This window comes from Rhea pennata, chromosome 9 (genome assembly GCF_028389875.1).
Source record: "Rhea pennata isolate bPtePen1 chromosome 9, bPtePen1.pri, whole genome shotgun sequence".
Lineage (NCBI taxonomy): Eukaryota > Metazoa > Chordata > Aves > Rheiformes > Rheidae > Rhea > Rhea pennata.
The window spans coordinates 23,296,678-23,570,319 of NC_084671.1; the positions used below are offsets into that span (position 1 = coordinate 23,296,678).

Consider the following 273,642-nt stretch of genomic DNA (forward strand, 5'->3'; position numbering starts at 1 on the left):
GTTTAATCTGAATGGGTATGAGTCACGTAAATAAGGTTTTCAGACTTGTGATGGATTGCCAGACAGAGTGGGTGAAAGAGACGGATGCTTTAATTTGGTTAATCAATACCTGGGAGTACTGCTGTAAAAACACAGCAGTGCTGTAGCACAAGATGTGGAATTTTTGAAGTACTAAGGCTGGTGTGACTTGTTAGTTCAAAAAGAAAGTGATAATGTTTGACATGTTTCCCCTTAAGCTTCAAAAAGATCTTTTCCTAACAGCATTTAGTCAGATTTAGTAATGTTGGCCATTTAGCTATATATATAGCTCAAAGAGACTGTTCAAAACATAATTCTTAGAAATAGCATGAGTCTTCCTGATTCAGGATGATTAGACCGTCCAGCAACAGAAGTTAGAGTGGAGGAGTGTTTTGAAATGTGTACTGGCATTTGAGGAGTGTTCCCAGAAGCTCTGCTGCGTTGTTTGTGCAGGACCATTAGTAACACTTTGTAGGCACTGTTCTGAAATGTATTGGAATGCTGTTTTTTTTTTTTTTTCCTGATTTTAGGATTCGTAGCTCCCAATCATGAGAAGTTAAATTAACAAAACCTATAGTGAAAGGATATGAGTTTGCTCCAGCAGAGCACAGAATGTTTGTGGTCTAGCTGAATTCTGTGGGTCTTGGTGACTGTTTGGCTGATTTTAGTGTGGAAGAACAGTTTTATAGCTGAAGAAACACTGATACAAGTAGATACTCATAAATTAGTACTAGAGTTTTCTAGCCTCTTGAAACACCCTTAATAAGAAATAGATAAATGCCTTTTGAATGCTTAACTGCTAGTTATATGTATTTCTGATAGTCCTTTTACAAATAGAAAGTCATCACTAGCATTAAAATTGTGACACATTCACAAAAGCAAGGAAGTTCAAATTTGAGATTTTAAATGGAAGTTCAAAATAGCAGTCCATTGTACCTAAGAATTTGTATTTTTAGAGAAAGAATGCTGCACGTAATATTTGTTATTTTTCTTGTGCTTATTGATGTTAGTTTTACAAACTTTTGGTTTGCCCTGATATACGGGTATGGATAGGTAAAGATACACTATCTTTCTAGTAGCATATCATGATCAATGAGGTTAAAGAGATCATGTTTTCCCATGGGCTAGAGAAATGTTAATGTGGTACCTGTGTTTTACGGTAACAGTAATATGTCAAATTTGCTTTTATCTCTTTCTTGAGTTTGCAAGTGATGTAAAACTTGTGAGATAAAAATTCGTTCTTGAGAAAGTCTTTGGTGATTCATAAATGATGCATGACCAAATTCAGAAACAATGTTCACTATGTACTGCAGGTCAGTAAGTGCCTTTGCTTCGAATGGAAACTACATTTGTGTAATTTAAGGGCTAAAGACTACCTTTTCTCTCTTACAGCACTTGTGCACAAAATAAAGCTTTGCTAATTTTGACTTACAACATAAGTGATGGGGCAGGGAGCTTCTGAAAACAGACTTGACAAAACATCAGTTGAAAGTTTTATGCAAGCCAAGTTCAGAAATAAGCCTATAGTAGCTTGTTTCATGTCTGATTTCCATGGTCACTGAAACAGTGTGGTACACTCAATAGTATTAGTGATCGTGACTCCATTCGTTTCTACAGCTGTTGTATCCTTTCTGTGATCAGAATGGCCCTAACAAGAAGATCAGCTAGGATGCAAGTATCTGAAGAAGACTGGAGAAATATGGGTTTCCTTCAATCGTTTAAGTTGTGTTCTAGTTCCCTTAATTAATTTCTTGCTTAGTCTTTGCCTCTGGCTGAGAATAGTAATATACTGTTAACCTGAGAGATTCAAAACAGGCCGTGTGCTGTGCTTGGGAGGGTGTCAGAAACTCCTCCTGCAAGAATAAGAAACTATTCTATTATTTTTTCAATTGTTGGGCAATCTAATCCTAGTGAACAAAACATAACTGCTAAAGTGATTCTGAAGACTGATGTTTGATTTTCCTAATTAGCATGTTGCAAAGATGATGAGCTTGACACTGGTAATGTAACTGCATGAAGGCAGGTATGGCAGCTGTTACTTTGTGCACAGTCTAACACATTAAAACCTGCAGGACGTTGGAGTCTATTTTTAGTAAAAGAATAAATAAGCTGGTTGTGCCCTACTTTCTGCCAAAGTGTATCATGGGATCTTTGTATTTGATTAGAAAAGTCAGCAGAAATAACCCAAGAGTTATTTCTCAGTCTCAGATGAGACAACTCAGTGTCTCATCTAAAAAGTGGCAATTCTAACAATTCCGTGCTGCTGCTTATTGCAAAGAAATGTTAATCCTGGGTATGAGGTCAGACCCATAAAGTAGGCAGGTGCGATAATAGCTGGTGGGAAACTTGTCTGTGATGTGTGAGGTTATTTGCAGACAAAAGCGCTGACTCTATTAGGCACTAGCTATTCAAGATGTTTTTAATGCAAGATGTTACTTTGTGTGGATGAATGGAGCTATTTTTGCAAAATCTGTGTTAGGAAGCTGGAAAAAATAGGTAAAGATACATTTATATATAAATAGAGAAGGTAGCAGCAAAGTCAGACTGCCACTTCAGGGTGTTGTTACCAGTGTTTTAAAAAATAAAACCCAAAACACCCTTATTCTTCCTGATTCGTGAGCGATTTTTTAAATCTCACTGAAATTCAGGCAGGAAACTGTACTTGGGCTCCCACATCATGGGCTAGTTTCCGTGATTTGTACCTCTGACAAAGTGTTAGAGCAGAGCAGGGCTAACGTATTAACAGTGATCTTCAAGGGCTGAATTTGCTGGCAGGTAGATGAGATGGGATTAAATGAAAGAGCTCTTCAGAGTTTGAAAGATGCGTGCAGAAGAGTTAACTTTAGCCAGGAAATGATACTTGTCCCTGGTCACAGACTCCAAAAGGAACCAGCTGTGGAGCATTTTGGCTTGTTCTGCAGTCTGCATATTCCAAAGCACTTCGCCTTGTAACTACTGCACCTGCTGCAAGGAGATCTTGTTCTCATTTTTTTTTTTATCAGTTGTTCTAAGTATTTAATTACGGAGGTAACCATGGTCCTAATCTATGTGCTGAGATATTTTCTCCCACTTAGCATGAGTTACTTTTTTTTTTGTAATCTAACATACAATCTAGTTTCTGACAAATGTGTTTGGTCCTCTGTGGTCTTGTGATCTTGATCCTTGGGTGATATATTGAGATGAGATGTGCAACCAAAATGGCAATACTGAAAAACATTGTCAATAATCAATAATGTGTATGAGACCCATCTGAACTTCCTCTTTGGTAGTGGAACCTATCTCTTCTTCAAGACACCCTCTCCTGACATTGCAGAATTGGTAGAAATATTATAAGAAATTACCGTCCTTCCTTCTTGTTGTCCCTCCTGTCTTTTCCCACTAGTATTATCTTACCAGTTCTCTGCTCTGGCTTCCCACGTTTGGTGCTGAGCCGCAGCAGTGTTTTTGAGTGCTCTGCACAGGGGGATTTGTTGGCAAGTTCACTAGTATCTGGGTATCTCCACGGACTGATGTCTGTGTATCTCATGAACAGGCTACCCTGTGAAGAGTGGCTCTGTCCAGAAACCTCTGTTTCCCATGAGCAAATGCAGAAAATAAGCAGCCACGTGCATACGCACACATGGAGGATCAGTGACAAGTAAGCACTTCTGCCCGTTTCCCTAGAGATAAAACGTAGCAAATGCCTGCTGCTTTGTTGCAATAGGATTGGCATAGATCAGTCAGAGATGTCAGCATTAAGAAGTGTCTGTCTAAGAGCTCCTGCCTGCGGAGTTCTGGTGGTTTGGGAGGAGCGCCCGGACCTGTCGTCCGGGTGCGGGTTTCGGGACAGGCGGAGAAGCTCAGCTCCCAGCTCGTGCTGGCCGCCCCGGCCCAGCGGGCCTCCCCTTCGCCTCGCGGCGGGCAGGCTGCGGCTTCCTCCGCCAAATCCGGCACCCGGGGCGCTTCGGCGGCGCGCCGAGGGCAGCGGCGCCCTCTCCGCTTTCTGCGGGGGGTATCGCGCGTTCGGCCGCCCAGGACCCGTTCTGCTCGCGTGCCGCGTTCCTCGGGAATCTCTGAGCGCTTCCTCTTTGCGCGATTAAACACAGAATTTGTAGAATTTGGCAGTTAGGCCTGATTCTTCCGATTTGATTTTTCTAAACACAGTGCCTGAAACTGTCACGCAGAAATGATTTGCTTACTGTTAACAGGTTTTAAATTTCAGTGACTAACAGATATTCCTTCCTCTGAATGATAACAACTTACCACCTTAGGCAACAGGCGAGTTTTCTTTCTAGTGCAGATAGAGGGACATAAAATGAGGGGTGGACGCTTTGTTAATTCCGGAAGAGCTGTTTTGAAGGTTGCAATCGAGACTGGCTCCAGTTAGGAGGCCGTCCTGTTATTTTTTGTGCACAAGGTGTTGCGGAGCCCTTTCTCGGGACGACAGTGGGCAGCGCGCGGACAAAGGAGCGCCTGTGCAGCACACAGGGGCCTTTATGCTCTCTGCCACTGCTCGTGCAGTTCTGAATAGAACTGCTTTTTTCAAGAAAAGAAATACTCTCGGCGATTCTGGTGTTCCTCTGTCTTCGCCACAAAAAGTTCCCGTGCATCAGCTACCCGAAGCGGATTGTGTTTTGTAGGTGTTGCTATTGTGCCATGTTATAAGGCACTAGCAAGTTGCTGTCAGCATTAAAGTTTTGTAATAAATGCTTCTAAGCATCTCCCCCACCCAGCATTCAGCTGCCTTTTGGATCCTTTAGGCTCGCCACGTTGTGCTTTTTCCGATCTTTTTTTTTACTTTAGGCCAGACATCCTTCGCCCTGTGTTTCCGTTTGCATTTTCTTTCTCACTCCGTCAGGGTCTGCCTCTCCGGTTTTGTGCTGTCTGCAGATGTGCGGGCAGCTTGCGCGTTACTTCCTTTATTCCGACTGTGGGGGTTACACAGGGCAAAAATAATGTAAAGCCAGAATGCTGAAGCTGACACATTTTCCTAGTGACCAAGAATGTGCCCTAGGTGTACAGCTGTTTCGCATGCAAAGACATGACTCAGATACAGACTTTTTGGACAAAAACCTTTTGTTATACTGAGAACATATGTAACAATAGCCTGGGGGGAGAATAATAGAATATTTGTTGTTTTGTGGAGGGATGTGGGAAGAGAATCTGAAGATAAGGAAATTGAAAATTAAAATTTTATTTAAAACCTCTCTTTTTTCACTGCTATGCAGTGTACAGAAAAATGTATTTAAGATGCCTCAGACAAATTCTTTATCGGTATTATACACACTGCCCATAACAATTTAATGATGAGAACACAAGTATCATTACAAGCTGATGAACTGTAATCTGAGCTATGGCGATAACGACCGAGTGAGCTCTCATCACTCCCATTACTAAAGAGTGATGTTACATTTGGAGGCATTAAAACACAAAACGAAAAGAAATTTGAAGTTGGAGATTACAAACCTGCGGGGGGCGGGGAGGGGAAATCTCCGTGGTCAGATTTCATTGAAGTCTATTCATAGATAGAGCAGAAATTGTCTGCGCAAGGTAATTTTTAAGTGCTTCAGGTGCTTCAGGGCACCGTTACCTGGTTCCAGAGACGGCAGCGTAGTAAACATTCACGAGTTCCTGGCTCGCTGCCCTCCGCTTCGCCTCGTAAAGCGGTCGCACCGTAGCTGACTTGCCCTGTGCAAAGCCCGTGGTGGATCCTGCGGGACAGCAAGCTAAGGCTGCAAAGTCTGGGGTAAACAACGCTCTTCTAACAGTTAAAAAAAAGGGGGGGGGGAGCAAAAAAGCCTTCCCAAGAATAGTCAAAGGCAGAAAACCCTTTCTAATCAGTGCAGGCAACTAACAAGCCAAGGCAGGGCTGGGTATCTAGGCCAAGGCTGCCTGGAGCATTTACTATCAAAACCCACAAGCGGGGGAACGGTTTGAGAAGTTATACAGCTGGGTCGGTTTATGCTGTTGGATTTCGTTAGCGGTTTGTTTTCCAGAAATATACTTTACTAGCACTACAAACTTCAAGCAAAAAAAGGAACTAGCTCAGTTAACGGGGTGAACGTCGGCTGTGCAGCCCACGGCCCGCAGAGATGATGCTCTCCGCGTGGCCTGCGCCTTTGCCCGACGACCCAGCCGTCCCCGTCCGAAGCGCGGGCTCCTGCTCCCGCTCCCCGCGCCCGGAGCGGCCGCTGTTACCGCCCTGCGGGCTCTGCGGGGCGGCCGGCGCGCACGACCCGCCGCTCCTCCGCCCGGGCGGCTCGGCGCGGGGGCGGCCCAAGGCGCGCAGAGGGACAGCAGCCGCTCGGCGCGTTTCGTTACCCCCCGGCGAGATTAAGGAAAGTCGCCCGAGAGCGCCCGAGCCCGGGGGCGGACGGCGAGGGCCGGGCCGGGCCGCGCCGCGCCGGGCCGGGGACGCGGGGCCGGGCCGGCACCGGGCGGGTCCCCCACAGCGCCGGCCGGGGGGCGGGCCGCGCCGCGCCATTGGCCGCCGCCAGCCGCTTGATATTGAAAGCCGCGCGCGGATTGGCCGGCCGCGCCGAGGGGGGCGGGGCGGGGCCCGAGGGCGAAGCTATTGCCTAGGTAACGCCGCCCCCCGCCCGCGGCGCAGGCGGCGCGGCCGTTACCGGTGGCGCGGCCGTTACCGGTGGCGGGCTGGGCCGGGCCGGGGGAGCGGGGCGGGGCGCAGCGGAGCGGAGCGGAGCGGAGCGGGCTGCCCGCCGGCGCCGGCCGCCGCGCTGGCTGGCAGGCGGCGCAGGAGACGGCGGCGGCCGCTGCCCGGGCAGGTGGGTGCCGCCGGGCGGGCGGCGGCGCGCGGCGCCTCGCGTGCCCGGCTCCGGGCGGCGGCGGGCGGCGAGGGGCGGCGGCGGCGGGCCCGGCGGGGCGGCGCGGGGCGCGCTCTGCCCCCGCGGCTGCCCGGGCGCTGCTTCCCTGCCGCCGCCGCCGCGCGGCGGTTCTGCGGCTCCCGGCGGGCGCCCGGGCCGCTCGCCGCCTCGGCCGCGCCCCCGAGCGCCCTCGTCCGGCCGGGCCGCGCGCGGAGCGGGGGCCGCGGGGCGGCGGCTCGGCGCGGGGGGCCGCCTTGGCTCCGGGCGGCGGCGGAAACGGGCCCGGCGCCGGGACGGCGGAGCGCTGAGACGCCCGCGCCTGCGGCGGGCCGGCCAGCAGGTGCCGCGGGGGGCCGCGCTCCTCGGGCGGGGCGCGGGGGCGCGGGGTGAGTGTGCCCTCGGGGCGCCGCTCCGCGCTGCGGGCCGCACGGGCGGGTGCGGGCGTTGCGGGGAGGGCTGCGATCTGCCTGCGGTTCGCAGCGCGAGCCGTGGGCTCCTGCAGCTGGAGGTCTCCGGAGGTTAGTCGGGAGGTGAAAAACAACTTTTTAAAAGCAATAAGCGTGTTAAAAATGTACAGGCAGAAATAGTGCATATCTGCACTCTGCGCGAAGACCTCTGAAGTCTAGTAGGACCCACTGAGGAATTCAGGGAACCTCCGAATTTTGCTCTCAAATCTTCCCTTCAGGCTGGTGATGCTTTTCGAGTTTTCATGCTAACAAGTAGGGCCTTTCAGAAAGTGAGAGCAATAAAAGTAGGCTTGATCAAAAATTCTCCATTAACTGCTTTTTTGGCTTTTATAAAAAGAATAACAGAGATATGATGGGTATGTTGTTTGACTTGAGAAAATGTTTTTGTGGGCAGGATTTTAGCCTGTAATTATTATTATTATTTTTTTTTTAAAGAAGACTTTTTCTACATACATTCTTAAAATATTTTTGTTAACATCTATTTATTTTATTTTATTTTATTTAAGAATCACTTCCGTCAAGCTAGATTTCACTTCCTTGGAATATCTGATGTCATAAATTTTCTAGTTCTCCAATTGTCTGCAGTGTTTTGGCAGAATTTCAAATCCTAATGTAGGAAAGCTTTCCTTAAAAAAGTTGTTATTATTTTTTTTTTTTTTGCCTTATGATGTAGTAAAGAGGGAATGAATCCTCCCTCTTCTTCCTGATCCCACCACTCCTTTCCCTTATCTTGCAAGTTGTCAATAGGCATGTGAAGTGTTGCAAACTTTCTTTAAAAGTACTCATGTGCTTGCACTATGCTCTTAGTAGGCAGATACAAAATTTAGAACAAAACCTCGTAGAAATAGGAAGTGTCAGAACGCTATACATGCTAGGAGAGTGTAGGAAAAGTATCTGCTTTTATTTTTGGAAGATAGGTGGAAAGGCGTGCTAGTGTGTGTGTGTGTTTAGCTAAAAAGCTGGTATCATAACTGATTAAAAAAGAACGTTAATTTAGTGAAAGCGTTTCCTTGACTGGAGGCATAGATTTAAAGTAGATAACATGCTTTTTCACGGATCTAGAGATGGAAGCTTTGCTGTAGGTTCTCTAGAAGTTGCCTCTGGTTAACTTCTGTGGAGAAAAAAGTAGCTGTCCACATGGGTTGTTGACCTGTAGAATCTGGCATTATATTTTATGCGAAGTCCATGGGGCTGCTAAGGTTTAAAATGGACTTTCTGACTCTGAACTTGGTAGCTGCTGAATGCAAGTTACTAAACTGACTCTTTCTTGCAACTGGAAGTTCCTGCAAAAGCATTCTGGGAGAGAGAAATCTGAGGTATGGAGAGAAAAAATCTGAAATAAGTGTTATTTGTACAGTTACAGAAAATTTTTTGAGTTTTTTTTAATAAACATCTATTTGTTTGTTATCGACACTCGGTTTACATGGTGCATCTCAAATTGCAGTTCTCCTGCCTCAGAATGTGAGCACCAGAAATCATTGCCAGCTTTTTTTTTTTTTTTTTTTTTTTTTAAGTCTATCATTAAACAGTTTGTTTTGTGGCAGTACTGTTTGTCCTCACAGATTCACTCACCATGTGAGAAGTCTTACAGTTAATGTGTTCTGTTTTAATAACTTAACTGAATCGGATCTGGTAGCAAAAATCATTTTGCGTTAGAAGCTTACTAATTTTTAAATTTGTTTGTTTATTTAAGATATACTGACAATAACTTGTAATCATGCAGTTTTGCTTTGAATTAGTAAGGTATGTACTTCTAATCCAGATTAAACAGCAAGTAACAAATAGAATTCTGATGACTACCGAAAATTCTGAGATTCTGCAGAACTGATAAGGTTAAAGTTGCATGTATTTTCATAAGGCTTGAAGTGTCAATTGTTTTATGCACAACATTGTAAAACAGATTGACCAATCTATCAAATTTACACGGGTAAATCTTTATATCTCAAGCATCAGTGGAAATATGTTCAGGAATGTGGTTCTATTTATACATACTACAGTTACAGATTGAGGCCCTAATATGCAAATTCTTTTGGATATGTAGCTAAGCAAATAGTTGAATTTACATAATAATTTCAGAAGATTAAGGAAGTAGTGAAGTTAATATGTCAAAAAAAGTTTCTTTTAGTAAGCATTAAGACTGTAGCAATTATACTGTCCCCCATTAATTTAGGGGGAGGGGGATGGCGTCAGTTTTAGGTAGCCAAATTTTAATTACCAGGATGCTGCATAACATGGCCTTTCTTAAAACTGGTTGTATGCAAACGAAAGTTTCAGGTTGGCCTTAGGTACTTTGCTACTTTTGCTTCTCAGCTTTGCCTGTTGGCTGTAAAGGGGGGGGCGAAATGCCCCAAAGGGTTTTAGGTTGCATTAAAAGGGGCATGGGGGTAAAGTGCAGCTGTGGCAACTTCATTCATCCAGTTTCTTATCTTAAATACTCCTGACTTAAAATTGTGAGTTAATTGAACTCAAGATTAATTTTGTGTCATTTGGGCCGAGTTTGTATGTGTAGAAACGTTTTCTTTCTGTGCATTTTAAAAAGAACATAAAAGCAATGAGTACTATCGTAATTCTCTTAATACAAAATTAACTAAATGTAAACTTTGCTATTCACAGCTTTCTTCTTATGTTTCGAAATTGTCAGGTTTGCATACTTTTGAGTGAGGTCACATTAAATGTAGACTATGTAACTAAATTGTAGAGGGTGCTTTTCTGCTTCAATTCACATTATTTCTGAAAGTTTTTCTGACAGGCCAAATTTATTGTGTTTTGCACCAAAAAAACTTAAACTCAGTTGTAGATGTTAGTGTCAAGTTTAACGCTCGTGTAACTTATACCATGCGTTGCTACAATGCTGAATAGTTTAACTCTTGTTGCTGATTTGATAAATTATCCCCAGATTTTCTTCCTGTATTTTTTTTTTATGGAAACTTTTAAACAAGTAAGGTATGGTTCCTTGAGAAAGGGGTGGAGTGAGTTGTCCTGATGGGCTAGAGCCTTCTCTGAAAATAAACTACTTCTGATAGTTCACGGAGAACCGTGACTATTGTGTGTAAAATAGCTGTGTAAATATACTCTTCTGCAGAAACTATGATGATTGAATGGGAAAGATAGGTCCTGTAATGGGGAAAAAATTATCTTACAGATTTATTTTTTTGTGTATGTGATAGCATCTTCCTTCTTACATGAGTTTACTTGGAAGAGCCTCTTCTTTCTTTTAATGTCTTTGTGAGAGCTGAGTAATAAGTGCATTTATGTTGTCACCTTTTTGCAATGAAAAACTGTGGGGAATAGCATGAATCAAGATTCCAAACTTTTTTACAATGCTTCCCTCAGGCTTTTCTCTCCTTTCTTGTATCCAGTGCAGACAAGAGGGGGTTCTGTTCATTTGATCTGGAACTGATGAAAATAAGTGGTGTGGAGTCCATTAGGAGACTTTCCTCTAACTTTGGGTCATTCCTACCCTCTTCTTGCCCTCAGACCCTGGATTTAAAAGACTATGAATAGGTTCAAAAATGAGTAAACATACTGATAAAAGTCTGGAGTTTGCATCAAATGGCAGCATGTGCTGCCAAACACATAAGTTTTTGGATAGTAGAGGTAGATTAATATTGAAGTCAATGAGTGTTTCCACTTATCAATGTTGTCACTTAAATAAGACTATTAGCGTGTCTTTGATTTTATGATACTGAGTTTTATTCAACATTTGTATGAAGCATTTTTTTAATTTTCATTTTTTTCAGAGTCCTTTTCTGTGTCTCTTTGAATATACAGAAGGTATCTTTAAAAAAAGGAATGAAATATAAAAATATGCAAAAAAATTGTCAGATGCTTATAAGAGCCTCTGTCTGGCACATGTGGTGGTTGCTGTTCTGCAGGATGGACCTGAGACTGTAAGAAGGCTGCAGTCCTGCTGTCAAGTGCTTTTGTGACAGATTCGATACCGAAGATAGGCCCTCTTCTTTGAGTTGTGCTTGTACACGTGGAATACTAGAAGCAGTTCAAAAATCAGATTAGGTAGATAGCTTTATAGAATACTGTAAACACCTCTAGAAAATAGTTGGTAACATTTCTAGGGTGCTGTACTCTTGTGATAGCTATTTATTGAACAATGCCCATTTAAAATCGCTTCTTAAATAAAAGTAGTGCTTGAGAGAGGTGTATTTTGACATTGTTGTGCCATCTTATTTCCCAAGAAAAATGCTTGTTCAAAATGTACTACATTGTCTTCATTTAACAATTTAGATGTTCAGGGCTATAGAATCCGATATTAATGGCACATTCGATTTTAAAACAAAGTTATTGCATCTGTAACCCCCAAGGAGGATGCTCTCAGATTTCAACATACTGAGTAGATGTTTGTTGTCACAAGACATTGTGTCATGTGTGTGACACAGGGATGTCGGTATCACCGCTTTGTATTGCAGCTTCCGAGGGACGGACAGACACGCACGCTCGTGCTCTCCCTCCCTCCCTCGCTCCCCCTCTTTCTCTTTTTCACAGCATCTACCTTTCAATATTCCGTATTTTTTTCTTTAGTTTATTGTTTAACTTACTACTCTTGGCTAATTCTTCCTCTCTTTCCTCAAGAGAAGAAAAGGACCTGCCTATTAACCAAAAGTGAGCATTCACTTTGTGACTGTCCGCTTGCTACAGTGCCTGTTGTCATGGGGTCCTGTCACAAGGATCTGTACTTTAGATAATTCATGCTTTACAAAGTGTATTTTTTTAAAAAAGCAATCTGCAAAAGGAAGGACTATTTAGTGACTGCTGTGGGATGGAAGGAAACCAGTAGTCATGAATGGGGCTAGGAAATGAGTAATTGGACTGCTGTAGTAAGGGTTCAGCAGTCTGGAAGGTCTTACGGGTTAGTGGTAGAAATCATGATGCTGGGAGGCTTGCTCTTGGATCTAGTAGTTTTCAATGCTTGAAGATGGCTGGGGATGTTCTTAGGTCTCTACTGCTGTGGGTTTTTTTTCCTTTTTTTTCTTTTTCCTCCAGCTTCTGGACCTCCGTGGGTCTTGGTAGGAGAAGTAAGGCCTTTGGGGGCCCTCCATTGTGTTCCACTGAAAACTATGTGAGCTTAGAGTATTTGAGGAGTATTTACATTTCTAGCCACATGTGCTGAGTGCCTTCCTTAGGTGCACCTCCGTATCCATTGAAAGCATTGTCCCTTCCTCCTCCTCCACTTCATGGTTACTTGGCGTGTTTGTGGCCTGTTGCTGTCAGACAGACTATTGCATTTAGAGGATGCTGACCCAGGATACTAAGAGTAGGGCTGTTATTCTTGGGTGCAAAATAAGCTGGGCAGCTTGGGCCAGGCAGGATGCCCTTTAGGTTTCCATGGCTGGCACTACTCTTGGTATCCTCCTATGTGCCTACTACAGAGGAACAATTCGTGGATCCTGGTGTCTAGGTAGAAAGATGATGTTAGGAATGATATTTGTTCATGTCTACCTTAAAAGGAAGCCTGGCTGAAGCATTTTGCTCACACAGTATGCTTCAGAGATAAGCTTAGTTGGACTTTGGGAAAGCTCCAGAGAAGGAAAGGAAAATAACTGTATAGATAAAGTGGACTGGATTAAAATTTCAGGGAAGGTAGAAGTCACACAGTGGAACTTGGCACATGTGTTAGGAAAGTAAGCTTATTGACAGTGTTATTGAGTTTTACTGTCCAGATATCTACCTGCCTTGCTGTAAGCAGCAATTCAAGATATCACTGAAATAAGTTATTTAAGGAGAAGTGGCTGAGTCATAACCAAGGATGCCGTAGGTGACGAAGAGTTAGTACCTGACAAACAGAAAGCAGTAGAGCAACTGGAGGTAGCACTTATGTGCGTACGCAGCCTGTAGGCAGGTGAAATGGCCAAGCGTCAATGAGAAGTAGTAGAATGCAAGTCCAGTAATTAATTTATTGAAATATCTAACAAAAAGTGAGTTCAAACATAGCAGGAAATAAAATTTTAAATGTAGCTTTATTCTTTCAGTTTTCCTATATCAAATTTGAGTAGAAGTTTCCTGTGAGTTTTATGTGCACTATCACATCAGGATTGAGCCGTAACATCAGGAGGTGAAAACTACTTTGCTGCACCTGATGAAGTATTATGAATTGTTCACTCTTAGTAATGATTTAAGTGTGGAGGAGTTCACGGGGGGGAAGAGCTGCTCTGTTTTTATGCAAGGAGAATGTTTAGGAATCTAAACTGTTCCTGCTGTGTGATAAATGCTGACTGGAAAGTGAGTGGTAGTTTCTGAACACTCTTGACTTGAATGAAGAAAAGCGTCATTAGTCTGGCAGATGGTCAGCTGCAAATGATACATTAATCTTTGGCACATTGCTCTTGCAGAAGAGGCTTTCCTTTCTGGTATTAATAAGGAAGGTGGAGTGGGGACTCATTATCAGTCTTCAGCAAGCTGCTTTGAAATAACCATGCAAGAGAGACTTTATGCCTGTGATAAGTCCTTTAATTTTTTTATTCAATAAAAAAACCTCAAACCTTTTCCTAATATGCAGATCATCTGCATCCATCCACAAAACTAAGTTTTCTTCTAATAATTTTTGTGATTATACAGTTTCAAACAAAGCCTTTTAACACTTGTAAAATTTTGTAGATTATTTTAAAGGTGAAGAAACAGCATTACTAAGGTGTGTATTAAGTTGTACAGCATGTCGTAAGTCTTCATCCTTGGCCGGTTTTACTTCCCTAGCACTTTCAAAGTACTGCTTTTCCTATTTTTTTCCAATTAATTATAATCTCATATTAGTGGCACTCATGTACTACAGTTTTTTTTTTGTTTTGTTTTTTTTTTTACTCAAAATGATTTTCTGCACCTCAGGCGACAAATAAGTATATTCATAATACTACTAAGCTCAAGAGAAAGATCTGACTTTATTCATTACCTAAATAAGAGGGTTTTTTTGTTTTTTTTTTTTGAATTGTTGATTTAAGTGTTAGATAACATTTTATAAATACTGGGTTCTTGGAGCTCAAATAATAACAATACATAAAAATTAATTTATTTTTGTACAGTAATCTTTGTATTGGTATCTGTCATAATTATCCATTAACTTTCTAATTCCTGTCAGGGCTATAAATTAAATCTACTAAGAGTACTAAGAGCTAAAGTGATTAAAATAGCTAAAAGATGCATCATGAAAGGGAAGATTATTTAGTAGGAATGTGAGTTTTCAGTAAGTACAGGGTACAGATTTATGGGAATGTGAAGACATAACTAAAAAAAAATAGAAGAATTATAAAGGCAATAATCAAGGTTTGTTCTCATCATTTTTCCTCTGGATTCTTCAATAGTTTCATTAAGATTTGCGGCAGCTTTAAGTCTTTTGAATTTGAATACACATATTGAGTGCTTTCATCACTTTTGTTGTTGCAAGTACACTGGATTACAACCACCTTATATTCAGTTTGCTATTCACGTATGATGAGAATCGTTTTTTTCCCCCCAGTTTTTAAATAAAGAACTTCTGTCTCTGGATTTTTCCTTTACTCCATTTTGTTTAACTTAAAAGCTTCAATGTTAACTTTCTTGGGTGAAAAATACTGTGGGTAAAGCACTGGCTAGGGAATAAGAATAATTAGGTTCTGTTTCCAACTATGTCACTCAGCTGCTGTACGAGTTCAGAGAAATTCAGTTATCGTTGAGTATTCTTATCTATGTTTTGGGAATCAGAGGACTTTCTTTTCTTTAGTGTCTCTGCTTAATAAAATTTATATATGTTTGTATCTGCGAACATGCAGAGTATCTACTATAAAAGACCTTAAATACTTGAGATGCTACTTTAAGACACATGCAAACACTTAGCTGAAAAAGCTTCTTTGTAGCAACTGTGGTAGTTGAAATGAATAGCAAATAGTTATGTTTTAAATCAGGATGGAGAAACTGTGAATGATTTCTTTTAAAGTGGCTCCATTTAAAACATAAGATAAAACATCTTTGCTGATATACATCTTAACTATGCATAGGTGCTGTGAAAATGCTTTCCGTGAATGAATACCTGCTTCCCTGGGGAAAGGAGAGAAAAGCAGAAAATATCCATTAAATGTAGCAGATTGTAGTACAGCAGCTAAAGTATTTTTAAAGCATCGTGTTAAAGTATTAGAATCTTTAGTGTATTATTTCCATGAGAATAGCAATCTGAGTGATTAACCCCCTTCTATTTATAGCTATTTTCTCTGGGTTAATGTGCCTGCTCCAGTTAATTTCTAGGTAAATTTTATGAGAAGGCAGAGGAATTCTTTCCTTAGTGTCCTAATTTGTGTTCTTGTTAATGTGAGTTTCACAAACTGAGTTACTGTATCTTCAGTTTTATTTGTACTTTGATAACGCATTGACCGTCATTGCAAGCAAGTGCAAGATTTGAAGACTCCTTCAGCGTTTGATGGCTCTTCTTATTCTCCCATCACCGTTTGCTAATCTTAAAATACTGGTACATCACTGCTTAAGACTGATCTTCTGGGGTTAGTGGCTGATGGGAGTGAAAAATGCAGCCTATGCATGGCCAACTGATAAAGCTCCAACAGCAAGGTTATTAGTCTGTAGCTTCACAAAATGCAATAAGGTAAAAGTCCCAGAGCCAGGCCTACTATAAACCAAATATTGTTAAAATTTTGCTCCCTGTTGATGCCAAAAGGTAGTAATTCTTTGCTAGTTGGTCACGGCATGTTGGTCAGGAAAATAGCATTCTATTTTTTTAAAAAAACTGTATTTGTGGAGTAATAGAGAATTTCTACTTCCATAATGACAGTTTTCTTGAAAGATTGGAATTAGAGTTGTTTAGACTCTTTGTATAAGGAGGAGTTTTCAGAAGTGGCAGCATACCTGAGACTTTGAGCCTACGCTTCTGTATTTCAGTGTTTAACAGATCTAGTTTTCCTGAAGAAAGATTTCTTTTGGAATTCTGTGGCAAGGGAAATGGTCTGAGTGTTGTCTAATTTTTCTGGTGTTCTGCAATGTTCTTTCTTGTGAGAAGTAGAACAGGGTATCAAGGGACTTTGGTGTTTTCCTAATGACTTATGATGGGAGAGAACTTGAAAGGGATTCAGGGAAATACTGTTTGAGTCTTTCCTCAAGGTTTGCACCTTGCGGTAAATGAACTTTTTATGTCGGATTTGGTGGTGTGAAATTTTAATTATGACCAAAGAACTTTTGTATGAAAACTGAGAATCCTTTGTTTTCTTTTGCAAAAGTCAATTTTTCTTTTCTTTCTTTTTTTTTTTTTTTTGGTTAATGAATTTACTGTACATTCAAAGAACTGCTTTAGCTAGCTGTGCATGCTGCTGCTCCTGTGCTATTATTCAATGCAAAAAACCCAATATTTTTGCTGTTACTTGGAAGAAGAGCAACACATTGTAGCAGGGAAAGTGGTTCTGACACAAGGAGAATGCAAAAATGGAGGATGGGGAACCAGTAGTGGAGTGGTGGTTGTCAGAAGAAGGGCTCTCCAGAGGTCTGCTGTGGAAGAAGGAGCGCCTCCTCACTGATGAGAGCCACAGAGCTTTCAGGTGCCTATTGCTGGAAACCAATGCAAATACCCTTCTTGCACTCCAACAAACATCTTCAGCCTCCTTCTACCTCTGGATTACATCTGCTGCCTCCTCTCCTCAGTCCTTTTAAAGTTAGCCTGCCAAAAAGGTTCAGTGCGTGAAGGTGGTTTTCAGTCCAGCTTTTCTCAGATTCCTCTAGTTAGTCTTGAGGTCTTTCTAGACATGTTACATGAAGCTAGGAAGGTTGTATTTTATTCTTCCTGTCTTGTTCACGGTTCATCTCAGTATAAAGAGTTGCATCACAAGTTGACCGTGTTGTAGCATTGTCTTTGCTCTGGCTAGAGCAGCTCTAATCAATGCGACAGCTGAAACACAGATGGTGAGAAGCCGTTCACCTATGCTAGGGCTCTGCCAAAAGATTGCTTTTTATATAAAGAAGGAGTATTCCCATGTGTTCTGTGCTGTACTGGTGTTTCCATCACACAGGGCCGTGGTTGCTGCTGCTACTCTTTCTGCAGACAGTAGAGGTTAACAGAGGAATAAACATGGCAGTTCCTCAAAGATGGTATTTTGAGCAAGGTGTAGCTCTACTACAGTTGTTTCATGCTTGGAATATAGAAGTAAATTGCTCTTCTGGAATGTTTGTGGGACACCACAAAATGTTTTCACTTCTGTTGGAAGTAATACTGTAGGAAAATATTGTTCTTTAGTTTATTGCAACTTTTTCATTAATAAAGGAAGCTGAAAAGTGCCTCACAGTCTAAATTGCTATGCTGATCATTACAACTGCTAAAATAAAAAGGAAGAAAGTGTTTCTTTTATCAAATGTCCTAAAATTCTCAGTGATATGTCTAAAAGCAGTGGAAAAACTCTCAGCAGTATTTTGAAATCTGACTTTCTGATCCAAATCTAGTTTGAACTGTTGATTTGACAAGAGCTGGGTGTTTTTTTTTTTTTTTTTTTTTTTTTGAAACCAAGAACTCCACCTGCTTCTAGGCTGAGAGTAGTTTAAGTTTTGTGGCTTGTTGATTATGTAGTATTATAAGTTGTCATGGTGAAGTGTTTGGCAATTCAAGATTTCTTTTTTTTGGGGGAGGGGAGGTGAAATTATCTAAAAAAGCCTTTGTATGACCAGAGCTCTTACATACCTACTTGTTGAGCTATTCTGTTTGATGCTTAACTTTCAGAAAGAAACCTGCTCTGTTAAGTTTATTAATGTGGGGGAGAGGACTAAAATATATATATATACACATATATACATACATATATATATATATTTACCTCTAGCATTACCAGTAAGGCCTTATCTGTTCCCGTCAACGAATAGCCACACTTTTTTGTTAAATAATGGATTTACTAGTTAATTGAGAGGGTTATAGATCTTTTACAGAAAGAGACAGTCTATCAATCTATACAGCATTGCAGCTTTTATTATATAGAGGAAAAAATATTTAACAAAAGGGATAAAAGCATCTTCCTGTAAAACAAAGCCATTGATAAAAAGGAACATGTTAAGACCTGGGAATGTGATTGTCTTCATTTTTTGTTAGGGAATTGGGTCTCAAAATCATTCCCAGATACATATTGTGTCATTAATTGTGCACTGATTACCTTCTCAACTGTACTGCCAGTCATAAATTTGTACTTGAAGAATAGAAGGAATAGTGAGATCGCAAAGCTGCCGTTGTTTCCATGTTTCAGAGAAAGTGGAAGAAGCCCCAAATTGTGTTCAGGCTTACTATTAGTTTTCTGTTCGATTTTGCCTGGTTTTCTCTGCCCCTTTGAACGCGTGAGAGGTTCTCTGTTGAATGGCTAACATGAGAAGAGCGTGGCTCTTTCTTCAAACCCTGCTGATCCCTGTTCCAAGTTCCTCTTGGTGATGACACTTTGTGGTTCGTAGTACAGTTGAGATTCTTGAAGGTCTGCACACACATGCACACCCCGTGAGTTTGTATCTCCTGGCATGTAACATACGTAACTCCTTTGCGACCCGGTTATTCGGCACCAGAGAGGGAGGCAATAAAAGTCTCAACATGACAGGAGGAGCAGCAAGAGCACATTAAAATGTGCAGTGTTACATTATCCAGAAGAGCTCAATAGATTTGCTATTGCATGCTGGATGTAGTGTTTGTTAAAGGTGAACTGTTTGTTAAATGCCTGAATTTTTCTTTCTTGATCACAACAAATATGATTAGTAATTGCTTTCAGTTGCAGATAGTATTCACTATATACATGTGATTGTAATATTTGTGATTAAGCAGTAGGTTGGATTGCAGCAACAAGCCTCTTTGAAGCAGAAGTTAATTAGACAATTAGACGTTATTGTATTCGTTCAAAATCTGCTGTAATTCACATTTTGGAGGGTTTTTTTTTTGGTAAGGAAAAAACCTTTAAAACTGATATCTGGAGCAAAATTGAAAGCAGCTTCACAAAAAGCTCGTAACAATGTATTACTGAAGAGATAAATAATTTAGCCTTGCTATTGATTCTATTAATGTGTGTGATCAATTATGTAAAAATTAAATATGCACACAAAGCATAATTTGGGAACTACACAGAAGTAAATTCACAGTTTCACTTTTTTTTTTTTTTAACAACATAATCAGCAAAGTGAAACATCAGCATGTGAAAGCACTGGAGGATATAGACTATGTAAAAGAGATCATAAGAAACAAAAAGCAAAAGTAGTCATTAATGTTTTTAAGTGACTACTTAATTGTGGTAAGGTGTTTGCAGAGTCTTGATGAGTGCTCACTATTTTGTTTTTGTGCTTAAAATGCAAATATTTGTCGTATACTTAGGACGAGATCAATAGACGCTTCCTTCCCCCCCCCCCCCCCCAGGGTTTTTGCCTCTATAACACAGTAATCAGAAAAATGTATTAACATTTAAGGGCCATACTCAGGTATCTAAAACTCTAAGGAAATGCCTGGTTGATGACAGTTATACATGCTAAAAGTCTTTCAGGGTGTTTAAGACATTCAGAAGGAAATCATAGAGCAGGACTTCATGAAATCTAGGCTGTCTGAAAGTGGCCTGGAGTTTAATAAATTAGTATAGGGTCCATTTGTCAAAAAGGGAGATGGGGAGGTAACTTTGTTCCTTAACAATTCTAATTGATCTTGTATTCTTTCCTGCCAAATAATTAACTTACTTTTAAAAAAAAATAGGCTTCAAAACAAAAAATGGGGCATAACTGTGGTTTGATATAGGACCATGAGGTCTAATGCTTCACTTAGAGCACACAGATACAGGATTTGACCAGTTGCTGGCACCCACCGAGATTTCTGTGTCTGAACATGTTCTACGTGTTCTCAAATATTGACTTAGATGTAGTGAAAATTCACGTGGAATCAACTCTTTATCATATTCAATCTACTTTCATAGTCAGAAAGATGAATTTTGAACTTTGTGACTGCTGAGGAGTCTATAATGATAGCAGAGCAGATAGATTAGCAGTTCATTGACTATTGCAGACATCTCTGTAGATGTTGCAAGGGCTTGTGCAGGATGGTGATTTCTTTGTGCCTGCCTAAACTGAAGGGCTCAGTTACCCGAGCTTTGAGCCTCGAGCTTCGCGCCCTGTGCGCCTCTGCCCGCCCGCACCCGTGCGGTGAGGGTTTCCTGGAAGATCCTTATTCTCGCTGGGACTGCAGTGAGCGTGCAGTCTGATTTGTCACTTCCATGCCTTAGATGTAGGGAACTGGAGTGAAGCTGCAGCACTGGACTGGGGATGCAAGTGATGTGTGGCCTCTGACAGGAGATGAGGAAACTTAGTCTTTGCACTGATGAGTGTCTTCAGTGTAACTTTTTTTTTGTGAGCAGCTTTGTTGCTGCTGAACCATCATGTGATCACTTGTGCCCTAGACTGGGTTAGAACTGAAAATGAGCTGGAAAATGTTACTAGGTTGACTCGGTACTTATGAGTCAATAAAAAGCAAATCTAAGTGTTTGTGACTCATGAGAGTCATAAAAGCACTGCTGTTTTTATAAAATGGTCATGTGTAGCCTAAAACATTGTGGTTTTTTGAATAGTAAATTACCTTTAGGTCTGGCACATTCTGTGTCCCAGAATCTCACCTAGGACGCTGTGGTAATCTGGGGTGGTTATTTAAGGTGTGGGCACAGGCAGCCCTCTCTCACTGAGCACATCTGCAGGCTCTCCCGCACTTCTCACAGCGACTTTGCTAGCCTTGATTTCAGCGCACTGCTGTCTGCCTCTCAGAATGGTTCCGTCTGGCTCACGGAGCACGAGGGGAAAATCTTGCAGTCTACCAGTCGTATAGCTTTATTACCAGTGATTTGTTCCTCTTCTCCTCTGCCTGGGGCACTTTTCAAGGTGGAGCAGCAGAAGAAAACCAGCTGTATCATTCTGAAAAAGTCCTTTTCATTTGTTTGTTTTTGTTTAGAAATTCTAAATTGTGCAGGTGATGCCTTGTCAACTGGAAGTTTCTGGCCTTTTCTTTTTGAGGTCCTTTGCTATGCAGTGACAGTAAGAACCACAAGTCTTTTGCTTCTTCAACTTCATTTGGAAGATTGCCATCTGCCCATCCACTCCTATCGATTTCTGAATAGCAAAGGGTAGGAGGATTACTGTGGTATTTAACCCTTGTTGCCATCAGGATATATCACTGTGATAGAGGCACTCCCCACCTCAGGAAATTAAATATAATTTTCACTAACTAACACCTTATTAGAAATCAGTATTTTCAAAATAAATAGTTGTAAATTTGCAAGATCTTTTTAGTATTGCTTTACAGTTTTTTTAACTGCTTTACAATTTTAAACTGAAAGGAATTCAGAGAGTATGACCCAGATAAAGCACTTTAGTAGGGTACCTGTGAGTGAGCACAGACTTCTCTTAAACAGATCCGGTCAGACACTAAAGGGGGTTTCCGAGATGTGAGCTGCAGCTTAGTGGGATTAGCTCTCTAGGTAGAGTGAGTGTGGCTTCTTCAGTGGTGATTCATAGTGGGGTGAGTACAGAGCTCTTGCTCTGAAGAATGCACTAGAGTAAGGTAATTATGCTATGAAATTCTTTTTAATGAAGAAATGTAACCAAATTAGCTTCAATCACATTTCTAGCTATTATCCATTTAACTTAAAATATGTGGGGCAATGTTCTGCAGGCTATTCATCAAAATGGCTTGTGGTCTTTGTTTTGTCCGCCTTGAGATGAAAGATCAGGGCTGTAAACTGACTTGTACTTTTGACTTAGCTCTTCTTTACGCAGCTCATTTGACTTAGAGTTTGGTAACCTGCAGTTTCTATCTCTACTTGTTTTTTACTTTCTGTGGGTATTTTTATGTGAAGAGAGCTTGTGGCTATATGCCTGTTCGGTTTGCTTTGGTTAAAGAGATTTTGTAGGAGATAAATGTATTGCAAAGAGCAACTGTGTTCTGGATTTTTAAGTGAGACACTTCAGAAAAGGCTTAGGCTTGATTTATTTATTTTTCAGTTGAACACTCCGTAACACCTATGAGGGTAGAACACCAGGAATAGCACTCCTGTGTGTACAACAGTACACTGCTCGTTATTGCTAGAATTGTCTTTTGATAGTAGTGCAGAAATTAAGGTGCCACTTTCAAAAGGTCAAACCTGGCTAGTCCTGTGGAAATGAGCATGGGCATTAGGAGGGTGATCAGGTGCAGCTCTACTGTTTTGGTCACCTTGCACATAATACTATACAATATGTAGGAATTCACTTTTTCAAAGTCCAAGCTTTAATTGGTATTTTCAATGCTTGCACTAAAATGTGTGGTGTCTGGAAGTCTGAAATGACTGTGACTTAACCAGATGTGCACTGCAGGAAGTTCTTTTTCCTTACTGTTTTAATTCCTGGACTTTAGACCTAATAGCTGAGTTACTTAGAGTGAAAATTCTGGAAGACCTTTGTGCCTGTTACTGCTGAAACTTAGAACTGAGGAAGTAAAGAAAAACATACTGCTTTATTTTTCTCAGCATTTGTATCTTGTTAATTTGGAAGTATTTTGTGTTTTTGCTTGATGATTAATCTTCTTGTCTCAGACTCAGTAAAGTGGTGAGTTCTGTCACAGCTGATTGGATGCTACAGCAGCTAATTCAGCTTGACCTGCGCTTGTCCAGTCTTCAGTGCTATTGAGGGCATGAAATGAGTGAGACAGCTTTGAGGTTGCTAAGATGTGAGCCAAAAGCTATAAAACGCCCTAGCTGTATGCTTCTCTGTGTATAGCTGTCCAAAACATCTGCTGATGTTCTCAGCCCTGAGCCTGATGCCTCCCTCAGTGGTGGTGAGAGTGGGAAATGGATTTGCAAAGAGGAAGATAGGTAAAAAAATCTGCTGTATTATGTGATTCAGCTCGCTCGCAGTTCCTTAAACTACTGCAAACCTGGAGCAGTCTCTCTTATAAACAGTTTCTTTACAGGTTCTGGAAGAATTTGTAGGGGAGCCTGCCTGATAGGTCTAGAAATTGTTATAGTGGAGAAGTCCATAGGGCCAGAAACTGAGCCCAGTAACTGCTATACAGCTTCTTATGTTATTTCTGAAGGAATTTTTTGGGGGTGTGTGTGGCCTGCTTGCCTGGCTTGTGATTGTTTTTGGTTTAGGTTAGATGCCATGCAGGAGTTCTGGCTTGTTGAATGTTTTTCTCCCTTTCCTCCTTTGCATGTCTTTTTTTTGTCATACGCTTACCAATGTTTCTGTGAATGTAAAGAAATGTACAGAGGGGAGATTGAAAGAGCTCAAGTTCTAGAAAACTTTGTTGTATTGTTATGAAAGTTTTGATTACCACACAGTTATCTGATTCTTGAATTATTTCATAAGACTGCAATACTTTTTTTAAAAAAAAAAACCAAAAAAAAAAACCAAAAAACCAAAAAAAAAAAAAAAAAAAAAAACAAAAAAACAAAAACAAAAAAAAAAAAAAAAAACAAAAAGCCCCCAAAGCCAACAACACCGAACTTTTATGGTTAGGATGAAAGCCATATCTGTGTAATAAAGGCATAATAAAAGGATTCATTAAAAAGTGTTCTGCAGGCTGTCTCACGATTCGCAAGTAGTAAGTGGCTACGAAATAGAATTTCTGCAGCATCTCTGGCACTTTCTGTAGGAGTGATGTGGGTGTAGAGCACAGGGCGAGCACCCAAGAGGATTTTGTTTTGAGTTTTTGGCTAAGCTTGTGAAGGAGACCCCCATTGGAAAAGTCCAAATGGCAGTTTTATTATTTCCATGTTCCCCAGGGCGATGCCACGGGGAAGAGGTATGTGCACATCAGAGAATCTAGTTTGTGCTCACTGCTTGAGGCAGGTGCTAAATTCTCTTTAATCTTTCTGATCCCCCCTCTGTTCCCGGAAGGTTATGCGTGAATGTTTCTTACGTATTTGGGGTTCTTGATAGCTGTTTATGTTAGTTAATAGTGTGACAGAGTTTGTACTTTGGTCTGCTAGATAACATGTAGTCTCCACCTTTGAAAAATTTTCCACTTATGCTTTGAAGATAGAAGGATTTGAAAGGCTGACCATGATGTGATCGGCAGTTACGTTGATAACCATCTCTTATAAACTCTGTTCTTCTGGACTGAAAAATGAAAGGATAGTAAACTAGAAAAAGAAAGTTGCATTGTCATCCCACAATGAAGATAGGAGCCTATTGGTAGCACTTGAAGATCGTAGCAAATGGTTTGTTTGCATACAAATGCATAAATGTTTTAAGGTCCAGAGGGCTAGCCATTCTGGCTATCCTCAACATGCAGCTGGTTGCAGAGGATCAGCAGGAAGCATATTGCTGATGCTAGATCTGAAATGCAACAGAGATGGATTAAATTCCCCAAACTGCTATGACAGTAGGATAGAGGACAGTGCGCAGCTGGCACTGGAGGGAAACGAGCAGAAATCTAGCAAGCAGTAGGCTGTGGGGAAGATATGAATTGATAAACTTTGACAGGAGCTATCCACAATGTTGGGTTGTTAAATGTGTACAGTTTACAGACCCTAGATGTTTCTCAGACTTTATGCTGTGCTAGCCCTTAGCTGACTACCAGTGCGTTGACTGCTATGCAAAAACAGGTCTTTCATTTCTGCTCAAGTTCTTAATAAGACATAAGGAATACCAGTTCCTCTTGCCTTTTGGGTGTCTTATAGGTGAAGACACTGCAAAAGGTTGACTTCGGTTGGGAACGACTGGAGCATGATAGGAGCCAAGCAGCCCTCTCATTTCAGGACATGATTTGGACTATATAGGGTGAAGAGAAAGGAAAGAACGAAACAGGAGAAGACTGAGAGCAGAAATTACAGCAGTAGTGCTGCTGCCTGCTTTCTCTTTTGAGTGTGTTTTACTAGTGCCTTGGTTTTCTTTGTTTTCGACAAATCTGGCAACACATCTGTGTTACACGTTGTTCCTGTTTATGAATTTAATAGAATGGGAAGGTTGTATAATATAGGGAAGAAACAAGATCATGGTTTATTCAAGTGTATCAAAGCTAATATTAGAAAACTAGTATTGTGCATTTTGCCAATGATTCCCACATTGTATTTTGGACCCTTCTCTGTGGTTTTCCCAGAGAAAAAAAAACTGTCTCCTACAGAGACAGGAGTTGTTTTAGGATAAATAATGTCATTTATGCTGGCAGTGGCACATGTGCGATTTTGAAACACTGTTCTTTGCTATATTGGAACTGATAGGTTTCCCATGAATTTAAATTATGGGAACCTGAGACACTGTCTCGATTTGTCACTAGCTTGCTAGTTATCCGCAGACCTCTAGAAGCCTGGGGAATCCAGCTTTTAGTTAAAATAACAGCCTACTTCGGCTCTAGGGTATGGGTCTTCAGAGAAGCTGCGTAAGCAGTTTTTGCTTTCAGGGGCCACAAATCATGGGCAAGTTCCTGGGCAGTGGAATCCTTGCAAATGGATCCATGGAAGCTCTTAAACCAGTTAGGCCTCCCTTCGTTCTTCTCTAGTCTCCCTTTTTAGGCTGTTGCCTGATGTAGGCTGTTTGACTTCAATTATGAGAAGTTTCTGGACTAGTTTACACCTTTATGTGCAACAGGCTGTTGTCAAAAAATTGCATGTATGTTAGTAACTTAGTTTTCTTCAATGACTATGAGGCAAAAATAGTTGCTGCTCACGCACATAAGTCTGAGAAACATGAAGTTGTTTCACAGTTGCTTTCTAGAGAGGTTCTACTCTGTGTGGCACAGAATGACCACCCACTAGCCCTTTCCACTACCTCAGTCATGATTTTTGTGCTGTGAGTTCCTACAAGATGAATGTGGAATATTTAGTGAGTTTTAGGAAGAGATGTTAATGGGAGGAGGAAGATAGTTACGTGTCTTGTGTTTTGTGGCTTGCCCTAAAAGCATGCAGGTAAAGTCAGTGCAAACTAATAGAGCTACTTTGTTCTCGAGGGGATTTTCATTTGTTCGGTTTCATTTTGCCAAGAGTTTGGTTTGCAAAATATAGCTAAACGGAGAATGTTTTGGCTCTGTGGAGATCCCTTTCCTGTACATCCGCAGGAGGCTACAAAAAGTAGACCTATTGAACCATTCTCCGGCTGTTTTGCAGGTTGAAATATGAATAGGAACATGAGATCGATGGTGTCATGAAGTCCACTTTTCCACAATTCACAAACCTACATATGACATTATGCTTTTTTCTTTTTTTCCAAGTCAGCTTACAGACAAGAGTAAAAGCACAAAGGCAAATCTGTATTCCTCTTCTGTTGTCTTTAATTGCAATAGATGTTTGTTGATTTAATCCAAATTGATTATATAGAAATCAAAAACCTTATAGCAGCTAACGGATGTTTCTGTTCATAACTTTTGACTATTTGGGTACACTTCATGTTTTACAATACTTACTTTGTTAGAAGAAATGACTTATTTTTCCTTTTTTCTTTCTTTCTAGTGACCTATTACAGTTTGGGGATGTAGGATTCATTTAATCAGTAGATTATGATGTGAATATGGTACTGCAGAATTCAGAGAGAATGGAAATGTGTGGTTAATCACACATTTATGCACAAGAAAGTTCAAGGAGTTAGTAAAACAACTATGAACTGGTTAATTTCTCATTTGGTTAATAACATCACATTGTGTTTGCTTTTTTAGGTCACGTTTAGGTCATCTTGTGGACCCTTCTAAGAAAACGAGAATAGCAATAAGAAAAAGATGTTTAATGAAAGTAACTTCACTAAACAGTTGGACTGAAACAGGAGCAAGTTCTCTGGAGTAAGTATTAAAGTTTGTTTATTTCTTATGAAATCAGTAGCCTAGTTACCAGATAGTATTTAGTTTTGTTTTGGTTAAATTAAAAAAATCAATGACTACATATTCGTTTCAGTCAGTCAGTCGGTAAAGGATGCTCTTTTGGAATCTTTAGGAGACATCTGCAATGTTGGCAGTAAATGTATGTCAGGAAATTTAGGTAGGCTCTGGGTTCTTCTCCGGGTGCCTGTGTATTATGGGTATGCTTTTGAGCCAGGAATAACCTAGTGTAGACATGATTACATGTAGCCCCAGCGTTGTTGGTAAATGTTGAAGCCTTGCCTGTATCTTCCAGGGAATTTGAAACTGACTGTTTTTCAGCTGTAACTTTGCACTTCTGACACTTCTACATGGTGTTCACTGATATTATAGCTATCAATGTTCTAAATACAGGATAATTATTGTGTCCTTTCTGGGAGGTTAAGTTGTTCAGCAGGGATAAACAAGCATTCTATGTTTTGTGAAACTGAATGTTTTTTCTTAATGAAAAGATGCATCAGAAAACCTACTAGATTTTACAATGTTTGAACTAAAAATGTGTGAACTACTAAGCCTCAATGATGACTAAGTATTCAAATCTTTCCTTTTTCCGTTAGCTGACTTAATCATCACTGGGCTAGGACTATTTTCTCTTGTTGCTCATTAGCCTGAGGAACCTTTTATTCTAATTTGCAAAGTAATACAGCTTGAATAGGGAGGACGCAGAGCCCTTCCACCCTAGAATAGTATCTAACTTGGTGAGTAGAACATACCCCAGAAAAAACAGGTTAGAAATGGGGAAAAAACTGCATAATTTTCTGTCTGACTCTGATTTTACTTCTACTATGCAATATGTGAATGTAATTCCAAATAAGTCATTGGGAATATACTTGAATGCGTAGCTAGAAATGAGAAAATCTGGCCATTAGAACTGAAAGGGGAAGAGGGGAAATAATTGTAGTTTACAAGAAGAGTATTTTGACTTATTACTTTTATTGCCAAAAGGAAATGACTCTTAGCTTCTTAAAAAAAGGGATGTGTACATGGTGTCATAATTTGGGTAGGAGAATGTCTGAGAAAGCTGGTCAAACCAGCTAAACTTTTCCTACTTGGAAAATTTTGTGAAGTGTTTCTAGCTGCCGGAATAACAGATTTTATTTTGACTGATTACTTTTGTTTTCAAGGCAGGAAATAAATTACATTTAAATTTCAATTAAATATAAATTTGGAGTTTGATATGTGTTAGTTCCCTTTTTCTAAGCAATGCTACTATTCTACGTCAGCATGTACAAATTTATATTGGTTACTAATCTGGGCCGTATGTCTAGTAGTCAGTAAACATAATCTTGAAAGGTTCTCATATTAACTGGTATTAGAATTCTGATCTCTGAAGTTTTCGTTGACTCTTGCATGTGAAAGTTAGTCTTCTAACTGTCTAACTAACTGAATAGACAACATAAGATAAATACAGGTAGCTGTCTCAATGCCTGAATAAAATAATATCTATTTGCTATTTATATACTTAATTTTGACAAGTTAATTCTTGTCAAAATTAATTTCAGTTTGTCCTTTCTGGAAAAATATTTTTGAAAGCTGTTTTTTGTTTAGGTTTTCTGTACACTCATACAGATTTCAATCAATATACAAAGTTGGTATTTTGCAATTGCAAGGTGATGTTCTCATGAAGTCTCAAAGTCAAATGCTGAGTCTCACATGTGGGGCAGAATAACCCTGTGCAACAGCCAGGGCTGGGGACTGCCTACTGAAGCAGCAGCTTTTCTGGGAGTCAGACAGTTGAGCAGGAGTCAGCCATGCACCCTTGAGGTGATGAAGGCTGACCACAGCCTGGACCAGCTCAGCAGGAGCATAGCCAGCAGGCAAAGGAAATGATTGTTCCCTTTTGCTCGGCACTTCTGAAATTGTACCTGGAACACTGTGTCCCGTTACAGGCCCTCGAGCACAAGAGATGCTCGCAAACTGGACTAAGCCCAGTGCAGGACCACTGCTGAGATAAGTAGGGTACCTTAGGGGCACATGGTGTTCAAAGCAGGTGAGCAAGCTTAGCTTGGAGAAAGCAAGATGGGAAGGATCCTGTCATGGTCTTCCACTACCTGGAAGAAGGCTGTAGAGAAGGAGTGGGCAGACTGTTTTCTGAGAGGCAGAGGAGAAGCAGAAGACAATTGTAACAAGTTGCAATAAAAAACTTGCAGTTGGATATAAGGGAAAAATTTTTTACTGTGAAGGTGGTTAAGCACTGGAGCAGGTTACCAAAGAGGCTGTGGAATCTCCATCCTTGGAGACTTTCAAAATTAGCTGGACAAACCCTTGAGCAACATGCTTTAGCTTCAGAGTTGAAACCAAGCCTGGGACTAGATGACTCCCAGAGGTCTCTTCCGACCTAAATGATTCTGTGATTCTGAAATGATTTTAGTTATTTTTGAACCTTACAATGGATGATCAGGACTATTTTCAGCTTTATTACCTTTAACTTCATGACTGTAGGCAATTTTTAGGATTATTCTTTTCTCCTCAGATGACATTATACTTCAAGTTGTCTATATAAGTGAGTGTCACGAAAAAGGTACATAGAATCCAACGTTGTTGGATTTCTTTCAGTGCTTGTTCAGCATTGAACAATCCTGTTTGTACAACAAAAGGCTGTGAACAAGCATTTCTGAGTCTTACTGTATGGGTGACCTTGGAGCTAGTTATGCAGGAAAACTAATTGCACATCTAAATGCAGATCAAAAATCCAGACCAAATTGTTCTCTATAAGCAATTGACCCAATGAGGAAGAATGTCCAGTCTGATGAAGTGTCTAAAATTTTTCTTTTCTCCTTAAAAGGAACATTTCTAATTTGTAGAATCTATGGCATCTCAGTCAATGGAACTTAAACATAGTCTGTTTATGTGATAGCTTTGTATTTTGTACTGTCCTCTCTTTTTAGGAGGAAATTTCACCCCTGTTTAATTTTTCACTAGTTTTAATTATTATTATTTTTTTAAACTCATCTTTCTAGATGCATAAAATCTGTTTGTGCTGGAGAATAGCCACCTCTCCTAAAGGTTTTGATTGAACTATCAGAAATGATTGAAAAGTGAGTCTCCTACTTCCTGTCTAGAGGTATCTATATATAGGAAAACCTCAATTTCTGGTCTTCCTTTTTTTAGTAGAAACTTATCTAGCTCATAATTTAGAGGCATAACATTTTAATAGCTGAATGAAACATTTAGTTGACTGCTGGTAAAATTCAATGATATAGGTCTATTTTTACAATTTGAAAGTAGATTAAATAATAATCATATCTTTTAAGTTTCTTAAGTGAAATGTTTACTCCTCCTTTCCTTCTGGTTTATAGTGGAACAAATAACTTCTGTGAGTGTTAGAAAAGGCAAGGAAAACACCAGGGAGCAGAATTAGTGATGATTTAATATTTTTCTGATTTTTTTTTTTTGGGGGGGGGGGGGGAACTATGAAAGATAATCTTGTATAACTCCTGTGTGGTGAAAGGGTAAATGGAGGGGGGGGGGAACACAACGCTGCAGTTTACTTAGTGCAATATAAATCAATAAAATTACAACTCCAAATCTTGATGTATCTTTTCAGATTTCTGTCAGGCACATTATATGGACTTTTTGAAATCAGAACAAAAGCCCCAAGCTTTTGTGTTCAGATGTATAACCTGGGATTCTGTTTTGCTTCTTTTTGGGGAGAGGGGAATGTGTGTTTGAGTGCTGAATTTCTGTAGTTTTGTATACATGCTGCTTAATTAAAATGAGTCTTGGTATTGTTTGGTAAGCTGAGTTGAATCTCAGTGCTGAGAGGCTTTCCCTCTCCCTTCCCCGCAACAATTTGAGAAGCCATATTAGTTGCTTGATTTGAAATACACTTCTTGTCAAGCATCCTTAGGTTATTAAAGATGGGGATCAAGCACATGAAGCTTTGGTTCCTCTGCATAGTTGTTTGACATGAATCAGTGTGTGTGTGTGCGTGCACATGTAGACATATCCAGCTTCTACTTCTTGAAGAAGTACAGTCAACCTGGAGCCGACTTCCAGGCCAAGGTGTTTGAAGTTAATTCCAGGTGGTTTCATTGCCATTGAGTTCTTCTGTCGGTCACTGGCATGGTGTAGACTCCCTGTGTACTTATCCAAATCAGCTTGAGAATCCCACAGAAGAAAGTGAAGTATGCAGTGCTTGTAAACCAGGGACATAATGTCCTGCCTTGTAGTTCTGGTGTGGTATGTGCCTCACTGTGCCAAGGGACTGGATTCTGGCAGTTGGTGTCTGGACAGTGGGAGAAGTGGGTACAGCTGGATACCAAATCCTGCAAAAGAGAGCACTATATGATAGTGGAAAGAATTAGTTACTGTGCTAGTTAATGTTTCTTCTAGCATTAGGTGAAGAATTTCCAGTAATGATGGTATAATAAAAGCATCTTAATAGAAATTAGATTTGGCTGAATTTTAAAATCCTTACAAGTAAATAAATATATAAAAATTGTAAATCCTAATCTATGTTTATTTCTGTCCATTCACCCTTGTTTAGTACTATTTTTACCTGGTTCTGTGTCATAGCTTTGCCTCTTGTAACACAGAAATCAAAGTAAGAATATTAAAAGCAGAATGAGGAGCTACAGAGATTCAGCAACAGTAGTTCACTCAAACTGTCTGAGTTTTTGTTTGTTTGTTTTTATAATTGGCCTAAGAAGTGTAAGTGTCAAGGCAACCCTGGGGCTGAAGACACTGTCACCCTGTCCTCCATCACGCGTCTTGTTTCTGTTTACGTCTTCACCCTTCTGGTCCAAGGAGTTATGCAGCTTTGGAGAGAATTGTCCGAATCACCTGTCTTCAAATGAGGTCTTTCTCCTGGGTTAGCTTTCCTCTTCTTTTGCCCGCTCTACTGCCTGGCCATCTAGTTCTTCCTCCTTTGTGCCAGCTCCGTTCACCCTTTTAGTTACTCTTCATTTTTCATCATTTTGGCTTCTGGAAGCAGCTTGCCCTGAAGTTGGAGCAGGGCAATGCAAGGCAGCAACAGGACTATGTGGCTGGGATCAGAACAAAAGGGTAGTATTTTCTTAGCAGAAGCTAGCTACCTCCTCTGAACGCCTTGGATTGCTCCATTTCAGTAAGGTTAAAGCAGTGCTATGAGTATGGTATTAGGCAAGGCACTAAATTCAAGCGCTAAATGCAAAAACTACAAATGATTAAGAGTTAAGCTATTCAGAACCAACCTTTTTAATATAAATAATCTACTAAACATTTAATGATGAGATGATCTTGTATTTTTAAGACATTTAAACAGAATTCAATATATTCTAATGCCTCATGCCAATCTTTCTCTAGTATGTACAATATCTGCAGTGATCTAGATTATCAAAGGTGAATTATCTAGGTTGTGAATTAACCAGGTCTAGTCTTTTCCTAGGTCTTTAGCCCACTTCAGTATCCTAGAGAACATGATGCAGAATTGGTCCTCAAACCAGATGCGTCTCTGCCTGCTGCTATTGAAAACTTACCAAGATCTCTGAAAAAATTTCAAGATAGGGCAAAAGGTATTCATGATAGCTGTGAGAAGCCATTGTGCTAATTTTGCACTTTGTATTAGTTAGAAATGACGTACTCTGTGAAGTGTCTGAAGTCTACCAAAAGCCTGAGACTTGAGTTGCATCTGTTAGCTTGGTTCATGGTGAATAACCTTTAGAGAGAAAGAGAGAGAGCAGGAACTCAGTTTACTTGCCTGAGAAGAATTGGCTGATACTTTCCTACTGTCGCATTTTTTCACTACCTCCTTTAAATTGTATGTTCTAGAAGCAAACGTAAGAAGTAATTTCCTCTCATCCTTGTTGTTTAAACCAGTTCTGGTAAATTTCTGAGTCTGTAATACTATTAAAAAAAAAAAAATCTATCTATAGATCTGTTTTGCAGGAAAAAGTTTCTAAAGATGATAATCTCATTTACATGCTAATTTTAAAATTGTTTTCATGGACTCATAGAGTAAGTTGCATAAGAAGGGACCTCTGGAGGTCGTCAAGGCAGGTTGCTTAAGTTAAATTTTAATTTGAAGCCAGTTAACATATTTGCATTATTTTCATGTCTCAAGTCCTGCTGAAGTAGACTGCAATTTTCAGGGCTCAGCATCTTTTGAAAACTGGGCCACTTTTGTTTAGAGGCATTAATATCAAAGTGAAAACTTCATTCAATGTGGTTTAAAAGTCTTGGCTTCAGTTTTTAAAACTTAGTGCATACTGCCATGAGTATAGCAGAGTAATACACAGAAATAAAACTACAAAAGATAAACAAAATCAAGGGCTGTGGAAAAATTATCTATATTTCATGACAAGAATGAAAGAATCTAGACCTGATAGCTGGGAGATTACTGTTTTGGTGCCAGTCTAAGCTCTGTGAGGGAATGACATTTAAATATGGCAGTTCATGTTTCCTATAGATACATATTTTTAGATAACTAAATGGTGATATTTTTATTCTCATTTCTAGAGGAATCCTGATTAAATGGACACTCAATTTTCCATTCCATAGGACTAGCTTATGTGGCAGTTGAAGTAAACTGCTAGGAAATATTTATACTAACTCATGATCTTTAAAAATAACTTCCCAGGCTGCACTATAGTTGTCTTGAATACTTTAAACTCTTTGCTTTGTACAAAAATAACCATAAAATTCCTGTAGTGGAAAATTCTTAGCTTTGTTGATGTAAACATTAGTATTTACAATTGAGTTGTTTGTATTTCTATTTAAATTTGTATTAGTTTTAGACCAAACTCTATCTAAGCGGTTGTTGAAGGCCAGAGCCCCGAGTGGCTCCACCCTTTATGGAATATAGGAAGTTCAGTGGCATGGTATGAAATAATTTGTGGAATAAACTTTTTAATTGGCAGTGCATTAGACTCCGTCTTTTAAAGACAGTTGCTAGTATGTATCCTGTTAGCCTGTGAGTTCTAACGAACAGCAAATACTATAGCATGGGTGGTTTTTATGTCGTGCTAAATCTTTAAACACCGCTGTTGTAGAGGTTGAGGTTGCAGCTTCACGTGGCTCCTAGTTTCACCCCTGTGGCTCGTGCCAGATGGGGACAGTAGTGTTCTTACCTGCGCCCCTTCCTTCAGACAGAGTGCCTGCTTGGGCACAGCGTGGGTCAGTTCCCTGTTCCCTGACTTGATGGAAAACTAATAACTGCGCGCGTGCGTGTGTGTGTGGTGGTCCCCTCCGCCCCATCCCGGGAGGCTAGGGAGGTGGGGAGCAGACAGGGAGGGCGGAAAGCATGGGCTGGCCCTTTTCTGACTACGGACCACCTCAAAACGAGCTAGGGATAACGTGAAGTTGCATGCAGGAAATGGTGACTTAGGAGAGTCCGAGGCGCTTCTGTTACAGTCGGTGTGGCTATAGCAGACGTTAGCAGGCTGGGAGTCCTGCTTGACTGCTGAGACCACTGCTAGTCTCCTGACTGCGGAGTAGTAGTTTGGGACCTAGAAACCTGTAGGCTGTGGCAGCAGCTGTGATCTTGCTGTGATTTCAGGAATCACAGAGCCAACAGCTGGCATGCTGCTCTACTTCATCAAGGTCTTCAGAAGAAATCTGAACTTTTTTCAAATATGAAGAAGGAATAGTTTTCACTTTGTTCTTTTTTTAATTCTTTTAAATTCCTTAGAACATAAACCTTCCTAACTCTTTTTTCCAGCTTTGCTGCTAGATTCCTTTCCCTTATTTGTTCTCAAATGTTTCCTTCATGGCTTGCTGCTCTTTTTATAGTACTAGATGTTTACGTAGTTAGAAAAATGATGACAAAGATTATATTGTGCAAGTGCTTAGTGTTTCTTCTCCTACTTAGACTATGTGATATGCTGCTGCTGCTGTTCCTTAGAAAATTACTGCGGTCAGATTGCCATCTAGTCTGTTCTGGACAGTAAGACATTGTTTAAAGAATATTCCTGTGTGTCTGGGTAGGGTGGCCCTTTTCAACTGCTTTCGCTGGTACAAGACTTTATTTTAGCCCCTTGACTGTCACATGACAGAGCAAGCAGTAAATAAAAAGCTGTATTCATTGCAGTGGTGGTCATCTTGGAATGTGGTGCTTAACAGTAGTAATAATTTATTATATAAAGCAAAGTAAAAGTCTGGGTAAGTACAGTGCCCTTTGTTTTCAGTGAATCAAAGCAAACTAGTTTCCGATATCTTTGTCCTTTCTGTAAATATTCATCTTTTCAATTAGAAGAAGAATAAATCAAATTTGCATTTATTAAGCTTAAGATTATTATAACTTTTGAACATGAAATGACACTTGATGTGAGGAGCTATAAGTATTTATGCAGCCTTAAAATGTGTCTTTTTTTTTTTTTTTTTGAAAGAAGTGACTTAAGTGAAACTTAATTCATATGGAAATTAACTGTGTGGGTTTCACGCCTCACCCAGCAAAACATCTTTTGGTATTCTTTTGGGATAATGTATTTCATTTGAGAGAACCAATACTATGTTTCAGGAATAGGTAGTATCATTTCAGATGTATAAAATCTCTTTTAAAGAATTATCTGAAGTCTAGGGTGTCATGGGGCTGTGAGGCTTTCAGGGGATTAAATGTTATGGGATATAAATGAACGTGTCAGAATTTTCCCCTAACGTTCTCTGCTGTATGGGTATTTATTTCCTAGCTTCCTTGCAGCTTCCTTTACTTGTCTTTTATTAATAATTCTTTTTGATAGTTTTTCTGGATAATATATCAGTGTTGCATTGGATTTGACACTAATGTTCTTTCAGTTTGAAATAAAAGAAAAATAGAAATAAAATGATGAGTGATAGGAGACTTCTAGTAATTTCACGTGTAAAGGAGAATTTCTAACTCAATGACACAATTTGAAATCTGAGAATTAGTGCTTGTTCTTCAGTATATTGGTTTTTAGAAGAACTTACCTGACACCGATTAATATCGAGTGTTGATAACTTAATGATCCATGTCAGTTTATGAGTGTTTTTTAATGCCTCTGGTCTTTTGCTGATATGACAAACTATTTTAAAGGATGTAAAATAGTTTTCATCTAGCTGCTGAAAGGCTGTACAAAGGGGAGAAGACAAAAACTTTTAATTTGCTTCTTCCTATCGTACTTTTTTCTTTTCAATATCTCTAAACCAACATAGTTCTTTTCCTGCCAGAAGATAAGTAGATGATGTTGACATCTTAACACAGTTATGTTGGGTGAATGCCAGGAGCTTTCTAAATCACTTAAAATGTACAGTTTCTCTGAGATATAATTTAAGGCGTAAAGAGAGATGGAGAAATTAGAAGAGGTGATGATAGAAAGAGGAGAAACAATATAAAAGGGTGCAAGAACATTCAACTCCTTTTAGCTCACCATTCAGAACTTGACAGTGCTGAATTTCTTCCTTTTGAATAAATGGCTATAACTTTTCAGAACATAATAATACTGTTTTCTACTATCTTTGTTGGAGTTATACATGGATTACTGTTAAATTTATAGATTGAATTTTAGCTTCAGAATTCTTCATGTCTCCATAAGCAGAATATAGCCAGCATTTTGAAATACTAACTCCTTCTGGTATGTATCACCAATTATTCTTAAATTTTAATGACCCTTCCTATTGACACGTAAAAAAATCAGATTCGTCTAAGTTGGAAGGGATGTCCAGAGGTCATCTAGTCTACCTCCTGCTCAAAGCAACTCTCATGAAATTGTGCAAGCCCTTGTCAAGTTGGGTCTTGATCACCTGTGAAGATGAAGACCCGACAGCCGCTCTGGGCAGCCTGGCCCAGTATCAGACCACTGCGAGGTACAGAATGGCCCCTGCCCTCCCATTTCCCAGGGCACCAGTCACAGATGTAGTTCTGTGGAATGGAGTCTGCTGCAAACTGGTCTCACCTACCTTCTCAGCCAAAGCAGATGAACAACTGAGTTTAGTATGGGAATGTAAACCCAACTCATAGGTAGAGCTTCAGAAGTTCTACTGATTCTTTAGTCTGAAAGATGAGTCTTGTAACACTTGGGGATACTCTTGAGTGCCTGCGTCTTGTTAATTAGTGTCGTGAATTGTTCCAGCGGTTCTTCCTGTGACTGACACTTGGCAGAAATTTTGGCTACATTGTGTGTACAAATATGGTGGTTTTGTACCTATGCTATACGGCCCAGGCACACGTGCTTCTAGTCTGGTGTTTTGCTTGGGGAAAAGGAGTGGACCGCAGTTCACAGAAAAACACGTGTCTAATTTCAGTCATGTTGCTTGGAACCTTTTAGATGTTGATGAACACCGTACTGCAGGTTGGATTAACTTTTCAGGAGGAAGCTGCCTGCTCTTGGTAGCTGCTCCCAGCCTGCTTGTGGCCCCTTTGGTTAGGTGATAAAATACGGTTTGGAGGGAAGAAAAGGCTACAAGATTTCTTGATTTCTGGAATTAAACTGTTCTATTCATTCAGTCTGCCTAGATATAGCAAATCCTTTTAAGAACAACAGAAAAATCTGAGCACATGGCTGTTCTGGTAAGCCATACACAGTCCATGGTTTGTTGGCTGGTCTCTCCTACTTAAAATGTCTGGTTATCAAGTGATAAAAGTCACAGTGCAGCAAGATGACAACATTCAATTCCGTGGCTTTCCCATTGATTTCACAGAGGAAATTCTTACATGCTGTGGAAATCAATGATGAAGGTAAAAATAGCTCATATGGTTTCTGCAATGAAACAGTCTGGTCTGTTGCTAAACAGTGACAAGACAAGTGAATATTTACAGAAGAAATCAGTGATGAAAATCTTTAACTTGCTGTATGGTTCACTTGGTTCCCTCCCTCCCCTTTTACCTAGCTGGAATTCTGTTAGGTATTCATTTTAGTGTAGGCATGTAATATTTTACTTGTCTTTTTATTTGGGTGTTCTTTCTCAGAACTGAAAGCACCTGAAAGTCTGTTTTGAAGTGTGGCTTAGTTACTCAAACTCTGGCCTGCTCTCAGAAGGGAAGGTCCTGCCCGGTTCCCAGTTGGGTGTTACCACCACCACCTTTCTGCGTTTGTGCAACATGCCTGCTTAGAAAGCCATTTTGACTGAAAAAAAAAAGATAAAAAAGAAATGCCAAAGTCTCAGCTGGATGAGCTCTGTAATCCTGCTGACAGTGTGGTTGTCTAAGTGCTTATATGGTCTGAAGGCCATCTTGAACAGAAAGGGCAGTGTGACCTTACATCAGTTTAGCCAGCTGTAAAAAGGCACCTTGAGGCTTTAGTTGCCTGAAACGCTGTGGCACAATCTGGAGGCTTGTTGTTAAGGAGGAGGTCCTGCTTCCATTCCTTCCCTATTGCAAGCTCTGGCACTCGTCAGATCCCTTTGCGACTTGATTCAGCTCAGTAACCTGAAAGAAAATTATTTGTTATTTTCGCTTGAACAATAAGCTGAACCTGTGTAGAAAGAGGCTTGATGTGTGCTGACGTGGGTGCAAGGGAGGGAGGCAGAACCGGGTGGTGCAGAGAAGAGGATGGAGACGTTCTCTCTAGCAACCCGTGAGGCTGGCGTAGTATCGCATAGCTTCGCTTTGAGTGTGTTGAGAACCCTTTTATGGCATTGTGTGGAGGTTTACAGTCCAGATGCTGAAAACTTGAAGTGGTACTTCGGTCTTAATGCTTGATGTGCATACCGGGTACATAGCGCTATGGGTAGAAAAATTGCAACTAGCTGTCATGGTTTGATATAATTGGCTGTAGGGCTTCTTTTTTGTGTGTGTTAAACATACAAATACAAAGATCGGAGTTAGATTTTTCTTTCTCTTTTTCTTTTCCTGGAGATGGTCTACTAATCTGTTTTTCTTTCTGTGTATCTTAGCAACCCCTTTCAGGACTGGCAGCATATTTTAAAAAAAAGGCATTTTTGAGCAGTATACGTATGTGTATTTGTGCGTGTGTGTGTATATGTATATATCTCTTTTTGAAAAAACAAATCTGAAGTGCATAGCTTGAAGTTTAGAGCGAGTTTACACTTTATGGGAAGTTTCTTGTGCTATCAAAATTATGTACTTGCAATTTAGAAAAGCATTTAGGTTTGAGCTATGCCACTACTAAATAATCATTAATTAGATACTTGAATTGCCCAGATTAAGTACTATTTTAATTACTTCCTTCTTTTGTATGAGAAGTTGTTTTCACAATGGCAGTAGACAAGAATAGCTGTGAGGTTGAGAGCCTGAAATAGCCTTTTATTATTATTTTGGTTGTTGGGTTTTTTCCCCTTTAGCTGGAAGTTGTTTGAAACCTCCCTTGTGTTATTGCTCGTGATCCAGATGGCTTTCTGCCTTTGTTTCAGCCCCTAGATGCGAGCTTGCTGGTTAGTCACCAGTGCCGCCGCACGTTCTACGGTTTAGCCCGTGACTCATTCTCACAGCCGCCTCGTGTTGGCAACCCGTGCCGGTCTCGGTATAAATACTTGCTCTCTCTTGACCCCGTGACGTCGGCCGCTGGTGGAAACCACGTTCACGCCCGGACACTGAGCCAAGAGACGCTAACCTGCTTCACTGGGGAAGGGAATGTTAAGTACCTCAAAGCAAGAGCTGCTTCCCAGCGTGCTCTGGCTCGCTGATGGTTACTCTTTCCTTTCTCACTGAATCCCCTTACAGATGGGATTTAAAAGGTTTCTGATGTCCATTATGAAAATCGGCAATTGTAAATGAATAGTAACTTTATAACTCTGTATTTTATTTTCTGTGTCATAAGATATGTAGCATTCATAATTCTTTGAACATCTTAAGCTCATTGAAGCACTGAAGTGGTTTCAACAATTGCAAATATTGTGGGAAAACATCCAAAAGACGATGAAAATAGAATCGTGATGAACTAAAAAAGAAATTTTGAACCAATTAATTTCATTCTCCTTGCTACTGTACCTGTTAAACCAATGCTTCAGAGTGGACGTACCGCTTCTGTTTACCGTGATGACTGAAGGAGGCAACTCAAAGTAGACTTAGTGTGCGTGCGTGTGTGCGCATACCAGTATGAGAAAGCTTTTGTTTTAGATCACTCAAGTGACTCTTCTGTAGCTACTATTGTCAGCTGCAACAAAACTTCAGCCAAGATATTATGGGTAGGAGTAGCTGGATGAGCAAAAACAAATGATACCGTGTTTAAATACCTTAGTAAAGATATGAGTGGTAATATGTAACCACTTGTTTTCTCAAGTTTTTCTAAGCAGATCCCATCTTACACTAATAGTATAGTCTGTGTTGCATAACAGAGACCAGGTTTTGTTTGTTTGTTTATAACAAAATTTAAGATACCAGTCACTGTGAAGAGTGAAGAGAAGGATTTGTAAAGATCTGATAATTAAGGTAAAACATTGTCCTGTGTGACTTGTTCTTGTCACCAGCTTTATTTTTTACCCCCACTCCCTCCCCACAAAAAAGTTCTTCATGTTTTGGTTCAGCAAAACCAAATGTAACTGAGCGGATTTACTGTAAATGAGAACCGAATGATAAGAAACTATTATTCAATAATGATGATGATAATAGGAGCTCCCTACTTTTTGCTTATATTAAATAGAGTTAAAAAATGTTTCTCATTACATTTGTCTTCTGAAAGTTAGAGCTTTTTGTTTTTTTAAAGAAAATTGTTTTTCTCTTTTAGCTAATATGAGCAAAATGTTAATAAAAAGAGCCACGTCTTTGATGTGGTAACAGGAGGGGCTGTCAGCAGTCTATCTGGGTCCTTACCACCTCTGTTGAGCTGAATGGAAAGGCTTTGAAATGACTTGGGTCCCATTAGTCGGTGTATTTTATTTACATGGCAGTTAAATATGAGACTTGAAGTTGTTGTTTTATATCTAAGCCAACTTTTAACTGGCAAACTGATAGTAGCACAGCTGCGGTACCAAATAGTAGCTTTGAGTGTTTAGCAGAGCTCTGTGCAGGGTTTGGACTTGCTGTTCCGCTGGTGGCTGATAAGCTTTAGGAAGTTTCTCTAGCCACCTATTACAAAGCTCTTTATCAACTGGAGATTTCAATTTCCTGAATTTTTCTGAATGTCAAATGAACCATTTCTAAATTTAGGAATGAGGAAAAATGGACTGCAGATATTATAAAATGCCGATTTTAAATGATACTATTTCTTAAAAAAAAAAAAAAAAAGGATGGTCAGTAAAATAGTTAACAATCAACAGACTTTAATGTGCACAAAATATAATAGTTTCCTTAACTGTAAAGAAAAAAAAGTTGATTTTGTGCTTCAGACACACATTATTCATTGTAGACATGTTCAGCTTTGTCCTATATTTATTGATTTATTTATTTCAAGGCAAGCTCTCAGTATCAAGCAGAAGATTCCAAAAAGACTTCTCCATGGGATCACTTTTGTATCCCTGTTGGCAGTAAAGACAATGATTCATGAGACAGTGGATCAGTTGATTTAAAGGCCTTCCATTTTTTAATTTAGAATTTTAAATTGGGTTCAATTTATGTGAAAATGGAACATCAGATAATTTCACCTTTTGTAAATGAAGCATTAACTGCTGCATATCATAGTGTTTTGATATAATAGCTGGTGTTATGCTTTTTGTTTATAAAACAGCTTGGTTTAGGAAAATTCATAAGAAGCTGGAAAGGGAGGGGAATGAAGCACCTCTGAAAAATGTAGTCCATCTCCTGGATTTCTGTGGTGGGCTCAACTACAATGAGCTATAAAAAGATTTTCAATCGGCTTGCTTTGGGGGGAAAAAATATGATAACTTGGTCATGCAATAGAGTTACAGATAATCAAGTAATCCTGAATTGTATTTGGGTATACCTATGATGTTTATCACTTCTAGAAAGGATTACCTTTTGATAATGAGTTTTGTGTAGTGTCTTAATGTCAAACATTGACTTTGTAGCAGTGTAGCCTCCAGGAGTGACTAGATTTCAGAAAGTTGTTGTGCTTTTTTTTTCCCCCATTTTCTGATGAGCAGTTGCATCAAAGAGCGTGTGTAAATTTGCTACTACAAGGGGCAGTAGCTTAGTGAACTGGTAACATTCTGCTTTTTCAGCTGATAATTGTAGCAGGGGAAATATCTTCTGTTAAAGCAGACCAGGCCTGATGGCAGAGTGAGAAGGGGAAACAGAAGAGAAGGGAAGGATTGATTAAAAATAAAAGCAGGAGGGAAGTTGTATGAGTTGTGGTGTTGCACAGCTTGGTTTATCTTTTACAAATGGTGGGTTCCCTTATCTCATATTTTCCACCAAGACCTTAAAGGGTGTAGAGGTAAGTTGCTCGGTCTTTGCTGGAGAACTGATTTTCAGTAGTATCTTACAATACTACTTATTGCTTTGTGAGCTGAAAAGCACTGAGTGGATGAAGAGGAGGTTAATGCTTAGTGTAACAGTGGTTGGAGGGAAAACATGACTGTAGAGAGTGGTAACAGAAGACTTAAAAGGTCAGAAAAGCCAGAAGTAGTATTCACAGTAGTTAAAAATGTTTTGAAATGTAAAGGATGAGTAATCAGGAGGCTGAATAAAAGTGAATTGAAGTAGACTGCACAGTGGGTTTCCCCCCACCCGGTGGTGGAAGTAGTTTTCACAATGAGTTGAATTCATAGCAGATGATCTGTCTTTTCACAAACTGTTTTGATTGTTTTGTGTTCCAGTTCATCTGGAAGTTTTAATAGTTCCTATAGAAGTTTCTGACTATTATTTAAAACAGAAAAGGTTAGGCTGATGTGTTGGGTTGACTAGACTTTTTTTCTTATAGCTTATTCTTAATTGTATAAACACCTGAACAGAAATACTTTACCAAGGCAATATTACTTACTATATTAAATAGAATAAGTAACAAACTTTACATACCTGCTTGCAATACTGGCATTTGAGACCCCAGACTTGTGAGTTGAGCTGCACAAGCAGACTTACGTAAACTTTCCAAAGACTTTAAAATATGTGTCTAATTATAAAAGGTTAAGTATACTGAATTTTGATTTTATTTTTTCCCCCTAAGGCCATGTGGTTATGATATTGTTGAGATTCCATAATGCCTCCTGCCATGACAGACAGCTTTGACATCTGGGCAGTGGATTCACAGATTGGTGCTGATGGCTCAATATCTGTGGACTTCCTATTGCCCACTGGAATCTACATCAACCTGGATGTCCCTCGAGATGCCACCATATCTCATATTAAACAGGTAAAATGGACAATTACATTACAAGTTAACTTATATTTGGAGTGGGTTCTATTCCTGTTTTTGATGTACCTTTTGGAAACTCAAGTAATAATTTTGAGTAGACATAAAATTTATTAAAAGTGGGTGTGTAACATTAAGATGTTTATGTATTCAGGGGGGTTGATTGTTTTTCTTTTGGGGGGTGTACAGTGAGGTTCAGAGAAACTTCTTGCTGAGAGTAGCCCTTCAGCTGAGAGTACCATAATTACTCTACATTACTGTATTGTTACAAATAAACCTTTTTTCTTAGTGCATCAGTAATACATTCTATGTATTTATTTAATTTTTCTCTGATTAATATGGAAACAGGAGAGAGTGTATCCAAGTTGATTTTAAATATAAATGATACATTTAGCTCCTTTTTCTGATTGACACCAAAGATGGATGCCTTAAGAACTATCTGTGCCACTTTTAGAAAGTTTGTGTTCAAGTGCCTTATTAGGGCATCACTTTAAAAAGTGCTAAGTGTTTGTTTCTTTGATTTGTTTTCTGTAATAAGTATGAAAACATCCTTGTCTGTTTATTTTCAAAACAATTTTCTTTAATGTTCGTATGTTTAAAAGAATGGCTCTATTTATACTCTATTTAAAATGTCTTTAATTTGAGGGGGGATAGGATATGGTGGATTTTATGTTTTGAAAGACAGCCTTACAAACAGTTTACCAAGGGAATATCTAGTGTAATTGTAAAAGGATGGAATTAATAAAATCTGATTATTAAAATTCGAACATATTTTATTCTTTCAGTTAGAACAATAGGTTTGATCTGCGCTTGTTTTTGAAGTATTTTTTATGCCTATTTAGAGGATAACGTACAATAGCAATAAACAATATTCTGCATTCTCTTGGCCCACGTTCATAAAACTGACCAGCAAGAGTTGCTTTTGTGCTGCTCTTTATACAGATGTGCTATAACAGACCTGAAGTTCACATAAAATTCTGTGAATTTGTTAAGCTGCTTTGACAGTGAAAATGTTGGAAATAAAACTGATTGTGATAAACGGGGAGCTTTATAAAGCTTCCAGTCGAGACTGAAGGATAAAGTTGTGTATATTCCTATTCTAAAAGCCTGTCACAGCAGAGGAGCATAGGCTAAATTAGAGAAATCTCATCTCATTTTTATCAGTGTTATTCCTAAAATTATTCACTTCTGTGATCAAATGTGGAGCAATATAGTATCTAGGCTAGATATGTAACTTTGCTTCAGATCACGAAGAGAATTCATGGCATTGCTAGTGAGTGAGTTGCATGTTTAGAGTTCTAGTGTGGTACCTCTAAATTTCAGCCCATCCTTCCTTTCTGGATAATACGTGTGACTGCTCTTGGGTTTTAAAAGTACTTAAAAGGGTAAAAGAAAGTCTTCTGAGCTAAATCTTGAAAGACTAACTGCAGCTTCTCAGACGCAGAAGTCAGTGACCCTAAAATAGGCTCTCTTACAACTATGTAACACCCTTTTGTCAGGAAAATGTTGGTAATATGAAGCTAGCGTTAAAATAGTTCACTTAGCTTTTAGTGATTAGATGTGTATTGATGTCTTGCTTTTCCAGTCTGGTTCCGTTTTGCTTTCTTCCTGGCAGAAAACTCAAGTATCATCCTTGTTTTTATCCCTATTTTTTTTCCATGAAAAATAATCATGAAAAATAATCTCATCTTTCTCTTTTTCATCAAAATGAGTTGCAGGTTCTTTGCTATTCCTTTCCTGTCTGCTTTAATTTAGGCATATAAATCCTTGTTATTCCTTCTATAGAACAAATTTATGTTGAGGGATTTTAGGCCTGTTGTGATACATAGCATGTGTAAGTCCTTGCAGCTGGAAAGTTCAAATTTAGTCCTTAATAAAAGGAATTCTTTCTCTTATGCAATTTAATAAATATCTGGCTGCCTGAATATAAGATTTTACTGCAAAACTTCAACCACTTCTTTTGATATTCAGTGAGGGTAAAACTTGTTATTAGGTAGTGTCACCCATTAATAAAGTGATGAAATCAATTGGAAAAGGCTGCTTCTTAATACCTGACATGTGCAAAAAAAGTTTGCATGAAGTCTCTTAATAGGGCCCATTTTTGTTTTTTTTTGTGCCTGACAAATACACGGAAGTCTTGCGAACTTATGCTAGTTGGTCAGTTATGTATGGTGTACACCAAAAACACTGTCATTCTTGTTCTGTAAGAACTTAAAAAAAAAAAATCATTTTTGCACCTTTTCTTGTGAAGAATATTAAGTGGATTTAATCACTTTGATGTAAGATTTGGTGTGAAAATTCTGCCTCTAGGCTTGGTAAAATATAATGATGGAAAATCAAGACTTGGTATGACTATAGTTACAAGAATCGAGAGATACTTCTAGAGGAAAATATAGTCAAAGTTATAAATTCATTAAACTTCAGGCTTAAAAACATTAATGGGCTATTGCTAAGCACTATAAAGCATAGTTGAAAACCAAACAAAAGTATCTGTTTCCAGGGGGTGTTATTTGTTTGTTTTTTTTAATAAGAATCAGCCCTAACAATACTTGGTCATCTTGTGGTATAGCTCAGCTTAGGTTTGATCTGAATTGCATTTCTTCAAAACTGAAGCCAGCAACCAAAATGACAAGCAAACTGTTTAAGGAGTTTCCTCCAAATTCATCTTCCCCCAAACTTCTCCTCTTCTGTATTCTCAAAAGCCATCTCTTAAAAAGTGAGGAAATACTCCAAGGGAAGCGAAGGAAGGGGAACACATAAGGAAATAATAACAGATACTAAAAAATATTTTTTATTTAACATGTTATTTCTCAATGTGAAAGTTTTTCAGCCTTAATTTCCCTCGTATTATGAAGGCTGTCTTTCAGAGGGCAAGTTTAGAAACGTTCTTTATGAGGGAAACAAAAAACACTGCTTTGCAGCTCAAAGAAGATGTCTTTCGTTTGCATCCTGCAAACCCGATGTTTAAAGTTGAAATTAATTCCTCTGTGAGGCTAGAAGCCATAAAAATGGTACATTAACCCGTTAGATCATGTTGCTCCTAGCTAATAATCCTTTCAGGAAAGGAGAAGCGAGTTCGTGGCTGTGGAAGTGTTGCAAGCTGGTGGCAGCAATGCGAAAGAACACAAGGTGGTATTTTAAATGCAGGTGAGGTAGAAGGGAGAGAAACATCTATTTTGTACAGGGTGGGTTGGTGTCAAGGAGATCTAATGCAGCGGTATTGCCTTTTGCTTTGTGGATTAAGTAATAGCCGACAACGCGATGAACTTTCATCAGGTAACGGCCATGGGAGGGCATTCAAACGGCAGGTCACTGTGCATCTACCTACACCACCGGGTAATCTGCGCCTGGAGCCCAGAAAACTCTGGAAGAGGATAAAAAGGGAGATTTGTCATTCCATTGTGTTGCTTGGTGAACAAATAAATACAGCATTTTTTTACTGTTTTGTTTATAGGCGTATTTTTTTCATATTAGTAGTAGCTTTAAATAGTTTCTTGTAAGATGAAACTTTTGTAGATGCTAAAATATTTTGTATGAAGTGGACCACTTATTTTAGAAGACGTAAGAGTGCCACTAATAAGTGAAGTGATCCAACAAAAAAGTTTCATGTGCTCGTTAAGCTAAGTGTACTCAAATATTTCAAATAATTCTGGCTGGAAGAGCGTCATTGTTGGGTTAGTAAAAGGTTATCTTTGTGCAGGGGAATTTTTTATTTGGGAATTGATTCTAATCCTTGCCTAAAGTGAGCTTGTTGCCGGTGTTGCAGTAATGAAGAAAAACATATTTGAGGGGTTTGTTTGCATATTTACATAACAAAAAAAAGGAACAAATTGGAAAGCATAGTTGAGTCTAAAGTAATTGTATTAACAGAAAACCTACATGCATCTGCAAGAGTTTTTACTCACAGTCTAGAAGTTCTCTTGTTTTTTTTTTTTTTTTTTATGTGATTTTTCAGCATAAAGAACTATTCTAGGGCTTACAAGTTATTTTAAGTATGTGGGTTAAGTGTTAGAGCCATTTTAAGTATATGACTCTAGCAAAACTAAAAATAGTATCTGGATACTTATGCCCTGTTTTGATTTGACGTACAACTCATTTAAACTAATTGCAGGCAAATTGGGCATTTGGGACCTGCAGAATTATAATTTGATTTTTTAAGGAAAAAAAGAATATTAAAATGAGTTTACAGAAATAGATCTATTTTATTCATATTTTTTAGTTACTGATAATAGGTGCAAGAGGTTTTTGTTTAACATAGTGTGTAAGTAGAACAGTTCCACATATTAATTCTGTAGTATCCTTTACTGATGAGACATGCTACTACTAAACACTTAAATGGGTTGCTTATTTATCAGTTCTCTTGCTCAAAACTCTTAAACATAAATCCTTTATACAAAGCCTTTAAATTACTTATCCTGACTGAAATTTAGGTAATATGTAAGAAAGAAAATGAGGCGCAGCCCTGCTGCGAGAGGAGGATTTGGAGAGGCGGCTGCGGGGCTGGGCGGAGGAGAGGAGCAGCGTGCGGGCCGGGCCAGCCCGACCTCCTGCGCGGTGGTCGGAGGTGCTGCGCCGCGGTGGCGAGTGGCGGCCTGTGCTCCTGCGACTCCGGCCGAGCCCAGGATGAGGGTTTACGCTGCCCTTCTCTCATCATCTCGCAGTGTTTGTCCTAGCTGTATTTCACCTTAGGGTTATTTATACACACTAGTCCTAGTTTAAGAATAAACTCACGACAAAGACTAAAGACAAAGTAAAGCAAATCATAGAATCACAGAATCAGTAAGGTTGGAAGGGACCTCTGGAGATCACCTAGTCCAACCTCCCTGCTCAGCAGGGTCACCTAGAGCTTGTTAGACAGGGTTGCATCCAGGCGGGCCTTGAAGATCTCCAGGGAAGGAGACTCTACAGCCTCTCTGGGCAACCTGGTCCAGGGCTCCGTCACTCCCACAGGGAAGAAATCCCCCCTCACGTTCAGATGGAATGAAATGTTTAAACGTGTAGCAATAAAAACGAAGAATTTAACAAACATTTTTAAGCCATTTTACTTATTTTTGGGGGGAGTGTAAATGGAAATTAATGTTACCTTCAGTGCTGTAAGGTATGCCTGTGTGTGTGGTTTTTTGCAGCTGTTATGGAAGCAGGCACATACATATCCCCTCTTCCATCTCCTTCTGGAGATTGACTCTTACATGTTCTCATGTGTGAATCAGACTGCTGTACATGAAGAATTAGAGGATGAAACTCGGAGACTTTGTGATGTTAGACCCTTTCTTCCTGTCCTTAAACTAGTGACCAGGAATTGTGATCCAGGAGAGAAGTTGGATTCCAAAATAGGTGTCCTTATAGGCAAAGGTAATTACATTTACATTCTATTCTTTGAAAAAAAGGGGATACTTTTTATTGCTTGAGGGTCTTATTTGGTCAGATAACAGTGGAAAAACAATAAAGGAAATGCTTCTGATCCTGTCTTCTGGAACTTCCCTTTCTAATACTGATATAATTTAAAAGAATTTGATTACTGTTTATCACATCAAGGTGAAATATTTAAAAGTTGATAGAAGGTAATTTTGAAAAGGGAAAAGCTAAATAATTTAACAAAGGAACATATCTGGTAGAGCTGTTACAAGTGGAAAAAAACCCCACATTATGTGACTGATGGTGAAATCCCAGTTCAGAGCTTGTGCACAACCTTTTGACTTGTCTACAATACCAGGTTGAAAAGTTTCATGGCAGATATGTTTCTGAAACAGTGACTTAATTTGAAGATTGTTGTAACTATTCAACCTCTTTTCCCCTCCCCCATGAACTGGGATAGCCGAAGACAGCTTGTCTGGGGATTACTGTATAATTGAAGTAGGAATGCCTTTAAAAGGATTCTTCTTGCTTCATTTTACCTAATGGCACTCTACTGCGTTGCTCCTACAACTTGAGGGCAAACTTTATCTTATTTTATTAGATGGTGGAAAAAAACTATTATTGCTAAGTGAAGGCAAGCATAATGAAAAGTTTTAAGTTTAACAGCAAACTCAATAAGCAGAAAACTAGAATTATTCTAGTTTTAGCTTCTGAGTTGGTTAACAATATGACCTTTTTGCTTTCAATGTGGCAGTGATTTTCAGCAAACAATAAAAAGCTATTTTTGAAGGTTTCACAGTGACTTGATGCTATTTCAGAATTTTTAGCTTTAAAATCTACTCTGCTTCGTTATACAATAAAGATTGATTGGGTCTTGTGAGGTCATACCTCTTGTCTGAAAACAATGAACCATTGTTAGGTCTCTTACAAAGACTGCAGGTTTTGTTTGGATTGCAGCAGTACACTGTCTGCCTATTTGTTAAGGCTGACAATGGAAGCTGTTCACCAGTTTAACCATTCAGACATAGAATTCTGACAGATTCCAAGGGATTCAGGTTCTTTAATAAATATTTTGCTAATTATGGCTGTGCAAGATGCTTCCTTATTCTTATATTCCATATTCCTTATGCCCCTGTTCTGTGCCTTAGCAATGGGAAAAATGCATTCCAGGCTAAGCTTCTAAAACTGGTGTACTTTGTTCTTAAAAGGTGTTTAGCACTTTATTTAATTCGGACAATATCCTTCAAAGTTCAGGAGAAATGTAACACTTGTAGGTACGTATACTTCATGTAGTGATGAAGAAGCACAGCTGTGTAGGCTATCTGGTGTATGCCTTTAAAAAAAAAAAAAAATTTTTTAGAAAGAGAACTCTACTGGACTTGATTTGGTTTAACTTTCAGTCCTTTCATTTTGATTTAAGTAGAAGATCTAATCACAAACTAAAATCAGAGTAATTTGTTAATTTGCAGTCCTACTAGCCTCCTTTTTGCCTTTTTAAAACTTATCTTTCTGGAGGGAAAAAAGGATAGCTTGCAGATACTTCCTCCTATATATGATCTACACAATGCATTTGCCTTGCTTTGCTTGCATTTGCTGTTGTAATGGATGATTTAACCTTTCCCAGCCTCTTGAAGTCCAGGTGAGGTTGGCTTTTCCATTTAATGTTACCAAAGGGACACATTTGCTTTTGCTATTTAAACTAGACTGTCATCCCAGATTGTATGGAAATTGTGCAAATAAACCTGAAAGGCCACTGATGTACAAGGCAAAATAGAACCCAACTCATTTTGACTGCCCATTTCAGGTGGGATGACACATGAAGAAAATCACTCAAACAACTTCAAGATGATAAAGATTTGAGTGGGATGGTGAATAGACAAGCAGTATTTGTGCATTTAGGTATTATTTTTGATTTTTTTCGTAGGTCTTCATGAGTTTGATGCCTTACAAGACCCTGAAGTGAATGACTTCAGAGCTAAAATGCGGAGAATCAGTGAGGAGAAGATTCAGTCGCTTGTTGGTCTCTCTTGGATGGACTGGTTAAAGCACACTTACCCACCAGAACAAGAGCCTGTTATCCAAGAGAGCTTCCAAGATAAGCTCTATAGTGGAAACCTTGTAGTTGCCATTCATTTCGATAATTGCCAGGTAGGAATGATCATCATCTTTAACTGATAGTACTGTTCTTGATTCTGATATGTGTTAGCATGTGGTGGATCAAAGATGTGAATGAAACAGAGCATTAATGTTATGATACTCATTTTAAAAATGCAAATTCTTTTATTGGGATCCTTGACTTCCAAAAGAAGTGGGGAAGAGTAGTTTACAGTAGTGAACTGAACTTCTAAAATCAAATTACGTTAACGATGAAGGGCAATGCTAATCCACTATATAATGCAGTATATAATGTGACAGAAGCCACAGTTTGTACATACATGTTGTTCTGTAATAATGGGAATGTAGCAAGAGGAGCATAACTGGAAAAGAAAAAAATTGTTATATTTTGTGTTTTATCTTAACTGTACGACTTGTTTTCTGTATTATTTCTTGTTCATTTACATGTAAAATGTAATGCAAAGTTGGCAGAACTTTTTGGGGCCAATTTTTGTTGCATTACTTCACTAGGGATTGAGAGTCAGTGTATTTAACACACTTCTTGTATGATTCATTGCTGAATGTCCCTGGGGTTAATTTGATAATATTTAGGTTGAGAAATATCTTATAAAAAAAGAGAAGTTAGTATTCTCTAAACTTGACATGCATAAAGACAAACAAAATACGGGCTGAGACTTAGAATTACTCTTTTGGGTCTAGCAGTTCAGCAAACAAACCCGATAGCTTATTTTTAAAGGAAAAAGGAAACTTCAATTTCCACCTAGAATAACAAATTTTTTATTTTCTCTGATGATGAGGTTACTATGATTCTGCTTGAAGTTGCTATGAATCTGCTTGAGTCCAGCATTTCTTATACCCCAGTTGACACTGTAGTCTTTAATAGCAGCAAGGGATCAGAATGGGAAAACTCTGAATCTCAGAAGCATGTTAATGTATCTGACTATATTTAGTGTGTGCTTTGACCCAGTTGTTAGATATTGGTGATTCAAATGACTTATTTACAAAGCTGTATTATTACTGATAGCATCTTTATTAACTGAGCAAAAATCCAAAGTAATGAAAATATATTTAACTCTGGAAAGGCTAAATGAAGGGATAAGTGTTAAACTTTGGTAGCCAACAACACTAGCTGAAGTTGAATGCATGGATGGTTGGTTGGAAACACCTTATTCCATCTGCAGCTTAGTAAGAACTTGCAATTGTCCAGGGGAATGAGAGGTGAGTTCAAATGTCTGAGTTTTGGCCAGCTCTTGATTTAAAACACTACTGTCACGTGCGTCTGGAAACAACACAAAAGCGGTGTAAAAGTTCTTGCTGGTACAAAGTGTATTTGCCTGCCACATTAATAGCTTAGACTGCTGGTACTTGAAATGCTTCACATGCTTCTGCTACCTGTTTTGATCTTCAAAGCTATGAGCAGTTCAAATCTCAGATGCTTTAATATGAGAACTCTGCTCCAGACTTTACTACTTGCAGTTAGTACTAAATATCATAACAGGAGACTAAAGAAAAGTGCAAAGACTGCTGTGTCCTTTTAGTAGGAACACTGTGCAAGACAAAGGAGAAGATTGAAGTATTTGGTGCCTAGAATACATGGGTGAGCTTGAGCAAGAGAATGGAACTGATCCTCATTGCTGTGCCATACATCTGAAGGCCTGCAATGAGGGGAAAAGACATTGCTGTCATAGCGCCAGGATTCTGGGAAGAAAGGGTGTCATTCCCTGTCTCCTCAGTATCAGTTATGATAGGAGAAGAAAGCCTTCAGGGTTTGGCAGCATTTTGAAAGGAGGAGGCTGTTGTGAGCCATGCAGTTTTGAAACTGAGAAAACACTGAATTAATTTTGTCTGAATTTATGATTATGCTTTTCTGTATGGGCAGCTTGGCTTCTTACCAATAAGCTTTTATATAAATAAAGCACAAGACAAAAGAATGCAAGTAAGACCACATTTTGCATTTCTAAATAACTGCTATTAGAATTCTTAGAACAGAATCAAAACTAGAGCAACTATGGAAATATGTAAATAGCTTCTAAAAGATCTGAATAAAAATTTTCTTTGAAAGATGTTTTCAAAATTGCTACCAGTACTGGCTGCTACCCCTCTTTTCTCCAATTCACCAAAAAAAAAGTGTGGTAATTGAGTATAACTCTCACTAACATTAGTAGTTTCTGCTGCTTTATCACCTGAAGTTTTCGCGCGCTCTCTCTTTTTTTTTTTTTTTTTTTTTTTTTCCCCCCTTCTTCTTCTTCTGAGTACTGTGGTATGCAGAAAGAGGACAATTTAGTAGTGGCCAGAAAGAAAAAATTAACACATCTAATGCTACTGAACATGAAATAACATGCATGTTTATTGTCTCCCCTATTCTCATTGTAAAACGTAAAGTTCTAGTTCAGTATCCTGAAGTCCAGAGTTCAGGGAGACTCTCTTAATAGCTGTTGAATCAACTGCTTTTTTAACTAATTGCACCGCATCCTGGGAATATGGATTTATGTGCTGAAATCTTTGCTTTTTGAGGACTTCATTAAACACATGTATGAGCACATGATAACTGGACCTTGAAATATTCCTTGATACATTCAATGCTATGGACTGGTTTATGTTAGGATGATAACAAACTAATCTTTAATTTTGTGCATATGAAACAAGTCTTTGCAGCTTAATTTAAAGCTGACAAAACAAACCAGTGGTTCAAATATGGAAAAATTAAAATAAACAGTTTCATTTTATTAGAAACTCCCCAAATAGGCTACTCTGTATTTTGTTTCAGTAAAATTCTGGAAATAATAGAAAAATATTGAAATACGTTCAAAAGCCATCTGGATAAGGTGCTGGGCAACCTGCTGTGACCCTGGTTGAGCAGGGGATTTGGACTAAGTGATCTCCAAAGGTCCCTTCTAACATCAGCTGTTCTATTATTCTGTGGAAGATCTGAAATGAAGTTTGCTTAGATTTGCTTTACTTGAATTTGCACAAAGGTCTGTGTTCTTGCAAGTATAAGTAATATATAAGCTTGGGGCTGACCGGTTGGCAGCTTTAGGATGACTGCTGCTCCATTTACATTGACAATGTATAGATTAAGTGTTTTGAACAAGACTACTTACTACAGTTACTTATTTCTACCTGAGTGGCAAAACTGAATGCTCAGATTTGAAGAGAGACCTACAAGAACATTCAAATAAAGATAGCTTCAAGTTGTATAATTTTGTGGTAGTTAAGTATTTCCTAGAAACTTTTGTTTTTGAGATTTATCTGAATATATTAGAAACAGTTTTCGAAATCTGAATTATTTAACTTCTAGTTTATGTAGGTAATTTGGAAAACTTGAAATATGTTATTCATTGTGCATGATTTTATTCATTTTACATGCTATAATTTAACCCTTGTATATCTGATATGAAAAATGGATGTTCAATATTCCTGTTTGTGTTTTGTTAGGATGTATTTAGTTTTCAGGTGTCTCCTAACATGAATCCCATCAAGCTGAATGAACTGGCAATCCGAAAACGTTTGACTATCCATGGAAAAGATGATGAGGAAGTTGATCCTGCTGACTATGTGTTGCAAGTTAGTGGGAGGCTAGAATACGTTTTTGGTGACCATCCTTTAATTCAATTTCAGGTACATAAAACTTCTTAGAACTTACTGTAACCGTTGCTTTCTGCGGCCTTGGCCACAGTTTTTTCTTGCTCCACATGCAGTCAGGTGGTGAGTCTGCTGAGCAGTAATATGCTTCCTCCTTGTGTCTGCAAACTGCTTCCCTGCGTATTCAATTATAAAACACAACATACATGCCACTTCCTTTGTATGTTTGTAATATTGATGTAGGAACTAATATTCAATTAGTTTATAACAACTATTTTCCATATGTTTTTAGTATATCCGCAATTGTGTGATGAACAGGACTCTTCCTCAACTGACTCTCGTTGAGTGTTGCACCATAAAGAAAATGTGTGAGCAGGAGATGATTGCCATAGAAGCTGCCATAAACCGAAAATCATCCAACCTTCCTCTTCCTCTGCCACCAAAAAAAACAAGAACAATAACTGTAAGTTGATCTGGAGAACAGTTAATGCTCAAAGAGAACAGTGACTTTTTAAATACAAACCACCAATACCTGGACTTCTGCTACTACTTTCGTTTTTCAGTGTAGGCCTCCTGGGTCTTCTCAGTGTGCCCTGTTACTTCATTGAAGGATTACATGAGAAATAGGATGATGGCAACTCTTGCCATTGTATCCATCTTACTTTTCTTTTAATATGATTGTGCTTCCTTTATGGTTAAATTTTATCATGTCCTTATAACACTGTTACAATTTGCATAGTCTAATTAGAAAAGTGGGCAAACTTCTGGTCTTTGAAACAGTTCTTGTTTTAAACAGCAGGTGTATATTCAGAATGACAGTATGTTTGAGGTGTTATATTTACTTGTTAGCAGATATTAGTCAATGTACTTTATTTTGTCTCTGTTTTCTGATGTTTTTTTTTTTCCTAACCCTTTTCCATTTAGGGCACCTAGCGTACTCTAGTGGTTATGATAACCAATTTTTTTAAGATTTCTAATTCATTTTTTTTAATAATCATGCTTTTTTATTTTGTATTGATGACATCTGCTAAGATGTTTAGCTTGTAAAATAGATCTCGGTATGATACGTTAAGAGAACTTTTATTTTTTGTTTCACTTCTCAGAGTGTATGGGATATTTGCAACCCTTTCAAGATTATTCTGTTAAAGGGCTATAAACTAAATACAGAAGAAAACGCAAAAGTAAGTAATAGTAGCTAGTATCAGAAGACATTCTGTTCATTATTCAGTGATTTTTTGGTGTTTATTGAACAAAAAATCCTCTAGGTTTTAATTCAGCAAAAATGCGTAGGTGTTTTCAACTAGTCCCAGTTGTATTGGTATATTGCTTGTATGTCTGAAGCTGAGTATTATGTGTTATTAATAATCATGTAGTATATTTTTTATATAACTAGACACTTTCTGTTCGTATTTGCCAATTTGGTACATGATTTTTTTAACGAGGTATCTAAGTACTGATAGTGGTATGAAATAAGCCTATTTGAACTGTCATGGTATAAACACCTAACAAATAAATGTGGAATAAATATGAAACATTTTTTGATGGAACCATAAGGTAAAATATGGCATTTATGTATGGTCCAAAATGCGTTCTCTGTGTCTAAGCATGCATTGCATGCTTCTGTAGTCTGTCTTCTATTTTCTAAACATGCTGAATGTATACACCCACATGCACCCCCCCACACACACACACGCACTCTACTATCACTTCCTGTAAAGTGTACATGACCGGACTTCTGTCTGTATTACAGACCACAAGTTGTTAACACATGGGAATTTATTGCACAATTGCTTTTAAGACCTTACAAGGCACTTGAAATAGAACAACATTCATTTCCTTTATTTTTTTTGGCAGACAAGTAAATAGTCATGTAGATTAGAAAGAAATTCAAAATTAACTATTGAAATTTGCTACTGTTATTATACTTTTTTTTTTGTTTTTAAGAATTATTGGTAAAACCTTCTTATGTGTTAGAGATACTACATTATTGTAACTATGATCTATTTAGCTGTAACTTTACTACATGAGACAATGACTGTGAAAATGGATGTGTGCCTTTCTTATGTCTAAATCACTGTTTAGCTAGTTGTATTATCATTTTAGTTTGACATTCTGTAGAGTCTTAGAGCTTTTAAAGAAAGGAGAGTGGAGGAAAAGGGTGGATAGATTAGCTATCAAAGATTGTTTTTTGTTGCTTTTTTTGTTTATATAGAAAATGAGTTATGATTAATTTCAGTAATCTCAGTATGCCTTTAGAGGAAAAAGAAAATCCTATCCTTGAGGAGGAACAGCAAAATTTGGTTATTCTTTAGTACTGGTCTTTGTGGGGACTATCTAAACAGTATTTAATATTTTAAATGTATTTCACTCTTGAAAACTGAAAGTCCTGTAGTTACCCCAAAATAGGGGTGCGTGAAGTAACCTTGCAAGCTTGTGCATGTTTCTCTGCATTGTCTGCCTATACTGTCGCACAATTGTCACTACAGAGAATGTAGTTGGTTCCCCAGTCCTGATCCTATTTAATTCACTGCCATTGTCCTTTCAGTTTCATTATGCTTTGGATTAAGCCAATATTCATCCATTTTTGCTGAAATATTTGACAGATTAATAAATGCAGTGTTTGTAGTAGGAAACAAAACATTTGCCAGATAAGTAGCACTCTACTAGTGTGTCATCCTTCTTGTTAATACTGCTCAAGAATGAAGAAACTTAGAAACATGCAGTTCTCTGTTACATCTGTTATTAAGTAGAAATGCAGAAGTGAGCCACCTCTTAGCACTGACCTGTAATGGGTTTAATATCAGAGCCAATAGCTGCGGCTTCTCTTCTCACCCTTTTCCTTTCCTGTTCCTTGTTTTTGTAGTTCAGACTAGCAGTCTCATTGGTTTCTGAGTGTTTAAGACAAGACAAAATTCCTGGGAATTTTATGTATGCTATTATTACAGGTGATTTCTGATGTTGAGATCAACAGCTTTCCATCCGCATATTTCTATAAACAGTTTAAATCAAGATTGTATTTTCTGTTAAGCTGAAGAAACCAAATATTTTTCTCTACTAGATGAGCTCAAATCTGTTCTGCCTGGAGATTTGACTTTACATTCAGAAAAATAATCTCAATTTCTTCTTAGTCGTCTGTTTCTTTGTACATTGATGTTTTGTATTTGGTTCTTCAGTTAGGAGATTATTATTTGTCATTTGTGATAATATAAGGATTTAAATACAGAAATATTTGGTAGATAGCATTGTTTAAACAAATATATTTTTGATTTTGCTATCAAAATGCAATTTTCTCATCTGTGTACATTTTTAGATGTGAGGAGAATAATCTTTATAATTCATAGTCGCTTCCGTTATTGAATGACATTTGAGCTACCAGCTAGTATTGCCTTTTACAAATAACCATTCCCTTTCAGAGTAACAAAAAAACCCAAACCATTCTATTTCTCTTTTCCCTGCAGCTTACTCAAATTAACAGCATGGTGACGGAAAATGCATTATTCTTTCCCTTCCTGACTTTTAGAGAGAAATCAAATGTTACTTGAGAGAAAATGTCAGGATTCTTTGTATAAGTCTCTCAAGAACTTAATCTTATACTCAACCATACTTTGTGGGATCATATTAATATGTATCTTAAACAAGTCAAAAGCATTTGGGATCTGACTTTACCAGTATTTTCCTGGATTTTCTGCTCAGAAAAAATTAAGAAATGATCCAAAATCTCAATGGATAATTTTCAAGTCTTATTTTCCAGTGCTGTAGACTTAATGCTTTAAATGCTTAAACTGTATCAGACAAAAAAGAAAAAGAAAAAAAAAAAAAAGAAAAAAGAGCAACCTGAAATCTTACCAAAATTCAGAACAAATTCAAGTTCAAATAAGTGTAGCTAACCTTTGTTCTTAAAAATGAATATCAAATATTTCTTCTCACATGCAACTGCTGTGAAATATAATATTGTGGGAGAGATTCTTTCATGCTTATACATCTTACCAGAAGAAAAAAAATGACTGGAAAGTTTACTAGGGGATCTTTAGAATTATAAAAGAATTTTTACGTTATCAACATAGAGCACTTGGACCTTCTTATGTTTACCAAAGTTATCACTACTGTTACCATGCTTTTAATTCTCTGCAGCCCAAGGACAGTTAAACACAAGTTATATTAGGCTGTAGTATTTGTGTGTTTCTGAAATATTTTGGTGAGAATCTGTAAGCAGGGAGAATGAATAGGTGATTCAGCCATGAAACAAGAAAAACATACTGGTTAGACATGTGAATCATTACTTCTATTTTCTAGACAGACTTTAGATAAAGTTAGCACTGATTTAAATATTATTTTCAGGAAGTACTCTTGGGACTGAGGAAATAAGTCAAAGTCAGATTTTTTTGACTAATGCCGAATAAGGTGATTAACTTAGTACACCTATTTTGCTATGTTTTTCAACATAGATAATTTCTACAGAAAGAATTTTCTGTAGTATAAAAATTTCTGTAGAGAGATTTCTTTATAATTACATTTTAATAATTTATAATTTGTTTAAAATTTATTTTTCATTTATGATAATGTGTAATTCTTATTTTTTACATTACCTCATACTCATCGTGTCAAAAAAGGAACAACTATTTAATAGTATTGTCTGTTTTCCCTAATCTTACAGTTGACATAATATGCTATTTAATGTGTACACGTAATTTATTTTTCTATAACGTGCTGGTCAGGAACATGAAGAGCAAAACCATGCGCTTGTTTTCAAAAATGATTTGGTTTATTTTAAAAACTCAAATGTAGTGTTTGTTTTTAAGTTAAAAAAAAATACTGCTCAGAGATATGTATATGTTCTGTAGAGTTTTCTGTACAGAATTCTCTAGGTTCTGTAGTTAGGTTTTGTGGCAATCTTCACATTCTCCCCCTCAACCCCCTCTGCCCCCTTTCTTTATTGCAGGTTCATGTTAGGGCTGGTCTTTTCCATGGCACCGAGCTTCTTTGTAAGACTGTTGTAAGCACAGAAATATCTGGGAGAAGTGACCATGTTTGGAATGAAATACTGGAGTTTGAAATAAATGTCTGTGATCTTCCAAGAATGGCAAGGCTCTGCTTTGCAGTTTATGCTGTGATGGATAAGGTGAAAACTAAGAAGTCAACCAAGGCAATGAATCCTTCCAAATACCAGACTATTAGGAAAGCAGGAAAAGTGGTAATTATTTCATTTATTTTCCTTGAGTGTACTTCTGTGTTATATTGAGCTGAGTATTGAAAACTGAAAAAAAAACCAGTATTTAAAAAGAATGCATGTATGAAGAATCATATGCTTCAGTACAGGGGGAAAAAAAAGCAAACCCTCTTCATGCTTTTCAGGTGCTGAAAAAGGCTTGAAATTTTGCTTGTAAGCCAGTTGGCAAATGACTTTGCAAAGAACCTGTATTTTAAAAGGCTCGTTTTCTTCTGAACTCTAGATATGGTAGGGTTTTTAGAGATTAAAAAATGAACATCTAGGATTTTATTCAGAAAAATGTATATATTTTTAATGTGCCACTGGCAGTGTGACATCCTTAAAAATTAAATTCTGTTGCCCTCAGTGGGGCTTGAGCATGTACTGAAAGATATGCATGTGCTTTTCTGAAAGATAGCACTAGTAAAAAAAAAAAATATTTTTTTTCATCTGATAGTAGTTGCTGCATTATAATGTTCACTGGAATTTTAGTTTCCATTTAAAAATTCTTTCCTTTAACAGCACTATCCTGTAGCCTGGGTAAATACCATGGTATTTGATTATAAAGGACAGCTGAAGATTGGAGAACTCATACTGCACAGCTGGTCATCATTTCCTGGTAAAGTTTAGCTTGTAAGACTCAGGCTTCAATTAGTCATGAGGCCAAAAAGAGTAATATAAGATAATGAAATATTTAATTTCAACACATCCAAATTGTCTGTCATCTCTTTACTTGTTATGTGCACAGTCCTAAATTTTTTCATAAAAGTCAAGAGGTGTCATAAGAGTCTGTGTGGAAATAGTCTTCTAAAAGTTTTGTCCATTACGGAAGGGAAATTACATGAAAACAGTGTTACCTGTTTTTTTTTTTTGTTTTTTTTTTTTTTTGTTTTTTTTTGTTTTTTTTTTTTTTGTTTTTTTTTTAAGATGTAGTTTGGATTTTATTGCTTCTTTTGGAGTTCCCTATGCTATAACAAATAGATAAGCTCTATTTAATTTAACAGTATCTGAGTCAACAAAAATGTAGATTAGAGTTTTTTTTTTTAAAGCTTCATTTGCTTCGGATTCAGATTGCTTACTAAGACTGCCTGAAATCTAGATGTCATGCTTAATCCATCCACAAGAAATACCATGACAGCCTGGCTATAGTGCTGAAAGGAATCTGTCTTAAAACTCCTTTTGTCTCATGCTATTTGGTATACGGGTAGTATATGCCAATTTACAGAAGCTGCATGTCTTATTGGGATTGAAGCTGCTTTAAGGTCTTGGCTCAGTATGGGAATAGCTCAGCTCCCCTTTATTTTATGTTTCTTTTGGAAAGAGAAAATCACTCTCTCATTGGGTGATAATTCAACATTTTTGAGCATGTGAGGGAAGGATAGTTTATGCTAGAAATTCAGTGCATTGTGAAGTAAGTGCTTTGTGTAGCAAAATACGCTTATGTACATCGTGTACAGGAAGTAATTTTTATTGCATCATTGCCTTTCAGTTTGTTTTTTTTTACTTTTTGTAGATTCCTGTCCTATGATATTAATTGTTCTAATATTTTAGATGAACTTGAAGAAATGTTAAATCCAATGGGAACAGTCCAGACTAACCCTTATACTGAAAATGCAACAGCTTTGCACATTAGATTTCAAGAATATTCAAAACATCCTATTAACTACCCTCCCTTTGATAAGGTAAGGTATTACATAAAGAACAATCATGAATGCTTGTGTGTATATAGCTGTTCATTCTCCCTTTGCAACACTGCCTTTTTCACTGATTTCCCCACCTCCTATCTTCTAGCTAACATACTGCATTTTTTTAAACTTGAGCTATATAAAATTGTCAGCGCTCTGACTTAAGGCTCTTCAGAAAATATTTTGAAGATACATATTTTTTAAATGTTCTATACATAGTCTCTTGAAGGTCAGAAATATAATCAGTTTTCAATGATGATGTCACAAAAAATTAAGTTTAACTGCAGTTCTGGAAATCTTCAAACTGTATGTGCCTATGTTTCATACAGATCTGTTATTTCTTTGTACAAGTATATTTTACTCAATCTTTAGACTTCTTCTTTCTTTTATGAGCTAAAATGTTTTCAGGATAAATAGACTCTTAAAGTAGTACAAAAATGGATTCTTAAAGTCTGCTTTTGCATGAAATCGCCTTAAGTTGCCCTGCATACTTCTACAGATGCAAATAGGAGTGTCTGTCTAGAGAGGCAGCGTATGTTCAGAATACATGTGATAAAGTGTCTGTGTTGTGAATGCTAACTGGAAAGTCTGTTCTCAGATTGACAAATAAAGCTAAACCTGGGAAACAAGTAAGAAAATGAGTGTTAAAACAGCCAGTTATTGTGTATTAAAGATATATAAATTAATTTAAATTTTGTTTGTAGGAAAACTCATAACTGCTTAGAGCAAATACCATTTTCTCATGAGTAATTTGCACCCATGGTAGGAGAATCAACATTCAAACTTAAAAGCTTTGTCACTTTGGTCACGGAGGAGTTTTTAAGGGATAATTCATCAAAATGAGATCAAAATCTTATTGTTAAGATAGCAGGGATTTTCTTGGGGGCATGTGTGTGTGTTTTCCTGGTAGTGTAGTACCTACACATGTTGCTTTTGATTTCATACCACATATATTTCAATTAATTTTATTATTGGTTTATTTGTAATGCTTTGAGTTTTTTGCTCAATAGTTTGCATGTATTTAAGTTCTAAGGAGAAATAAAAGCTACTTTTCTCCTAAATATGGAAGTGTAATGTGAAAGTATCTTTTAACTAACCATATTTGTTCTGGTTCTATTGCTCCTTTTAACTGTACCTGAGATATTAATTTTTCAGTATGTTAAAATGTTGAGGGTTAGTGGCTTGATCCAGACAAGTATTGCTGAATAAGTTACATTATGTATTGACACTAAAGTGATGTCTGAATGACATTCTTCCCCATCCCTCATAGCTTTCATTTGGTTGGTGCCATTGTTTATTTGGTGACTTTGCCCCATTCTTAAACTTTACTTCAGAAATCCTGTACATCAGATGAGGGAAATCGTGAAAATTCCAGTGCATTTTGGTAAAGTAATTCCAGAGCTGGTAATGAAATGTTCATTGAAAGTATTCAACTTTGAGGAAATGGAAAAAGGAAATGGAGGGGGGGGAGTACTTTTTAAACAGTACTTAATTTTTTCCAGTAAATTTTTGCTACTTAATAATTACTCTCTAGAGTTAATAAAATGTTTTGCAATATCACTGGGAAAATTCAGAGCATAAAGATATTTTGACTTGATAATTCATTTCATTTCTAGAGGTAAGCTGAAATTTCTCCCTTGAAGAAGAAAAGATCAACAATCTCAGAAAGATTGTCTTGATGAAGGTCCTGTTGAATCAGAAAGAGTAATGCTGTAGCTATTTGATTCATATCAGTTAAGAATCTGATTTTTGGGTTTGTTTAGATGAGCTCTAGTCTAGTGTATGGCAGGTTCCAACTTTCACTTGTTTCTGCCAAGATAATGACAAGTCAGATACTCAGTCTTTATTTTGAAAAACATAATGTGTAAAATAGATGATTCTTTAGAGTATTGCATGGATCGACTAGCAGTGATCAGATGTTTGAGGCTGTGTGTGTGTGTGTGTGTGTGTGTGTGTGTGTGTTTTTCTTTCCTGTGACAACTGACAAGAAAACTGTTACCTAATGTGGGAGCTCTATATTGGGCCTATTAATGACGGGTGCTGCTGTCAGACCAGCAAGGGGCTTGTAGTTCAGTTGAGCAAAGTTGGACTTGCAGAAACTTCCAAAATTTATTTGCAGACATAATAACTGTAAAAAGCACAAGGAGGCAAAGAGCAGAATTAGGACATTGCGGTTTTGTTTGTGCCTGTTCTCATGCTCAGTACGTAATCGGGCTTCCTTGCAAAGTAGCAAGTGTTACACAACATACTGATTTCACACAAAGAGGAAAGTAAAACAGGTTAGTATGTTTTCAGGATTTTAACTGCTGGATACTTAGTCTCTAATTATTGCAATCTTTTGTTTCTCACATTGCTTGAGTAAAGATGAAATGACTGTGTTGCTGAATCTGGGGCTGGTGGTATATTCCTGGGTGATGGGAGAGACAGACCTCTGAGGAAAGGGAAATACTGTAGTTATTTAGACTTTTTTTCTTGATAGGTATTTTATTTTATAAATTCTTTTTCAAAACAGGAACATCTAACAGCTGTGGATGTCTAGCTGATCAGTTCAGCTGCTCTAATTAGTTTTGGCAGTGTGCCATTATAACACATCTCTATTGCTTGCAGTACTCCACAGGAGTATAGTTTGAGGAATTGTATTTACATGTACACTTAACTAGCCATCATAATGAACTGCTAAGTATAAGTAAAATCTTTAAAAGTCTTAAAAAAAAAAAAAAAAAAGAAAAGAAAAAAGAGAGAGAGCAAGAGGATTTCAGAAAACTCAGTACTGAGATTTTGGGTAAATGTGGCTTTGCTGATAACAATATTTTAACTGGTGGTGTGAGCTTGTCAGTGGGACATTAACATTAAATGAGTTCTCACTGGAAGCTTGTCACTTATGCTGTTATACAAGAGAAGACTGTAGATACAGAGATGTAACTGCACGTGGTAACAGATCTTTCAGGAGATGCTGGTATGGTGTGGGAAAGGAGTGAGTTTTGTGGATTCATGCTGAACAAGAGGGCTGGAAGTGTGGATCTGTGGGCAGCAGATACGGCTCAAGGAGGCAACACTCTTGAACAGAGCAGTGGTAGAGATGAGCAAACAAAAAAAAATTGTGAACTGAGGAATTGGCTTGCAGTACTGGAAAATAATGCAATCAGAAACAGAAAATGGAGCTGTAGGGAGTGCAGAGTAGTTGGTCCACTAATGAATAAGAAGAAAATGGAAGTAATCATGAACACTGGTATTCCTGAATTTGGAAGACCTATAGGTCAGAGAAAAGACCATGCTGGCTACACAGTGGGATGCTGTGAGAGGAACTGAAATGTTTGTGTCTAAATGCAGAGAGACTGGTAAGCAAAGAGAGGAGCAAGAGCTATTGAGGCAAGATATAGATATGTACAAAGGGAGTTGTGACTGAAATGTGTGGTTGAAAGTATAAAATGGAAGTACTGGTGGTAAGATGGCACTGAATGTTAATGAAGGGAGTGACTGAAAGGAAACAACAAGGAAAAACCGAAGGATAAAAAATGCTGCTGGAGTTAAAGTCATTTTAAGAAAGAAGGCAAATAAATTTGAGAGGAAGTTCTAGTTAATAAAGCTGGAGCTTTGGTATTTCTGAATATGAGAGCTGATGTATTTCTTTATGAAGTATTCACAGAACCAGTAAGAAGTCAGCTTTGAGTGAGTCTCTTTAAAAAGACATAGTCATAGAACATAATTTCAGATCAACTGGTTGATTAATAAGCAGGAAGGAAAGAAATGGTGTTCAGTAAACTATCTCTTCAGAGGAGAGGATTTTGATAAATGCAAAACGAGCTAGGGATGTCATTGAGGAATTCAGGGAATTGAATGTGAATGAAGACTGGATTTTCTTTAACTTGAAGATCCAAATATCTACGTGGAATTTTGTTTCCTGGGTGAGGGAAATTGGCTGAAGTGGATTTCAGACTTGACTAGGGGACTACCTGGAAAAAGCAGAAAGCTTCCAAGGAATGAAAGAAAATACTGACCAGGAGTGGTCTTTTGTGTTTGTCCATAAAAAGGATAAAAATGAAAATAATTTAAAGTAAGGTCAAATTGTCCTGTAAAACTTGCAGAGAATGATAAAAAAAAAAAAAAAAAAAAAAAAAAAAAAAAGCAAAGAATTAATAAACTCCACATAGTTTTGTTTCTGCAGCTTACATGCTAGAGATGAAGACCCTTCTTTATTCTCTTTACCCTCATCCCATGTTTTAGGTCAAGCGGCTGCAGCCTATTGCTCTGGTCCTGAGATTACCTGAGTGTATAGCTCTTATGTAATGCTTATTTATGACTATCAGATTGTTTAACAATTTTCTATAACACAGCATGAAGTCCATGTTATATCATTGTGTACACAACGTAATAGTGTTGTAATTCTCATAAAATATAGCAAGAATTCCTTAACTGCCTCATTTCTATGAGATCTATATCTATGCCTTTGGTGTAATCAGATTTGAATTTAAAATTAATATATTTAAAAACATCTTTTGCAGATACTTGAAAAGGCAGCTGAAATTGCAAGAAGCAGTGATAACGCTGCAATGGCGGTAAGCAGCTGCTTAAAAAAAAAAGTAGCTAATGTTGAAGCTATTGCTTTTATCTCCTGCATCAATCTAAGAAGAAAGAAGTATACTGCTTGAGTAGCTAAAATTCTACTTGCTTGATATTCTTTAATCCACTTTGGGGGACTGCCTTAAAATTCAGATATATATCCACTTTCTGCATTATATTTTGGGCTTCCAAAAGGATACCTGTGGCTGCTGCTTTGTCAGAAAGTGCAATTGTTTTATGTATTCTGCATTACCTGCACTCACACCTTGACACTATTGACTGCATACGCACTTGCAGAGGATGGGATGGTGTGCCTAGATGTTTGGCTGGAGTGTACCAAGCCTGCCATGTGGTCCGTGTGTGCAAGTTGATTTCTCTGTGTCACAGGAAGAGAAAGGTGTTGCCATGGTATAGATATGGGATATAGCTTATATTTCCATTAGCACTGGACCTGGAAAGCATTCTCAGGTTGCATAAAATATTTACAAGAACAGTACTCAATTTTGTCAGTTTTAGGGTTGTTTGCTTGATTGTCAGATGTTTCCAAATAAATGCGTTCAAAAATGGTTGTAACTAGAAGCTCTAACAAGAAGTTTCTTAAAAGTGATGATCATATGATCTTGAAGAAATGGCTGGGTCTAACTTGAAGACAAATTTTGAAATGATCTACAAAATTTGAAATTGTTTTCTTTATATCATAAACTCAATATTGGGGAAAATATTGTAAAAATATACAGAAGATTGCAAATAGGGCTTAAAATGGTGAAAGCACAATAGAAGCAACAGTAATAACTGCATTATATACAATAATAAAACAGTTACTTAAAGTCAGATATAATACTAAGTGCCTGAAGTGCTCAGGAAGAATGAAGACTTGCTACTACTCTTGTTAGTAACAACTGAATGTACAAATCGGGATTCTTACGTAGCAGAATGTCAACTTAATGTTGTGACTTACAATTTGGAAGCTTAACATTCTCGGATACAATGATCACATAATTTTCATGACTGTTTACTATTTATTTTGACATAGAAATATAGTATTTGTTTAGTTTAGAAAACAACCATTTCAGTTCAACTATTTGTTTTAAGTCTTTTCTGCCTTAAACAATTTTTACATGAGATATTTTTACATGATAATTTTTACTTAAAAGATTTCAGCATAGTCCATGGCTCAGGTACTCATCCTTCCTGGAAGCAGCTAAACTTAAATTGGGCGTGCAGCAGTTGGATTATTTTGTCAGCTGGGAAACCTGTGCAGTAGATAACTTGAGCTGTGTGTTGCTGCTGTTAGTCCTAACTAACTTGGGCTACTGTTTCTCCTGAACTTTCCTCCTGCCTTTCTAACCCCGCTAAAAAACCACCACCAACAACAAACAACAACTTTGGTCTACTTCTTTAGAAATTATTTACAAGCTTTCTTGGCCTTTGTGAAGATAAAGGGGCTTTGATATTTAGAGGTTGCCATACTATTTCAAAAATACGTGTGGAAACTAATTTATTTGCTGCAGCTACTACATCATTATCCAGAAGCAGCAGTTTGTTATGTTTCAATGCTTTTTGGAATTCTGATGTTGATATCTTTAATTATATTTCTGTCCTTTTAGCTTGCATAAGGGTACAGTTGGAGGCAAAAGGTAGCACCCTAAGCCAGACTGATTCTTAAAATGAAGATTAATTCACACAATCTGAGTTACAGGATCAGTACTAACGTTAATGTTTCAGAGAGGAAACGGACCCAAATAATGTCTGGAAATGACAAGTCTGGATTAGGATACAGAAAATGTGTTTGTACATGTAGTGAATATACTTCTATTTGGTTATTGCTGGAAAAGGATCTTTTAGTATTTCTTTTTTTTTTTTTAAAAAAAAGATACCTATGTATATCTATAAAATTTGCTTGTTTGAAAACCAAAAGGAAAAAGTATATGCATCCTAAATATATTTTGCATGTTAGAGTTGGAAAATAGAAATATTGCCATCTAGTGTCATAAACTCTAAAGTTTAGTTTTTTTTTTTTTTGGAAACCTCTGCACACTGAATTTTTAATCTGACTATATTAGTTGCATTTGTTAGAACTAGGTCCAGCAATCTGAGCTATGACAAAGTCATCATAGGCATTCTCCTGTGTTCCGTGTTTTTTTTCCTGATGTGTTTTCCGGTATAGAATTTAAAGTGTTTGAGGTAAGATAATAGAATCTTACAAATGTACCCAAATGTTACATATTTCTCATTTTCTAGGGTCGAGGTGGTAAGAAGTTTTATGTTGTGCTGAAAGAAATAATGGAAAGAGATCCCCTATCTCAACTCTGTGAAAATGAGATGGATCTTATTTGGACTTTGCGATATGACTGTCGTGAAAATTTTCCACAATCATTGCCAAAACTGCTGCTCTCTTTAAAGTGGAACAAGCTTGAAGATGTTGCTCAGGTAAGGGAAACGATAGAGTGTGGGAGAAAAATGCTGCAGTTAAAGCATAAGTTAGCTGTGGGGGTGGGTATTTGGATCTTTGTTTTGTTTCTTTGTTTCCCACTCAAACACAGAAATTTTGAAGTGGTGCAATGAATTTTGGTTTGCAAAACTAAGAATGTACAATTTCTCTAATTTGGACACATAAGCAAGAGCTTACTGTTTTTTTAAAAAAAAGAAAAACATCAACCAAAAAAAATTCCTAAAGAACATTTCAGAGATCCTCTGAATGATGAGAAAAGTGTGGAGATTACTCCTACAGGCTGATCTGAAAACCCTCTAAATTGGAAAGAGGGCAAGGACGAGTGCTGGGCTGCAGCAAAGTTATAGGATGGTTGCAATGTTTTGGTAAATCTCTTTTGACAGATCTAGTTCCTCTGCTGAGGTTGTTACTTAGGCTTTGACCTTACCAAAACCTAATCTTGTGCTCAATTCAATCTTAAAATGCAAGGAATTTATGGTTTCTGATCAAGATCTGGAATAAAACTTTTTATTCAAAGTATTAAACTGCTCAAAGGCCCTGAAATTCCCCGTCTCAGACTGGGTAATTAAACCTCATTGAAGCAACTGATTTTACAAAAAGCTACAATGCACACTAGTGGGACAAAGTACCTTCTCCTCCTCAGGGAGGCAGTCTGACCAAATAGGTTCCCTTTGAAGTGCCAGTGTAAGTAACTAAGGATTTCTATTAATTGTGATACAAAGTTATGTTTACATTAAAGCTATCATTGGTTTGCTACTTAGCTGCGCAGGACTATTTTATTATACTGTACAGAAGTTGGAGTGTCTGCGTTTTTCCACATTGACCCAAATAGAATCCAAATCTTTTAATGCTTTTGGGGAGTAGGTGGAGACTTGCCATATGAAAAAGATATGAAGTTTATATGAGGCTGTTCCTGCTTGATAGACAGATGTAAAAGTCACAAATTAACAAATGCCTGTGTTTGTGTTGAAACTCTTTAGTCTGCCTGTGTACACAACAAGTTGAGCAAAGCTATAAAAATCCGGATGGTATTAACAAACACAGTACTGACTGCCATGGTGAATCCAGACAGTGTAGTTAGTCTGCTTACTCTGACAACTGCACATTTGAATGACACACCAGTTTGTGCAGATTGTTCGGCTGAGATAATGCTTATTGTCTTGTATGAAAGTAGTTTGGACACTTTTGTAATAACTTCTTTCACTACTTATTTGAAAGGAAAACTATTTTTTTAAGTTTGAGCTTAAAAGGAATTACTGTGAAAGATTAAGGTTCGTGGTATAAATCTGTGTTCTCGATTTAGTATTCTGACCTTTGCCTCTTACAAGCTAGCCATTTTTGGAAGAAAAGGAAACTATTCCATGAAAACTCCAACTTCCATCTGTTCATCATATGATCTTTGTGACTGTCCAGTCAGGCAGAAGCATAGTATACCTCCAGGATAGAAACTTTTCTACTACATCTTTCCCACCAGTTAAATACTCTGAGAATTTACAAAATAATGGGAATTTCTTCTTAGCTCAATGTCTGTGCAATGAGCACTACACTAAAGAAATGTAGCACCCACACATTTCACACTCGCTTGTGTTTTTTATATGCAGGAATTCTCCTGTTCTTATATTAATTCCAATATGTGCTTCTGAATTTGTTATTAAAGTTATCCAGAAACATGAATTGTAAAAATATAAGCAGGTATTTGTTTACTCATTAAAAATGCTACAGGTATACTGATCAGTTACTGGGGTATTTGAAGTATGGTGTTTGGTAGTAAGGTTTTGAAAAGTGATTTGAAGTGTATATGTTAGTTTACGGCTCAAAAGGTACTTTAAATTTGGGAATGTATAAGTATACATAAAATAGCATAAAGGCTTTTATTTAAATTAATGGCTGAAAATCATCTTGCTTATTACTACGTACTCGCTGGAAGGCATATTGTATTTCTGTTAACTTATGTCAAGACATTAGTGTTGTGTATATGAATATGATTTTTGGCAGCAGTGATAGTATATCTGAATTCTAAAACATTCCAGATACTCCTGTAGCAGTTAGACATTTAAGTGCTTCCACTAAACCTCTCTTTCTGATAAGGGAAGACAGATTGCTTTTTATTTTTTTTATTATTATTTTTTTAAGAATCCAAAATTAGTAGGACTGGTACTTTATCCCTGTTGCTATTAAATATATTGAGTACTAGCTATATATTTTAATACTTGCACTACTATAACAACATATATGCCTTGATACTGGAAGTGTTGGGAAAGTATTTCAGTGAAAGTCTGATACTTACGGCAAAAAGTTTAAAGGAGATCTGTTGTCAAGAGAAATGAACTACATTTCTGTTACTGTTGTTACAACTCAAGTAGGGTTTTGGGGTAGAGGAAATGAAAGGTTTGTTCATAAAACATCTTTAATCTATTAGTTTGGTGGTCCGTAAAGTTAGGTACAATGGATCAGAGCAGCTTTCTTGTATTAATTACCACATGTATTTCGTACAACCTCTTACTGTATTGCGGTGTCATGATGGAAAAGTTGGGCTGGATGAGTTTGCTGTGTGTTTACCGTTACTCTTTTCACTCAGCCCGGGCGCAGAATCACAGAATCTGTTGGCAGAGTACATAGACAGTATTTATTCTTGAAACAGAATCTAAGCATTTTTTTTGAATCCACTTTTATTGATGTGACACCGTCATCGCCTAGATCTAGAGAAAGGACAGATGATTAGAGAGCTGACTTTTGAATGTTTGAAATTAGTGGAATAAAAATCCTGATGTATGCTCAAATGTATTGTATTCTATGTTATAGTAAACCCCTCTTGTTAGGGAAGAGATCGTTGAAATCATGGCTTCTGGCTGTGTGTGGGTGTTTTTGTTTTGTTTTATATATAAAAAAAATTGATATATTAAGGCCAATTAGACTTCAACTTTCTTTAAATCTCTAGCTCATTGCTGAGACTTTAATTTGTCAGGAGCTGCAGACTGTAAGGAGAACGATGCAGTAATTCGTGTCTGATATTGTAGATAACTTTTGAAATACGTATTAGTGGATATTTTGAAATGTAGAATTTCTTTATAAACTAGATATATTTGGGAGTTCTTCAGAGCTGTCCCTCTGTCTAAACAGCTGATGGCATTTTATGACGTATGGTTCTTCACCCCAGATGACTCAGGGAGTATATCTAATATCCTTTGACCTGCGCATTTGAGCAGTTTGCTGCCCACCTGGGATGTGGAGCTAGTTGGACTGTGCTTCTCTCAATAAAAGCTCCAGGGAAGAATGTAAACAGAGCAGAATGTATTCGGGGAATTTTCTTGGCAGTTTCACAGGTCATATCACTTAACATTTTCTCATTTTAATAACCTCCAAAATAATTTAAACAATTGAATGCTGGTGCAGTCAAAATGAGATTTGTGCTCTGCGATGAATGTTCGTACTGCAGACTGTGACTTTCAAAATTCATTGCCTAGTTTGGGACATGTCATACCAGTTTAACCGAGAGCTGATGCAATCTGAAAAGATGAGTTAATTTTTATCATCCATCATTAACAGAATATTTCTTTTTTTTTTTTTTTTGCACCTAATTTAAGTAGGTTGTCTAGAAGTCCTGATACATTTGTTTTGAAGTTTTTTATTCTGTCTCTGACAGGCATGGTTGCTATTTCCATTTTCAGCATCTGTTTTCTGGTATTGACTGTCAGTTTTTTTTTGTTTTCAGATTTTTAGTACTTGGATTAATGATAGTCTAAGTGCTGATGGCTGTACTGCTTCTTGACATAAGAACTGGTCACTGATCCTTCCAGGCTATGGATTGCTTTTTAGTGCATGTTCTTGGATATAGGACATCTATATTCAGAAACATCTTTATTTTACATTTTTATGAATCGTGCCTGTGTTGCGGTAATAAGTATTTCCTCATGAGAACACTTGCACTTATTCTTTTCCCTGCTTCTGGAAACATAGCGTGGCCACTGGTTGGTGTTTTGATTTTTACCTTGTTTTCTGGAGTTCACAAAACTGCACGGATTAGCTGGTTCAGACTTTGGTTCCTTGGTGATTAAATGGTGTTATGAACCTGCTTAAATGCAGGTTAATATTATGAACTCATACATGCTTCTCATACTTGAACTGGAAATGTTGATTGTACTATGACATGTAGTAGAAAATGGAGATTTTCACTGTGGGTATAAAAGGACTGCTAACTTGGCAGAAAACTGAGATCATTTTGATCATTCTGATTTTATAATTTGTCATTTAACTATGGAATAGCTGTATTATTGAATCCATAGGAAAGGACTTTTGTTGTGAATTGACTAGTTGCTACAGAGAAAAGATCTTGTGCTGTTGGTATTACATTTACACATTCAGACTTGTTTATTTCTGCTATTAGTGTACTGCTTTCAGTCATACAACTATATACATATTATTAAATATGCACGTATGTTTATATGTGTGTGTACATATACACACATGTGCATGCATCTGTATATCTATCTATCTATAAAATCTATCTTTAATGGGTAGCATCGTTAATAATTCAGTTTAAAAAAAATTCTTGTGAAACTTCTGTATTTTTATTCTTAGTAGTCTGAAATAAATACACTAGTCTTTCTTGTAATTTTTTCCAGCACATCACTGTCTTGATCATTAGGAATTTCTTTTCTTACCTAACTTGAATTATCCTTTTTGCAATTTAACCCCATAATTATTCACAATGCATGTGGAAAAAGGCTATATCAGTGAAGGTGACTATATATTTTTGGTGAAGACTTCTATAAGCAAAAATCTTTTAAAAAGATTATTTTTAATGTATTTTATATATATTTATGAAAGCTTTAACAAAACGTTCTTTAAATTTTATTGGAACTGTTTATAAAGCGTATTTGTCTGGGGTTACCTAATTTTTATTTACTGTGCATCATGTCTGTGTATGAAGAAACAGATTTTTCTGACTAAATGTAAACAACATCCATTGCCAAAAAATAATCTGGATAACTTTTAAAAGGCAAGAAACTTGATCAGAAATGGAGCTGTTTTCCCACAATTATTTTTCTTTTTGTAGTCAGGTCAGTTCATAATCTCCTTCTGTTAGTAGGAATACTTTATCTAAAGGCAGCCTTGCTTTCTGCTTTCTAAATAGTTGCTTTATATGTAACCTAATAGTTCTTTTCTTAAAACAGCTTCAGGCTCTTCTTCAGATATGGCCCAAGCTGCTGCCTAGAGAAGCGTTAGAACTGTTGGATTTCAATTACCCAGACCAGTATGTGAGAGAATATGCAGTGGGTTGTTTAAAGCAAATGAGGTGAGTGTGTTGTATTTGTTTAAGAATTTCTGGGGGGAAAACTTAATTCTATTTATCAACAGGAACGGGAAAAAAATAAAAAAAATCTGAAGAAGAAAGATTTCATCAGGCTGCCTGCAACATACAGGTGTTCGAGTAAAGCATCCTTTCTGTTTAAGCAAAATGGCAGCCAGACAATACCATATTGTTCTGCTGTTCCATACGATTAGGAAAATACAGCCAGTGTACTTTATCCTAGAGATGGGATATGTGTTCTCACCTTTTCTGGACAAAGGGAAAGCGAGACAGTATTGAACTTTTTCATAATGAAGGGACAAAATATTACAAGAGTCAAATACTGTAAGAACTGTCATCCAGCCACCTCTCACTCACTGTTGAGTATTATTATCTGCATTATTTAATAGAAATGTAAGCATTAACTTACGATTTAATAAAAAATAATAAAATAGAGAGCTATGGATATGTTTGTTCTTCAGGGTAGCTGTTGCTATCTGCAGTTCTTACTTTATTGTATGTAATTTTACTGCTTACTGTAACCTGAGGTAAGATTTGTTTAACCTTATCATTTGCAGCATTACTGCTTATTTCCTGTCCTTGAATTCTAAATTCTCTGTGGTGAATAGCTTAATTTTTTTAACGGTCAAGGCTAGATTTTTTTGGAAAAAAAAATATTTTGACTTCTTTCAAATGTAAACAAGTAGTTTAGTTGTTGGGCTAGCCTAATAATGTTGAATTGTTACATCTGGAATTAGTATTCATAGTTCTGTCTCTGAAGCAAAATTATATTCAAATGACTATCAAAAATCAATTTCCAAATTCTTAAAAAAAAAAAAAAAAAAAAATCTTCTGAAGACAGCTGGTTAAAAACTGCAAACTAAAGATGATACTTTAAGGATCCTTTCCTTGTAGGTTTGCTGGCCTTAAGATTCTGTCAGAGGCATAACTGACTGATTAATCAGTCTGCCTGGCAATTTTGCACTCAGTTGTGCGTTATTTTTCTTTTCCACGTAACTGAAAGGTTGGGATACTTTTGCTATTAAAACTAGGTCTGTTGTAGTTGGGTTTGACATATGGCTGTGGATTTCTACAATATAATTAATCTAAGTCTCTTTTTATGTATCTCATTCCAGTGATGAAGAGCTCTCTCAGTATCTTCTTCAACTTGTGCAAGTCCTGAAGTACGAACCATTTCTTGATTGTGCTCTCTCCAGGTTTCTATTAGAGAGAGCACTTGCTAATAGGAGAATAGGGCAGATGTTGTTTTGGCATCTAAGGTAAGAATTTCTCCCTTCCCTTTTTGTAAACATATCGTGCCTTGTTGGAGTTGCAGTAGGCAGATCAGAAATTTCTTTCAAATATGCTTTCTTGAGGATTTTTCTAAATGAGCTATTTTTGCCTGTAAGAAATGATTATAGTAGCCTTCCTTGTGTTTCTTTACTTTTGGCATTTATAGATCAAAGGAAACCTATAATTAAAAATACATTATTGTCTGAAGAAGTATTCCAAGTCCATTCAGTCCTACCTAACTGATGAGTTAGGTTAGTATATAAATTTAATCTTTATGTTTTGGCTGTGCTTACGGTAAAAATACAGTATTCATACTTCATGAATGGGGGGGGGGGAATATTTTGAGAGACTAACAGAAAATCAAAGTAGTTCAGTGTATAGTTGCTTCTTTTTGAGGACTTATTCCATGGCAGATATCTTGTAGCATGGGCTATAGCTTGATTCTGTATTCATATTTTAATGTTTCTAAATTAAAAGAGCAAGTACTATATGAAAATGCGTTGGAGGATAACTAGCTTTGCTCTAATATCAGAGTTGTTTCAAGTTGTTCCTCCTCGGGGAAATTTTGTTTTTTTCCTTATAAATATTTAAGATTGCTTAGTTAAACATAGCCCTGCCTCCCAATATCATCATCTATAGCTTACCAATACTATTTTTTGCAGTAGAAGGGTTTCCTGAAAACCAGTGTCCAATCACTACCTCTTACGTTATTGCCTCTAGAACAGTCCTAGACCTTGAAACAAGTGGTATGCATTGAAACTTGCCCTTTCTCTTGAGAATTCAGTTCATAAATGTTATGTTGTCGCTTATTTAATCTGCCTTTATTTTACCTAACTGACAAACAGCTGTTTTGTTTTTAGTTATTTTTTTTTCTGTGTTAATGGCTTGTAGTGTACTAATCTGTAAAATGATGTAGTCTGTCTTAATAAACGTGAAGCTTTTCTCCTGTTATGTTCCCTTATAGGTCAGAGGTTCATATACCTGCTGTTTCGGTACAGTTTGGTTTGATACTTGAAGCTTACTGCAGAGGAAGTGTTGCACACATGAAAGTGCTTGCTAAACAGGTATAGACTCAACCTTGCCTTTCAATCTTGACTTAGTCTAGTTTAGAACTCAAATAATTATTCCATTGATCCTGTGGGGCATATTAGTTACCTTGACAAAGTACATCTGTTGAGGGGGATAAAAAGAAAAAAAAAGAGAGAAAGAAATAGATGTAGTAATGGAGCAGCGCTCTGGCACAGAAAGCAGCCAACTCTGTAGGGCCTCAGAGAGCAGTAGCTATGGTGTTCTGAAGTATGCAAGATGCTTTCGACAGCACCCATATACTCTGAGCAGGGCAGTAGACTGTCTGAATTATTAACTGAAGAAGTGCCCTTAAAACTTTTTTTTTCTTTTCAGCAGGAGCAGTTTGTTTAATAGAAGCTATTACTTTTTTAATGTAAACTTTATCTAGGTGACTGCAGGATTACTTCCTACAGCTTCGGCTTTTGTTAAAAAGTAGTAATGCAAACAAACAAGTTGTGGCATAATGTAGTAGTCCCTGGAAATAGAGGTATTGCGGTAAACCAAATATTCATTTTAGTGCGAATATAGATGTACTTAAAAAAAAAAAAAAAAAAAAAGAGTGGTCTGCTTTTTAAATACCCTGAAGTACCTAAGTATATTGGCAGATCATTAATAGAGACACATCTTATTCTAAAGGCTCTAATATAATTTTAACAAGTTAATTTAGATTTCTGCTATAAAATCTATGAAAAAAGTGCGCTCTCAAATTAATATATTTGCTATATCAGTTAAAATAAAGTCACAAAAAACAACCCAGTAGATGATGTCTGACAGTTACTGTTTATTACAGTTCTGATGCTGTCTACATTGAAACTGTGCCTTAAGGAGCAAATGAGACAGGAATATACCATTGTACTTTTTACCACTGCAGTTCACAGAGCATTGAAAAGATATCTCTTGCAAAAGTGTGCTTGTTAGTATTGTCAAAATCATAAAAAGATGAGGTGATGAAATGCTTTAAGCAATAGACCTGAGGTCACTAAAGTTTTTGTGCACTTCGCAGGAAACAAATGTCACTAGAATCAAAGAAGGGGCAAAAAAATTCCCAACTGTGCAAACACGGAAGAAATTCAAAGTAGAAATACTTCAAAAAGTTCCTGTTTGTACAGCACAGGTTCCATTTTGTTCCCTTCTGAGTGATGTTTGTACAGCTCCTAGAATAGTGGAAAAGCAGAGCGCTTTTGGTTTTGACAGATGGCTGACCTGGCAGGTCTCCACTGCCTCAGTTTTATAATCAAGCTGCATACAATTGCCACAGCATCCTGCCTGACAGGGTTCAGTGTATCTGTAAAAGCGGTAAGTTTTGACTCATCACCTTACAAGTTAGACTGAAGCTTCCTTGTATAGAAATCAATTTTTGCAAGTATTAAATTGATTAATTTGATAGAGAATATGCGTATTACTGAGCAAGTTAACTATGGCGCCTGTAAATATGGCTTATGATTGTAATTATTTTGTAATCAGCTAACAACTGGCTTAGATGTAGATGTAGTGTAGCAATGATATGCTTGTTGTATGTGCTGTAGGTTTATTGCCAAGGGGCTTTGCTGTGTTAATATACGTGCATTTATGTCTCTGCAGCTAGTTTACTTGTTTTCTTACATGGAATGTACCAATAAGAAGTTTGCCAAAACAGGAGGAGGAGGAGAAAAAAGGGTTAAACCCGCCTGTATTGCTGCAAATAATTGCATTATTACACATAGTAAAAGCATTGCTTAGATAGTATGTTACGATTATGAGTGGCCTAGGTGATTAGTGTATTTAAGCTTATGCTTAACTTCAGTAGGATTTTAATAAGCTAACGTTTAAGATTCTGCTCTGCAAAACTTAAACATGTGGAGTTATATATGTGAAAATTGTCTGCAACTGTGTACATGGTGTGCAATTAATTAGTGCATTTGCAGCTGAGCACCTACAATGAAATATCTGCATCCCTACTACTCTACAAATAATGTTTAGTTTTGTGAAGATATGAAGTACTCAATGTTTCTGTTGACTTCAGTGTGGATAGTAACACTATGTGGATATTAGCCTATGTTATATGCTCTATTGAATTTGTATGTGGCCAAAAAGGGGCTTTGTATTTTGAAGAAGGAACTTGTGTAAATGTATCATACATTAAAATATCTCATAAATTTTTTGAAAATGTTAAGTCTCACTCTTGAACGTGACATGAGGTTTATTGGATTTTATCTTTATTGCTTATAAATGTAGGACTTCTGCGGGCTTTAGAAAAGGGCATTTTCATTGTTAATATTTTAAAAGAAGTTGTAAAATTATTTAATGCTGTGGTTAATTATTTTAAGATTTGTTTTGAAATTGGATTTTGTGCATCATATTATGTAGGATAACTTTTAAAAATAAAATATCTCTTTCAGGTGGAAGCCCTTAATAAAATGAAGACTTTAAATAGTCTAATTAAGCTGAATGCCATGAAACAAAGCAAAGCAAAAGGAAAGGATGCAATGCACACGTGTTTGAAACAAAATGCTTACAGGGAAGCACTTTCTGACCTCCAGTCTCCTCTGAATCCTTCTGTCATACTTTCAGAACTACAGTAAGTTAAGAATGAGTGAATGAATGCAGTTCACACTAGCTTTTTTACGGAAATAGTAAAGCAGAAGGTACATGTACTTTAACTTCTTTTGACTATAGCGTTCAGCAGATGTGCTAACAAGATGCATTTTCGAGGGTAAGAGAAGGTCTACTGTGAATCTTCCTAGTCGTCTGAGCAAATGTTTGCTGGTTTAAAGTTAAGATATCAGTTAAATTTGAAGATTTTTGAAGATTTGCCCTAAAACTTAATTCCCTTGGTATTATATCATAGATAATCATGTTTAAATATAAGCTTAAAGTGATTTAGACTGTGTTCTTGGCTTCTGCTTACAGCAATAAGGACAAAAACCATTAAACATTTGACAACACTTAAACATAAAACTCTAAAAATAGGTGAGAGGATATAAGATCATGTATTTTCTCTGAAAATTAGTGCTTAATTTAGATATAAGATGTATGTATGCTAATCATTGTACCTAATTCATTTGATATGTAACAAATATGTTCGTTACATGGTAAGTACTGATAGCATTGTAGCGCAATGAAAGCAGAGATAACATTTAAGTACTTCCAGTCAGGAAACCTACATTTTCTATTCTGCTTTGAACAATGTTTAATCCTGTTCAGTTGAATTATTTGACTAAAATGTTTGTTGTATTTTCTTCTAGTGTTGAGAAGTGTAAATATATGGATTCTAAAATGAAACCTCTGTGGATAGTATACAACAATAAAATGTTTGGGGGAGATCTTGTAGGGATCATCTTTAAAAATGGTGATGGTAAGAAATGTTCACAATTTAAAATTTTTTCCTTCTCCTCCTTCATTACCACACTTGCATTTAAGTTTTGTTGCTCTATATTGCTGTAATTTAAAATGCATTACTTTAGCACTGTTAAGCAAATTAAGCGTTTACTACTGATTGCATTCCAAAGCATAAAAATTTATCAGTTGTGTTGGGATAATATTATTAACAGCACTTTAACCTTTAGGATTGGCTAGGGTTTTTAGATAGCTGTTTCTCAAAGCCTTAGAAACAGTAGACAGTTTGTCTACAGTACAATCAAACTGATGTAGCATTTTCAACTTTGTTACAGATCTCCGGCAGGACATGTTGACGCTGCAAATACTGCGTTTGATGGACGTACTTTGGAAAGAAGCTGGTCTGGATCTCCGGTAAGGATCTCTTCAAGGCTGGCTTATTTGGATGGAGAGTCCACTTCTACCAGTAAAGCTTTCTTTGGGAAAAAAAAAAAAAAGTTCAGTTAGGAAGAGATCTTCCCAACTCTCCCCTTCCTAATCTTCTATAATGATGCACAGAGTTTTCAGTTGTCCTAGCCAAGGTGAGCAGGCTATGGAAAACTGTCACCTTAAATAATCAGATGCCTTCTCTTTGTAGTGCGTTCTCCAAATGGCTCACATTACAAAATAATTTAGTCTTGGATAGAAATAGTGAAAGGTGTGAAATGAAACATTAGGGGTTTTATTTATTGTACAAACAGGATGTTTGTCCTGGTGCGCTGTATCTCTCTGGTGCATGTAAGTTGCCCTGCTGATTAGAAATTGCACTATTCTTTTTAGTATACATTTTTTTTTTTTTTTGAAAGTCATCCAGGTAAAAAGCCTTGTATGAGTTAAAGAAATAATTCTTGGCTTAAGGGTCCAGCAGGCAGGCTTTGTGACTTCAGTTGTTGTTGCTTTGAGTGACCTTTCTGAAGTGTTTTATAAACTCCTTAACAAACTTACATGAGGAGTTTATAAAACACTTAATTGTAACAAACTTACCTATTAACTGTTGTTTTTTTTTTTTGTTTTTTTTTGTTTCCCCTACTATAAACCTAAACGGGGATTCACTTAGTGACCAAGGGAGTTACAACCCTTCTCTAGGTTCTAATCATGTATGAAGGTGAGGTACAAATGTAGAACACAAATCTGCCAAACAGTGAAGAGGCTTCTGTGCAAAGAAATTTTGTAGTCTGCCTGGTGTTTGAGCAGTACTGCCCAGAAGTTAGTTGTTGAATTCATGATCTAGATTCTCTAACAGGTAGGTCTAATAGGCAAATCCTCTCAAGGAATTAGGTAGTTTTAAGTATTAGTATTATTTGGGGGTGGGGAGGAGGTGAGGGAGATATTGGGACTGGAACTAGGACTGAGAGGTCTGAGATCCCTTATAATAGGATTTTACAGTCAGATTGATAATTACCAGATTTGTGGAAGACCCAGACAATCAGACTCTGTTTGCTTTTTCCTCTTGGTCTTTTTTTGTATGAAAATATGGTTTTTGCAGCCACAGCCACAAGTGAATGTGTTCCTGTCCAGATAAATTTCATACTTGGTATCTATTTCTAACAAAATTTAATAGAGGAACATCTGTCTTCTACATATTTAATACACAAGGGCTTTGTGGAAGTGAGAGGTTTGGAAGAAGAGGGGAGAGAGCTGTTTATGCTCCTGTTCTAGGAGGGCTGCATGGAGAAGTGCATGATGGAAATCATGATGTCTGGGAAGAGCCAGCATGGTAAATCAAGCCTGACTAGCCTGATTGCCTTATAGGATAAAATGACCAGATTTGAGGAAGGGAAACAGTAGTGGATGTCTTTGCCTTGACTTCAGCAAGACTTTTTTCTCTACCTCCCAAAATATGCCTGCCACTTGAAAATCTCATTTATTACTGCAGATTTCTATGTTCTGTGCTTCTATGTTTGCTTCTATATTACTATGTTTTATTTTCCTTTTCTAATAATTCTTAACTTCATCTGGTGCATCTCTGCTGAGATTTGACTTGGTCAAATAGGTGTGTGTTGTGACAGACTTCAAATTGTACTTTCAGATGCCATTTAAATGAATGTATTTCTAAACCAGCTCTTATAAAATCAGTGGAGAATAAGTATGCTTTCCTGGCATATTTAGTATTAAGGAGATTTTTATAGGATTGAAATGATCTGTGGGGTGTTTTTTTGTTTGGATTTTTTTTTGTCTGTCTTTTTACCAAAGCTTCCATTTCTGCTTCCTCAGAGCTGGCTGTATGAGGATGTAAACTCATAGTAGAAGCGGAAACTCATCACTTAAATATTCTCTTAAGGCAGAAGTACTCAGTTCAGTAAGAATCTTCTCATTTGCACTGCTGCTTCTGCAAAACAATTCTTTCAAAATATAGTGGCTAACTTTTCTAAGGTATAGCAAGCATAGTAATTTCCAGTATTTGTGAACTTTTTAGATAATGATGAGGAGGACTGTGGGATTTTCATTTATTCGTTCCTTCGCTAACCTTCTAGGACTATGTGTTCTCACATTGAAGGTGATCGTTTTTTACTCAGTTGTACGAGGAGCTGTGAACTCTACTTTTTCTAATAGCCACTTTTTTCCTTCTCCTGTGAGCAGTTCTTGTATTTCTGTTTACAGCTAAAGACATATGGTCAATGTGAGCATCTTCAAGATAGATCTTAGCATTCTTTCCTTGATACTTGGATATCAGAAAACAATTTTCAGACAGGAATAGCTTTCTGTCTTCCAAAATCTCTTGCAAAACAGCTTTCTTAACTTCATATACTAACATAAGCATGATTCCTTTGTAGGAATACTGAAGTAATCAAAAAAGCATCAGGCATTGTTCAACACTGTAATACAAATGTCTAGTAAGGAGGGGGCTTTTCCAGCGAAATCTATGCACAATTTTTTGCTAACACAATTCTCAAATCTAATTTTTCTTTAGAAATGTGGTTCTAAAGAAGATACTGGAATTCATGTTTTTTTAAATCAAGCATTTGTAGGCTATAAAGGCAGTCTGGTATGCCTATTAAACATAGAGCTCTAATCCTTTGTGCTTTGCAATCTTAAAATATTGTTTAGAAGACTAGCAGTACTCATCTATTTTTTTTTTTTTGATATGTTTCAGTTGGATTCTTGGAGCTTATCTTTTAAAATTTTGTTGTTGGAGTGTTAGTTTCACAAGGCACATAACATCAGCCCACGCAGATAAGTGAATTATAAACTAGTTATCCATCAGGAAAAAAAATGCTACTTGCAGAAAGATTCCTTTTAATGAAGTATGGAATGTAGTAAGAATGTGAATAATAAATTGCTTCTGGAAGTGTGCATTTGCTAGGAGGTAGCTGAATTGTGTATTTAGTTGCAGTTAAGTTGAACACTGATTTGAGGGAACTTAGATAATTTATGTCATGATAAATAGACTATGTGGAGACCAATCCAGCATGTAGGGGCAAGGACAACCTCTGGCAGCCATGGAATCCCAGATGAGGCGTTCTGTTGGTTACTGCCTTCCCAAAAGTGGAGTTTGTGGTTCTAGCCAGGCCCACACACTGTGCCTGGCAAGCAGGAATGATGTTTGGGAATTATTAAATATGCTTTCTCTGACTAATGCTTTTTTTCCCCTTCTTCTTAACTGAACAAAGAGAAACTAAAAAGTTACTATTGTGTCCAAAGTTTTTCTTTAAATTCTTTAAGAACAAAAAAGGAGAAAGAGGCAGGTCCTGGTGAGAATTGAACTTCTATAATTGGCCTCTTTTATTTCCGTACTTAACTGGGAGCATCTTCCTTCCATTCATCTTTTCTATGACTGTAAAATAAAACTCTGGGATTGAGGCAGAACTACAGTTCTACATCTACTGAAGAGGTATCAACCAGACATTTGCCAAGGAAGGGCCCTGAAATAGCCCTAACTAGCAACAGAGTTGGGCAAACAGCACTCCCAGCATCTGAAGCACAAGGATGCAGCTAGGAGGGATAAGACCATGGTCTCTAATCCATGTTTGCAATTTATACACATCTAAGGAAGAGTTAACTCCCAAAATCTGTGGATTACTGCAATTCAGTTGTACTATTCATGAGTCAGAGCTCGTTGACTTGCTTCTCTTTGCTTGGGAAAGAGACATCAGTATCAGGAGAAAGAGTAGTGTTTTGTTTTCCTGAAAAATACAACTTCAGCCCTCCGTTCCAAGAAGTAGTCTTTGCTCCTTGCCATATAACCCTCGTCAAGGCTTAGATTTCACTGAAGCTGCTTTTTCCCCTTTTTTCCTTTTGTGGATGCATAATGGGTTCTCTGCCTTTCAACTTTTTTCTACTACAGAATGTTTGATAACTTCATTCTAGTAAAAACAGGACTTCTAACTTGTTTCGCCACTGTGAGAAGAAAAATGCTTGCCATTTGCCTCATCCTCTTCTCTGAGAAGTTACTCCAATCAGAAATATTGTGCTGCATTAGATTTTGCAGCTTCTGTGAAGCAAAGATCAATCTGGAAATTGCAGAGAAGTTGTTGATAAAAGCACCAGACCTTGGTGCTGTATTTGGAAAGATACTGCTTTAGAGAATTAAATTATTGAAATAAGGGTCTGTTTTAAAGAGAGAGAGAAAAGATTTTTTTTAATTTTTTTTAGTGATATTTGAGAAGAACACAGTGAAGAAAAAAAACTTTATATCCTGCACGGGATTGGTGTATTGATCTCTCCATGGTCTTTCAATAGCATTAAAAAGCAGGGAATGTATCCCAGTGACAGATGCTGAAATCAGAAAGACCAGGATGAGATGGAAAGGGCCCTGAGGATTTGTCCCTAACTTGACTCCTGTCAAACTGTCTCTCTGACAAGGATGTTTTTTCCTCCAGTTGTAAGCATGCAGTCCTCAAGGGGCTGAAGGCTTTCATCATTGCTTACTTTTGGAGGGGAAGTTGTTGGACTTGTGCCCAGTTAAGCTGCAAGTAGGGTGGGTTGAAATGCCATGGAAGAGGGCCAGCATGCACTTTAACCTGGCAATACTTGGCTTACATTTGTCATGTCGTGATAAGGATGGGCAGTGCTTCCTTCTATCATGAAAGCTGGCGGGCTGCTACAGATACGCTTCTGTCCGTGGTGAGAACTTTGGCCTAGAGAGTTGGGATTTTTAATTGGAAAATAGGTTAGAATAGAAACAGAAGAAGGTTCCCAATCTGCGCTTTTTAGATTTTGGATATTCTCTTGAAAAAAAAAAAAAAAGAAAAAAACCGTTGAATCCAGTTTTTGATTCACAATGTTGCCAGTGGAAGAGGCAACATATATTTGTTAGTGCTTAAACCACTCCAGTTATGTGTTAAAGAATTATGGTTACATCACTGTTGAGAAAATCTTCAGCTGTCTAACAGCTATTATGTCAAACAGTTCTTATTAATGTCGTCTGGATTTTTTTTTCTTCCATAGGGTGTGAGAAAATAGACTGTGTCAGTGAAGAGGTAGCAATCAAAATTAATATCTGTTAAATACAGAAATGCTCTTGAAGGTGTTGTCAGTTGTGCTTTCTCCTCATATCTATTTATATAGCTGCACATTTACTATGCCTCACAAATCTTTATGCAGCTTTGTAAATTAGCATGTTGGGCCTATAGCTCATGTCTCACAGTCAGATTTGCGCTGGCATCCATTTCTTTATACGTGGGTCCACAAACAGAACTGAGAAAATATTCTTCACCTGATCTGCCTAGTACCAGTGCAGAGAACTGACCTTCTGGTCCAGTGCATTTGAAGAGTTTGCTTTAAGTTTTTGTTGTATATATTGACTTTAAATCTAAGTTCCTATTCCATTTTGCATTCTAGACATCTGGCCTGAGATACGACGTGAAGGCTCAGTATGTGATGGTTTTTCCTCTTCAAAAAATGAAAGAACTGCTTTAGAAAAATAACATACTTATATAGATAAATATACCGCTCCTTGATGTTTGTCATCTTTACTTATTTTTCTTTATTTTAATGCAATTTTGTTGTCGTAAATATTTTTAGTGGGCATAGCATATAAATGCACAGGAAAATTCATATAAATTGGTCAAGATATATTCCTGTTTTTTATTAGGTTTCTATGTTTCAAGGTTTTAAATGTTGGGAAATACTATTTTAGGGGTATACTTAAAGCGTTTTCTAGCATTTTTCATTGAAATAGGAGAAATCATAAGAGCCTGCTTTCCATTTACACAAATAACCTACTATCTAGAATGAACACAAATGATGCTTATTGTCCTTCTAGTTGGTAAACTAGCAAATGAAATAAAATAGCTCCCTCTGTAGTCTCTCCTACCACATTACAGGTAAAACGGAAAAATGATTGTTGCCTAGAATTTATTTTTTTATATATATTTATGGAATTGAGGGGAAAAAAAACAGCAATCAATTGAAAACATTTAACCTTTCAAGCAATATCTGTGTGCTAACTTTTGAAAGTTTATTGTTCCAATTAGCATGAATATTCAGCCCTCTCACAATATTGATGTATGAAAGAAGCATTCTTATTTTTGTTTTTAACATTGATCTTTGTTTTGTCTCAGGATTTTGCCATATGGTTGTTTAGCAACTGGAGATCACTCTGGCCTTATTGAGGCTGTTTCTAGTTCAGAAACCATTGCTGACATTCAGTTAAATAGTAGCAATGTTGCTGCTGCTGCTGCCTTCAACAAAGATGCTCTCTTAAACTGGCTGAAGGAATACAATTTAGGGTAATTTTTACAATACTTTTCTTAACTATACAAAATTCCTTGGTGACTGAGGCATGCAAAGTCTTGCTCAGATCCAGATGGCCCTTGGAATTCAAACAATGGCCCGGTCTTAAATGCTAGAGGACTCTGGAAAACTGAATGAGTCTCGTGTCTTGATGCTATATCTTTAATATTTGCATTTCTCTCATCCTCCATAGCTACTTTTTACATTATTTTCTCTCAAATAAGTTTAATTTTACAACATCCCAGTGGCCTTCTGGATTAAGCAAGCAACAATATTTCTTCATGTCAAGACGTGAGATGCATGAACAATAATATGCACCAATTACTTGTCTTTCTATTTTTAGAGATGACTTGGATCGAGCCATTGAAGAATTTACTCTGTCTTGCGCTGGCTACTGTGTAGCTACTTATGTACTGGGAATTGGTGACAGACACAGTGACAATATCATGGTCAGAAAAAATGGTCAGGTAAAAAAATCCTGTTAGTGAGTAAAATAACTATAGTATCTTTTTTTTTTTTTTTAAGTGTTGCAGTAAAATTATATCTAAATCCAAATTAGTTAGAACAGATGTTCCTTAAAATTGTCTTCAGTTCTCAATAAATAGAAGATGGAAATCTAAGAGAACAGTGGGAAGAACAGTGGAAAGAAAGCAGTTGCAGCTTAGACTGTTAGACTGTTGTTATGATTTATATTAGCTTTATATTATTAGACTTTATTGAAACTATATTATTTATAATACATTGTTTATACTGTATATATTTATAGTATTAGAGCTGATATCATTTATAATTAACTTTTTTTTTATTGTTGTTGGACTGCTATAGCTTAGGATATTAGACAAGCGAGACTGTTCCATGGAATTTACAGAATGTAGATTTTGTAAATGTGTTTCAGAACATCCAAAAGGCCTGTTAGTATTCAGATTAATTGGGGAAAAGTCATAGTCTGATCTCAGTCTCAGAGATCTTGAAAGAGACCAACCTTTATATGAATTCCTGTTTGGAATGATGTAGTTCTCCAAAAGTTAGGCTCTAAAGCTCAACACAATGAAAACTTTGAATAGGCAACTAACTTAGTAACAATATAACTTTGTGACTGTAATCTCAAAACCTTGGAGTGAGGTAATATATTTCCTGTTTGTTTCTTTCTAGTTTATTTTTGTCAGATTTTAGTGAAATTATTCTGCCTGTAAGATACTGCCTGACAAAGTTATAAAAGAAAGAATTTTATAGATTTGTTGCAGTGTTCTTGTCCATGACACTGTTCTTTTTTTTTTTGTCAGTTAAGTTTTTACCTATTTAAAATATATGTTAATATACCTTTCTCTTTCTTTCTGAAATGAAAGAACTATCAGAGATTCCTTGAGATTAATGTAAATTCCTCCTAGCTTTGCTCCTGACTTTATTATAAGCCTTTGGATACTATGATGTTAAGCCTTGTGAGTCCAACAGTGGGCTCATTTTTTTTTCCACCTGATGATACCTATGTGGTGTCCGTTGGTAGACATCAGATGTTTGAAACTGAGATCATGTTTTCCATATTGCTTTGTAGTGATAGTTGCTCATAAAAGCCTGGATGTTGTCACTGACCTTTTAAAATAAATCTTGAAACATTGTATAACCAAATATTCCCAAGAGTTGCATCTTGTGCAAGCACCTGCTGAAACAATGGTCTGGAGATTAGAGCGTTGATTAGAGCATTCTTGATAACAGAAACCTTTACAAATACTAGAAAAGAGAAATATTTCATGGGAGAAATTAATTTTCACCTCTACTTTTTAGCTCTTTCATATAGATTTTGGGCATATTCTTGGAAATTTCAAGTCCAAGTTCGGAATTAAAAGGGAACGGGTACCTTTCATTCTCACCTATGATTTCATTCATGTAATTCAACAAGGAAAAACAGGGAACACTGAAAAATTTGGTCGGTGAGTGTTGTTTTGATTTCTTCCTTTTGCAGCTGAGATAATCTTTGATTATTTCCAGCATACACAGTGACCTGTCTGGTTTGGTTGCTTGCTTTTACATGGTTCAGCATGTTTACAATACTATCTACTTCCTTACCTGAGATAGAACAGATATACAAATGTCTTCATATCTCTGAAGGTGCAGCTCTGCAGTGGAAAGATACAGATCCTTTTTATCTTCCCCAGCAGGAAACAGCAGATCTTCGTCTGCTTTTCTTTAACTGTAAGCAGGACTGGGGATGGACTCCACAGAATATCATTAAAGTAGGATGAAACACTGGACTTCAACAGGTTCCCTGTTGTCCTTTCTGTCCATCAATGCACGTTCAATATGGTCATCAATCATGCCTTAACTGCATGCTTAGGAATGTACAACCGTGTGCTCATAATCCAGTGCTTCTGCATATCCCTTCACCTCTTGGATTAGACAGCGACAATGGAAGACAAAAATATGTAACGAGGGCAAACTACTCTCTGTGATCCTACTTTGTTATAGTTTCGTTCCTCCCCCTTATTCTTGCCAGTTGATGGGAGAGTCGTTTTGCCTTCACTTTGCTGTCAGTTTTCCTAGGAAGAATTTATTGACAGAGATGTGTTATTGACTGTTTAGGTATAGCTTGGCAAATCTTATGGCTGCTTCTGGTAGAAAAAGCTATAAATATGTTTGTAATATATGTCTAGGGAGAGACTCATTGAGAGTTGAAAGACAACTGCCAGAGACCCGTTCCTTTCCTGGAGAGTAAAGAAATCGACCTCTAGCTCCATTTAAAAACATGAAGTAAAGGCTATTAGATGACTGTACAAGAGCTGTAGTATTGGGAGATTGGGAGCATTGTAAATAGCAATGGGATTCTGCCTTCATTTGAAAAAGGCTTCAGAAGAGAAATAATTTGTATTTGAAGTATTACTACTTGATCTGAAGGGATTTTCAGTGTTCTGTGGAAGTGTACTGATTACACATTGGGAGAATGCAGTGACACATTCAGGGGCATTAAGGAAGTTCTCAAGTGTCTGCACGGTCTCACAGTTGGTTCAATTCTGAGCATGTGAGTAAAAAAAAGAATAGGTTCGATTAGCAGGGACTATTAAAGAGTTCTTTTTTTTCCATTGTGTATCCGCTGTGTCAGATCATCAGGGTATTTTACCTAACAAATTAGGGGAGACAGGCATATTACCTTTATCTTATTTTTCTTTTCCTGGAGAACAGTGTAGTTCTTAAAGCTTCAGTCTTTTCTACCAGTGTTTTAATGGCTTGTTAGAGGAGTAGGAGACATTTTGTGGTAATGCGGTAAAGGTTTTATGGACACCTCTGGGCTACTTTTTCCTACAATTACAAGTTGTCCTTCCTATTACTAAGCTTTTAGGATGTGTGTTTTAGACCAAATAACAATTTTTGGAAATAGATATATTTGTCAGTCATGTAGATTCTCATGCCTTGTGCTAACTCTGTTTTGTGGTTGCCTATAAAGGTTCCGCCAGTGTTGTGAGGATGCATACTTGATTCTGCGAAAACATGGGAACCTATTTATTACACTCTTTGCACTGATGTTAACTGCAGGGCTTCCAGAGCTAACTTCTGTCAAGGACATCCAGTATCTCAAGGTAAAAATAAGCTTTGTAGCTCAGCAGAGCATACCATTTTTCCAGAACGTGAATTCTGATTCAAAAAGAGGTACGTCTTAATTGTTTTCCTAGGCCAGTTTTCCAAGGATTTCCATATAGATCTTAAAGCTTCCTTTTTCTGCAGTATAGAACCAAGCCTGTACTCTGTCCTAGGTGTCAAAGGAAGCTCTGAGTATGTGTTCTTCTCGACTGTTCTGTAATGAGCGCAGTGTCGCTGCATCTTATATGTAGTTAGTTAGGGGTATTTCACCTCGCAGCTAAATGCAGGAGCACAGAACTGTGAAGAAGAAAATGATTTTCTTAATTCAGATCCCAAAATAGGTCATAAAAAGCAATCTGTGGATTGATAATTTAGTGCCAAGCATAAGATCTAGTGAGATTTTTAGACCAAAAGAACAGGATAGGATGTTGCAGCTTGATCAACTCATACAAAATTTTGCCAGGGGCTGTCTTCAGATTACCTTAATCAGATGAGTTGGCATCTGTCTGTGTGATCGTTACTGGCCGCAGAACTGCGGGCTACTACCATATTCATCAGGAATGCTTTCAATGTTTTCAATAAATTTTAGCTAGAAACTAGACAACATTTTCAAAACAACTTTTGATTCATCTACTTTCCTCTAGTTTTATCTTTAAACCCAAATAATATCACTAACATATTGATAAATGAATAATAGGGAAAAGCTCCAAAATAGAAAAATGCAGAATGTGATCTGTGTTAAGATGTGAAGGGGGACGATAACTGTGGTTGTAAAATTCCTAATAGTGCTTGTTTTCTTACTCTCTTAGGACTCTCTTGCCTTAGGGAAAAGTGAGGAGGAAGCACTAAAACAATTTAAGCAAAAGTTTGATGAAGCACTCCGGGAAAGTTGGACTACTAAAGTGAATTGGATGGCTCATACTGTTCGAAAAGATTACAGATCCTAGAAGATTTTTGGATTTGCACTAATCTGAATGTTACCTTGATAAGTGTTTTAGAAAAGGGATCTGTAGTCTGGACCAACAAAACTTATTTTAAATAAGAAAGAAATCAAAACAGCAACAAAAGAAATGGCCTGAAATAATTTCTGATTCTTTTGCACTCTGCTTCTGAATGCTTGATCCCAAGACTTTCCATACAGATAGTAAACATCCTGGATAATCAGTTCCTGCTGACTTTGCACGCTGAGAGCTACTAGGCATTTTTAAAAATTATTTGGTACTTTAAGGAGATGTAAATATTTGTTTTTATATGTTAGGGTAATATACTCTAACACACTCAGGAGGCTTGAAGACCTCTGAAAGAACTGGTTTTTGTTTCCAAATTGGGACTTGAAACAAGAGTAAAAAAATTTTTTGATAACCTAATCTAGCTAAAAATGACCGTGTTGCGTGTATTTTTCATATGAATTCTGCCATACTGGCACAGATGCATTAATTCTACTGTAAATAGCGACCACAGTATCGTCATACTACAGGGAGCTGCTTAATGTCTTATACTGCTGCCAAAAGAAGTGTAGACAGGTATTTGTAAGATCTGGGGGGTGGGAGGAGAGGTCTTTGAAAATAATGCAGTGTCCAAGTGTTCAGGGTTGCACAGTTTTGGTTCCCTGACATTAAACATGTGCAAAATAAAGTCCTTTAGTAAGAGGAAAGTTAGGCCAATTCCAAACATATCTGAATATCCCTCCTAGAAATGATTTCCTATTCAGCCTCTGGGGCTTTGTTGTCAACTTCTGTAAGAGACAGATCTATTCCGTGTTCAGCAAGGAGTTCCTTAAAGCCTGACATTAAAATTCGTATCTCAGATTAGTTGTGCCATGCAGATCTACTGAGTTATAAATATGTATGGAAAATTTTGCATAGATATATTACACATAGTGATTATTAGAGCATATGTACCAAAAATGAACATATTTGGGAAAGTGAGTATTTGTGGTAAAAGATCAATCCGTAAGACACCAATGAGAAGTCATTAAACTTTTCTTTCTGTATTTATTAAAATTTGCAGTAATATTACTTTTCAAAGATATCTATGTTTAAGATGATTGCTGAAGAAACTGGATTTGTTTTAATTTATTTAGAGAGGTACCAGACCTTTAGGTGCTTAAATGGAGAGCAAATGTGTTATGTGCAATAGGAACTGCTGGTTAAAAGATGTAACATACTGTTTTTGAACATCAGCAAGATAGACTTCAACTACTGCTTGTTCTCCAAAGAACACTGGTAGCTCTCAATTCTTGTTGACGTTTGAAAGAGAATTAAACATGTATATATATATATATATGTTTATACACACACACACACACACCTTCTGACTAAACAGTTGTTTTAAATAGAAATTTTGTTTTATGTAGGAATTTAATTAAAGGTGGTTTTACTTTGTTCAGAGTGAATTTTTTGGTCTCTTTTAAAGGTCAAAGGCCTATCTGGAGCCAAGCTAGCACTTTACATGCTGTCTTGATCTCTTGCCCTCATTCTTGGGGTTTATCTGTCTGAAAAGACCTCTACTTCTAGGATTTTGTAAAAGTAACAAGTGCTTAAATTCTTTTATATTTTTAACGATGTAATAACGCTTAGTGTGCCATGTGTCCATTTTTTTTTTCAGAAGCAGATGGGAGGAAGGGTAAAAAAACTATTTCACAGTTCATAATTCTGAAAAATTATGTCATATCCTCAGCTAATTCACAGTGTATAAATTTGCATCAGAAATCATTCCTGGACACGTTATATTTGAGTTCTTCATTTCAGACAAATGTCTCTGGTATGTCTTGGTGTTCAGGGAGACATAACCTTGCCTAGAGCTCCTGACAGAGTTGCCCAATTCATCCTGAATGCTTGGCATAGGTGTTCAGGTGTATGGTAGGAGGAAGCATGGTCCCATGTTTCCACCTATAGCTAAAGAGACAATTCAGTTCCTTGCTTCACCACAGACTTCTTGGGAAACTTTGAACGAATCCCTGAAGTTTCTGTGCCTTGGGTTCCTATCTATAAAAAAAGAGGAAGCAAAATGACCTCCGGATGCAGGAACCCTCTCCCCACTATACTGCTGGGATGTTGCAAGGAGTAAGGATGTTCTGTATTGCAAGACTTATGGAAGTTACTTTAATGCAGGTTATATAAGTATGTCAGACAATGTGATTTGTTCCCCATCATCTTTGAGGTAGCTCTGATTTAGAGATGATCAGAAAATACTATCTCTACTTTGTATCTGTAATGATTAATATCTTTTGAATGGAAATTTAGAAATACCCTGTATTTGGTTGTTTTTGCCTTCACTGCATTTATTGTTGGCGATTAGTGTGGGACAGGGAAATTAGGTAATAGTTCCATGGTGTATATTGATGTTTGGCAGTGAAAGACAATAATGAGTTTTTTTCATGTAAACTGAACTCATGTTGTCTTTAGATTGCTGAGGGGATAACACACCCAACAAGATTACTTTCCAGGTTGACTTCCTGGGAAAGAACCTTACACTAAGCAGGTAACTGAAGTTTAACTTTGTGACAGCTTCACTTTAAATTTTAAGTGGAGTAGAGGTTTGCTGAATTTTATTAGTAAGTAGATGACCACTTTCCCCAGGTTTCCATGATTTATGTTACCTCTTGTAGCTTGCAGGTATTTGTCTAAAAGAAGCAAAACTGCTTTGAGAAAAATAACAGGAGAAACGGTCTATCCTTCACCATTTTGTCATCCAAGAAGAGAAAGCTGGACATTTTATGGTATCAGTCCATTAATTATTTCTGTACTTATCTGCCAGTATCCAGCTATAGTGTTAAAAAGGTAAGGTAAGTTATGCTGAGTGAGATCATTTTTTTCTTCTTCAGAGCTGTTATTTGAAATGGTTTGCAGAATCCAGGAGATATCACAGGATCAGCTAATAGTGAGAGTTTCAAGATTTTGTTGATGATAACAGTGAGTAAAAACAATCTTTTTAAATAATATGAAAGCTTCAGGAAGGATAGTTTTGTGCAACTGTAAAAAAAACTAACCACAAGCTGGCAGTTTTGATACAAAACACCTTCAGTTCAGATGGTCTCTTGCTATGCTAATTACTCTCCTCCGAATCTACTTCTAACCTGTTTGCATGTTTACATGGGTGATATGACTTTCCTTAAACCAAGCCTGCATGTGCAGATCTTCATTGTATCTGAAAGGGGCAAAGACACATAGACGCTAATTTTGAAAGCATCAACTGGAAATTGGATGTATGCAGTATATATTGTACACATTTGTCTGTTCCACTCTCTTTTTTTTTTTGGATTGCATAATTGCTTAGTGGGTTTGTTTTGTTTCTACAAGTTTGATTCACAAGTCTACTGTTTGAATTGTGAATGATGACAACTGCTGGCCTTCGACTCCTTGTTCCATGCTTGCTTTCCAAGGAAGGAGCTCTTTACTGACTTGTGCCTCACCAGTGGAGTTGATTCTCTTCCCCTTTTATCACTTTTGTCATAGTTTTAGATGAGAATGGTGTGTTGATTGTTAAATCATTCATGTTCTAAGGAATGCCTATGACTGAGCTCATGCATAGATTTTATATAATAGAGCCCAATGTTTCTCTTTAATCTCTTAGAATTATTGAAAGCAGAAAATTAACTAATACAGGCTCTTAGTTATTAACACATCGAGCTATGATCACAGCTTTCCACGGTCATTTCTGAAGAATGGCATCAACCCTGAATCTTCAAGTACGTAATCATTATTTCTATCTTTACTCTTTTACAGTATATTGTATTAATATAATTGTTTCTGAACGATCTTTAAAAGTGGAAGTTCTGTGCTCACATATTGCATCCCAGCTTTTGGCACATTTTCGAAAAATCATTAAATAGGTTCTGTGATAATGCTGCTGAAAGATGAGAGAGCAGAACTATTCTGATGGAACAAGCGTTAGTAGATGCTGCCATATAAGATGGGCAGTGTTGTACTGCTTTTGGACCTCACAGTTGAATATGCCTGTGTTTCTGTAGCAGATGTGCCTTATTCTGGCTGGGCTGACCAGATACAAGCCAGTCTAAGCTCAGGGTAGGGGTTTAATTGCCTAACTGCAACATCACACTGATTATTTCTCAGTGCAATACCGGTCTATTTAGGGCATGTCTGTGTGCAAAAGACCACTGGTAAATATACTCTGGGGGTAGGGTTAGTAGTGAAATTATTTCTGTAACTAGAATATCTTCGCAAATCAGTCACAGTAAAATCATAATAGATAAGAGATTTAGATGGACGTAGGAACTGCAGATCTTTCATCTCTTGGTTTCTTGGTTCAGAAAACTAGCTTTGTCTTTTCTTAGAGAACTTGTTTTGATTGTGTAGATGTGACAACTTTCTCCAGCATGTCCTATGGGAATAGCATGAATAATCTCTTGCCCATGTGGTCACTTAGGGAGCATAGGTAAATATTAGTTAGTTTAGGCATTGCAGAGTCAGCAGAGCTGGATTCTTTAATACATGGGAAGTTGGGGATTTTTTTTATCTAAAACTACGTGGATGGAAGGAACAAACGTAGCCTTAGGAAGATGCAATGGCAGATCTTCAAAGCAGGTCTTTTAACAGCTAAAACAGGAAATACATGGTAATTTTAGCATCTAGTGCTATGGAGCAATCTTAGTTACAATGCTGCTTATGCTGTCTCAGTGTGTAATAAAAATCTTGTAGTTATTTATAATTATTCTGTGTTCCAACTTCTTGACTATCCAGAACAAGGTATGTGTTTCCCAATAAAGCCAGGGAATTTATTTACACCACTCCTATTACTATCTGTTTTTCAAACAGTGTGGCAAAATATCATTAATTGTTGGTGGAAGTGAGAAGAAGAGAAAGTGTTCTCTTTGAATGAGTTGAGTTTGCATACTACTACTATTAGATACTCTTCCAACCTAACAGCCTCCCTGAGGAACTTACCATCGCCTACTTTACAATCTGTCCTCTGATAAAGTGCAAACAAATTTATGTCAGCATTCTGACTGGTAGAATTTGTTTTGTTGTCATCTCTAGAACATCTGGCTAAAGACAGCTCAAATCTTTTAACAGATTTTACTGTATTGAACTATCAAATTTAAAATAATGCTGTTGTGATGAGTCAGCCCTTCATTCTTTCAGCTTGTCACTTGAGCTTTCCTCAGGCAATTATTTGGTGAAATGTTTCCCCTGGGATTGCTCGATGAAGTGGGATTGAGATGAGTATATTATTGCTTAAGTAATTACGTGGTTTACTCTTGGGAAGCCTGTGAAGGATCACACTTCTGAAATAGCAGTCTCAGAGAAACAAAAGGTTAATTCTAGTTTGCTAGGCATCATTTGGCTTTGTGAGCAAGTGAGCAGAAACAATAATTGGGCACCATGGAAACATGGTTTCTGAGGGATTATAACCCTGACATTGCAAGGATTTTTATAAGGTCTATATTTTGGTCTTAGAAGCCTATATTTCTCTTGCTGGAGGTGCTCGGAACCACTGAAACCCAGGCAGAGGTGAGGAACTAGGTAGCAGTTCATTCCTATTTGTGAATCCTGGCCAAGATTTTCTCCCACTTATCATACCTTCTGGACTTTGCCCCGTGCCCCGTTCATTGTCTGAATGCACATAGCTGATCCAGCCACCTGTACAGCACTGGCAAAGCAGCTCATTCCTGGTTTCTGAAGCCATCTCTTTACCCTTCTTTGCTTAGGGGCTGTAGAGTGTTCATCTAGCGTATCACAACGAGGGAGGTGAGTGCTATGGCTTGGGATATTCTAGAGTGTGGGAAAGATGGGTACATGACACTGAATCCCTCCTACTGAAGCTGTTTTCCGTATGAAAAAAGGCAGAATGGATGATATACCACAATTAAAGTACTCTCTAGGGATGGAGAAAAATCCAGATTCCGGTCTCCTTACCAAACATTTTTTCAGAACAAAAATGGAACAGCTCCGAAATAGGAGCAGGAAGGGGAGGCACAGAGACTGCAAGAGCGAGCTTTTTCCCTGTGGACTGGTGGCTTGGGAACTGAGGAAGAGGAGTGATGAAACTAAAGTTCAAACTGTCCAGCCCATGCTGTGTCTGCTATGCTAGATGAAAGAATCCTTAATGGCTGCAGGACAGGAAGCATGGATAGTCCATTCCCCACAAAGTGATGAGTTACTCATCCTGCATACAGGGTTGTGCCAGTTAGTGTGGGAGGAAAAGATGCATGGTGCTAGGCTCAGGGGTGATCTGCTCCAGGGGCTTCCACTACCCACAACCTTTAGTTATGAACTCCATGAAGGTGGATAGTTTTGAGCATGCCTGGACCTCACGTGCTATCCTCCACCTAGCATTGTATATTGGCTAGTCGCCTTGCCGCTCTCCTCATCACTGCTGGATCCAGCCCTCCATGTGCCGTGAAGGAAACGGAGGCAGACGTCTCAAGGTGTGCGATGTGCTAGTGTGCTTAACAGCACAGTGTGAATACTGTTTTATTTAGTGCTGCAATACACAGATATTAAACCTGAAGGAGGCTTTAATAGCTACTTTGTGAGTTGCTGTCATTATTGCTCCTCCTAGGGAGAGGTGCTGAGTAACAAGTTAGACATCAATGTCTATAAAAGTTAAGAAATTCCAGAAGAGAATTTGAGTGTATTCTTCAATTTTTGTGGCTAGGGCAGCATTTAGAAACTTGTCCCCCCCTCAATCAAACTGCACACTCATTACAATTTTTTTAAATGTTTTACTATTCCAGAACACAGACAACATTAAAACATACCTACACAACAAATGTAATACACTCAGTGGTTCTGCATTTAAGATTCACTTTTTCTTCTGCAGCACAATGATAATCTTGTTCCCCTAGAGGAAAAAGAAAACTCTCTGAAGCTGTTGCTAAAACATTCCTGTTCTTAACAGCTGAAAAACTTCTAGCTCCTACTTACAAATCTTTGTTTGCAGATTTCATATTAGTTAAATTAGTGAATAGATGTCTGCTACATATAGTAAGCACAAATTGCAGTATGGTTATAGTTGTGGGTGCTGCATGTAGATGGTGTGAACTGATTGGATCGAGACTTTTGCGTTTTGGACACAGTCAGGTGCCAATAAGGGACATGCAAAAAGTCTTTAATCACTTCTATGTACTTGGTGGCTTTTTGTGATCCAGGTATTAGAGCTGGCGTGTCCTCCTCTGTCATAGTGATCAAGCAGGCTGTGGGCAATGAAGCTGCTTTCTGAATGCAGTGTCTCGCATTTTCGGCAGATAAGGATTTCACATTTTGGACACATTTTCCCAGAGTGTGGCTGCTTTAAAGAACATGTTTCTTCCCGTGCTGGCTTCAGCTTTTTGGAACCTTTCCTGTGTAAACATCTTCTCTTGTCTTCAAAAATCGGACTCCTTCCCTGAGGGCTAGAACTATCAGAAGAAAGAAAGGTGACAAGTTTAACCTATAAATTTCCTAGTTGAATGAGATCAGCAGAAGCGATTATGAAGGATTCGTAAATGAGATGTTGAGACTTTTCCTCTGACACACTACAAGCAAGTGCAATATATGGTCGCCTGCAGGGAACAGGGGCGGACAGAAAAAGGAGAGCAAGTCTGGCTCTGGTGCTGTGACGACACTAACCAGCCCTCAGTTTGGGAACCCAGAATTCGTACAAAGATTGTCACTTTTTAAACGAAACTGTAAAAATTTCTAAGCCAGCTAGGTAGATGGGAGCTTTCCACTCAGTTCTTTCCTGTGCAGGCTTTCTGAGGATGATCGTGTTGTAAGCCCCAGGTATCTGCACGAAGACAATTTTCTATAGGCTAAATTCTAGGCTTCGGATCTAGCAGAGTTCACCTATACTATCATAAACATTCTTTTTCCACTTGCGTGCACTAATATTATACTGGCTAGTAGATAAGCACTATTTTACTCTGGTTTTGAACAGAGATGGAAAGCCTGGAAAAAAAAGCATTGTTCAAATTGTACCTTTTTTTAAAAAAACTATTTTCTTAAAAATCAAGGCTCTAACCTGGATGTTTGCCTATGAGAGCTCCCAAATCAGTGCTGAATTGCATGACTATACCACTGCCAAGATTGTATAGACCCTGACTATTTGAATATTTTAAAAGCACTACCATTCAATGTCTCTGTACATCTGGTACAGTCTAAAGACTCTTTCCATCAGTGTGAGAGTCCCTTGGGAGAAGGCAGCTACATTACTTTTTTTTCAGATCAAGCTGGGAAAAATCCTTATCTGTCACTTCCAAATAAACACCAAAGTCTGGAAAGCATGGTTTTATTGCTTCAGTTGAACTTACCTGCATCTGGAATGCGTGTTCCAGTGAAATTATGGAGAAAGAAACTTCACAAACAGCTATAATTCACTAATTTTGTGGATGTTCGTTGCCCATATTTCCATTCCAGTTCCCTCCAGTACAGCAACATAAATTCCAAAGCAAAGCCCCTGCTATCAGTTATTCTTCAACTGGATCAGTGTAACTGAGAGAAGAATCTGTCTCTTGATATCATTCCTGGCGAGTGACTATACTTTAATCTGTGTCAAGCTTGTGACCAGCTGCTGTGGCTATCAAGCTTAATGTAGTTAGCTGAGAAATTGCTGAGACTTGCATGCACTTCCTGCTAAGACAGTAATTTTGTGCTAATTACCAAAGACAGACTCTTTTTATGAGATCTGCTTAGAAAACAGCTTTTGTAGTGGCTAAGGGAAGATGCTTTTTCAAAATCACCTCTAATTTTTGCATGATGCATTTACAAATAACATCAAATACGTAGACCCAAGAAGAAAATTCCAAACCCCATAAGAATGGTGAAGATACCTCAACGCTAACATGTGCAAAGCAGTAAACTCAGGCTCAGTTTTGCCTCTTTACTTGCTTCAGTGAAAAAAGAGTTTTGCAGTGCTTGTTTTTCTCATAAGTAATAAACGTAAAGGAACTATTATAGAAAATAAACAGTAATTATCCCATGACTCAAGAAACGGGCTAGCACTGTGTTGAACACTAATTTTGGGTGCTGCTCGTATGTTGCCACCACGCTGTCAGGTATACCGCGGAGCTAGGGATACTGGTGCAACTGAAAATTCTAACAGCATTAATCCTAGAAACACTGTCCTGAGTTGTCCCAACTGGCAGGGTTAGTAAGTACACAAAAGTATAGGGATGCTGCTGTTCCATCTCCCCTAGATCAGTGGAGGAAGTGTAAGGAAACGGCTAAAAGAAAAAAATGCAGACATGCAAGTTCAGGAGATCTTAATTTCGGGAGATTCTTAATTACGTACTTCTACCAGCGGCTTGCTAATTTTTAGGTCAAGTTATTTATCCCATAATGGTTTCCTAGTTTGTGAAATAGATAATACCGCAGAAGTAAAAAAAAGGTGTTTGTGGCTCTTTGAGACATGCTCTGGAAATATGTGTAAATAACTTTCTTGGTTAAAAACGTATACAAAATATAATCTGAGGTATACTTACAGTTTATTCTTAGGAGACTTAGAGAAGAGACTCAATCCAGAAAATCTTTTTTTAAATAGCCGCTCTCTCTTTCTCCGGCTGTGCTTCCCATCTCCTTTGCTTTCTTCTTTAACGTCTTTCTTTCCTTTGTGCCAGCTCATCTTATCTGTCATAACAATAGCACCTGCTTAGATGAAAGCAGAAGTCTGAGTAGCTTTTCAAAACAGTGTCTCCTTTTACGGCACTGCACCTAGTAAAGCCTGGATCTGTTTCCTTACAAACCTGGAAGTCCTGCTTATGCAGGAGGTTTAGAAGAGATCAGTGAGCAGCCGCTTTCCATCAGATGGAGCAAATACCTGTTTGGAGAAATCCTGCAGACACAAGGAGACTCTGGATGTTCTTATTTAATCACTATTCTGTGTAATTATGGAAAGTAGGCTTAGACATTAAATATAATAAATACTTTCCTCTACGTGCTCTCTTTCACGATTAGGCTAATTGCTGAAAAAACAGAAAGGAGGAGGCTCATCTGATAAAAGAAACTAACCAGAAGCTGATGAAACTGTTTCGTGCAGAGAACAGAAACAGTCAAACAAATGCTGTGAGATGGAACAAACATCACAAAGCAAAAGCCAGAAACCTCGGAAGATGAAGAACCTGCAGGGGGATTTTAGTTAAGGTTTGGAAATTGTTTCCTCTTTCCTTTGATAAAGCATTTGATTAGTCTGCATTTCCGCGTTGCGTTGCTGTGTCTCCAAGCATTATCCCTTTGGCCTCTCTGATTGAATTAGTCTCTCTGCTCTACATTTGATAGTTAGTAATTGCATTAACTTTTGGTGGATTGACTTGGAGGGTAGCCCTCCCTCCCTCCTGACCACTGGAAGCACTTGGTCTCTTTCTACTTATCTCTTGTTCAAAATACTTTCCACGTAGCATATTCTAAAACAAGTCACACAAACGCATTTTGTAGGATGAAAAATAAAGGTGACAGCCATTCTGAACTGTGCAGTGTTCTGATTTTGCTTTCCTCTCACCTCCCACTGGCTGTAGTTATGCAGAACTGTACACAAAAGCCTGGTTTAGTTCTTACAGTGTATATACACAGGTAGTAGGATCTTGTTATGCAAATTCTTGATAGGATTGGACCCTAAACTAGTCTCTCACTGTTCTAATTCTTTACCAGAAACACATATTGACAGATTTAACAAGAAGATGAAAATACCTAGAAGGAACAAAGTGTGACCAGCTCTTCGGTGCTCGTGCTTGGTAACAAGAGACCCAGCTTTCTAGCAGAACATAAATAACCGGCACCTACTTCTCCTACAACAGTAATAGAAAAGACACTTTTTTTTTTAATGAAAGATTACGAATAGTTCACTGACCCATATGAGGAAGCAGTCACTGAAGAATTACTTCACTACTGAAGAATGAGCAAACGTTTTGAATAAGAGAAATGACATACACCAAAATTAAAAGTCTTGCCTGCAATTCTTAATTTGTGATAAAATAATCTGCAAGTTCAAGGCCTGTTTTGAGCATACGGTAATGTTGAGGTGAAGCTTTGCAGAACAGATCAATCTGTGGCTAAAAAAGAGCAGCATCTGAGGAGACAGGAATCTATCTCATCTTTCAGAAATGAGCCTTAAAGGCTTCTCGCTGCAGGATCTTTCAGCACTAATCCCTCTTGTCTGAAAGATCAAGAAAGGAAAATGTAGCACTGAAAGTGCAGATGTAAGTATATGAAAATTGGTGATCAGGAATATAAGATGCATAGAAGGGGTCTTTTCTAAAGTCTATTAGTCAATAAGAAAAACTACTTTGGTCATATATCGTATACTATTTAATTTGTTTGCTTTCTATAGATGTGGTTGCATGGCTATGTTCAGTGTCCAGTGCAATTCTAATGATGTCAAGGGAAATTCTTTCTATACTTTAAGTGTGTGCCTGAATATGTTGCCAGATCAGAAGATTTGGATGCTTGGTTATATGAATTAATATGAGTGGTTGGTTTTTCTTTCTTCCCTGCTTAAACCTTGTGACATTTGACTACTATTATTTCCAATGTATTCATTAATTGCCCTTTTTTGTCGTTTTTTGCTACTTAGCAGTAGAAATAATGGTGCTTGATTACTTCAGCTCAAAAAAAACAAACACAGAGCTCCTGCTTTATTACATTGTCAGTCTATAAGCCTACACCTTTCACAGTGACCCTTTAATACAGGAATCTTACTTGAAGATTCGAGAAAAAATGATTTTTTCTTCGGATAAAACAACTGAAGATCTCATAACAGCGGTGGACAGCATTTTCAAGAACGTCAGAGCGTTTTCTATAGGTTGTCCCTAGTTAATCGGAAGGAAGGCGTGCTACGTGCAGGACTTCACATGTCAATAGTGATTTGCATTGGTGCTTGCCGATAATTTTTTATCCCTGAACTATGGAAGCAGCCTATTGGTCCCTCTGTAACTGCTGCCCTATTTGTAAATACGGTCTCAGCACCAAAAATGAGTTATGGATAGGGTTTAAAAAGTAAGCTAGAGAGAGGACTATTTCTTCTACCCAGGGAGGCTTAAAACACAAGAAACTATTTTCCAGAAGCAGAGCGTCTCTGCAGCCAGCTCTCCAATTGCAGCAGCGCCCAGAAACTCTGACCCAGCTGAGATTCCCTGTGGTAAAAAAAAAAAAGCACATAAAGAACAAGGACCAAAACTTGTGCCAGGGACCGTCATGCAAAGGCACAGGGCAAAGGATGCGTGATGCTCCCCTCAGAGAGGAAAGGACGTGACTAGTCAGCTGGGAAAGTCTGTGCCAGACTCTTGGATCCGCAGGACCCAGCTTTTCTGAGCCTGCTCTGAGTCCGAAAAACACAAAGCAGCGGTTTGGACTAATTCTGGTCATATTCTATTTGTCACCACCGGGTGTCTCTGTATCTCTTCCCACACTAAAAGGCTTTGGTAAGCTGCAACCCTTTTCATGGGAATGTAGGGCTAAAGGAAAATGTCCCCCAGCTCAGCTGTGGATTTTCCCTAGGTCTGTGAGCCTGTTTGGATTGCAGTGATGATGCCTCTGTCAACTGGTGGGAATTTCTTCTCTAGCAAGTAAGGCCACGGTGCAATGATGTGTTCAGTTGGGTTTTAAGTGCTTCGCCCTTACCAGGTGCAGGAAAGCTGTGGCCACATGATGTAGAGCAGTGGTGTCGCAGGAGCTCACTCAGCTGCTGCGAAAGTTGTGTTCCCCTGTGCTGACCCGCTCCCGGCCCCTGCGGGCAGTCTGCCTGTCCCTTTTTAGCTTCGTGCTTATAAAGGGTGTCTTCTGCCTGCCTTCGGTCAGATCAAGCTGGTGTAAAGTCAGCATAAACACTCTCCTATATGCTCTGGATAACTTGACAGAAATATAGCTGTGTGCTCGTACCAAATGTGGACCAAGCTAGTTCCACTGTTACTAAGGCTGGACCAGTACAAGAATTCAAAACCACTTGAAATACATGAACTTGGTTACTAAGAGTTCATGAAACAGGGCTGCATTAAATTTTGTTTACTGGATTATATATCCTTTCCTATCGCCTAATTCTTCCTGATGAAAAATCTCAGCAATCTGAGCGGAATAGTCTTCATTTGCATAGGTCTGAAGTTGCTGATTGTGTATTACTGTTCCCCACCAATGCAGAGCGTAACAACTCCGCTGTTGCAGCAGATGAAATCATTGCTCCTTTCACGTTAGTTTGCCTCTCTAACTGCCCCTAATACAGTAATCAAATAGTGTTTAACTTAGTTAACTTGCTCAGTCTGGACTACAGCCCTGCTGCTGTGACCTTTTCCATGCGAAACTACTTGAGGAATGGAAAAAAAAATAATGATCTACGTGAGAGTTTTCTTTGTGTTAATAATATTAGAAAATGAATTCAAGGGTTGAAATGAAACATAGGCCCTCCCAGACCTACAGCCAACCCTCAACAAAACACGTTTGGGGTTTTAGGAGTCAGAAGACAATGTGGCTGGTGGTCCTAATATTGGGCTTAATCCTATAAGCATGTGTTGGTGTATCAAGACACTATAAGGATATCACATAACTATTTCTTTATCTAAAGTATCTGAAAAGTAAACTCTCAGGAGGAAAGAGCAGTGGAACAGTTACAGTTGAGAAGTGCTGAGCTGACAGATCTGAGGATAGATAAAGATTAAAGCTGGTCAGGAATCCTTCCAAAATGGCTTTTCATTAGGATAGGTCAACTTGTTGAAACTCCAGCTTGTCATAGAGTTCAGTTTGAACTGTTTTTTTACATCAGGGCAAAGTTTCTCTGGACTGGGCTGTTACAGGTGTGAACACCGTATGTGATCAAACTCACAGTTTCCAGGGACTGGAAAATGAGGCCAGGTGTAGAAAACTAAGGGTGAAAGCCCATTCCTAAGTGATATTTATTTATTCATGCAAATAAGTAGCTCCAATAGAAGAGACAGGCAGAACCAGCCTTCAGTAAGGGTAGTTGTAGTGAGTGTTTAATGCAATGGGAGAGCGGAAGGAGGTGGAAGAGTGGTGCCTGGGACTGTCTTGGCAGGCTCTTGGCAAGGCCTTACTCCGAGGTGTCTCCCGTGAATCCCAAGGGGCTGGTTCCCCTCTAGAGCTCATGGTCTGGTGCTTACCGCTGAATCAGGCTGTATTCCCGTCTGCACCGAGCCTGAGGAAACAGCTATGTGTCCTGATATCTGGGCTGTGTACCGCTGCTGTGGGTGTTCTTGTGCTCCCTGCTTGCTTTTTCTCTCCGTGAAAACCCTTAGATGATATCAAGTTCAGTAGCTGAGATTGGTGCTTTGCTCAACCCTCTCCTGGAGGCTCTTACCTCTGCCAGTTGGTCTGAGGAACAAATTGTCATTTTTTTCATTTCTAACACCCAAGAAACACAAAGAGGATTTGATTTGATGCTGCTGCTGTATTTTATCCACAAGACACTCAAGATTTGGAGTCTAGATACTCCTAAATCTCCTCTGTGTTCTGGGTATACCTTTCCCTTACCTGGGTTAGATACCTGTTCTTTAAGGGCTTGTGTTAGCTCTCACTGGAACTGATGGGAACTTATTGAGGGCTGTGACTTTTGGAGGTCCTCTCTAAGTAAAGTTATCAGTGTTGGGCTGTAAGATTAGTTACTACTTCTTTAGAAATGAACTGTGAGGATGTTCTTCCTCTGTGGCCTCTGTTTGGACTTGGTGGGCTTGGTTCGAGTACACAGGAGCATGTTCTGCTCCAGGAGGAGCTTTGCTGTGTGCAGGAGGGGATGCTAATGTCAGCGATGGGGGATCGAGGAGGAGATGAGACGCCTGGACCTACGCTGAGTGGGAGATGAAGCCTGCAAGAGATGAAAGCCAGGCTCATGGAGACTGTGTGTCACCTCAGAGACAACCAGATCAGCCCGACTGGTCGCTCTAGCAGCTCATCTACACTGGTTCTTCCTATACGTTACGCGTCGGGATCTCGGTCCTGACACAGCTGCTGAGGTCTTTTCCCAGGCACAGGTGCCGGCCCACGGCGGCACGGCCGGGCGGGGACACTGCGCTCCTCTTCTCCGCTCTGGAGCGCGGCGGAGGAAGACGCTGCCACAAACACCGGAGCGTTTTCTTCCAGCCGGGCCGGGCCGAGCCGAGCCGAGCCAGGCCCGAGGGGCGCGGAGGCGGCGGCCGCCGCCTCCCGCGCGGCGCAGGCGTGCTCGGCAGCGGCCGCCTCCGCGCAGCGCCGCGCAGCGCCCGCAGAGGCGTCTCGGCGGCGAGCAGCGCGGAGCGGAGCAGCGCGGAGCAGCGCGCAGCCGAGCGCCCGCAGCAGCAGCAGCAGCAGCAGCAGCCATGTGAGTCCGGGCTGGGGCTGGGGCTGCGCGGCGGCGGCCGCGGAAAGTTGCGGGCAGCTCCGCGGGCTCGGGCAGCGGCCGCGCCGCCGCTTCCGAGGCGCGGAGCAGCGCGGGGGCGGCGGCGCTCGGCATCCTCCCACCGCGCCCGCACCGCGCCCGCACCGCGCCCCCGGCGAGCGCTGCCGAAACGCCGCGAGCGCGGGGGGAACCGCGGCGCCGGGACCGTGCGCAGGCTCCGGCAGCCGGAGCGGGCGGGCGCCGCCGGTCCGCGGCTGCGGCCGAGCCCGTGCTGCTCGGGGCTCGGGTCGCTCTCGCTCTGAGCTGCCTCATCGCCTCGGCCTCGCCTTGCCCGGCACCGACGGCTTCCTGTCAACAGCGCCCGATACCAGCGCGTCGCTTCTTGCTTGCACCTCTTTAAATGCCGCTTCCACGTCTTTGAACTCAGCGTTCACGAAAGCGTTAACTTTCTCCGCTAGTCAGTGACAAAACCCCCAGCGTCACGTATCCCCCTAAAATCAGGGGTACGCCGGGGTAAGTGGGAGTCCATCTGACCTGTGTTCATCCACAGAAGGGTTTAAGAATTCAGGTAGCTAAATGCACGATTTTACTGTCATCTCAGTTTATTGCTCATCCCCAGCAACTCCTGAGGGATGGGTAGAGAAAATGTCTAAAACAAACAGTCACTCGCACGGAGTGCTACTGAACAGGGCCAAATACCTGCGGGTACCGTGCGATGTGGGAGGAATCAGAGCAGTGTTGATTCAGGTGAGATAAGGAGAGGAAGCAGTCTTGGAAATCTATTCTTAAATGGCTTTTAAAGTATTTCACATAACCTCTTCACAAGGAGTTCTTAAAAATAGAGTGTACAGTCACACATACTGAAAGTTGGCTTTTCTTTAACACAGCTTTCCATATAACATTTCAGACAATAAGTTACCGTCATGTTGTCTAAATTGCTTCCAAAGCAGAGAGCTGTTTGGAAGTCAAAACCCAGCATGTAAAAGAAGATGCTTTATGCAGACATTGAACCTGGTTCGGCAAGAGCCGGTTGGTGGTATGTGTCTGTTGCTGCACCTCGTTGTGCGTGAAGCAAGAGCTGGATGATGACATCAAATATTTCTATTTGTGTGTGAGCTGTTCTTCAATGATTAATGTCGGAATTTGCTGCTGCAGCGTTGTTGAGTCTAAGCTGTTCGCACACAAGATGGTAATTCAGACAATGTTTAACTTAAGCCACATGTATTTCAATCTTGCCATATTTCATGAGAATATTTGTAATTAATAGCAGAAGGGGTTATCTGATGCTAATAGGACTTTATCTTCCGTGGAGGAATTGCATCAGACTTGTGATAGGATTTAGAAGAAAAAGAGAAAGTAGTTTTTGTTTGTTTTGGTGAGTTTGATAGTCAAAACAAAGCCAAGATAAATAAGCCACTTGTCATGTGAAGACCTTGTAATTTGGGAGCATCAGTTGGCTTCCGTTTCATTGCCAAATGGTGAATGAAAACTTTTCTGGAACTTCTGTGTGACTGTCATATCCCAGCAGCTTCTGAATTACTAAGCACACCAAAGGTAAATGTGTATTAGCTACTGACTTGTAGAGCAGCAGCAGCTACAGTTGTAGTTCGCTGGACTATGAGAAGTAATTGCTAGCGAGCACCAAATGCTCTGTAGAGATTTCTTCTCCTCTTGCCTTCACCTACAGAGTATTGTAAACACTGGCGCTTCTGTGCGTACAGAGCCGTGCGCGTGGGCCAGGATGCTGTGTCTCCAGCTGGTGTGAGCGGGAGCCGGTACAAACTGCGATACTGGGTCCAGTGACTGGGTCCATCTGTTGGGGTGTGCTGTCTGCTAACACAGCTTATGGGGAGTGCTTTGGGAAGAGCACAGCAACGCAGTGATGAGTACGTACTGATATTCCTGGAATACTTTTCCAGCCTCCAGTGACTCAAAGCTTGGGAGTTTCTGAACCAGAGCAGGTTTTTTTGTGTTTCATGACTCTCAACGGATTTTGCTGCTGTTCTTTCCTGAAGGCATCCAGTTGCTCCAAGCATAATGTCTTGTGGCAAGGAGCTCCACAGCTGGGCTGTGCACAGTGCGAGGGCTATTTGCTGCTGGTTTTGAGCTAGGCGATGGCAAGATCTGCCTGATTTCTTAGCCTTGTTTTGAAAACCAGTGAACAGTGTTCCCTATTCGCTATCTCCTGTGATGCATATTGTGTATCACTCCAGCAAAGCTGCACTGATGTGCATCAGATGGGAGTCTGTTCCTCTGGTCTCTGTTGCAGTGGGTATAATCCAAGGCTGGCAGGATATGTTTGGTCAACAGACTTCTTTCACCTTGGTGTAGGCAGATAAGACAAAGCTGGGATGTAGAAAAGTTGAACAGGAAGAGAGGGATATAAGAGGGATCTAAAGGAAGGGTTGCTTCCCTCTGCAGCTGGGAAGGTTTTTCCAGGTGTAAGGGAAAGGAGCCTAAAGCTTCTTGGCGGAAATACGAGGAGCAATGAGGGGAGCTGAGAAGGAAGTGGCACTCAAAGCTGAGGTGTTTATAAGCTTTGTTCATCTGTGGAAAACAGACTAAGAGCAGCAGGTGAAGTGCATGGTTTTGTTTCTATTACAATGGTCACATCCCAATGGGTAATTATATATAATAGAGGCTCACGGCATCACGTCATCTGTTGTTTACGGATAGGTCAGTGACCAGACTGCAGGGTGCCTTTGATTACATTAACCCAATACAAATGAACTCTATTGTAGGGTACAACTTCTGCGAGACGAGCAGCAAAGCTGGCTCTCCCCGGCGGCAACGTTGCCTGACTATATCCCGTTCCTAGGGGTAGCTGCGCAGTGCTTTCTAAAGAACCCTTCCACCTCTTTTAGAGCAGCCAGGAGTATATCCTGGAGGGATTAAAATGGTTGCGCCATTCAGTTGTAATGAATCTGTTTTGGCTGAGTTTCTGTGCAGCTTCCCGGAAAGGAACAGAGTCGCTATGGACTCCTGCTGTCAGTAGAGCAGTACCTAGCCCTCCTGCGTGGGCATAATTTTATGAAACTTGTCAAGGCGCTTTTGCTGATCAAAAAAGAGAGGAGATAGAAAAGAGGAGGTAGGGCTGCCGTCCTTAACCTGCCCTTCCCTTGCCTCCTATGTTTGTACTGCTCAGCTGAGACAAACCTCAGTACTGCTAGCTACGCAAGACTTGGGGAGTCTGGTGGCTGGCGAAAGGGGACACCCAGAGCATGTCTTGGGAGAGTATAGCTGGGACGAAATGGAGGGGTGAGTTTTGTAAGTGGCAGAGCTGCTCCATGGTGCTGGTAGGTGTCCATGTTTCTTTAGAAATACATTCCAGAAGAGCCACAGAAATCCATCGTGGCAGGAAGACTCGAGCCCAGGGGAGTTCTCAGGTTTCCACGTCTCAGAGCCAGGTGCTTCAGGCCTAGAGAAGCTAAATCCATTCTTTCGTTTTCTGATGGTTTGAGGGTTTTGTAGCCACGATTCACACAAGCATAGCTACAAAAGAATATATATATTTTTCTCACTTAAGTGATATAATGAACCTTGTGGTGAAAATAAGAAGGCTGTACTCAGTGGAGTGGAGCTGTGCAAGTGAGAAGAGGATGTTGAGAAGGGGAGAGGACCCCATCTCCACCATGGTTTTATACTGACTCTTGTGTACTGGCTGTAAAGCTCACAGCTCTGAGTAAGAGCCCTGAACTTAAGGGCTTTAGGAACTGTTGTTTGGCCTGGTTTGGTCTGTTTCTGGCTGCTTGGAGACATCAGCAGATGGAGTTTGGTTCATTGCTTGCTTCCCTTAATTTCCTGTTTTGTGGTATCATGCAGTCAGGGACCTTCTTAATGTGTTGCATTAAAAATAAAGGCTTCCAGCTCACATTAAACATTATTCCCAGTACACTTCCTTGCCCTTTGAAACAAGGGTGGCCTGAGTAGGTCTGAAATGTTTTGGAAATTTGGATGACGTGCATTTAGAAGATTGAGAAATTGAACTGAATTGTGCCTTCAAGACCTTAGCAGAGAAAATAGTCTCAGAAACATTCTTGAAAACAGGCTGATGTGAGGTAGGTGACATCCAAATACATTTAATTCAGTAGTCCCTTTCTTTGTGACTCAGTGCTTATGCGTTCTGATGTGCATCAGCTGTAACTTGTTAGGACTGACCTCCAGGCAATCTGTATCTGATACAGATTTACACAAGCACAGAAATCAACGAATTAAGATCTTGTTGAAAAATGGATATTTAGGCAGTAGAGCACCAGGCAAATCCATGTTTGTGTGCATGTGTTTGTGCGTTCCTACATGAGGAGGCAAAAGCTCAAGAAAGGAGATTGTGTGTTAAGCCTGTTCTTCTCCCTCTCTCCACCACCCTCCTACCGACGGATGGAGAATGCAGAACGCGTGGAAGGTTCTCACAGACAGCTTCATCCAAATGTGCATGGTGCCCTGGAAGGAGCAGTACAAACTGTCCCAAATAGTCATAAATTGACTGAACTGCTGATCTTAGGCAATTATGACTTACAGAGAGAACGTCCCCTTACCTAACGTCATTCAGTGCTTTCTGCTGTCATCATTCGTAGCCGTTACCAGCAATTAACTAGGCTGGTGTGTTTTAATGATGCAATTGCATTTTCCCTGATGCCTGTGCTTGAGCCCTTTAAATTCTTTTCCATTATCCTTTGAACAAAATGGTCGCAAGGTATTTTTTTTTTAACTGCCGAATTGCGAAAACCTTATGTTTTTCTGTATAAATCACTAACTGATCTGCATCTGTGCACTTGCGATCTGTCTGTGCACAGATGTGTCTGTGCACTTGCGAGCGTTATGTCAGCTGCAGTTATATCCCCGCTGCTGCACTGGGTCAAGTAATTGGAATGGAAATTCCTGACCAAATGATCTGAAATATCTGATCAAGTTCCTTGATCTCTTTGGATGCAAAATTTAATAAGAAACATGCAGAGTAAATATCTTAGAGTAAATGAGGAAGAAATTTAATTGTGAGATGGCAACATACATCTGCTGGACTCAGTATCACTGGGTCAATAGTGAACTCTTCCAGAAACGTAGAGTCTCCTATGATGACGATTTGGAGGCTCAAAACCATTGTTTCAAGAATATTGTTTTAAGTACATGCTGATCTACTGCAGTGTTTTCTATATATGTAAAACAGTAATTATACTAAGACGAATGCTTTCATTGCATATTCAGTTTGCTTGTGTTTTGGAAGCACCAAGTAGTTGACAGTTCATGTTTATGAGGAGTCAGTGCTGTGAACTTCTTCAGAGTTTTCATTCTTATAAAACATGCCAAACACTGTGCAGAATTGAGACATACTTTGTAAGGAACTGGAGACAAAAGAAAGAATTGATGGGCAGTGGAAAGATACCGCAGGCTGGGATGTGTCCTGCTTCATCAAATGGTGGCCTTGTGCTGGAGTCTAAGTATGAAAGATGTCTACAGAACTCCTTACGTCATCTACAAGAGTTGGACAGGCTGAAAGTTTCTGTCATGGGAATACAGCGTTAGGTGTTGCACTGAACTGCTTTTGGTATATGATACTGGGTGGATGCTGATTTTCTTTTAAGATGCTCACACCAGATGGATGGGAATTTGCTTGACTGAACTTTTAAAATTTTAATTGCAAAATTTATTTGGGAAGTTGAACGGTATTAAAAATACAATCATTGCAGGGAAAAGAGTCTTTTGTAAATTTCCTATTCTTCATGAGGAAAATGTGTTAAATTAGAAAATTATAAAAATGGCTTATTTGAATTCTTTGAAGTTGCAAAATTTGTTTTTCAATAACTTCTAAATCTAAGGGACTGTAGCACATACATTCAGGAGAGATACTAGGAGGACTGACTTTGGAGATATTCAGAGCCCAATTGGACTGTGTCCTGAGCAATCCGCTGTAGCTGACCATGCTTTGAGCATCAGAGTTGGGCCGGATGATCTCTAGAGGTCTCTTCCAGCTCCAGCTATTTTGTGACTCTGTTTCAAAATGAGTGTGTTGAAGTCAGCGACATTAACATCTGACTCCTTCCCAAACATTCAAGATTTCAACTTTTCATCCAATCTAGGATGAAACTGGTGGGGAGGGGAAGAGGAAGGATTGATTTGGTTTTGTTTCACAAATTTTTCAACTCCTGTGGAATGGGAAGCTCATCTCCTGCCTGGCAATAGCTCAGGAACAAGATTATGCCTGCGTGGGACAGCCGAGTCCAGTAAAAAGGAACCTGGCCAACGGCTGCGCGTGGGAACTTGGTAGCACTTCTGTCTTTTGTTGTTTTCCTTGGTACCAACCTCTCTCGTGACCTTTCAGTTTTATTTATGGCTTCAACTTCAACTTTTTTTTTAAGATCACTACGCCCAGAACCTTTTATTAAATCTCTCTTGAATGCAAATACTTGTATTCCTTCTACAGAGAGCAAAACCCAAATCCCGTGGGAGCTAGCTTCCTCATCTTTTGTATTTCGTTCAGTCTCCTCTAGCTTGATGTCTGCCTTCATCTCCGTATACCGTATCTTGCAGTAGTAGTTTGGAAAAATCTCTCATTCTGTTCCCCTGTTCGTACTGTCTTGCTGATGCAGAGCGTGTGTAGCTGTGTTTGATAAAGCTGTATGTGCTTGTGTCCAGATATATAACGGAGGAGGAGCAAATCTCAGTAAGTCACGTGCAGTGGGCTGAAAGGCACAGGTAGCAGGGCAAGTTAAGGTTACCACCAAGGAGTAGTGGGCTGTCCCTGACAGCAGCTGTTGTGGCCCACTGCTACAGAGCTGTGGCTTTTGCAGCTCAGGTTGCAACAACTCCTTCCTTTCATTCTGGCAATGGGGTGTTTAATCTCCATTTTATCTGGCTGCTGAATTGGCTGTGCTGTGTGCTGTGGTAGTATTCCTTCAGGGAAAGGCTGTGGAGGCAGATCCCCTGGCTGTGCAGCCGTACGGGAGCCGCACAGGCAGCGCTCCTTACATCCACGGCTGTAGCTGGTACCTCTTCGCACTGGGCTGTCAGAGGCAGGACAGATCTATAGCCCGGCATCTTTCCCGTCGCCCTGCTCCAAGGCCTCCTCCCTCAGCCCCAGTTTCATGCATCTCTGGAGAAGAGGTGAGGAGTGCGTTTTTCCTGTGAACTTTGTGAACTGCGGTTCTTGCATCATGTATTTCTTCTTTCATTCATTGCATTCTTGAATTCATGGTTCAGCCTTCAAAGGGAGCAACACATCCAAAGTGCTGAGCTCCGCTGAAACGTGGGAGCGTGCAGATGTGTGAGAGGGAGGCTTGGGAACTGGCTCCGTGTACTCCTTAGCACCTCCTCTGGTGCTAAGGCAATGAGCGAGTTGCCCTTTTCGACACTTAGGTCCTGAGTCAGGTAATGTGCCAGCTTTCTAAAAATACTTGGATCCTGGTAAAGCTTTCCTAGAAACTATGAAATTCATTAGTTATTCCGAAACCCACTTGTTATCCACTTTAGGAGGTTAATGGTTAGAAATTATATTTGTTCATTTGAGTTCACATATGAAAATATCTCTGCTTTATCATGGTGGTAAAGCTGACCCTACTCAGGACCTTAATTATAGTGTGCTGCAATAAGGCAAAGGGTGCTGCTGCTTGACGGTGCAGACCTCATCTGCTGTCGTCTCCCAGCCGTCAGCACAGCCTATTGCGTGAGAGGGTTCCTGTCACACGGGAAAATGTTCCTCTCTCTCTCAAATAGTCACACACACGAATGTTTTGAGGTTGGTTTGTGGGAAAGCTTCCTGAGCTCTTGCCAGACTTACTGGTAACTCCAGAACGGCTCCACCTACTGTTTTCCTGCGTGCATTTCCAATGGTGTCAGTTTGCAGTGTCACAGAGAGTAGCTGCTCCCAGTAGCTGTCACCCTTGGTGACAGTTCTGATGGGGAAAGGGGAAGGGAGGCATAGAAACAGCTTTAATCAGTTGCAGCAAACGTGAAGTTGTCTTCTGCTCTGAAAGGTGTGGAGTACTTTGTGCTATCACTGAGCAGCTAAACTGGTTGTCACTTCATGCAAAGGAACTGAACTTCTGCATTGGGATCAAATCTTTCGTAACAGTACCACAAGATATATGGGCTTGCCCATTGGTAAGAGTGCAAAAATCCCTATGTAGACGTCAAGTGGAGCATCAGTAAACAAGACTGGACAAGTGACCTTGTATGGGGTGGGAGTGGTGGGTGCTGCAGGCCCGATGTGCAAGGACTGGTTGTGGGCAAGTTCTCTAGCCAAGCTGCAGGGGACAGGACAGCGTGCAAATGTGACTTACTTTGTTTCTGTCACAAGTGCCCTGAGCGAGGAAGCATTCCTTCCACGGGCTTTGCGTGTCTGGTTGTTTCCTACACTTCCAAAGAGGATCCATGTTTGACCATTACTCGTAGGCCATCAACTCATCTGAGACTACAAGGCCAAATTCTCCAAGCTGGTTGCAGAGCTGCTGCTGAGCCTTGCTGCTGACTGGGTCCTGGGAGAGCTCGGTATGGGAGAGGGTTTTGCCAGAATGAGTCAGTGGATATCTTCCTGGAAGCAGTCGACAGTCTGGATATCGCAAGTGTCTAGCAGATATCCCATAAAAGCCTGGTTCTGAAGTTTCAACAAGGAGCTGTACAATCATTCCCTGACAGCTGTGATGTTGTCTCCCACACATGCAGGAAGATCATACAGTGACATTTTTCAGCAGCTTTGTTTATTAGATGGTATAAATACAAAAATATCTCAAGTCACTTAACATTTTGATGCAATTCTATCTTTGCACTGAACATTTTAGGGAGACTAGGAGACGGGGATGGAAAGGGAAAATATATTGTTATGTTGACACAACTGTACGTTTTTCACGTTGGTTCCCAGTTACTTAATGTAAATGAAGTAGCATGGCCTCTTGTATTTCGTCTTCATAACTGAGTGGCTGCAGCAGCAAGAGGAATTCCCGCTAAAGCTAAGGCCTTTACAGGAGCGTATTGGCTGCCTTTGTTCCGACGCTCACTTAGCTCGAGGGAGCAGCGAATGGATTTGTTTTTAAGTTCTGTGCTGAGATGTTTTAGCGGCTGAATGGTCTTCTAATGGAAGCCGTGCCTGATGAGTGCTTTTCTTCCTCAATACCTAGCTGACAAAGCCTGGTATGAGCTATGTAAGTTGATATTTTTTTCTTCGTTGACTCTCGTAAAGTTAATTGCTGATGATCTCCTTCACCGTGGGTTTAGACATAAGTCTGTTTTCAACTATCAGCCCCCTCTCCTCCACCCTCTTTGCTTCCTGAGCAGCCTGGATGGTAACGCTGGCTTGGAGTAAAACATAAAGGCTATAGAATGGCCCGTCCTCGGAGTGGGGGGCATGGGGGTGTTTAACGGGTCAGATAGTGAGCATGGAGGGAGCAGAGGGGACCTGCGCTTTGGTAGAGAATATCATTCCCATGGAGAGCAGCAGAAATTAAATCTTGAATTCTCAGAGGCAACACAACCACTGGCTCTATCTAGCCCATGATTTCAGGCTTAGTTCTTGCTCAGAGCTTAATCATACACAAAATAGTTTCACTCTGAGATGCTGCAATAGCATAGCATGACTTGTTGGAAAACTCAAAAAAAGTAGTGGTTCAGGAGGTACCTCCAAGTGAATTAAGCACTGTGTACTTTCCTGAGTAAACCTAAAAGATCCCCAAATATTGCAAAATATTTAACAAGGTAAATTAAATGAACATTCACCTCATCAGTGGTTAAAACTATGCAATTTTTGTTCTGCTGAGTGTGGTGACAGTGCTTGTGTCTGGGTTTGCTCTAGCGCTGCTCATGTAGAGGACTGAGACTGGTTTACTGGAGAGGCAGCTGTTACCCCCCGCCTGGCCCAGAGTGGGTGTACTTTGGTGTCTGAATATAGATGACAATTTGCAAAGCTCTTCTAGTGGAAAGGATTTTCTCAAAGGCTTATATTTATTTTTATGATCTTTCTTTTATGAACCTGAAACTGTGCAGGTTGCATGTGGGATTACACGTGCAAACAGTGAAGAAGGGGCTTGGTAAAGATTTTTCCATTTCTTTAAACAAATTGTTCCCTGGGATTCAGGATGAAAACTGGTGCAATGAATGCGAAACTCCCCTCGTTTAGAGGGTGGTGGGGAAGTATTGTGAGCACCAGACAGGGGCAGCAGTGTGGAAAGTGGATGGAGAAGTGGAGACTAATGTGAGTGTTTACGCTTCCAGCCTGCTGCGTCCAGGCAGCAGTCTCCTGCCAGCGCTGGTGACATAACCGTCTCCGGCAACCAGGTGTCCTAGGCAGTGACTCACGCGCTCAGGGCAGTTTTGTGTTGTTTTCACTGAGGTCCCTTGTTACCTTCCAGCTGGTCTCTCTTGAAATCCACCTTCCGCTGTGACTTCCTGGTGGTGAACGTGACCTATCTGCCTGTGCTTGAGACTTTCATCTTCCTGAGGCTGCTTGACTGCAACATGCAGATTCACTAGCTACAGTTAGTGAGCGACAGTACTTCAACTACAGCTCCAAGTGATGGAGAGCTGTTAGCCTCACTCTGCCCTGGAAACAGCCTTTCTTCAACCCTGTACTGGGATGGTCGTGTGCTGTTCTGGGCTCTGACAGCGGCAACATATCAAGCAGAGGCTGCCAGTGGTGACAGAAAACAGGACTGCTGTAATTCCCGGGTATCATCGAATGAACGAAGGGAATCCCTCTGCTCTGAGCTACAACTGCTTTTGATCTGGCCAAAGCTGAATAGTTGGGGCAGCTCTTCCTGGCTGCCTCTCTGAGAGAATGAACTAGGCAAATTTGGCTTCATTTTATTATTAGGGATAAGCGTTGTAGGCTGAGATCAGAAGTTCGTGGTTAGGGTTAGAGTATTTGAGGAATTAAGGTGAGGGGCTTGTCTCTTCCTTACGTCAAATAAAACTTCTGAGTTTTAGGAAAGCCCTTGCATTTTCTGTGCTGCCTTGCTCCAACCATGTCAATCCTTGTCTCAGGACCAGGGATTGTCAAAGTGGAGAAGGCTTCTTTATTTTGATCTCACCTTTCATCTCAAAGTGTGGCATCACAGGTGCCTCAGCGTATGCAGAAATACCCTGCATGGCACACGAGAGATGGTGTGACCTCTGAGCAGTCCAAACAGACAGCCCTATACTGACTCTTCTTGATGGAGAGTTGAAACATTACTTAAAGTTTTCTCTCTCCAAAATTCTTTTTATTAGCTAGTAGGACTCCAGGTATTCGTGTCATCTATATGCAGAGGTAGAGAGATGGTCACGCTGAGCCGTCCTTTCCCTGCTCCCAGCAGAAGAGCTCTCTGGACCAAGGCCTGCTGGCTTTGTTTGCCTGAACACATCTACTGGGAGGATGGTGAAGAGAAATAGGAAGCTTGCCCTGCTAAAAACGAAGCAATGTGGGAAGTGTCCCTACGTAGTGCTCACACAGGAGGCATTACCTGAGCAATACCCTTGATTTCACTGCTGACACCAGTCTATCAGTGAGACCTGTAGTGGGGCTGAATCAGGGATCGCATGTCCTTAGGATGGAGTAGGTTGTTTCTGCTTCCTTTTTACTGTAGTATGAATGCAGAGATTGAGCCAAGAGGATGCAAGAATAAACTGGGGTGTAGGACAGCACAACCCACTGCTGTGCTACACATCACACAGTCTCACTGAATTGCACATACAAGGAAATCAGTGCTGATTCTATCCTGCTGTCTTCAAAGTGGAATAAAGAGAGGATATAGTTGGATCTCCTTTTCCTTAAGAAAAGAAAAAAAAACAGAAAAAAATATATAGAAAAAGAAAAGACCAAGGACTTTATTTTGTGACCTTTCTGCCCGTGTAAATGGGGGGAATTAGGAACTGGGAATTCCGATACAGTCATAGCCAAAATCAGGTTCTTCTCAGGAATGCTGTCCTTTACTTTTCCAGAGTATAGTGTACTTTATATTTCCAAGTTCAGCATTGACTTAGTATTGAACTGCTCTTGAGTATCTTTAGATGGATGCTCAGGATGTTTAACTCAAAAAGATCAAAAAGACAAGTAAGTTGGCCTTACAAAGATTATGAGAGGAGATATTAATGCTGTATGAGAAATGTGAGATTTGTAGGTGAGATATTCGGCACTTGTACAAACACCTCTCCCTAGGAGGGTGGAGATTTCTTCAAGTGTCAGAATTTTTAATGACAACTGCTTTGTGCAAGTGTGTATAGATAGGCACTATTTAAATGTTTCCATGATGCTATGCAAGAGCTATTCTGCATGTGGATGTTGTGATGCAAAGCATGTTCCACTTGACAACTCAGTGTTTTGCTTTTTCTTTGGAAATTAAATCCTGAGAGAGTGGTAGTTTTTCCATGTGCATGCATTACATGGCTTGTTTTGGGATAGACAATTTGTTTATGTTTGTTTATTTTTCAGATTATCCAGAACAGAGAAGTTGTTGACAAATAAAAGGTTGGAGTTCAGCCTCCCATTTTAGGGCTGCCTCTCCAGTCCGCTGGGGTGGCTGTTGTCCCAGTTTATGGGACTGGCTTTGCAGAGTGCGGGTTTCTTCTCAGTGCTGCTTTGCTTTACACAGGATGTGCTGTTGGTGCGTACCTGCCCTACCCAGAGGTATCCTCTGTAGCAGCTTTAATGACAGTAAAACACTAATAAGTATTTTAAAACACTTCTCTCTGTTTTTCTGATGCTATGGACTAGATCTCCTAGAGGGCCAGCATATGGCCGTTGGCTGCCTGGGAATTAGGCCTGCTCATACAAGCTGAAGGCTGTGGACTGTATATTGTCATGCTAGATGGACAAGGGTGCATCAAGAACCTTTCTCCTTCTCTCTTGTCCCCAGACTGTAATCTACAGGTAACTAGAGTAAGCTGGCTCTTGGAACAGCCGTAGTTGCAGCTATATATTAGCCGTAGACAGTTAGCTGAATTCAAGAGAAATGTGTAAATGGCCAGTGGCAGCAGGGTCTCTTACATCTGCCGCACTGGGGAAAGCAGCAACGTGGGCCAGAGGAGAAGGCAGTGATTTGAAAACTTGAGTGAACAGACCAGGCTGAAACCTCTTGAAGAGAATGTGAAAGGTTTTCCTCCAAAAACACCTGTCTGCCAGACAGCATTTTTAAATGGGGGAATAAACAGTGAGTTTTGATTAGGATAATAGTTTTAATAATCAGATTAAAAAGAATCAGAATACCCCTCTATATTTTAAAGTCAGTGGGACTGGCAACCTGGGCACTGCACAGATTTGTACCATATACGCATTGACAAGTGGACCAAAGAATAGATAAATCTTGATGTAAAACTAAGACAGTTATAGCCCTTTATGTATTTTACTGTTTTTTTTTCTTTGAGAATTAGCAACTGCTTAATGGGAATTAAGAGAGAAGACAGAACGTGCTGTTTTAAACTGAGTAGGCATAAGGCAAAATGATTTATGTAGTTCTCTTAAATGCTGATGATTGTCCCACAGCTTTAATGAACGCCATCCCTTTGCTGGTGTCCTCCCAGTTTGGCTGGTGGAGTTGAGTTAGTGTTGGGTTCTGTCTCCTTCACCCTTTTTCCCCCTGAAACTGAGCTTTTAAAATAAGTGAAGGCTTCCGTCCGCTTCCTGAATGTTTCTTCTCTCCAAGCACTTGGGAACAGCCTGCAGCAGCCCTTACTCACAGTTTGGCTGGGAAGGTGGCCTCAGCGTGGTGACTCTGCTAAAAGTGGTTCTCTGTAAGCCCTGTGAGCGTGGCTAGTGTACGGTGGTACACAGTAAGTACCAGGTACCTTGAGAGAGGAACAGAGGAGCAACCACTTGTAATAGCATGATGTGGGTAGAAGGAAGGATGTTCTGGTCCAGCGAGGCTCAGGTGTAGGGAGAAGTGGGTTACTGAGGTAAAATGTAACCATCTCCGCCTTGCTCCTTCCTCTTTGCCTCTTTCTTCACCTTTGATCTATGGCTGACTGTGACTACCTCTGCTCTCCTCTAACTACTCTGCCTCTTAATACCTCCTGTGGAGAGAGTTGCTGTGACAGTGTGTGCAAGATGTCTGTCTTCTGGATGTTTCATCAGTGGCCAAATTCATCTTATGCCGTCAGGAGTAAATTTGCCTAGCTCACTACTAATTTGAAATTTGATTTCTTAATTAAAAAAAAAAAAAAGTCATGTGAAGGGAATGTAGAAGCTATAGACTAGGGAAAATGTCTTCTCACTAGAAAAGATCTTTGAAGACAGAAAACAATTTTCCTATGAAAAGATTAACGCACATGAGGTTAATGGATTATGACAGGTAAAAGAAAACCAAACAGATTCAAACATAAAAGAGGGAAATAGAAAATAATGTTTTTTTCTGGATGACAAAGGCTAGTTAGATGGCTGGCTAAGTACTTTAGGTTATACACTGTGGCTAAAGGGCTGTAAGTGGGAAGAGTGGGTTCTTTCCTCATACCTTACTCAGTTTCCACTGAAATGCAATGCTGTGTGGAGGCAGCCTTGGAGTTGTAGACACGAGTTGCTGTTCCACTGCAGTGCTCTCCACCGTGGGACTGCAGCCTAGTGTGTCCTGTGGCACATCCAGACCATCTCAGATTGACGTGACACTGATGCAATGTAATGATTCTTAAAGTCACGTTAATAGCCTGAAGGGGCTCCTGGTAGGGTCAAAAATATATGGTATTTATCAAAGAACAGAAGGGAAAGATCCTCTTGGGGACCTAGGAAATGTTCACAGGTGAGGAACTCTGAAAAATTTTGCTCAGACTCTTGCTATCCAGTATCCTATCTGCTCTAGGTATCTACGTGCCTCCTCTGTTGCTGCTTTGCACTCGTGTATTTACAAAAATAGAAGGAGCTACAATTCAGACACAAATGCAGATCCTCAAAGACGTTCATCTCACTCTTTCACATGAACCAGTGGGAATCAGACGTTTGAAACAGCCAGAACTATCTGCCTGTACACGTTCTGTTGATGCTGTTTGCCACGCTTCTGTGTTTCTCTGCACGTGTTTAAGCAGTTTTATCTCCACAGCCCCAGTGGTTGTTTGCCTGCCTGACTGTGATGTCTACATTGACTGGGTCAACCCAAAGTTTGTTGTCTGTCCTTCTTAGAAACACCCGCTTGCGCTTTACCATGCGTCACTTTGTCGTTTGTGGTCTCACAGCTGTTAAGAAACAGTCTGCGTCTCTTCTTGTCTTCCTGTCTACAGGTGGTCGTTTTGAAGAAGGCGATCGATATGCAGAGTGACTGGAGGCAAGGAAAGTTTGCGTACGTGGGGCGCCTCTGTACTGACTTAATAGAGAGCCGCTCCACAGTGGAGCGTAGCTAGAATACAGCCCCTTGGCTTTGCCTAAAATGATCGTACCTGTGGCAGAGCTGGGGCGGCTGGCGGGGGTGAGGGAGGAAATCCCCCCCTCCTCGCCCTCTCGCCTGCGAGTTGTAGGCACGACGGCTCCGCTGCCTTGCGACTTGTTAGCTTGCCAGCAGTGGCTGGACTGCTGTTGGGGCTGGGAGGCTTCCAGTGCACGGGCGACTTCAGAAGCGTTGATCTGATTTGCACTGAAACATAATTAAAAGTAAAATTGTAAGTGTCTTTTTTTTTTGTCGGAGAGCTTCACTTTAAACTAGAAACTCTCTTTTTCCTTGTTTCGCAGCAGCCACAAGACTGACCAGTCATCTCTCTTGTCTGTCCCCGCGACAAGAGTGAGTTACAGGAAGGCAGTGGGTGCCAGGGAGTGCACAGCGCGGCCAAGAGAGCAGCGCGAGTGGAGAGCTCAGTTGTTAATAGCAAAACACTTGTGTTCTCTGTCGAAACACAATATTCGAGAGAAAATACTCATTTGTGCTGAAACAAATCTTGTAATTCTGTAGCTGCTCTTGGAATCACTGCATGGAAATATTGGATCGTAGTCGGATTTATACGATTTAAACAGCAAGTGGAGTCCAGTTGATTTAATATGGTGCAGTCCTGACTTCCAAGCCATGACGTGTTTGCCGGTAGACCCTGCGCTGCTGCGTACCTGTCTGTCGGTAGGAAGGGCAGGAGGTGCTGCGGCACACTTGGGGAGCAGAGCTTGCTGGGTCACTGTCAGGAAATCTGGATGATCAGATCATAGTGGTGTGGACCAGAAACAGAAGGAGCGAGCCTAAAATTATTGATTTGGGTTCTGCTGTGTCTTTGATTCTTTAATATTGATAGTGAAATAGTTCCTGCTGCCCGTGGATACAGAAAAAGTAATACTGTACTGAACGCTGGCAGCTGACTCTGCAAATTGCAAAAACTAGCCAAATTATGAAAAAAAAATCCAAGTTTTTTTCGTGTATTTGTATATGCATGTTTCTTCAATTAAAGCCTATTTAAGCTTACTAAGACTTGAAGTATCTACAGAGATTCAAAAGGCAAAAAGGAGAGTTTTGAGGAGGGCGGTTTACAAATACTAAAGTTTCTTCCTACAGCAACCATTTTAAAAAGGATTAAATTTCCTTACTACAGAGCGACCTGGGATTAAAAGAATAGGGAAATAGTAACATATTAAAGCATTTGCATATCTCACCCACATGAGGTTCTAAACAGACAAGAACAGTCTTTTCTCCCATGGAGAAGGTCACTTTTTATTTTTTTTTCTTAAGATCTTGTTCAGTTTGGTATGCAGTAGACCAGAGAAAGGATACAGAAAAATAGCAAGTGAGAACCAGATGCAGCAAAGTGGTGGTGGAGTGAACGAATGGTTTTGATTAGAAATCTTGGTACTATACCTATTTAGAAATGAGAGGGCAGAGGCCTTGACCTGGACGCTTGGTATTTGGAGTTCTTGATAATAGGATGCCAGTGATGCCCCCGCCAGCTCCGGGTGTGAGGCTCATGCTTCTCCCACCGCTTCTAGCAGAGCGGCTCTGCTGTCCTCTCTTGTCTGCCATGACGAAGTTGGGCCCAGTGTGCTACCCCGGCACCTGGGTGCATCTTTTGCTCTTATTATCTAAACCAGCTGTTTGGAGCTGTGGCGCCTCCCCAAGCTGTGCAGCAATTACCGTTTACCCACACCTGCTGGCCCTGCGCACACGTCTGTACGTACGGGTCGGCCTGGCACCCGGCACTTAGCAAATTCCTTAATCTTTGAAACCAAGAGGGCAGGATATTGAGCAATGGCATTTTCTGTCAGCCATCTCAATGCAGCAGCCAAGTCTCAGTGCTGCTTCTGGAATTCAGTTTTCAATTTTTATTTTGTCATGTTCCACTTGTACAAAGTGGTAGCAGCATCGGGGCCCTGCTGGCCCGTGCCGTGGCTCCCCGGAGTACCTAGCAGTGCCATGCCCCAAGCCTGCTCGCTTTGCATTTCTCAAATGTATTGTTTTTCTTTCATATGTTGTCTCTTTTATGCCAATTACTTCCATTTCTGTGCTGACGTTAGGAAGATAATAACATACTAAACATTGGTACGGTAGGGTGCTACCAGGAGATGATGCTGGCAACACGCGCAAACAGCCATATTAATTTTCTCTCTTTTAATGGCTGGGAAGAAAACATACAGAATCAGTGAGCAACAAACCTTCAGTTTTCGTTTGAAAAAAGGAAACAGAGAATGATTCATTCTAAAACCATACGCTCCAAAGGAGGAAGATTTGAATTATTAACAACATAGCTAAACATGATGGGCGTTGACACCTTCATCTCTTATTTTTGCTGCCATGGATTTTCTTCACATGCAGTGAGAGAATTTACACTACAGGAAGTGTTAATGGCTTCACGCTTCCTACCCATTTTTAGCTGCCTAATTTATGGAAAACCATCAGTAGATGAGTCACTGCTTTCACAGGATTAGTGTGGCTGAGATAGAGCTTCGGGTGTTCCTTTAATTTCCAGATTTGCATGAAAGGAACAACAGGCCCAAATTAAAACTGTTAGTGTTTGGTATTACAGCATTACAGTAGAGTTCAGATATCCTTCTGCACTAAATCACATACAAGCATGGCAAGAGATGCTCCCTCTCCCTGTAAGCTAACAAGCTAAACAAATGAGGAGGAGAGCAATGTATCTGCGTTAGAGGTGCTGTGAGTCAGGGCCAACTTACTGCTCAAAATTTGTGCCTAATGGGACAGGAGTTAAATATTTGCAAAGATGATTTGTCCCTATTAGAGAATGGAAGAAGAAAATGACCCCGGGTTCAAATGCATTTGTGCTTTCTATACAGTAAACACCTTAGGCGAAATTCAGCATATGAACTACTCGAGCACTGAGTAATGTGTAGATTTTGTGGTTCCCAGTCTTTGTAATGAATAATTCAGAAAGCTCTGTTCAGTCTGGAGAGCAATCTCCAGTAGCTAGTAACAGATAACATTTAGAGGAAATCTTATGCTGATTTTTTTTTAACTCATTTACTCATCTACAAACCTCTTAACCTGTTGCAACAGGTATGTGCTGCCTTTTATGGGTCTTTCAGCCAACTAGAAGCTCTTAAGCATCCACGTAGGTTTTTCTGCTATAGCTCTTCCGTGCAGATCTAGCTGCCGAGGCTGCTCGTTTGGACCTGCGTACCTTTGCGAGTTAGTGCGGAGCGCCCATCGGGTGGTACCGCTGCCCGCCGCCGCGCCGGGGCTCGCTGCGAAGCCTGCTAGGTCTCGTTAGTCGCTGCTAGTTCTCCCTCTCTGTTTTTGGAGAACCTGTGGGGCGCGAAGCTGGAGAAGTCGTATTACCAGTAACTCATTGCTTGTGGTCTCCCCCACCCCGATTTCTGTCTGTTCTCTCAGCATCTTTTTTTCTTGCACCAATTACTCTGTTTTAAGTAAATTACAAAGCTCTTCAGTATGGTGCTGTCAGAGTGGTGTGTTTGCTAGATAAATTCTGAGGCAGGTCTTCAGCTGCTGTAAGCTGAAATAACTCTGGAACCAATGAAGCCACAGATGGTTTTTTTCAGCTATAGATCTTACTTTCGTATATGAGCTATCCATTCTTTTCTACGTTTTAAAAATACTTGAAAGATTTAAACACAAAAGAAAAGTGGGACAGGGAAATGATATGCAGACAGTTGGCAGGTAGTTACTTGTGCCTGTTTAAATGCTTAGCTCCAAATGCTAAGTATAGATCATGTTAATAAACACCCGTGTGTGTGTGTCTTTATGTGTACCCATATATGCTTTTCAAAGAGATAGGGTTGGAAAATAAATTCCAAATGTTACTGAGATCCATGCTTCATTCGGTGGTATTTACCATAGAGCAATTTCTGAGTGAATCCAATAACGTATCTTCAAAGTAATAACTGACAAGTTAGTAAAAGCAAGAATTAGCAAACTCGTACCTACTTCTTCTTTCTTTTGTTTGGGTCAATACATTCATACAACACTAGATGTTCTGGAAAGTGTCGGTGCTTAATGGATACAATCAGAATAGTTTAATATCTACATTTTTTGCCTCCTACCCCCTTATAACTCAAGCAAAAATGTTCTTTCCCATGGGACATTGATGATTGCCTCCAGCTGCACCACTGGACGTCTGAAAGGGTGATAAAAGCCCGTGTTTAGGCACCTGCCTCTCTCCCTGTAAGTGATTAGTCTCCCTTTTTTGATGGAGCTATACCCTACTACTGTTAGGAGTCCTTTGGACATGCCCTGATGCAATCTAGAGCTGTGACAGTAATATTTTACTATAATTGCTTTCTTAAGATTATGATAGACCACTGCAGTTGCTGTCATTTTTTTTCAGCATGGGTTAAACCAAATATGAGTGATCCAGGCATGTTCACTTGATAGGATGCTCTGAATGTACGTGATTAGAAGTCTCTTCAGATTAAACGCAATTCATCAATGTGTTTTTCACAAGCAAAATACCTGTGGCAAATTAGCCACTTAATTCCTTTCTGTTATCTAAAGAAAAATTTATTGAATTCAGCAAAAATCTCTACACTACCTGCATATGCCATCGGGTGGGTAGGTAAATAATGTCTCTAATTAGTTCCAGATGTAAAATTGTCGGTGCAAGATTGAGTTGAAATTCTTCCAAAGACCCCAAATGGTAGAGAAAACTTCTAAAATGGAGTGCTTTTCAGAAAACTGTGCCCTTTGAATCTATTGAATGTACTAAAATGTTCGTCATGATAATAAAAACAACTGCTCAGCGAAGACTACTAGGAAGTTCTTTATTCCTGCACTGTTATTTGGTTATATGTAGAATTATGTAGCTGGTTGCCTGAAACTTTGCCATAAAACATTCTGATGTCATCTCAAGATACCGGTAACCACTTTTGAACTGTTCTCTGACGGTAGTTACATGCTCCTTGTAGTAATGTTTTTATTAATGCACGTGTGCACACATGGTGCGTTACGTATGGCGGCTGTCAGCAATCACGTGAATGCAACGTGGTTGCTGCAACTAGTGAGTACTTGCATTTATTTCCAAAGAGCTGAGTTTCCTTGCAATAACTCGGACGTTTGGATATTTCTGAAGTCCTGATTCTGCAAGAAACTCACTGAAGAGAAGCTGTGAATTTAGCACGGCAGAATTCAGGCAATATTGTAGCTGAATGCAAGAGCGGAGTTGAAACTAGACAGGTTTTCTCTTGATAAAAGAAGTCTGATCATATTTTTTTTTTCTTCCTGCTTCTTTCCCTATGTGGGCACAAAGTAAAAATAAACCTGGCTACTGGTTGGATAAATGCTGGTGAGATCATTGTAATCACTAGTTCATTACTGGAAACTCTGTGCTGTTCTTTTGACTCATAAATAACAAAGCGCCTTTTTAAAATGGCAAAGCCCTAGAAGATAAGATTATTAACATTACTGTTTTTTCTGTGATTTATCAATTAGCTTTAATATATTTGGATAAATTGGATATACCAATGTGATGACAGGAGTTTGATTACCGACGCTATACTTTATCCTAAAGTTCAATTTAGCACTTATTGATAAAAATCAAATGAATTCAAATAGATTTTTTTTTGTAAAGAACTACTCCTTGAATAACAGATTAAGGCTAAAAGGCCATTAAATTCTGACTTCTTGAATACGACGTCTGTATTACAGTTCCCTTTTCAAGCTATTACAAGCTTATGTTTGAATTACAGCCAAGATTGGTTTTCTGGTGTTTGGATTTTTTGATTTGGACTCCAGCCTTCGTTTAAGCAATTAAAGTGATAAGGCACTATCCCCAGCTGTGTTTTTGTGTGCTAGATCAGAAGATAATCTAACATAGCACCTTCTCTCTATAGCAATACTAGTAGGCTCTGGTTCTCCCTTTTTTTGAGGGTTTATTCAAGATACACATGTATGTACTGAGTTGCCTCAGTCGCTTTTAAGCAGCCTGCAGAACAAAGTCGTGCGCAAGTAACGTACGGTTCTGAAGTGGGTCAGGACTTCGCGGCTGATGCTTCGTACTTCGTGGTGTCCCTCGGGCGTCTCGGCTTGCAACTGCCGATGCCACGTACGGGTTTCCAGCGCAAAGGGCTTTGGAAAAAACATTTGCAAGTAATTTCTCTGAGCGCTGTTGCTCAGTAGGTTGCTCACAGGTTGTTAGTTGCTTTCACTTGAAATCTGACAGAGAAACTGAAAACCTGCTCGTTTAGGCTGGATTAATTATGTAATTTTCTCCTCAATCTGAACACTGTGGAACCTGACTGCTGGGAAAGCGTTCAAATTCAAAGTCTGTTTTCCCAATAATATTGTAGTTTTTATCTTTCTGATAGTATTTGTCTCAGTTAATCCTTTAAATATTCCCAGGCAGCAGACAGTGCAAAGCTTAATGTTTCTAGGAAGGTATTATTTATTTTTTTAAGGAAATCAGCCTTTTTTTAATTAAGACCATGAAACTGAATCAACTCATTTTAAAGAAAACAGAAAAATCTACAGTTTTAAAGAAAACTGGCAGTGAGAGAACTCTGCTTCTGCTTGAACGGGTCCCTTCGCAGTTTAAGAAGTACCTGCGCGAGATCCCTCAGCCAGCTCCCGCGGAGCCGGGGGGTTTCTGCCAAAGCTGGCAGGGCGGAGGGCTGCTCCTGTTCCTCTCCCATACTGAACTGCTCCGTAGACGTTCCACTACTCCGTCTTTAGGGTACGGATCAGATAAAGAGCTTGCTGTTAAGGCTTTCTATGTAGAAAGGAGACTATTCAAATGGCCCAGCAAATAAATGTGTGTGAGTTTTGAAAAGATGAGCAGAACGTTGTTTTAGTGCCAGATGAGCCTCTTCATGTGCCTTTGGCTTCTCTTGCTAATACAAAGGTTTAGTATGAATATCTTGCCGTGTCTTAACCACCTCCAGTGTTTAACATGATGTTCTTGGAGCTAAGTCCCTCCAAGAGTCACAGTTCTCAGTGGAACTAACACAGTATGTTCAGCCCTGCTTGGTTCTGGGCTTCAGCAGATGAATGTCACGAGCAGGAGGAGATTCTGCTGAAGTTTTGACCTGTACTGAAGCTGACGGGAGAGTTCTCACCAAATTATTTGGGCTTTGACTAACTGGCTGAAGTAATTATAACTTTTTACCACTAACAGTAAAACCAAAGGTAAGCAGTAAAACTGAACTATCTTTCCATCCCAGGGGTGTGGAAGAATTCTAATAGGTGTCCACAAGAAATTCAGAAGAGGCTTTGAAACTGTTAGTAAGGTTAAAGTTTCAACTCAGTATCTCAACACTAGTGCTGGACAAAATCATGTCTCATTTCAAAGGCACGAGTCCTGCATCATTTTTACGTTAGCAATGACTCAAAATGCCAGAGTGTGACAACTTCGAAGACATGGGGAGGGCAGCTCTGGCTCCAAATTTACAACGGCACGCTAAGTGAGGCTTCTCACCGGAAATCCCACCATCTCACACTAAGTTTTACAGCAGTGATGCACATAAGCACTAGGATTTGCATATTCTTGGACTGACAACTCATTTTTTTCTTGGATTTCTAGTCCTGCAGCTGATTTGTGATGGAGGGCCTGGGCTATAGATTGGCTTTGGCCAGTCCTCCCTTCAGAGTCCGAAGGCCAAATATTTCGCAGCATTCTCGCAAGGATTGATGGCTCTGCCTGGTGCTCCAGGAGCACATCTAAACGAACCCTTGAAGTGCCTGATGCAAATACCTTTCAGGAAAAACAAGAGAGGTTGGCGCAGACCATGCTGTTTCAGAGCTGAAGGAGAAGCGAGTGCTGACAAGGCAATAGTCAGGATGATCTCCTGTAGCCTTTTCCAGACATAGCTTCTATTTTCCACTATTCTGTTAAGGAAGAAACAAAGAAAAGTAAAACCCCAGTCCAAGTGATGTCTCCTAGGAACGGCGGGTCTGCTGCTTACGCTGGGGGCTGACTGACCTTGCGTGGTTCTGCCACACTTTCCTATTTCTTAGCTCCCAGTAACTTCTAATTTTGATATCAGCCCAAAGTCTTTCATTTTGGCATCTAAATAAAATATAATTTAAATACTGTCTACTTAGCTTTAAAGGATCACTTCGTTTATGTGGAATGATTAGCGCCACGCGTGTCAGCTGTGCATCTAATGCGTACCGGTTTCTACCTAGCTAAGGCGGGCTAACATGTCTTCTGTGAGAGCTGCAAGACGTGAGTCAGGATTGTGTCTTCCTATGCTCGTTAAGTTGTTCTGCCCGCAGTGCCCGCGTCGGTCATCCCGAAGCAGCGCGGTGCTGGGCTGCGCGGTGCCCGGTCGCTGATCTCCGCTCTGCGCTCAGGCCGTCCGCCCCGCCGGAGCGACTCGCTCCTGCAAAGCTCCCGTCGCTGCGGGGAGCCGGAGGTGGCGGTGAGGTAGAGGAGGAAGGCGGGGAGGCGGCGTGCTCCTGGCTGCCTGCGAGACCTTCGGGACGGCAGGTATTATTTGACCTAACCGGGGAGGAATTTTTCTGTTTCCTCCCAGGTATCGGGAGTTTACAGTCTGCCCCTTTCGCTTCTCTGCTGTATCCAGCAGAGCTAGTCACGAGTGTGGCTTTGTGATATGCATTTGTTTATTTACCACTGCAGAGTCACTTTCTCTTTCAATACCATCTCTTTGTTGCCTAGGGAACTGCTCACAGCCGCGTGCGTTTCCTCCGCTTTGCTGTGCCGTGCTGCTCCCCTGTGCCGCGCGCAAGGCTCCCGATAGGGTCTGCAGAACTGCGCATCCGAAACCTGTTGTTCCAGCCTGTCCTAAAGCGCTGGCACCTGTGCGATGACTCAGATCCGAAGGGAAGCAAGGACCAGAGAGGAACTAAACAAAAGCAGTAGCTCTGTTAACGCACGGAGCCTTGCCGTAGGCAGGCTGACTCTGTTTTGTGGAGACAAGCTCCAGAAACAAGCTTAGTTTCCAAATTAAAGTGTGTGTCTGCATCCCAGTCCCAATACCAGAAGGGTAATACTTTGCTTTTCAAGGGATGTAGTACAGATGGAAAGACTGAGAGCAGGAAAGCCCTCAGGATTGCTTAGAGAGGGGCTTCGAGGGCAGGAGCTGTTAGCAAGGGAAGCGCTTCAGTTATTTTGATTTTTTTTCTGTGTTAATAATGAGAGGACTTCATGCCTGAGTGCAAATGGATTGCTTTGCTTCAAATACGACTCTCACCAATTTCTTCTTCTCAGGTCAATAACTTATGAACAGTTCAAATTTTGGTTGAGCCTTTGACTTTTAAAGCGTAACAAGCAGGTTGAAATCTAAAACATTTCTCCCCGATCCCATATGACATTTTTGATTCGAAAGAAGGAGGTAAGGAGGACTGAAGTTACTTGCGGTCGCTTACAAAGCGCTGCAGTAGCAACGCATCTTCAGCAAAGCGCCCGCGCCGTTCCGCAAATGGCAGGGGCAATGCCCCGCGGCTGAAAGGTAGAGCCAAAATCAGGTGGACATTACTGAATTAGTAGAAGTTTATGGATTTATTGAATAAATGGTGAAAATGAAGTTTGGTTTCTGGAATTCTGCAATTTGAGAATATACAGATATAACTTTGATTAAATAATTCAAGTAACTTAAAAAATAACTTTCAATCAGAGATACCACACCTCAGCGTCACATTCGATCCACAGAATACTCCTATAAGCATCTCAGACCACACCAAGTGTGGTGGAAACGTGATTTAGAAGTAAAACTGTATTTATGTAAAGCAAAGATGGGACTGCGTCATCAAAAAAAAATTTTTTTTGAGAGGGTTTTGAGAGAAAGAGGGGACGGTAAGACCAAGATGGGAGTGCAGTCTAAGGAGAAACCACAAGGATCACTCTGTGATCCCGTGTAGGTGGGAATCTCAAGAGTGCGGAAGGATGGCTGTGGTGATACAGGTAAGTGCTATTTTACAGACTTAAAGTGCCCAGAACAGGATTCAATAGAGATGGTAGAATTTCCTGTTAGACAGTAACCATGAATTCATGTAGTTTGTCAAATGGTTTGGCAAAATACTCTTTAAGCTCTTTTTAAAGGGGAAATGCTCTGGTTTTCTTGTATTCAAAATGCTGTGATGTTTTTCATTTGATGAGAGCTTGAAATGTGAAGTTTCCTTTAATTAAAGTATTTGATTGATTAACTGGAATCTAGCTTCAGTGATTGATGGATATTGAAACTAGGGGAAAAAACCACTGCGGATGAATAATAAAGCCATGGGAAGGCGGAACACTTCTGATTAAGACCAGGGAGCTTGAAAAGGGTAGCTGTGTTTCACGGCAGCTGGCTGGGAACTGAACGTGGTGTTTTGTGAGAAAAAAGCTTGGAAGTGGGGCTTTATGTACAGATACTTTGGCTGCTCTCTCTTAACACTGGCAATTGCTCTGTGACTTCTAACTAATGAGTGCGTGGGATAAGACGTGCAGTGTAGCTGTCTTGGTCAAGTGGTTAGTGAGAATTTAAACTTAATAGCTTAGCTTTCTGAGAATGAAGCTTGAAATAAGTAACCTAGGAGGTTAATTTGCGATGGGACTGACACCACAGAGCAGAAGTTTATAAACAGAACTATTCCAAAAATATTTGAGATGCCAAAAATGTTTCACTGCTGCTGATGGAGATGCAACTTTGTCTTTTAGCTGTTTTGTTGTTGCTGGGGCGTTTTTAATTAAGAGAAGTGTATTCTTAGTTAAATTCTTTCTAAGGCACAACAAGAATGCTGTGAAGTAGTTTACAGGCAAATAGAAAACCCCAACGCCTCCTAAGCTTTAATTTGGCTCTCTCAAAGAACAGGCACAGGAAGTATTCTCCTATCTGCAAAGCTTTACTTCAAAGCAGGGAAAGCACACGAGAGCCTCGCTGTCCCGTCAGAGCCCTCCTTGCTCCTCTACGTCAGAGTTGCTTATAACCGACTGTAACCAGCAACAAATTACAGCAGCTCCTTCTGCATGAGTCAGTGGGTAGGGGATGGCTGAGTCAGGCTCAGCCCTGCTCCTGCCCACCCATGCCCTGCCCAGCTGCTGCCTGTTATTTCCCCTTGGGTTGAGCTCGCAAGCCTGGCAGCCTGCATGGAAAATCAGGAGAACTGGATGTTTTTCGCTGGCCACACGCGAAGCGAAGCCGTAACGGACCACGTCCACATGGGCTCCAAGTACGTCACCCTCCGTTCAGTGGTAGGAACTGGGAATTTGCTTAAAGCTGACTATTTCCACTGAACTGGGTCCTTAGTGATTGCTCTAGAGGTTGAATAATAGAGATTTGTGAATCTGGCATATCTATTGGCAGATCAGGGTATTTTACTTCATTAGCTGTTCAAACACGCTCTGTTTTTAGACTTCTGAATTTGTGAAGCATTTCTTCAGTAGAGTATTTGTTTGGTATTTATATATTTCCCCCATAGTTTCCAAGGCAGATTGTGTTTCTTCTTTTCCCTGTGACATGGAGGGGAAAAACCACGGCAATAGTCTTGGCTGCATTTTCAGTGTATCACTTTGCTCTTGAGTTGTTCCAATCACGTCTCAGCAAGTCATCACGTCGGGCTTTGTTCTGTTAGGTTTCTTTCCTTCTCCAGCCCAGTTTGCTTTGGAGAGTTTTTGCTATAACCCAATATTGTTCCAGTTTGCAAACAGTTTTCTCTTTTCCTAATTTCAGATTGGTAAGTCAGCATAAGGAAAATAAAGATTTTGCCAGTGATATCAGTATCATTATCAGTAATGCTTTGCAGATAGGGGAATGCTTCCTGTGCCTGTCTTTTGAGAGAGCCAAAGATGTTATTGAGGATTTGAGTTCTCTGATGAATCTCTTTTTCTGGAGAGAAAATGCAGCTCTTCCTGTGATGGTTGGTGTCTCTCAGTTTGATTTCTCCAGGCGTATAAAGGAACCTCAGTGCCCCAGGAAGAGCTGTAGGAGTGGGAGGAAGGCTGCTGCCACTGCACCTTGCAAGGCCAAGAATGCTCAAAGACAAGAGCTGAAAACCCCGTGATCTCCAATGGGTTGGATTAGCATAAAAACCTGCGTGGCTGATGGAGCATAAGGAACTCTCTTAAAACTGGAGTCTGGCACTTTTGGTAATAGTATGTTCATTTGCATACACCTTTGAATCTATTTGAAATTGGCAACCCATGATGAAAGCTAAATTTATTGAAATATCTTCAAGTAACTAGAAATAGTAGCCATTCTGTGGCAAAATCAGACCGCAGAACTGGGGAAAATCAGGCACTGAGCTTCCTTGAGGAAGACTTGCTAACTAACTGCAGCATCTTTTCGCAGATGAGGTGCAGAGAGGTTGTCTTCTCTGGGCCAGTTTAATTCCTCCTAGACCTCATCAGTAACTCAGTCAATCAAAGTTAACAAATTGAAGAAGTTGAAAACTTCTAACTTCCTTCCTTTCTTCCTAACTAATTTTTAGTTATTAACTATAACAAGCCTTTCACATGTCAGTTCTTCTGTATTTTTGGCAGAGCTTTTTATACAAAAGTTGCTTGATGCAAATTAAGAATTTACACAAAATTTAGAAAATGTTACTTTTTTTTTTTTTTGGAATGCAATTCATGTCAATGTAAATATTAAGAAACTAAGAAATTTTACAGTGTAATCGTTTACACATTTATTTGCTTTACTTTAGTTAAAATAAACCTTCTTTAGTATAAAGATTAGTTTGTTTCAAATCAACAAACAATAAGAATTAACCCTTTTCCAAGAAAAAAAACTTGGAACTAAAATTAGGTAAAATCACTGTTTGATCTGGGTAAATTACCTCGAAAGGAGGTAAGCATCCTGAGCGGTGTAGCAGAGGTGCTCTGCTCCAGCGTGCCGTGCTGGCTGGGGCGAGCAGAGGTCCTGTGTGCAGCCCAGTGGCGCTGCCCCACCAGTGTGGCAGGTACACTGGGTGCTCCCTAATACTGGGCTCTTCCTTCCCCTTGAGGTTGCTCCCAAGGAGACCTGATTTGCTGCTCTGCCTCTCTGGGAGGAGATGAGGAACCTCTTCATTGCCCCTGCTTCAGGAGAGGCGAGTGCTAAGGGAGAGCAGCGTTCGGAAACCCGTATCACAGTGCAATTAGAGCCCAGATTTTGTTAATCTAGTCCAGGTCAACAAAACCCCTTACAGAGGTTTAAGTTACAGACGGAGCTCTTTCAAGCGGAGCAGAGGGGATACAGGGTATAATGGCAACTGTCTGTTGTGTTACTTTCCTGCATTTCTGCTGAAACTTTCTTTTGTGCAGTTGAAAGTGAAGATGAGAGTGCTCGACTCGGATCCAAAGACATGGTAGAATTAGCTTGCGTGTGCAGGTGCTGTTTTTCGGATAGGTCATCACTTAATGTCGGCATTTTTTAGCCCGTTGGCTTCCACTGTGTAGTTCTGAGTTTCTAATTTGTGAACCTAAAATATGCGCACTAGCACCTTGAGTCATCGGACCCTTAGTCATTCTTTCCGCAAATCCATCAGCCTGCTCTGCACAGCGTGGCCAGCGATCAATATCCCCACGTTGTTTCCACATTAGCTTAAGCCACAGGCTTTGCAAGTGGTGACAGTGAGGGGGAAAACAAGGATCTGAAAAAAGTCTGGAGTGTTGATACTTCAGAAAAGGACTCCTGCCTTGTGTTGCTTTTCTGGCTAGCAGGAGCCCCACCTGAGTCACCACAACTGGTTGTTGTGAAGCCTGTGATTTAGGGAATTATGGAAATACGGCAACTCTTTCTGGCAAATTCTTTGTTGCGAAAATCATTCAGCTGAACTAATTGGCTTGATGTAAGATTCAGGTGCTTTGGGCCTTGTAAGTAATACTCATTTGGCTTGAATACAAGACACTGGAGAAGATAAATCAGTCAGTCATTACTAGCATAATAAGTGATGATCAAATTAAAGACAATGACTTGAAGTTCCTCTATTTTTCCTCTGTGTGCGTATTTAGCACACCAGATGGTCAATACAGTCATAATAAACTGGTGGGAATATTTAATTAAATGTGTTCCCAGGACATTAAATGTAGGATATTATTTTTTTGGCTGATGATTAGAGTAAATATTTTGTAATAAGGAATAAGTCCTTGTGGAATATTGCTGATAGTACATGAAAATCACATTTGGGAACAGAAATTTATTCAAAGCAGAACTTTCTTCACAAAATAAAGACCTCTCAAAATGCTAACTCCTTTTACATGTGATTTTCTTTTTTCCTACCCCCAATTCACTCTTACTCATTGCTACCCAATTCATTACTACAAATAGCATGAGAATCATTTTAGAAGTCATAGTCATAGACCGGAATGGGTCTAAGTTAAAATCTTAACATGCCGTTTAATTGGCAGTGGTCACGTTTTTGCTGAATTTTGGAGGTCTCAGAAGGAACACTGACAAGCCGCGGTCAGAAACAACGTCTCTAGGTGAGCGGGGACGGTTCCCTGGCAGCGAGGGAAGCCCGTCTGCTGCTGTTGGGAGATACTTTGGCTCCCTCTGCGAAGCCCCCGAGCACTGGAAGCACCTTCTGACGGTCTGAAAATCCCTCCGTCCCCAGGTACGCAGAGGTCCGCTAACCCAGCAGTGACTCTGCCCTGTCCAGGGGCTAGTGCTCTTTTCACTCTAGCCGGTGTTGTGATATCGTGGCCTTCTTTACTCCCCTGGAGTAGCTTTTTTCCTTGTGAGAGTGCGATTAGTTGAAAGAAAACAAGAGTAAACGTAGCCTGTTAAAAATATGTTGGTTAATAACTGGGAGGGGGAAGATCGGATACAAATCTGAATTACGCGAAGTCAGTGGGCAGCTGAAGTGGAAAGGAAGCCCCTCGCTGAACGCCTCTGAGTCAGAAGCCTGCAGGTCTGGGAGGAGCTGCAGGACCTGCCGGCTGGCTCGGGGAAGGCGAGCGGGTGGGGAGGAGGTGGTGGGATGGACAGTCGGTGTGTCCAGATTTCCAGGCGCGCACATCTGTGTATTCCCAGAGTCACGGTTGTCCGTGTGCACCTGTGTTGGACCCGCACCGCTAAGTTTGGACGTTTAAGCACGCGAGTCCGGAAGGCCCGGAGCTGCGAGGAGTTTAGATCCCAAAGGCGCGAGCTGCAGCGAGGGCTGGCGTGTAGGCAGGCTAGCACGTAGTCTTAGTCTGCTCTCCTGGTTAGACGGGGTTTTGTTCGGACTGTGTCAAGGTGCGCATAGCCAAACTGCTTGTTTAGAGAGCTTTGGCACTAGTGTTGGCAAATTCTCACTGTTCTGTTAAAGTTACCTACTATGTTAAAAAAAAAAAAAAAAAAAAAAAATATTTGGAAGAAGCTGCTTGAGATAAAACAAGGAACTAACAAATCTGTCCAGGAAGCAGCGGACTGTAAATATTGACAGTAAAAGTTCCCCCTCACAGATTATCAGTGGGAAAATTGTTTGCCTATTACTGCATACAAACAAATAAAGCAAGTTCAAAACTAACAGCAGAAGCCCCAGCGCTGCAGAGCTCCTTTATCTCCTTAGAGATCCTCCCTGCCGAAAGCTTTCAGATGCATCTAAAGCCGGAGACGGTGCACCAGGGACAGTCCGGGAGTGGTTTGTCTCTGCAGTTTCTGTTAAGCCCTGGATCTTCGCTGACATCTTTAGGCACTTGAATAGTGTACGAATTTGCACTTGTAGCTAATTCTAATTATTGCTTTAGGGTTGAATCTCAAGAACACAGCAAGAGCTCTGATTTTTTTATTTTTTTTAATTTTTTTTCAATTAAATGCAGACAGTTGCTTTTGTTTTTATGTCTTTGGGACTGCAGACTATCAAATCCCGCTTGAGCAGTCAAGCCTACGCAGAAGCAGAATCTTAAATAAGCTAAAGTTTGGTTGTAGTAATGAATATTTACTCTAGAAACATGGTAACCAGACAGTAAAAAGGTAAAGAGGGAGAGGAGCAGAGCAATTTCCTGTATTTTATTAGAACACCTGGGAAAGGGTTTGAGGAAAGAGCAGCAGTGCCTCTCCCCTGCAGTCGCGGCGACGGCCTGGCACCCTCCTGCTCTCCGCGTCGGGCAGCTCCCTCTCCTAGCCTGGCTAACTCAAGAAGTTTCTCCTGCAGAGCTCACACAGACGAGCAGAAGTGGAACGGTGTTTCGAGCAGCTTCCCAAACGTCAGGCACGCGCTCGTCCTCAGCGTTCCCTCCACCAGTGGGAATGGAAGTGACAGTGGCGCTGGATGTCTCCAAATCCCTCCTGAGCAGAGCCACAGCTCCATTTAACCGCTAGCGCTAGGTGGTAAATTGATTTAAAATGCGCGGAGCCGGCCTCTGTTCCTCGTCAACGAGATTGCTCGTGTGTTAACAAAAGCAAACTCTGGCGTGCTGGGGAGCGAGGACGTAACTGATGTTATAAAAGGAGTGACCTAACCGCCCAGGCTCCGAGCACGCGCCGCCGCTCTGGCGCGCCTGCGCTCGCCCGGCACGTGGCATCGTCGCTTGTCGCTTCCCCAGGAAGCGCTCCAGTGCTCTCACGTCACTGCTGGCTGCGACTGAAGAATAAATCAGCTTGGTAGGGAATGATACGGGTTTTTTTTTTGCCTGCAGTAACGTAGCTTTGTTCCTCCTTCAAAATGAACTTGACCTGCACTTGGAGATGAAAGTTCTCACTGTCAGTTGTAGGTTTTTTTTCCTCTTCCTGAAAAAACCCAGCACAGCTGTCTAGCTAAGGGCCCACAGAGGGAACTTCTACATGGATTTTACATTCATTTATAGCTCCTAAAAATCATGCTAGCCCGTGAGAAATTGGACTCCATGTATTTCAAAGAAAAGCCTCTCCAACACTGTGCTAATGTTTTGCATAAGTTCCTTTCAGTCACGCTTCTCAGAAATCATCAGCTGGTATGATGCAGGACAGAGGTAATAGTAGAATTGTGTGAAAGTAGGTTGGATTTTCCTTGTAACATTTTAGTCTAAGATATCCTAGAGAACAGCGATGCTTTCCAGTGACACGGGGCCCTCACTTCCCTTCTTTACGAGATAACCTTGGTTCAAAGACATACTCTAAGTGGAGGCCTTGCTGGACCGGGGCCATGTTAGCTCACTGAGGTACTACTTTCTCCTGCTGCCCTGCCAGGAGGCTTTCTACAGAGCTCGAATACTGACAGGGCTTAGCCGGGGCTGGGAGACCCCCAGCCCTGTTCTGAAGTGCTCTGGGAGGAGGGAAGGGTGATCTCATGCCCGTTTTGCCTGTTTCAATTGCATGCAGCCTAATGGCTGGAGAGGACGTCTGTCTTGCTAGGAAGAGACCTGCAAGTGGTATTAAAGGCAAATGCTCAAGGACTGACTTTCCAAAGCCTGGCTGGGAGCCTGTGCTTTTTGCTTCGTGCTCTGTCTTTTCCGGTGAGCGCTCCTCTGCTTGCAGCTCAGAGGGCTCTGCAGCCCGCTCTGCTGAGCCACGAGGCCGTGAGCGATGAGCTGCTGTCACCGTGTCCAGAGAGCAGAACTCCAGAGACAAGGTTTGGAAAAAGTAGCTCTGGACAGCAGGCAGCACCCAGCTCTGGTTACTGTTATATTAGATTTTATGCAATTATTAAATTAAGATGTGTTTGTTAATTATAAGCTCTCTGTACCTTAGCATAAAGATTGCCATCTCTCTTTGGTAGTTAAAGTAGCTCCTGCAGTCACGGTCAGGGCAACTCTAAGACCATCCTGCACAGGGAGCAGAGCAACCCCAGGAAACACAGCCAAAACCAAATTAGTTGGCAGCAAGGACATTGGAAGAGCACCTTAAGGAACAAACTAGGAAGGATCTACTTTATGTCAATTCATTTTAAGGAACTTAAACTTAGGAAATGCCAAAAGAAGATGAAAAATACCAGGCAGAAAAGGTACAGGACAGAGCACTGAACTTTGTAGTGATCACACAGATTTGGGCAAGAACAACACTGCGCTTACAGACTGTGCTTACGGGCCAAAATACGTGACTGGTGACCCTTCCTGCTGTGCGTTTCCCTTCCGTAGTCCCTGGGATGCAGACAGTGCCCAACACAGGAGGGGATCTCTGTTAGGCTTGTACTAGCAAATGGCTTGACACAGTGTTTCCCTAAATTAAAGTTCTGCTTGTGCAGATGGTGAAAAAGTCTATTTACTTCCCTGACTGCAGGAAAATTTCACAATTTCAATTTTAGCTCTGTTGCTGTACCAGAACCTCCTTTTGAAGATGTTAATGCTCCAGGGAGATCGCGTTTTGCAGTATTTGAGTCCAAGATATGCGACAGTCAGATTTTGATCCTTGGTGAGAACGGTGTAAACTCAGAATAAATGCTGTTGGGCATCCTAGCCCATGACCCTTTGGTGGAGTAATTTTGTAGCAGACTCAGCAGCCTCTGTTTTTTTGTGTTTTTAACGATGGCTGTGAGCTCCTCAAAGGATGAGCAATGCTTCTGTACAGCTCAGGTTCTTTTCTTTCAACTGAAGCTTGGTAGTGACTTTCTTATCCCCCCTCCCTGCAAAAAGAAGTGTAAGATGCAGCAGTGTTCTCGATCTGCGAACATCAAAGGGAGTGTGTTAGGGGTCAGAGTCATCTGTAGGGATCTCAGCCCACAGGCAATACTGTAAAAATATATATATATATATTTTTTGCAGCTTAAGGAGCCTTTAGGGAACTAACTTTAGGGTGCCTCCAAGCACTTTGACAATGTATTAAGGGGGCCTTAATTCCAGGAGCATTAATCAGACCCCAGGATGTAGAAGGGAGTGATTCATAGAGAAACACTCTGTTCCTTCAGTCCGTCACTGTGGGAAGGCATTGGTAATGCGTGAGGGGAATTTGTGATATTTTTCAGTTCAAATGCTTAGGGATTTCCTCTGCAGTTTCAGGAAGGGTTTTATTTCCCTGCAGGAAGAAGTGACAGGAGTCCCCCTAAAAGAAGAAGGAAGGTTTCACAGGTTAGAAGTGCAGGTGAGAAGAATTGCTGGCTGGAGTCACTAGACGCTGTCAGGCCAGCAGGGTCACTTGCCTGCTTAGCTTGGTCACTGCCACATCTGCTCGTGCACCCTAAGGGACTTGTCTTTTTGTTTGTTTGTTTGTTTGGTTTTTTTTTTTTGTTATTTTAAAGCAACGTGTGGGAGGCTGGTGCTGACGCTTAAGAAAAGAGCTGACGCTCAGGAGACCTGGGCTCTGTTCACAGCATTGCTGCAAACATTCATCAAGGGTCCACGGCAGATGTTTACGCCAGGCCAGCTGTTCTGCTGGAGCACTCGGTGATCTCTGGTGGGGTGGTTAAGCACTGATGAGTGCCTGAAGTGACTAACGCCATGCTGCGTGCAATTCTCGCCCCCAGTTCCTCCTCCGTTTCTTTCTCTCCGTTAGTTTGTCTCTGCTTGGTTAGCTTCCAGCCTGACACTGAGAAGCCCGGGAGTGTGTCATTGAGGAGGAAGGCAGGTCACAGCCCTGGCTCCTGTAGCATTGACACACGTCACCTCGAGCCAGGCCTTCTTCCGGAGTGGGATGTAAGTGCTGCCTTGCTGGTCAGGCCTGTGGTTAATTAGGTCATTTGCCTAACTTAGGGTGGATAACCTGAGCTGGCTCACTGTTTCCTCCCTAGTGATTAGCCAAACTGCTGCCCTACAGGTGGATCCAAAACCAGAAGGTCTCACTGATGGAAGAAGTGCTCTAGTTTGGAGAGAAAGAGGCAGCAAGGGAATGGAAGAGTTTGACATGGTCCTGTCAAGAGTGGTGTGAAAAATAAGTGTGGGATGGGAGGGAATGGGACAGAAGAGGTCTCTAGAACAAGGGTAGTGATCCTGACATGGAGAATATGGGAAACTCCTGTTAAGAAATACACACTTCTGACTTTTTCCAGAAAAGGAGCAGTGAACAAGTGAAGATGGTTTCAGTCACTTTTTATGTTCTGTTTCCTGGTCTAGGTCTGCTCCAGCACCTACCCAAGGTCCCACCAGTGCTGGGACTGCAGGGGTACCTCCTGCTACCAGTGTGTCGAGTAACAAACGGCTGCAGCAGACACAAGCCCGGGTGGACGAGGTAAGTGGCTTCAGGTGATTTGTTGCTCACTATAAGGGTGCTGATGTGATTTCTTTTTCTTTAAGATGCTTGTCTCACATAATGATCCAGCAGCTCCTGCTTGTCTGAAAGCAGTGGGTCAAGGAAATGAGGTTTACCAAAGGATGGCATTTATTCGGAGGCAAGATAGTACAAGAGATATTCTGAGTATGAATATCCCTGTACCAATAACATTATTGCAGAATAAATACGGATATTGGTATAATTCATTCTGGAATTCATCTTAGACAGTGAGGTTAGGAGGAAATGTCATAGTGGCACCAGCATAGCATCTCTACTAAATAAAGCGGTCCTGCATCCCTAAAGGTCAGATGCTAATCTCACAGGCTGTTCCACAGGAGCAGACCCGAGGCTTCTCACGAGTAGATGGAAGCCCTGAATGTTGTACAGGTGAGGACTGTGCTCTTTAGTCAAAGCTCTGTTGACTAATCATCACAGCTTATCCCCACAGAGAGGCACTTGCACAGGACCTCACAACAGTACCTCCCACGGATCCCCACCCTTTCAAATGGTCTTGGAGGAGCATGTGCCTGTTCCATCATGGTTCTTTAGTTAAGATACAGATAACCCCTGCTCCTGCCAGCTTGGCTGCAAGGCTAACGTCCACCTAACTGCCATGTTAATGGAAATGAGTGAGTGTACCACCATTCACGGCTGTAGTTGCTGACCACACCAGCGGTGAAGGAGCTGCGGAGTCCTTGCACACCTGACGTATTGCACAGATTTGTGTGCTGGATATTAGGCACAGGGCTTTGCTAACACCCTACAAATACTTAAGTAACTAATTGCTTATTGCACATGAGGAAATGCCTGGGGCTTGTGTGATTCTTTAATGCCAGTTCAATAAACACACACTGGAAAACAGCCATATGCTTCTTCTATAAAGGCTTCTGGTTTCAGATACTCTAGGTATGCTTTACAAATAACAGAAAAGACTTGACTTGTGACCTTCAAAACAGCACACTCGGTAGTTCTGATTGACGGTCACTCAAGCACATGTGAGTTTGTTGTATTGGGAAGTAGGATGGAGCCCTTGCTTGACAGGGAAAGGCTGATCAATCGTTAACTCGCAGTGAGTAGCTGAGAGAGGGAAACGCTTTGGGGCTTTCAGTCTGCTGAAGTCCTGTGGGTGAAGCTGGTTTATATCACCTGGGGATTTTGATCTGTTATGCAGTGCTTTGACTTTCCTACCAGATCTTTCCTGGTTTTGTTTCATGTCTTGTGGGAGAACGATCTGTAGGTGGCACCAAACACCAGGGCGCGGAACTGCGTTCCTCTGGCTGCTGCTCAGCACTCCGGAGCCAAGCCCAAAACACAGCAACATGATCGAGGCTTCGCTTAAGAGCCAACTTCTGGCGTTACTGAAACGACTACAAGCCCTCCCAAACCAGCATTTCACATATATCCGTGGTGGCTTTTCCACTTGAGTCCTCCAGGCAATCTGAAGCGTATTTTCTAAGGCTCAGATCTTGGTCTTAGGCTAGACAAAAATGTGTTGATTGGACAAAAATGCAATCTGGACCAAGTGTCCACTCGAGTTAAATTCAATATGTAGTTTTGGACAAAAAGGAGAGAAGGGGTAGGAAATATTATACTATTTTTTTCATCATTTTCAAACTGAAATAGTTTAAAATTTTCAGTATGAAACACTGTACTGAGACAAAATTTAGCTTAATACCAGCTTAGAAATGAAAACAAAAGGTTTGTTATTTGATATGGATTGAAATGCTTGGAAAGGTTTTGTTTGAGAAAGCAAGTAAGAAATTTGAGCTGACCAAAACACTTTTTATTCTGTTTAATTTTGGTAGACACATGAAAGAAAAACTTTGAGTTTTGGAACAGCATTTGACCCGGTGCTAGTCCATCCAGAGATTCTTTCACTACCAGTTTCACCTCACTGTATTTCATATGGTATATACATTTTGTATTTCTGGGCTTTTGTAGGTAATGGTTACATTGTATTAAATACGAATAACATGGACTTCCCTATTACAGAGTAGAAGGAGTAACAGACCATCAGCCATATACACTGCTAGAATGAGTGGACACGACTTTACTGAGATTGGTGTGCTGTCTCACACTTTTGCTAATGATGAATTTGGATAAGATTGCTGTTTAGGACTGTTCATTTGCTAGAAGGGATTTTCTTCTGACAGCGTATAAAATATATGCACGAGTGGGCCTTACCTACGTTGTCCTGGCTGTGCACACTCTTTTCACTTGAGTGCTGTACTGAGCGGGGCATGAGCTCCTGCTGCCCTTCAGACTGAAATTTTCCAAGTAAGATATTTTCTCCTCCTTCACTTTCGAGTGGGACTTCAGATTATGGCTGGAAAGTCATCTTCTCTGAGGAAGATCTGCAGAATGAGTAAATTCTTCCATCAGGAAATGCATACAGCTCCCTTTAGAGTGGGCTTTGTAAAGCCAATTTTGCTAGTTTGGGTAAGGAAATTGTAGTAAATGCATGAAGAAAATAATGGCTTGTTCTTAATAATGGCTGGACAATGGTCAACCAAACTGTAGTAGAGGAAATGGTCTCCGTCCGTTTTCTCTATCTGTAGTGAAGCGTTTAGTTGTAGGCTAAAGGAAATCAAAATCTTTACTGAAATTAATTAGAGTATATCATAATGTCCCTTTATTTTTCAACTTTAAGGGCATTTGAGCACAGTATAACTGTTTATCTTGTTCTCACTGTCTGTTTCCAGATGTGTTTATTGAGGAAATGTCTGTGCAATTGCTATCACCTGATATTTGCCATAATGGCAAAAAGGCTGGTTTCAGGATGATTTGTGATATTGCAGAATGTGAACATATGGTGACCTTTGGCGTTACCATGGATGGGGATCTAATGTGGGGCTGTGCCTTTGCAGGTGGTAGACATCATGAGAATGAATGTGGACAAGGTACTAGAAAGAGACCAGAAGCTGTCAGAGCTTGACAACCGGGCAGATGCGTTGCAAGCAGGTGCCTCACAGTTTGAAACCAGTGCAGCCAAACTGAAGAGAAAATATTGGTGGAAAAATTGCAAGGTAAAGAATATAAAGATGTCTTGTTAAGAATTGCTTTGTGGCAGATGACATTCACTTGCATTTAGAGGGACTTTGCTTGTAGCATGGGATCTCTAAGTCTTGCCCTCTGAGCTGCCAGATAATGAGCCAAGCAGCTCTGATCTTTACCAGAGCCTGTTCTTCAGATCATTTGTGCAGTATATAAAATCTACATACAAATTTTGATGCTTTACTCAGTGTCTGCAAACAGGGATGCAAAAATATAGGACTTGCCCAGTTGATTAATTGACAAGGAGTAAAACCTCTGTCCTGCCTCTGGCTCCCAACCTCTGGAAGAAGAGGGAGAAATAAATCTGCAAGCCAGTGGCTGTCTCTGTCCTTCAGAAATGTTGGGAGGAACGAAGGCCTTGCTTTGATGCATCCCTGTTCTTTTTTCCCTTCTTCCCTTTCTCATTGGAGTTATGAGGTAATTAGAACTGCAGCATTTCAAGTGGCATCACTAGATTTCAGCCTGTCTCACACACTACCCGACGTAGCTCTGTGCTGGAACGTGCTTGTGCACAGCTGGCTCTGATGTAGCTGTTCCTGTGGGAACAGACTTTGGCTTCACACTGAGGTATAGGCTAACACACTGGAAACCACGCTGGCTGTCATGGGCTGCCTCTCTCAACAACAGCACAAGTACACAAAACCAGCACAAATAGGAGCTGGGCATCAAACACCTCCAGCTGCCTCTTCTTGACTATGGGCACATGGTTAAAAGTGATCCAGTTACTGTGGTGTAAAGTGGCACCTGATCATGAGTGGATCCAGCCAGTGGACATGCATTCACTTAAAACACCTCCAGAGCTGTTTTACTTCACTGCCAGAAACGCATACAAGGTTTGCTCCTGCCTCTTAGCTGATGAGCAAGAACTCGATACCTTTGGCAAGAGGCTGTGTCCATTACCAGTGGTTAGTGACACCAAATAGGTGGTCCCCAAAAGTCTGTTACAGTGAGTCTTTGCCAGAAGTAAAAGAGGAAAGTACAGGCCCCCAAATAAAAACAAAGAACCTAGAGGTTAATGTCCGTCATGTGAAAGCTGACTTTTTTCTTTTTTTCTTGTAACTTTCTTTTTATAGATGGTGATCATCCTTGGTGTAGTATGCGCAATCATTCTCATTATAATTATAAGTGAGTAATTCTTTTTCATTTATGATCTAAGTAGCTCTATGACTTACCAAGTGCTAATATGGGAAAAAAAAAAACAAAACAAAGAGCGAGTTTAAAATGTTCCAACAGATTAATTTGTTAAAGCCTCCTTCTAGTGTCGTGCTGTTATAGTGAGAATTACTGCAAATTCCCTGGGTGCTTGTATGGGTAGAATTTGTTGACATTTAATGTGTTTTACATTAGTATGTTACATAACTTTTCCCAGGATTAAAGGCTCCCCTTTTTTCATGTTTATGTATGTTTTCCTGCAGTCTCAGACAGTCTCCTTTCATTAGAGCAAATGCAGAAATCCTTGTGCTTTTCAGTGAGACCAGTAGTCCTTGCTCATGCCTGTCAGAGGAGGATGAGGGCCCTCATGCAAATGGACGCCTAATACATTTTTTAAAAGTGCACGAATGGCTAGTTACTACCAAATCAGCTGGAATTTGGGATGTTGGTACTTCTGCAAATCCCTTTGCATCTTGAATACCTGAATATCATTAAAAACTGGTCCAAAGTCTTGCTGATTTCTTGCTTCCAAAGATCATCTCATTCTGCATGTTTGTAGCGAAGGTAGTATATGAATGAATAATAGCAGTCATGCTGGTTGTGAGCCAGGGAACTCGTAATGACAGTAACTGAACAGCTGATTTATGTAACTTCTGTCTTGGCAACAACTGTTATTATGTGACATAACCACAATATGGCATTAACTCCTGAAAGAGAGGTTTCCTGAGTTGAGCGATACAGCCAGTAGTCCAGGAGAGATTTCACCAGGAGGGTGCATTGTGAACTTGAATTAATTCCCAACTCTCAAATTACATGCCTCATCCTCAGCATGTTTCCATTTTCCTCTGTTACTGCTGTGACGGAGGCTTACAGAATCACCTGTAAACATGACTTAATGGATTGAGATATGTGTGGTAGCTTATTAGTCGTATGAATGTTGGCACCAAACTGTCCCAGAAAGATTCTAGGGTTTCATAACTCAGATATGGCAAGAATGGGAAATGGCGAGATATTAATTGACTGTATTAACTGGGTACTCAAGGTCAGTGGCTTGAAGCCAAAGACAGGCCTCGGCTCTGCAGCCCTAGTGTAGCAGCCTGGGAATACAGATGTGCAGCCATGGAGTTGGCTGCTGTGTATATATCCATCATCGAGCACCATGTGTATCCTAACAAGAAAGTAAAAAGCAGACAAGATGGCTCCTAATTTTTCCTCAAAAGTTAACCCTTTCTTACTGGTTTTAAATATTGGATACCTCTCTTGGCAGGGTTAGAAACAGAGATAGCAGGTTTGGCATGGCTTAGGTTGGGTTTGGGGCATTTAATCACAAGCCTGGGTGTCGCTTTATCAACCCCAGGTCATGGCTCACTACTGTGGAATTTGTTAGTGCGAGTTTGGTAGCACACGCTCACTTCTGTGAGATAAGCGCAGTGGTAACTCTATAATAACATTTGTTGCCTTTTTCTTCCCCCTCTGCTTCCTTTCTCAGTTTATTTCTCCACTTGAAAAAGCGAAGAGGGAAGACCTGGCACAACTTTGTTCTTATCAGCCAACGGTATCAGTGTTCCTTTGTTGAACGCCGCTTTTTAATTCCTGGTGTCTTGGGATTTTTGCTTGTAATAATTCATAAGCATTCAATGTGGTGTGTTTTGGAATTCTGTTGTTTCCACAAGAAACTGTACCAGCTAAATACTGCCAGGTAGTTCCATACACTGTCTTATCACTGTGTCTTAAAATGTGTCTGCACTGACCTTCAGAAACTAGGATATGAAAAGCATCCTAAACCTCTCAGAATTAGAGGGAGTGGCTGTGGGGAAGCTCCTGCTTAAAGGGACGCTGTCAGGTGGTTGGGACCCAAAATAGCAAACATTAGGGCCAGAATTCTCAATGTGAGCACCTAAAGTTAGGTGGCAAAATCCACTGTCAGATGGATTTTTTTTGAGGTAGTACATCCCTGCTACTCCTGTTGAAGATGGTGGTGCCTGCAAGTATTCACAGAATGTGTAAAACATCTGATTTCTACTTACCACTCAAACACAGGTTTTGAGATTAGTTGTAGTATTCAGGTATAAAATCATTGCCTGCAGGAAAAAAATAGGACTTTTTTTTTTAATGAAATTAAATTCCCCTTGTGGAGTATTCTGTACAACCGAGATGGCCTCAAAATGAAAGCTAGAAAGCAAGCTGTATGACAGCCAACACAGCATTGGCTAGCACGGTTCTGAAAAAGCCAAGTGAAATTTAAACTGGTAACACAAGAGCACCAAAAATGACCAAGATACAGATTCTTGCTAATAACCCAAAGCAGTGTTTGTCGGATTTCACGGGCTTCTGTTGAGCCCCCATCCCCAGTGCTGATGGCCCTAACTTAAAGCACACGAACAACCTCAGTGATGTCTGTGGCTTCTCAGTGCAATTCTGGGAAGCTGCCTTTGCCTTTTGCAGAAATGGTGCCCACTCTGAGGAACATTTAAAAACTGGGAAGTGGAGGGTGTGAGTAAGTAGAGAAAAGAGTGGAGAGACACCGAGGAAAGGTGCCTAGCAAAGGTTTCGTGGAGCAAAGAAATGCTGCTCCAAAGCGATGGTGAAAACAACACTGCTTTTAAAAAAAAATATTTTAAATGTGTGTGTGAGACACAAATTATAGTGTCTTCTTTATAAAGTGCTCAGTTAAGATGTTTTTCATACTCAGAGCTAATTTAGAGTTAATTTAAAACAGCATTTGGTGTAGTTAGGAAAAAAGATGTATTGCGGTTTGAAAAAAAGTTCTTGCATTTTCTTGTTGTAGGGTTGCTCCCAAATATTTTTTCTTTTTTAAATGCTGAATAGTTTGTTTTGAGGAGGATGGGGATACTATCCATAGAAAATTATCCTATGTTTGATCATAGTTAACCTAAACAAAAATGTATTATCAATTTTTGAGTCAGACAGTCCAGACAGGCATTTTTTCAGGATGCCTGCTTCAGGATTTCTAAGAACAATTGCTGAATAAATAAATAAATAAATAAATTTAGTTTGTTTTTTGTCTGAAATTTAGTTAGAACATAGAAGTGGTGATAATACAACTGTAAATAATCTCAGTGTAGAGTATCTCTCTTGACATGGTTTTGGATTAAAACAAAACAAACCAAAACAAAACCAGACCACTCTATTGCAGTGATGTATATACATACTGTGCTTAAGTAGAATCCTGCAGAGAGAATAAATGACGATTAGTTGAAGGGTTCCAGTTACGTTATGATATTTTCGATATATTTATTGCTTTGTTTTTGCATGTGCTGTTTCATATCCTTAAGTAGCAGGTGCCCACAGCCTTCATGAAATAGAAATGTCACTCTCAAAATTACTTACGTGCTGCTGGACTTCCTGATGTGCCCTGTTTGCTTCAGTCCTTCAGCTAGTACGTACATAAACCGTTCAAATACCCCTGTGAACCAAACAGGGTTTGTGAACCACCACTGCTGTCATTAAGGGCCTGGCTCCATAAGGTGCCACGTCTGCATGTTGTGTGTAATTCAGCCTTCCCTGGAAACGGAATAAGCCGTCCAACTTCAGGACCATTTAGTAACTATGAGAATACTTGGCTAGCTGGTATGATACAATTACCTCCTGAGGGTGAGACACTGCCACCCGTACTCCTGTTGAGCACTGCTTAATCCTCACAGGGTTTCTCTCCGGGAGTGCTGACAGGATTCCTGAGATGAGGCTTGCCTTCCCTGGAGATGGTGCAATCAGTAAGGTTATACGCTGATACAGATCCTTGATGTAGAGAGCGCCTTGAGAGCGTACTGTGAGCCTGTGAGAGTTTGAAATGCTTACTTACCTGGCAGGAGCAGCAGATGCACATCAAGGAGTTCTACTCCTCCAGCTACCAAGGTGCAAAGCTTCCAAATGAACGTGGGGACTAGACTGTAAGGGTGCAGAATCAGGTCCTCCTAGTTAACCTATCTCAAGCAGGTTAGTAATCAGAATGGGAGCTTTAAGTGAAAATGTGTATTCTTTCTTCTTCAAAACTGTAAATAATACGGATGGCTGCCAGATGCTGGTAAGAATTTGCAAGGAAAAGTTTAGTCAAGAAACGTAGGCTCCAGTGGCTTGCAAAATGCTTGGTAAGAGACAAGTTCCTCCTGTGTGCTAGTGAAATAGGTTAAATGCATGTGTTTAACTCTTCAGGTTTGTTGCATACAGTGTGCTTGTGAATATGCAACACTTGCTCCTGGGCTGTGCTCGTTAGTGGCAATTGATAGGATGAGCCGTGTACCATTTCTGCTGCAGCCTTGGAAGTGTGATCAAGTGTGCTCTTACGTGCTGTACAGCCCTGGAGTCTTACTGCTCCTGCAGAGGGTTAATTCTCCTGCAAGGAGAATATGGTGATACAGGATTGTTCAGGGTCATAGATTGTGCAACATCATCACATATACGTAAAATGGTGCAGAGGACAGTCTATATAAACACAGCTGGAGATCTTATTTGTGTTGAAGCCAGGATTGATTTATTTCCCATTCACTGCTTCTACATTTATAATGTCCACGCATAAAGTTGCCTACTTGTAACAGTAAATTCCCCATATTAAGGTCAACTCATTCTTCTTTAGTTAGCTAGCACTGATTCAAATTTCAGTTATGTAGTAAAATGGCAACTACTGCTCCTCATCACTAACTGTACTGCCTTCGTCTGGACTGTTAAAAAGGCACAGAAGGGCTTCGCTTTTATCCCTGCTCCTGCAAACTCCTCGGGGAGGCTGCGCTGCAAGGCTGGTTACATTATCATTGCCATCCTGAGGACTGAACTGAAGATGCCGCTGGCCAGAAGTAAGGATTTCTATAGCTTCAGCCAGAGTTAAACAGACTTGCATATTTTGTCCTTATAGGAAGCACTGACTTTCACCCTGATTTCTGGGCTACAGCTGTACAACAGATGGCCAGCTAGGATGATAGCATGATATGCCATTCAGAAACAGCATATCTGGCCTGGGATAGTTAGGAAATGGTCTAAAGCATTGGAGCTGCTCTGTGCTTCTTCCATGGGTGCTGCTGGGCTTGCCAGTGAGTGCACTTCAGCTTCTGAGGTTGACATAGTCTTATCTGCTTCCACTATCCACAGGCACAGCATGAGGCCTTCTTTCTTCTAATTAAGTTGACCTTGCAGTAATATAGCGGGCTCCAAAACTAAGTATCTGGTACACAGAACATACAAGGGCAAGTACTGTGGAAAGAGGAACAGCTGAGACCTGATTTTCACTTGACAACATTATGGAACAGGACAGTCCAACATAGTCTAACATAATCCTGTATTATTAGAAGGAAGATAGGAGAATCTGATAAAGATTTTGATGTAATCTAGGGTCTGTACAACAATAAGTGATTTAGAAATACAGTTGGTTTGATTTTTAAAGTTGGCACTTTAGTTCCATTGGAACGTAGGTGAGGTTAACCCTGGAATATTTCGGGCGAGTAGAATGCTGGGCATTTTCTTTTTTTATAATGATCTCTTGGCCTTTTCTTTTTTATAATGATCTGTTAAGTGATTTGAACACCTGCAATGATGGAAGAACAGCACAATAACTGCTATGTAAGGAATGAATTAGAACAGCTACAATTTGCTACATTTTTTGTCTTGGCAGCAAGATCTTTTGAAATTCTTCTGTTACTTTGTCTCATTTGTGTCTCTGCTTCTCTGGCATGGCTTCACATAACTTTAACTTAATAAACAATCTGGCTATGTCTTCTTTGAATATGATGAGTTTTAGCTCTTAAGAGCGAGATCGTTCCTTGACACCTTCATTAGAGCGTACGTGTAAAATGGTGATGCCTGTTTCTCAGAACTGCATCTGCCATGGCAGGTTGAAACTTTGAAAACTTTTTGGAAGCCCCGATGTCCGGTGTTAGTGAACTCTTCTTCATGGTTCAGAGTGACTTGTTCTCCATCCTGTGGGAAGTTGTCCACCCAGTAAAAGCAAAATCTATTCTTTATTGTAAAGCAGTGCCCCTATTGCATGTGCTAGTGCTAGACCTTCACAAACAAAGTGGAGAGCCCTTGGGTGTGATCCAGGATTTAGATCTCAATCTCCCTTTTCCTGCCCTTTAAAAGGTGGAGAGGGTTAAACCAATTGCCACATAAGGCACTGGGAGCGCTCCCAAGGTACATACTGAGTATTGGACAAAGGCCTCAAAGAGACCAAAGTCTCTTTGGTTTGGATTCACGTCCTGGCCTGAACTTTAGGACTGGTGCAGACCTTAACCTTTGGGCTCCCTGTATAGTCAGAAGTGAGATGCTCTTCCAGCTGGTGATTCCCCCCATCTCATTTAGGTCCCTCCTGTTAGATGGGACATCTCTGAGGATTTGTTCTTTCACGCAAGACAAAGCATAAGCAACCTCAATTTAATTCCTGTAAAAACAAAAGGAAAACAGGCTGAAGAATTTAGTTTGAGAAAAAATAATTGTATCTAGAGAAATGATTGGCTCAAGATTTCTCAGATCATGACATCATTATTTCAGCAGAGATGCTAGATTAGGATATATGAAAAATCAGAAAACATCAGTTGTTCTTTTTTTTCTTCCTGGTCTCCTGCAGAAGTACTTCTTTGTTCCACTTTAAGAAAGGATTTTGTTTTACTCTTCCACTAATTTCCTTTCCTTATTTCATTAACATATGTCTCCATTGATGTGCTCAATGGCTTTTTTCTCAATTGAGAACCAGAAGACTGCCTACCTTTAAACACATGCACAAAAAAGAAATCTAAGCCACCCAAGGAGCTTACCTTTCTTCCTGATGCACTGACATTTAAAAGCTACATCTTTACAATACAGCAGAAACACGGTGGCAGTCTGATTACATGCAGTTTGCTGGAGTAAACACTTGATTGTTCAATAATGAGTCATTTCTGCAGTAACCTCGTTCTGTCATGCCTGTATCACATCTGCTAGTTCTCCAAAGCAAAAATCATAACCTGCACTGATTTAAACCATGAATACAGCCTCGTGGTTCATACGTAACATTCTATTCAACCAATGAAGCCATGTGCTGTAAGTTTAAAAGGGCAAAGTACTCGCTTTCAAAAAGAAAATATCATAGAGAACAACAAGGTTAATTATAGAAAAGCCTGTTCATTCTTTAGCTCTTCTCATAGTAGCTGGCTTCTCCATTATTCTTCAAGTCCCTCTTCATTCCCTTCGAAAGCCTGTGCGTTTTTGGCCTGTAGTGTGCACGACATACTGGGGCTAGGGTTGTTCTGCTGCCCTCTCAGATGACTCTCTGCCTTCTGTGGTGCTGTTGGTGTTGACCTCAATCAGAGCAGAGGTGGGCCTGAGTGGAGCAGAACCTTCTCCCCATAACGCCCTGCTGTCTTTAGACTAGTCTCTACTGATGAGAAGGAGAACGCTGAAGGCAGAATATGGTTCCTGGATTTTAATTCCATTCAAAATGATGTGACACAGCATAAAGCTCCTGACTACTTGACATCTGGCATTTTTTTGCAACTACTCGAACATTTTTAGTTGTAACACTGCAGTTTTAATTTATTTAGTATTTTTGTAACAGCAGTTTCATCAGTATTGATGGAAAGGAGAGGAAAGGTAAATAAGGATAGTGTGATAATGGTAGTTTGGTACAATAGAGCAAACATTCAATAACTGCCTGTTTTTAAGCAGCTATACCTAAGAGCACCTTTCATGTGTTAAAACTAAGTGGTGCTAGTCTATTGAACTGCATACACACTACTGTTAAAAATGAGCTTAGGGCAAGTGGTAGCTGAATTTATCCCCTTTCACTTTTCTCTTGAAAACATAGAGATATAATACATGCAGTAAAGATTATTTTTTGTAAAGGAAGAGAGACATTTGGGGTATATCTTCCAAAGGCATGTTCTTGCTTGGCGCAGAATTGCTTGAGAATTTCAGTCAAATATGGGCTCCAGAGTGCTTGGTGCTCTAAAGATACGTACTGAATGCCCACAAACCTTTTCCTTGTGTATGACTTCAGTCTGCCAGTAATGAAATCTTCTTGAACTAACATGATTGTTTTGCTCATCCTCACTCTGCTCTAATATCTGTGCCTTTCCATTAATAGATAGTTTAAGGAGAGGATGGGAAAGCACCATGTTGAACCCATTACATTCATGACATGCCTATGTGAGTATGTGGCAGTCGTTTGAGCTTTTTTGATGAAAAAGCTTAAAAAAAATAAGAGCTATTTTAATCTAGTCTTTGAAATCAGTTTCTTCTCCTAATAAACCACATTTTTTTTTTAAAAAATAAGAGCAAGTAATAGTAGATGCTGTTGTAAGACCAGTATATAAGATATTGCATATAATGGAGCCATGAATTTGTAGATTCACATCACATCATTGCTTTCAATATTTCAGCTGTTAATATTTATATTATTGACCTGAAAGGATGCAGCAGTTTCTCCACTAGTCACAGCAGTGAGTTGGTCTACCATACTCCTAGCAAGCTAGAGTGTGCTAAATAATAAAGTTCAGGCTTTCAGGAATTCAAAGAAAAAAAAAGGATGCCAAATCAAAGTAGAAATGTATGGCAAGGATAATAGGTGTACTTTACAACTGTTATTTCTTCAAATATTATTTAACTATTATTTAAGTCATAAGCAACTTTACAAATAGCCAAATAATTAGCTTCAGAAGCCTGTGCATTCATTACAGAATATTTTTTCTTACTAGAAAATCTAAGCCCAGTATGAGTTCTATTTGCTTTTTCCCCGTATTGGAAAGAAAATAAAATGCTAATGTAGCTGAGACACAGTCACAGGTCTGCACAATAAAGTGTTAATGATAGCCCAGTATTTGTCATGAAAAACATCATTACTTCATCTTCTAAATGAAAAGTTCTCCCCCTGGCTGACCACGTACGTGGTAAAATATTAGTCACATTAGGTGTATCAGCATCACTGAGAGATTAGAAATTAGTATCTCCTACTCAAGAGCGAGGCTTGAAAACGTCCTTTGTCTGTGGCAAAAATACATTTTGAGGGGGAAACATCAACTGCTGTAGAAGATTTTTTTTTGTTTGAAAACTCCTTTTTTCCTCTCCTTTCCCAAAAGAAGTGCACATATGCACAGACAGACATTTTGCCATTTGTGTGTGAAGCACTGGTGAAGTGCTTCAGGTAGTGTCTGCTGTGAGCAGCCTTTATTTAGTTTGCAGCATAAAAAGTCCTCTTAGTGGCAATATATAGACTCTTATTCTAAACCTGTTTTAGTCATTGCAGGAAATGATGTTATTGCACCTTGTTCAGCAAGAAAGAGAGTTTGTAGCCAGCTAAACAGTATTTTCCTTAATGACTTATGCTTGAGTTTTAAGGCAGAAAAGCAGCCTTGGGAGGTGCTAAGCAATTCATCACTGTAGACGGAATGTGGATAGATGGGTATTTCACACTCTCTGGCCTGGAGTGAAGAGCAAAGCATGCCCTGTTCTGGAAGCTACTTCAACATGTGCTTAACATACACAGAATTTCCATTCTGTGGTGTAAGAGCTTTAAGAGCAGAGGGAAAGGAAGAAGTGCCTAGCTGAGTATTTTTGATAGCACTTCGAGAGATGGGAGGGCACACTGCATCAGCCAGTGCTAATGGGGAGAGACAAGGGAACACCTTGTTAGTCATCACTAAATCCAGTCCTGATAGGGAATCTGTGACATATTCTAATTCAGGAAAGGAAAACTTTTTCCTTTGAATCACATCAAAAATAGGTTGGAAGGGACCTCTGGGGGTCATCTAGCCCAATATTCTGCTCAAAGCAGGGCCAGCTTTGAGGTTAGATCAGGTTGCTCAGGGTTTTGTCTTGCTGAGCTTTGAAAGTTTCCAAGGATGGTGGTTCCACAAATGCTAGGTAACTAATAAAGTTCAGCCTTTCAGGAAAAGAAAAAAAAGAATCAAGTAAAAATGTATGAAGAAGAATATTTTTTCCTACATTAAACTGGAATTTCTCGTGTTACAATTTGTGACATTTGCTCTCTGTCCTTTCCCTGTGTACTTCAAGGAGGAGTCTGGCTTTGTTTTCTCTATATCCCCCCTACTTTAGGTATTGGAAGACTGTCGTAGCCTTCTCCTCTTTGTCTTGTCTTTTCCTGCTGAACAACCCCCTCAGCCTCTCTTCACGCATCTGATGCTCCAGCCCCCAAACACCTTGGTGGCCCTTTTCTTAGTCCTCTACTGTTTACTGACATCTCTCTTGTATGGGGGGCCCAAAATCTGCACATGGTGTTCCAAATGCTCACTTATTCCAGTACACTGGCAGATTTAACAAAGTATTTTGCTTGCTGATTTCTAAAGGCCAGGGCTCTATGTGGATATTAGAAACTTATTCAAGTGCAAAGGACTGCTTTGAGCTCACGGTTGAGAAATTCAGCCAGATTAGTGCAGGGAGATTTTAATCTCCTTCCCTACAGTTTTTTTCCAATAAGAACTTTTTTAGAATGATATGACATGTTGAAGTGAAAGTCTCTTCCTTTCTGGAAGCTAAAGGGAAATAAATAGGCTTGGCACTTTGGAAGTAATGGAGTAGGTGCCTACCAGCCTACTACCATGACAAATATTTTTGTTTTCAGGAAGACTGACATATTGAATATGACATAATAGTGGAGAGGCAAATTCCCCACACTGCTAATGCTCCTGCTCTCAGTAATAATCTGTTGAATTTCTGTATTTCTGTTGGAGGTCCGTAAACTAGTTAGAGTTGTAAGAACAGAAGTGGCTTCAGCTGGACTGTTTGACGTTCAGAAATCTTGGACATTGTCCATGAGTGTGTCAATCAGTCCTGATGTGCCAGACTCACTGCAGAGAGTGGATCTGCATGCATGCAACATGCCCTGTGCATTTGATGCATCCTATGAGACATGCAGCCACAGAGTACAGTGGAGCAGATTGCAAATACTACCAGCCAGTGCAAATACAAGTCAGTACAAATATAGGTTTCCACTTACGAATTTCTTTTGTACTCAGCCAGTACACCACTACTGCTGCCAATATTATGAAAAACTGATGTTCACTCAAAGACCCAGGTTGAAAATACTCACTTGCCTGGGTTAGATAGCAGTCTATGTTGGATATATTCTGTGTCCCACCAAGGTAGGTAAAAGTTCAGTGTATGCCTTCATAAGTGTATGCGGTTTATGTTTTTGCCTTTTTTGGTCTGATCAGTGTCAAATCTAGTGGGAGTAAGTGTAAGCCCCATCTTTCAAAGAGCTTCCACGAACATCAAGATCTTTTCTTTCTCTCTCAGTTACACTACAGATCTCAGCCAGATCTGACCAAGCTGAGATTTTCAGCGTGTTCTCTTGCCTCTGTATGTGTGAAGCCCACTCCTTTGACACTGGTGCTGATGACACAAATAGCATAGGATCAGGTTCAGGACATCTAGTAAAGTCTGATTCTGTACTATTTGAATGGCAAAACCTCTACTGGGTACTGACTTGCCCTGCTGGCACCAAAGAAGAGGGTTCTTTACTGAGATTGCAAGTTCTCCTCACAGGTCACCTTAGCAATGCTGCTGGAATGGCAATGTGAAACAAAAACCTTTTTTTCTACCTCTTTCCTTGTAATTCTTCAAACTCTACTTGCTCTAACAGGAATAGCCAGAAATCAGTTTTCAGCTGTCCTTTGAAAACTTAAACTCCAGACCAAACTTTTAATTGCATCCTTTTAAAGGCCACTCAGTAATGTTAAGCTATCTAGTAATGCATTCAGAAAGGATTTGAAAATCTGTGCTGAGAACAGCATCTCTCAACTCATAGACTCAAGAGCAAGAAATCGTGGTTTGTACCTCTACAGAAGAACATTCCATTTGCACCTTATTAGAGCTATCTGGGGAGGAAAAAATGTTGTGGAGACCAGGAAATTTGTTTAAGTGCTTTACCTGGAGGTCAGTGGAATTCTATTTATAAATGATGAAATTCTGCATGCAGACATTTTGATGCTAAAATTGTGACAACTTATGAAGTTTGATATTACTGTACTTTTGTGTGAATAGTGATTTTTTTTAAGTGGTGAACATATTTTCCAAGAATACTGTATACATTTGTAACATGTATGTTTGTGCCAATAAATCTTGTTTTAAGAAGATGCTTTTTGTATGGATTCTGTTCCCAATGCACACGGCTTAAGAACAGTTAAACACTGTTTCAGCTTTCTTTCTGTGTTAAGTGCTAAAGACTTCTTGAACGTCAGATTTCCTAATTTACGGTGAGTTTCTGTATAGTCAAGCTAACAGGAAGAAAACTTTTATAAACAATGAGGAACTCTGTATGCAAAAGGGGCAAAAGGAAGTGGTTGAATCAGGGGTACAACCATTAAAGAATTGCAAAGGTGAGCAGACATGAGAATGCATTTAGTGATTTAGACTTTATTCTTAGCTTTATCAGTGATGAAATAGTTTCTTTTAATAGGGTACAGTTAACTCAGGGAACTCATTGCCACAGCTTATTATTCGTTGTGAAATTTGCTGGATTTCTGAGTAGACGGGGCATTATTTTTTAAGCAAAGAAAGAAGGATTCTTATGAGGGGACCATAGATCCTCTTGCAGGTCATCTTCTGTCTTAACTTGAAACAGCTGATGCAGGCCATTCTAAATTACTAGCATGAAGACTTACTGGAGCACAATAACTGATGCTATCATTAATCTTAACGAGTAATTAAGCTCTTTGAAAGGGTAAGAGTTGGAAGCTATGTGTCTCCTCCTCCTAATGACTGCACCTGCATTTTAAAATCCATGAGCATCACAGTTGCTTCTTGATACCTCAGCACCTCCCTGCCATGTGGAGCATGGTTCTCATTTGATGTCCTTCCTGATTTCCCTGCAAATCGACTCGGTGCATATAAAGCATCTTTGCCCACCCTAATGCACAGCAAAACCAGGTAATGCCAAGATATCTTCTGGTATGACAGTGTTCTATTATTAAAACTGTATTTTTTTTTCCCCCTCAATGACTGTAGCGTATCTGGCAATAAATAGAGACCACTATAGGTCTAAAAGGAGGAGCTAGGCAAGAGCAGCCATTTATATATATATATATATATATATTTATACACATATATATTGTTTTTTCCTGTTTTGTGTAAACTAGAATAGGAGTTGTAAGGGAAAAAAATGAGAAGGTGAGTTAGGTTGATTGGTACACAGAAATATGAGACTGAAGAACCTGGGGAACAAAAGCAATAATGAGTCTTATATTAATTCCAATAACCAAAAGAGCACTATGGGGTAATACTCCATTAGCACTCTTATAATCAGTTGAGTAGTTGGTGCAGTTATGTTGAAAGAAAATATCCCAATTTCCTATTTTCTAGGTTACAAAGAACTCTAGCAAATGATAAAACCAAGGGAAAATGAAATTATCTTTAATGTAGAGGGAAAGATTCAGGTGAAGGTAAAAGAATTGGTAATATTATACATAAAAATCTAAGGTATTTTGCAGCTGTTCAGATAGCAGATTTTTGTGATTCATGAAAGCTCAGAGAGAAGAAAAAGGAAGGACTGCTAAGTTACTAGGAGTGAAGAACTCTTGGACTCATAGATGCTCTTGAAAGTCAATAGAAGTTATCAAAGACAAAACAGCCCTGGAAGTGGTTGTCTATACACCTTGCTTCATGAGTTTAAGTATGTGGAGGTAAGTGAATGAACAAGATGCTTATAAGTGCTCCAGATAGATCTAAGATTTCAAAAAATGTTTAATATGATTAAAAATGGTCAGTGCTTTAATCTGAGAAGAAAAGCAGGGAATCTTGAGATTGCTAGAGCTGTATAGGAGACAGAGATTGGCAGTAGCAATGACTACTATAAACCCAAACATCTCTTCTTGTTTTCCCAGCTCTCCCAAATCTAAAGGAATATAACTGTAACACCACCTGTGGTGTGGGCAGCTATCATCAAAAGTATCTCATCACCTGCAGTTATTAAAATTGTGGTACACATTAGATATATTTTTACCATGGGAATTTCATGATACCAAATGCAGTAAGTTTCTGTTGTTTTAAGGCAGTTCTTAGACCATTCAGATACTACAGGTGAATGAAAGGGTATTATTTCTGCAGAATCATTCTAATTTTAATTTAACTGCTGTCAGCTGAACTGCTTTGCAAAGGCAGACGAACCTGGGTTTTTCCACCTTCTGTTGGCCAGATTGCAGCTTTACTCTGTTGAAGGTAGTCAGTGGATGTGAGAATTAAATTTCTAGGACTTATCTATTAATTGGCAGATTGTTCTCATTACCAGAAGATGCACAGTACAGCACCATGTTATTTACATAGGATAAGTAACTCTGGATTAGCCTAGGGAACACCTGTTCCATAGTCCAGGAACCTTACCAGGAGCCTGAAAGGGCTTTCAGCTCCATACAGTGTGGGGCTATATGGTCTTTTACTACAGATTGTTCCGTAAGCCATAGCTACAATGTACTGAAAGAAAAGAGCTGGACACATGAAGGGCACTGACCCCGGGTTTGTTAAACTAGCTAGTGACCCAGGAAAGCTACAGAGGAAAAAAAAAACAAAAATCCCCCATAATCCCTGTCAAGTGAAGGCCCCAAATATTTGCTTGCTTCTATTAAAGAAACCCGAAACACCCTAATACCCCAATAGTATTTCTCACAACTATGCCAACTATTCTCACCGCCTGCCTCCGTGGCAATCATCCTAACCATCCTCCAATTGACCATTACATCATCGTTTTATTTAATCTCTTTTGCTTACATCTATAGTTTAGAAGCAAAAAATTAACATTGGTGCCACAGTAGTAAGCCATATCCTCAGGAATGAATTTGACACAGATTTTTCTGTCTCTAACACTGAAAAAAATCCTGTTGATTCCTCCTATCCCTGTACAGCTGTTAGCCAGATGACCAGGTCAGGCAATCAGTAGTTTCATTACAATGTCTTTTGCTTCACTCAAAAAGCTTAAAAGCTTGAGTGTTTTAAGAGGTGTTAATATACAAAAAGCAAAGCTCTTGCTTAACTCACCGGTGTGAGCGTTTCTTGACTACTCTCTGAACAGCTCCGATCCCTTTAAACACAAAGGCCAATTAAAAATGCTATTTTGAGCTGCCTAGGGTTGGCAGCTAAATGGACAAATGACAGCCTTTCTCTTAAAAAAAAAAAAAAAAAAAAAAAAGAAAAGCAAATGTTATATTTCAGTCCTACCAAAAAAAAAAAAAAAAAAAAAAAAAAAAAAAAAAGAAAAGAAAAGTGGGGGGAAGCAGTCATAGTCCTTCAGGACTGTGCTCAAATAGTGTTGCACCATGCTTTATTGAGGGTAAAAGCTAACGTCTGGGCTGAGGGTGAGAAAGGGCATCACTAGGGAGCTGAAGGCAAAAGCATTGTCCTGAAGGCCCGGCTGTCATCTGCGTGAAGCTCCAACCTACGTATTCTTCTGCAGCTAAACCTAGAAGTTAAAGCCCTATGGCGTGAGCAAGCTGAGCTGGCTCTGCATGGCTGTATTTTTGTGGTGCTCTGCCCATTATCAGCTTGCCTGCATGTAGACTTACCAGCTCTAGTGTAGACACAGAAGGATCTTCTGATGCCAGTAAGACACCACTGTCTTACTGGCATCCCTGTGTCTTTGATTTTACTACAAGGTGGTCATTTGGCAGTGAGATCATTAATAATTCACTAAGTAGAGTGTGAAATCCTTTTCAGTTTTGATGTGTACAACACATCATAGCCCATGCCTACCTGAAAAAAGAGATGTGAAAAGATGTGAAAGATGTGAATTTCATTATTAAGAGAGCACCACTCCACGCACAGCCCGTCTGTTCCTATTTGACCCAGACATGGAGGCATCATATCTCAAGCCACCTGAACTAGCAATTTCACTTCCTGATTGTTTTCTCTTTACAGACCATAGCAGAGTTTCCAGCAGCCATTTGCAGGACCACTGTCTCCTTCCTTAATGTGCTGGCAAGAAAAGGCACTTACTTGCAGTGCAGTAAAGCAGCTCATGTTTTGACAACACCCCCCCTCCCCCCAAAAAAAAAAAAACCACTCAAATTCTGGTCTTGCTTTTAAAACTGCCTCACTCGAAAATAAAAGAAATACAGCAGCAACAACAAAATCCACCTCCACAGGTTTTAGCTGAACTGCAGTTCAGCTGCTTGATAACTGCCGTGGCCCAGGAGAAATGAGCCATCAGGGTCAGGTTAGCAGCTGAGCTGTGACCACCCCCTGGTGCATGACCAGGGGAATTTCAAAAATGGTTCAGCTGCTGCAAACAGGAGTCTCTGTAACAGCTGGCAAAACTGCCATATCGTCACCACTTCTTTTTTAATGAATTTATTTCATGAAGCATGCCAACAGACTAACAACTTCAAATTCAAAACAAATTGAGTCACAATTTGTCTGTACAGGATTACACTACGTTTCCTGTCCTTGTATTACCCATTCTATTGCAATCAGTAGATTGAATTTTAACCGCCTTTCAGATCTTTTTTTGTTCATCAATCACTTTAGCCCAGGCTTTGTATTCCTCAAGCACTCTCAATCTTAAGGCATTTTTCTCGATGTCTTTGGCACTGTGTCATTCTCCCTCTCTGCTATATTCATGCTACTGGTATAACACAACAACTGGTTTTGTGTTTCATGGTACTGAATTAAATGATGTTCTCCCTCTTGTCTGGGCTATTACTTCTCAAGTAATGTTATTTCTCTTTTATGTGCCCCACTTTCTCTATGGAAGAAACAAATCAGAACAGTTCAGTCGAGCCACGGTGGTGGCAAACTTCGACTAAGGCATCAAGGGCTCTGCATTCTGCTGGTGCTTCCAGGGCTGCCTCCTACATGCTTGCGTTCTCTCATTTTAGCTATTTTCCAGGCGACTTTGATTACCTTGCCTCATCTGTCCTCAACAAACTCTTTAAACCTTTGTTTTTTAAAAAGCATTGTATATAATTGTACCTTTGTCTTAAAAGGAAAAAAAACTCTGAGTTTCTGATGTGTTTTAGGTATGTCTGATACTCTTGCAAGAATCAGATGCCACACCACTGTGGAAAAGTACATATCGATCCTTTCACGCCTCATCTTTAATGGAGGCGCCGATAGGAAGCGTGTTGCCTGTAACCATCTGTACAAAGACTCCCTGTGTCGTGCGCTGCATGGGCATGACCTCGCCGGTTGAATAGAGCTACTGAACCAGTTAGGGATGTAGTCTGACAGCCATAGAACAAACATGACTCATTTAAGAACATTCCCTACCTTCCCTTTTAATAAGTGGTTTCACCACAGTCTGTAAACTAGAACTGAAGGGGAGCGGGGAAGACTTCTTTGGACAAATCTGGACGGTGTTCTCACATGGCACTAATCTGGCTGCTGGAGAGTATGCTGGGCAAATAAATACAACCTGCCATCTCTCCATGCCTGCGTCTCCTTTGAGACTGCCCCACAGTGTTAGCAGCTCTACCAGCAGATACTAACGCATTAATACTAACAAATGAATTAACAGATCTATTACATGGATTTAAATAGACAAGCTTTAAAATTAGAAAATGCTGGTGGGCTGAGGAATGATTGCCATCTCAGATTATGTTGATAACTGTGTGAAGATGAGAACAGCATTCTGCAAACAAGGATATTTGGATCTAGGTTGAGCAAGCCATGAATGACTTCACATTCAAGAATGTGCAGCTTCCGCTCTCCGTTTTCATTCCGAGCTGGGGTTGACAAGAAGCTGAGAACTGAATGCTATGCTATGCCTTTGCTTCTCCAGCTTGTGGTATGTCAATACCCACTTTGGTAAACCTCTTTCAGAGGAAGTATGTGACAGGAATTACAACAAGTTAGAATAAACTTCGAACATTTGAACATTACTTGTGGTACATATTCCAGTATCGTAAAATCACATATATTTTGGTATCATGAAAACTACTGATGCCAACAACAACAAAATTCAGTTACATAATTGGAACTAAAACTTCATCTCAGGTTCACCCAGTTACAGGATGCAAACAACTGCATAGTTTTCTGAATGTGCAATACGCTTGTCCTCATATTAAGTCTCCTCCTATTGTTCTGATTTTATTGTCGTGGGCTGATCCTATACAATTAACTTGCAGTGACATCCTGAGCTAGAAGTGTAGTCACTTTACCAGTAATGACTGTGTCTAGATAGGCACAGCTTAGTTTTTGAGTATTACATTTATAGCCACTCTATATATTCTTTTGTAATTTAAGTCTACCATATATCTGGAGAAAGTTTGTTTATAGAAACTTGGTTACTATAACTGACATTCACAACCACTCAGTGTACGGACAGGATACCCCATTTCAAGATTTGAGGCATGGTTACTTGTAATGGCCTCATAACACGATATGGAGTGCCACATCTCTGGTCTTGAGTACTAGTCTGTATTTCTGAGGGATGTGATTTCAGGCTCTAGTGATCAAGTTTTAAATGAGTGAAAGATTTTTAGATGTTGACAAAGTGCATGTTGACTACATTTTAAAGTTTCAGAAGAGGAGAAGCTGTCTTGGTAGTCAGAGTCAACAGCAAAAGTTGATTCATTGGCTATTAGGTTCAAGTGAAATATAAAACCTGTCATTTTAAAAACTCTCCCTTCCTTGGTGTGCTTTCTGAAGTGCCTTGAATAGTAGAATGCTCATCCTCTCTGACTAGGCTAAAACACCTCAAATTCTGCTGGCATTCAGCCCAATCTTGCTTCTAGAAGTAGAGGCAACGGAAGGTTTGAACTGGTTTGCTTGTGGCTTATAAATTCCTGGATTTGGAGGTAAGGACAAACTGATGGCTTAGTTTTTAAAGTTATTCCATTTTAAGTTTTTGTAAAGTTGTTTAAATGCCACATAGCTAACTCGTTATATACCATTCACTAAAAAAAAAAAAAAAAAAAAAAAAAAAAGTAAAGATTAAAGAACAAAGTTCTACTGAAACTGAAATTTGCCTTCCGTACTGCAAGAAGAGAAGTGTGATTACCTTGGATTAATCCAGGTTGAAACCATAGAGAAGACAAAATGTACCTATTAATTTTGGTTAGCAAACTGAAGTAGGTAAGCCTCATGTTTAAATCCAAGCTGTTAAGTTCAGTCAAAACACATGCTGCTTTGATTGCTCTTTTTAACCTGAGTTACGTAATGCACGCTAGAAAAACTCAGAGAGCATCATAGGCCAAAAGCAAGTTAAAGGTATAAAGTTTTTCTGCAGAAGGAAATAATCATCTTTCCAGTAGCTATGCCATTTGGAGAAGATACAAAGCAACACTGTGGAGTTCAGAAAATCTCTTGGGCACCACTGCTCAGGATGACACCAGCTGCAAGGACTGCAGCAGAGAGGTGCTGCCCCAAACCAGCTTGGCCCTAGCCAGCTGGAGAAATGCTCCCCGGGTAGTACCAGCAGAGCGGGCTAAGTGCCTGAGCGCTCGCTGAGCTTCTTGGGTGGGCTTTGCAGCCGCACTGAGCTCTGCAGCTACCTGGGACTGGTTTAAACATACCTTCAAAGGCTACTGTTAAAAAAATGCAGATTTACTTTGAGACTTCAACAAATTACTGTTTCATTTAAAAGAAGAACACTACTACTACATGAGAGTCAAAGCCTCCCTAACTGAGCCCTGCTTTCTTCAGTGTTAAATGAAGCTAGCAAAAGCTACCAGCATTATTAGCAACAATAGCTAGTTAATAATGCACTCTGAAAAGGCAGGGCTGGGACACAAAATACACCTTATAAATTACCCAGGCCACTAAAAGGCTCAAAAGGCTGCTGGACATGTTTTTCAGATCCACTAGCAAAAAAGAAACCCTAAAGCTTACAGTTTTCTACCCAGACACCAAAGAAAGAGTGAGCTCCACAACATTTTTATAATTGTCTATGGGAAGCATATCTCAGCTCGACGTTTTGGCAAGGTATGATTTCCTTCAACCTTTCTGTTCTGCTCTGGCAACCCCTTTTCTTCCCAGCTGTATCTCCTTAGCATTCCTGTAGCACCCTGTTTCAGTATGATAGCAGCCTGTCCTCTAATAAGCAGCAACTGGCTAATGTTACTTGGCATTACTAATCCCTGCTTCCCTTTTATACCCTTTAACCTTTCTCTTTTAAGGAAAGGGAGGATTTTTTTTTCTTTTATTGAATTAGACTGCTTGTTTAATTCTTGTATTACTTAGTTATACAACAGTTCTGAAGCTCTATAACTGCTAAGAGAATATCACATTACAAGTGGATAGAATATGCCTTAAAATGACACTGAATATTATAGTTTAGTGTTTTCCTGGGTAAATAAGGCTCACATGATCACTGTCTGCATGTCTATCTGCCTACTTGCCTGTCTCCATTCACCTAATAATTCTGAATTTATTGGGCAGTGTCTATAAATGTCACAGATGGGAAGAAGTCCCAAAGATATTACATTTATTTAAATTCCAAGATTAGGCAACCAAGCAGATGAGAGAAGTCTCACTAGAGCTTCAGTGAAGAAAAGGTTGTAATTAAGCTCACACTAGCTAAGTATTAGATAACTGACATGATGTGAAATGTTTGTGCCTTCTTCATGTTTCAGTTGTTCTTTGGAGCAAACCTATTGAAATCAGAGGGTGTTATCCTAGTAGAATTTAGATCAGTTCTTTTGTCCTTCCTGTTGTGGCTCATAGCAGGGTTCAAAGTGACATGTTCTTTGTTTTTCTTTTAATTTGTGGCGTATTAGAAATGTCTAATGTATGTAGAGATACAATCTGCAAAACTTTATTTACTCAAGTAAATAGAAACTCTATTTACTGAAGTAGATTAAATAGGCCTAGTTTTAAAGTGACTTCTGCAATGACTGAAAGGCTTTATAAAAGCCTTACTTCATTCTCTGAAGTGGCTAGTGGTATCAGGCTTCTGTTTGGGATGGATTCTCTTTAAGAAGCAAACTCAGCCATTCAGTACCTGTGCTCCCCTAAAAACAATACCAAACTTCCACTGCCTTCAGTAGCAGCAACACTCAGTTTGGAATGTCTCATGTTCAAACCAACACTGGAAAACTAATTTAGGCAGAACAGTGATGAGAAATTCAATCTGAAAATGAAGTGTTTTTAATTAAGAAACACTTCAGCATTATATAAAAATAAGCTCTTTATAATTTAAAATTTGGCTCCTCTTTCCTCACCAAGTACAAATCACTGATCTATAATTAGTATTCTTAGAAGAAGGAATGCTTGATTCTCTGGCTTAAGTTATGTCTATGACTGTGATAAGGAGAGCTGTAGTTGTGTTGGAAGAGGTTCTAGCTAGTCTGTTACTTGGCATTCAGTTTCTTATGGAATCTGTTTCTTAAAATGAAAACGAATCAAGGGAGAATTTTACCTCTAGCTTCCTGGTAGACAACAGCAGTAGTAAGAGTCCATGGCACGATGACTGGGAGCTTCTTTGGGAACAAGAGAGAGCCAAGTTCCAATCCTGTGCCAGGAATTAGTCCAATATTTTATCTAATAACTATTTAATATAAATTGCATAAATGTTCTTCAGAGCAGAAGTGCATACCCAGATCTTGTCTCTCCACTCTTACTCTATTTTTAAAAGATAGTTTGTCCCACACTCCATTTTTGAAAGGGACTGATAATGACACAATGCAGTGATTTCAAAAGGAGACACAACCACAGTAGAAGTCAGTAAACTCTGTGTACCCTGAAACCAGTATCAAGAGTGTGATGGGAATCAATGGTTATGGGGAGCTAAGGGATAGGATATACTGTGTTACAGGCCCAGCAGCAGGTCGTAGGCTCTAGCTCAGCTGTGCTTGGAGGAGTTCAGGCAACTCAGAATCTGCTACACGTGGCCATATTTAATCCAGAAAGTAGTGTACTTCAGGTATCAAAAGGTGGGGAAATGTCTCCATCCACCTCTCCTGTGTGGATTCTGGTGCATATCTGCTTAGCAAGGGATCATATTCAGTTGCTTTACTGACAGCAAACTAACTCATAAAGGTTTCTGCCAGATTAACAAACTGAACTGGCTCACAGAAGGACTAAATGAGTAGCAGAGTGAGCAAAAGGAAGAATCAAGACCATATAACCATAAGCAGGTGGCAGTGGCAAGGTGGTGATGGCAGGGAAGAGGTGAAGAGTAGCATGGTCATGTTTGATGAAATGTTAGATCAGCTCAGGAACCTTGTGAAAACTCAGTCTTTGGCATCTCACTGGGTGGCTTTGAATTGTGAACCCTAATCTGATGTAGACACTCTTTCAGTGCAGAAGGAGGTGCATAACTACAGCAGAAGATGCAAGAATGAGATAAATTTTTCTGTTTAATATCTCATAGTAGCTATCTTATGCAAGTATAATAATATGTACTAGCTGCCACAAATTTCATTTAAAGTGCCAAACTCTACAATTACATGTAATGTAGGCTGACACCAATAGGTCCTATTCCTTGACCCAGCCAAACTTTGCCCTTCTATCCTGTTCTGTTTCGGCTTTAGTGTTCATGCAGTTAATAGATGATCCAACCAAAAACTTCTTCCCTCGCTCCCTTTTCTTTCATGAGATGTTTTCAGTCAAATGAGTTCCTTGGTCTGGCTGACAGCACAGTTGCATAATCTCTAGCTTTAACCTAGTGGAGATGGTAGAGTTGTTGGATGTAAGGTCTTTGATCACTTTAGGTAGACTTTGAAACCACACACTAATGCTCTCAAAAAGTTGTATAAGAAGCTTAGATACCTTTTTTGGCAGTGGGGATTCAATTTCAGTAGCATGTTATCTATATTAGGCTTTCTTCAGCCTTCTGTGAGGCTCACTGCAGACAACGTACAGTGTGCTAGTACACACTAAACAGCAGGATCCTGGACCTGGAATGCCCAGAGCTATATTCTGCTGCTCAGTTCCTGTAAGAGACTTGGGGATCAGCACATATAGTTACAGTAGTGAGATACACCTGTTCCATGTGTATCTTTCCAGTTACTCTAACACAGAACAACTTGGTGCTCTTGCACGTGTCAATTTTTAAGACACTTGAAACTTAAAATTACTCTGAAGCTGTCAGCAGAAGATGAATTTAATAAAAATAACTAGAAAACAATAAGGATGAAGACATAATTAGAAAACCCCTAAATTTCCCAGGATTCTCTAGGAAAGACCTCCTGGCCAAGGCCAACTACTTGTGCCTTTGTGAAAGGACTAGCACTTCTCAGAAACTTGCTGCTTGAGTTGGAATTCTTTATTATTTATATGTTACTTTACCTTCCAATTAAGGAGTTCCCAACACCACATGCAAATTACTGTTTTTCTACTTGTTATACTTTATTCCTACATTTTACAATGCTTTTAGAAAAACCTGTCCATATATTCAGTGGTAATGAGAAAGTATTTTTTTTTCTTCCCTCATCCTTTAGCATTATAGACAGTAAGAGTGACACCTTTTACTCATTAGCAAAAAAAAAGCCTTTCCAGATCTCTACAAGAATCAATGACTATCAGCGTCAACTGTAAGTGGTGAGTAATTAGTCAGGCTTAGGTAATGAAGAATTAGAGGTGGGCTCCAGCTGCAAAATATTGATTTCCCCCCCCCCCCCCAGCAATATAGAGTTCCATCAATGCTGTGATATAATTCACTATGGGTAACTGCTGCCAACTGATTAAATGCATAAGGAAACATAGTTACTTGAAAAGATGAGTCCTAATTCCCTAAGTAGTAACCAAAGCTAAGCAAACAATGCTTAGTTTTTCAGAAAGTCTCAAATTCTTTCTTTTGACATTGAAGGACTTTATTATAATTTTTTCAAAAAATACTGCTGATACTTTCAATATGTCGCGGCTTATCAACGCAGGTTGAAATGCTTTTATTAAACAAAAATTCTAAATTTAACTATGGTGTGACAAGACCCAGCATACTGTGGGGAAAAAAAGAAAAGTTCTGATAATATTAGGACATGCTAGAGGCAAGACGAATGTCACAAAAACAGCTTTTTAAAGGATTTTTTCAAAGCAAAATCTTTGCAATAAAAAAAGCCTAGTTCTACCAATTCATCTTTTGGAATATCAGAAAGATACTTTACTGAAAGAAAAGCGAGATAAGAAGGAGCTTCAGTAGCATCTAGAAAACTAGATATCTAAGTTGCGCAATGCGGGCAATGCAGCTGTGCAGTTAAAGAAAACGGCAAGGCCCAAACCTGCCTGCATATGCATGGCTGCTACTCAGGAAGGCTCACTGTCTTCCACCGTTTCACACAGGCAGACATTTGCCTTGTGAAACCACATGGGGCCCCAGGTAGAGTTTAAAGCAGAATACAGTAAAGGACAGTGCCACATCTCAACAAAGAAAAGCTTCTTTGGGCAGATGTTAGCGTGAAATGCGGTGTGTTACATGGTGAAATGGATGTGTAAGAAGGACCTGCCTTATATACAGAAGATTTGTTCTCACTGTGCTCCAAGAGATACAACTGGATACAAGGGAATAAAGCTGGAAAGGAGGCCACAGACATTGTAATGCATTCTGTAATAATCTGTTGTGTGTGCGTAGGCACACATGCACAACTCTATTCATCCTGCTAGTAAAACACTTACGCTATAGCTACTCGCTAGAAAGAGCAGGCCTTAAAACCAAAACAAACTGCTTCTCTACCAACTTTGCCCTGGTGTATTTTTCAACCGCTTTCTTTTGTGTTGTTTCTTAGCAGAAGAGTCATTGTGTCAGTAGGAATATTCACTGTTTTAGAGGTCACGTCCCTGACTTTTTGTTACATTACAGTAGTGTTGTCTGGAACGACTTGTATTTATTTATATATATATATATATATATATATATATATATATATATATATATATGATTGCCACTTCTGGAAAACTAGCACAATAGAAAACTGAACTGAACTGGTTAAAGATGCACAATCCTATTTTGACTGTCAGTGTTTTCTCTAGTTTTTAATGTAATGCAATTTAAAAAAGCTGCAAACAATAAAGGGTGACAGGAAAAGAACTTGAAAACGATTCCCTGTAAGTATATAGCTTGACCAAAATACTTTGTTTAATAACCTGTTAAAATAAACAGGACTCAAGTAATGCCTAGGGGAATTACTAGGGTAAGGAAAAGATGCTGCTTTTTCTGGTGATGGTGATTCCTGACTGAGTGCTGGAAGCAGCCCACTCCAGTGCAGCGACGGAGGTGCCTCCTATTCTGTTTGCTCAGGGCACTCACAGAGCTGTGATGCCCTGCCACGCTTGCCTCCAGCTCCTCATCTATGCCCGCTCTCAAGGGCCAGGGTTCAAAGTTTCTCCTCAGCTGAAACACCTTACTTTGAACCTGTGGTTGGAGGTATGCCCTTAGCACACACAGTTAAGGGTTTCTGGCATGTGACACGAAGAACGCTCATCTTTTCAGTCCCGCGGAACCCAGGCGCGTCTTTCTACGTCTCTCCAACCCGACGGGGCTCGAGCAGACGAGGTGGAAGACGTTTCTAATGCACAGTGCTGCAACAGCAGTAAGCTGACCACGCTGCACTGAGAATATCTAATTAGGATTAGTTTCTAAATTAGACTCTTCAAAGGAGCGTGAACTAAAAATGGGATCCTGATAAGCTGACTTGTGTGTTGCAACAAATCCCGTTGCAGGAACCGATCCTAATGCTTCCGGCCCCACGCTCCCTCCCCTCCCCACGAGTTAAATACTGCAACGGTATTTCACTCGCAGGCTGTTTCTGTAACAACCGTCACTTAAATATCTGTGTACTTAACGGACTTATCCCGAACGCCGGAGCGAGGGAGGGAAGCAGCATTAACCTCGTTTTGCAGACAAACAGCGGAGGCCCTGGCGGCTCTCGACCGTCCCACGGAGCAACGGCACGGGCGAGGCGCCGTTCGCGGGGCGGCGGCGGAGCTTGGCGCGCCGCTGCCCGCTGCCCCGAGGGCCGCGGACGCTCAGCGCGCCCGCCGGGCACCGCTAACCTCGCGCTGCCGCCGCGGCGCCTCGGAGCTCCTCCCGGCCCGACGGCCTCGCGGCTGGCCGGGCCGCCGCCGCTCGCCGGCTGATGTCGGCGGGCCGGGGGTGGCGGCGCTGCCGGGCGCGGGCAGCCCTCGGGCCGCTGTTTGGGGACTGTGTACGGCGCTGCCCGGCAACGCGCCCCGCCCCGCCCCGCCGCGGCCGTTGGCGACCCGGCCCGGGCGCGCGCCGCGGGGCCGCGCGCTGACGTCACGGGCGGCTCGGCGGCTCGGGGCAGCGGGGGCGGGGCAGGGCCTCTCCCCCCGGCCGTGATGTAACCCCTGTCCCGCTCGGCGGGCGGCAGCCGCGCGGCCCCGCGGCCGTTGGGCAGCGCGGCGGGAGGCGGCGGTGAGTGCGCCGCCGCCGCTGCCGCCGCCGCCTGGGCCGGGCAGGGCCGGGCCGTGCCGGGGGGGCGGGGCGGGCTCGGAGGCGCTCGCGGCCGCCGGTGGAAACATGGTGTCACACGTGAGGCTTATGTAAAGTGAGCGGCGTCCGGCGCGGCCAATGGGGGAGGCGGGCGAGCCGCCCCCGCCCCCGCCCGCGGACGCCGTCACGCGCCGGCGGCCAATGGGCGGCCGGGCGGGGCGGGCTCTCCGGCTCCAGTCACGTTTCTGCCTGTATGAAGCCGGAGCCGGGCTGCGCCGCGCCGGCGGGACGCGTCGTGCGGGTGAGCCGGGGGGTCGCGGCGGGCGGCTCCGCGCCCCGCGCGGGCCCGGGGGGCGGCTCGCGCCCGGCCGCGGCGGCGGGGCGGCGGCGGCGGCGGGCGGGGGCGTCCGCGGGGACGGGGGCTCGCCGCGCCGCTCCCCTCCCCCCCTTCCCCCCCCCGCCGGCTGCGTTACGTAAGTGCCCGCGCGCCGGGGCTCTCCGGTTGCCGGGGCGACCGGCCGGGCCGGGGGCTCGCGGCGCCGCGGGCTGCCGCTGCTCCCCGCGGGGCCGAGCGCAGGGGCGGCCCCGAGCCACCGCCCGCCCCGCCGCCATTCGCTGGGCTGGGGGGGGGGGGGCGCCGAGCGGCGGCCGTGCCCCCCCCCCCCCCCCGCCATCCCTTCGGGCCGGCCGCGTCTGCGCGGCGGGTCGGAGCCGGCGGGTCCGGGAGCGAGAGCGGGCTCGGCGGCACCGCGGGGGCGCGAGCGTCGCGGTCCGGCGGGCGGTAACCGCGGCTCGTCGCTCCGCTCGGCGGAGCAGCGCTGCGTGCGGTGGCCTGGGCGGCTTGCTTGCTTTTCCCACGTGAGGAGCTATATGGCAGTCAGCAGCAGAAACAGAGTGTGCTACTGAAACGTATGAATTGGCAACAGGTACTCTGTGTGTGCGTGTGGCTTCTTTCCTTTTTTTTTTTTTTAAATGTTCCCTGCAATACCCGCAAGCAGACTTTGTTCCTTGAGACTGTGTGGTTTTGCTACTATTGACATTAGTTGCATGCTAGTGCATGCATGATTACAAAACAGTTTATGTAAGTACAGCTTCATGCAAATAGATGAGCAGTGTGGTAACTGTCAAGCTGACACTTCTCAACTGACTACTTGTGGTAGGTTAGGGTAGGAGACAGCATTTTTCTGTCTACCGCAGGAGCTGAAAAAGCTCCCAGAGAGATCATTATGAGGTCTTTGGTACTCGGAAGGAAGCAGGAGGCCTTTGAAATTGTTTTTGTGTGATGCACAGTAACTCGAAGAAATATATTTCTCCTTTTTTTTCCTTTTCTTTCCTTTTTTTTTTTAGGCTGTGAGATGCTTTTTTCTTTTTCTTTTTTTTTCCCAAATGTAAGGTTCTGAGGTTTGCAGTCTTACACATCTGACTTGATGAGTATCTACCATTTTTTAAAAAATAACAAATAATGGGGAAATAAAGGTGAAAACCTTGTGATGACTTTGGCAGTGAAGTTGTCTGGTCAAGTCAAGAATAGTACCAGAAACTGCTCTGTTATATTGAGAAACTGTTTCAGGTTGCCAGTATTGTTCTAAGCACAGAAATTGTTTATGGTTGACATAAGGTAGTTAACATTTCTCAGAACTATAGATATCTTTTGGAATCAGCTTTTGCTTGTTGTCAAAGTAAAATCCAAAATGAACTGCTAAGGTGGTAGTGAGGCACTTAAATACAAATGGTTTTGAATATGTAGTGATGTTGATTAAACTGAAGCATGTCAGACTAATGGCAGCTAAGGATTTGATCCTGTCACCCTAGTCCAGAAATAGATGCTGTTTTATGTTAGATGGTTTTGAGGCATTGAAATTGGTCTTAAACTTTTCTTATCTTCTAGGGTTTCTCAATGTTTGTATGTGTCCATGATCTTAGCCTTGGACATAGTGCTGTTTATACACTTTATCCAGTGGTTCTTGAATACAAAACCCCAAGAGTGGGGCCTGGAATTTGATTCAGGTCAGGGAGAGCACCCGCATCATTACTCTGTGATGTCAGCTTCCATTTTGCCTCAGTTTGTGTGTGTTTGCTTGCTCTTTTTGCCCATTCTTGCAGAAACTTGCACTGTTTTTGCACGGTGGGGAAGCTTTGCTAGAGAACTGGATAGCATCCTCTGTTCATCCAAGCTTTGCTGTTAGGCTGGTGATTATGGCACTGTTCTGAGGTGCGGCGTTCTTGTTCTTGACTGTTGCTGGACTGAGGGAGGCAGCTTATCTAACTGGAAAGACATAATGCAAAAGATGGAGCCTTTGGCCCAGAGTGAAAGAAAAAAAAAATCATGCTGCTTCCTCCCCCACCCCCTGGTTTCATACAGGTGCTCAAAGTAGAAATGAGAATGCCTTAGTTGGTTAGCTGACATAAATGTCCAATGTTGTGAGTCAGATGAATCTAACTTCACCGGGAAGTTAGGGAAGGGCAACTAAAATGATCAACGGGTGAGGCAGATGCCGTGTGAGAAGAAGTAATTTTAAAAAAATGCATTTAGAGAGGAGAAGGCTAAGGGCGTATGGGACTGCCTACAAAGGCAGTTTTTAAGCCAAGTGCAAAAACTGTTATTCACCCAAGTCAGCAGTATTGGAAGTAGGGGCCCTCAGTGAAACTGGGAGGGCTGCATGGAATGGACAAAAGGAAGTACTGCTTTGCGCAGCAGGTGGTTGCAACTTGTTGCCACAGGAGCGTATGGAGGCAAGTGATACCAGCAGGTTCGAAAAGATTAGGCAAACTTATGGACTATGATAAATGAGCATTAAAAGGAGTAAACAGGGATGTACTCCCTGATACCTCTAGTGAAACAACTGTGGCTGCTAGGGGAAATAGAGTGTAGCAACTGGTCAAGCTCCTTTTTCCTAAATTGCATGTCCTTTCCCTGTTGCCTAAGACAGACTACTGGGCTAGATGGGTCATTAATCTGATGCATTGCTTTGACTCTTGACATTTGCTACTTGGACTGTATGTATGATATTCAGTCATGTGGTGGTCACTTAATGTGTGTTTAAACTAGGGTGGCTTTTTTTGTTTAGTTTTTGTTTTGTTTTTAAGCCAATTTTTGCATTGAACTTTAAATTCCGTTTTTGCATGATCACTTCCAAGGGTTAATGTCAAAAGAGAATATGGCCTATCTTGCATTGTGGAGAAGTAAAGTGTAGTTTAGCTTGACCTGATCCATAGATACAAGAAGTTGAGGTGTGGAAAGCTTCGGCTTTTCTATACTTTCTTCAGATTTGGCATGTTTTCAGGTCTTACTTGTGATCCAAAGACTATATGGTTTTCCTGTCTGTTTATTTGTCAGTTGCTAGCACTTGTTATAGATTTTCACAGATAGCATTCATGTTTTAAAACAAATATAAGAAATCTAAGTGATCTACTTTATTTTTAGAGCTTACTATTATCCCCTTTGTCCCTTCAGAGAGACATGAAGACAGAACATAGTACAGTAACTCTTATCATGATGCTTTTATTTTCAGCATGTCTTTTCAGTCACTGAGATGAAAATATTGGATAAGCTGAGGTTGTTACATAAACTTATTTGATTCTATCCCTGGACAATATATTTTTATACTAATTTCTCCTGGGAAGTATCATATTTTTTTTTGGAGTAAATTGAGATTATGATGGAGTTGAGCCAAAGTAGGTGAATACAGTGAAATAGGGAAGCTACTTGGAAACAGAGTTCTGAAACTTTCTTCTACTTTGAGCTTTATTATGACCAGGAAGTGTTTAGTTTAGTCCCAGACTGATGCAGACTGATAAAGACCAATTTTCTTTTTGCTGGATTCTTGCCACACCCTTATTTCTTTAACATTTTTGCACTATTAAAAGGTGTTTTACTGCAGAAAAGCTTTTTACCTGTTAAAGTGTGGATGTAGAAGCAAGCTTTTGTGGGACAAGGTATAGGTGGTGTGGTGTTGTGGAAAAGCAGATAGGTTATCACTAGCCAGCACAACAAGTAAGTTATCACCAGTCTAGATCGACTGTAGTGTTTTATAGAGGGTTGCTATAGTTGGCCTGTGTTAAAAGGGAACATCATGTTCTTACCAAGATGTTGTGTAATACTTGGCATGAATGTGCTGTAGACATTGTATTATACTCATAATGTTACCACATCATAATTACGAGGTAATCAGGTGTTTCTGAAAATGGATTTTTGTGTCCTGAGTTCTGATTGCATGCCCCAGAATTCCTTTATGAGGATGACGGGTCACAGAGACTTTTACCTTGGTTTTCTTGTTGCTGGAGTCACATTTCTTACATCCAGTTACATCTCTATTCTGCAAGTTTTAAATTGCGTCAATATTTATTACATTAACTTCTCTCCTTAAGCACTGAAGAGCAAATGAGTCAATTAATATCTATTTTATTGTTAGTTTTATTAATTTAAAGGACTTTTACTTGAAAAATGTTCAAGTAAATGGAAGACTTTAAAGCAGTGCAGTTGTTGTTCTGCCCAGTGTTTAAAGGTGCCTGACCCCTTTGCTGCCTCACAACAGTCGTTTCAAACTTAACTACTGCTATGACGGAGGGCAGGATATTATTGTGGTACCTTTGGTAGTAAAGCAAATCTTTTGCTTGTCAACTTTTGGTAGGTAAATAATGATTTCCCATTTTGGCATGCAAGTTTTTTTTTTTAGCTGTAAGTGAAATGCATCCTTCTGTGAAACATGCTTAAAGGGTACTGGAGAAAAAGGTGGCTGTTAAAAGCACATTTTAGAGGCTAGTGATTTTTATCATCTCGTGTGGAGATTTCTTGTGGCCCTAGGCCACTTGTGTGAAACACAGTATGGCAGAGAAGACCAAAATGAAGGAGGATCAGATGGTTTGGGTATGACTGCAAAGGCTGTGTGGAGACAGGCTGCTCCCTGTAGCATGTTTTGTTCTTGCTGACAATGAACCAGCAACCGTATGTAGTAGGAAAGTGCCCAAACACATGGGAATCCGCATTCCTGTGATGTGGTGCACTAGTAAGTGACTTAGTAGATCAGTAGGCGCGCTTGGGCAGCCTGCTTGCAGCCTGCTTGCCTTCAGTGCTGGAACATAGGCAGATCAGTGCTTCTGTGCTTCTGTTTGCTACTTCCAAAGCCATCCTTTAAATGTAGATATGGTCTTTGTGTCTGAATGCCTGTGTTAGGCTTGTACTGGCTAGTACAAAGTCTTCTTGTTCAGTGCTCTTTCCCTCTTGAGAGATTTGCTGAGGAACAGCAGCGATCTACCAAGCTTCGTGCAAGTTGCCTGGCCAGTGGCTCTGAAGAGCGTGTTCTCTCTATTTATCCACATATGCGAGTGAGGTTATGAGTGGTTGTGTGTGTGTGTAAGCTACTAAAAGGCCAAGGAAAGTTTTGTGCATGTGACTTCATCTGCTGTTCAAACACTGCTGCCTAGCATACTGGCATAGTAAGAAGTGAGGCTAAATTTACCTTCCTTGAGATAACTAATCGTGAGCGCAATTTTTCCCTTTCCTTCATTCTTTCCCAAGAGCAAGTCTGAAATGTACACAGAATGTGCTTTTGTGGGCAGGAGTTGAAGGTTGTTCTGCAGAGTCCACAAGCAAGCTGTAGAAGTTCTATGCAAGCAGTAAAAAGGTTCATCTTGAAAAGACAGGATAATGGGGAAGGGAATAAGTTTGTATGCCAAAATGACTGGGAAAAATGGTGAGGTTTTGCTTCTAGCTGTTGTTGAGTGTAGTGTGGTAATTCTTTATGCTTTTTATTTATTTATTTATTTCCTTACAGATATAGTGGCTAGAAGTTTCCTTGTATAGGTGTTTAAAGCTGTAGCTTATTAAAAATTGAGCTAAAGCTATCCTGTCTTTTGAACGTCATGTGCTTCTAAAACTGCATAGAGGTACTCTGCTGTTAAGTAACAGCTGTATTTGGCATAATTGAAGCTTAGGGGTACAAGATGAAGTGGTTAGGATGTCCAGTGCCTCTCTTTTGTTGTTCTTGCCTCCTATTATCCTTATTCCTTGCAGCTTTTGTATCTTAGTATGATTTTTTTTGTGCCTAGCCGTGTATTTCATGTACGTACTTCTGTGTACCTGTTGTCTTAGTTTTCCCTACTTAATTTCTCTAATTGTACAAAAGTCTTCAGTATATGAAGCACTACTTTGACTTAAATTCCCTTTCTTCTGGGTATAGTAATTACTGTCTCTGCTGTGGATTCCTGTGTGGCTGAAGCACTTATTTGTCGGTGCTAATATATACAGCTCTTAAGATAATTATATAACATTTATTAGCTTGCACACTTTGTGGGGTGTATTAGTGATGCAGTGGGGGTCATATTAGTAACAAACAGACAGTTTTTTTGGTATAGGGGCTTCCAGAATGGGACTTTGATTTTGGCTGAAATCTTCAGATGCTGTTGCAGTTCAGCTCTGGTTAAAGAGTAATGGGAGGAAAGTGGTAGGCCTTCAAATATAATGTTTAATGGTGATGTTAACAAATATTTAAGTTGAAATATGATGTTATACTTTAGAAGATCTAGTTTCACCTGAAGTAAAGGTGAGGTAGATGACTGCCTGATGGGGGTGATAATTTTCCCTCCTTTCGGTAATGAATAGTATAGTCTCTAATGTATCACATGGGTTTCTTTGCTCAGACAGGACAAGAGTTGATGTATGCAAATTCAGAGTTTTTGACTACTGTTCTCCTGTTTAGTAATCTCTCCAGTCATATTTAGTTCTGCTCAGGAAAAGAATAGAATTTTCCTTTAAAAGAAATCAAATATCTCTTAAAATTGCATTTAATACAAAGCATTTTAGTTCATCTTTATGAAGTATACAAAATTTATTATAGAGTTACAGGTTTGAAGGATGTCTAGAAATTAGCTTGGGGCAGGTGTGGTAAATGCTTTTAGCTTCTTCCAGAGATGTCTGGACACAGCCTGTAAGCCTGTAGCAACTTGTGATGTCAAGGGTGTATTTCTGTGTTCTCCGCAGAAAATGCTAAATCTGTTGGCAATTAAACTTAGTTCTGCGTCATGGCCTATTGCTTAAAGTGAGGATATATGTTTGCGGAAGATGACTTCTCTTTGCTGTTGAAGATCTGGACAAATCATCCCCCTGTGGAGACGTGCGCACCGTTTTGGGTGGTAACAGAACCAAGACTATTTACCTGAAAGGATAAAATAAGCTTTGATCATGGCCTGGCAGAGAAGAGAGCAAGTGCTGCTAGGTGACCAAGCGGCTGCGCTGACTACTTTTGGGGGTTATTTTGGGGACTGGCTTCTTACATAGATGGAATTTTGTGGGTTGTCTTGTAAGTACAAAAGAGAACAGAATTCAGTAAACAGTTACTCTGCATTTTCAAGGAAACAATTCAGAAGTTAGCTTACAATAATAGTAAATGATATTAGGAATAAAATAAACTCTCATATTCCGCTTTGAATTGTAGTCTTTGTGTGCACACATGCGCATACACACACACACACACACACACACACACACACACACACATATATATATATAGCTATGCATACACACACACACACACATTATACCTATATGTGTGTATGTATAACTGTTCTTCATGCTTGGAATACCTGTCTTCTGTGGTTCATTTTGCATTTCATTATTTAATAGACTCCTGAAGAAAATCTGCTTTTTCATAAATGATTTTTTTAAAAATCGCTTATAGAACTATATGGATTTATTTTTTACAGGAACGTGTGGATGATGCTTTCTGCCTGATTTGAACAGATCATAATTAGTGTCTTCATTAAGGTAAGTGTCCTACATACACTTACCCAAGAAAGCCATTATAATACCACTTCTTTCTCAGTTAGTCTGAACTGACTTTCTGCTTGTTGTTGCTGCTTTGGATGCTTCTCTTGAGCTGTAGTCTTATCAGGATGCTGGGAAATATAAAGATATTCAGGACTTGAGAAAGACCTGTTGTATAAATCATTAAGCACATGGAAATGATCTGGCTTCTCTCATTTTTAGGAAATTGAAATGATTTAGTGTAGCATCCAGTATCAAGTGCTGCATCAGCACTGTTTGCTGCACAGTAATCTACTAATTTGTCTAAATGACTAAAGATTTGTTCTTCCACAGCTACAAAGCTTGAACTGTTAAAAGTTATTAAAACTGACAATGTTGGTTCTTACTTTAATGCTGCAGGTGTGACTTCAGTTTTCTCCAGACAGTGAACTTGGCTGGGATCCTGTAATACAGGTGTGTTCCCTAAAGCAGGCTGTTTGTTCTTTTCTAATATTTGAAGTCTTATTTCTATGTTTAAAATAAATATACCTCAGTATCAAAAGAAATGTCACAAGTTCAATGTTCTTTCTATACCGATGAAAATGACTTTTTGTAGAAAACCCCTATTGAGATGCCATGCATGGATGTTCTGTTGGCTTCATCTAAGGATCCATAAGGAGAAATTCTTGGCAGAAAGAAATTTTTTTGCTCTTTAGGATTTGAATTAAGTCAGTCACCTGCATATTTCCTCTGATAAATAGCAGAACCAGAAGATTAGATTTAACTTTAACTGATCAAGTGACTCATTTGAATGGCTTTTATTTTGTTTCAGATAAATTCCTTTTGATGTAGATTTGTCTTAGCTTTCAGTTAGACTATGAAAAGACTTAGTGTGAGATTTTTAAGAAGAAATAAAGATTGTTTTCTCTCAATCTCTTCCTAAATGCATCCTAAGTAGGTGAAGCCAATATTATAGCCAATTCAAATGGAACATGAAACTACTGCATATGTCCTCTTAAAACCTATAATTTGTTTTGTGTAAACCTTTTTAATGGTTAAGTATCTATGGAAAATCTTGTGATGGAGCCATTTAAATGGGTGCTATGTCACTTCATAAGTTAGTCAGACAAATCCTTATGGCTAATTTCTTATAAATTTTCTTGATTAATGAAATTAAGTTTTAACTTCCATTAAGGAAAATGTGACTTACAAGGAGATGAGTTGGCATGAGGGAATTGGAAAGGCTGTCTTTAAATAAATATTGAACTAATAGCGAAAGCCATTCCATGTTTTCAGTGTATGTGCTGACAAATGTAAAATTTGCAAGTGTCTCTGCATAAAGCTGTTTCCAATACTTCTCATGGTCAGAGATACAGAACTTATTTAAATCCTGTCTTACCAATTTATGATGAAGCAAAACATAAGGAACTAACCTGTACCCAGATTTGTATCATAATCTGACACTTGCAAAACTCTCATTGATTTTGCAGCGTGATGCAGAATGGAATGATGTGATTAAATTCTATCTTAAGTCTGGCCAACACAAATATCCTTAAAGGCTATGCCTCTGCCAGATGTTAAAATTAAGGCATGTTAGCATGGACTGTCTTCCAAAATGGCTAGCTTGGGATTTGAGAGCTTTTCCAAAATTTTTATTCCAAACGTTCCTTGTGCATGTTCAAGTGCAGCACTTAAATTGATGTAATCATTTGCCACACAAAGAAATTTGCCTTTTCGAACTTCTGATTTTTATTTTGCAACTCCATTGTGTAGTGACGTGTTCCAACATACTTAGTGTAGAAGGTTCTGTTATTTTAAAGCTTTACAAGATCTTGCTCTAGACCAAAAGTGTTTAAAATGCAAAATTGTCTCTTTTGGATGACAGTTCCATGTTTAACCAATATTTATCTGCGTAGGAGTGACATAACTGTGAGCATCTCTCTGGTATCTGTTTGAAGAGGACACTGTTGGGGGGCCCAGGTATTTCTTTTATATTTTATAGTTTTAGAGGTGTCCGGACTCTGTAATGATCAAAGATTTCCAGTAGAAGAGGATGAGACAAGAATTAAATGCATGTGGGAGACTCTGGACCTAGGCACTTCATGCTTTTGATGCTAGCTGGAAAGGGACTTGATATACACTTTTATCAACCTTTCTTAGAAAAAACAGGTAAGGAACATAAATGATTATGATTTAATATTAGAAAGATGCACTCTTCCTGTAGAGTTTATGCAGAAAATATACTGTTGTATGTTTATTTCATCTTAAAACTATAATTTCAGTCATAAACACACACATTCAGGACTATTTGTTGGATATAAACTACGGGACTGCATTGTTTGAAGATGAGAGGCTTTTAGAGTAAAACCATACTTATCCTCAAATTCAGATTTGAGTTTCTTTACTGTGGGCAGAAGCAGCCTTTCAATGGATGCAGGGGCCTGCCCCGGTGCTTGTGCTGACCCCTTCCTGCATAGAACCTGCTAGAAATTCAGGGTTTGGCACTTAGATGGCTCTTGACAAAGGCTATCTCTGGGTCAGTTCCACCAATGTAAAGTGAATGGCAGCTCTAAGCATCAGTGAATTATGATGATCCTCTGTGTAGAGATACTATTAACCTTTAATTATTTGGGGTGGGGGATAGGTGTAAGGATGGTGTCAAATTTAGGCAGAAAAAAGTAGCTGAACTTTGAGAATAAGGTTGTTGGTTTTTGTTTGTTTGTGTGTGTGTTTTTTTTGTCTTTTTTTAGGTCAACTGTCTCTTCCCCCTCTTTTTTCCTCTTTTCTCCTTAAGCGTACAACAATTTAGAATAGTCCTGTATTCAGGGGTTTTTTTTGAACTGTGACTCTTCACCAGCAAAATGTGAAATTAACACTGTGAAATCCAGTTTCTATAGAACACTTGTGATGTTCTAGGTTATGTCAATGTAATTATCAAGAATAATAAAAAATCCTAGCACACACACAAAACTCATTTTTGATGGCTTGTAGTGCGATGGGGAATTTTGTACAACAGGAATCTGTTCAAAAAATGTTTTTTCAAAAAATCTTGCTGGGAATTGTTGCTATAGATGTTTTGTGATTTTTTTCCTATAATGAAGTCTGAAACTAGTTCTCGTCTTGTTTTGTTTTGGGATTTTTTTTGCCTTCCTAGAAAATGTCCCACTGAAGATATTCTGTTAATTGTTCTATCGCTACAAAAAGTGGAGCTCTCGGAGCTATTACCGGTGAAGCCATAAAGATGGACAAGTCATTTCTGGATGATTAATATTTGAGTTTTTTCAATTTTTTTTTCCCTAGTGTGTTGCTGCCAAGCATTTAATTACTGTCTAATTGCATAGGCAGAATGCATTCATTGTAGATGTTAATTTTCAATTTTTTCTGAAGCTGCATGATATGACTAAATCCCTGCTAGTTACTTTTCATACAAATGAGAAAATTTTACCATTTGCAAAGCAGTCTTTCAGAAGACATGTGAAAAGTCGCCTTGTCAGTAAAACCTCCAGTAAACTAAATCCTGACCATGAGAAATGTCTCCTATTGTTGCTAGCACAGTTACAGTCCCCTGATGTTAAGATGGTTGAAAGTGTCATAACTCACATCATGGTGGACCTCTTGCTTCATTTTTAAATAAGAAGTTCCTATTGGTTGCAAGTTTAGAACCAAAGAGATCTTCAGAGTCTGGAAATGTTCTCTTCTTACTCAGTTCTTAACTTGGTTCATCTTGGCTCTGAATTCTCAGTTTTTGTCCTTTAAATGCCAGTGCTAGACATGAAGTTTGTGTCATGAAAGGTAATCTGGAAAAATCTGTTCTTTGCCAAGCAGGCTCATGCTGAGACCAGACTTCTGAATTTAAGTGCCATATTTTCAAAAGGAACTTCTTTCCTTGGTATTTTACAGTCTAGCCCAAATTCTTGGAAGAGTTTCTCAAAAGCATAAAGCTATTATTTCCTCAAAGATTGTCCATTTGTCTTCGGAGACTGTTAAACTTCAAGCTCTTTCTGATGTCTTGCTGGAGGATAAGGAACTTCTAGCTAATGTGTAGCCAGAAGATGCTTTGTGCATGTCTAACCTGGTGGTATTAATGCCTACGTTAGTGCTAAGTGGATGTATATTGCCTTTTAATAAACTGTTTACGGGTATTGAGAGCTCTAGACTGACAGAGTGACTTTGAGAAGTTTGCCTTGCCAGGAAGAGTAGGATGCTTTTGTGAGCCGTTTACCTTAAAATCAAGAGTAACTTCTGACAATTTCAGATTTAAAAACAAGTATTTATTTACAGAATCAAAACAGAAACACTTTACATCTTACAAAGATGTAACAGAAAGTAAACAAAACTGGATTTAACTTCCTTACCTCAAAATCAAGCCTAAAAACTCTTCTATTTCCTAGCGGCAAGCTGTACTTCTCTACTGAGCTCAGTTTGGGATGCAATTAACATCCTCAAACTGGGAAATTGTGCTAGCTCTTGCTTTTTCATTCTTGTTTGGTTATTATTTGGAACCTCTTCAAGCATATAAATGGAATGGATATGTGCAACTTATTATGGCATTTTGACTGAGATCAGTTATAATATTAATTATTCTCTTTGAGATGACTGATGTTCTGTATTACTGAAGTGCTAGCATGGTGCTTGCCTATGCATGCAGATGTTTCACTTAAGGTATTCTTCTGTCTGAGAGTAAATTCTAGCCAGATGCATCAGTCTGTTCTTACCTAAAATTACAGACATAGAGCACAACGTAACTGCCAGTCAGTGCTTTTCTCATAGTTGTTCTGATCTCTTCTTGAAGAATCTTTCCAAAATTATGGCATGTATTGTTATTACTGATGCTTGGGATAGTGTATGTAGGGTATGTGAGGTTTTTTGTTTTGTATTTTTTTAATATAAAATTATAAAGGTTTGTTTTAGAAACTGCGCTTTCTTCTTTCACCTTGAACTCCACACCTCTCCATGTACCGTTATCCATTATGCATGCTTGTTTTTCAACAGTGGGGCGGCGCTTTTTTTTTTTTTTTTTTTTTTTGATTGGTGCTACAGAATGTTGCAATCAAAGATGAGTGGATTTAAATATTGCTTCTCTTTTGCATTCAGTCCCTAGCTAATTATGGACATAACTAATCTGTGCTGTGTTTGAGATTTCAGCACTTTTGGTAATGCATCAGGGCATTCCCCCAAAGCTCTTGGAAATGTATCATAGATTTTCTGTTCTTTCCTCCTTATTCTTCCTGTACTCCTTGTTCTGGTATGTGCTAGTGGTGTTGAGGCTTTTCAGGTTTTCAAACCGAAGGACTTTTACATAAGACTGACTTTCAGTGACATAAATCTTCAAGTCCTAGATAAGAATATGATTCCACCTCTACAAGTTGAGGCAGCTGTAATAAAAGATGCCTTTAAAAAGGAGGTTAAACTTGCCCCGTCTCCATCACTGGAGTATACATTTCATCTCTGGTACTATTGTCCTTGGGCTCCAAATTGCAGTCCCTGGAACATAGTTATGTAGGAACTGCATAGAGACTTGTTGTGGGCAGACCTGCAGAAGCTCTGTTAGGGAGCTAATTGGACACAGCAGTAATTGGTTGCAAGTGTTCCCTGACAGAAGTTTCCACCAAATGTCAAGAGGCAGAAAACTCATATGATACCATCTGTAGGGCAGTACCCATTTCTTTTGTCAGCTGGTGATTCTCTTTACTTAAACTCCTGAGAGCTGCTTTTTTTTTTTTTTTTTTTTTAATAACACAAACAAAACAACAACAACAAAAAGCCACACTTCAATCAGCTCTTACTCAAGGAAACATAGAAAATTCCTCAAAAGTTATTGGACATCTTGCCTATGTATCCTGGCAACAATTCTCTTCCACCTAAGGAAGCACTATTTAAATTTACTACAGATATCTGGCAGAAGCTAGCCTACATGTCAAGGAGAGAAGAAAAGAGGTAATGGGTGGTCTTTGGAGGTGGAAAAAAAGTGTTCATCAGTGATTTTTACAGTTCAAAATTTCAAATCATAAGCCCCTACACGCTACCTGTAGCACAGTTTTATTGATTCTTAATAAACTTCCAAAGATTATAAAAAGGACTTAGAATCAATTCTCCTGGGAAAATTATTTTCAGAAAAATCACTTGATAGCAACTCTAGAGGGAGAAAGTACTGTAGCATTTATTATACTATCCTTTACAGAGTTCTAGAGAAGAGGTTTCTCACTTGTAAAGGCTGCTATACAAAGTGTTTGAATTCACAGTAGAAAACCTTTGGTAGAATCATCACCCTTTTTATAAATTGTACAAATTTTCTGACATAATCATTGATGTCTTATTGGCCTATTTATCTTTGGAGAATTTAGGCTATGGAAAGGGTCTGTCATGTGCCAATTCATGCTTATGAACCTAGCCAGAGAGAGATGTATAGTTTTACTTGAGAAGTTTATAGCAGCCCAAAGGTTTGAGGAGAGCCTTTTTTTCTACCTCTGAAAGTATCATGTAATGTAGCTTGCTGGTAGATGATATTATTTCAGTTAAGGCAGTGTATTTTTTTCTCTTCTGTCTATTTAAAGCTCTCTTCAAGTAGCACTTGGTCAAAAAAAATTAAGAGGAAACTCCTACTTTGAGAACAGAACATAGTGCAATGTTGGATTTCATCTTAAATTCCTATGTGAAATTAGGTCAGATCTCCTTTTCAAATGATGCCTCTGCAGTCGTCTTTCAAAAGCTTTTTTTTTTTAATCATAGTGCTATTAATCTGTGTAATTTTGATGTGAGTACAGCATTTACTTAAAATGAACAAAATATTGTAGCTAAGCTCCATTTTTACACTTCACAGAGAAGGTAAAAGGCCATCCCGCTGCTAGCTGGGTAAGATGCTGGAGTACCTTTGCATACTGAGTCCTCTATAGAAAATTACAACCTCAGCTCTCTGTGGAAAAATAATGTAGTTGATGCATGGGAAGTGGCTTGTTGAGAGTGGTTTCAGTCTTTTAACCCGATGGATGCTCTAAGAAAATTAAGTGGGCTGGAATGGATTACGCTTAGTAAAACGCTCCTTGCCTATGCAGTAACAGGAGGTTTTTCCTGATGTGCTCTCCGTATAGATATTCCCCAATGCCCCTTTCCACATTTACTGTTCTTTTGAGCCCTGTTATGTTTCAAGTTACTGGCAGAGAAAACTAGTGGTTGTAGTCTGGCATCATTCTTTCTGACTTCCTTACTCAAGGGCTATGAAACTGCAGCATGGGTACCACTGACCAGCAGCACCACCATTCAAAAGCTGGAAGTATGAGCTTTATCTGCTGGAAAGAATCAAACACTAGCGATAAATTATCTGATCTGGTTTAATCATTTGCCATCATAGTAGGTGCCATTGCAAAGTGATACAGGAATTTCATCTGAGAGTAAATATTCTTTTATTGTATGTTCCAGTTCATGTACTTTTAAGACAGAAGTGGCTTCCTTAGTATCTCTATTTTTTTTTTTTGACTGAAGTGTAATTTGCTGCTTGTGTCCGACTATTCCATACAAAAGCACAACAGGATGTCCATTCAGTATGGGTTAGTGGACCTGAAGTGAATAAACACAGTAGTGAAATGTTGGTACATTTTACTCTCCCTGAAAGTATTTTTTTTTTTTTAAACTACCTGCAATAGGATACTTATAAGTAATATTGTTAAGATGATGTGTACGCCAATAGCAATAGTTTAAATAAATGTCCCTAAACTATACTTCATCTTTCAACTGAAAACAGATGTCTTGCATATTACTTTGGCCAAAAGAAGAGATGAGCAGTATTTTCTTCTGAAAAGTTCAGAAGTAAATGTAAAATGTCTGGAAAAACAGCTATTAGGAGGGTAAGAAAACAGTTTCGATGGTTCTGGGGGGAAGGGAGTAAAATCACAGTGCATTTAAAATGATCGTTAAGCTAAAGCTACCTGTTTATAGCCTTTTAAAAATATTATTTCTGTGTTAAATAGCAAGTTGTCGCACTTGTTAATATTAACAAGACTTAATTGCAGATCTTTTTTTGATTGCCTATGTTATTCCAGTCATGAGAATTAGCCAACAATTGTAATTTTGAATATTTTAAAGGAAGAAAAAGGTGGGCACAAGCATGATTTTTTAAAAAAAACCCATGATTTAAAAATAAACAAAACAAACCAGAAAACCCTATTCTTTTTCTGATGTTGGATTAACGTTAGTTCATTGTTTTGCAGTACTGTTGTCTTGAACCAAATGAGGAAATGAGTCAAATTTTGTTTGTGAGGTTGAGCTGTTGTATAGTAGATCACTTGGGCTATTCAGTATTAGTCTGTTTTTAATTTATTTCCTTATAAACACTCTTAATTTTGAGCCTGGTATATTAGAATTTGCTTTACAAGCAGTTTTGTCTTGTTTTAAAATTTACCTTTCTAAACATTGCAGAATCTTTTTTTTTTCTTCTGGATTAGTCATAAGTTGGGTAGGAAAAAAAAACATGCTTTTATTCTCAGGTTTATTGTACCTTAGAAATGTTTTTGTTGATAAAAATGCAGTTGTATATACTTAGTCTCCCTGTTCCCACAGTCTCCCTCTGCTCATGTGTGGCTTTTGTAGCAAAGAAAGAATTGGTCAAAATAGAAGAATTTGCCTTAAAATAAGAAAACAAGACTAGAAAGAACAAAGCTAGTAAGGAATCCTCTGATGTCTGAATGGAAAACCAGAAGCTAATAGAAGGACTTAATTGAAAAGTGGTTTTCAACAGCTGTTTGCTAATTCCAGGCAGTAAACTTGTCAAGAATTAAGGAGGAATATAGAAAGCAAATGAATATATAAACTTTGAAGCTTTTTCGTATTTATTCCACTTTCTCTTTTTCTTTGGGTTTTGCTCAAAAATAAATAGTTTGTCCATGATAATGCCTTGTTAGACTAGTGATTGTAATCAACTTAAACTTTTCTCCATTGAAATGCTCAATACATTAACTGTGGCTATCACCAATCACTTGTTTTATCAGTTAATGAGAATTTTGGTTTGTCAGCAATGGCAAACAATAAAATATATTTTTTTCTTCCTTCCTTTCCTCCTCAGGTCTGTGGGTGTGTGCTTCCAGACAGAATTTATACCGACAGAAAATTCTGAATATGACTTAACCTTTTCTTGATATTGGCAGTGTTTCTAATGAGTGCCCCATGGACTCTATCAAGTTCAGGGAGTTCTACGCTAGTACTGTGGAGCAAAACCCTGAGCAGCAACCTGGTATCAGTGAAAATATTTCCTCATCATTCTCATTAAAAGAGCAACAGAAAATGAGTGAGTATTCTGGACTTGGAAACAACCATAGTCAGATGATTGCTGGAGATTCAGAAATTCAGGCAAAGCCTGAACAGTCTCATGAAGTTCTTCAGGAAGATATTGAAATGAGCAGTGGATCCAGTGGAAATGACTTCAGTGGAAACGACACAAATGAAAATTATTCCAGTGGACACGATTCTCATGGCCATGAATCTGATGAAAATGGGAAAGGTTCAGCAATGCTCATGGAATCTTTAGACTGTCATAAAAGGTAGTCACTAATTTTGCTTTTGTCACTGAAGATTTTTTTTTTTTTTGCTCAAATCTAACTTATGAGTAATAACCATACTACAAAGTATATCTTCAAATTGGAGCTTACTTTTCCTTTCACTAGTTATCTTGTACTCTTGTATGCTGTAAATTGTGTAATAAAATTCATAAAGAGCAGGTCATTAGTGTTTCACAGGGCCAGGTTAATTTCGATGTTTTCTCATCATTACTTTTTTGATTGGCCTTTTTTATTTACTCTTGTCAATAAATTCTTTAAGTAGCAAAAATTATCAATATATTCTTTTGTGTCAGGATGCAGCTGCATTACTTTCATCTTTAAATAGCAGCTTAGTGTACAGAGCAAAAATACTGTAAGAATCTTCTTAAAGGCAAATTTGTAACACCTCCAGCTACAGTTTCCATTAGTTATACCAGAAGCTTTTAAAGCATCTGCCTCTCCCCTTTCTCAAAGAGCCAGTCATTAATGGGGAATATAAAGCTAAAGTGAAATAAAAGTTGTACATTAGATTTACTAATACCATTCTTTCTTTTTCCTTGCTCTAGTTCAAGCTCAAATGCATTTAGTCTGATGATTGCAAACTCTGAGCACAATCAATCTAGCAGTGGATGCAGGTAAATTAACATGCATTAATTTTTAATAACCAGCTTGAGATTGCTTATTGACTTATTTCTTTCACTAATTTACATGTACATACTGAAATACATACCAATTACATACATAAAAATCCTCAGGACTAAATAGTGGGCTTTGGAGTTTTTTTGTGTGTGGGTGTTTTGGTTGTTTTTTGTGTGTGTGAGGTTTTTTTTGCTTTGACTATACCCAGATGAATACACAGAACCCTACCCTCTTTCATTCACTTCCTGTCCAAACAGTAGCACGTGGCTTGTATCCGGTGGGTCCTCTTAACAGTTGATTCAGATAGAGCTTTTTGTTACTGTTCCATGCGAGTTATGCAATAACCTCTGACATCTTCTTACACTGTTTTGATTTGGTAACTTAACTCTGTTATTTTATTTTTGTGGTTTGCTTTGAGTATTGCTTCAGCTTTAGTGGTGTTTTTGAAGTTTGACTTTAAATATCATGCTGTTCATATTTTTGGTCTGAAACCCTTTCCTGGAGACTGTCTAGTAGTGGTTTAATATCAAAATTCACCCACTGAGTTGGATGTGTTCTGATGTCTAGCACCCATGCCATCTTGTGTGAGAGAAACGTGAATGCAATTTCTGCCTCCAGCCTCCTTCTGTGATTTTTTTACTCTCCATATTTGGTCAAGTTTCCTTATGTTATGTAATATATTGCTGTGCTTAACTGGGGTACATTGTGCCAGGGATTAGTCCATTTGTTTTGTTAACTTGATGCTCTCCCACTGCCATTCCCTTTTCAAGGACCTTTTCTGTGAGAACCTGCCCAAACATGAGGTGAAGACTCAAATGGACCTTCTGCTTTTTTCCTTTAAAGTCCATGAACATTTCTATGAATTTGAAAGAAACTAAGGAATATAACACTAACAAAGGGGGTGGGAGTGACTGGCAAAAACAAACAAATAAACAAAAAAAAAAACCCGAAGTCCTCTGGTGCTTGGGTATATATACTATTGCATATACAGAGTACGCATCATACAGTAAGATTTAATGTGGTGGTGAATCCTTCAATTTAAGTGATTCTAGGTAATTTTGAAATTATTTCAAGTTCTGAATATTGATATTAAATATTGAAAAATTTAATGTGGCTCGTTGTATGACTGTGTGTGACAAACATATTTTGATGTTTGGGCTTCTGTGAAGATGGGATCTTGTTTCAGGCATTCAAGTGATACTTTTATGTTTTTGTCTTTAATCTTACAGTAGTGAGCAGTCCACTAAAGCCAAAACACAAAAGGAATTGTTGAAAACATTACAAGAGCTGAAAGCTCACCTTCCTTCTGAAAAGAGAATCAAGGGCAAATCTAGTGTCCTAACAACATTGAAATATGCCCTTAAAAGCATTAAACAAGTTAAAGGTAATGAAGCATGATGCTGCTTAGATAATGCCAAGCTTGATAAAAGTAAACATGTAAATAAGAGTTTGAATGTGATTGTCTGTGTAAATTTAAGTTTATTATGTTTAAAAACCTCTCTAAAGAAATATTTCAGTGGTGTCCCTATTTCTTGACTCTTAATTTGGATTCTTTTGCAAATTAGAGAAGCTTTTTAGGTGCTTGCTCTTTTACTGATGTGTTTGTTTAGTTAGGAAATTCATTTGCAAAAAAAATCAAAATTTAGTTCTATGAACTATTGTGTAGACCAAAATATATTATGATGCACAACACTCTGGAAGGATGGTTCATTTATATGTGTTCCTGATGAGGAAACTACACTGAGGAAAAACTAGTTTGGAGTAGTATCTAGATTTCCCAACAGTCTATCCTGTGCTTGTTGCCCTCCTCTCCCCACCACCACCAAAAAAAAAAAAAAAAAAAGAAAGAAAAGAAAAAAAAAAGAAAAAAAGAAAGAAAAGGGCCATTTACTGCTTCCAGCCTGGAAGCAGTGTGGATGTTTTAATTCTGATTGTAAGTTGTTTAATGTTCTCATATAGCCAATGAGGAGTATTATCAATTGTTGATGATTAATGAAACCCAGCCTTCTGGACTCAATGTGTCATCTTACACAGTGGAGGAAGTTGAGAATATAACTTCAGAATACATCATGAAAAATGCGGTGAGTCTGCAGTGTATATGTAAAATGTTCTTTAGAAGTAGATTTCTATATGACTTCTTTTTACAAGATAGTTGGTGGCTAGCCCAGTAAGCTGAAGAAGCTGGCCCTTGTCTTCCAGGGGATGTGAGCAGAAGCCCTGAACCTTCACAAACTTTGACAAAAGCAGCTGAATCTACCCTCCTTTATACTAGATATTTCCCTGGCAGTTCAGTGGGAAATTAGTAGCCTAAACTGCTTGATCCTCTGAATTGTATATGGTGCTTAAAGACAATGGTGTGATGTATGTCAATGTTCCTGTGATACAATGCTCTGAGAGACACTGTCTTTCATTTTAGAATACCTTCTAGAGTTGGAGAGTAACTCTTTCCAAAGCTTGGTCAAGGCCCATTATGAATCATCTCAGCTTATCCTTATTGCTAGGTATTACTTTGATGTTTCACTTGAAATTTCACTGGTTTGTTGTGTTAATGTAACCGGAAGATGATCAAAGCATTTGTACTGTTATGGGTTGGTGTCCTTTTCTGTGGTATTTGTCTAGTCCTTACAACTGGTGTAGGATCGTTGTATGATCCAGTGGTAGCATCTTCTCTTCTAGATGAGATCAGCTATGCTAATCAATGCAACTTCAGCAGTGAAATGATGGGCTGATGTTTTGCACTCCTAGGTTTTTATATGGGTGTATGGAGTCTTCAAAAAGTTGTTTTATCTAAACTTACTAGACTACCTTCCACTTTTTTCCTGAAGCCTCTACCTGAATGCATGAGGTTCCGAAAAGAGTAGAATAATGGAGGGGAGGGGGAATTGGTTTTCCATAGCTTACGGTAGGTATTTTTTGTTATACCTATCAATAGTAAAAGTTGCCTTCAAGGTAAAATATGTAGGAAGTCTAGTGTACAACTAAAATACATTTAGCCAAGTATAAGTGTTGTTTCACTGGTCTAAAACACTTGAGCTTATGAAACCAATTTTCCGATGACAGTTCTTAAGTTTGCGTGTAGTGATGCTACATAGACCACTGAAAGTTATGACGCACGTAAGTCTACTGTGTCAAGAAGGAGGACAACATGAAATGATCCAAGTGAAATGTGTGAATGGTTGTGATGGGCTCTTTTTTTCCAACTGTCTACTGATTATTTTACTAAGTGGTTTAGAGCACCTTGGTTTAGCTGTGCATGAACAAGCTAGTATAAACAACTTTTCACAAAACAGCTGAGTTCTAAATACAAAGTATACTTGTAACACAAATCTTACCTTGAGAAGAAAAGGTACTAAGCCGTTTTAAAGACAGCAGCTCTTAATTTATAAATTCTGCATCATAAAATTTCAGAAATTACATTTAGGACATGTAACCTAACAAGATGTTCTGTCTATATTTTCTTCACAAGCAGATTAATTTTATATTATTGCTCCCTGAACAGAATTCTGTCTTAAAACATTTTGATTTGTTTCCTCAGTTTTTATTTTGAACTTCTGAATACTTTCGTATCCATTTTCTTCCCTGAACAATATGCACTATATTAAGAATATTTTAAATTGAATAATTTGAGCTTTTTGTTTTTAGGATATGTTTGCTGTAGCTGTTTCTTTGATTACTGGAAAAATCTTGTACATCTCTGATCAAGCTGCTTCTATTCTCCGCTGTAAGAGGGGTTATTTTAAAAATGCCAAATTTGTGGAGTTCTTGGCACCTCAGGATGTTAGTGTGTTCTATACTTCTACTACCCCATACAGATTACCCTCATGGAATATTTGCAATAGAGCTGGTGAGTGGCTTCAATATCAGATACTTCTCTGTCCTTCTTTCAGTCATACAGATGTAAATATTTAAATTGGGGGGAGGAGGGGAGTGAGGCTTTTTTTAATGTCCTGACATCCTTCCCTGCCACTTCTTGGGGTTATAATACAGCTGTGTGTTAGAACATCTCTGAACAATTCCAGATGTATAGCATGTTTTTATGAATTACCAAGGCTTGTCTGTTGGCTAGAAATCTTATGAATGACATTGTTCATTGGTTCATGGCCCCCTTTAATCCAGCTAATGAATGGAAACAAAGTAGGTATTCATACTGAATAGTGGGCTTACTTTACTCTTTTTTTTCCTTCTCCTTGTAATCAAATCGTCATAGATTTCCTTTAAAATTTATTTTCTTGAAATACAGGAAGGCTAATATTCTGTTTTCTTTTTAAATCATTATAATTTTAACATGGGACACTTGATTGCAGTGTAGAAATGTGTACTTTAGCTAACGTTACAGTGAATTAAACAAGTGAAATTGTATCTCTGTTGTTTTAGATTTAGTAAAATGATGTTAAGCGTGTTAATATTGAAAGACCAGCAGACCTCTTTGGGCACTTTATATATGTTTGAGGAAAGATTGTTTTACTAGTATAGTTACAGCTTTTAGGTGCTGAATAAATATCTTCCAACTATTTTTAAGCAGACACTTGAAATACAAGTCTGCTGTAAATGTTTGAAATTCCCATCCATTGTATACTAAGTCTGTAAAGTTAAGCCAGAGTGTGGGCCTTATTTAACTTGAAAAACCATTAACAATAAATGCATACCAAGTATCTCTAATATTAAACAGCCTTACAATCATATAGGTTGGAAGGGACATTGAAGTCTCTAGTCCAATTTCCAATTCAAAGCAGAGTCAACACTGAATTCAGACCATGTGGTCCTAATTAGTCATTTTTTTTTGTGGATGCTATTCAGTTACACAGTTTTTCTGAAAGCAATATTTTCCTGTGGTTTTGTTATTTGTGTATAACTTCAAATTTGAAAAATGCAGTTAGTGGAACTTTGTACCCCATCCTGTGTATTGGCTAAAATGGAATATAATATCTGAAAGTATTACACATTTGGACCTTTTGGAACTGTAAAGGTTTAGAGCCTGACTTGAAAATCGGTCTGTGGTTAGTGTTGAAAAGGAGGGAAAGGAGTTTAAAAGATAAGGGGAAGCCTTCATGAAAAATTCCCATTATTTGGGTTAAGTGGATTTGATCTAGTTGCCCTGGTGCCTTTCTAGGAAAGAGGCCCCATTGTGGGTCCTGCATAATCTAGTGTTTTAGGTCAACACTCTGAATTATGGCAGAAAATCTGATGGGTAAACAGCTCAAACAGAACTGTTTAGATACATTTGTGGCAGAATGTTTAGTAAGCAAGCAGCTGTGGTTCTCATGCTAACTTCACTATCCAGATGATATTTAAATTCAGTTGTATATAAAATATATTGTTTAGCAAATACATGTAGATATTTGTGCTAGAGTGTACATGAATTCTTTCTCTGAAGTGTATTTAAAAGAGGAAGGCTTTGAAAGTCTTAAAAGACTGTAAAGAATTCAGTTTTTGTCACTTTTTTGGTCTGATGGGGAAGAATTGTTGTTCTAGACATTGTCACCTTGTAGTAATTTTGCAACTTGTTATGAAATATTTCTAGAGTCTTCCACCCAGGATTGCATGGAAGAGAAATCTTTTTTCTGTCGTATCAGGTAAGACAAAAGTATTATGATGAGACTTAGTGTTACTTTTATATTGCATAGTTTCATAATATATTTGACTCTAAGTACCATGAGAACAGTTTCAGGAAGTTACATCTTAGAAGTTAATCAGTCTGAATGTTGACCTTTGCACAATAAATGAAACTGATATGGTATCACCTATGGCTGTGGAAAGTCTTCAGCTCATGTTAATTGTACTATTCTGGTCAGCACCTGACACAGGTTCCTTTGTTCTACAGGACTAATGGCAAATTTCAAATTTATCTCAAGTGTCCAGTAGAGAAAGGTGTATGAGGGTAACTTGATTTGTTTTTTCCTCAGTCACTAGGTGCTGCAGTTCTTCTATTTTCGTTTTTCTTCCTCTCTTTTTCTGCCTTCACTCTCTTAAATTGTTTTATTTGGGAGGTGCTGGCAACTTATTCTGTTCTTTTTTTTCTTTCTTTTCTTTTTTTTTTTAATTTAGTGATTTGATTTCTTGCAGCGTATTGTCACTCCAGTAGCATTTTTTGAGAAGACAAATTGTGACTCCTGTTATTTAATTAATTCTGGATTAAATAAATACCATTAAGGTCAAGTATATTTTAAAAGAATTTGAGAGACTGCACCACTCCAGAGAAATGGATTGGGTGCACTGTAAATGTACTGCAGGTGGTGGTGTGTTGTAGACCAAAAACCATCCACATTAGTTGCAAAACTTCTTGCTGTGGAAGGCTATGCTTTTATAAACTCATTACACCTGTGGTATGTGTGTGGGGTTTTTTGTTGCTGTTTTTTTGTTTTGTTTTGTAGCTATCTAAATGGTTGATATTGTCATTACTGTGCTGTGGTTTCACACTAAATAAATAACTATTGTAGTATCTATGAACTTTGGGAACTTTTTTGGATCAGGATAAATACTGAGTAAAAAAGGTCTTTACATTTACCAAGAGGTATAGTAGTTTTATAAAGTATAACTAAGTTCATCGCTGCTTCTGAGGGGTAAAATGAGGAGTAATATCAGAGTAAGATCATTGGCTCAGTAAAGCTGAACTTAATCTTATAGTGGGTGGGGTTTTTCTTTTGTAAAATGTAGCATTTAAAGCACTGGTGGATCTTTTTATTTCAGAGAGTAGAAAAGACAATGTGATTTTTATTGCAGTTGGTATACAAAGGATGCCATTGGAATTAAGTCCAACTCTACAGACAAGCAGTCAGAAAGCTAAATTCTTGGACACTCCTTTTAGGAGCCGTCATTCAGTCTTGTCATGAGGAGTTCACAGTAGATTCATTTTATGCTAAATAATATATGTGTTGAAAAAAATAATATATCTATTAGTGCAGGAAAGGAGCTTGAAAATGAGATTTGCTATCACCCATTTCGGATGACTCCTTACCTTATCAAAGTGCAAGATCCGGAAATAGCAGAGGACCAGCTTTGCTGTGTGCTGCTGGCTGAAAAAGTGCACTCTGGTTATGAAGGTAAATCTTTCAGCATACAAAGACTAGTTTCATAAAAATAAGAACTCTACAGGAATTTGCATGCAATGTAACACAGCTTAATTTCAGCCTAGGATAGCTAACTGTGTGAGTTACTGTTACTGATCTTAAGCTTTGCAAATGTGAAATTTAACTGGTGCTTTTCTCTTTCCTTCCTGAGAAGCTTGGAGCTAGCAGGCTGCTTTTGTATGTTCTTTTTGACAGATTTTTAGACTTTACTCATCATTTAACTGAAGCATGTGCTTTAAATGATTCTCTTTAAGCAAAAGTTATTTATTAACTTATTTTTCTTTCAGCACCCAGAATTCCTCCTGACAAAAGAATTTTTACAACTACACATACACCGACCTGTTTGTTTCAGGATGTAGATGAAAGGTAAATTACTAGAAATACTATTTTCTAATTCATTGATGAACATGCTATCAGGTGTCTTGTGCAAGTGTTTTTCGTTAAGATGTAGGTGGCTAAACATTTCTAGGATTGGTGAAGAGAATTTAACCCACAAAAAATGCCTCTTCCAGTTTTCACTAAAAGTGAAAACGTTACGCTATGGTCTTTATAGGGAAAACCATGTTTGCCTTCTAAAAACTAGTTTTTCTGTTTTCCTTCCATCTGGGATAACTTGAGATATAAATTAATGAAACCAACTGTAAGGAAAATTCCTGTGCCAATAATCTTACTTGTGTGTGTGTGTGTGTATAGTTTAACCCAATTATTAACAAACAGTAAACCGCTGTTGTTTTCTGCTGGCCCACATATAGATAGGGATGTGGGAATGTTTATTTGTTTTATTACAGCGTTAATTGCATTAGAAAACAGGTGATACTGTGTTCTGAGTTGAGGCTGCAGTCTTCATAGTTTTAGTTGGTGTCTATATACAAAAACTGCTCATGTCTTGCTGGCTGAAGGCTTCATGTTGCTTTGACAGTCATAGAAGCTGCTTAGAACAACTGTTAAGCATTTTGGAGTAGAACCCATTTTGATGCCTGTGATTCGAAATGCCCAGAAGGTCAGTAATTAAAGTGGAAACTAAAATTCCTTTAGTCTTTTGGATCACTTCTGCCAGGGTCTGTTCAAAGGATGTTTAGGTGATAGAAACATGAGGTCTATGAAAACAGAATAGATTTCTTCAGAAAGTTTGGTTTTTTTGGGGGGGGGGGGAGGGAGGGCAGAGCATACTAAGCTGAACAGGAGACGATCTCAAGCTTTTAAGGACAGTGATGTTTATGGGGAAGGTAGGCTAAGATAGAACTAGTAAAGTAAAAAGTTACTTGGCTCGCAGAGAAGTATGCCTCTGTTTGTGGACAGTATGCCTTTGTTTGTGGACAGTCAAGAACATCAGTATTACTTCAGTGCATGTGTTTTATTTGAATAAAAGAGTTACCAAAAGTAGCTATTGGAGGTTACTATGGAGGAAGACGAATGCTAATCAGTGAGAATGAACGTCAGCTTCAAGGTGAATGTGTACAGCTATTTTTGGCTGTACATTGTCACATAGCGTGAAGAATTTCTGTAGAGTAGGAGACAGTGTAATGCTGACAAACTTTTTTCATAGTATGATTTATACAGTTTATCTCTACAGCTTAAGCTAAGTTGACAGAGGAGCTATTTAGTCAATGCAGTTCTGTTCTCTTGATTTTTTTTTTTCCCTTCCCTTCCTCCTTTGCACACATGCTCCAAGCCAACCTCAAAACTTCATAGTGTGGGTTTACCTTTGCAAACTGGTTAATGACACAAAGTAAAACTTCCCTAACTCTGTGCACCCTAAGCTCAAAAATTCGTTTCCAGTAGTCATTTAACAGAAGCAGAGGGATTGCTGAAGGGAAAGCATCACCTTTATTCTTGGGTTTGCCCAGAGTGAGTACTATAAATCCCTTTTGGCTGCTAATGCGGGAGTGTCTCAACTGTTAGTGTGGTTGTACCGCTTACTCTCAAATATATCTCAAATACACTTATAGTGGAGGTCCATTACACCTTAGTCTGATTTGAGGACTTTGCTTTCTGTCTTTGCAAACTGTGTGGTTGATTTTTGATTTTAATTATTTAATTCCTGAGAGCATTGGTGACCAGATATGTGTATGGAGCTTATTATTCTCAAGCTATACTACTACAATAAATTCTTTGAGAAAGCTGAGCCTAGAATTTAAAAATATACAATTACCTGCTGTCAATTGTGAATTACGCATAATATAATGCTGAAAGTGTTGTTTGACTCACATAGGGGGCATAGAAGTGACTAGATTTGCATGATCTGTTATAATTAAGTCAATTGTTAGCAGCTTAAAATTTAGCTCTCCTTCAGGCTAGGTGTGCTGGTGTAGCATGAATGAGGCTCTCCATAAAGCACGTGGCAAAGAACAGTAACAGTGCAGAACAAAAAATTCCTGTTTCTCCCACTCCTTGCAACCTTACGTGGTTAAAGTCCTAACACAAGTCATGCAGAATAGATCAGTAGTTTAAACTCCTTGAACTTCTCTTTGAATGTGGAACATTAACCTGGGCAGCATTTTTAAATGTGCGTTCCAAAACTGTGATTTGGTATGAGTTGTCATGCCGGTTTCCTTTCTGAAGTTGTTGCTTTAGATCACCTACAAGCTCTTAAAACCTTTTTTTTTCTGATTGTCAAGACTTATTATTTGACTGTTTCAATAGTAACGTGTCAGCTGCTAGCCTTGTTTTCCTCCAAGTGTCTCGGTCCCTTTGCCGGAAGGGTATGCCTGACTCTTTTGGGAACTGATTTAATCTCTGCCACATGCCAGACTCTTTTAGTGGGTTACTGGAAGTGTGGTGTTCAGGAGGGTGTTTGTCCCATAATGCTTTCAAGTTCCAACATGTTAGAGATCCTGCTTCTGTGGCACAGCAGGGCCCAGTTCTTGGTTAATGGTATTCAGATACCCGAGTGTCTTTCTCTTATTAGGCCTTTGTTAGTGACTGGGACCCAGGCAAAGGTATGTAGCACTTTGAGTTTACAAGATGACTTATAGGCATCTGACAATTTTTACACGTTACTACAGATAATTACTTTGACCAAACATCAAATTATATTTTTGGAGGTTAGCTTCCATGGTAAGATGCAAACTGACATTTGTGTCTCTTTCTCCTTATGCTTTAGGGCTGAATGATTTAAGTGGTCAATAAAAGCAATTTCATTACGTAAGCTAGTAGCTCACATCATTAGAAGAGGTTACCGATAACATGTAGGAATCCAGTAATGTTATTTTAAATTCTCTGAATGTTTTGATTAATGAGCTTGCTTCCTTGCAGCTCCGTTATGAGTTAAACTCCTAACCTGCATGTGAGAGTTTTCTTGAACCTTTGCCAGTTACGCTGTTGTTAGTTCTGCTGTAGTAATCCTGTGTGATCCTTAGCCCTGGCTTGCAGCCCATAGATTGGGGTTACTACTTACTTTCATGAGAATTTTAAAAGATTAAAATTTACTAATGCCCTTTCAAAATTAGGGTAAGGATCCTCCAGAGCTAGGCAGCATAGAAAAGACTGGAGAAGTGCTGTAACACTTTGATATTTCAAAACACTTTCAGTGATTTGGTCTTATTACATTGTTTTATAAGATTACAAAGAGCAGCCTTGTTCAAAGAGTACTTCTGCTATTAATCCAGCACTGGTATTTCCTTGATGTTATATTCCACGTTATTCCTTCTTGTTAAAGAAAAAAAGAATGAAGAAAACTTGAAATGGAGACCTTTTTAAAGATTCAATATACACTTACTCTCATTTCTTTTTGTTCTAATTTCTCCAGAGCGGTACCTCTGTTGGGGTATCTACCTCAGGACTTAATAGGAACACCAGTCCTGGTGCATCTTCACCCAAATGACAGACCCTTAATGCTAGCGATTCACAAAAAAAGTAAGTATCTTTTTTATTGTGTCATAAATATCAAGTTTTTCTGAAAGTTAATAGTATTGATTATAAACACTTCAGAGGGTAACAGGTAGTATTTAATACTGATTCTGACTCTTCCTGCAAGAAATATTGAAATACTCCTTTACTCTACAGCTTGCTTTTTAATGTAAGTTCATGGAAATAAATCACTCAATTTCATATTTGATGTGGAGCATAAATGTCTACTATAAACAAAGTGATCATATGTTAAAAAGATTGTCCTGAGAATGTAATGATAGAAATTATCTTCAATTTTTTTGTTTGTTTGTTTTGTAAATAGTCATAGAGGAGAAAATATGAACCATTCTGGCAATGCTAACTTGTTAAAATATGTCTTCAGTTATCTTTCCATAGCTCACTGTGTTCTGGTGTTAATTTTCCTGATACAGTCTAGGATATTATGAAGGTCTGTTTATCTGGGTAACTCAGCATTCCTAAGTATATGGAAGTATCTGGTATCTGTTCCTTCAAATACCATCTTTCTTTGCAATTGGTTGTAAAATCATAAATCATCAAGTGGAATTTTCCTGAGCAAATACTTAAACTTTTTCTTAATCAATTATTACAGTACTTCAGTATGGAGGACAGCCTTTTGACTATTCACCGATCAGATTTTGCACTAGAAATGGAGATTATATAACCATGGACACTAGTTGGTCCAGTTTCATCAACCCCTGGAGTCGAAAAGTCTCATTTATCATTGGAAGACACAAAGTTAGGACGTAAGTCCATAAATTGTTAAATTTAGTATTCTCCCCCCCACCCCCCAATGTTTACACAGCAGTCCTTAACAAGGACTTATAAGGGATTTATAAAAAGAAATCACAAATTCAAGTTGCTTCCTCTTAATTTTGTATTTCGATTTTGTGATTGCAAGTGTATATTATAAGGTAGCAACTACTGTAACAAAAAATTAAGTGCTGCAAGTTTTGCCAATATTGCCAAGAGTTGCTTCAGAACAGAAGTCATGCTCAGAGTGAGTAAGGATGTGTATCTTACCAGATTCAAACTTCGTAAATGCAACAGATTGAGAATGAGATTGTGTTTATTTACTACATATTGACAGTAAACTGAAGTTGCTTCTCTGTGATTGAAGTACATGCATTTGTAATCGATAGGGATATGTTTGGTTTATGCAGGGGTCCTTTAAATGAAGATGTTTTTGCTGCTCCTAACTATACGGAGGATAGAATCCTTCATCCTAGTGTACAGGAAATCACTGAGCAAATATATCGGCTATTACTGCAGGTACAGCATGTGTTTTCATGTTACTCTTTTAATTCTTTATTAAAGAAAATGTTTATCTTTTTGCATGTGCTGTTTTGTTTAGCTATCTACTATGGTACTGGAATTTATAGTTACAGTCCTGGAAATTATTCATGTTTCTGGTTACCAGATATAATTTGCTGAGTTATCTTAAACTGTTCAGTATTTTAAATGGATTTTATGCAGCTATGAAGACTTTACAAAAAAAAAAATCTCCTTTTGCTTCATGTTGCCTTATTGGCAGTTGCCTTATTCTAGTTTTGTTTAAAGCTGATGTTCAGAGATGTGTGTGTATAAATAAATAAAAATATATTTTTTGTTGTCATTGCTGTTAACAGCCCGTACACAACAGTGGATCCAGCGGCTATGGAAGTCTAGGTAGCAACGGTTCACATGAGCACTTAATGAGTGTAGCATCCTCCAGTGACAGCACGGGAAATAACAATGAAGACGCTCATAAGGATAAGCCGGTAGGTTTGAGGGTTTCTCATTCAGGATTTTGACATAAAGCAGCAGAGTTAAATTTGTGCCAATGCAAGTATTCTTTAGTCAAAGTAAACGAGACAGACAGTAGTGTACTGAATGTGAATGCAACCAAAGAAACTGCACCATCTTTTAACATCTTCGGTTGTCTTAGCATTCCTGTTGCTTTTCTCAGCTTTATTATAGCCTAAAGAGTTGCAGTTAGTTTCTGAAAGCCAGTATTTTTCTTAGTTATATACCTCATAGGCAAAATCTCCCAAACCTAAGTTTTGGTTTTGTGACCAGGCGTGGTAGACTGGATTACTCACTAAGGTGGTTATTTTTCTGGCTTTCACTCTTTAAACTCTAGTGACTTAAGTAGATGAGGTCTCTGGGTGTTTTGTTTGACAGATACTTCATTAAATTTTAGAGCTAAGGAGGTCTTGTTTTTGAGAGAGACAAATACCAGCCTTTGCTCCTTCGCTATTTCTAGAGATAGTGAAGATTGTTGTAGTAAAGCATAATTCACAACATCTGTCAGAGCTTGTTCAAACTTACAGCAAAAAAAGTTCCAATCTTACCAGCAGTATTTTGTTTACTCAGGTTAATGTTGTTTTTTCTTTGAAGTCTTATAGGAAAACACAAAATCATGAAGATGCATTACCAAAGTCATTCAATCATTCTAAACAGAATATTGAATACAAGAAACCAAATTTGAAGTTTCTTCTGTTTCCAGTTCTCAAAATTCTGCTCATACTCAGTAAAATTCTGTATGTTAGGATTTCTCCCATCATCGGACTAACTTTTACACAGAGGTTAACTAAGGCTGGGTAAAGCCTACTAAGGAGTCGATATGCATGACATTGTATGTAAGAATTTTCTAATTTCTATTTCCTAGTAACTGTTTATAATGGCTTTCTTTCAGGAGAGTTGTCAAGGTGCCCGTAAGGTCAAAAATAAAGGACAACATATTTTCACGGACAGGAAAGCAAAGCTGGAATATAAGAGAGAGCCTTTTGCAGGTAAGACATTAGCATGTTAACTATGTATCAGTTTATTTTGCTGCTGGCTGGCGTAATATGAAAGTAGGCTGTTTTTTTTTCTTTCCAGTTTAATTCATATAATTGCTGTCTTTGTACATTATATTGTCCTCAGTCTCTCCATTGCATTTGAGAAAATATTCTGCCCAGCTTTGTCTGAATTTGATAGTGATATAAAATTCCTAGAGCTGTTCAGGCGTGTCCTAGAGCTGTTGTTTTACAGTACCTTAATTGTAGCTCATATTTTCAGACTAGTCAAACATTTATCTCTGTTAGATGGAGAAAAAATTTATGGGTGTTCTCTCCTGTTTACATGTGAACTCAAATTTTTAACTTGATAAATACAGATCTAGAGATTTAAATTTTATATACATTATTTTTTCTAATAGTTTGTTATAATTTATATCCACTATTATACTAATTGTGAATGTTTCAATTCTAATTTTGTCTATTTCCATATAGCTCTTTTGTAGATCTTCTCTGGATCCATTAATCCAAACTAAACTTTTGTGTCTAAGAGTCCATAAGGACAGAAAAATGTGTACACAGTATTCTTCTATTAGTGCACAAGCCTCTTGCACAAACCTCTGCTTGCTTTACAATGCTTAGCTTCTGCTCTGTTAAATACATATGAACAAGAACATCTACTGTTCTACTGTTGCTTTTAGAAGAAATTGCAAGGATTAATGCATAATATACATTTTTAACAGAAAAACAAAATGGTTCTGGAGGTCATGTTAAAGATGTGACAGGAAAGGATACTGCAATCACAGCTGCTCCTAAAAGTGTGGTTACTGAGGAGTTGGCTTGGAAGGAACAACCTGTATATTCTTATCAACAGATTAGCTGTTTGGACAGTGTCATCAGGTAAGCACCAGTATGTAAATTGCTCTTGATCTCTAGCCTTAAAACTTGCTTATCTAATACTGTTAACTCTTCATATTTTAGGTATTTGGAGAGTTGTAATGTGCCTGGTACATCAAAGAGAAAATGTGAACATTCACCAAATGTTGCATCACTGAATTCTGGTGTTCATGAACCAAAAATAGCTGATAACGCTATACAACCTTTAGGAGGTATCTCTACACTACATCTCTTTCCTGATTATTTATTAGCTTTCAGTTAGATGTTATAATATTCCTTTGCAGAAAAATCACAAGTGTAACTTAGACATGACCTTGTAGCCATTTTCTCAGTGTTAGATGTTGGTTATCTAACTTTCATCATGAAAAGATTCCCTAAAATCAAAATACTGAGTAGGTGCAATAAGCTTAATTGATGTGTTTTGTACACTGTAAACTAGACTTTGGGGTTTTAAGACCTGCATCATTTTCAAATGTGGTAAATTTTCTCACAATTAGAACATGTTTAAAAAAAAATATATAGCTGAAGACCCTGTCAGCTAATTCAGCTAATTGCAACAAAAACATGCAAATCTTTATTTTTTCCTTTATGAGTATTTATACTCATGGTGTGAGTGTACACTTATGTATTTGTGCTGCCTAATTGTTTGAAAATGAGTAAGCACTGAATTTAACTCTTTAGTTATGCCATTTAAAGTAACAGAGTGATTAAGTAGTCTCTACTGACAAATTCATTTTTCTTCAATATTAAATGTGCCTTTTTTAAAAAAAGTTGGTGGATGCCTTTATTAGCGTAGATTTTATCTTTATTTAAAAAGTAATAAGAGAAGTAAGATGCAGGCTTCGGGCTCCTCTCAATGCTAATTGAGGCATGAGAGCATGTTTGAAAGGAACGTTCAGCCATTGAAATAAATTAAAGGAAGGGGATTACTGTGGGTAGCTATCTAAAATCTATTGTGAGGAAAAGCATTAGCTTTCATTTGTTAGGACTTCAGGATAGCATTTGATATGCCGTCTGTCTGGTGGGGAGTTAAAATGAGGAAGGTGAGTGGTTAGTACAAGAGCTATGAGGTTAGTAAAGAACTAGTTCTAAGTGAGATGCTTGCTGATATACTTATCACTGAGGAGATATGGCTGATCCAGATGGCTGAGGAGAGATGAGCAGTGGAGTTCTGGAAAGAATTAATCTTAAGAACGATCTTGTCTGTATTTCCTTTTTGATGAGCTAGAGAGGAAGAAAGAGAAAGTTCTAATATAGCTTTTTGGAATAAAATTGAAAGGTATTATCAGGTATCCTCATACAGAGGAATGAAGTCTCCTGTAGAAGGAATTGGAAGACCTTGAAAATTAGAGAGGAAGAAATAATGGAATTTGTATCATGCAGTTAAGATCACAATTTCTGCTGTCATCTGGAGTCTTTTCAGCTTCAGTTGACAGGAGAAGGGGGAAGATGAGGGTTCGTTAGTTTCTTCATGCACTGAGGACTTGAATGACTAAGCCACCAGCATTCTCTAGTCAGGAAAAATGCCAACTTGATGTCTTAGAATATGAAGTATGTAAAGTATTCCTACCTGAGAGGAAAAAACAATATAATGATACTGTTCTGTGACACACTGGTGTGACCTCTGGGTTATTGACTATAGCTTTCAGGTAAATGGGCCTAAACAGGCAGATGCTCAGAGCAAAGCTGTTAGGATAACCAGCTGATGAGATTAGTGTACAACAAGCTGGAACTAGGAGGCCTTAGGCTCAGGGTTAGAAACTTTCTTGCAAAATTGTGTTGTCAATGAGAAGGAGCCTCAGGAAAGGAACAGGAGTCCTTCTTTAAACCATCCGCTTTGGCTGTGTGTGGAAGTAGAGGACTAATTATGATTGTGCATTTAACCAAAACAACTCCTGGGCAAAGTCAAGTAAAATGAACATTTCCTGTCTTGCCAAACGTGGTTTAACCTCTACTGTTTTGCAACTGTAGCAACATATTACATTTATTTGCTCGTGTTTACATTCAGTAAGTTGTTATCTTTTTTTTTTAATAGATTCTGCTGTGTTGAAGGCATCTGATAAATCAAGTGCCCCCCCAGTAGTTGGTGCTCACTTAACCTCTTTAGCTTTACCTGGCAAACCAGAAAGTGTTGTATCTCTCACAAGTCAGTGCAGCTACAGTAGCACCATTGTTCATGTTGGAGACAAAAAGCCACAACCTGAATTAGGTATGCTTTTTGCTAATAACATTCTTCTCCAAAATGGTGATTGCTACTAGTTTTAAACTTCAAATGTTCAAACAACTATTTGTGACTTAAATTTTCGTATGCCTGTAATATCCCTATGGAAATGAAATAGATAGAGACAGAATTTCTATTTTAAATTTGCAGCAGAATTGCTACAAAACTCTAATAGCTTCAAAATGTAAATACAATTTTTTTAAGCTTTCTTTTTGTGTGTATTTTTTTTTCTCTCCCTGTTTCTGGTTAGAAATGATAGAAGATGGTCCTGGTGGAACAGAAATCTTAGAAGGCCAACTTGTACCTCCGTCCGGCTCTGTGCATGTAAATCAAGAAAAGGAGTCATTTAAAAAACTGGGACTTACAAAGGAAGTTCTTGCAGTGCATACACAAAAAGAAGAGCAGAGCTTTTTGAACAAGTTTAAAGAAATCAAGAGATTCAATATTTTTCAGTCCCACTGCAATTACTACTTGCAAGATAAACCCAAAGGACGGCCTGGTGAACGTGGTATGGCAGTAGTTATGATTAAACTTGTCTTTACATAGGAAGTGAGCCTTGTTGAGAGGACAGTTGCATTTGTCAGGCGATTTTGAATAATGATGGTTGCGTGCCTTTTTTTTTTTTTTTTAAGTCCACAACAGAACTTTTCCTTATCTGTCCTGGTCTTTGCTTTCCTTGTTTTTCTTCTGCCTTTCCTTTTGTGGGACCCCTCTGCCAACCCCTTAAGGGAAAACTGTATGTAAACCAATCGGACTATTAATTGTGTCATCAATTAAATAGTTTGATAATAGTTTGGATGCCATTAAGTTACGAATGCAGCCGGTGAAGGCTGGGAACAGAGCAGACTGTCCAAAGTAGAGAGAGATTTTTGTTTGTTAGAGCTAGGAACTCAGAATAGTGTTTTCACAAGCGCTTGGTACAGTTCTGACTGCTTGGAGCATAAGTTAGCCAGTGCTAAGTGCTTTTTACAGGTTTTTATTTTGCATTTTTTATTTCAGTAGTTTTGCAGGTTCCTGGTTTAAAGAAGTCTATTCTGGAATCCTTTAGTCCCCCATGTGTATATTCTTGGCAAACTTTCAGCCTAAATGAGCTTTAGATAAACTGGAAGTTTGAGCAGTTTTGAGTGCTGAAAGCTATTTTATTGATTTTTTTTTTCTTATGTCTGTAAGCAGACAGACTAACAGTGTTCACCTGAGAAAAGAGTCACTTAGTGCAGACTTATCCTAAAATAAAATTCCATGCTTTTCCTACTAGACTTTTTGATGATAGCATGCTTTTTCCCCACAGAAAAGCCTTCTCCTTATATAAATTTCCACTCCTTTTCCTTCTGTTTTATTTTCACCTTTTTGATTAAAGACCTATATGACTGTAACTCTAGAAGTGCTTTCTGTCATGTCTAATAATGCTTTCCTTGTAATTACTGGAAAAATTAGGAGTTTGCCTGTCTGGGAGCCACTCTTGCAGGCTTGTGCTGATTGATTGGCACACATCTGAGGTTTAACTGATTTGCTGCAGCTTTCCTTTTTTCCCTCCATATGTCAGCATGGTTTATCTTGTCCAGTCTGCTCAGCTCTTGTGTTAGAGGTAAAAAAGTGAACCTAGCCTCTTTTCTGGTGGTTCTGTTCTGACAAATTAAGTCCAGAATATGTTTTGAGTAGCTTCTAGGGGTGGCTAGGTGAAAGGGAGTTAACAGATTAGAAGTAGGATTTTTTCTTTTTTCTTTTTTCTTTTTTTCCCCCCTCCCAGGTGGCCGTGGACAAAGAAATAGCACTTCTGGGGTGGATCAGCCTTGGAAGAAAAGTGGGAAAAACAGGAAATCAAAACGCATTAAGCCACAAGAATCTTCAGACAGTACAACTTCTGGAACTAAATACCCCCATCGGTTCCCACTTCAAGGTTTAAATACTACAGCCTGGTCACCATCAGACACTTCACAAGCAAGCTATTCAGCCATGTCTTTCCCTACTGTTATGCCTGCTTATCCACTTCCTGTTTTTCCAGCAGCTGGGACTGTGCCACCAGCTCCTGAGGCTCCGCTCTCTGGTTTTAATCAGTTGCCAGACTCCAGAAATACTTGTCCTATGCAACCATCCCAGTTCTCTGCACCCCTTATGACACCTGTTGTAGCTCTTGTGCTCCCAAATTATGTCTACCCAGAGATGAACAGTAACTTACCTCACACCCTATACCACAGCCAACCTGACTTTCCTGCTCATTCCACTTTCTCTTCACAGACAGTATTTCCAGCGCAACCACCATTCACTGCCCCCAACCCTTTCCCACAACAGGCATTTTTTCCAACGCAGCCATTCCATTATAATCCACCAGCAGAGAGTGAAAAGGTTCCTGTCACTGAGCCACGAAATGAACCATCTCGTTCCTGCACTCCACAGTCAGTTGGTCTGCAAGACCAGGCTTCACCACCGTTGTTCCAGTCAAGGTGCAGTTCTCCTCTGAACCTTCTACAATTAGAAGAAACCACCAAAACCGCTGAAAGCGGAGCTGGGGCAGGTTTGCATGGAGCTTTAAGTGAAGAAGGAGCTATAGGCAAAATCATGACAACTGATGATTGCAGTGGAAAGGGATCTTTACCAGTAAGTATGCTAATGGTGAGGTTGTTTGCTTATTTGTTTGCCTTTTTTTTTTTTTTTTTTTTTTTTTTTTTTTAAAAAAAAAAAAAAAAGTCCTGGCCTTTCTGACATAGCTAAGATTGTTAACATGTAGAGATGCGTAGAGATTCCCAGCTCATCTAAATTCCAAGGACTGCATCGAGTACTACTGTTACAAAGTACAAGATGGGTTCACTGCTGATGAAAAAAACAGACGTTGGAAGAGGAGTGTTTTTTACTTTTAAGCATATCGAAGTGGTCAATTACTGTAAGCAATCAGTAAAAACTACAGTTAGTATCAGTGATAACAGCTAATGAGATGACTGCTGTGCAATCTGAGTCATAGGTACAGAGCTATATTAGAATTTTAAAGGAGGAGGAAAAACTTCTGAAAATGATTTTTCTGCCTACTGTACTAAGTTGATGGAATGCCCATTTAGTTATTCATGTTAAACTTTTCTCCTTGGTTAGTTTCTAGATGACTTATTTTACATAATACTCTTAATGTTTATTCCTGTGAAGTTGGATGGAGGTAGAGCAGAGAGAAACGGATTTTGTTACCTATATTTTTCTAGGAAAGCTTCCCAACTTGACAGATTTTTGCATTATGACAGTAATGTTCTGTTATTGCATGCTTTTCATCTTTTAATTCTTGAGAATAAATACATTCAGTTTTAATTAAAAAATAAAATAAGTCATTCTAGTCCATGCAAATGGCACTTAGGGTTGTATGCCTTCAATGCCATATTTGAGCTAAGGTATTATGTGTACTACATTACACTTCTGAAATGTTACCTCTGTAGGTGGCTTCGACTTGCACCGCAGTAAAACAGTGCGTCTGTGGCAGTCTGTAATTTACAGCCTGTTCTGAGATACTACCAGTGGATTAAGAGAGATTTGGTGACAAAAATTGGTAGCAACAATTTTGCTGGTAAATGCTTTTGCATTTCCTCAATGCATAGCTACTACTATTAAGAAACTTGCAAAATGTTACTTTCTGCAATGTCCTTATTGTTAACTTTGAACATGACAGCAAGACAGGCATTGTTTCACGGATGCATTAAGCATTTTGTTAAGCTAGTTCATGCCGTTATGTACTTTGCTAAATTCTTTGTCAACCTTAGTTTTCAACTTTGTGTCTGATCTTCAAACTTCTTAGTTTATGCTTTAAGGGATGGAGCATTAACTACACTGATTGCTAAAATATCTTCCCTAGAAAACTTGCATCTGAGGAAAAACCTTCTGAGTGAGTACTGATGAAATAGTTCTGAATTTGTTGTTGGTTTGTTTCCGTCCCCTTCTCATCACCAGGCTGAATCTCCAATGGACGCTCAAAATAGCGATGCGCTCTCCATGTCCAGTGTCCTGCTTGACATTCTGCTTCAAGAAGATGCATGTTCAGGCACCGGTTCAGCTTCATCAGGAAGTGGTGTATCTGCAGCTGCTGAATCCTTGGGCTCTGGATCCAATGGCTGTGACATGTCAGGGAGCAGAACAGGTAACACTGGCAGTGAATACAGTTTCTCTGACAGCGTTTTGGAAGGGGTGGAGTGAGATACTGCAAATATCACTTGGACATGAAGTGCTTTATATAAAAATCTTTATTTTTAATCCTCATGGTTTAATTTGTTCTTGTTTTTTTTACTACGTAATGGGAAAGTTTCTTTTCTAGTATACTTGATCTGTAATATGGAATGTCTACATTTGAATGTGAATAGTGTGTAAAATAGGTTTTTCTAACCAGCTAAAACAGCATCAATAAAACTATATTATATAGGTATGAAAAGATCATGCTCCTTGATGTTTCATTGCAGACCAGTTTAAGTTTAGTTTAGTTTAATTCTTCTATTGTAATTTAATGGAGATTTAGTTTGAGATTTCTGTTTTAAAAATATTAAAACAGCTTCTTATGGGGAAAGTTGCATGCATTAACAAATAAAGTGATTGTACTTGGATTTTTCAGTACTCTAATTTTGTTTCAAGAAAAAATTCAACAATCTATCTGATTTATAATGAAGCTTTAAAATTATTTTTAAAGGTAGTAGTGAAACTAGCCATACCAGCAAATACTTTGGGAGTATTGACTCCTCGGAAAATCATCATAAAACCAAAACAAAGACAGAAATAGAAGAAAGTGAGCACTTCATTAAATATGTCCTTCAAGATCCTATATGGCTTCTGATGGCAAACACAGATGACACGGTCATGATGACTTACCAGCTACCTTCTCGGTAATTCCAACATCATAGTCCTTCATGAACTGCTTATATATTGGGGGAGGGCAAGAGTGTGTGTGTGTTATATACATAAAATTATTGTCTCAATGGAAATTTCAAGAGCAAATTTGTGTTAATGCTTAGCTCAGTGTAGTGAAGAGCCCTTGCTTCCTTTTATATCTTCTGTATACTACGCAGTAAGTTCTGGAAGAGTAGGTGTAAGAATTACTTGATTAATCTTACCTGTGCTTTTAGATCTAGATGTATATTTGTTGAAGCTGGTGTACAGTTAGTGATCTGTAATTACTTGCTGCAAGTCCTTGTAGTCTGGTTAATAGATCCTTGCAAGTGTACTTGGATCAAATGAGGATCTGTAGTGTGGAAAGTCTGTACTCTCTGGCTGTTGTCCTTAAAATGCCACATTCAGCGGTGCACTGTTTTCTCTGCCTTATGTCTTTTTGCTTGCGTTAGCGCCCACATGTTTGGTTTTCCTTAAGTTGCTATTCAAATAGGAAAACAAATTAGAAGTTTAAAAATAATGAGTCTTCTAATGAAAACACACCATAAAATTTTCCCTGCTTCAGTAGCGTAGAGCAGATATAGGTGTGAAAGAAAACGGGAGAAGACATATCTGTAGAGTTTACCCCCCCTCCCCCCCCCCCCGCTTTAAATCATGCTGTTTATATTTCTTGGAAGCAATGAATCAAAACACAGAACCAGAAAAATGAAGAAGGTGGGAAAGAAGACAGAGAGCACATCAAGAACTTGAATTCTACCTGGGGTTTAAAAGTACCTCAACTTCCCTTGATTTGTGTAGCCTGGAAAGCTGATAACTACAGATAGCAATTCCAGCGGATGGACTGTGAGAGTAGCAAAGCCTGCAAACCTGTGAATATGAAACAGTGTACCATGATAAGAGTTAAGCCCACTGTCACAGAGGCTGATGTGAGTGATGTCCAAGGGGAGAAATGGAGAGGCACGCTATTTTTACCTAGACTGAAAAGAAAAGAAACAATAGCAGGTTTCTTAAAACCTGCTTTCCATCATCATCTTTTAGAGATGTACAACTTGTAAATGTTCCATGTTTTTTATATTTTTGTTTTTATGCCTCTGAATCAGTGTGTCTGTGGAAATAGAAAGAAATTTAGCTGCTGAAATGGAGCAGTGTTTTCTAACTTTCTCCCTCTGTCTTGAAGTTTAATTTGTTCTTAATGACCTTAAATGTATCTTATTTGTTCTGATTTAGCATCTTGTTTGTGCATCCAGCAAAGGGTAACTTGAAACTTTCTTCCAGCAGCAGCAGAGAAAAACTGGAGCTCTTGGTGCTTTCACTGGTTGTGCTGCCTGAATAGCTCTCAGGAAAGCTGTTTTCTTTGGGATTTGAAAAGACAATGAGTGAGCAGAGATGAACTAAAGCTGTCTGCAAATGCAGAAAGCTATTGAAATAACTACACTTTCTAAAAATTTTCTTCCCATAAAAGATTTTTAAGCTAAACGTTCCAGAACAAAAATAATATTTAGAAATGTTAGTATTGGACTGTGTAACCTCACGTAGGCATGAAGTGCAGAAACTGTTGAAGCTGAACTTCTAAATACATTTTATTTTAGAGATTTGGAAACAGTTTTAAAAGAAGATAAGCAGAAATTAAAGCAAATGCTGAAACTACAGCCAAAATTTACAGAAGAACAAAAAAGGGAGCTTATCGAAGTTCATCCATGGATCCAGCAAGGTGGACTGCCAAAAACAGTAGCTAATTCTGTAAGTTTAAAATAGCTCATTACTTTTGCATGTCTGACAATACTTAAATTATTAGCTGCATATGTTAGACTTCTCCATTCCTGCTGCTCTGAAAGTTTGGCCAGGTATGCTGGGAAACAGTTTAATTCAAATTTTCATTCAGGACCTTGTGGCTTGATTTAATTTACTATTTGTCTTCTTTCCAATGGGAAAGTCAAAGTACTGGATGGGTGAATACAGTAGAAAAAAAATCTCTGTTTTTAAAAATTATACGTAAATACTTGAAATCCTATAGCTAGAAGTTTCATTATTTCATGCATGGAGTCTTATGTAGATGTTTATGCCTGCTGCTTTCTCAACAGTACAAAATGAATGGGAGTCCATGATTTCTTTCTCTATCAGATTTTTCTCTCAGGACCATCTCTTGTCTTGATTTTATGGTTAATGGCTTGAAGAGCTAATAAAAGGACATCTTTACAGTTTTATTGGTTAGCTGTCAATTTTACATATTTGTACACAAATACCTAATCACATTCCCCTTTACCTGGGCTTTCCATCAATCATAGCTTTTTTTTCCATAGCTCTTTTCACACATGAACATTTCAAAAGTTAGCATAACAGAATTGGTGTGGGATCCTAATCCTGATGTTAATTTTACTGCGATATTAATATTACAATATCTAACTGGTGTAAACCTACAGTTGCTTCATCTCTTAAGTACCGCAACTGACAAATGCAGTACTGCAACGTTAGCAATCGAATGTAGAAAAGGTGATTTAAAACACATGTGAAAATGTCAGTATTTCAAAAGATCTATAACATAGTTGCTTCCAGTAGGCTTCTCGAGTACTGATATTGATTTATTACAAATTATAAAATCACTGTGGAGGGGGTAGTTGGGGGAGGAGGGTACTGTATATAGTATTGTTGCAGCACAGTTTTAAAGGCTCCCTTGGAATAATACGTCACATGCAAATGGGCAGGTGTCTGGGAAAGACTTTTTATTTGACTTGTGGATGTTTCTTTATTCTTCTTTCTAAGGAATGTATTTTTTGTGAGGACAACATACAGAGCAATTTTTATACTTCGTATGATGAAGAAATCCATGAAATGGACCTAAATGAAATGATTGAAGACAGTGGGGAGAACAACTTGGTTTCCCTGAGTCAAGTCAGTGAAGAACAAACATAGCCCTTGAGCCTCTAGTTTTTAAAGCTGCTTCAAAATTACAGTGATGATCCATAAAGATTTTATTCTTGTTTCCAGCAAGATGAATCTGGTTCATGAAACAAATGTATTTTTTCTGTTCTAGAAGAGTCATTTGTGGAAGAATCTCTTTTTTAAATGGTGGCAATCTCTTCCCAGTAAGGACGTTGAAGATGGTATAGCTTTTCTTTAATATTGAAGACTCATAGATTTGCACTTGTATGCCTCAAATATTTCTTTATAAACCACAGAAGTTTTCATTGCCTACTGTTTTTTGTAGAGTGGGTTAATGAGTACTGAAAATCCCTGTATGTACGTACGGTTCATCAAATCTCCGTTCAGTAATGATGCAGCATTATAAATTGTTCTAGCAGTTTTGCTTAATGTCTCTTTAGCATTGCTGTTAATATTTGAAGTTGTCCAGCATAGTAGAAGAAATAACCTCCAAGCAAATTAATTCACACCTGTCCATCTCATACCAGTTGATCCGTCGCCTTTGTTTCCTATAGTTTTGACTGTTGTTTTTTTGTGTGTGGATTTTTTTTTTCTTTTCTTTTCTAAAAGCAAGGTAAAACTAATTCTTTTCAGAAAGCCTTAGGCTAAAATTCTTATGTGAATGTGTAAGAAAGTATAGACCAGTGCTGACAACTTTGTAGCCTTTTATTTAAATGATTGCTGCAGTACTATGAACTGTTTATTATCTTGAAGCATCACTTCTGAGAACTTACCTGCAGGGTATCTTTATGCTTAAAGACGTAAGAACAGAGACCACAGAGAATGACTGTGTGTGCTCCAGTGACTGTTAGATGAAGCTTAGTGTAACTTTATCTGACCTTCCTGACTTGTTCCTTCGTGAAGCTGGCCGTCAGTGTTGGCCATCAGTTCTTCTGTTTGGCTAAATAAAATTAAACTTGCATGTGGCAAGAGAGAAAGAGACATTTCTCGTAATTTGAAGGAAGCTCTTATAAAAAGAAGAGATTTTTGAGGATAGCATTCAATTTCACTGTATTTGAACTGCATAATCTAAAGCTTTGTGGGTAGAGTCCTTTGCTGTCGAGGATTTAATTTAATGTCTCTAAGACTGTATTGACTTGAATGTGTACTTTATGTTCTTGTGCTGTTCATACATGTTGGCTGTGGGAAGAGAACAAAAAAGAGTAACTTTGTCAATATTAGTTAGGTAAAGGGCATTTAGTTGCAGTACTGCTAGATATCAGCTGTAGGCCTTAGGTTGGAAAACGTGGAGAAATTCAGTTAACTTTGACATGTTTCTCTTAAAATATTTTTTATGAAATGTTTCCTTTTTTATGATAACATTTCTATTCACTGAAATTTCAGGTTGTCTTCATTCTATGAAAATAGTTCTCTTTGCGTAGAAAGAGGACATGAAGTTAAACAGCACCAAAAACATGCAGAAGTGGCTGGTATTTGCTGGATGGAAGAAGTAATATGTTTAAACTAACTAGTTATTAATTGGACAGTGTCATGACAAAACTTGCATTGGAGACAGGTTCTGGAGTTAGCAGAGAGAATGAACTTGTGAAACAGGTAGAATCACAATTTAAAGAGTGAATATCTTAAACGTGGTGTGAAGCACTACCCAGCAACATCTGATTCCTGTCTTTAATAGTTTAGCAAGATCAAACTTAAACATGTAAATATAAACTGAATGAGAAAATTTAAAATGTTGGTGTTCAAGTCCAATGTATTAAATGTTTTAACCATAAATGAAACAGTGCAGCTATACCAGCATATTAAATATATTCCTTTCTTTTAACATTTAAAAACAAATGGTTTTAATTGGACCAGGGTTTGGGAAAATAAAAGCTTTATATAAAAGGAGTGCATCATAATTATACAAATGATTTTCAGGGACTTCTCAACCACTTTGTGAACGTCTTTGCTTTAGCATGCTTTTTATCCTTGTTTGTTTTCATTGTTTGTTTGTAGTGGTTTTTTTTTTTTTTTTTTTTTAACGACCATCTTGTAACCGTAACTTAGTGAAAGGAAGAGAAAAGTGTATTTAGAGCATTTTGTGGATGTGCTTACTTAAGAACTTATTCTTGCATCCTTTAAAGTGTTTGCATTTACAGGGTGGTATTAAAATATTTTCCTGTAACTTTAAATCTACATGCCTCCATTTATAGATAAGATTCTGAAGCTGTAATTTTTTCCAAACTGTTGTAAGAGGACTTATTTGTGATGACACTTTGTCAACATGTCAATGATGTTTTCTGTACACTGTGCAATATATTTTGGTTTTGCCACTTGTGACTAATTTTTATGACTTTGCTTTTTAGAAAACTGGTAAATAAAACAGATATATTTTTAGTTGCCTTTTTGTTTATTGACCTTTTTCCTCCGTGTAAGACAAAAAATATGTATGTTACAACCAATATTTGAACTTTTTCTTTTCCAGAGAAGAATTTACAAGCCAAAGTTACTTGTAACTTACTATCCTGAAGTACATTAAATGAAATTTTGGCGAGCTTGTCTGACCTGAAAGTTTAGTGCTCAAATGGAGGACTGAATCTTCATGTTGACTAGTCACTTGGAGAGCGTGTATGAAGTTGATACCTAGAAGAGAATATGCAGCTGGGTTCTTCATATTTGAATGCAGCTTAAGATACTGCTCAAACACCGGAAGACACATTCTCCTTTTTTGTGTATTTAATATCAGCTATTGTTACCTTCTCTTCTGTGGCCCTCTGTAGTTTTATACTGCTGACTTAGAGAGTTCCAGAGATGCCTCCTGAATTTGCCTTGTATGATTATTCGTCTTCTCAGGTGTTGCGAGACTGCTGAAGCTCGTCAAGGTGGTGCACTTCCCTGTTTTGTATGCTGATGGGTGGAAGGAGAAAGTGTGGAGGTTTGAAGACTTCTCTTTTCTTACTTTGAACGGTGGAGTAGTTTAGTGGGTGGGGGGTGTTGCTTCAGAGCTCCCAACTCCTTCCCCTTGAATCAGTAAGAGAGCAGAAGTGTTGCTGATGCAGTAAGTTACCGAGTAATGTTTCATACCTGTTTTGTAGATAGAATAATTAAACTTCAAAGTAATTTTTTTCTTTGTACAGTTATTTCTGATTGTGCTTTTTTTAAAAAAAATATAAGTAACTGTAGGAATATGATTTAAATCTTGCTTCAGGTATTCATGTATTCTTTCTTACCCGAAGGTAACGGCTTGCTCTACGCTGCAGAACTGATGGTAGCAGCCCGGAGCCTCCCTCGCCTCAGTAGCCCCTAGGCGTCACTGGAGCCCCGTGATTAAACTTGCCAGTTCTGCAGCCCTTGTTCTTCGTCTATTCAGCTGCTTGCTTGCTTGGGCTATTGAGCTTGCTGTTACGTTATTTGCTGTGTCTTGAATTTCAAATAAGATAACGTTATTTGCTGTGTCTTGAATTTCAAATAAGATAGAGAAAACTCATAATAAAGAGCTGTTGATCCAATGATAGTGAATGCAAGATACAAACTTTCTGCTTGGAACAGGGAAGCAGACTATTGAAAAACAACAGATTTTAGTCTGTTTTCAGCTGTTTGGAGTTTGGAGAGCAAAGGTTCTTATTGTGCTTTAAGGGTTTTGGTGTTTTTTTTTTTTTTTTTTTTTTTTTGTTGTTGTTTTGTTTTTTTCCCTGGTCTCTCTAGCAAGGATGGGGAAAAAAGGAACAAGGTGTTGGTCAGCTCTTGGCTCAGCTAAAATGGTGAAATACTTTGCATGCTTTTGGCAAAGTAACAAACGAAGGACTCCTAGAAGGGATAATGTTTATAGGTGCAATTTGCAGAAATTCCAGTGTTTACGTGCTCACAAGTGGCTGGGAGCTTGAGCAACATGTTAGATCTGTTGCTGAAGGAGATGAGGAGCAGCTCACCAGCTCCTCTCTCTTAGGGACTGTGGAAGAGGACAGTGTTTGGTGGATGCTACGCAGGGTGTAGAACTTTGTCAATGTACTTTGGTGGCGCTTTAAAAAGGGCGGAAGGGAGGACTTCTGCCAGGACTCCTAGATTGAAAAAAGTATAAAATATCTAGGTAAAAATGAAGATGACCGAGAACTCTTGACCACGTGTGTTTCTCTGGGCCCGTGCTAAAAAGATCCGAGGTAGTGCCTTGCTGCCGCGTGCAGCAGGAGCGAGCGGCGTGGGTTTCATTCCGCAGCGTTTCTGGCTTTAGATTACGCCTGTGACAGCGCTGGAATACTGTTTTAACCTCAGTGGACAGCACAGACATTAGAAACCTGATGTCGTTCGTTAATAAAGACCACGTAACTTAGCTGTAGGAGTCGTGAGGCGCCTGGAGGGCCTCATACCCGTGAGAAACGGAAGGGTCGAGGCCGGATGAGCCGGAGGGAGCGGGCGCCGCGGCAGAGCCGCGCGGCGTTTCCGGCGGGGCGCAGAGAGTCCTGCGCGCCGCAGCGTGGCCGAGGCGGTTCTCGAGCTCCCGCCGCCCCGGGGTGGGCGGCTTGGTGGGGAACGCTTATGTCGCGCTTCGTTTGCTGTTCTATCTATACCAAAGGGGGGCAAAAGCAAGGGTGGAGTAGACTTTCCTGGTGTTTTAGGATTGCTGGAGGTAGGTTTGTAGCCTGTTGTATATTCATACAGTAATGCAGAATATAGTGAACACATCATTCGCTTCTGAATTGCTGCATTGTCGATTTTAAAAATTGCACTACTGTCTAAGGAAATATTCACTATACTTTTTCGTATTTGACATTGTCTAAGGTAAGGTCTTCTGCTTTCCCTGCCGTTGTTACCAGCTGACTCCTTTTAGATTTCCAAGGAGTCGTGTGTCGTTCGGGATTTTTTGTTGTTGTTCTTTAGTTTGTTTGGGGTATTTTTGCATAGGGGAAGCAAAACAAAACCAAACATAGCAACCAGAAAACCAAGGAACCCAATCGTAAAAGGGCTGACGAGTAGTTGGTTGAGTACATTTGGCAAATGCAGTTCTCCAGTTGGCTGTAGTCTTTGGTTCTCTTAGACAGGTGTATTCCCCAGCAGACCTCTGTGCTTTGTCCCTTCCGCTGCCTGCGGGGCTGTGGAAATCCAGCTCTTGCTGCTGGTTGCGGGAACATGCTAACACCCTCATCTGTGGCATGGTCCCTTTGCAAGCGAAAACTGAGGGATCACCTTGATTTCTTACTCCATCTTCTGCTGTAATTCTTAAGGAAAGTCTACTAGTATGGTAGAAGGTAAATATGAAATAACTTTTTTTTTTTTAATAGTCCTTCTAGTGTATAATTATAAAAAATACAAGCGGTGAGTGATGTAACTGTTCGAGCAAGTCAAGCCTGAGAAACTCCAGTGGGGCCTAACAGCATCAGGTGAAGCAGCGGCAGCACTGGGAAGTCCACAGTAATATGTCTTCGTAGGAACAGAATGAGGTACTTGAGAATGGCCAGGAAATCCATGTCAGAGGTACGTGGCAACGGGAAACTGAAAGTGATGGCTGAAAACATGTGGTACTGCAAGAAATAAAAAGGCTGGACAACTTCAGTGGGTTCAAGGTGGTTGTGCTCTCAGTACAGTGATGGGGCTGAATCACATAATGCTCATTAATGTTTGCCCCACAGGCAAGACAAAACTTTACCCCCGTGATGCTCTTTCTTTTGCTTTACTTTTTTTTTTTTTTTTTTTTTTTTCCCTGCTCCTTATTACTTTCAAAATGAGAGAGCACGTCTCAAGCCACCCAATGCTACAAGAGCCAAAATAAGAGTTGGGTGGCCTCTGTTTTATCTCTAGTCTCTGATTTAGAAAAGCCCTAGGAATGAGGTGACTTGGCTCCACGGAGGCCTGACAAGACTGACTCAGTTCCTTCTGCTTTGCAGCTGAGAGCCACATCCATGGTGTGGGTTATAAACAGGCATTTATTCTCATGTTTTGATCTGAACCATCTGTCTGTTTTGTGTCCTCTGATTTGTGCTTTCCCTGTGCTGTGATGCATCTCTCCATCTTTTAAGCGTTTGCATTCTTGTTGAGAGTTTATAGAGAATTACTGGAGCGTATAGAGACTGGAGCCTGTATATAAGTTGAGTTTAATGCTTTTCTTCTGCTTGTGTTATAACTTCTCCCATCCCTTTAAATTTCGATGTATATTTTGTGCATTGACAAATTTGTCAAATTTGGCTTTCCACATTTTGGGAAACTTTGCAGTTCAGCTGCATTTTTAGGTTTGGTAAAACCCGAGGTTTATGGTGAAGTGTTTAACTAGGCTGCAGAGCAGCCTCTTAGTGCTGAACAGTGAAGAGCAGCAGGGCATGGCGGCATCTGCAGTGCACGGGTGGTGTTACATCTGCAGTCCTAAAATACGTTTTTCTTGTTTCTGCAGTAATGCAGAATTTTAAGAAACAAAGTAGCGTGGTGTTGTTTTTCCCTTGCAGTGACCGAGCACATGTACTTTACTATAGCAGCCAGCACCTGCAGTATCGGATGGTATCTGTATGGACCTTACTGCACTCTTCTCTTGTGGAGTGTAACAGCTAGCTTTTCGAGCTGTTTTTCATCCTGTTTGGACTAGCTGATGTTTAAACTTACAAAAATAATCTCTCTCTAGGAAAGCGTGGGGTCGAAGGAAGAACGCGTTTGTGTTAGGATATGGAGAACTTGGGAGCGACCGCGGGCGCTCTGCTCGCACCGCGCTCTCCGGAGCGGCGCAGCGCGGCGGGGAGGTCGGGGTAACCGGCCCTGGCTCCCGGCCAAGCTCCCGCGGCCCTGCGGAATTATTATAATAATAATAGTAATAATAAAAAATACACACACACACACACACACACACACACACATATTAGAGTTGTGTTAAAGTTGGTAACTACCAAAATCACATGGCAACAGTAGAGAAGCCTCCCATAACGTAAAAACCTAGAAAGTTGTTCCCGTCTTTTAGTTATATATAGAAAAAGATGGTTAGCAAGCTATTCTGAGTGGAAGCTCCTTAAACTTCGCATTTAGTTAGGCAGTGTATGTAATACTTTCAATACTAGTTACCCTGCCTAACCTTTGCTGTGAATTTAACTACCAACAGATCTAAAGACCCAATTGTGAAAACATTTATGGACAGCTTGATATGTATTATCAATCTTACCAATCGACCTAAAATCTCTGTTCTGCATATAGTTTTCCATTATGAGATGATGTTTTAAATCTTAACAGAATTGGCAAGAATTTATAGTTTGAATTACCAAGGAAGATCTGTCCTTGACTAATAAATAAATAAAACGTTTTTCTGCTAGACTATTAGTTAACAAGTTAACAAAATAAGGATATCTATGCCCTCATCTGTGTACAGTGCTTTATAGTTTTACTCGCCTTCACGGCAAAACGATACAGAATTGAAGCAGCCCGCATACAGTAAGTGGCTTTGCAGATTTGTCTCGCTGACAATTAGTTGGATGAAGTGATTTATGACCGCTTTTGTCACCTAATTTAGCGTTCATAGGCCTGTGAAGTTTATGGTGTTAACTTTTACTCATTACACTGACAAGAGTAGCTTTGCAGGTAGAGTCTTTTTGAATGTATTTGAGAGGATCAAAGGGTCCAAATGCTCAGGAAGTTGTTGAACAGTAACGCTACCCATAGTGCCTTTCAAGGGGACAAATTGAAGTTACGCAAAGGAAGGTCGGGGTATCCTGGCCAACGTAATGTAAATCATCGGTGTGTCTGAACGAGCCGGCAGTAAATCAGAGCCAGGAAATGCAGCACTTCTAAGAAGGGTCCGTAAGCGGGGACGGTATTTATCACCGAGATGATTTATACAGTCTAACTCTCTTATTCAAGAATTTCTAAAGAAGTCTTAAAACTTTCAGATATAAAAAATATGGATTTTTGGACTGAAGTAGAGTGTGTGTGTGTGCGTGCATGTACGTGTAAGAGTGAGAAACATGCGTTATTAGTGTTGCCGAAGTGTTCCCAGGAATATGGATGCTAATAGCCTTCTCCTAACTTTGTAGTTTTTATCAACGCGTGTAGTAGTTACTTGAAACTGATTGCCAGGTTTTACCGTGCGTAAATTGCTGTAATTAAACGTATCCACAAGCTGCCAAACATTGTGTGTTGCTGTACCTCTAAAGCCCTTATCTAAGACAGGGACTGAATTGTAACACGTGGGCTATATATAGAACATGACAGCTTGCTGCTGGGGAAACATTTGGGTTGTTGCGCTCTGATTTGTGACTTCCTTGAAAGAATTGGAGGAAGAAGATAATAGCACAGCACAGTTCCAAAGCGCACAACCTCTTCTTTGGAATCACTTAACACTAACTCCTAAGAAATTGTTTATCTACAACTAATGGGAATTTTACCTTCCTTTGCAAAAGATGTAGCAGTTACGTATTGGAAAGAGCCTTTGAGCAGGAGCTGGAGGTGACTGCCTCTTACGTCACGTGGATATTTGAACTTCTCAGGACTGTTGAGTTCAGTGAATACAGAGCTGTTAAAATACAGACACAAAAGGAAGGCTGAGGGTTAAATCTGTGTACCTCCGTGGTCTGCAACCATAAAAAATGTGGAAGCTGTCAAAACAGGGAAGGTTGGAATTGCCCCATGTCTAGACAAAAGAAAAAAATGAGGGGGAGAGAGAGAGGAGAGCGCTGGTAGAGCTTTTGGCAGAAAACGCTTCGGTTGCAGAGCCAAACCTCACGAAGGGTTATCCTCTTGGATTACGGGGCCACATTAAATTTCTGAATACTGGGATTGTTGACATCTGAACCCAGATCTGAACTCTGAGGTAAAATCAGAAACCAAGTCAAACCAGAATCACTTCTCCAGACGCTTCAGATTTTGGTGTCTTTGAAGTCTGAAAGTAAATAGGTAACTGCCAGTTGAATCCATCTATAATTTTACTTAGAGCAACACGTAAAATAGTTTTGTTTAAGCAGTTTCCTAGGACTAATGTTTCCTGAAAACAAGAACAGTAAGTACTAAATTTGTGTAATAAAATGATACCCTTTCCTTTCAGAGTAAGGACAAGGGGAAGTGGACACGTTTCCTTTTTAAAGTCTTTTGGTTTGGGGTTGGTTGTTGTTGTTTCTTACTGCTCAGATGCCATGGTTACAAATGCTACAGAAAACAAACCAGGAGCACCAGTCAGGCTCCCCCGCTGCGTCCCAGCAGTCGTAACTTCCGTGCCGGTTCGTGGAATTCTGGTGAGGAATTGCAAGAAGCCGAATGCTGGTACGTTTTGACCAATGCCGCGGAAAGGACCCGCCGTGGGTACCGGAACGCGGAGCCCGACCGGCGGGCGGAGTACTGCCCGCTGCGCGGTAATGCAGTCCTGCTGCCTCTTTACGGGAAACGTATCGCGAGCCACAGGGGTGTTCGTGTTTCTCACCCACAGGAATCACGGGATCGCTGGGGCTGACAGGGACCTCTGGAGATTGTCTGGTCCAACCCCCTGCTCAAGCAGGTCACCTAGGACTGTGGGATGGGAACATCTCCAGGGGTAGAGACTCCACAACCTCTCTGGGCAACCTGTTTTCCACTGTTCAACCAGCCTCATGGTGAGGAAGTATTTTCTTACGTTTGGGTGGGATTTCCTGTGCCTGTTGCCTCTCATCCTTTCACTAGGCACCACTGAGAAGAGTCTGGCCCCATCCTCTTGATAGCCCCCCCAAGCAGATTTTAATAAACATTGGTAAGATCCCCCAGAGCCTTCTCTTCTCTGGGCTGAGCAGTCCCAGCTCTCTGTTTCTCCTCGTATAAAGAGGTGCTTTAGGCCTTTAATCATCTTTGTGGCCCTTTGCTGGAAACTTCACGGCTTGGCTGCATGCAGTTCTGCTTTCCTGAGCTGCTTGTATTACATTGATTCTCTTTATTTCTGTATTTCATTTACAGTCTGGTCTGTGTCATTTACATCTGTTACTTTCACATTTGTGTGTGTTGCTGAGTCAGAGTGGTCAGTGTTAGGCTGGCCACAGACAACTGGTCTCTGAAGTGTTCAAAGTGGGATGGAACTTACTAAACCAGTTTGGGTGTGCAAAAAAAAAAAAAAAAAAAAGGCAAGAAGATAGAGCATATGCACCTGTCATTTGCCCCAGATACATCAACACTTGCTATTTATGTAAAACTTTAGCATTTCACTCCAATCCATGAGTCACGCAATATTTTAGACTTCAGAAGGTAAATTCTTTGGCTTTGTTTACCAAAACTGGCCAAATAAACAACAAAAATACCACCTTGAGAGGCATGTCACCAGTTCTTCATTAATGTAATTCTGATGTTAAATCCAAACTGCATGAATAGGGAATGAAAGGAAGGAGTGACTGGTGACAGACTCTGCCCTAGAGAGGGGTAAAGCCTTTGCTTGCTTTGTAAGCGCTCGTTTGAATTTAGTGTGTAATACAAAATGAAGCGCAGGAAGCCACTGGCTACACCAAACAGCAGTTGCTCCTGTGATTAGCAGCGAGACCCTTGATTCTGGTGAAGACTGGATAAGAGATGAGGAAATGAGAGCTGAGGAAATGCTCTGGCCTGTATTCCTTCTCCCTGCTAGTTTAAATGAGTTATTCATTAAAGTCCCTTTTCCATCCTGGCAGATAAGGTAGCTTTTAATGAGATTTTTATTGGTTTCTTTGCACTATTTCCTCCCCTTTGTGCTTTAAATTGATTATAACAGCTGTAAATTGGTGTATAACTGTATAAACTTGCAAAAGATGTAGACAAAAGCTTTTTCTGTTGTAGAAAACAGTCCACTGAAAGTGGTGGTAGTCAGAACCTGAAGCTAGATTGTGCCTTGGGAAAATGCTGCTCATTTGTTGTTGGCAAATGTTGGTAAATTTCTTTTACATTTCCTTTTTTCCTCCCTCAAAATAAAAGTGCTGTAATAACACTTTTTTTTCTTTGTGAAGCCTTACTAGAACTATGCAAGAAAAAGTTGTTACTGGCTGTCATTATAACAACTGGTACATTGGTGTTATATTTCTGTTGTATCTTTTAAACTTCAAAAATCCCAAAGTGTTAAAGCAAGCAGATGGATATTATTGCTTGTCCTCTGTGGAAAAGCAGCCAATGCTAGGATAACCTAGCGAAAAGCAGAGAGGTGAGATTTTGTGTTCATTTTTTTTTAAAAGGGTGAGCAGAATATACCTTTCCAAATAGAGAAGTGATGCTTCCTGGGAGGAAGCGGGTGGGAACAGACTTCTAAGTAAGCACAGAGAAATAGGAACTTTTATTTTTTTATTCTTTATTTATTTTTTTATTAGTGCATTTTGAAGGCTCTCTTCATGACTGGACTGTTTCTAGCCTTGGAATGAGGCTCTGGTTCAGTGCTGGCTGAAAGGATGTGAATCACTTTTCCTATTTCCTGCAGTGACTGAAAGTGAAGCCTGTCCCACGGTCAGCGAGCCGCCCTGGCAGTCTGTGCTCCGTGACAGCTAGTGTTGTCATGAAGAAAACCAAGTGCTGCAGATAACCACTGTGGCAGAAAACCAGCTGCGTAGACCTGTTGGTTGGCTTGGTTGTCCCTGTTGTCCACGTAACAGTGCTACCCCAGGCAGCTGCTTCTGCGTGTCCACGCTCAGGTCAGACAAAATATGATCTGGGAGTAATCGTGTGCTTCGGGTCTTACACCACTCATTTTGAGAACAAGTGCATTTGGGAACTTTCTAAATTCTGTCACAATATAAAGCACTCTGATAGCTAGAGAATATCCTGGATTCTCTGTGTAGGTATCCCAAAGTTTGCGAGGCTTCAGAGCACATCACTGCTAGCTTGTATGTTGCTGTCGTGGACTTTACTGCAAATCTGTGTTTGCTTATTTAAAAAATAGTAAACTTAATGGAAGAGTTAATAAGTTGGAAACTCATAGCTGCTTTGAGAGCAACAGAGATTTGCTCCAGAATCCTGGATTTTTGGTAAGAAGCTGTGTGCTCCTTTTGCTTGGATTAGTGGATTCGATTAAACTTTTATCTTCTGGACAGGTAATCTGCTCTTGTGAAACACAGAAAGAACCAGCAGATCCAGGATCTGGGAAAGGATTTGAGGTTTGAGATATGTTTGGTTTGGAATGATGCAAAGGCCAATTTATAGCCAGACTCGACCTGTGAGCTGTGGTTAATGAAGACAGCTGTGTTTTATGAAGGCTGGTCATAAACACCAACTAGCATTTGCTGACCCAAAGTAGGTAAATTAGCTTGTGAAACTTTGGTGATTCAGGCATGTGGGTGCTGTGAACAATCTATTGGAGCTGGTGGAAAACTTTGGTGGGGTAGATAACGGCATGTCTCTTCTGTTTTTGTTTGTTTGTCTCTTCTCCCCGTCTCAATTTTTGGGATATCAACTGCAGTATCTAGTGCACGCTGAAGGTGGAACGGATTTTACAGTGACCTAGCTTAGCACCTGGCAGTTCTGGTGGACTCAATTTTGGGAGAGTAAAGTTGTAAAATGGTGCTGATGTGCCTGCCCCTTACATATGGTCTTGACCTGAGAATACAGTGAAGCATCTATGGAAGGCTAGAAATTGAGATGTATTTTCAAACGCATCTCTGAGTGTATACACAGGTTCTGGTGATGCCTGGCAATTTCCTTTTCCCTTTGAGGGCACATTTTTTAAGGATATTTCTAAACTGTGCCATTTTCAGTGGTAATTCTGGATTAGGCTGCTTTGCTTTGTACCAAAATGGTCTAAGAGCTTCTGCACAGTTAAGCAGAGGGTGATTGAAACTGGACAATTTTTGAACCTATCTGCAAAAGCATGTTTGAATAGGCCCTAGGCCTGCACCCTCCCATATGCAAAAATAACCCTTCCTCACCATGTTCTTGACCTATGTTTTTGTCTCAGAGCAATGTAAAAACTATACAGTTTCCTCAATTTTTACTTAAGAAATCTAAGGCCAGAAGGGATCATCCACTCCAATTGCCTGTCTGTTGTTTCACTAAGTATTTTTGTTCCTATACAAGCAACTTGTATTTGCTTCTGGAAAGATACTCTGATACTCAACCTGACAATATTGAGAAAAAGGGAATTTGCTATTTGCTTGAAGTTTTCTTCCAGTATTTATTTGCATTTTTTTTACCTTCTCATTTCATGAAGTTTGGTCCCAGTATCTAGCTTTCGGCATTTATGACTCTACTTCATTAGATTGAAAGACCTCTTGAACTCATGACTTTCTTGGTTGGAAGGTACATGTGCAATATAATCAAGTCATCCTCAGTCATTTTGTTGAACTAAATAAGCTTCAAGTCTTTTGCTGTAGGATATATTGTCATACTTGAATATTTTCTGCATCAGCTCTTTTTAAACTTTTATTCTAAAAAGCAGAAACTAGAATTGCATTTGCTGAAATAAATTATGAAAAACTATTTTCTCTAGGGAACTAAGAATCCTTGGAAGGTGAGATGATTTTTTCTTCAGTTTTGCTCTTACAGAAGTTGAGTGGCCTGGAAGGCCTTAAAATGCGCAATTTGCTGGAACTATCCGTTTAGATAACTATGAGCTCAGGAAATTTGTATTAGAAAGTATGTAAATACAGTTTGGAATCAGAGATCTCATGCAAGGAGAAAAAAAATCTATCCTTGGAGAAGTTGGTAGAGGGAAGGATAGGTTTCTGGTTAAGCCAGCTGGCTTGTGCTGATGAGGTCTTGTTTTGGTCACTGGGTTTTCCATGTGCCTCCTACGACCTTGTTCAAACCTCTATATCCATCTGTAGAACATGACGATGTTCTCCCAGGTCCTGTCTCTAGAGGCTTGTGTATTGCAGAGGTCGAACTGAGCAAGGCCCAAGCTGCACTTGGTGGGCCAAACTCAGTAGGGGACATGCTGTTTTTCCTCTTGGAGGAGAGAGGGAAGGTCTGTTTGGGCAGAAAAAAAAAAAGCTAAAAGCTGAATGCACCAAGTAGGAGACTTAAAACCTACGTGCCTGCATCCCTGTCCTTGCAGGGGGGAGGAGTAGGCAGGGCTGGAGGCTGTGTGCATGTGCTGACACTCAGAGACAGGGCCATAAAGGGGAGAATCCTGAACCTGGGCTCCAGCAGCTGGAGATGTCAAGACTGGATCATTTGCATGCCTTAGGGAAGATGTGTGCGGAAAGCTTGCCATAAAGCAGTGGGGTTCTGGATGCCAGGATTAACCAAAATTAACCCCAACGTGCCTCTCATAGAAATAAACCCTCCTTTTCCAAGATTTGTGTAAGTAACATTCTGCTAGTTGATGACAGCATCCCGAATGGTAAGAAGTTCAAGTTCTCAGTGTTACAGACAATTGTCTACTTAGCAGAAATTTTCATCTTGTGTTATGTGCATGCAAATTGGCCTCTTCCTCTAACAGCAGTTTTGACTGCTGGATTGATTTTTTTTTCTAATTTATTTTATTTTTAGTTGAAATGGACCTGAAGGATTTATTTAGAGGTGAAAACTCTGCAGAGCACCTATATGATGGAAGACAAAGGAAAATATAAGTTGATTTGTGGAATTTGAAAGCTTGACCTTTCATCCTAGCTGAAGGGCTTCAACAAAAGATCTGGTAGGTGTTGCTGGTAAGTCAGGAGAAGGTTTGAACCGCAAGGCCTCCCAACTCCTAGACTAAGAAGGGAGTTTACTCCTGCAACAGGTGTGAGTGACTGACATACAAAGCGGGGGAAACGAGCCCTCCTTTCTCTTACTCTTCAAGTGCATATCAAATGGGAGCCCCTCTGTTAAGTATGCTGCTCCTCTCTCCTTTTACAATGCAGTACACTGTCAGATCAGATACTCTGTTTATATTACTTTGGAATGGAAAAGAATAAAAGCAGCTTCTACAGAGAAGGACTTGAAAAGGCTCCATTCGTTTTTCATCAGAGCTGCTGGAAATCTTCCTCTCCCCCCACCCTTCCCCAGTCCCACCCCCAAAATGCTCACCTCTTCCTTTGTCAAGGAAGTGTCAGATTTGACACCTTTGCAATAAAGTACAGAAATGCAAATGGAGAAATCCTGCAACACCTAATCAGAGGATGTAAACTTTCTGTGAACCTAATTTGTGGATTAAAAAAAAAACCTTATTGCTAACACATCTCTAAAATGTTTTTGACACTTAAAAAAAAAAAAAAAAAAAAAAGAAAATGGGAAAAAGAAAAAAATGATAGTAGCATTGCTTTGACCTAGCTTTTTCTTTTTAACTAACAAAGCATTGAGAATTGCAGGCAGAAAGGTCTGTTACCTTCTGGCTGTGGCTCTTCCTAAACATCCTGGCTTTTAGAAAGCAGATAGCTTGGTAGCTTGCCAGCCAGTCTTAGCCAGCACGTTCCCTGCTCTCTGCGTGTTTGCTGCTGCATGGGTGGGATGTGCTCAGGACCCTGGCTCTGCCAGAGGACATGTGTGTCTCAGCTGTGCAGGGAGCACACATCGGCCCACAGCCCTGTGAGTTGCCCAGCTGTGGGAAGAGCAGCACTCTTTGCAGCACTACACCAGGAAAGGGAGCAGGTAAGTGGATAAAAGTATCACTCGGGTGGCAGCTGGCTCTGATTCTCCAGGGCAGTACAGAAAAAGCCCTTGTGTGTATCTGCAGTGTTGCTTGACAAAGGTGAGGGCACAGAGACTGACTTTTGACTGGTAGCTACAACACCCAGCACTGAAGCTGGCACTTCTATGTTGACTCTAGGCTGTGTTTCTGTCAGCAAAGTGTCAGGGTTTGCACTTGCTTTTCACAGGAGCATTATGGAAGAGCCCTAACTCAGGAGCCTTTCATCTCATGGAAATGAATCCAAGCTGAGCTGCCTCTGGTGTTCCTGCAGCCCTGCCTGTGGTGGTGGTGGAGGGGTTGTGGCTGACCAGGGAACAGCCCTGAATGTCTACCCCCAGAGGAAGAGGGCTCAGGCAAGTGTCCACAGCCTAGCCCTGCTGCATCTGTATCAGTGCTTGCAGTGAGCTGCTGGGGGTGGGTGCCACACACAGCTGCACACTGACTCCAGCCCTGCCCATCTGTGGTGGGGTACCCAGCTCCAAAAGCAGAGTGGCCTCCACTCCCTCCTTGGATGTGCTAGGAGCTGCTGCTATGGCTTTTCTTTTCGCCTGAGACCACCTTAGAGAGCATGGGGTGCGTGTTAGACACTAAAGGCCAGGCGCTGTCAGCAGGATAATGTATTGCAATGTGTAACATATAACCTGCCCTTGAGTATTGCGGGTACCGTCATCTGGACCAACAGAGCAAAGACACTGACATATTAAACACTACAATGCTACTTGGGGAAGAGGCTTTATAAAAATAAACCCAGCCTTGCACTTGAATCTACAGGGACAAACTCTCTCAAAAAGGTCACAGTGAGTGTAGGGTGTTACTTTTAGTGCAAGTGTCCCAGGCTGCTCCTTCATTTACACTTCAGAATGCTAAACTCCCTCCCTAAAGCAGAAAGGTCATTACAGCAGCTCTCACCTCTCTTTGCTGAGCTGGTTTTTGCCCTTCTTCCCAGTTCAAAGAGAATTTAGCACAAAAAGGGGGAGAAAGAAGCTACACCAATCTGATGCCTATCTTTGAATAGGAACACCCACCTTAGGTAAGGTAAAGAAGATTACAAAGTAGTAGTCTACCAGTAACATTAGTTTCCATTTTTATTATTCCAAGGGTTGTTAACAAAGAAGTTACACATCTAGTTCCCTAGTAAAATTGCTTCCTTCCTTGCTGCTTGTATGTATGGGAACTTCCATACATTTAGCAACTTTATAAGCCTTTCTTTCCAAAAACTGCAGTTTTGTGAAAAGTAGTATCACAGCATAAATAGCCCGTATCTTCCAGAAGCAGGAACAGGGGAGGTCAAACTTCATGCATGTGAATGCTGAAGCCCCCACAAGCTCCCAGCAGCATTTTCTTTTGAAGATACTTTCTAAAGCCATCGCACACTCTAGTCAACATTGCATTCAACAGCAGGAGAAAAAAAAAATTAAAGTCATGTGGCAGGAGAGTATTTGCCTAGCCCTTCTGAAGTTAGGGCTGCAGCTGTATGAACACCACCTTCAGAAGGGAGACTTGAAGCTGCCACCCAGATAAACTAGCCAAGAAATCTGCATCCTAAACCCCAACTCTACCTCAGGAGTAGGTTGCTCACTGCAATAACCTAAGCATGTTCCAGTACTAAACAAAAGCAGCATTTGAATCCCAATACTTGAGCTAACGATGCTTAGTACAAGAATTAAGTGCTTAATTACCAGCATTGTTTCCACAACACCTACATACTTTTGCTATTAGCTAACCCGAGGCAAGTGTAAAACTTAAACTGAGAAGTGCATCACACTCCAAAATACATGCAATTACTTGTGAATTCAGTATTTTTTATTAAAGATTAAAAATAAAAACATTTGACACCCAAAATATACATAAAGTCACAATAAACTCAGATGTGCTAAAAGCAAAATGTGCATAAAGACACTCATTTCTAGAAGGCACCCTGCCACCAATATTTTAAATGTTCATCTAATTTCAGCAGGTTTCTAGTTTTCTCTTCCTTCACTGAAGGTGAGACTCTAGACCACTACCAAATAAAGACGCTAACCACGCCAACCCCTTTCAGGGATCTTTGCTATCACTAGAACACTTAAAACTGTGCATGCAGACTTAACTCATACCTCTCATGGAGTTAACTGTCAGGATTTAAAATGCACACAGGCTTTTTCTTCAGAGAAAAAGGTAGTGATACTTGGGCCATTTATAAGGGCCAAGAGAAAGTAACAGAGTTATGAAGTAACTGCTGTGCATCCACCAGAAGAGCTTTGCTACTAGAAAACAGCCCCCTCCGCCCCCCACCCCCCCAACTCTCGTAAAAATAACCCCCCAGAGTTACAAAATGCTGCATACACACGCGCACACACACACGCAGATGAAATGTTAACACATTTAGCTATTAGCCTGTCAGGGTGTGACAGTGTAGGAGTGCCACTGCTGCAGTCCTGAAGCGCAGCAATGCCCGACGCGCGCCGCTCGCGGGCCCCCGCGCCGCTTGACGGCCGCAGGGGAGCGCGGCGCCCGGGCCCGCTCTCGGCTAGGTAGGTCTGCGTTGATTCCCCTCCGCTTCGCCGTTACCAGGGTCTCCACATGGATTTGGAAAAGCTAGAGGAAGGCACGCCGCGTGTCCGGGAAGCGTCCAGCCCGTCCGCCGCGGTCTGGCCGGGCTCGGCCTCCGTCTCCTCCGAGTCGGAGCAGGTCTCCTCGCCGGAGCAGGGCGAGAGCGCCGAGGCGGGCAGCGCCAGGCCCAGGGCGGACTCGGCGGGCAGGGCCAGCGCCTCGCCGCCCGGCAGGGCCAAAGCGTCCGCGACGAGGTCCTGGAGGGCGCCCTCGTTGAGGGGCATGGACTCCAGCAGGTGGTTGAGCAGCTCGGCGGCCGTGGTGGCGTCGATGCCGGGGCAGCTGGAGACGAAGGTGTGCACCTCGTGCATGCACTGGATGTAGCCGGCGGCGAAGCGCTCGCTGGCCTCGCGGTGCAGCCGCCCGCCCTCTGCGGCGCCCGCAGCCCCGGGGGAGACACAGAGGGGAGCGCCGTGAGGGGCGGGCGGGCGCGCCGGGCCCCCGCGCCGCCGCGGCGCGCCCCGCCGCCGGCACTCACCCCGCGAGCGGCTCTCCAGCACGGCCTGCACGCGCCGCACCGTCAGCTCCAGCACCTCCGCGTTCTCCAGCTTGGCCTGGAACTGCCGCCGCCCGGCCCCGCCGTCAGCGCCCGCCGCGCCGCGCCGCGCCGCGCCGGATCGAACCGGCGCCGACCGGCGCGGCCCCGCCGCCGCCGCCCGCCCGCCCGCCCGCGCTCACCTCGCTGTCCGCCAGCAGCAGCCGCAGCTCCTGCAGGCTCTCGTTAATCCGCGCCCGCCGCTTCTTCTCCACCAGCGGCTTCCTGGTCTGCGGGGACCAACAGCCGCGTCAGGGCACCGGCCGCGCCCGCCCGGCCCGGCACGGCCCGGCCCGGCGCCGCCCCGCTCACCTTCCTGTCCGCCTTGGCCTCCAAGAAGTCCTCGTCCTCCCGCGGCGAGCGGCCCTTGCCGGGCCGGGAGGACGGCGCCATAGGCCGAGCCGAGCCGAGCCGAGCCGAGCCGAGCCGAGCCGAGCCGAGCCGAGCCGAGCCGAGCCGAGCCGAGCCGAGCCGAGCCGAGCCGAGCCGAGCCGAGCCGAGCCGAGCCGAGCCGAGCCGAGCCGCCGCTGCTCGCCCGGCGGCGCCGCTCCCCGCCCCCGCCCGGCGCGCCCGCCCTACATATACCTTCCGATTTGCATGTCAATGAGCCCATTGGCCGCGCCGCGCGGGGCGAAGCCGGAGCGTCGGGCGAACGGGCCAATGGGCGGCGGGCGCTTTGTCTGTGCGCGCGGCGGGGGCGGGGCGGAGCGGGCCCGGCGAGGCGGCGCCGCCGCCGCTGGGCGGTCGCGGCCATTGTTCGCCCCGCGCGGCGGCGGTGGCGGCGGGCCGGGCCGGGCCGGGCCGGGCCGGGCCGGGCCGGGCCGAGGGCTGCCGCCCTGCGTCCGTTAGGCGCTGCGGGGAGCGGGGGGGCGAGTGGCGGCGGCTTAGGGCCTGGCCCTGGGCCCGCGCCAGCAGCGCCGGTGGAAGGGCGCCTGAAACGGACGGCACGCCTCGGCGGATAAAACAAAAAAATAGTTTTTTTTTTTTTTTGATTGTTTGGAAATTATTTCGGATGTTTTATTCATGAAAACAGAAATGCTTAACTGCAGCTTGCTTAGAAGTTCCACGGTGTGACCTACCCGTAAGGGCAGGTGAGGGTTAGGGCAGGGCTGCTGTGGGTGGTTGGCCCGTTTTCAGTAATTTTTGTTTTGTTCTGTTTTTTGGACGTTTTTGGCAGCAGCACAGACAAGGGGAGCAGGCAGGTGCCTGGGGCGGGGGGGCAGGTGTGCCCCTGCTCCCCGCGGCAGCGGTGGTGCCCGCGCTGTCCTCGAAAGCACTCGGGGAAATTGGTCACCTCCCAAAAAGTTAAAAAAAAAAAAAAAAGTAAATTCGGAGCGCAGAGAAGCGCGCGTGGGCGTTTCCTGGTCTCTGGGGAGCGTGCGTGCGGACGACGCCGTCAGGCTCGCGGGAGAGCGCGGCCGGTCGGCCGTCCCTCGCGGCTGCTGAACTGTAACCGCGGGTTGGGACGCGGCAAGCGGCGGCGGCTGCCGTAAGCAGCAGCCTGGGTGTGAAAAAGGCAGTTCGTGTGCGAGCGGGAAGCTGCTGGCGCCTAAGCGCGTGAAGCAGCAGATAAGCCCTGTCCTTCAGTCCTTGCTTAAAATCGCTCGAGTTTGCAAAGCTGGGCCCTCGCGTGACTCGGTGGGATCTGAGCGTTTGCTGACGAAGACGTGCTAATTTGGGATTTTTTTTTTTTTAGCCAATTCTTCCGTGATCGGCTAAACCGAGCTGCCTCGCCCGCCCGCCTGGGGGCACGCCTCGGAGCCGGGCAGGGACCGTGCGCGCCGAAGGGCGGCGGGGCCGGAGCGGGAGCCTCGCGGCGCGGCCGTGGCCGCGTCCCTCCCCGCCGGCCGCCCGGCTTTGTGCGTAACTTGATGCTGATGAGGGCTGGCAGCTGCCGTTCCCCCGGCAGGCCGAATCGCGCGGAAGCGTCAGGGCCCGTCCCCAAGGGCAGCGACAGGTGCTGGCTCCGCCGCCTTTGTTTCCCTCTTCCTGCTCTCCGCGGTCGTGGACGTTTCTGCTGCCCGAGGAAGCGAGAGGCGCGTCCCCGGCCTGTCCCCGGCCCGTCTCGTCTCGCGGCGCGGCCCTCTGCCCGTGCTCGCCCCGCGTGGCGGGGAGCGCGCCGGGGAAGGGCGCCGCTGCAGACGGAGCCGTGGGGACCCGCCGGTGCGTCTCCGAGCTGCGTGCCGGGGCGCTGCTTGCTGTTCTTGGTGACTGTCGTGAGCGCGGTGGTTCCCCGCTACAGGTGCGTGCGTGTTACCTCTCACTGATCTGCATCTGTAGGCTGGAGTCTGACCCGTCCCACGCGGTTCACCGGGTAATTGCACCCTGAGAAAGACACGGAGAGCTCCTGGCCAGCTCCACCATGGCTTGATGCCGCTTTTCATCTTCAAAGCGCTGCATAAACATCCAGGCTTGCAATATGGTAATACTTGTCTGATCAATGAGGAAGCTGGGGTAGGGGTGCTCAGCGCCGCGCTCGCCTGCCCGCAGCGGAGGCGAGCAGCAGACGGACCTGGAGCGGGGGACCTCCTGGCTGCAGGCCTGAGCCCAGACCACGCAGCTTTCTGCATTGCAGCAGACAACAGATCTGATTTTCAGAAAGGTCCTTTTACTTCTTTTTTTCCTTTCCTGGTATCTTAAAGCAATGATGTTTGGATTTTCACAAAGAGTTTGCTCTGTAGGTGACACATCTCATTGCATTAGAAAGAAACAAAATTGGATTTTACCTGTGAATGCATGATTAAATCTGTCCTTCCCATCCTGATGAGCTCATTCCACCATGTAATACGTAGTTGAAACTAGCTGATCTTTTCACTGACACGATTAATGCAGACTAAGAACAAATGTTGTTCAGGTCAGGCACATAATGTTTTTGTCTTTAAACAGGTGGAGACATCTGTGACTGCATTTTGTGCCTCGTCTATTTGTCGTTGGCCCAGTAGGAGAAAAAAGACAATCCTAGGGGGTGGAAACTACAGCCAAGTAATGGATGTTATGGTTCTGAGGAAGCTCTCTTTGTTCTGAAGCAAAATCAGCTGTGTAATGTCAGCAGACATCTTTGTTTATATATATATATATATATATGTATGTATGTATATATATATATATACACATACACACAAATACACATGCACAACGACACTTTTAAAAAACACAGTACTATATCAAATGTACATAATCATGGGGTAAATGTTGAACCCCAAAAGAGTCTGTAAGCAGGTTTTCCCTTCCAAGAAATCGTAGCTTTTGCTAGTGTATGTGATCAGAGACACTCAAACACTGTGTTCAATCTAGTGTAAATTCTGCTGATTTACACCAGACATGTTGCACCTTTGTGAGGGCATAAATTCAGTCTGGAAAGAAGACAGGAAAAATAAAGGAATGTAGTACCTGAGGGAGAATTGTCTCACATCTTCTTCATTTTAGGGCCTAATCCACAGTCGAGAGCCTAATCCACTGAAGCTGGTGGTTCACAAGCAAAGCTTGACTAAGGATGGCTGGAGAGAGCTGGACATGGGTAAAGCTTGGTTTCTTTTCTGGAAACAGAACTGGTGGCAAGCTAATTTTACACGTTGCCAGCTCTTGCACTGGAGCGTGTTTTTCTGCATTTTCTTTGAAAAGCTGCATGTCAAATGAGTTAGCAACTGCTGGAGATATTTGTGCTGTATGTTAAAAACGTACAGGCCATAAATATCAGGGTGCTACTTGACCTGAGGAAGAAGCAGGCTGCAGGCTATCTGCTCTAGCCCACAGCTGTAACGTGACATTTTTGGGCCACTTTAAACAAGCTCCATCACATCAGGTAGAGCAATTTGTGATAACCTCATGAATTCTAATGTAAACGTCAACTGCAATCTAGTAAAAAATGATCCTTACACACCTTTCCTAATGCCTCATTGCTTGCCCATTCGTGATGGTTCCTGAAGGAGGTTTTGATAAACCCCATCTGCTTATCCATATAGTTCGTTACAGGCTTAAACCAATACTGCTGGCTCCTGATGGTGAGGTGTACGTGCACTGCTCTCTCCCCTGGGGAGCTTTAAGTCTTCTCTAAGGTAGAGAACTCTGCCCTGCTGCAGACTGCAGCTCCCACCCATGATATAATTGCAGTTTAGCAGGGAAGCAGCATGGTTTTAGCTGAGATAATGGGATCGGAGCTTTGCTGCTTGTGTTTTCCTGCGAGTCTGCATGTATAGCAATGTAATGCAACATAACTGGTTTTGGTTCTTTGTAGATCATGTGTTGTCACTGTTGGCCCCATGCCAGCAGCTGCTAGGACATCTACTGCGGCAGACAACCCTGCTACCTCAGCTGCCTGCCATGTATTTTGGAGGTGCAGGTAAGTGGTAACTTCTCATGAGGTGGGGGATTCTGCTGCATAACTCCATGCCTCTTGCTCCTAGAGGAATATCCACAGAGAAATAACGCACCTCGACAGTGTTTTAGGACTCCTTGTATTATTGGCAAGTGTGTTTCCATTCATGTTCTTGGGCTTGATCCTGGCACTATCCAAACTTCCAGCAGGTAATCCAGACTCTCCGTGAATAATACAATTAAAGCACGGTATAAAGACATGATGTGCCTGGACAGGATCCATTGGAAATGCTTGAGTGATTTCTTTCATGGATACTATAACATCCTGTTGTCTTTGGAGGCAAAAGCTTCTGTTAGAGATACATGCCATCCTTATAAATATTAATGGTGAGTATAAATGATGGTGGGTGTAAGCTGCTAGGTTAATGGGTGAATTGCTCCTTAGGCATCAGTTTACTGTCATCCAGTTCATGTTTACACTAACAAATACAAACTGCTTAAGTGGTAGATAAGCAAAGAACTATCTTCTCCCTCCTCCTTTCCCTATAGTCCCTTCACAAATAAAAAAGTGTGTTCTAGTAAGTCTCCTGCCTTGTCTCCCCTGAAAAATAGTCCAGCTCGCAGAAGCAAGGTACAGAGGAAGTAGCCTGGACCTGGAATAGCTGAGAGCTGCAGGCAGCAGTTGAAGTGAATGAAGAAGGCTGTACAGGGAAGTTTGCAGCATTCCTCATCACACTCATCATGGTTCCCTTTGATGCTACCAATTTCTCTGCTGTTGCAGACCTGCTGTGGGACCTGTGCACCGTGAGCCTCTGCCATGTGTGCCAGCAGACTCTGCTGGGACTGGGAGAAAGAACACCTATTCCCTGGAGTCTTCCTCTTCTGGGGTAGTGGCTTCTCATGCCTACAAGCTTGGCCCTTTCCTGCCCACAAATAGGCACAACTTTGTTTTCATCAAACAGTAACCGTTCCCAAGACCCAAAGTTGGTCACTATTTTGCCTTGCCTCTGTCCTGATTGTATCTGGAAGTCTGCTGGGACTGGAGTCTGCTTCTAATAAGGCGCTTCCCATTTCAGTGTTCTCCTTCAGCATTCATCACCAGTTTGCTGGTGGCAGCTCACTTTTTTTGGCTGTCTTCAGATATTTGATAGTCTAAATACAGACTTTGGTCTGGCTTTGAAATATTTTAGCAGACACTTTTTTTATATTGACATTCTTTCCCACCATTTTTTGGGGCCTCAGTAGAGATATGTCTAAACTCATATATCATTCAACTGTACCATTTAGACTGCAGCCCACTGTCAGTGACTATGGCAGGATCCCATAACTTGTGAGGTTAGAGAGACCATTTGTTTGGTCACACTGTATTTGTGAAAGTTATTTCAGGGAAGTGAACTGTCTAAAGTAAGTAAAGAGATTTTTCAGTCTAAGTTCCTTTATTAAAAAAAAAAAAAATCTCTACTGCTGGTTGGTGTTCCAGGGAGCAGTGTTGTAGTATTGGTTTATCTAATATTTTGGGGGGGTTGAAAGTTATCCTAGTCTGGGGTTCATTTGATCATAGGATTTATCCTATCCTTGTGAACAGTGATGTTTACATCACTGGTCCTCCCCTTTAAGATTCTTTTATTCTAATTCTATTATTATTAAATATAATATTTATATTATTAAGAGATCTTAATCTCTTTAAGATTCTTTTATTATTATCTAATTGACTTCCAGATATCCTTGTTAATAGACATTTTCTTCAGAGATGGTGTTGAAGCTGTTAAACACAATCCTAACTGAGGTGAAAGGTTTTTTTAAATATGTGCCCTTCAGAACGCATTTTTCCTGACTTGCAGTGCATGACCAGGATTACTCCCAGTCTGTTCTTCTGGTGATGACACTACATGTTTGTTGACAGGACACAGGTTTTATTTTATTTTTATCAGGTTAACATGTAAATAATCAGGCTCTGAACTTTGCTCTGGTGTGTTTTTGTGAAATGCTCTAGAAATGCTCTTTATTCATAGATCCTTGCAGGTTTATATTTGCTTTGCATTTTACATAGCTTTAAGTGGGAAAAAACTGTACTGTCAGGGGCATGTTTGAGAGGTCCTTTTTAGCAATTATAACATATATTTTACTGTGAGTTGTGGTAAACACTGGCCTTCTCTAAATCAAAATGAGAAATATTTCAATACCCTTCACTTGAGAGTATTGACAACAGTTTTGATAGTTCATGGGTTGTATAAATACTGGTTTTGATCATGTTTTAAGCAATACCTCACTGTGCCAGTATGTTCTTTGCAGGTGTCAATGGACAGCCTGGGCAGCCATGTGTGACAACAGCATTAGATATTTGTGGGCTTTGGCTTGTAGTGAGCAAATCCAAAAGAGAACAAGTACCTTCCCTCGTCCTCTCCTTCTTGCCTTAAAAGTGCCATGCCCCCACTCTATGCTGATTGTTTATCTTAGGAGATACTAGATTATAGTCCAGACTTCCATGCAAAGATATGGCAAAGAACCCTTCCAGGAACTCGGTCTATCATGCATTATGGACCGAGATGTCTTTTTAATTACTCCAAGGCTGGTATGGATTTAGCTTTGCTGTTTGCAGAGCTCATTTACTTAGCATACTGCTTAGCGGATTTATCTTGGTAGCTGAGTCCCTGAATCCACTGCAGAGGCTCCTCCCACCAGTTTTTGGTAAGCAGCCATAACTTGAGAGATGCTAGAAGGCATTGGGATGAGGTAGCATGAAGGAAGCTTAGAGAATTGATTTAAAAGAGGGGATGAGTGCTGTCATATCTGTCCTGTCTGTATGTGTTTGCCCTCGTTTCTGGAGAAGCCAGTGTACTGTAGGAGGAACATAACATTTCTGCGCACTCGGAAAGAGACTATCTCTGGAACTTCATCATCAGCACAGAGAAACTTAAGCTATGTGAGGGCTTATTCACAGCTTTTTGATAGGGACAATGTACAGCTGAACCCCATCAGCTGCAGAGAAAGGAGCTGTTGCTAGCTGGAAACTGGCTGCCTCCACTTCAACTGACAAACCAATCTGGAGTTGGCAAGTCCATCCTTGGACCTGTGGCCATGTTGTTTGTAATTCTGCATTAAATGTTGTTTGGCCTGCTTGTGGGTGTGAGAAATCAGGGGGAAATATGAGCATTCAAAGATACTGCAAGCCCTGGGTATACATGTTCTCTCCTAAAAGAGCCAGTGAATGCTGCCTGTGTGGCTCTCCCATCCTGGAAGATGGGAAATGGGTTCCTGGGGCTCATGAACATGCTGCAGGATTATGGAGTGCAGAAGAGAATTTACGTTCTTCTGCTTGGACAGTCTTTTCTCCTCATGTTTTTATTGGTGAGCCATAGGTATTTGCAGGAGAAAGCCAAATGTCCTCCTACTGCCTTCTGTGCCAACTTTTGATTGTGTGGGGCTGCGCAGTTGTTCGACTCTACCTCTCAGCACGCATGGGGTGGTGATGGAAGGGACCTTTGGAGGGTCCCCCAAATCAGTAGAATACCAAACACCTTTCTCATGATTATAGTCTGGTAAACTGTGCCAATTTGCGGAGAAAGAGCCAAGTGTTTCTCTGTCAGTAGGCACAGAACATTGTGGCCAACTCACATGACGAAGCAAATAGCATAAAGAAAACAGCTCAGGAAAGAGCAGTGGAATCACAGGAAGTCACAGATACCCGGTAGGCTCATATTTGGGCTACGCAGGGTGACTTAAAGTGGAAATCAGTTGCCAGTTCATTTGCTACTATCTTACTTTTCTAACAAATTAAAAAGGCCCCCCCTTTTTTTAAGCTCTGAAGTAAAGGCAGCACTTTGCTCTGCAGCATGCCTTGTTTTACGGACCATGTTAGGAGAGGATTAATTTACTTGATGAATTCAGGATCTGAATGGATTCTGAAATGGCTAATTTGGGGGAAGCTATTTTACTGGCTTGTAGGGATAACCTGATATTCTCTAAACTGCAGCAAAAGCTTCTTAGCACAGCCATGGCTTCTGTGTCCTTGCAATTAATGGACTAAGCAGGTGCCAAATTTGCACGAACGTACAAGCAGGGACCTTAGAATAGAGCAGTAGGACTAGATCCACTAGAGACAAATGCATGTTGCTGTGTCAGATAAAAATCCCAATGATATACAACCTAAAACTAATTACAGGGTAGCTCTGAAAACTGAAGCACAAACTGAAAACACAGCAGCTTGGTACACTGAATGCTCTTCTCAGTTTCCTTCCCTCCCACCCCTTTTGGAAGTGTGGTGTGTCTATCAGTGCTGAATGAGAGCAGGGGGTGGCTTGTCCCCAGAGCTGCTGAGCTGTCTGGATCCCAGCAAGCTCCTGTGACTACTCTACCACCTCCACTGTTTGTGGATCAAACTAATGCAATGGATGGTAGAAGATTAGGCACTTGAGCTGCTTGTGCCTGATTAAGTATTTGGTGAGTAACAAGAGCTTTGAAAAGCAAGAAGCAGGGAAGCAAGAATTCTGGGATTGCAGCTGATGATTTCCTATGCTCATTTTTGTCACAGGATGTGCATGCTGGAGAAGATACAGAAGATGCCACTTGCTGCAGGGGGTCTATAAAATGCCACTGGCTTCTAGGAGGTGGAGAAGGTGTATAGAGAAGGTCTGAAAGGTGGGAACAGGGAATTATGGGAGTATCAGTGATGGATTTCCTTTTTTCTGAAGCAAGCAACTTGTGATTGTCAACTATGTAGTCAGGCAAATAGATGGTGACACAGGTAGTACCACAAAGTTCATTGGGGTATGGGCTCAGGCCATAGCTGGGAAATCACTAAAGCTTGACCTTAGAGACACTTCCAACTCCAGTTCTACTGGCCATCTACTCTGATGCCTCTGTTCTTAGAGGCTTTCTGGACTAGCTTTGCTAGACTTCAAGAGCTGAGAAGAAATCAACTTGTCAATCCCACACCTTGTTGTGTGCCTGGGGTCAAACCATTCACTGCAAGATACAAGCTCAAGCAGTTGGCCAACACCAAACCTACAATTGCCTGGTATTGACTTACAGTTGCTGTGGAGCCCATTTTCTTTCTCTAACACCTGTAATTAGAGAAAAGCCCAGAAGGAGAAACAAGGCTGATTCCTTAAAGAGCTCATCTGGAGAATCAGGAAAGACAGAGTAGATGGCTTTGGTGTAAGCTCTGGAGGTAGGCTTTAGCTGGGTGGAGTCAACCCTCAGGCTTGACCCTAGATGTCAATGAAAACAGTTCCTCTAGGGATTTTCATCATGGAAAGCACTGGCAAAACTGCAAGTCCATACCTGTCTGCTTGAAATTCAAATAGCATAGGTTGGGCAGATAGGGCTCAGCTCGCTTACTGCAGATGTCTGGAAAGAACATTTGGCTTAACCTCCACAAGAAAGGGAGAACTCACTCAGCCCTGGGCGCTGTAGGGACCTGCAACATGGTGGGTGGAGTGCAAGATTCCTGCGGGGCAAAGGCACCAGTGATCGCAGGTGGCAAACTGGCCAGATTGAACCAAGGCAGCACAGAACTGAATATGCCTCTTCTGGACAGAAGATCCACAGCTTCACATTGCAATAGGTCACAGCATCCTGCTGAAGGGAGTCCTCGAAGATGCTGGTGCTGAGCAAGAAGGCAGGCCCTTTGGGCTGGCACAGACTGCAGGAGATGAGGTCCCTTCTGTCTGAGCGGGAAGCAGACTGACTGTTCCACCCGCCAGTTTCTTGCAGTTCTTCCTCCCATCTCTCCTGGACAGCTTGGCTCTCTCTGCAACTGGGTCAGACAGAAGCAGGGAGGTGCTAGACATGCTATTCTGCTGCTTCTCCTTAGTCATCTTGCTATTTACATATTCCTTAATATTCTCTATATTGCCAGAAGCATGTGGTATTTTTCAGTGAACCTCTTCTGGTGATAAATGTAATCCAACAGACAGGCAGAAGAAACTGTTGTGAGTTCCTTTCAGCTGCCATGTGGGTTGTGTTTAGCAGATACTGAGAGAGCCAGAACATGCTGTTGCCTTCAGTGTCTCTCCTGCAGCTGTGCTAACACACAGTCACTCTCCAAAAGCCCTTCCTGTTTTCTAGGGTTTTGTCTTCTAGGAAAAGTCTCTTTATTATTATGACTATTTTGGTTTTACATAATCTTTTTTTTCTTAGGGGTTTATATAGAAGAGACAAGTTGAGAGGTAGCTCCAAGAAGGTACTTAAACAGCAACCATCTAAAAATATGAATATGAAAGAAATTTAAATCTCTTAGAAGGCAGATCTGAGGAATTCACATGCTTAGCTAGGAGCTATCTGGAAATTGTCACTGGGAGACCTTGTATGGGTGTATCTGAAACCCTCCCATTCCTGGAGCTGATGTAAGGCTTCACCTGGGTCCCTCATCCTGAGTCCAGACTCGGCTCATAAGGGTGGGTGTCTACAGCACTCATGAGCAGGACTGCATCTGTCAGGAGAGGTGCTGCCTTTGCCATCAGAGTCTCCTCGTGAGTGCAGTCCTGTGTCAAGGGGGAAACTTGCTTTCAATTTTCCTTTCAGGCCAAGGAAATCTGCCTCTCCCATCCCTGGAGAAGAGCCGGCTTGCACATTGCTCTCCGAGCATCTCCTTTGCTGTTCAAACCGCCTCATGGACTGGAAAGAAATGGAAGATCCGTGGAGCCAGAGGAAGAGCAAGCAAGGGGAAATGGCCTGTTAGCTAGTGGTTATGAGAGGGGCACTGGGCTCAGGTTGCAGCTCCAAGGTCTGCCTGTTCATTTTGTGTTGTGCGGTCAAGTATTTTCCCGGGAAAGGCTTTATGATGTTTGTATTTAGGTCTGAACGGGGAGGGCACTTTCCGATTTACTCCAAGTGACGTGTTTCTCTTTGTTGTATCAATAAAGTTATTTGCACAGAATTCATGTGAAGGAGGAAGTGATCTGGAAAATTACTGGACTGAATTAGATTTTCCTGTTCCTTTTTCAAACTGACCAGGCTGCCTGAGGCTCCCCAAGACTAGAGGGACCCCATCGTGATGTGACACAAGTAGCTGGGGAGAGCAAGAGAAACATCGGTTCTGGTACTTGCACCAGACTGCTGTCCTGAGGTGGCAGTGTGAGCAGGGCTGAAGTCCTGGGTTCTGATGAGGCTGCATTTGAGCAGCTCATCACTAGCTGGTGGGGCAATTCTCAGTTATCATAGTATTCATTTCTACAAATTTATTACAAGTACTCTTCTCCCTTTTGACTATCTAGTATTTCACTTCAATGCCTTTTCCATATCCTGCTGGACAAAAGTCATCTAGGCAAGCAGCATCAGGCTGCCCCGAGCTTCGGAAATGCTGAGTGCCAGCTAATGGGCAGCAATCTGGACTTGTGTCAACTGCAAGTGCAATAGTGTCAAGTCTGGGGACTCTGGGTCCTGATGGATCATGAGAACATGGAGGGGGTCCTCTGACCAGAAGACAGGCATGAGGGTAGCAACCTGTTCTTATATCCAGAGGTGGCTGGAATCTCATTTGAACCCACTCCTGATTTTGCAGCAGAAGCAAAGGGAAGTGAGCTGCAGAAACAGAATGCCTTCTGTTCGGCGCGTGCAGCGCCGTGCACAGGGGGCCCGGGAGCAGTAAGGAGCTGCCTCTTTAGGACCTGTGCAATACAAGTAATCAGTAAAACAAAAGAGGGGGTCTAGAGGTAGCTGTCTTCAATGTCTGTTGTGAGGTACCATGTGCTTCCAGGAAAAAGTCTCCTTCTAGAGCTGCCATCTGGCAATGAAGCTTGATTTCCTACAACTTTGTGTTGTCTAGCTGACCCTCTCCTTCATACTCATGCGCTCTTCTTCTACTGCCCAGGAAATGGTGAATTCCTGCTGCAGGGTCTCTCACCTCAGCAGCACCTCCATATTCACAAAATTTAGAAGAACTTCATTTCCTTGTTTTTTTTTTGTTTGTTTGTTTTTGTTTTTTCCCCTAGTCTTTTGTTAAATTTAGCTAGGGGTTGGCCAATGGTTCCAAAAGTCACTAGAGGAGGAACAAGAGGCTGAGGAAGAGACTGAGGCTTGCAGTGGGATTGTTTCCCTAGGGGAGGAGATGAAGAAAGAGCCCAAGGGCCTGTAAAACACAAGCAAATTTTAAGCCTTATCATGACAAATATGTCACCATTGCTCAGTTCATAACTAAGTTCAGCACTTTCCTGTCGGCTTAATTGCTTTAACCATCTTCCTTTCTTCAAATGCCTTGAAATATAGTCTTTGTTTTATAGACTCTTCGCCAAGTTATTCAATTTTAATGTGGTTGGAACTGAGCTTTTAAAATGAACCTCAAACACAGTAAATACACTTAGTTCCCAGGCCTGCCAGTTTTCAGATGTGAATGAGATCAGCTGAGCAAGCCAAGCGTGAAGATTTTGTGTGTCTGAGCCATACCGAACAGATGCGTACTCAGAGGCGCAGAGCTGGTAAAATGTCCTCTGGCTGTACTGCAAACGGCTGGTGACACTCCAACTTTTCCAGGAAGGCCTGTAAATTTTTTTCTTTTAAAATCCAGGTTGCTAGAAGAGGCTTGTCTTCTAGTGAATTGTATTCCTCAAGCCTAGATGAGTTTTCATGGTGTAGCCCTATCTTCTGGGAATGAAAAGAAATGGCACCTCTGCCTGCAGGGCTCTGCTGAAGTTGTCCTGGGTGGGTGACAGGTAACCCCATGAGAGTCCTCCTGCCCCTCAGCTGCCCATGAACTGTTCTGGGACATGATTCATCTGGACAGGCAGACAACTCCCTTTGCCAGGATAAACTATATCTCAGTAGGGGGGTTTTCTGGCAAATGCTGTACAGCTCTGATGAGCCTTTGGTTGGCCTCCAGAGTTTGCTTGTTTGTTTGTTTGTTTTACTTGCACTGAGTCATCTCACTTGTCAGATACCAGAAACATGTTCAGCCAGAGTCCTGAGCTGCCCATTTCCAGTATTACCAATGCCTTTGCTAGCAGAACCTTCCCATAAAGAGAAGCAGAGTAGTTCTTCTCCTCTCCCATTGATGTCTGTCCCTCTTCAAAATCTCCATTAATATCTGTTCCTCTTCAAAATCTTAAAGGAAGAAAGCTGGGTTTGTAATATGACTCCCTTTGCTTCCCCCCTTTACCAAAGGGCGATGTACAGATAGTTAAGCTGGTGTATGAAACACACCGAGGAGCTGAGGTGCAGGAGAGAATAAGAATTGGTCTATTTTAGTTTTCCCTCCCTGCTTGCTGGGAATGTGAAGAATAGGCATGTGCATCTCTCTCTCTCTCTCTCTCTTTCTCTCTTCCCCCCATCCCCCCCCAGGATCTGAGACACCTGAGAAATGATGGTGGCAGGAGAGCCCAAGGAAGTGAGTGTGACTGGAAGGGAGTCATGCGTGCTGCAACGTGCATGAGGTGCTGGGGAGACACTGAGGCGACGGGTGATCTCTTTCAGGTTACACATTCTAGAGGCGTGAGGGCTGAGCCCTGTGCACGGTGTTTCCAACAGCACTGCTAATCTAAACCTGTGCTTGCTGCAGCGTGCAGGGTGGTGAGGCCTGGAGTGGCGTGCAGTGCTGCCCAGCTGCTGGATGGCCCTGTTTGCTGTACTCAGTGCTCCAGCATGCTGGCTGGCTTTGTGTGGCCCGAGGGCCGCAGCAGTGGGCAAGTTTGCATACTCTGCCCACAAGCTCTCAAAAATTTTGTCTATTGTTGCAGGAGATGACAAGAGGAAAAGAAGATTGCTTGCCTCTTGCAGAGCTACAGAACAGATGGTAAGGCCAGACTGCATCCAGGATGAGAGATGTCTTTGCTTCTAGTAGCCACACCCTTCCTGTTACGGGACCTCTCTGGAGATCACACCAAGTAGGTGAACTTAAGAAGTATGATGTGAATGCCTTGCTTCTCTTACGATATGCTTGTGTGATCCTTTGCTTTCAAGCGTTCCAGTGACGCTTGTGAAACTGTATCCCCTTTCAGGGCTTCCTTACTGCTGGATTGTTTTGTTAGAGCACTAAAACTGGATGGCTCGTCCTCTGTCTCGAAGCAGCCGTCTCTTTTGTTGGACGATTTGTCAGCTGCTGTCTGACGTCCATCCTGCCATTCCTTTCCCTGTTCCAAGACAGCCGTTGCGTTACAATGGCACTCACACCTCTGTGTATACGATGTCACTGATGAATTCCAGCCTGGCTCAAGCAGGATGCTTGGCCCTGAGACAGTCCTTTTGAAGGTCTGCAGTGATCTCTCCTTGCTGGCTGGCTCAGGGGTATGTTCTATATTAACGCTCCTTGATCTGTTTGCTGGTTTTGACACTGTCGACCATGAAGCCCTTGCAGAATGCTGTGAGCAGATGGTGCATCTGTCTGGGGCTGCTTCAGGTTGATTCAGATCATATCTTACAGGGAGCTGCAGAGTTGCCTGTTACATATTCCTGTCCTTCCAGCAGGTTCCTGTCTGTGGCATGGCTCTCTGAGGGGACCGTCCCGTTTTACTGCCTATTGATTTATTTTGGCTAAGCTGGTGAAACATGCGCTCACTTCTCTCTGCCTTCAGGCATTCCCCATGTTCCCTGCTCTTTTCTTCAGCCTCTCACTCCAGCAAAACAGGGGCCTATTTGCAGCTATTCTGAGGATATATCAGTGCCAGTAGTGTTGGTCCTGGTGGAGAGTGTCCTAAGAAATGTCCTTATTCCTCAGGAATTCCTAGTTCCTGCCAGTCTCAAGAAGAGAAGGATCTGAGTGTCCCCCCTCTGTACATTGCTCCAGATGTGCACATCTGGTTATTAGCATCTCTGCCACTGGATACTCAAGCTGCTGACTCTGTGTGCAGCACACAGCATGACTCATCTGGCTCCATACAGAGCCAGCTTGGGTCTGGCAGCCCCTTGGATTTGGGTGCAGTTCTGCACAGAGATGTCAGTACAGAACTAGTTGGGGTTGGGAGCATCAGAGTCATTTCCACATGATATAGCCCCACATTAACAAACCCTTCTAAACCCCAGAGTGCTGGACGGTCATGCAGAGCTGTCCCTACATCTCTAAGGGGCTTCTTGTGTTGTGTGAGTATTTCTATTAGCCATGGCATTCCCCTGTACACAGCAGCCTGTAAAAACCTGGCTTTCTCACTTAAGTTCAGTGCCGTTTGTCTGATGGCTTTGAGTGAGGGAGCTCTAGTACAGACTCCGTTCTGACAGGCATTCCCTGCTAACTAGCAGTGCCTTTCTTTCCAAGATCTGCAGTGCCAAGTCCGAGTGGTGCTGTCAGCCAGTGGCTCATTTGATTGCTATGCCAGGCCTTGCCTTTGCTCCTGGAAAACCTCAGGGGCTGCTGGCCCATCCGGTCGCTGTGTAATAGAGACCTACCAGAAGTCCTGAGTGCTTAGGCTGTACAGTTGCTCACTTATCACCTGCTTGTTAGTACAGTATGAAGTAAATTTTGGCTCTTCATAGCATTTGAATACCATTCGCTCCTTCACCATATGCTTTAGTGGTGCAACACCACAAGAGCTGATAGAACAGTATATACCTTTGGCCACAGCTGGTCTTTGCACATGTGTAAGAGCTGTTGCCAAAGAAAATAGACTTTTAATTTCAGTGAGAGATGATTGGCTGAGGTTTTTTTTTGAAAGACACAGAAAGAGCTAATCCTTTTTTAAACCAACAGAAGTTACTTGCGCTTGAATATGCCTAGCTTATATGCAGCACTTTTGTTCTTTGGGTCACAAATCCTGTTGCCCAAATACTTCCATAGATTGGAAAAGTGAGGTGGAGAAATGGCATTACTTCTGTCAGACTCACATACCTGGGATATGTGGGAATGACCCAGCTCTTCTGTTGCCGTACCCCTCCAAGAGAACTCTGTCTTTCCTTCCTAAGAGATGGCTCATGCTATTTCTTTATGTATCCTCTTCTTTTGTCCTTTTTCCTTCCAGCCTATGGGAAAGAGATGAAGGAACAGTGTCGTGGGACAGATTGGGTTGGCAGGCTTGATCTAGAAGTCAAGGCTCCACAAATTGCCATACTCAGAAACAACACTCTGGTCAAAGATTTCAACAGACCAGCCAGCTTTTTACACGAATAAGCAGGTTTGTTATGATTCTTACCATCCCTGGTACTAAAACTGGTGCTAAAAATCCACCTTCTCCCCAAGGATGGCAAATGCTGCCAACTCATGCCTTGAATCTGTGTTGTGCAAATTCTTGAGATTTAGAGCAGCTACTTCAGGTTGAAACTCAAGAGATTTGTTCTTATATTGACAACATATTGTACCTGAGCTTTATCATTAGTGAGGCAATCCTAGCCTGTCTATCATTACATTCCCCGTCTGGAATTCACCACACGAGCAATAGCAGCGTAATAAAAGCCAACAGACAATCTGGTTGCTTTACTGAGCTTTGAAGTGCAGCGTTTGGCACTTTGCCATACTCCTGTTGGGGCTCAGCCATTCCGTCTAGGATGTAGAGTGGGCAGATGGGTTTGGGTGCTATTCAGCCCCTACTTTCCCTTCTTCAACCCGGTTGCCTGAGGAACCAGGAAATGAGACCCGTGCAATCACACACAGCATACCTGCGTGTGCACACCCCCTCTCCAGCTCTGCTCCCTCCACTCCCAAATGGCTGGAACCTGTTGCAGCACTTTCATCCACATTTGACAGAAAGGCAGAGGTCTTTAATACATTAAACTCTCAGAGGTTTGTGAAAATAGAGAGCTAGCTGGAAGAAAGAGAACTTACTTGCATCCCCATTGCAGGATACATTGCAGTGGCTGCTCAACCTATCTTAGATACCAGAGGATCTACATACCCTCACAGTGCATATTCATAGAGGTTTGCTGGTTTCAATGGTCATAGAACTACTTTGCTGACTTTTTTCTTCCCTTTTCTTTAGTCTATCTCATTGTTTCTTCATGAAATCTGTCTTCTGAAACCATACTTAGGTATACACTGAAATCAGCTGATCCTCTTGAGATCTTTGTGCATCAGCTCCAGGCTGAAATTTGCTGATCCCATGGAAGTCTAGAAGGCATTTGTCACTCCTTCTAGTGGACCATATTTTGGCAGTTGTACTCATGGATATTCTTTTACTTTGTGTTCCACTGAGTTTAGCTTCACTAAATTTAACAGGACTTCGCCTTAGGACTGAGTGCTGTGCACCGTAATGTAACCTGAATGGCAGAATCTGGCCTACTCACAGCAGACCTGGTCCCTTTCTCTATTTTCATGGCTCCTCATTTTCTTAAGTATAACTGTGCCATGTAAAAGCTAAGCTCATGATCATGACTGAAGCCTGGGAAAGGTCTGGAGTTTGGAGCGATTACCTTTTACACTTGATTCAGAGTGTGAAGAAGGAGGAGGAAAGAAATTGATTGTTCAAGCATGAATTATAAATACTCAGGGGAAAGTCTATGATCTTTTGTTTGGTGTTGTATGAGATAATTTCTTAACCTGCACTTTCAGGGTGAACAGGGCAAGGTACTTCCCACCCAATGCGTGTCCACGTAGGAACAAGGCTGAGGTGCTGCGCCAGCCAGGCTGGGCTGCTGCCCTGAGCAGGCTGCAGCACTGGAGCCAGCTGAGAGCGCGATGGGGATGAGTGCTGCCCTTGGCAATGCTTGTCCCTGTCCTAGCTTGTGGGCTGTACCATCACATGCAACTCTCTCTTTTTCCTGTTCAGACTGGCTGTGTCTGCTGCTGCTGATTGCCAACTCAGATCAGACAGGTGTAGGAGACAGGCAAAGGGAAAAGGAGGGGCTCAAGCAGTGTCGCTGAGGAGACCAGTGCCGGAGTTGAGGGCAGTGCCCAGCTGTCCGGCACGGTGCTGCAGGACTGCATGTTCTCCCTAAAGACGGTGAAGAGTTGCTCTCTTTTCTGTGAATTATTGTGTTTCTCTTTTCTTTGGATCGTAAAACACAGAACGGCATCTGCACCCCAGCTTTCCCACCCAGCCGTGACATCAAACTGCTGCTCTTTAGGGAAATACCACCGAGAACCATGCAAGCCTATGCTACCCCCAACAGTTCGCTCGGGCAGAATTTGGCTTTGCTCCGCTTTTAGTGGCATCAGTTGCTCTTGCAGTCAGTGCTTCCAGTGAGGCTGTTAGCTTTTGTCTTGGAGGTTCTTCCTTAGAGTTCATTCAAGTGTGATTTCAGGGTTTCACTAGGCTTTTGCCAATAACGTATCGATTTGAATGGGAAAAAAGAAGAGAGGCGGCTTTCTGAGAGGAAGGTACATACGAGCACTGATGTTTTGGTAACTCCCTCCCAGGGAATCTTATCAGTGCTGGGTACTGGTTAATGTCTCCGCTTGCGTGCCCTTCCTTTTGAGAGCATAGCAATTGCGTCAAGTATTTGCCCCAGCTGCCTAGCAATTTCAGATTATCCTATACTTAGTATGTTTACCTTCCTTCCTGTCTCTGATGCATGGGGCATACAGCAGCTGCTGTACTGTGGTGAACTATAAATACAAGGCAGGTGTTAACTGGCATCCCGTCTTTTGAATGTCACATATAATTGCAGTAGATTGCCAGAGTTGTGCCAGCTGGGTGACTCCCTTGTGTATTTTGGGGGATATTGTATTCCTGTAAATCTAGATAGTCATACCGCACAGAGACACTTTCTCCCCAGGTTATTTCCCACCAGTTACCACTACAGACAAGCCCCTCACCACACACTGATTTCAAATGCTACCTGGGAGGAGGTAAAAACCCAGCCCAACATATACTCCTGCCTGTGCTAAGGATTGCTGGGGGGCCATCAATATAGGCACATGGAACTGGCACACGATAGTTGAACTGTATGGTTTCACAGACCAGTTGACCTAACACATCCCGGTTTGGATGCCCTTGGTTAAGACCTTAGCAGGCTTTTGCTGCATTAGAAATTTCTAAATGCCATATGCCTCTTTGGGATTTTCAGTGTGGAGATTTAGGGATATTCAGAGCAGGTTGTTCATAAGTGGAACACAACCTGTAGACAGAAATCTTAGTTGATGACAGACCTTCCTGTCTGATTTTTCTCCCAGGTGTGTTGTATCTACATTAATGAATCAATCTCCCAAAACAGATAGGTGGTCAGCTGTGCTAAATTTACATGCTAAAGGAGCTCTTTTAAAGAGAACAGCAGCAAGTTTCTCCTTCTTTAGTTTGCCTGCGATACACCTCTCTCTAAGAGGTACTTTGCTTTCTTTTGCAGATCTGTGTTTCTGTAACACAGATGAAGAAACCACTTAGAAAACAAGTGTTTCCTATGAGTTGAGTTAGAGCACCTGGGGAATCATGGATGTGGTAAAAGAGGTTGTGCAGATCAGGACACCAAATTTTCCTGGACTGGGGAAAGAGAAGGATAAATGAAATGTCTAGACTTAGCTCTGAAATCAGTCCTCCACAGCCACTGCTGATTTGATTTGAGAAGATCCTCGCATCCCCAACAGACAAGAAGAGATATGCTTCTATCTGGGGGCAGGTCTGTGAAGGAGGATAAAACGCTAAGTGCACGAGGTGTGGTGAAACTGCTGCAAAAGATGTTCCCTGGGAGTCAAAATGGGAGTTTCTGCAAGCTGCAGGCATCAAAGCAGAACCCCCAAGGTGGTTCTACCCAGAGGTAGAGGGATGCCTCTGGAGGAATACTGCTGCAGAACTGAGCACTACAGCTCCTTTGCTCTGAGATGGCTCTTCCCTAGAGGCAGATGTCTTCTGGTGAAGATTTCCTTTGCTTTGAGGCTACCATTGTTTCTATAATATTGAGAAACTGCTGGGGCCACTTGGAAGTAAGAGGCAGCAAGAGCAGAGCCAGTGGGCTACATCAACATGGTAAGTTCGTAAAAACACTGGACTTCTTTGGGCCTTGTCTTGGGTGATTTGTAGTTTACAAATCCCAGCTGATATAACCTGCCACATCTCCAGCACTGGGGTCAGATTTGGGGTAAATTGAGCTGAAGTTCTGCAATCCCTTTGATTTGGTGCCTGAATCCCAATTTCTGTGGGTGCAAGTTTTGGTCTAGGCCAAGTGTTGCACAGCACACTGGCAGGTGGGGAGCAGCCATCCTCCCCTTAGAACCACAGTGCTCTTGCTGAGAGCGGAGAGAGGGTTTTGAGCTGGTGGACACCATGGCCATGCTGTACACTTACAACTGGCTTTTGATTTGGAAGGAGATTTCAAACCTGGAAGAAAGCTCCAGTTATCTGGTGACAAAGGAGTCAATGGGTTGGCTTTTTGAGTTGAACATGCAGCATTCCTGGCCATGTGAGAGACAGTTGTGTCCTCTGTCATGTGTCACACAGCCTCTCTGAGGGCCAGAATTAACATGACACTATCAATCTGAAAATGAAATAAAGGCAAATACTTCTTTGTAGCTCCCACACAAGAGCACTGAGCTCCTAGGAATTTGATATATTGAAGTGATTGGGTCTCTCAGCTTCCTCCTCTCATCTCTCAGCCAGCCGTGGAGTGTTAAGCCAGGATGCTTAGCATAAGGAAATTCTGACTAGCACATTAGTCTTTGGAGGGAAATGTAACCCTTTGATTGACAGCCCTAAATCTGACTGGATTTAAAGTGAAAACCTAAACAATTGGCTCTCTGAAGTTCAAGTCTCCATAATCCTCATTGTGTGGCCCTGTTTAATTCTAAGCAGGTTTATTATATAGGGATTGTAATTAGGCAGAAAAATCAGTATTGGGTACTCTGATTCTTGAACTCTGGTCGCTGCTTTGTAGCAGAGAGATCTAGATGTGCTGGGAGGGGACAATCCAGATCTAGTCCCTTTCAAGAGAGCTTTGCCCTCAGAATGGAGTCAGGCAATTCCAGGAGGGCTGTGAGGAATGAATACGCTTGTAAGGTCATTTCCCCTCTTCCTCTGAGGGCTTTGCTGGGAGCGGGGGGTTATGCTGTGGAAGGTGCCTCCATACTTCCTCTCTTATCCTCTTTCCCAGGCCCCTCAGAGGTGGGATACTGTGGTAGGAGGGCTCTTGGTCTCATCTAATTCAATTCTTATGCTTCTGCATCCTAACAGATATTGCAAGCAATAGGGCAAACAGGGAATTCCTATCTCTAGCTTGACTGCTAGACACCAAACAGCCATGCATGCATGCATGCATGCATCCAATAACTCAGTGTATCCAGGCCAGAGGCCAAATATATTAGACCCACAATAAGGTAACCAAAACCTCATGCAAAGAACTCTCCTCTGTTCCTATGTTGTCTTCTCATGTTTCTAGCTGCCTACAGTAATCTTGATTTTTTTTTTCTTACCACAGCCAAAGTACCATCTGTGTTAAATTGGTTTGGTATTTCACTCTAGAGATGGGAGCTTTTCACTGTCAGTGGAAATGCTGCTTTGTATCTGATTTGTAGATGACACTGGATAAAACAGACTCGCACTATGAAGCTTAGTCGACACGGGTTGTTGGTGGTGAAGGTTTGTTTGTTTGTTCTGGTTTAATTATACAGTTTCACTGCAAAATCCTTACTAGTTACACCAGCATAAAAGTACTGTGTAAATGGACTTGATTTTACTTGTCTGATTTGTTGATTCCACTCTTCAGTTTTGCTATAGTGGGTAGTTTTGCCATACAGCTATACCAGCAGAACTGGTAAGTGCAGGTGAGTTGCTGGGTGCATGTTAATTGATTGGCAGTCAATATACCCTGTCTCCCTGTTCAGTTGCTGCTGTCTCCAATGTTTTGAAGGCTGACGGTGCTCGCTCCCTGGGCCAATATTCAATGATGTGTTATTGGGCCAAATTCAGGAGAACTATGCACATTTGTTGCAGTCTATATTATTCATTATCTGTTATTCCTAAATGATGGTGATGTTTGGACCCACATGACACTATGGAGAGGTAAAAAGTCCTTGATCAAAACATAGTGAGTCCAATCTGGGTCCTTCTCATGCTTTACCTGTAGTGTTTGTGAATGGTAAAGGATGGCCAATCCTTGTCCATATGTGGAATCAGGAATGAGTGGTGGGCTTTCTATTACTGGAAGAAGAGTATTCTTCAGGGAATTGACTGTATATTCATGTATGGATGCATGCATGCATGCACACACACACATTGGATTGTACTTTGAGGCTCAGGATTTGTCTTGAGAGTGCCCTGGAGCAAGCTTTTTCAGTACTCAAAGCTTGAGCTGAGCTCTTGGTAAAACCCTGCTCCTAAAACTTGCAGTGTACCTTGGACACTGCTGTGCTGTGGCCCCTCTCCATGTCCTGGAGATCTGGGTGGTCTGTATGCAGACAAACAATTTGATCAACCATTTTTGCCACCTTGATTCACGTTCAAGCACTTTGAGAGTTGTGTGCTGGGGAGCTGCAAGTAGCATGATGATTCTGTTTGGGTTTAGGTCGTGCACAGACATGCTGGGGAAAGCATTCCTCCCTGTGGCTTGTTATCTCTCCTGGAGGAATGCAGCATCTCCTTTATACAGTGTGTACGCACCGTGCTTTGCCACAAGGAATGGCCAGCGCTGAACAACTACAATTTGAATCAAATTTTTTGAGCTGGAGATATGTGGGGAGGTGAGGGCACTAAATAGGAGCCGATGGTTGTGAGGAGCAGGAGAGCAGCATTGAAACATTTTGCGTTTTTGATCTTCCTGAGAATGGTGATCCTCCTGCTCTCGATAGTGTGAAGTGCTGTTTGAAAAGGCATGCCCCTTTCTCCACAGCAAATGTGCTATGTATTTTGGAGCTAGTTCCTTCTGCCTTTGAGTCCAGTAGATCTTTGGAAGCCTGAAACAAACTCTGTCCTATCTTCCCACCTATAGCAAGTTTGCTGTTTTTGTGCTGTGCATGAGCGATGATGGAAGGAATTGGTAGTTGTGATTTCTTCAGACTACCTGAGAAGTCAGGACACACTGAAAAAAACCACATGAGGAGTCTGATAACAGACAGTTTGGTGTGACTGTTTCCCTTATGCTCCATATATTTTGCTGTTGGAGTGATTGTTTCTGTTTTACTGCCACAGGTTTTACTATTTCTGTTAGTCCTATTCTTTTGGCCTTCTATTTTTGATTTTGTTGTGGGAAAGCATAGAGAGGCACTCAGAGAAGCAATTATTCTGTGTACTGTTTTTAGTCTACTCCTGTTTTGCTGTCTGCTGATTTGTTTCCCAAGTAGTTTGACAGGCACATTTTTCACATGTATGTATATAGGTAAGTGCAAACATGCATGCAGACACATCCACATCTATACCTATATATGGAGAGACACAGACACATATGGCTGTATACAGTGGGCCAAAGGAGCTGTGTTAAATGTGGAGTTACTGTAACATCCCTTAAAATGAGTGACTATTGACTTAAGATATTTATTAAAATAGGGTTTTCACATAGCTTTTAAGGAATTTTACTAGATGGCAGCAACATACCTGTTGACTGTCCCCAGCTAAGCCCTGCCCGAAGTAGCAGATTGGACTCCCAGGGGTTTGATTCAGCAGCAGAGCAGCCCGGGGTGGAGCAGGCGGCCAGAGTCTGCTCCTCCTTCAGCCTTCACTATTCTGTGAAGAGGGCACAGGGCTGGAAGTGTATTGCCAAAGCTACGGAAGCAGCGCTAGCAGCTAGGACGCAGACATCTCCATCAAGCACGTAGGTATTGTCCACCTCATCGTGGTTCACATCACAGCTTCCAAAGGACTTAGGGCCTCTGGCTGGGGACAGTAGTGAGGCACGTGGGTGCTGGAGTGAGCCCGCTCCCTGTGTGACAGCAGCTGGAAAAGATTTTCCAGCTCTTGTTTTAAAGCATTTAGCTTGTCCACATGGTGGTAAACTACAGCGGCAGCCAGCAGGAACTGATCCCCAGCAGTGAGGGCTTTCTGTCTGGTTGGCTTTCCTGTCAGAAGCAATTCTCTAGCTCTCCTGGTCATTCACTCACTCTCTGTGATCTCTGTCGATGAAAGCCACTAGAAACTGAATTGCCAGTTTTGGGTAAAATCTCCCCTAAATAATTTCTGCTCTCTGAAGCTTTTCCCCCTCCTGCCCAGCAGGCAGCTGGCTACAGAGACTGTCTTGTGGTTTGCTCCTCTGCCATGGACGCTCCTGCTGTCCTCTGTCAGCATCCACCCAGACCATGTGAGTGGCTGCAGTGTACATACTACAAAGCAAAAACCTGCATGTGGCCCACTTAATGCAATGGGATACTGTCTGGCTGAGGACCAGGAGATGCTACCTGAATGTAACTGAAGGCTGCTGGCCTGGTGGCTCTTGAGGTAGACAGGTGCATCCTTGGTAGGCAGATGCTTTCTGTTCAGACTTGCTTCTTGATACCTAGTAGTACTGTGAGCTGACTTTCTAAATGGACCTGTTGGCCAGCTGTAGAAACACCTGTCCCACACTTAGGGAAGGTTGGAGAACCATCTGTGTGCTGGGTGAGGCCTCTCTGTGTGTGCCAGGAGCAGGATATAGATACAGACAGCTGGATTAAAGGTGAAAGGTGTGTAAATTCTCCCCTGAGGGACAGGGATTAAAGCTGTGAAACCAAAAGTTTATGGAAATGCTTTAGGATCAGTCTGGAGTGGTGCTACTTCCCCTCACAATTGTGGGAGATTATAGGCTCTATCTACACTGATGTTTGCTCTTGGAGCAGTTGTGTGGTTTTGGAGCAAATTTCCTAATTCTCCTCACTCTGTGCACTGGGGGTTCCATCCACAGCACAGCTTTTGCGCACACACTGTCTTCCTTTAGTAGAAACTAAATTGGAAGTCCTGCTCTGAGTTTGCACCAATATACTCCAACTGTGGAGGAGGACATGGTGGTGAGAAACAACAGCTGGTGCTACAGACAGCTGTGAACCACATGCATGCTCAGGGAGTTTGGTCCAGGTGGCAAAATCTAGCTGGAAGTAAAATCTTGAGCAGCATATGTGACGGATGTAAGAGCCTCAAAGCCAACTGATCTGCTCTATGACATACAATTTTTGCTGATGCAGACTCAGCCCTGGAGCTTACGTGACCTTGAGCCCTTAGTATGTGGCGGCCTCAAGTGGGTGTTGAAAGTTAGCTCTTTGGGGGCGGTAGGTCACGGTGCTTTGTGTCCCACATCTTATGCTACTGCAGTGTGGATCTGCGCTGAAACGTTTGGATGTTCCCCATTTGCTGTGGGGTCTGCAAGGCCATCAAGAAGAAGACAGGCTGATTATTTTTATAGTACTTTCAGTCCTGGGTTTGCTATAACCTGGAAAGCAATTGCAGCCATCTTAGGATCTCTCTGGGAGGCCCTGTCATCCTCTCCCATCATAAAACTGCTTCCCCTTGAGAAGAACAAGCTGCAGGAGGCTATGAGGTGGTTTGTTTCAAGTGTTTTGCTGGGAGGTGAGGGTGTACCTGCTTGCCTCATGGCCTGTGGTACAGTTAGCTGACATGCTTAGTAGTAAGGCACTGTGCTCTGGTTGTGTCAGAGGTGGGCTGAGCAACCTGGCCAGGATTTGCATTGTACCAGGGAATATGCCTGTGAGCACCTCAAGCTTACAGTGCTTGGGGTCTGTCCATCAGCCACCACCAGCCTGGGGTGTGGTACTCTAACCAGGTGAACGCAGGGCAGGAGAGCAGGTTAACACCTGCTGGGAGTTTGGAGGAGTTACTTTCGTAGCCTGGAGCAACCCAAAAGGTCACAGGAAGGTATGCACTGTGTGGCTGATAGCAGAGATGGGCAGATGGGGGTGCTGCTGGCCCACTGCCTGCTGGCAGTGCTCTGGGAGGAGTGCTCAGAACTGTGATGGGGGCTCTGCAGCTGTCAAGACAACAGCTGGAAGAGAAAGCAGCTCTTTCGGGGTTTTAGTGCCACACTGTAGCCTTTCTGCTTTCCTACTCCTTCCTGTTCAATTGCAATTATCGTTCCTAATCACAGACTTCCCTAACGATTCACTAGTGCCCTGAGTAACCATGTGCCAGTGGGAGAGCAAGACGTTGGGGCAGACTTCCTGAAGAGGAAGAGATGATGAGCAGGGCAGAGCACTGCTCTCATACAGGGCATCTCATTTCAGCCTGCAGATCTGTTGGGGGGTGGAAATCAGGTCAAGTTGAGAGTAGTAGGAAGGCTGGGCCAGATGTTAACAATATTTCAAGGAAGGCTGCAGTGATAATGAGTACATTTATATGGAGGGACACTGAAGAGATGAGTGCTGGAGTTGGACAGTGGAGATGTGGTTCATATGATACTCAGCTGGAGAGGTGCTTTTGAAGTCCTGACTCATCTCTTTGATCTGGGCAATGCTTGGCATCTTACTAGTGCTTTTCATCTGGAGATCTCAAAGATGAATAGAATCATCACCCCCAAACAGGAGCTGGGAAAAAATTGAATGTGGAGAAAGCGAAGGTTGGAATTGGGCCCAGAAGAAAATAGGCTGTTGTGTGAGCCCATGCCTTAGCTCCTACCCCTCATTATGCCACCGTAACTGCCTCTGCTCTGAAGGCAGTTGGCAACTGACACCAAATCGAAGCCTGTGGATGAGGGAAGCTGTATGAACAGACTTGGGTTTCCCTCTCATGTCTTGGGTCTGTGTTGGAAAGCCCTCTGCTTATGGAACTTTCTGCCCCAAATGCGTTCACATCACTGAATTTTCACAGATAGGGGAGAAAAATGGTTTGGATTGTGGCAGTGGTCTGGTAATGAGCGAGCATTCATATGTGCAATGTAAAACTGTTGGGAGGGGGGGAAATGTGGGGAGGTACTGTTCTCCTTTTCCCCAGAGAATTTGGACAGCAACATGTCTGGTTTGGAGAACCTGTCTGTCTAGATATTGCTTTAGTTGTGGCTAATGGTCTGGATGGTTCTTCTATCAGACCTATCAAAATAATATTTCAGCACTTCTCAGGAGTGCATGGGGTGATGTGATTGCTGTCCCTCCTGGACTGCTTGTTCCCACAGCCTCTTCAGTGGAAGATGGCATAGCTTGAAGTGTTTGGTTTTGTCCTTTAATACTCACGTACACTGAATGTTTATAGGGTAGGGCAGGGTAGAAGAGAGAAAAGAGAAGTTGTGTGGTTACTCCTGAGCTGTTACTCCCCCTGCCTGACCCACGATGGCTCCAGCTCCTGCTGCTCTTCCTCTGGGAGTTCCTCTGTACCAAGGGGCTCAGCTAGAGCTCTCCTGACTCACTTCACTGTCCTATGAGACATCTGCTGTTCTGAATGGTATGGAAATGATTCTCTCTCTCTCTCTCCTCCTCAGTCTATAGGAGGTGGAAAGAAGCAGCTTGAGCAGTGTGGATGGTGTGATCCCATGGAGAGGCTGCTGAGGGAAAGCAAAGCTCAGTTGTGTTCAAGGCTTATGCTGCAGGCATTCTGGGGAACGTTACCCACTCCCTGGCATGATCCCTACTCCATCTACTGGCTTCCAGGAGTGGTCTTCCAGAGCCAATATCATGATTTTCCTCATCTTGTATTTTTGTGGTCACATACAGCTTGCTTCTAGTTCTATTTTTTCAGTTGAAAAACATTTTCACTGTAGCACCCTGGAGCAAGGAGTGAGGGATGTGCAGAGGCAGTACTTCCAGCAGGCTTTGCTTCATTCCCACCAGCAGCCATGAGAAATGGTGCTCATTGCACAAAAGATACGAATTCCACCTCCTTAAGGGAATGCATCTCTCCTGGCGTGCGCTGGGATTTAACAGCCGCTAGGAAAACAAAGCTAAGATCTTAGCTAAAGCTGGGGGGAGCTGGTAGTACGCTACCTCAGAGGGGTCAGTGATCGTGGGGCTGCGACAGATGGCCTCTTCCTGGGCCCTCTGGTTAATCCCATTAGGGGGTTGTACAAAGCACATCTGCTGGTGGAGAGGCTGCAAGACAGGAGGGTCCCAACAAAGCCTGTAAAGGAGGCCAAAGTGGAAGCCAGGCCAGGACTTTGGAAATGCCTGTGTGGTTTATATAAAGCCTTATTTCATAGAGCTGATTAAATCCTGTGCTTTTAAAGACACAGAGTGTGCTGAGAGCCTGAGAGATGCCATAAAAGTCTGTATCATAAAGAATAAAAGTGGAAAGGCAAGCTCTCTGTTAGATTACCATGAAAGGCAGTAAAATGGCTCTTTATAGCAAGGGACAGCGTTTATAAAGGGGTAACAAGATCAGCCACTCCATTTCTCCTCTCTGCAAACAGTTTTACAACTGTATTCTTAGGCCTGTGGAGAAAGTTTGTGGGCTGCAGGTAACGATGCAAAGAGGTATCATTACAATGATTTGAGTGAGAAGTCATTCTATGATGCTTTTAAATACCAAAGGGGCCTCCTTGTTTGACCTTTGTTGCATGGGCAAATTGGGGGATGGGGGTGCTGGGCAGGGAAATAAGGAAGAAGGAAAGGATTTTAGGAAGATACTAGCAAAGAAAGGGATAACTTGGCAGTGGTTTCTTCTTCCTTCCTTTTACCCCAGGCTTTCTCTTGGAGGTGAGTCCGGGTGTCCTCCTGTTCCCTCCCTCCAGAAGGAGAACCTTTTCACCAGGGCAGCAGTGCAGGCAGCAGAGCCATTCCCTAAGGGGCTGCTTTGACCCTGCCTGCATTCCCCTGGCCACCCCAAGGAGGGGGCACTGTTCCTAACCATCCCGGGGAGGCATTTGCTCTTTGGCAAAGCAGATGGGCAGTTCTCCAGCCCCAAAGATCACTTTGAGCTGTTGTAGGGGTCCAGATTTCTCCATTATGGTGAATGCGGGGTGTAGACATTGAGTGTAGACATCTATTTTGTTGTTGTATTAGCTATGGAAATCTTGATGAAAACATTTCAATGTGCTTTTTAACTCCAAATGTGCAGAGGGATTTGTGACATCTACTACAAGGACCGTAGGAGAGTCTCAGAAATTAACTGAGTTGCCAGGCTCTGGCAAGTCTGTGATCTAGTAGTGTGTCAGGCAGCAAACTACGCTCTTACTACGGCTACAATTTATAAATGAGACATCTTAGCAGTACGGATCCAGGGCTGGCTTCAGCTTCTGCTGTGTTATTTGTGAGTGTGAAAAATGTGGCAGCCTTTGGGTTAGGTTCTCGGCACAACATTACTTCTCATGAGCTGAAAATAGAGTATGTCTCTGGTAAGGAAGGAGTGTGTACACTGGAAGCAGTGAGATAAAGACACACATATAAAGGGAAACTGAGGTCTTTGGTGTTCTATTGTTGGGCTTGTTTTCACTTTCCTCCCTGCAGGAGCACTTTACTAGCTAGTTACAAGCACTCGTAACCATGACTGTACGGTTAAAATCAGGCTGAAAATGTTTTGCCCCAGAACTGCTTTTGTGTGGGATGTTGCAAGGTTGCTGCCATGTAAGTGCTGGGAATTAGAAGTCCCTTTGTGGGTCTGGAGAGGTCAGATCAGCAGTGTGGGGTTTAGCCTTTGCCGGGGTGAGTGCACAATGAAGAGGTCAGCTGAAAACTTGGCTCTTGTTCCTTTCTTAAGCAGAGCTCTCGACCTCCTTGGGTAACAATCTGCAAGGCCTCAACATTATGCTTGGTCTGTTAAAGTGGTTTGGCCTGGCTGCTCTGGGTAGCTGTGGGACCGCGTGTGGCTCCAAAGCCGTCAGCGTGAGAGGAGAAGTAAGGGGAAAGACAGGGGTGCTTTGCAGCCCTCGAGGGTTGTGGGTCTGGGGAGAAGACAGCATGCCAGGAACTGGACAGAGCCATAAGTTCTGTGTTATACTCATGAATCCCTGTAGCTTTCTTAACTGGGAAAGGATTCAGCCTGTTTCCTGAGAAATAAGTGGGAGTTCTGCTGCTGGTTTCAATGAGAGCTGGACTGGGATTGCAGTTTATACAGTCGGAGTTGCTATGCACATGTGTATTTTGGCACTTGCTTGATTTTTGTCCTTCAGTGAAGTGACTATAAGCTTAACCTTTTGTGCATGTGTCTGGACTCTAGTCTGTGAGCTGAATCTGAAGCTTTGATGTGAGACCCTCTGGATCCAACTTTGCAGCCAAACCTTGTGGGTGGAACAGTGGCAGGGGACAAACAAAGCACAAGTCTGCAAGAGGCTGTCTCAACTCTGCGTGCACTGCATGTGCCAGGTGAGGTTTTGAATGATCTGGTGACTATTAGCAAACAGGTCTGTCTGGCTGTACCCATATTAAGGAATCTGGTCGGGGTGCTTGTCTTGGCCATTTCCAGCCTGTGGAAGGTTAAGGCCTGGGTGTGCAGCAGATCCACTGTCTGCACCTCTAAATCCATCCCTACTGCCTTGGGCATGTAGTCCCAGATGGGAACTTGTTGTGCAATCTGGAAGGCGCCTAATCTGGGTGCATGGGACCGAGCCCTGGGTTGCGTTGCGGCACACTCAGCAACAGAGAGAGACAGCTCCAGGAGCTTGGTGCAGATGGTAGGTCCAGCTGCAGCTACCAACGGCTGTTGTATCCAGGCAGCACGTGCGGTGGTGCAGCTCTGAATGCTGTCTAATTAGGGCAGGGCTACATTTATTCTGAATTAGGCAGCCAGTTGGGAGGCAATGATCTTGTTAAAGGATACGTCCAGATTAGATGTGAGCCCCAGCGCTCTGCAGTTGCTGCCAGCAGTGGGGACAGTGGAACCGCTAGGGAAAGCAAGAGCAGATGCTCCCTTCTCCAAGCAGGTTTCCTTGCGCGCTGGTGACTAACACCCCAGGCCTGTCCACGCAGGTGGTTGTGCAGCAGCACTCCCACTCATGCTACGTTTGCTTGTAAAGTCGCATCCCCCAGCCACTTACTTCCCCTGCACCTCCCTTCATCCCAGTGGATCAGATGGTGGGACCTGACAGCATTTTGGGGTTTTCAGTGGAGAAAAGGCCGTGTAGAAGAGTGAAATAATGTTGCTCTTGTACAGTTCTGGTTGCATCTGAAGCAAATACAAAATTCCTTTGTCAAGCACAAGTGATAATTGATGTTATGTACACAAATTGTCACAAATGATCTGTCTTTTTGAAGAACTGTTTTATTTACTATAAATAAGTGACTTGTATTAGTTCCTGGAGGGATTCTGCCTGTGTGACCTAGGTTTTATACTTAGATATGTGAGAGATCATTTAAAAGGATGTCATCAATTTGAAATTAAGACAGTGAAAAATTAGTGTCTTACACTACAACTGTTTCTGGGGATTCTTGGCAGAGTTTTGCAGTCTCACTTCCTATTTTTAAATCTTTCACCAGCTGCTATGTGTTTTTCCCTAAACTCAGCAATACATGTGATATTAAGCTGCAAACATCTTTAATGTCTTCTCAGTTGTGGGATTTTTGTGTTTTAGTTCCCTTTGCCCAAGTGTTTTCACTGACAGAATATTCTGCGTTTTTGCTGCTCTTTGCATAGACTGCCTCCAGTCCCCACTGTGATCTGTATTTTGGTGGGAGGAAGACTTGCATGCGTTTTCCATATCATTAGTCATTCTAGAGGTTCCTTTCAGTAAGAGTTTTGCTTCAATTTGGGGAAGCAATGACAAATTTTTCTGCCAGAGAGGCTGAGGTTGCTTGTGTAGGACACAAGTCTATCTTTCAAGAGCTGCTTTGCTGCCTGGCAGGGCTCTTGGAGGTTGTGCCCTGCCTCTTGGCAAAGCTCTCTCTTTCATGTCAGCCAGTTGTTACTCCTGCCACCCTTATGCTGCTCCTTCTAATGGCTTTTCAGAAGTGCGGGATAAAAGGGAGAGCTTCACAAAAGATGCCAAAACCAGAGGTGACGATTTTCACTGTTTCAACACATCATCAAATAGATCGCGCTGCATAATTAGTCCCTCTGAACTGGGGGCCTGTTAATTAGTATGCAGAGTGTTTGTTTAAGGGAGCCTTGCTCTTTTCTTTCAACTGTGAAGAACTTTCAACTGCCTCTGAGTTGAAAAACTGTGACCAGATGTTGCCAACAAGTCGAGCAGATTTGTCCCAATCCTGTTAGTACAACTTGTAGGGAATCTTACCTTCTATCTGAGCTTCCCTTACAATTAAAACCTAAAGTATCTGGCCAGGTTGATAAGCCTAGCTTCTGACTTCCTTCGTAACTTGAAATGTTACTGTGCTCCAGGTGATTCTGTGCGTGTGTCAATGCTGCTTTTTCTGCAAAGTGTCAGGAGCAAATAATGAAAAATCTTTGAACTGCTAAGGAAGAATCATTTGTGAAAGAAGAAACAAAAGCAGATCCCCAAGTACTGTTTATTCAGAGCAGATAGGACAAGGCTGGAAAAAAGTCAGCTGCGGTCTTCCAAAAGATTATTTATAATTTTTAGTTAGATAAACAAAAATCTCTAAATGTAACTATAACATATGTTTGCACCTAGCTCACTATTTGAACAATAAAGCCAACATGTTTACGTGGTTAGGAACAGCACAGCTAGAGTAAGCACTACAGAGAACACCAAATATATCTGAACCTAAAATGTCTAAACAGAGCCTCTCCCTTTCTCTCTTCCTTCTAATCATTGCAGCATTCTTACAGGAATTAGAACTGAAATCTCCTATAGTTGAACAAGAATAATAATAAAAAGATGATTGGCCTTTTTCTCCTTTATCCAGCAAAGTAATCTCAGTGGCTTACATGAGATTGGAGAGGTAAGCTTGATGCAAGAGTGTGTTGTTTCTCATTAAGAGGCCAATTATTTTAAGAACATAAAGTTATATAATTAATATACACTAAAGAGCATGAGAGGATTCTATACAATAATTTAGATGTATTAAATAAATACAAAATAATAGCAGCCTTCTACAATGCAGGCTACACGTAGGTTTACTTCGACATGAAGTACCCTGGTCTTTAATACACCTACAGGAACAGACTTGTTCCTTAAGTGTTTTAAAGAGACATATCTATAAGATACATACTTAACGAGTGTCTAAGATTAGGAGAAACATTTTAAAGCACCTTTTACCACGGTCTCCACATATCTAATGACCCCATACTAGGGTTATTATGGGAAAAATTTGGCTGCAGGACCTGTCTGGGAGGCACAGTGTCTACCTGGCTGAAAACAGACATGGGTGGCAGCTGGAATGAATTTTTCAAAGCCTGTTTGTTCTCCACAAGGTAGAAGTGCTCCTGTGGTGGGTTTCTGCTGGGAGTGTTCCCCTTAGGGCTCAGTGGGGATTTTGGTGTCAAGGTAGGCTGCTGAGATGGGTTTGAAGACCTTAATGCTGTTTTGCAGGTGTCTTCACCAGACCTGGGTAAGGATTTCAGCAGGTGGTTTAACAATCGTGCACCGAGAGTCTTGTCCATCCACTCGCAGGTGAGGAGAAGGTTGTGAACCTCGTGCATGCACTGAATATATCCAGTGCTGTATCTCTGCTGGGCTTCAAGGCCCACTTTGGAGTCAGCTGTATCGAACAGGAGACAAGGAGTTGGTGAGTGGGTAAAAGCTGCACAATGTGTTCTCATTTAAAAGCATTGAAAAGATTCCCATGTGCTTTGGCCCCTACAGGCTAGTCCTGGGTGATTTAATGGAGAAAGCTATCCCGGTGTATTGCTGAAAGCATTCTGAGGGGTCTGTGGGAGGTCGGTGCCCTACTTCTGGGCAAGACAAAAACTCTGCACAATTGATGCAAATGAGAATGATCTTGGGGCCACAGCAGAGCGGGAGACAGGGCTCAAATGCCCTGATGGAATTTCCCAGCAGAGCAGGAATATCATGGAATAACCTCTGGGTGGCTTTGTAAAACACCTGAGACTGAGAAAATAACTAGGTAAGCCCCAGTTACTGGCTCCTGGAGAAGGTAGCTTGATTCTTCTACTAATTTAATCTTTATTTAGCTCAGTTGGGCTTTATTATAATGTTAATCACTTGCAAGGTTCAGGAAGAAGGTCATGCAGGGAGTGAGCTGCCCAGCTGCCTCCCTGCCAGCCAGGCAGCCGATGGGGCTGCTTATGAACAAGCAGTGCAAAACCAGAACAAAAGGAGAAACCAGCACTGGAAAACTCTTGTGGGTTAAGAAGTGTTCAGCTCCATCTCCCCATCTAGTGGTGAAAGCAAAGTCCAGGCCAGTCAACAGGTTTGAAAGATGCTTTTGCCAAACTGTTGCTGGATTAAAAATGCAGCATGCTCTGCTCTGCTGGCACACTCCTGCTGTAACCCTGAGCCAAACCCAAAGGGGCTGAAGGAAAGGTGCACTCACCCATAAGCTTGCTGTTTTGGATGTTCTGAAGATGCTTTACTGTCATTTCGAGGATGTCTGCTTTCTCAAGCTTGGACTGCTGATAAAGGAAGAATTCGGTAGTTGAGAGACAGTGTAGTGTGGGACAATTTCTCAAAGGGAGGGGGGAATCTACCACCAGCAAAAGGGTGAAAGTTGTGTAAAAGTGAACGCTTACATCCAGATGAAATGCGCCAACAACAGTCTCCTTCAGCTGATCTAAGCAGTTGTTAATCCTTTCCCTTCGCTTCCGCTCAATGAGAGGTTTCCTTAACTGGCAAGGCGATAGTGGATAGAAAAAGAAAAAAAGAGGGAAAAGAGAGAAGAGGAGGAGGAAGTGCAGAGATTTTATTTTATTTTTCTCTATGCTACAGCTCAGTGGAGGTAGCATTGAACCGTGCTGGCTTCACTGAAGCAGAATGCAGCCTGGGGTCCCGCATCCTTGAGTGAAGGCGGTGTGGGGTAATGGGATGGACACTCCACAGCAGCAAGCTACTGCAGCAGGATGGAGAACGGCCCATCTCTGCATCGGTAATACTCTGTTTCTTAGATCATATTAGGTCTTAATTCTTTCACCTCAACTTGACTTAATCGGAGTTTCCCCAGCTCAAATCAAGAGATTCGCCTTTCCAAGACAGAGAAAGGAAGCGGAAAAAACACCCACGTGGGTTATACTTGGAGAAAACATCTTGATAATGAAAGGAAAAAATTGCTCCGTTTCTCTTTCCTAGAAGTACTGCCTGTGGTCGCAGCACGGTATCAGTAAAAGTGCCCAGCGGCAGCACCCGCGTTACGGGATTCCTGCTCTGTGCGCGTGTCCCTGGCTGGGTGAACCCGCCTGGAGCGGGACCTACCTTCCTTTCCTCTTTGGTGCTGGAGAGTTTCTGCACGCCGCTGGCCATGGCTGTGGCAGTCATTGTAATCCAGCCTGTGCGCTCCGAATTGCTGGGAGGCAGGGGACGCACGGAGGAGACCCTTCCTTCCTCACTAGGTCGCTCCCTTTCCTGATGGGTGCTTTGCTTCCCCTCTGCTCCTCTGCTGTATTTATAACCCCAAATTAGCATGTGAAAGAGAGCTTTCCTTGGCTGGACTCCTTTTCCCACACGAGGGGTCGAGCCCAGAGGTTTGTGGCCATCAATCAAAGCTGACAGGTCACCGCTTCTTTTCAATGACCACGTCGGCCCCCCCAACCGGCGACAGATGTCCAGCCTCCAAAGCTTTGCTTTGTAGGGATCTTTTGTTAGGGAAGAAGGGAAGCAAAACCGGGGCGCGCGGAGCAGCTTGCATGGCTCCTTGCTCAATTCGCACAGATTCCCAGGGAGCGAAACAATAGCCGGGAACCAGTTGAGTTACACCTGGGAAACTGTCTTCTATGCATCTTTTTTTCCCCTTTATCTCCTTGAGCTGCTGTCTCTTTTTACCTGCTAACCTGAGCCCCAGTCATTTTAAATCTTTGAAGTCAAGGGCAGCCTCTTAGTGTAATAATAGAGTACTGGATCTAGTAGTTCCTACTCCCAGGAATTATTATGACAAGGTAATGATGATCAATTAAAAACTGTTGACAGCAGACACTTACAGAAACATTGCTTCCATCGCAGAAATCCTCTAGGGAAAATGCTGCAGAATTTTATTTACCTCTTGAGAGTCTGAGTAGTTCTGTATGCCCCTAAATGTAGGAAATATGCAGCTCTTAGCTTTTTAACTGCTATGTAGGCTTTAATACTAAAATTACAGACAATTTCAGATGCAAAAACACCTAGAGGTGAATTCAGTCTTGTTAATTCTATTTTTTTTTTTTGCATGAGTGTTTACTCCCCTTCCCCTTGTGTCCCACCCCCCAATCATGCTGCAAATATTTTTGGGTGGTTTTCAGGGGAAGAGTGTTTTTGTTTTTGTTTTTTCGATGAGCTTGTTTTTCATCCAATGAAATGCTAGTGCAAAAGCACATGGGCCTCTAAAGGAGACTTGGTGCAGGATGAGAATGTACTTTTATGTTTCCTCACTTCTAAGTCTTAAGGGGAAGGCATTTTTGATGACTGCTTTTGCTTTCTGACAGTTGCTTTGCTAATGAGCAGGATTTGGCAGTGTCCTGTAGAGTCACACAAGTGAAGCCCTTTATGGTGGTGTTGAATGTGTCACCTTATTTAAATGGACAGGAAGAGGTTGTGGTGATTCAGAACCAAAAGCTACCCCAATCGGCTGTTGGGATTTCCCATCACCCTGCATAACTCTGCAGCTGCAGATCCTTTACTCCACCCCTTCCACTGTGGGTGGTGATGTACCCCAGGAATAAAAGCTAGGACATTGCGTCCCTTGCTTAAACGCTGTGTGGGTGTATATTTGTATGTACGTAAATGCAAGCGTATTTACTGCATGTCTGTATGTGCTGCTGCCTGTGCTTATAATGAAAACGTGTCCCCAGACATGGTATCTTGTAAGCAGAGGTTGTTTGTCAGTCGCATGCAGAGATTGAATGCAATTGCCCAGTGTTAGAGCATCCTGCTTGGCTAAGGCCCACGAGGGAGGGCCTGAGATGGGCTGGTGTGTTTGTTGCCCAGCAGAAGGAGGATTTGAGAGGAGAAGGTTGATACTTTGTCCTTAGTGTCAAGTAAAGGTGATGCAGCAAGAGGCCAAGGGTGGGCACATCATATCCGATGCGCCCCCTGAATAGAAAATGAAAGGGTGTTCTGCTGTCCTGTGTGAGAGCCCTTCAGTTCTGTCAACCCCAAGTGCTCAAAATTGGAGAGTCCTTTGTTCTCGAGTTTTTTTTTTCAACCCCACAGGGGATTTAGAAGCTTGCCTATCTTCAGGAAACATGTGGCTGAGACATCCATATAGCCTCATGACTGCAGCAGCTGGGACTTAAAGTCGTCAAATGGGTTGAGAAAGCGCTCCAACTTGTGAGTTGGTAGCACAGGGCTTGGGCATGAGGAGTGAAATTAATTCCGAAGTCTGGGGAATTGTCTAGTGTGTTTAAGACCTGGAGGCTCCTGCTTCTGCCTGTGACCTGGCTACATGGCTTCTAACCAGGTTTAGCTTGGCTGGTGGGGAAGAGAAGAAATGGCCCCCCACAACACCATCACCCTCTGTGGAGAGAGGCACATGTCCAAAGTGGTCAGAGCAGCAAGGAGAAGCCCAAGGCCACCTGTGCTCCCATCCCTGCTGAGCACTGAAGGGGTGTCAACAAATACAGAATTGCCTAAGAGCTCTGAAAAACACATCAAATTGTACCAGAAGGAGGCAGGGGCTCTCCCACAAACTCATCTGTTCTCCTTCAAGGAGGTTTCTGTCTAGTGTTCCTTGGCTGAGCATGAGACTGTGGTGGCCTGTGTCCCCTGTTTGTGGCCCATGGGCTCATCAGCACCACTGGAAAGATCTCTGGTGGCTGTGGTGGTGGCACCTAGTTCCTTGTCCTCCCGTTCTTCCTTGGCCTGGACTTACTTCTGCCTTAATCGCCCCCCCCTCCCCCCCAGTTTTCTTGCCTTGAGACATGTTGCTGAGAGGAATCACTAGCCTCTTGTATGGATGTTTCTGGTTCCTGGGAGAAGGAGATGCTCTGCAAGAAGGTCACCCAGAGGTTTCCTCTGCAGAGTTGCCCTTTGTGTACTGAAGGGAGGGGGTTTGACAGAGAAGGCAGCAGTGGAATAAGAAGCTGTGGGTTGTGTGTTCCCTCACAGCTCCTTTCTTGACTCTCCCTCCCTCTCTGTGGTGCTTCCTGCCCTCAACCTTGACCCTGTGTGGCCTGCCTTCCTCTGAGGACCTTGTGTGAGGGGGTCTGCTGGTTTTGTAAAACAAGTGTGTTAGGGTGTTTTTGGTGGCAAGGGGTTGGGTTGGGCGAATGGGCCATGGGGGCAGCTCCTGGCCTCACTTGCCCGCAGCAGTGCAGCCCCGAACCTCGGAAGGGTGCGGGAGACTCCAAGGGGCCTGTTGCTTGTACTGGTCTTGCTTCTCTGGCTTTTACTCTCAGTGAGCACATTTCAAGGTTCATTTGTAAGACAGCATTTTGATGAAAAAGAGGAGCAGCTTTTGCTGTAAACAGTTATTTTACACCTCTCGTTCAGGGCAAACCCCTTTATTTTCAAAGCCCGGGGTGTGTGCAGGCTGCAGAGTTGCCCTCCCTTTCAGGGGGAAACATGACATCTGTGCTCAGGATTGTGTGGACCGAACAGGCAAATGCAAATGACCGCATAGCATTAAAGGAGGCATTTTGCAAATTCCTGCTTTACTTTCACATTGCACACTGCCAGGTTTTACTGAAAAGAGGATTCTCCTTAGTAAACAAAGCCTCCATTTTTTTTTCCTGGGCTTTCCAAAAAAAAGAAAGAGAATGGAGTCAGTGCTGCTTGGAGTTTTCTCTTTTGCTATTTGTCTACATTTCACACTCTGTAGAAAGAAAACAACTTTTAACATCTGTTGCTGCACTTTCTAAGATGGAAAGAAAGGGTCTTGAAAATGGGGAAAGTGTGGCAGATGTTGGCAGATTCCTTCCAACGCAGATGTCTTGCACAAAAAAAAGTTTCTTTAGGAATTTGTGGCCACAGCTCCTCTTTGACTTGGGACACGCGACTGCCTAGCGAATGAAGGGACGTGGGAAAACTCTATAGAACAAAAGAGCTTATTCAAACAAACCTGAGAGCCGTGAACAATCTAATAACCAGCAGAGAAATGGACAGCAACCCTATGAGCCATGCAAGGGATGGGGCTTAACCCTTTCCCTTTTCCCTTTTTCTCTTTTTCAGAGTGGGCTCTGTGCAGTAGAAATCCGCAGTAAGGTGCCTCCTGTCGTAAATGGGTCTAATTGCAGAGCAAATTTCCATGCCTGGGACAAGGCGTGAAGCTTGGTGTCACCACTGGAGCGCAGCAGTGCTCAGCGTGGTGCCTGTGGGCCAGGATGTGCAGGTCACCCATGGACCCACCACGGTGGTTCCTGTGCGGTCACCACCACATGCTGACACCTTGCTTTTTGTGGAGCTGCTTGTGGTGGTGTTTTTGCAGTCTCTATTCAGGTATGAGTAATTTACTGAGACACAAACATGGGAGCATTAGGCTCAGGCCTTTGGCGTGCTGGAGAAAAGGGAGAAAAAGCGAGGGTGTCTCTTGCATTAGGTAGCTGCATATGTTAGTCTGGGTGGCTGAAGTTTGTGATAATCTTAGTAATCTCCCTGTTCTGGCTTGCTCTGAGATGACCTCTAAGGCACAGAGCTGAGCAGAGACCACAAAGCACCTGTGTTCAGTGCTTTGCCCTGAGTTTTTCCATATCTAGTCCTGTTTTTTTCTCAGGTGCTGTCTGGGGCTGGTTTCCATATGAAGACTGCAGCTTCTCTCTCCTGACTGCCCAAGCTACACTGGGCAGAGGCCCAACAAGAATTTGTGCTGGTGTTATGGGACACCCCTGAGAGCTAAAAAGGATCAGAAGTAAAAGGTGCCAGCGACTGCTGTGAAACCAGAAGCAGGTTCACGGAGTGCAGGTGGTACTTATGCAGTCCAGTTTGGAGAGTGTTTGCGGAGTGGAAGGAGCTGGGTTTCTCTGTGGCTGGGGAAGGATGTGATTCCAGGCTGGAGAACAAGCAGGACTGGCTCCTAATTCCAGCTTCTGCTGTCTGTGCTGTGGGACACATCACTTCAGCTAAAGACTTTCTTTCTAGCGGTGCTAAGTGTTAACCCTGTCTCAGTCGATCTTCAATTTAGACTAACAGAGCAGGGGTCTGGCTTTAGATACTGTTTGAAAGTGTTGCCCTCAACTTCTCTTCCTTGGTGCTCTCAGGTGTGAAACTTGTTAAGTACTTAACATTAGTGTGATTACTCCAAAATGAAGTGATTTGGTTTTTCTCTTAAACATATTTAGTCCCTAGGAGACCAGAGAGAGACAGTGATGCTTGCTGGGCTCCCATTCTATCTTTTGGGGTCTGTATTTGTGCTGGGTATTTGCTACAGAGGAGGGAGGCTGGCATAACCTGAACTTGTGGTGATAAAGGTCCTTTATTTCTTGCCCTGTTGGCATGGATGTGAAAAAAGATACTTCTCTGCACCAGCCTCTTCTGTATTTGAAAATTGTTATCAAGTTTCCCCACTTCCTTTCCAGATTGAACAACCATATTTTCCCCATCTTTCCTTGCAGACCATGTGTTTTACAGACCTTTGATCATTCTTGTTCATTCCCTCTGGCCTGTTCCCAGATGACTGCTCTGAAATTCCCTGCTGGATTTACCTTTTAGAAAGGAGAGATCAAATCTAGGCCATTTTAGTAGGTGCTTCGACCTCCTGGTGTAAGTTCATTAACAGGCTAGAAACAGGGCTGCCTTGTGCAAAGCAGTGAAGAGTTAAACTGTGGCAGGCTGACGGGGAGGCACAGGTGGTGAGTTACATCTGCACTGCACAAGCCTTATTCTGTTTTAGAGCATAAAATCTGCCAAGGCAGTAAACACGCCCGTAAATCAGAGTTGTTAAATGCGCCTGAGCGCAGCCCGCCAGCGTGGCTTCTCAGTCACCGGGCTTGCGCCAGGGCGAGAGGGCTGCTTTGCAGCACCAGGCAGATCTAAGAATGATCGAATGAGCTGCTGCTGCAGACCGTGAGGTCCGTGGTGACCAGCAGCGGGGCACGTACGTAGCGTGCCATCTTCAAAGGCATGTTTGTGCTGTGGGACCCAGCATCCTTTGGGTGTTACTAGACTCTGAAGGAAGACATTTTGGCTCCTTCCTACACTGCCTTTGGGTGTGTATCTGTGAAGATCCTCACGAGTGAAGATGATAAAACGATAGAGAGCTCACTGTTGGCAGGAGCGAGCGAGAGTCCTGGCCCATGGGATGTGCCAGTGGGCAGGCTGTCGGGCGGGTGGATGGGGCTCTGGTGGGCAAGGTGTACTTTTGTTTGATTTTTATTGAATCTGATTCATTAAACTGCCTCCATTCTTGGAGATGCAATAATGCAAATTTTGTGAAGTGAGAAGCAAAGTGTGGGTTCAGCCTCAGGA

At 40.9% G+C, this 273,642-nt stretch overlaps 5 protein-coding genes and 2 long non-coding RNA genes across 25 annotated transcripts; 5 read left to right on the plus strand and 2 right to left on the minus strand.

The window, feature by feature from the left end:
- The first annotated feature begins 6,705 nt into the window (after window positions 1–6,705).
- On the plus strand, window positions 6,706–91,739 carry PIK3CB (phosphatidylinositol-4,5-bisphosphate 3-kinase catalytic subunit beta). 3 transcript variants are annotated; one of them, XM_062582875.1, is made up of 24 exons: window positions 6,706–6,782; window positions 26,874–26,993; window positions 42,965–43,150; window positions 48,277–48,502; window positions 50,430–50,653; window positions 54,056–54,238; window positions 54,495–54,665; window positions 55,306–55,383; window positions 59,142–59,393; window positions 59,931–60,027; window positions 60,960–61,090; window positions 65,596–65,649; window positions 67,895–68,083; window positions 73,280–73,401; window positions 74,532–74,675; window positions 75,653–75,752; window positions 78,135–78,313; window positions 78,981–79,090; window positions 79,407–79,485; window positions 85,614–85,781; window positions 86,129–86,252; window positions 87,568–87,713; window positions 89,222–89,354; window positions 90,165–91,739. In XM_062582875.1, the coding sequence occupies exons 3-24, from the start codon at window positions 42,998–43,000 to the stop codon at window positions 90,300–90,302; spliced, it is 3,201 nt and encodes a 1,066-aa protein (XP_062438859.1). In that variant the 5' UTR covers window positions 6,706–6,782; window positions 26,874–26,993; window positions 42,965–42,997; the 3' UTR covers window positions 90,303–91,739. The 3 variants fall into 3 exon arrangements, with proteins under 3 accessions (XP_062438859.1, XP_062438860.1, XP_062438861.1); XM_062582876.1 differs by having other exon boundaries at window positions 48,361–48,502; XM_062582877.1 differs by lacking the exons at window positions 48,277–48,502; window positions 50,430–50,653.
- A 1,090-nt stretch (window positions 91,740–92,829) lies between these two features.
- LOC134144312 (uncharacterized) lies at window positions 92,830–101,619 on the plus strand. The gene is made up of 4 exons (XR_009959322.1): window positions 92,830–93,076; window positions 93,182–93,269; window positions 100,251–100,436; window positions 100,941–101,619. It is a non-coding gene; the product is annotated as an uncharacterized LOC134144312 (long non-coding RNA).
- Window positions 101,620–105,533: 3,914 nt separating this feature from the next.
- On the plus strand, window positions 105,534–146,687 carry LOC134144068 (vesicle-associated membrane protein 2-like). 2 transcript variants are annotated; one of them, XM_062582703.1, is made up of 5 exons: window positions 105,534–105,588; window positions 140,728–140,842; window positions 143,752–143,910; window positions 145,012–145,063; window positions 146,580–146,687. In XM_062582703.1, coding segments are annotated over exons 1-5 (345 nt in total). In that variant the 5' UTR covers window positions 105,534–105,586; the 3' UTR covers window positions 146,597–146,687. The 2 variants fall into 2 exon arrangements, with proteins under 2 accessions (XP_062438687.1, XP_062438685.1); XM_062582701.1 differs by lacking the exon at window positions 105,534–105,588 and adding an exon at window positions 131,957–132,032.
- Window positions 146,688–171,598: 24,911 nt separating this feature from the next.
- Window positions 171,599–216,147, plus strand: PER2 (period circadian regulator 2). Of its 12 annotated transcripts, XM_062583280.1 has the most exons (27): window positions 171,599–171,645; window positions 179,046–179,106; window positions 179,506–179,559; window positions 181,094–181,254; window positions 186,824–186,926; window positions 188,141–188,615; window positions 189,179–189,247; window positions 190,481–190,635; window positions 191,211–191,332; window positions 192,894–193,095; window positions 194,773–194,824; window positions 196,149–196,291; window positions 196,606–196,684; window positions 200,067–200,173; window positions 200,778–200,931; window positions 201,349–201,457; window positions 201,814–201,945; window positions 202,863–202,959; window positions 203,688–203,844; window positions 203,926–204,053; window positions 205,877–206,050; window positions 206,313–206,570; window positions 207,810–208,657; window positions 209,984–210,170; window positions 210,711–210,903; window positions 212,497–212,647; window positions 213,668–216,147. In XM_062583280.1, exons 6-27 carry the CDS (start codon window positions 188,242–188,244, stop codon window positions 213,815–213,817), a joined length of 4,041 nt encoding a protein of 1,346 aa, XP_062439264.1. In that variant the 5' UTR covers window positions 171,599–171,645; window positions 179,046–179,106; window positions 179,506–179,559; window positions 181,094–181,254; window positions 186,824–186,926; window positions 188,141–188,241; the 3' UTR covers window positions 213,818–216,147. The 12 variants fall into 12 exon arrangements, with proteins under 12 accessions (XP_062439264.1, XP_062439270.1, XP_062439265.1 ...); XM_062583286.1 differs by lacking the exons at window positions 181,094–181,254; window positions 186,824–186,926 and adding an exon at window positions 181,002–181,065; XM_062583281.1 differs by lacking the exon at window positions 186,824–186,926 and having other exon boundaries at window positions 181,066–181,254.
- Window positions 216,148–231,016: 14,869 nt separating this feature from the next.
- Window positions 231,017–232,863, minus strand: LOC134144022 (transcription cofactor HES-6-like). Of its 3 annotated transcripts, none has more exons than XM_062582594.1 (4): window positions 232,684–232,863; window positions 232,515–232,601; window positions 232,315–232,396; window positions 231,017–232,118 (listed from the first exon to the last, which is right to left on the minus strand). In XM_062582594.1, the coding sequence occupies exons 1-4, from the start codon at window positions 232,762–232,764 to the stop codon at window positions 231,754–231,756; spliced, it is 615 nt and encodes a 204-aa protein (XP_062438578.1). In that variant the 5' UTR covers window positions 232,765–232,863; the 3' UTR covers window positions 231,017–231,753. The 3 variants fall into 3 exon arrangements, with proteins under 3 accessions (XP_062438578.1, XP_062438577.1, XP_062438576.1); XM_062582593.1 differs by having other exon boundaries at window positions 231,017–232,206; XM_062582592.1 differs by having other exon boundaries at window positions 231,017–232,396.
- A 289-nt stretch (window positions 232,864–233,152) lies between these two features.
- On the plus strand, window positions 233,153–243,575 carry LOC134144110 (uncharacterized). Of its 3 annotated transcripts, none has more exons than XR_009959280.1 (5): window positions 233,153–233,462; window positions 235,798–235,888; window positions 236,606–236,710; window positions 236,893–237,072; window positions 243,211–243,575. It is a non-coding gene; the product is annotated as an uncharacterized LOC134144110 (long non-coding RNA). The 3 variants fall into 3 exon arrangements; XR_009959283.1 differs by lacking the exon at window positions 243,211–243,575 and adding an exon at window positions 237,298–238,226; XR_009959282.1 differs by lacking the exon at window positions 233,153–233,462 and adding an exon at window positions 234,384–234,613.
- A 21,837-nt stretch (window positions 243,576–265,412) lies between these two features.
- On the minus strand, window positions 265,413–267,588 carry LOC134144337 (transcription cofactor HES-6-like). The gene is made up of 4 exons (XM_062583148.1): window positions 267,526–267,588; window positions 266,850–266,945; window positions 266,654–266,732; window positions 265,413–265,858 (listed from the first exon to the last, which is right to left on the minus strand). The coding sequence occupies exons 1-4, from the start codon at window positions 267,586–267,588 to the stop codon at window positions 265,413–265,415; spliced, it is 684 nt and encodes a 227-aa protein (XP_062439132.1).
- Window positions 267,589–273,642: the final 6,054 nt, after the last annotated feature.

Bases quoted from the DNA above. Each gene is read 5' to 3' on its own strand.
- PIK3CB (XM_062582875.1), top strand. From the start codon at position 42,998: ATGCCTCCTGCCATGACAGACAGCTTTGACATCTGGGCAGTGGATTCA. The intron at 48,503-50,429 runs GTAATTACATTT...TTTTTTTCGTAG, and splicing joins AGGTGTCCTTATAGGCAAAG to GTCTTCATGAGTTTGATGCC. The intron at 74,676-75,652 runs GTAAGAATTTCT...GTTCCCTTATAG, and splicing joins ATGTTGTTTTGGCATCTAAG to GTCAGAGGTTCATATACCTG.
- LOC134144068 (XM_062582701.1), top strand. From the start codon at position 131,971: ATGTTTTTCGCTGGCCACACGCGAAGCGAAGCCGTAACGGACCACGTC. The intron at 140,843-143,751 runs GTAAGTGGCTTC...GTGCCTTTGCAG, and splicing joins CACAAGCCCGGGTGGACGAG to GTGGTAGACATCATGAGAAT. The intron at 143,911-145,011 runs GTAAAGAATATA...TTCTTTTTATAG, and splicing joins ATTGGTGGAAAAATTGCAAG to ATGGTGATCATCCTTGGTGT.
- PER2 (XM_062583286.1), top strand. From the start codon at position 188,242: ATGGACTCTATCAAGTTCAGGGAGTTCTACGCTAGTACTGTGGAGCAA. The intron at 190,636-191,210 runs GTAATGAAGCAT...GTTCTCATATAG, and splicing joins AAGCATTAAACAAGTTAAAG to CCAATGAGGAGTATTATCAA. The intron at 200,174-200,777 runs GTAAGTATCTTT...CAATTATTACAG, and splicing joins GCTAGCGATTCACAAAAAAA to TACTTCAGTATGGAGGACAG.
- LOC134144022 (XM_062582592.1), bottom strand. From the start codon at position 232,764: ATGGCGCCGTCCTCCCGGCCCGGCAAGGGCCGCTCGCCGCGGGAGGAC. The intron at 232,602-232,683 runs GTGAGCGGGGCG...TGGTCCCCGCAG, and splicing joins AGGCCAAGGCGGACAGGAAG to ACCAGGAAGCCGCTGGTGGA. The intron at 232,397-232,514 runs GTGAGCGCGGGC...GGGCGGCGGCAG, and splicing joins TGCTGCTGGCGGACAGCGAG to TTCCAGGCCAAGCTGGAGAA.
- LOC134144337 (XM_062583148.1), bottom strand. From the start codon at position 267,588: ATGACTGCCACAGCCATGGCCAGCGGCGTGCAGAAACTCTCCAGCACC. The intron at 266,733-266,849 runs GTAAGCGTTCAC...TTCCTTTATCAG, and splicing joins TTGGCGCATTTCATCTGGAT to CAGTCCAAGCTTGAGAAAGC. The intron at 265,859-266,653 runs GTGAGTGCACCT...TGTTCGATACAG, and splicing joins CCAAAACAGCAAGCTTATGG to CTGACTCCAAAGTGGGCCTT.